The sequence below is a fragment of the Sminthopsis crassicaudata genome, chromosome 3 (assembly GCF_048593235.1).
Source record: "Sminthopsis crassicaudata isolate SCR6 chromosome 3, ASM4859323v1, whole genome shotgun sequence".
Classification (NCBI taxonomy): Eukaryota; Metazoa; Chordata; class Mammalia; order Dasyuromorphia; family Dasyuridae; genus Sminthopsis; species Sminthopsis crassicaudata.
In genome coordinates, this window is record NC_133619.1 from 602566746 (window position 1) to 602819001 (window position 252256).

The 252256-nt window shown below is 39.0% G+C and overlaps 6 protein-coding genes and 1 pseudogene across 9 annotated transcripts; 4 read left to right on the plus strand and 3 right to left on the minus strand.

The window, feature by feature from the left end:
- Positions 1-18046: 18046 nt before the first annotated feature.
- UBP1 (upstream binding protein 1) lies at positions 18047-20608 on the plus strand. Its single transcript, XM_074305629.1, has one exon. It carries the CDS (start codon positions 18359-18361, stop codon positions 19859-19861), a length of 1503 nt encoding a protein of 500 aa, XP_074161730.1. The 5' UTR covers positions 18047-18358; the 3' UTR covers positions 19862-20608.
- Positions 20609-42962: 22354 nt separating this feature from the next.
- Positions 42963-131728, plus strand: EYA3 (EYA transcriptional coactivator and phosphatase 3). Of its 3 annotated transcripts, none has more exons than XM_074305626.1 (18): positions 42981-43336; positions 73051-73149; positions 77490-77533; positions 86516-86595; positions 90074-90140; positions 91193-91329; positions 96824-96961; positions 102333-102418; positions 104534-104717; positions 107306-107442; positions 108574-108657; positions 112806-112895; positions 113940-113998; positions 114879-115039; positions 118658-118772; positions 120262-120383; positions 126626-126726; positions 128491-128840. In XM_074305626.1, exons 2-18 carry the CDS (start codon positions 73117-73119, stop codon positions 128569-128571), a joined length of 1719 nt encoding a protein of 572 aa, XP_074161727.1. In that variant the 5' UTR covers positions 42981-43336; positions 73051-73116; the 3' UTR covers positions 128572-128840. The 3 variants fall into 3 exon arrangements, with proteins under 3 accessions (XP_074161728.1, XP_074161727.1, XP_074161726.1); XM_074305625.1 differs by having other exon boundaries at positions 43019-43168; XM_074305627.1 differs by lacking the exon at positions 96824-96961 and having other exon boundaries at positions 42963-43168; positions 128491-131728.
- Positions 131729-132981: 1253 nt separating this feature from the next.
- On the minus strand, positions 132982-141070 carry XKR8 (XK related 8). Its single transcript, XM_074305630.1, has 3 exons — positions 140679-141070; positions 137090-137286; positions 132982-134178 (listed from the first exon to the last, which is right to left on the minus strand). Exons 1-3 carry the CDS (start codon positions 140969-140971, stop codon positions 133487-133489), a joined length of 1182 nt encoding a protein of 393 aa, XP_074161731.1. The 5' UTR covers positions 140972-141070; the 3' UTR covers positions 132982-133486.
- A 691-nt stretch (positions 141071-141761) lies between these two features.
- Positions 141762-164281, minus strand: SMPDL3B (sphingomyelin phosphodiesterase acid like 3B). Its single transcript, XM_074305631.1, has 8 exons — positions 164065-164281; positions 156405-156618; positions 152584-152681; positions 149257-149400; positions 147211-147383; positions 145077-145257; positions 144067-144200; positions 141762-142821 (listed from the first exon to the last, which is right to left on the minus strand). Exons 1-8 carry the CDS (start codon positions 164123-164125, stop codon positions 142447-142449), a joined length of 1380 nt encoding a protein of 459 aa, XP_074161732.1. The 5' UTR covers positions 164126-164281; the 3' UTR covers positions 141762-142446.
- A 9065-nt stretch (positions 164282-173346) lies between these two features.
- Positions 173347-188427, plus strand: RPA2 (replication protein A2). Of its 2 annotated transcripts, XM_074305634.1 has the most exons (10): positions 173347-173463; positions 173757-173861; positions 174266-174372; positions 175851-175952; positions 176053-176166; positions 178618-178692; positions 182236-182352; positions 185486-185608; positions 187067-187161; positions 187879-188427. In XM_074305634.1, exons 2-10 carry the CDS (start codon positions 173852-173854, stop codon positions 187961-187963), a joined length of 828 nt encoding a protein of 275 aa, XP_074161735.1. In that variant the 5' UTR covers positions 173347-173463; positions 173757-173851; the 3' UTR covers positions 187964-188427. The 2 variants fall into 2 exon arrangements, with proteins under 2 accessions (XP_074161735.1, XP_074161734.1); XM_074305633.1 differs by lacking the exon at positions 173347-173463 and having other exon boundaries at positions 173539-173861.
- An 8434-nt stretch (positions 188428-196861) lies between these two features.
- Positions 196862-231215, minus strand: THEMIS2 (thymocyte selection associated family member 2). Its single transcript, XM_074305635.1, has 6 exons — positions 230766-231215; positions 220582-220722; positions 208408-208815; positions 205087-206105; positions 202817-202985; positions 196862-198492 (listed from the first exon to the last, which is right to left on the minus strand). Exons 1-6 carry the CDS (start codon positions 230857-230859, stop codon positions 198338-198340), a joined length of 1986 nt encoding a protein of 661 aa, XP_074161736.1. The 5' UTR covers positions 230860-231215; the 3' UTR covers positions 196862-198337.
- LOC141563889 (splicing factor, proline- and glutamine-rich pseudogene) lies at positions 199555-201805 on the plus strand (annotated as a pseudogene).
- Positions 231216-252256: the final 21041 nt, after the last annotated feature.

A 252256-nucleotide genomic window follows, 5' to 3' on the forward strand; every position in this document is an offset into this window, starting at 1 on the left:
AATCAGCTATACCCAGAGAAGGAACACTGGGAAATGAGTGTAAACTGTTTGCATTTTTTGTTTTTCTTCCCAGGTTATTTTTACCTTTCGAATCCAATTCTTCCTTTGCAACAACAACAACAACAACAAAATTCGGTTCTGCACATATATATTGTATCTAGGATATATTATAACATACTTAATATGTATAGGAATGCCTGCCATCTAGGGGAGGGGGTGGAGGGAAAGGGGAAAATTCAGAAAAGAAGGGAGTACAAGGGATAATGTTGTAAAAAATTACCTATGCATATGAAGTGTCAAAGAATGTTATAATTATAAAATTAATTTAAAAAATAAAATAAAATCTGATTTCTCTTGTACAGCAAGAGAATTTTATAAATATGTTTATACATTTTGGATTTAACATATATTTTAACATGTTTAACATATTTTGGATTGCCTGACATTTAGGGGAGGGAGAGAGTGGGGAATAATAAGGAGAAAATCTGAAATACAGGTCAATGTTGTCAAATCATCCACGTATATGTTTTGAAAATAAAAAGTTTTATTAAAAATAAAAAAGAAAGAAAAATCAGATCCAAAAAGAAAAAAAAGAAAAAACAAAATGCAAGCAAACAATAAAAAGTATGAAAATACTAAGTTGTGGTCCACACTCAGTCCCCACAGTCCTCTCTCTGGGTGCAGATGGCTCTCTCTGGCCAGAATCTCCTCCCTATTGAAGAGATCCATATCCATCAGAATTGCTCATCATATAATCTTGCTGTTGTTGTGTACAATGTACTCCTGGTTCTACTCACTTCACTTAGCATCAGTTCTTGTAAGTCTCTTCAGACCTCTCTGAAATCATCTTGCTGATTATTTTTTTTTTATAAAACAATAATATTCTATTATCTTAATATACAATAACTTATTCAGCCATTCTTTAGCTGATGGGCATCCACATATTTTCCAGTTCCTTGCCATTATAAAAAGGGCTGCTACAAACAGTTTGCACATGTGGGTTCTTTTCCCTCCTTTGTGATCTCTTTAGGATATAGGCCCAGTACAAACACTACTGGATCAAAGGGTATGGACAGTTTGAAATTCTTTTGGGTATAGTTACACATTGCTTTCCAGAATGGTTGGATTCACCAACATTGCATTAGTGTCTCAGTTTTCCCACATTCCCTCCAACATTTATCATTGTCTTTTTTTGTCATCTTAGGAAACCTGAGAGGTGTGAAATGGTATTTCGTAGTTGTTTTAATTTTCATTTTTCTAATCAAGTTTTTCAGAGCAATTTTTTCTGCATAACTATAGATAGCTTTGATTATTTGAATTTTAAAGTTGTTTATGTATATCTTTTGACCATTTATCAATTGGGGAATGACTTGTATTCTTATGAACTTAATTCAGTTCTCTATATGTTTCAGAAATGAAGCTTTTATCAGAAAAACACTGTAATTTTTTTTTTTCCTGGTAATGATTACTGTATATTTTCCTCCATCTTATTTTCCCCCTGTTATTCCTAGCCTCTTTCTTTTTATTCTGTCTATCCTTGAAAGTGTTTTACTTTTGACTACCACTTCCTCTGGTTTTCCCTCCCTTCTATCAGATCTCCCTTCTCTTATCGCCTTTTCCTCCTACTTTCCTGTAGATTAAGAAAAAATTTCTATATCAAACTGAATGCATATATTATTTCCTTTTTGAGCAATTTTGATGAGTATAAAGTTCAGGTGCTGCCTCTGTCCTCCATCTCCTCCATCTTTCCCTTCATTGTAAAAATTCTTTTGCACCTCTTTTATATAAGATAATTTATCCCATTCTACTTCTTTCTTTCTTCTTCCAATTGTTCTTATTTCTCATACCTTAATTTAATTTTTATATAATCTCATATTCACTTCACTTTCAACCTTCTATCTATGTATACTCCTCTTAACTGCCCTGATAATGAGGAAATTCTTAAAAGCTTTAAGAATCATCTTCTGATGTATGATTTATCTTTCCTGTTTACCTTTTAATGCTTCTCTTATATTTGAAAGTAAAATTTTCTATTCAGCTTTGGTCTTTTCATCAGAAATGCCTGAAAGATCTCAATTTCCTTGAATATCCTGTTTTTACTGTAAAGGATTATACTCAGTTTTTCTGGGTAAGTGATTCTTGGTTGTAATCTAGCTTTTTTACCACCTGGAATATCAAGTCCTCTAATCCTTTAATGTAGAAGCTGCTACATCTTATGTTATATTGACTGATTCCATGATATTTCTCATTGCTTGCAATGTTTTTTTTTTCCCTTGACCTGGGAGCTCTGGAATTTAGCTAAAATATTTCTGGGAGTTTTCATTTTGGAAATTATTTCAATTTCTATTTTACCCTCTGGTTTTAAACTATTTGAGCATTTTTCTTGATAATTTGTTTAAAACAGTTCTTAAAAGAAATGTTTATGCTTTTTAAAATTGTGCCCCTCAACAATATTTAAATTCTCTCTCCTCAATCTATTTTCCAGGCCTATTGTTTTTCCAATGTTCTATTTAAAAAAATTTTTTTTTGATTTTGTTATTGTTTTTTGATGTCTCATTGAGCCATTAACTTCCACTCACCTAATTCTGATTTTTTAAAGAATTATTTTCTTCAGTGAGCTTTTGTGTCTCCTTTTTCATTTGATCAGCTCTATTTTTAAAGTTCTTTTCTTCAGTGAATTTTTGTACATTTTTTTCATATAATCAATTTTGCTTTTTAAGGCGTTCTCTTCAATGAATTTTTGTGACTCTTTTTTTTATCATTTGGTATATTCTGTCTTTAGTATTTTTGTGTGTCTCCCTTTTTCATGTTATTCTAATTTCTTTTCTTAATATTGGTTCTTTCTACCTCTCTGATTTTTGAAAGCCTTTTTGAGTTGTTGCAAAAATTCTTTTTAGGTCTGAAACTAGTTCAAATTTTTCTTTCAGGCTTCAGATGTATCAGTTTTGACTTTGTTGTTTTCTCATGAGTTTGCATTTTGATTTCTATCATCAGGGTAAATTTTTGGTGACAAAAATTTTTGTTTTTGTTTGTGCATCTTCCAGCCTATTTCTAGACTTTTAACTTTATACCAAAGTTGAACTTTGCTCCCAGGGTGAAAGTGGTCATGGTCCCAATCCTCAGTTCTTTCTTTTTTTTTTTTTTTTTTTAAATTTTGTTTTCCCCAGTTACATGTAAAAGCAACATTTTTTTTTGTTATGCATGTATATTCTTTTTTTTTTACATATTCCTTTATGAATCATGTTAATAGAGAAAATCGAAACAAAAGGAACCTAAACTAATCTATTTATTTAGTGCTATACCAATCAGACTTCCAAAAAACTATTTAAATAACCTAGAAAAAATAACAACAGAATTCATATGGAACAACAAAAGGTCGAGAATTTCAAGGGAAGTAATGAAAAAAAAATTAAGTGAAGGTGGTCTAGCTGTACCTGATCTAGAACTATATTATAAAGCAACAGTCACCAAAACCATTTGGTATTGGCTAAGAAATAGACAAGTTGATCAGTGGCATAGGTTAGGCTCACAGGGCAAGATAGTGAATAAAAATAGCAATCTAATCTTTGACAAACCCAAAGATCCCAAATTTTGGGATAAGAATTCATTATTTGACAAAAACTGCTGGGAAAACTGGAAATTAGTATGGCAGAAACTAGGCATGGACCCACATTTAACACCACATACTAAGATAAGATCAAAATGGGTCCAAGATTTAGGCATAAAGAACGAAATCATAAATAAATTGGAGAAACATGGGATAGTTTACCTCTCAGATTTGTGGAGAAGGAAGGAGTTTGTGTCCAAGGGAGAACTAGAGACCATTATTGATCACAAAATAGAACATTTTGATTACACCAAATTAAAAAGTTTCTGCACAAACAAAACTAATGCAAACAAGATTAGAAGGGAAGTAACAAATTGGGAAAAAATTTTTACAGTTAAAGGTTCTGATAAAGGCCTCATCTCCAAAATATACAGAGAATTGACTTTAATTTATAAGAAATCAAGCCATTCTCCAATTGATAAATGGTCAAAGGATATGAACAGACAATTTTCACATGATGAAATTAAAACTATTTCCGCTCATATGAAAGAGTGTCCCAAATCACTATTGATCAGAGAAATGCAAATTAAGACAACTCTGAGATATCATTACATACCTGTCAGATTGGCTAAGATGACAGGAACAAATAATGATGAATGTTGGAGGGGCTGTAGGAAAACTGGGACACTGATGCATTGTTGGTGGAGTTTTGAAAGAATCCAACCATTCTGGAGAGCAGTCTGGAATTATGCCCAAAATGTTATCAAAATGTGCATACCCTTTGACCCAGCCATATTACTACTGGGCTTATATCCCAAGGAAATACTAAAGAAGGGAAAGGGACCTGTATGTGCCAAAATGTTTGTGGCAGCCCTTTTCATAGTGGCTAGAAGCTGGAAGATGAATGAATGGTCGGGTAAATTATGGTATATGAATGTTATGGAATATTATTGTTCTGTAAGAAATGACCAACAGGAGAAATACAGAGAGGCTTGGAGAGACTTACATCAACTGATGCTAAGTGAAACGAGCAGAACCAGAAGATCATTATACACTTCAACAATGATACTGTACGAGGATGTATGCTGATGGAAGTGGATATCTTCAACATAGAGAAGAGCTAATCCAATTCCAATTGATTAATGATGGACAGAATCAGCTACATCCAAAAAAGGAACACTGGGAAATGAGTGTAAACTGTTATTTTTACCTTCTGAATCCAATTCTTCCTGTGCAACAAGAAATTCGATTCTACATACATATATTGTATCTAGAATATATTGTACTATATTTCACATGTATAAGACTGCCTGCCATCTGGGGGAGGGGGTTGGGGAAGAAAGGGAAAAAAATCTGAACAGAAGTAAGTGCAAGGGATAATGTTGAAAAAATTACCCATGCATATGTATTGTCAAAAAAAAAGTTATAATTATAAAATAAAATAAAAATTAAATTAAAAAGAAAAAAGAAAAAAAAAAGAAACAAAAGGAAAAAATCATGAGAAAAAAAAACAGAATAAAATAAAAGCGAACATAGCATGGGTTAATTTTATGTTTCGTTTCCATAGTTCTCTCTCTGGATGTAGATGGCATTTTCCATCCAAAACTTACTGGGATTGCCTTGGATCATTCACCTGATTAGAAGAACCAAGTCTGTCATAGTGTCGTAGTTGATCATCACATGATCTTACTGTTGTGTGCAATGTTTTCCTGGTTCTGCTTGTTTTCCTCAGCATCAGTAAATATAAATCTTGCTAGGACTTTATAACCTCAGCCCACTCATCAGGTTTTATAGAACAAAAATATTCCATTACTTTCGTATAATTTTGTTCAATCATTCCTCAACTGATGGGCATCTACTCATTTTCCAATTCTTGGCCACCACAAAAAGAACTGCAACAAACATTTTTGCACATGTCAGTCCTTTTCTCTCTTTTATGATTTCTTTGGGGAAATAGATCCAGTAGTAACACTGCATGATCAAAGAGTATGAACGAGTTTTAATAGCCCTTTAGGCATAGTTCCAAATTATTTTCTAGAATCATTCATTCCACGACTTCACCAACAATGCAGTAGTGTTCCAGTTTTCCCACGTACCCTCCAACACTTAGCAATTTTTCCTGTCATTTTAGTCAATCTGAGAGGTATGAAGTGGTACCTCAGAGGTGTTTTAATTTGTATTTCTCTAATCAATAGTGATTTAGAGAATTTTTTCATATGACTATGGATGGCTTTAATTTCCTCACCTGAAAATTGTCTATTCATATCCTTTAACCATTTCTCAACAATGTTGTGTTCTTATAAATTTGTCTTGGTTCTTTATATATTTTAGAAATGAGGCCTTTATCCAAACATTGGCTGTAAATTTTTTTCCCCAGCCTTCCACTTCCTTCCTAATCTTGATTGTCTTGAATTTTGTTTGTGTAGAAACTTTAATATAATCAAAGTTATCCATTTTGCTTTTCATAATGATCCACGCTCTATTTCTTAGCCAGTACCATATGGGTTTGATGACTACTGCTTTATAATAGAGTTTAGGTCTGATACTTCTAGGCCGCTATCCTTTGTATCTCTTTTTCATTAATTTCCTTGATATTCTTGACCTTTTATTCTTCTAAATGAATTTTGTTATTGTTTTTTTTCTAGCACTATAAAGTAATTTTTGGCAGATGATTGGTATGGCACTGAATAAGTAGACCATGTATTATGGGCCAGAACTCTGAAGTTGAAACAAGGGATTTTTTTTTTTTCTTTTTTTTTTCTTTTTTTTTCTTTTTTTTTATTTTAATTTTTTATTTTATTTTATAATTATAACATTTTTTGACAGTACATATGCATGGGTAATTTTTTACAACATTATCCCTTGCACTTACTTCTATTCAGATTTTTTCCCTTCCTCCCCCCAACCCCCTCCCCCAGATGGCAAGCAGTCTTATATATGTTAAATATATTACAGTATAATTTAGATACAATATGTGTGTGTAGAACCGAATTTTTTTTGTTGCACAGGAAGAATTGGATTCAGAAGGTAAAAATAACAGTTTACATTCATTTCCCAGTGTTCCTTTTCTGGATGTAGCTGGTTCTGTCCATCATTAATCAATTGGAATTGGATTAGCTCTTCTCTATGTTGAAGAAATCCACTTCCATCAGCATACATCCTCGTACAGTATCATTGTTGAAGTGTATAATGATCTTCTGGTTCTGCTCGTTTCACTCAGCATCAGTTGATGTAAGTCTCTCCAAGCCTCTCTGTATTTCTCCTGTTGGTCATTTCTTATAGAACAATAATATTCCATAACATTCATATACCATAGTTTACCCAACCATTCTCCAATTGATGGACATCCATTCATCTTCCAGCTTCTAGCCACTATGAAAAGGGCTGCCACAAACATTTTGGCACATACAGGGACCCTTTCCCTTCTCTAGTAGTTCCTTGGGGTATAAGCCCAGTAGTAGTATGGCTGGGTCAAAGGGTATGCACATTTTGATAACTTTTTGGGCATAATTCCAGATTGCTCTCCAGAATGGTTGGATTCTTTCACAACTCCACCAACAATGCATCAGTGTCCCAGTTTTCCCACATCCCCTCCAACATTCATCGTTATTTGTTCCTGTCATCTTAGCGAATCTGACAGGTGTGTAATGATACCTCAGAGTTGTCTTAATTTGCATTTCTCTGATCAATAGTGATTTGGAACACTCTTTCATATGAGTGGAAATAGTTTTAATTTCATCATGTGAAAATTGTCTGTTCATATCCTTTGACCATTTATCAATTGGAGAATGGCTTGATTTCTTATAAATTAAAGTCAATTCTCTGTATATTTTGGAGATGAGGCCTTTATCAGAACCTTTAACTGTAAAAATTTTTTCCCAATTTGTTACTTCCCTTCTAATCTTGTTTGCATTAGTTTTGTTTGTGCAGAAACTTTTTAATTTGGTGTAATCAAAATGTTCTATTTTGTGATCAATAATGGTCTCTAGTTCTCCCTTGGACACAAACTCCTTCCTCCTCCACAAGTCTGAGAGGTAAACTATCCCATGTTTCTCCAATTTATTTATTATTTCGTTCTTTATGCCTAAATCTTGGACCCATTTTGATCTAATCTTAGTATGTGGCGTTAAATGTGGGTCCATGCCTAGTTTCTGCCATACTAATTTCCAGTTTTCCCAGCAGTTTTTGTCAAATAATGAATTCTTATCCCAAAATTTGGGATCTTTGGGTTTGTCAAAGATTAGATTGCTATTTTTATTCACTATCTTGTCCTGTGAACCTAACCTATGCCACTGATCAACTAGTCTATTTCTTAGCCAATACCAAATGGTTTTGGTGACTGTTGCTTTATAATATAGCTTTAAATCAGGTACACTTAGACCACCTTCCTCTGACTTTTTTTTCATTAGTTCCCTTGCAATTCTCGACCTTTTATTCTTCCATATGAATTTTGTTGTTATTTTTTCTAGGTCATTAAAATAGTTTCTTGGGAGTCTGATTGGTATAGCACTAAATAAATAGATTAGTTTGGGTTTTTTTTTTTTTTTAACGAAAATTTATGCATAGGTAATGTTACAGCATTGACAATTGCAAAACTTTGTTCCAACTTTTCCCCTCCTTTCCCCAGATGGCCGGTTGACCAATACATGTTAAATATGTTAAAGTATAAGTTAAATACAATATATGTATACATGTCCAGTTATTTTGCTGTACAAAAAGAATCAGACTTTGAAGCAGTGTACAATTAGTCTGTGAAGAAAATCAAAAATGTAGGCAGACAAAAATAGAGGGATTGGGAATTCTATGTAGTGGTTCATAGTCAACTCCCAGAGTTCTTTCACTGGGTGTAGCTGGTTCAGTTCATTACTGCTCTATTGGAACTGATTTGGTTCATCTCATTGTTGAAGAGAGCCACGTCCATCATAATTGATCATCATATAGTATTGTTGTTGAAGTGTATAATGATCTCCTAGTTCTGCTCATTTCACTCAGCATCAGTTTACATAAGTCTCTCCAGGCCTTTCTGAAGTCATCCTGCTGGTCATTTCTTATAGAACAATAATACTCCATAACATTCATATACCACAATTTATTCAGCCATTCTCCAATTGATGGGCATCCACTCAGTTTCCAGTTTCTGGCCACTACAAAGAGGGCTGCCACAAACATTCTTGCACATACAGGTCCCTTTCCCTTCTTTAAAATCTCTTTGGGATAAAAGCCCAGTAATAACACAGCTGAATTAAAGGGTATGCACAGTTTGATAACTCTTTGAGCATAGAAACAAAGGATTCTTTTTTTTTATTATTAATTTTATAATTATAACATTTTTTTGATAGTACATATGCATAGGTAATTTTTTTTTTTACAACATTATCCCTTGTACTTCCTTCTGTTCCGAATTTTTCCCTTTCTTCCCTCCACCTTCCTCCCTAGATGGCAGGCATTCCCATACATATTAAATATCTTATAGTATATCCTAGGTACAATATATATATGTGCAGAACCGAATTTTGTTGTTGTTGTTGCAAAGGAAGAATTGGATTCGAAAGGTAAAATTAATCTGGGAAGAAAAACAAAAAAAAATGCTTGCAGTTTACACTCATTTCCCAGTATTCCTTTTCTGGGTGTAGCTGATTCTGTCCATCATTGATCAATTGGAATTGGATCAGCTCTTCTCTATGTTGAAGATATCCACTTCCATCAGAATACATCTTCATACAGTATCATTGTTGAAGTGTATAATTATCTCCTGGTTCTGCTCATTTCACTCAGCATTCCTATGCTAATTTTTTAATAGGAATAGAATAGAATAGAAAAATATTTTTCTGCATCTAGTGAGAGTATCATTTCTGTTTTGTTATTGATAATTATACCAATTATATTGAACCAGCCCTGCATTCCTGGTATAAATCCCACTTGATCATAATATATTATTTTGCTGATAAGTTGCTATAATATCTTTGATAATATTTTATTTAAAATTTTTACATTAATATTCATTAGGGAGATTGGTCTGTAATTTTCTTTCTCTGTTTTGGCTCTTCCTGGTTTATACATCAGCACTATATTTATGTCATAGAAGGAATTTGGCAGGACTCCTTCTTTGCCTGTTTTTCCAAATAATTTACATTGTATTGGAATTATTTGTTTTTAAAAAGTTTGATAGAATTCACTTGTAAATCCATCTGTCCTGGATATTTTTTCTTAGGGAGTTCACTGATGGCTTGTTCTATTTCTTTTTCTAAAATGGAGTTATTTGAGTAACTTATTTTCTCCTCTGTTAATCTGGAAAATTTATATTTTTATAAATATAAATAAATAATTTTTAAAAAACATTTATAAATAAATAAATATCCATTTCACTTACATCATTAGATTGGTTGGCATACAATTGGACAAAATAACTCCTAATTGTTATTTTAATTTCTTCTTCATTGATGGCAAGTATACCTTTTCATTTTTGATATTGGTAATTTGTTTTTTTATTTTCTTTTTCTAATCAAATTAACCAAGAGTTAATCTTTTTTTTTCATAAAACCAACTCTTAGTTTTATTATTTCAATAATTTTCTTACTTTCAATTTTATTAGTCTTTCCTTTGATTTTCAGAATTTCTAATTTGGCATTTAATTGGGGGCTTTTGATTTGTTCTTTTTATAGGTTTTTCAGCTGCATGCATAATTCATTGAGTGCTTCTTTCTCTTTTTTATTCATGTAACTATTTAGAGATATAAGATTTCCCCTAAGTACTCCTTGACTGCATCCTGTAAGTTTTGATTATGTGGTCTCATTATTATCATTCTCTTGAATGAAATTATTATTTCAGTTATTTATTGTTTGTCCCACTCACCTTTTTAGAATCAGATTATTTAATTTCCATTTGGTTTTTAATCTACCTTTGCTTGGCCTTTTATTGAATGTAATTTTTATTGCATGGTGATCTAAAAAGGAATCATTTATTATTTCTTCTTTTCTGCAATTGATTTTGAGGTTTTTGTGCCCTAATACATGGTCAGTTTTTGTGTAGATGCCATGTACTGCTGAGAAAAAGATACATTCCTTTCTATTTCTATTCAATTTTCTCCAGAGACATATTATATCAAAGTTTTCTAAGGTTCTATTAATCTTTGTTTCTTCTTTGTTTGCTTTGTGATTAGATATATCTAATTCTGAGAGTTGGAAGTTGAGGTCCCCCACTGGAATACTTTTGCTGTCTATTTCTTCCTTTAACTGGTTTAACTTCTCTAAGAATTTGGATGCTGTACCACTTGGTGCATACACATTTAATATCGATACCATTTCTTTGTCTATGCAATTTCCTTCCTTATTTCTTTTAATTATATCTTTTTTTTTTTTTGTTTTTGCTTTATCTGATAAGTCTCATAGGATTATTAGCTTTCATTTGCTTGGTTCTAGTTTTTAATGCGTGATTTTTTTCAGTTAACTTTTGTATCTCTTCTTTCATTTGTTTAATTCTACTTTTCAAAGAGTTATTTTCTTCATTGAATTTTTTTTTAGAATATATAGTATAGATGTCCTTTTTAAAAATTAATTTTATAATTATAATTTTTTTGGCAGTACATATGCATGGCTAATAATTTTTTTTTACAACATTTATCCCTTGTATTCACTTTTCCAAATTTTCCCCTTTCTCCCTCTACTCTCTCCCCTAGATGACAGGCAATCTCATACCTGTTAAATGTGTTACAGTATATCCTAGATACAATATATGTGTGTAAAACCAAATTTCTTGTTGCACAGTAAGAATTGGATTCCGAAGGTATAAATAACCTGGGTAGAAAGAGAATAGTGCAAACATTTTACACTCAATTCCCAGTGTTCCTTCTCTGGGTGTAGCTGTTTCTGTCCATCACTGATCAACTGAATTAGATCTTCTTTATGTTGAAGATATCCACTTCAATCAGAATATATCTTCATACAGTATTGTTTTTGAAGTGAATAGTGATCTCCTGGTTCTGCTCATTTCACTCAGCATCAGTTCATATAAGTCTCTCCAAGCCTCTCTGTATTCCTCCTGCTGGTCATTTCTTACAGAATAATAATATTCCATAACATTCATATACCACAATTTACCCAACCATTCTCCAATTGATGGACATCCATTTATTTTCCAGTTTCTAGCTACTATAAAAAGAGCTGCCACAAATATTTTGGCACATACAAATGTATTTTTTTAAGGAATTGTTCTCTTCAATCAATTTTTGTCTTTCCTTCTCAAAGCTATTTTTACTCTCTCTTGCATATCTCTTGTTTCTTTTCTTATTTTTTATTCTATGACTCTTATTTGACTTTTAAAATCTTTATGAGCACTTTCAAGAAGCTTCATTGAACTTGAGACCAATTCATATGACCCTTTAAGATTTCCCATGTGGGCATTTTGTCCTTTTATGAATTGATATTATGGTCTTTGACATCATAGTAGCTTTCTATGGTTTAAGTTCTTTTTTTTTTTTTTTCTTACTCATTTTCTTTCTTTCTTTCTTTTTCCTATTTTGTGACTTTAAAGTTGAGCTCTGCTTCTGGGGTAGAAAGGACAAGTTTTTTGTGCAGCTCTGAGCGTTGGCTTTGAGCACAGGGGCCCCAGGGCTGGAAATTTGTCTTCTCTGCTGGGACTGCAAACTGCCCCACTGATCTGCTATGCTACTGAGCCAGGATTGAAGGCAGATGGGGCTCAGGGGATATGATCTGTAAAATTTCAGTTATTTCAAGGTGGATTAAAGGAGAATTATATTTAGTTATATATTATAAAGTAAAGTTATGTTTACTACTCTTCTGGTCTATGCCCTACTCTGTGAAAGACCATAAGCACTCTTTTCCATCCTAGAACTAGAACCAGAGACCCTGCTCCATTGCATCTGCAAATGCTGGTGTATTCATTCTCCTTGTCCTGAGACTGCAATTCAGGACTGCAATCTGGATCTAAGTATAGATAATGCAAGGAAGTCTTGCCTCTGATACCAGCCAAGGAACCCCTGTAATCTCCTTATGACCAGTTGTCCAGTCCCCATACTATCTGATTTGCTGAGAGTATTTTATTGAACCCACTCCATTCCTACCCCTGTATGACAGAGTTTTCCTGCAGATCTTTTAAGTTGTCTTGGGCTGGAAAATAACATTTTGCTAGTCTCTTACATATCCAAGGCAAGTAAGAATAGACATAATAATGATAACAACAACTGCTAACATTTATATGGTATTTTAAGCTTTATAAAACACTTTAAAAATATTATCTCACTTGATTCTTACAATAACCTTGGGAGGTAAGTGCTACTATTACCACCATTTTATAAATGAGGAAACTGAGTCAGATATAAATTAAGTGATTTACTTAGGGTCATACAGCTACTAAGTATCTGAAGTCAGATTTGAACTCAGGAAAAAAGTCTTTTTAACTCCAAGCCTGGCACTCTATCCAGTCTTTCATCAGCTGCCTACTATCAGTGAGGCCTTAGCAACCTTCTTGACCCACGTTATCACTGGATTAACTCCAAGACCAAGACATTCTCTGTGTTTTGGTATAACAAGAGATTAATTGCATCCATTAGCTGTGCTGCATTTGGAAGCAAACTTGTGGGATAAAGATTTTGTAGCAATTGATATACATTTGAGTTTACTATCCCCAAGAGTTGAGGTGAAATAGGGGGGCAAAGTGTCCCAAGCTAGAGAGATGTTTGTGTACTTTGATTTTTGCTATCCACATTCAGTTCCTACAGTCCTTTGTCTGGGCTTAGATGGCTCTCTTCATCACAAGATCATCGGAACTGGCATTAATCATCTCATTATTGGAGAGAGTCACATTAATCAGAACTGATCATCGTATAATATTGATGTTGTCATGTGCAATGATCTCCTGGTTCTGCCCATTTCACTTAGCATCAATTCATGTAAGTCTCTTCAGGCCTTTCTAAAATCATCCTCCTGATCATTTTTTACAGAATAATATTATTCCATAACATTCATATACCATAACTTATTCAGCCATTCTCCAATTAATGGACATTCACTTAGTTTCCAGTTTCTTGCCACTACTAAAAAGGCTGCCACAAATTATTTTTGCACATGTGTGTCCCTTTCCTTCCTTTAAAATCTCTTTGGGACATCAGCCCAATAAAAACACTGCTGGATTAAAAGGTAAGTTTGATAATTTTTTGGACATAGCTCCAAATTTTCCTCCAGGATGGTTGGATTCGTTCACAACTCCACCACAATGTATTAATGTCCTATTTTTCCTACATCCCTTTCAACATCCATATCATCTTAGCCAATCTGAGAGATATATGGTAGTATCTCAGAGTTGTCTTAATTTGGATTTCTCTGATCAATAGTAATTTAGAGCACCTTCTCATATTATTGGAAAAGTTTTAATTTCTTCATCTGAAAATGGTTTCTATCCTTTGAGCATTTATCTCAATGGAGAATGGCTTTGATTCTTATAAATTTAAGTCAATTCTCTATATATTTTAGAAATGAGGTCTTTATCAGAACCCTTAAATGTAAAAATAATTTCCCAATTTATTGCTTATCTGCATTAGTTTTGTTTGTACAAAACTTTTTAACTTAATATATTCAAAATTATCTGTTTGGTTTTCAATTATGAGTTCCAGTTCTTTGGACACAAATTCTTTCCTTCTCCATAGATCTGAGAGGCAAACTATCCTACATTCCTTTAATTTCCTTATAATATCACTCTTTATGTCTAAATCAGTATGTGGTGTTAGATATGGGTCAAGCCCTAATTTTTTCCTTACTAGTTTCCAACTTTGCCAACAGTTTTTGTCAAATAGTGAGTTCTTATCCCAAAAACTGGTGTCTTTGGATTGTCAAACACTATATTACTATAGTTATTGCCTATTTTGTCCTGTGATCATAATCTGTTCCACTGATCAAGTACTCTATTTCTTAGCCAGTACCAAATGTTTTTGATGACCACTGCTTTATAATATAGTTTTAGGTCTGGCACAGCTGGGCCACCTTCATTAGCATTTTTTCATTAATTCCCTTGAAATTCTTGACCTTTTGTGCTTCCAGATGAACTTTGTTATTATTTTTTCTAGATGTGTAAAGTAATTTCTTGGGAGATTGATTGGTATGGCACTAAATAATAATTTATTAATATATAAATTAATTTTATTTATACATTTTTATTTTTTATGTTTTTATTTTATATAATTTTATAGTATGTTTTTGTAAATTAATAAAATTTTATAAATTATAAATTCATAAATTTTTATAAATTATAAATTTATAAATTTTATTTAGATAGTATTATCATTTTTATTATGTTCACTCAGCCTAACCATGAGCACTTAATATTTTTCCAATTGATTAGGTCTGACTTTATTTGTGTGGAAAGTGTTTTGTAGTTGTGTTTGTATAGTTCCTGACTTTCCCTTGGCAGGGATAGATTTCCCAAAATTTTATACTATGGACAGTTATTTTGAATGGAATTTAATTTTGTATCTCTTGCTGCTGGGCTTTCTTGGTAATATATAAAAATTCTGATGATTTATGTGAATTTATTTTGTATTCTTAAACTTCGCTAAAGTTGTGAATTGTTTCTAGTAATTTTTTAGTTGATTCTGTAGGGTTCTCTAAGTATACCATTATATCATCTGCAAAAAATGATAATTTTGTTTCCTCATGACCTACTCTAATTCTTTTAATCTCTTTTTCTTCTCTTATTGCTAAAGCTAACATTTCTAATACAATATTGAATAGCAATGGTGATAGTGGGCAGCCTTGTTTCACTCCTGATCTTACTGGGAATGGTTCTAGTTTGTCCCCATTACATATGATGCTTGTTGGTGGTTTCAAATAGATGCTACTGATCATTTTAAGGAAAACTCCATTTATTTCTATACTCTCTAGTGTTTTTAATAGAAATGGATGTTGGATTTTATCAAATGCTTTTTCTTCATCTATTGAAGTAATCATGTGATTTTTGTTAGTTTGGTTATTGATATAGTTGATTATGCTGACAGTTTTCCTAACACTGAACCAGACCTGCATTCCTGGTATCCTACTTGGTCATACTGTATTATCCTGGGGATGACTTTCTGTAATCTCATTGCTAATATTTAATAATAATATTGCACTAATATTCATTAGGAAAATTGTTCTATAATTTTCTTTCTCTGTTTTCACCCTACCTTATTTAACTAATAGCACCATATCTGCATTATAAAAGGAATTTGGGTGGACCATTCTATTAGGTAAAATAGTCCATCACTACCAATAGGATATTTATCATTTCTTCTGGTCTCCCTCTAAATACAAGAAATCAGTATACCACCAGTTCTCCAACAAATAGGAACAGGTAACTTCATTTATCAAAATCCACAGTAACTTCTGAAATTGTCAGGCACTTACTGCATAAAATTAGGTATGAATCATTGCCTTACTTGTAGATTAATTACTTTTTAAAATATCTTACCAAGAACTTCAGTGGCTCATTGAAAAATACAGGAAAGATTTTCTTTTACATTCTTACATGAATGAGTGAGTGTCTAGTTTAGTAGACACAATTTTGAAACCACAAAGGCAGTCTTTAATACCTATTTTGAAGTGCAAGTCCCTCCTTTGATTCCTTATTAATTGGATGTTACAGAAGTTACATAATGTGAATCTCAATGCCTCGTTACATAGCCAGTCTCTGCCCCCAAGGAGCTTATATTCTTGTTGGGGAAGATAACCAGAGAAGGGGATTTGGAACCCCTGTTCCTGATTATATTCTTTAATGTCCTTGTGGGTCCCATTTCTTAGATTTCAATTTTCTAATTTGTGTCCTGTGTGGAGTAAGATATGGTGAAAAACTTACAGACTAAGCACATATTGATCAGAGACTGCTAGTTAACGTAAAATCAGGCCTATAGGCCCCAGTCACGTGAAGGCCTAGGCTGCATTCCTTTCCCCAAATAGGGATTAACCTACATGTGGCCGAAGAGGTTATAAATCACATTGCCAGCTGCATTCCATTGACCAAATATGACCAATCACAACCTATGGAGGGTGGATTTTGAATGTTCTTTGTCTGAAATGTATAAAAGTCGTGAGCATCTTCAAGGGAGTGGCTCTCTCCTGCTGTGAATCTGGCTCACAGACCAGGATGGGGTCTGCTTCTTGAGATTCTAATAAATAATTCTGCTTTTCTATGAGTGATCTCTGAGTAGTCATTTTTGGATAGGATTTTCTATCCTTCACAGTCCTATCTCCAATTCAATTTTCCACAACTATGTAAATAAAATTGCCATCTAATTATCTCACTCTTTAAAGCTATTCTTCAGCTATTTCATATATCTATGACGTGGCTGATGTAGCAAAGAATATGGCAACAGACGATATGCTTTAGGAGAATTTAGGAAAACTCCCCATGGCCATTTTCTTTGGCAACAGTTAGGTTTATTTAGGAAATGAGGTTACAGACAAAATGAAGAAAGACAATAAACTCCAGGAATGATAACTATAAGAGTGGGAGAGCATATAGCAAAGAAACGGGTTTTAATAATTAAAGATGGAAAAGACAAGATCCCTAGTGAAATTTGCATTTAGTCAGGAGAAAGGATACCCTCCCCCCATAAAATTGGAGTGTGCCCTTAATTGGCCCTTAAAAAAAAAAAGATTTAATACCCTAAAAGAGTTAGCTATGAGAAGATGAAAGACACCATCAGGCCTAGCAGGATTTGAGAGAAGAGACATTGAGGCAGGATGGGGTGGTGGACTGGGCGAGTGCTCTGGAAGACTCTATAGGGGAAATCTAATCTCAGGGATTTCTTACTGGACATAGCAAGGTGGGGCTATAAGGTTACACTGGATCCCCATCAGTGTCCTTCCCTGCTTGTCTCAAGACAAAACTTTCTCTGCCAACCATAACTAGCCATCTAATACTCATGTCTTGAGTTCCCAGATAAATTATATTTGAATTTATGGGCAGTTTTATCCTTGGTCTTTGTATCTCTTCCAAGTCACGTGTCATACTACCGTACTTGACCCAATGTTTAATAAATGTTAGTGAAATGAATGGGTACAAGTATAAATTTCATGGAATATGGTGGGAATGGGGAATGTCCCTGCTAATTCTAGCCATTTATAATGTAGAACATGAACTTTTTTTGGGTAGAAATTATGTGATTTTTATCTAGTATCCAGCACAGTCGTAAACTACTTTTTAAAAAATCAGTTTTTAGTTTTTTAAACAATATTTTATTTCCCCCCAAATTAACATGTGAAAACAATTTTTCACATTATTTTAAAGTTTTTAGGTCTAAATTCGATTCCTTCATCTTTTATTCTTTTCCCTGCTTGCCCAGGATAGAAGCAACGCGATAAACGTTGTAAAAATATTTCCACAGCAGTCATTTTATTTTTTTAAATCAATTTCTAGAGAAAGCAGGCAGTGGAAGTGACGTATCCAAAATGTCGGCATCGACGTCAGCGGCGGCGGAAGTAGGCGGTGACGATTGGCTGTGGCGGAAGTGGGCGGTGAAGATGGCTGTGGCGGAAGTGGGCGGTGGTGTCTAAGGCAGTGTCTGTTTGTCTTGGGTGTGGAGGCTGCGGTAGCTGGGGGTGAGGGCCGAGGTAGCCCCCGTACCGGGGACCCTCATGATGCTCGGGGCAGACTGAGTTGGGTCCTGGCCGGCGGCTGGGCAGGGGACGGTCTAGCTGTATAAGCGGGGCTGCGGCGCGTACACTGGGGGCGTCTCTGCCGCAGCGCTCGGGCCTCCATCTTGTCGTCAGCTCCTATCCAGGCCCCACCGGGCCCCCACCTTCCGCCGCTACTGCTGACCGTTGAATGGTCTGGGTGCTGAAGATGGACAAGGCAGTGGAGACAGGCCTGGTCCACGACTTCGACGCCAGCTTATCGGGCATCGGGCAAGAGCTGGGCGCGGGCGCCTACAGCATGAGTGACGTCTTGGCCCTACCCATTTTCAAGGAGGAAGATTCCGGCCTGCCATTGGACGATGACGCCAAGCAGCCGCCCTTTCAGTACATCTTGTACGCTGCGACCTCCCCTGCGGTCAAATTACATGATGAAAGCCTCACTTACTTGAACCAAGGTCAGTCCTATGAAATCCGCATGCTGGACAACCGGAAAGTGGGAGATGTGCCGGAGATCAATGGGAAGCTGGTAAAGAGCATTATCCGAGTCGTGTTCCATGACCGAAGGCTCCAGTATACCGAGCACCAGCAGCTGGAGGGCTGGAAATGGAATCGTCCCGGGGACCGGTTGCTCGATCTCGATATTCCCATGTCTGTGGGTGTTATTGACCTGAGGACAAACCCGGGCCAGTTGAATGCGGTTGAGTTTCTCTGGGATCCCGCGAAGCGGACATCTGTCTTTATCCAGGTACACTGCATCAGCACGGAGTTCACTCCGCGGAAGCACGGGGGTGAGAAGGGGGTTTCTTTCAGAGTCCAAGTTGATACATTTAAACAGAACGAAAACGGTGACTACACTGATCACCTGCACTCGGCAAGCTGCCAGATCAAAGTTTTTAAGCCTAAAGGAGCAGACAGAAAGCAGAAAACTGACCGAGAAAAGATGGAGAAGAGGACAGCCCAGGAGAAAGAAAAGTACCAGCCTTCCTACGAGACTACAGTCCTCAGTGAGTGCTCCCCATGGCCTGTTGCAAGTGGAGCCTATGGAAGTGATAGCCCTGCTCCTGCTCCCACTTTCACCTCTGCTCAGCACCCCACCTTCAGCGCCCCGGAGAGCAGTTCTACCCCCCCAAATCCACAAGGAGAGGGAATTCCCCAAAACTCCAGTGAGCGCATTTATCCAACAGCCACCATCCAGGAGGTTCAGCAGTGGCTGGCCAGGAACAGGTTCGCCAGCTATGCGAGACTCTTCACCAATTTCTCAGGCGCAGATTTATTCAAGTTGACAAGAGAGGATCTCATACAGATCTGTGGCGCAGCGGAAGGCATTCGGCTCTATAATTCACTGAAGTCCCGGACTATCAGACCTCGTCTCACCATCTACGCCTGCCGGGAGCATCCCAGGAACAGATATCAGGGAAGGCCACTAACAGAGGAAGGAGAAGAATGCGGGGCGATGTTCGTTTATCATGCGATCTACCTGGAAGAAGTGGCAGCTTCAGAAGTCACTCGGAAATTGGCTACAATATTTAATATTCCTCTGCAGCAGATCAACCAGGTTTACAGACAGGGTCCCACAGGGATTTACGTTCTCCTTAGTGACCAGGTGGTTCAAAATTTTCAAGATGAGAGTTCTTTCTTATTCGCCACTCTAAAAGCAGAAAATGGTGAAGGGCTCCATATCCTTCTGAAATGAAACCAGGTATGTGCTTGCCTTGCTTCAGGACACATTGAAGCCTCACTTCACCTTTTATGTATATAGACTGGATCTGAGAAACACTGGGATTGGACTTTACCACTTATAAATGTTTCCTATTGATAGTGCTAGTTGTCCTTTGTGAACCACTGCCTGAGAGGCAGACTTGCTTCTTGTTACTGCCATTATAAGCCTTCCTGGGAGGCACAGTGCCCCAAGCCCTGGGGAAGTGCAGAAATAGAGATGGACCACCACTGGACTGCTCACCTTCAACTGGACCTGGGAGCCACTTCACTTTCCATTACACTGTGTCCAGTTTGGAAATGAATGTAGCCTCTCCTGTGCCAGTTATTTTTCCCTGCTTGTATCCTCCAGTGATGGGGAGGCCTGGGGGCGGATGCTTGGAAATCTGTGCAGAGACCAGTGAGCCTGGAAACATTATCAGGTTGTGGGTCAGGCTCCCTTCCAGGGAGTGGGAATTGAGTCTGAGTGGGAGGGGGGTATGTGAGGTATGGGTGGAGATGTGGCATGTGACTCTGAAGCCATCTGTGCGCAGACATATTCCACGGCCACACATTCATTGGAGCTTGCCAAATATAGAAGCAGTGGAGGTGCTCTCTTTCCTAGCATCCCCATTTCTTTTTTGGGGGGAAGCTCTTCTCATGTCAACTTTTTGTTCTTGTTTTTCTTTACCTTTATTCTTTTCTTAAAAAAAAAAAAAAAAAAAAAAAAAAAAAGTTGAACTCTTGGCCTAGACTCCAGAGAGAAATAACACGACAGATATGTCATCCTGGAGGTAAGAGTCTGGGACTCACTGTTGGGAGCAACTTGAAAGGCCACTTGCAGTGCAGTGCCTGCCCCATCCTCTTTCATTTGGGTGGGCCCAGACATGATGGCCCTTTACTCCTTGTTTCTGGGGGCATTAGGACTTCTATACACCCAGAGACAGACCTTCATCATATACTCCAGGATTTCTCCATCAATTAAAGAAGACATTTTTGGTTGTTCTTTCCCTTTGCTGTTTTCATTACATCTTTTGGACCAAACTATTCACAAAAGTAAAGCCTGGGATCATTTTTGAACTCCTTGGTCATGCCTAATATGTTACATGCTGAAGATACTTGTTGACTTTTGTCTCATTATAGTTTTAAACTTTGTGCATGACTGTATGCATGTTTGTATCCATGTGTGTGTATATTCCTGGATTTCTGGGGGGAAGGTTAAGTCTGTATCTTCTTTTCTCTCTGGGATGGAGTCCTAGTTTTAGAAATCTGTAGTGCTTATGTGTAGACACTAAGGAGAACTGATCCCTACCAAAGGCGCAGAATTTCATTTTTCCCATTCTAAACTTCAGAAAGGAGCCTTTTTTCTGACCAAATATTTCATTCCTTAGAAATAAGGTAGAAGAGGGGAAAACCTAAGTTTGTTCCACTTATTGGTGACCCTTGGAGGTCTCCATTTGGAACTCAGCATGTGGGGAACACCCCCTCCCATTGGACCCTCTGTTTGATTTCAAAGTTGACCCCACAGTTTAAGAAGTGGGGAAATTGCCCAGTGGAGGCTATCAAACCTCAGATTTCACAGAGGAAAATTGTTAATAAGTTTACCTCCAGACCCCCAGAATTAGATTATCACACTAGCATATTGCTGTTTTAAAGAGTAGGATGTACACATTTTAGTCTTAACTATAATGTCTGAACAAAAAAACTCAATTTTTATTAACATTTTTCATTTTACCTGATCTAGATTTCCCCTTATATCCTTCCCCTTTCCAAAAAGTCATCCCTTATAATAAAGAAAAAAGAAAGGAAAAAAAAATTCAGCAAAACCAAACATTAAAAAAAAAAAAGGAAAAAAAAATCTGACATGTGCAATGTTCCCCACTCTTAGATTTCTTGTGAAGGATTATTTATACTTGTTGACTAGTGAGTTGGTTAATTATAACTACTGCATTTGTTCCTTAGTTTCCTCATCTATAAAATGAACTGGAAAAGAAAATGACAAACTGTCCAACATCTCTGCCAAGAAAACCCCAAATGGGGTCATGAGTTGGATAGGACTGAAACAACTGAACATCAATAACAGCAACAAAAAGACTTTTCAAGCTACTAAATGAGAATTGAAGTACAGAGCTCATAATGGGCATATTCTGAATCCCATGTCCTTCAAATCTGGTTTCTTAGGAAAATGCTGGCAAATATCAAGAAGGATGTGGACAAGAAAAATTCAAGCATTTGATCCTTAGGAACTTGTTAGCAATGTTAGCAATCTAGAGAAGAGGTTCAGTAAAACAGTGCTGGGGAGGAAATTAGTAATAGGTTAAGGAGTGGATAGGGTTAACTTTTTTTTGTCCACAGATGTGCTAAGCAAATTGTGTATGGTACTCTCCAAGGGGGGAGGGAGGAATGTGAAACAATTGGATCAAGGATCAAGGACTATAATCTGAGGCACTCTCTGAAAAGCCTCCTTCCAGCTTGACATTTGTTCATTAACTATGATATTTGGGATTATTCACTTAGTTCCATGTCCATTTAGCTACTGTCATCAAGTTTACACCTCCATCTAGTTCACAAGGATATCATAGGTAATTTATCAAATGCTTTGCTCAAATCAAAGTATAAATCATTACACTTCTATCTCTTTATCTTGTCTGCAAGGATATCTCTAGAGAATTTGTTAAATGCTTTGCTGAAATCAAGGTATATTGAATCTATAGCATTTTCTCTGATGTATTAGTCCAGATAAAATTATATACTTGGGGGATTCCTTATCCCAATTTCCACTAATACCAGTAGATTGGTTACATAGAATGTTACATTTCTCAAGAGGAAGAGAACATTGTATATAGTAACAAGATTATGTGATGATCAACTGTGATGGACTTGGCTTTTTTCAACAATGAGGTAATATATGGCAATTCTGATAGATTTGTGATAAAAGGTGCCATCAAAGTCCAGAGAGAAATATGGAGACTGAATGTGGATCAAAGCATAATATTTTAACCTTTGTTGTTGTTGTTTTATTTGCTTGTTTATTTTCCTTTCTCGTGTTTTTCCCTTTTGGTCTAATTTTTCTTGTGCAGCATGACAAATATGGAAATATGTTTAGGTGAATTGCATTATATTGGATTGCTTGATGTCTTGGGGAAAAGGGAGGGAGGGAGGGAGGGAGGGAAAAAAGAGGGAAGGAGGGAGACAGGGAGGGAAGGAGGGAAACAGGGGGCGGGGGGGAGGGAGAGGGGTAGAAAAGGAGAAAAATGTGGAACACAAGGTTTGGCAAAAAGTGAATGTTGAAAACTGTCTTTGCATGTATTTGGAAAAAAATAAAATGCTATTAAAAAAAAAAGTTATATTTTTCTTTTGAAGTTCTAGGAGTACCTCTGTAGGGAAGTGGGATATTTTTCTTATTTCAGTGCAGGTTCTCATTCTAGTGTATTTCTCTGATATCACTCACCAATTATAGTTGTTATTATTTTCTCTGTGTCACAGATTAAATTCTATTGTTAGAACCTTGATTTCTTTCAACTCTGGAACGAATATCCCCCTCCTCCTCTATAACCTTAGACTGGGGAAAGTGGGTTCTCTACAAAGTATTTGACCTCCAAAGTATTTGTCTATCAAGTTCTTTTTTTTTTTTTTTTTTTTTTTTGCTGAGGCAATTGGGGTTAAGTGACTTCCCCAGGGTCACACAGCTAGGACATGTTAAGTGTCTGAGGCTGGATTTGAACTCAAGTCCTCCTGACTTCAGGGCTTCTGCTCTATCTACTGTACCAACTAGCTGCCCCAACCACTAAGTTCACTTCCAAATATATCATAGCTACTGGACACAAATTACTTTCTTGCTTTAGGAGGACATCATCTTAAGAGTTAGTTCACTTAGTTCACAGATGGCTGAGTCAAACAGATTGCTCCTCAGAGCTTTGATGAAACCTACCTGCCTTGGATGACAGCTAGTATGAAGGCTGGTATGGATTCCTGTTCCTAGCCCTTTACTGGTTTAATCTTTGAATCTTTCAAAGCTCACAAGTTAGTGTTAGTGTTGTTCTGTGTTTCAGTTGGGTACAACTCTTTGTGATACTATTTGGGGGTTTCTTAGCAAAGATACTGTAATGATTTGTAATTTCCTTCTCTAGCTCATTTTACAAATGAGCAAACTGAGGCAAATAGTGTGAAGTGATTTGCCCAGGGTCATGTAGATACTATGCATCTGAAGCCAAATTTGGACTCAGGTCTTCCTATCTTAAGGCTTGGTGCTCTATCCATTATACCACCTACTTGCTCTTCAAAAGCGAGGAGCCGGATCTAAAAATTTTCACTTAAGAGCTAGATAGAATGGATACAAACTTTAACCACCTGCTTCCCCAAATCTTTTAGAGTAGCAGGTAGAAAATACAGCATGTGTTCTGTAAACAGGGCTCCTATTGGCCAATCTGTTAGCCTGAGAACATTGGAAGAAATATCTACAATCTAACTGACTTTTCACTTGAAAGCACAAGAGTAATATGTATATATGGCCTCTGCATCCCCATCTTGCAGAGTGTGGGATCCCTAGATAATTTAGTTTGTTAACCTACTTTGATATGTTTACCTTTAATCAATTAATTAATTAGCTCAAACTGTGGTTTTAATGAAATGGCATAGTAAGAACTTTCCCCCTATAAAACTGAAGTTCACTTTCCTACAAATACACATGATAAGAATGAACACCCATAGAGAACATATGTGGAACACACATGGAAGCAGAACATATAACTCTGGCATGCCCACAGTGGGGTAGGATTTCTCACACCTCTGACACTATAGTACTGCTTCCTACAGGACCTCCACCTTACTGCTCTGTTAGTCTCCATCCATTATAGCTCAAACAGATCCCTTGTTCTGCCCATCCTGGGCTCTGCCTTACACCAGATATTGCTCCTTTAGACCCTATTCTTAATATTTAGCTGGGCATTTGGAAACAAAATAATTTTCCTTACTAGCTGGCTGTATTAAGTCTCTGGCCTGTTTGAATTCTTGCTTAGGTTTCTACCTAAGCAAAAATCATTGCTCAAAACTAGCAAAAAGCCTCCCTTGTTTGGATCTTTTTGGAGTTGTGACTATCAGATCCTCTATTCTTCCTAGAAGGAGATTTTCATCCTTGGGCACTAAAGCTCTTTGGAAGAAGAATCAAGGTTCTTCTAGTTATCATATGCTCCCAGCTTTTATCCTTTTTTTGATCTCTCCATCTTGATTTATGGCCTTAGGTCCCCTGAGGAACCTCACTTTAGCTTATGGTGGATGTTCCTAATCTTAATCTCTGCAGACTAGACTATGTCAGATAATGGTTATTTTGTCCAATTGCCAAACAACACTGGGGTTCGGGGTTCTTCAGATTTCAAAATCTATCTCTTTTATTCTTCTAGGCAGCTGATTCGGTCAAGTCAACAAGTATTAAGTGTTTCCTATGTGACAGACACTGTATTAAGTGAAGGGAATACAAATGAGGAATATGAAAAAGATAGTCCTTTTTCTCAAGTAGCTTAAATTCCAATAAGGGTAGACAATACAGTTGTTGTTTATCCTTCATTTTAGAAGAGGACCATGGCATCAGGAAGGTGATACCATGACATGCAAGTGGATTGGATTTAAGTGAGGGAGGGCTGTGCAAAATCACCTGCCTCACTTTCCCCTCCAGAGCCATCTGAGTCCAGTGATCAGATACAGGATCAGGATAACTGGTTATAACCCTCAAACAAGAAAAGGAAGCTAAATGAGGGGCTAAAGGAAGGAAGAAAGGATTAGACCATAATGGTGGAAGTGCTAAGACTAAAATGGAACTAAAAGAGGAGTGAAAGATATCTGGTTAGGGTATTTCTTCATAATGGACTTTCTAGGAGTCCCTTACCAATGGGAGGAAGGGTTGTAGGGGTGAAGGGACCTTTCAGTACTCAAAGCTGAATGGGTGGACAAAAGGCACAACCCAAGAAAAATGAGGGAGAGAGAAGGGGGAGGAGGAAGATTGGTGTCTTTTCTACTTTAATAAATCATCTTCTCAGTCTTTTCATATTCTGATATAGCCAATTCAGAACCTCTGAAAGGCTTTTTAGTATCCTTTTACATATAAAGTGATAGTAATAGGAGAGAAAAAAAAAAAAAAAAAGCAGGTATAGCAGCCTCCTCCCAGCTTATCCATGTACCAGAATGTTCCCTAGAGGGTCAATCACTACTTCCAGTTCCAGGGCTAATCATGAGAGATTATGCTATCCACACTGTAGGTCACAAGTTCCTATTAGTGTGCTTCCCAAGAACAATTAATCTATAAATTTGATTTAAACTAATTTACACTAATGGCATATCAAGGACAGTAGTTGCAAAGCATTCCTCTCAATCTGGGGTACACAGGAGATGATTATATACTTCAACAATGATACTGTATGAAGATATATTCTGATTGAAGTGGATAACTTCAACATAGAGAAGATCTAATTCAGTTGCAGTTGATCAATGATGGACAGAATCAGCTACACCCATAGAAGGAACACTGGGAATTGAGTGCAAACTGTTTGCATTATTGTCTTTCTAGACAGGTTACTTTTATCTTCTGAATCCAATTCTTACAGTGCAACAAGAAACTCGGTTTTACACACATATGTTGTATCTAGGATATACTGTAACAAATGTAAAATGTATGGGATTGCCTGTCATCTAGGGGAGGGAGTAGAGGGAAGGAGGGAGGGGAAAATTTGGAAAAATGAATACAAGAGATAATGTTATAAAAAAAATTACTCATGCATATATACTGTCAAAAAAATATAATTATAAAATTAATTAAAAAATAAAAAAATAGAATTGACTTTTAAAAAAAATCTGGGGTACAAGGTCCCACAATTAAGCCAGAGTCTATGGATGGGAGAATCAGTACCAACTTAATGTATATTTTTAATAAGGCATATGTGTAACAAACACGTGTGGTCCAGGTAACTCACAATTCTTGAACTAGAGGGCTTTAAGAATTTTGAGAATCTTGAAAGTCAGTGAAGTGTCCTGAGGAGCATTGCTTCGGTGAAGGATAGGTCACTTTACAGTGAGGGGCACATCATTTCAGCAGAACAAATAGTTCAGTGGGGCTTGCTCCTGGGGAGACATAGGATTTTTGCTGGAGAGCCTCATCTGCTGCTCAGAGAAGCTCCTATAGGGATCTAAATTGAATTCCTTGTCTAAACTATCATTTCCTAGTGGCTAACTGTAGCTTGTACCTTTCATTTCAACCAATCTAAAGTCAAAAAATAGTAAAACATTTTAAATCATAAGCAACTGCTCTGTAAAGAGGCTGGTGGCTGTGTGGGAGCCAAACAAGAAACAATAGACCTAGTGTCCCTGAGGAACTTATAATCTCCTGGGAAAACTTGGAACTTCTCCCTTAATTCAATTTAGCAAAAATCAGGAAGCATTATTTTTATTATGCATTTTCTTTTTTAAAATTTTTGACAATAGTTTTTTTTATTTTCAAAATACACACAAAGATAGTTTTCAGCATTCATGCCTGCAAAACCTTGTGTTCCAAATTTTTCTCCCTTCCTTTCCTCTTTCTTCTTCCCTTAGATAGCAAGTAAGTCAATACGATTAAACATGTGCAATTCTTCTAAACATTTCCACATTTATCATGCTGCACAAGAAAAAGGGAAAAAATGAGAAAGAAAAACAAATAAACAACAAAAATGGTGAAAAGATATTGTGATCCATATTCAGTTCCCACAGTTCTCTTTCTGGATGCATATGGCGCTCTCTATTACAAGGCTATTGGAATTGGCCTGAATCACTTCATTGTTGAAAAGAGCCAAGTTCCATGGACCCACACTTACACCACATACTAAGATAAGTTCAAAATAGGTCCATGATTTAGGCATAAAAAACAAGATCATAAATAGATTAGAGGAACATAGGATAGTTTATCTCTCAGACTTGTGGAGGAGGAAGGAATTTGTGACCAAAGGAGAACTAGAGATCATTATTGATCACAAAATAGAACATTTTGATTACATCAAATTAAAAAGCTTTTGTACAAACAAAACTAATGCAAACAAGATTAGAAGAGAAGTAACAAATTGGGAAAACATTTTTACATTTAAAGGTTCTAATAAAGGCCTTATCTCCAAAATATACAGAGAATTGACTCTAATTTATAAGAAATCAAGCCATTCTTCAATTGATAAATGGTCAAAGGATATGAACAGACAATTTTCAGATGATGAAATTGAAACTATTTCCATTCATATGAAAGAGTGTTTCAAATCACTATTGATCAGAGAAATGCAAATTAAGACAACTCTGAGATACCACTACATACCTGTCAGATTGGCTAAGATGACAGGAACAAATAATGAATGTTGGAAGGGATGTGGGAAAACTGGGACACTGATACATTGTTGGTGGAGTTGTGAAAGAATCCAACCATTCTGGAGAGCAATATGGAATGCATATCCTTTGATCCAGCAGTGCTACTACTGGGTTTATATCCCAAGGAAATACTAAAGAAGGGAAAGGGACCTGTATGTGCCAAAATGTTTGTGGCAGTCCTTTTTGTAGTGGCTAGAAACTGGAGGATGAATGGATGTCCATCAATTGGAGAATGTTTGGGTAAATTGTGGTATGTGAATGTTATGGACTATTATTGTTCTGTAAGAAATGACCAACAGGAGCAATACAGAGAGACTTGGAGAGACTTACATCAACTGATGCTAAGTGAAACGAGCAGAACCAGGAGATCATTATACACTTCAACAACAATACTATATAATGATCAATTCTGATGGAAGTGGTTATCTTCAACATAGAGAAGAGCTAATCCAATTCCAATTAATCAATGATGGACAGAATCAGCTACACCCAGAGAAGGAACACTGGGAAATGAATGTAAACTGTTAGCATTTTTTTGGTTTTCTCCCCAGGTTATTTTTACCTTTTAAATCCAATTCTTCCTTTGCAATAACAACAACAACAAAATTCAGTTCTGCACATATATATTAATATGTATGGGAATGCCTGCCATCTTGGGGAAGGGGGTGGAGGGAAGGAGGGGAAAAATTCGGAACAGAAAGGAGTACAAGGGATAATGTTGTAAAAATTACCTATGTATATGTACTGTCAAAAAATGTTATAATTATAAAATTAATTTAAAAAATTAAAAAAGAGAGATAAATTTGGATTCTCTCACAGATTCAGACATGAATTAACTTTCTACCTTAAGTGGAAAAAATAGAAAACAAATTTTGTAACTCAAAGCTAGGAGATCTTTGGAGAAATAACAATTCTGATACCTTGCTTATGTAACTCTTGTATGGTGTAAACATTTTAAAAAAGAAATGAAAATATCTTGTGAATAATAAAATGAATCTTAAAATTTAAAAAAAATAAAAGAAGGGACCCCTATGTGCAAAAATGTTTGTGACAGCCCTTTTTGTAGTGCCTAGGAACTGGAAATTGAATGGATGCCCATTAATTGGAGAATGGTTGAATAAATTGGGTATATAAATGTTATGAAATATTATTGTTCTTTAATAAATGACCAAAAAAATTATTTTAGAGAGATCTGAAGAAACTTACATGAATTGATGCTAAGTGAAATAAGCAGAACTCATTATACAAGGCAACAAGGAGATAATACAATGATCAACTCTGATGCATGTAGCCCTCTTTAACAATGAGATGATTCAAACTAATTCCACTGGTTAAGTGATGAAGAGAGCCATCTACACCCAAAGAGACGACTATGGGAGCTGAGTGTAGACCACAACATAGCATTTTCACTTTTTCTGTTGTTGTTTGCTTACATTTATGATTTCCTTCTCAGGTTTGTTTTCTTTCTATCTGTATCCGATTTTTCTTGTGCGGCAAGATAACTGTATAAATATGTATACATATATTTGATTTAACATACACATTAACATATTTAACATGTATTAGACTACCTGCCATCTAGGGGAGGGGCTGAGGGGAAGGAGGGGAAAATTTGGAACGAAAAGTTTTGCAAAGGTCAATGTTGAAAAATTACCCATGCATATATTTTGTAAATAAAAAGTTTTAATGATAAAAAAAAAAAAGAAAAAAAGAAAAGAGCCAAGTTCAGAAAGCATTTTTAATTTTTTAAAAATTATTTATTTACTTTTTATTTTTTGCTGAGGCATTTGGGGTGACTTGCCCAGGACCACACAACTAGGAAGTGTTAAGTGTCTGAGGTCAAATTTGAACTCAGGTTCTCCTGAGTTCAGGACTGGTATTCAATCCACTTCACCATCTAGCTACCCCAAGGAACAAGCATCTTTTTAAAAATAAGTTCCTTCTATGTAACAGCCACTATGCTTTGCACTGAGAATACAGAGACAAAAGCTCTCAAAGAGTTCATACTCGAGCAGAGGGTTATAATTTAAAATAAATAGGAAGAAAAGATGTGGAGAATTGAAGGGGAGAAAAAGACTGAAGATAAGGGAAGTCTTCACAGATATCTTTTGAGTTGAGTCTGGGTTCTGAGAGGCAGAAATAAGGATTGAGTGAACAATAGGGGGAACAACTTGTATAAATGTCTGGACCAGGGACCGGATGTAATATCAAGATCAGAGAATAGGTAGTGTTGCCTAGAATATAGAGTTCATGAAGAGAAATAACATAAAATAAGGCTGGAAAGGGAGGTGGAATCCACATTGGCCAAGCTCTTAGATACTAGTTTGATGCATTTTGTATAGAAGCCATATGGAATCACTTAAAATTTCTGAACAGGGTAGGGGAATGGTCAAAGTGACTTAATGATAATTTTTTTCATATTTTTGGAGGATGGTTTGAAAGAAAAGAAGTTGGAAACCAGCTAGGAGAACAACTAAAAGATCTCATAATAGTCTAGATATAAGGGGATGAGGATCTGCATTAAGGGAGTAACAGTGAGGAAGGGAGAAGGAGTCTAAATTCTGTGAAGTGCCTTGGATAAGAGAGTGGACAATACTTTCCAAATGAATGTATGTAGTGGGTGAGGGAAAGGAAAGAGTTCAGGATAACTCTAAGAATGCTAAGTAAATTGAAGGATGAAATAGGAATAGGGAAACACTATGACAACTGGGAACTTTGGAATAGAAACACATTTAAGATGTTAAGTTAGGAATTCTACTTTAGACATGTTGAGGTATTAAACTTACTACAAAACTGAAGGTCTTCAGAGCTGTTGTACTGATTTTATTGTTGCACCACCATGCCAGAAAACTAAATTGATTTCATTGAATTGTCTTAGGAAGATTCTGAAGATTACCTGACAGGATAAAGTACCAGACACTGAGGTCTTTTCTCAAACTAAAATGCCAAGTATTCAAATTCTGCTGCAGAGCATACAACTCCTTTGGGATTTCCATGTTTTTTTGAATACCAAACATACACTTGCCAAAAAGATTGTTTTACGGAACACTCATATAGGGCCAGCATTAATAAGATGGTCAGAAAAAGCAATACAGGGACACTCTAAAGGTCTCCTTAAGAACTTTGGAATTAGGAGATCATTGTACACTGCAACAAGATTATATGATGGTCAATTCTGATGGACATGGCTCTCTTCAGCAATGAAATGATTCAGACCAGTTCCAACAAACTGGATGATGAAGATGATGAAGAGAGCCATCTACATCCAGAGAGAGGACTGTGGGAATTGAGTGTGGTTCACAACATAGCATTTTCACTCTCTTTGTTATTGTTTGCATTTTATTTTCTTATTTTTTTTCCTGTTTGATTTTATTTTTCTTGTGCAGCAAGATAATTGTATGAATATGTATACATATATTAGGTTTAAAAAAAAAGAAACTAAGTTGTATAGGAGATACAGATTTGCATTGGTAGAGGGAGTTTTCTCACTGGAAAATCTTTATTTCAATTATATTGTAGCTCTGAGAGGGAAAAATGTAGCAGATACTATGCTATATTCAAAGACTACAAAAACAAACAATGCAATAATTCCTACCTTCAAGGGGTTTACAGGCTTCATTAGATATTAAACTTATTTACATTGCAAGTATCATGATATTTGCAATATTTACTTCAGAGAGTTGTTATGAAGATCAAAGGAAACGTCTGAAAATGCTTTTAAAACTCTAGTGTAATTATTATTAATTCTTCCCTGTGCTAAAACAGTATAATTATAATTTTATTAGAGGATTTTTGTAGAAGACCAGGATATCAAAATAGTAAAAACAAATGTCAAAAATCTCACCATCCATCTAATGCCAGCTGACTTATTAATATTTACTTCAAATATATTGGTGTTCATAAAAATATCCATATATAAATAAATAATTGCCACTTGTAAAAAAAACAAAACAAAAAAAAAAAAAAACTTTAGAATTGATTGCCGGACAGGGGAGATGCTGGCAAAGGACTGCTCAACACAGTGTGCCCTCATCAGAGAAGGTACTGTGCCCTTTGAGTAAAGCAAAATTAAAGGAGCTCAAAAGAAATGCCAGATGTAAAATTTAGAGAATCCACTCCAAATGTTCACATGGGTTAATTGTGTTCAACCTGTGGCAGAGCATAACTCCTATTGGTCTGTCTGGTCAGCCACAGTTGGATATACTGTAACTTGACTCAAACATGGTGATGTTATTTTGGTCATCTTCGAGAATGAAGGACAACAACGTGCACACAGAGAAAATAATGTAATATATATAAGTATTCATGTAAAGAGGGCTATCTTGAACGTGGCACCCATCCCTTGGAGAAGCTATGAAATTTTGCTTAGGCTCTGGGCCATTATTAGGGGTTGCAGAAAAGGTTTAAAATATTGGAGCCAAAGAAATAGACTAGTTGATCAGTGGCATAGGTTAGGTTCACAGGGCAAGATAGTGACTAAAAATAGCAATCTAGTGTTTGACAAACCCAAAGATACCAAATTTTGGGACAAGAATTCATTATTTGACAAAAACTGCTGGGAAAACTGGAAATTAGTATGGCAGAAACTAGGCATGGACCCACATTTAACACCACATACTAAGATAAGATCAAAATGGATCCAAGATTTAGGCATAAAGAACGAAATCATAAATAAATTGGAGGAACATGGGATGGTTTACCTCTCAGACTTGTGGAGGAGGAAGGAGTTTGTGTCCAAGGGAGAACTAGAGACCATTATTGATCACAAAATAGAACATTTTGATTACACCAAATTAAAAAGTTTCTGCAGAAACAAAACTAATGCAAACAAGATTAGAAGGGAAGTAACAAATTGGGAAAACATTTTTACAGTTAAAGGTTCTGATAAAGGCCTCATCTCCAAAATATACAGAGAATTGACTTTAATTTATAAGAAATCAAGCCATTCTCCAATTGATAAATGGTCAAAGGATATGAACAGACAATTTTCACATGATGAAATTAAAACTATTACTGCTCATATGAAAGTGTCCCAAATCACTATTGATCAGAGAAATGCAAATTAAGACAACTCTGAGGTATCATTACACACCTGTCAGATTGGCTAAGATGACAGGAACAAATAACGATGAATGTTGGAGGGGATGTGGGAAAAGTGGGACACTGATGCATTGTTGGTGGAGTTGTAAAAGAATCCAGCCATTCTGGAGAGCAGTCTGGAATTATGCCCAAAAAGTTATCAAAATGTGCATACCCTTTGACCCAGCCATACTACTACTGGGATTATATCCCAAGGAAATACTAAAGAAGGAAAAGGGACCTGTATGTGCCAAAATGTTTGTGGCAGCCCTTTTCATAGTGGCTAAAAGCTGGAGGATGAATGGATGTCCATCAATTGGAGAATGGTTGGGTAAATTATGGTATATGAATGTTATGGAATATTATTGTTCTGTAAGAAATGACCAACAGGAGAAATACAGAGAGGCTTGGAGAGACTTACATCAACTAATGCTAAGTGAAACAAGCAGAACCAGAAGATCATTATACACTTCAACAATGATACTGTACGAGGATGTATGCTGATGGAAGTGGATATCTTCAACATAGAGAAGAGCTAATCCAATTCCAATTGATTAATGATGGACAGAATCAGCTACATCCAAAAAAGGAACAATGGGAAATGAGTGTAAACTGTTATTTTTACCTTCTGAATCCAATTCTTCCTGTGCAACAAGAAATTCGGTTCTATACACATATATTGTATCTAGAATATATTGTACTATATTTCACATGTATAAGACTGCCTGCCATCTGGGGGAGGGGGTTGGGGGAGGAAGGGAAAAAATCTGAATAGAAGTAAGTGCAAGGGATAATGTTGTAAAAAATTACCCATGCATATGTACTGTCAAAAAAAAAAAGTTATAATTATAAAATTAAATAAAAATTAAATTTAAAAAATTACCCATGATTTTGTTCTGTCAATAAAAAGCTATAATTAAAATATATATATATATGTAGGAGGAAAAAAAAAATATTGGAGCCAGTGAGGATTATCAAAGATTCCCCGGCAATTTGGCTTCCTTCCCTATTTTTCTAGGCTAATCTCCTAACAGATTCCCAATGATCCCATTATATCAAGTCCTCCCTTCTCATTCATTCTCCTGGTTCTTTCAGTAGTTATCATGCTAATGAATACCTCTTCCTTCTGGACACTCTTGGTCCCATTAGCTTTTAATTCTTGCCCTTTCTAGCTAATCTCTTCTTTGTTATCTTTTTCACTGATTCCCTTCCTTCTTCGTAACCCCTTAAGAATTACCAAGATTCTTGTTGCTGTACTTTCTCTCTAAATGCTCTCCTTCATCCCTGGGATTTCAACTCTTACCTCTCTTCATTGACTCCTATGAATTTCTCCATTACTACTTCCAAATCTTAATTATATTCCAGCCTTGACATTTTATCATTACCAGATCTATTATCACCAGTTACCTAGAAGAGTATCATAGGATTATAGTTTTAGAACTAGAATGGACCTCAAAAATTATCCATGTCCAACACCATCATTATTCTCTTGGTTCTGCTCACTTCACTTAGCATCATTTTATGTAAGTCTTTCCAGACTTTTTTGAAATCAACCTGCTCATCATTTTTATAGAATAATAATATTAAATTACATTCATATACCATAACTTATTTAGCCATTCCCCAAGTGATGGTCATACACTCAATTTCCAGTTCCTTACCACTACAAAAAGGGCTGCTATAAACATTTTTGTACTTATGGATCCTTTTTCCTTTTTTATGATCTCTTTGGAATACAGACCCAGTGAAGATTGCTGGACCAAAGAGTATGCATGGTTTGATAGCCTTTGGGTATAGTTCCAAATTGCTCTTCTAGAATAGTTGGATCATTTTATAACTAATTAGGAAATGTTTAGCAAAATAAATAAAAATACACTAAAACAAAGATAATATTACATTTTAAAACAAAGTTAATATGGTACAGGGATCCCTATTTATAGATTAGTGTTATAGATCGTTCTCTTTGTTCTACTTACTTTTTTCTACATCAGTTCACATAAGTCTTCCCAGATTTCTCTGAATCTATCATATTCATTGTTTCTTCTGGTGTAATGATATTCTATTGCATACACATGTCACAATTTGTTCAACACTTCTTTAATGGATAGTTATGCTCTTTTCAGTTATTTGCTATCAAAAGTGTTATTACAAATATTTTTGTGTATATGCAGCTTTTTGCTTTTGGCCTTTTCTTAATCTTCATCCTTTTTATCTTTTCTATAGCTTTTGATACAGTTAATTACTCTTTTCTTTTTTTATTGAATTTTTTTATTATAGCCTTTTATTTACAAGATATATGCATATGTAATTATTCAGCATTGATAGTTGCAAAATCTCTTGTCCCAACTTTTCCCTTCCTTCCCTCCCCCTTCCCCCAGATGGCAGATTGACCAATACATGTTAAATATGTTAATGTATAAATCAAATACAATATATGTATACATGTCCATGCAGTTATTTTGCTGCACAAAAAGAATTGAAATAGTGTACAATTAGCCTGTGAAGGAAATAAAAAATACAGGCAGACAAAAATAGAGGGATTGGGAATTCTATGTAGTGGTTGACTATGAACCACTAGTCAACTAGTCATAGTCAACTCCCAGAGTTCTTTCACTGGGTGTAGCTGGTTCAGTTCATTACTGCTCTATTGGAACTGATTTGGTTCATCTCATTGTTAAAGAGGGCCACGTCCATCAGAATTAATCATTATATAGTATTGTTGTTGAAGTATATAATGATCTCCTCTTCCTGCTCATTTAACTCAGCATTGGTTCATGTAAGTCTCTCCAGGCCTTTCTGAAATCTTCCTGCTGGTTATTTCTTACAGAACAATAATATTCCATAATATTCACACACCACAATTTATTCTGCCATTCTCCAATTGATGGGCATCCACTCAGTTTCCAGTTTCTGGCCACTACAAAGAGGGCTGCCACAAACATTCTTGCACATACAGGTCCCTTTCTCTTCTTTAAAATCTTAAAATAAATAAATAAATAAATAAGCCCAGTAGTGATTACTCTTTTCTTGATGATATCTTTCCCCTAGGTTTCCATGACTGTACCATCCTGGTTCTTTTTCTACCATCTAAATTCTCCTTGTTAGTCTCCTTTCCTGGATCTTTGTCTAAGTTACAACTGGTAACAGTGGGTGTCACACAGGGCTCCATCCTGGGCTCTTTTCTCTTCTCTCTCTACATGATTTGGCTTGGTGATCCCATCAGCTCCAATGTATTAACTTATCATCTCTCTGCTGAGGACTCTTGATCTATTTATCTAGTTTAAACTTTTCCCCAACCTTCAGACTTTGTCTCAGAAATTTGGCAGATGGGAGGCACATAGGTTGGTAAAGAAAAGAGGAGAGGATAATAAGGCAAAAATAATAACTGACATTTTATAAAGACAGGGCTTTACAGTTTAGAGAAAGTGAAACACTTTCCAAATATTCTTGTTTCATATTTACCCTGTAAGAGAGGTGTTATTATTGTCCCTGTTTTATAGATGAGTAAACTAAGTATCAGAGTGGTTGACTTGCCCAGGATCCCACAGCTGTCTATGGTACATTTAAACTTAGAGGTGGCATTTAAACTTAGATCTTTCTGATTCCAAATCTGGTCACTATAGATGATGCTGCCTCTCTTGAGGTTACAGGAATAGTAAATGTGAATCTGAAAATTCCAAATATGTCAAGTCTGAAACTTTATTTGCTGGTGTGAGAACTATTGAAATATGTTTTTTCTATATCTTATTGGGTAAGTAATATTCTTAATGACTGATTTGTCTTGGATTAGAACAGATTAGAGAAGGGAGGAAAAAGAAGTCTTTAAGAAAAATAAGATATCAAAAGAGAATTATAGAGACTACTAAGAGTTAAAAGTAATTGGACTCTCATTAGGAGTAGTGAAAGGAGAAGCTCTATTATATGAACAAAGAGAAGATTCCAAGGAGCTGTTTAATTGCTCTTTTTGATTCCTATGTCCTTTTCTGGCACTACTTCCTTAAGTTCAGCAAATCCTTCAAATACTTGAGCATTCTGTCTTAAGTGGTCAGTTGTGACTTCTGCCAATAAGCTGTTTAATGGTAGTCAGTTGGTGTTGTAAATCAGGGCTTCTTAAACTTTTTCCATTTTTGACCTTTTTTCGCCTGAGAAAATTTTGTGAACTTGGGTACACACACACACACACACACACACACACACACACACACACGTGTGTGTGTGTGTGTGTATTATATATATATATATATCAAATATTTACCGATAATAAATCATAATTTTTGACCTCTACATTTAATTACATGAATCCATATGGAGTTACAAATCATAGTTTAAGAAGCTGAGTTGTCTAGATGTGCAAAAATATTTGTGGCAGCCCTTTTCATAGTGGCAAGAAACTGGAAACTGAGTGGATGCCCATCAGTTAGAGAAAGACTGAATAAGTTATGGTATATCAATGTTATGGAATATTACTGTCTGTAAGAAAGGACCAACAAAATGATTTCAGAGAGGCCTGGAGAGACTTATATAAACTGATGCTAAGTGGGATGAGTAGAACCAGGAGATCATTGTATATAACAACATCAATAATATATGATGATCAATTCTGATGAATGTGATTTTTTCAACAATAAGATTATTGATGCCAGTTCCAATGATCTTGTAATGAAGAGACCCATCTACACCTAGAGAAAAGACTGTAGGAACTGAATGTGGATCACAATATAACATTGTCACTCTTTTTGTTGTTGTTCACTTGCATTTTGTTTTCTTACTAATTTACTTTCTTTTTTTGATCTGACTTCTTTTGTTCAGCAATAGAATTGTATAAATATGTTTATACATTTTGGATTTAACATATATTTTAACATGTTTAACATATATTGGATTGTTTTCCATCTAGGGGAGGGGATGGGGGAAATGAGAAAATCTGAAGCACAAGGCTATGCAAGGGTCAATATAGTCAAATTATTGATGCATATGTTTTGAAAATATAAAGCTTTATTTAAAAAAAAAAGAAGAAGAAGCTGGGATGTAAATCAATCTCCTGGGCTCCAACCTGGCATCTCTAATTGCCTATCAGACATCCCATATTGGATGTCTGGTAGTCATCTTAAACTTGACATTTCCATGTATTTTTTCTCTAAACCTCCCTGTTCTTTCTTTTTTACTGTCAAGAGTATTTTAATGTTTTCATGAAACTACTAAATTTCATTTTGAGTCTTCTCTCTCCTTCATCACTCCTCTCCCATATCCAATCAGTTGGGAAGACCTGTAGAATCTATCATGACATGGAGACATATTGTTTTCACAATATCTCTCATAAATGGCCCCCTCTCTCCTTTGACTCTGCTACTAGCCTAATAACCTCTTATCACCTTATACCTAGACTATTACAAGAGTTTACTGCTTTGTTTCCCTTTCTCAATCTCTTCCCATTTCAGTCTATCCTCCATTCTTATGTTAAATTGATCTCCCTAAAGCACATTTCTGACCATGTTGCCTTCACAGTGATATATAGTATCAATTATTAAAAAAAACCAAAACTTGTTTAGCCCCTCAGAGCTTGAGCCTGTCTTACCTTTCCAGTTTTACCCCTTACATGCACTCTATGATCAGTAACACTGGTCTCTTTGCTATTTCCTTCATAAGACAACTCCATCTCTTAACTCAGGGTAATTTCATTGACTACCTCTAATGCCTAGGAGTCTCTCCTCTTCATTTATTTTTATTATATTATTTTATATATTATTATTATTATTTGCTTCCTCTGGCTTCTTTCAGGTCCCAATTAAAATCCAAACTTCTATAAAAAGCCTTTCCTTATTCCTCCCTTTCTTTGTGCTATTGCCTTCTCTCTAAGATTATCTCCAATTTATTTTGTATAAATTTTGTTTGTACATAATTGCTTTCATGCTGCCTCTTCCTTTTTGTTTTATTTTGCCTTTCTTCTATATTCAGTATTCAGATGGTTATTGTTTGGGTCCTAATTGACTCAGAGTGAATGTAAATAGCAATTATTTCTGTTTTGGTCAGAAACTTTGAAGGACCTTTCCTTTTCAAATTTATTTATTTGTTTGTTTTTTACTAGGTGAAAGAGGCCATTCTTTGCCTCAATTTCTATCTAGCCTTAATCACTAAATTGATGTGGCCTCAGTCAAACTGAGATCTATTGAAGATCTTTGATTAAAAAGACCAAGTTCTCCCATGGCATTCAGGGCTATATCCAGTCATCCTGATTTATATCTGACTACTAGACCCAGATAGCTCTGGAGGGGAAAATGGGGTAGGTGATCTTGCACAGGTCCCTCACTTGAATCCATTTCACTTGCATGTCATGGCATTACTTACTTCCCTGATGTCATGGTGCTCTTCAAGAAAGGACAAACAAGAACCACAACCCTAAACTTAGCAGTACATAGTTGATAGTCAATAAATGCTTATTAATTTGACTCTGGGGACAAATATGGTATGATGGCATGTGCTATAGAGTGCTGTGACTAAGGAACTTGCTTTGTATGTAACTAAATATATATGAAAACATCAATATGGATATGTAGCAGAATGGAGTTCCATATGTAGACAGGGGCTTATGCATGGTGAGAATTGTTATTGTGTGTGATTCAGAGGGTAGCTGAATAGACATCTCTAACCTCTTTTTACTGTACCCTTCTCCACAGGAGATTTTCATCCCTGCCAGGAAGGGAAGCAAGGTAGGGGGTAGAGGCCATTCTATTCTCCTTAAAAAGAGAGAGTATTGGGCTAGAAGTATATTTTTCTGCTCCCTTAAAATTGTTAGTCTAGAGTAGGGCTTCTTAAACTTTTTCCACTTGTGACTCCTTTTTGCCAGAGAAATTTTTTACATGACATTGGCTATCTAGGCATATAAAAAGATATACAAATCAAACATTTACTAATATAAATCATAATTTCATAACCCCACATTCAGTTACAAGATCTCATATGGGATTGTAAACCACAGTTGAAGAAACTGGGTTCTAATGCAAATTAAAACAACTCTGAGGTATCACCTCCTATCAGAATGGCTAAGAGAACAAGAAGGGATAATGATAAATGTTGGAGGAGATGTGAGAAAACTGGGACATTAATGCATTGTTGGTGGAGTTGTGAATTGGTCTGGCCATTCTGGAGAACAATTTGGAATTATACCTAAAAGTATACTATATAAAGTATTAAAAAATTATAGTTTTATATCTATCTATCTATCTATCTATAAAATTGTGCATACCTTTTGATCCAGTGCCATTATTGCATCTGTATCCCAAAGAGGTCATAAAAGAGGAGAAAGGACTCACATGTGTAAAAATTTTTGTAGCAGCTTTTTCTGTGGTGGCAAAGAAATGGAAAATGAGTGGATGCTCTTCAACTGGGGAATGGCTAAATAAGTTATAGTATATGAAAGTAACAGAATACTATTGTTCTATAAGAAATGAATAGGGTGCTTTCAGAAAGGCCTGGAAAGATTTATATGAACTGATGCTGAATGAGAGGAACAGAACCAGGAAAACACTGTACATAGCAAGATGTGATGACCAACTATGATAGATTTAGCTCTTCTCAGCAAATCAGTGATAGAAGATAATTCGAGTAAATTTGGATGGAAAATGTCATCTGCATCCAGAAAACAGAAGAAACTGGGTTCTAGACAATACATAATGAAAGAGCTCTCCCATTGGGAGAGAGGTTACTCATATTGAACAAGAGATAGAGTCCTGGATCTTATCCAAGAAGAAACTCCCCAAAAGTCTCTAGAATAGCAAGTTAGGGACAAACACAGTTTGTCTGCCCCTCTTATGTTTTTCCAGAGTCTTTGCTTTCCCGGAAACCAGAAGTTTCCAAAGTAAGTACACACGGGGAGAAGACTTGCAACTTGAGTAGTCCAAAAAGGACTGGCCCTGCAGGGTCCCATAGGGGCATTTGTCTCTGGAGAATTTCAAAGAGGACTGGCTGAGAAGTGAAATTTTCTTCTGCAGGCCAGGACATTTATTTCTGCCAATAAGGAAAGAGTCCCATTCCAGTGGGCTTTGGGGCAGAGGTTATAGATACAACAGATATATCATAAAATTAATCCAAGCAGGGGGCAGCTCGGTGGTGCAGTGGATAGAGCACCAGCCCTGAATTCAGGAGGACCCTCCACCAGCCCTGAATTCAGGAGGACCAGAGTTCAAATCCGATCTCAGACACTTAACACTTCCTAGCTGTGTGACCCTGGGCAAGTCACTTAACCCCAGCCTCAGGGGGGAAAAAAACAATCCAAGCTGAATATTGTGAAGTCATAAAGACCAAGAATGATCTCAAAGAAGAGATTTTTAAAAAGCAGACCCTCCAATCCTTTGTGGAGTTTGGGGTCCACAAGTTTGGAACATTGCATATAATGTCCCATATATGCAATTGGTTTTACTGAATATACTATTTTGCTGAATTAAAAATGTTATGCTTCATTGGTTATTTCCCACAAATTTTGCTCTGTCTTCCTCTCCTGTACATCTCAAATTTCTTAATCCTTTAGATTTAAATAAATGCTAAAGTTCCTGTCTACACAATTTATCAACAATGTAACAAACAATAAAACAAAGACAAATAAAAATTTACAATGTTTCTATTGTGGGAACGATCACTTCCAACTTCCTACAACTGCTGTCTTCTCATTTCTGAGAATAGTCCCACCGTGCTTTCTCTATCTATGAAATTCTCTTCTCGGTGTTTAGAGGACAAGACCTCTGAGGAATGGAGCCTGAGCTGTGGCTGAAAGGGTGAGCAGAGGCAGCTGCATATAGATAAGAGCATGGACTTGGAGTCAGGAAAACTTGAGCTCAAATGCAACCTCAAAACAGCTGCTAACTGCACAACAAGGTCTGTTACTTAACCTCGGTTTCCTCCTCTTTAAAATGAGAATAGCATCAGCCTCCCAGGGTTGTGTTTGTAAAACAGTGCAAACCTTAAAGTGTTAGGTATATGCTAGCTATTATGATAATAATCATTACTATTATTGTGTATCTTTCCAGAATGGCCGGAGCAATTGAAAGCTCAGCCTGCAACGGATGCACGCGGCTGGAGCCCCACAGCCCCTCCAAACTTTGCCTTTTCTGGTCAGTTTCGCCCATCCGGCAGGTGTGCGGTGGAAGCCGAGTTGCGTTAATTTGCATTTCTCTGGTTATTCGGGAGGCGGGGCGCTGTTCCTCCCGGGCTGCAGGTAGTTTGGATGTCTGTATGTCTTTGGATTCTGACTGTTCGTGTCTCTACAGTTATTTATCAAATGGAAGGAACCAGGCCCCTCAATTTTCAGGGAAAAGGGCCGGAGGCTGCAAGCTGCTGGGGGCAGAGCCAATCCACACTCCGGGCTTCCCACTCATTGCCCTTTCCTCCCAACTTGACAGCTTTGCGCGCGCGTCAGCCAGTTTCCCCGAGTAAACGCACGTGCGTGGGGATGGGTGCAGAACAGGGAGTGGGGGCTTTGTTCCACGCCTGCGACCCGCAGGGGAAGGAGGGACGTGGCGTGAGAGGCGCCAAACGAGGAGGGGGCAGGGGTGCCGGCGCGAGACGACGGAAGCCCGGCGACGCCCTCCTCGGACCTCAAGACCAGACGCATGCGCAGGGAGAGGGCAACCCGGGGAGGAAGGGGTGGGCGCGCCGTACTTCACTTCCGGCGCCAGGGGATGCGCATCCGGGTCGCGTTGCCCCCACCGCCGCCGCTGCTGCCGCCGTCGCCGCTGTCGCCGCCGCCGCCACAACCAGCTCCTCCCCCGCCGCCGCGGACGTTTCCTCCTCCCGCTCGGGCTGCGGCGGGGCCGGACGTGTCCCCATGCCCCTCTCCTGCTGGGGCCGCCGCTGCTGCCGGGTGAGTCCGCGCTGCTGCCCCAGCCCGGGCGGCCCAAGAGTGGTGTGGACACTCGGGGCTCGGGACTCGGGCTCCCTCGAAGCCTGTCGGGCCTTGGGCTGCCCCTGCTCGCCCGGTCCGGGTGGGCAGTGCGTGTAGGAGCCCGGAGTGTCGGCGCCAGAGCCCCAGGTGGGGAGTCTCCAGACCTGAGTTCGAGTTCTGCCTAGGTTGCCTGGGAGCTGCGTGACCTTGGGCAAGGGCCCGCCCCATACCGGACCTCGGTTTCCCCACCTGTAAAATAAGGGGTTCACATTGTTTCCCAGGTCTGTTTAGCCTAGTAACCTCCTGAGTCGGACTGCTAGGCCACAAAGCCCCCACCCTGTGAGGGGTGTCACAGGGGTGAGGGCGGCTGCCGCTCCAAGCGCTGGGGACGCGTAGGGCACGGCTCTTGTGGTTGTGCGCCCGCATCCAGTGCTCAGGAGGTGTCTGACAAAGCAAGTCAACAAGCATTTCCTGGCTCTGTTATCCGTTACAGTAATGACAGCTGGCGTTCATTTAGCACTTTGAGGTTTGGAAAGTGCTTTACAATCATTTCATTTCCCAATCACAACAACCCTGGGAGATAGGTGCTTTTATTATTCCCATTTTACAGATCGGGAAATTGAGACTGAAGGAGTTCACAAGGTGACATGCCCAGAGTCATACACAGTCATACAGAGGCTGAATTGGAACTTGGATATTAAGCACTTCAGCATTTGGGAAACAAAAACCAAAAACATTAGTCCTTGCCTTAAAGAGGAGAACATTCCAATAGGTTAGAAAATACAAATGTCTATACATGAGAATTTATACTGTGCAATAGTAGGTAATATGTGTGTGGGGAGGTGTAAAAGGTGTATGAGGAGGGAGTAAGAGGCCGGACTGGAGAAGGCCTCCCTCAGGAGGTGGAATTTTGGTTGAGTGTTCAAAGGAAATATTTGTTCATTGTTTAATAGGCACCTCCTCAAAAAAAAAAAAAAAAAAATCTCTGGCCTCAAAGAACTTACTTTTTCTTGGAAGAATTCATGAAAAAAAGTACAAGGAGAATTGAATTAGGTAGAGCACTAACATTTGGTCCATGAGGAAATTTCTTTGGAGATGCTTATATATGAGTTAAGTCTTGTAAAAAAAAAAAAATAAATAAGGTAATTATGGGTAAATGCTGACTTCCTAGTTGTATCTAATGGGGGCACAGAGTTTGGGGAAGGTATATAAATAGTTCAATTTGGTTGGAGTTTAGATTTGATAAAAGTGAGTTATAATTTATAGAAATTTTAATTCAGGAACTGCAGGGTTTCTCTGAGTGCATTTAAAATCACATAAGTGGAAATGCCCTGGAATTTGGAGGAATAGCAATCATTAAAAAAAAATTTTCTCTATGGTTGTCCTATGGCCTTTGGCCAGGAGCTCTTGAATTTAGATTTTGTCTCTCACTCTCCTTTATTCTCCCTCTCTCCTCCAGCCAACAGGTCCTCAGCCAAGGCTTATGAATTGTTTCTAGCTGCACTTGTTTATGTAATTTTATTGTTTGTCTATGGTGTAGTCATTTTTCTGAGGCATTTTATTCTACCTCAGAAGAGATGTGTTATCCTGGAAAGAGCAGTAAACTTGGAGTCACCTGAATCCAAATTCTGCCTTTGATATTCCTAAACAGAACCATGGCCAAGTCACTTATTCTCTTTAATCTTAGTGGTGATAGGAAGCCCGTTAAGGGGCTTCGGAGGAGTAGTCATCTAAAATGTGAATCAGGTTAGAGGATGCCTATGTACAGGTGAGACAATAAGCAGGGCGTCATAACAAGCCCTATTTTTCCTACAGGTTCTGAGTCACTTTAGGGTATTTAGGAGTTAGCATTTTTGCTAAGTTTTGTGGGAGATGAGGCTTAAAATCATGGAAGAAATTTTGCTATATTGATTTAGTGTGATAGTGTTGAAATTATGTAGTTTCTCCTTCCTCTCCCGTTTTCTATGCATATTGAAGTACTCAAGTTTACATCCCTTTCCTGGTTCTTCAACAGCTTTTTTGTTTTGTTTTGATGGTGTTTATCCCTTCCCTTCTTCTCCCCTCACAAATTTCCAGGCACTGTTCAGCATTACAGAATGTTAGAACAAAGAGATTTTTGGAAATCATTTGGTCCCAAGTCTCTCATTTTACCATTGAAGAAATTGAATCTTAAAGCATTTTAGTGACTTTTTCAGTATCATGTAGCTAGCAGAAACAGAACTCTGATCTTTTAACTTCCAGTTTTGTGAGAGTTTTCCTCCTGCCACAACTCTTGTTTTCCTCTTTGTATAATATGATCTTTTTTTTTCCCACAGTATATATGCATGAGTAATTTTTTTTTATAATATTATCCCTTGTATTCATTTTTCCAAATTATCCTCCACTCCCTCCCCCCCCCATGACAGGCAATCCCATACATTTTACATGTGTTACAATATAACCTAGATACAATATATTTTCTTGTTGCACATTAAGTATTAAATTCCAAAGGTATAAGTAACCTGGGTAGATAGACAGTAGTGTTAACAATTTACATTCACTTCCCAGTGTTCCTTTTCTGGGTGTAGTTATTTCTGTCCATCATTGATCAACTGGAAGTGAGTTGGATCTTCTTTATGTTGAAGATATCCACTTCCATCAGATGTATAATATGATCTTAATGTTCTTCATCTCTGTTCACTTTTCTCTTCTTTTATTAATTTTTCTCCCTGGTACTTAGATGTCATACTTTGAGCAATCATAGCAAAACTAGAAGGTTTATTTTCCTAAATCTCTTTTTAACATTTGGAAAGTTTTGTTACTTGTAAAATGAAGGTATTGGAATATTTCACTAAAGTCCCATCTTTCTCTAAAATCCTGTTCCTAAGTATATTGTAAAGCACATATCTTGTTCTTGTGGCACAAGTTTGAAGAATTTTCATGTCCTCTATTTTCTTCAATGAACAAATATTAATTGTCCACCTACTGTGTACCATCTAAGAGGTAATAGTGATGCAGTGGATAGTGAGCCTTGGAAGGCTGGAGACCTGGGTTCATGTCATAAATTATTAGGAAGAAAAGCAAAAAAAAAAAAAAAATATTAGGAAGAATTTTTTTTTTTTTTTTTTTTTTTTTTTTTTTTTTTTTTACTGTGAGTCCCCCATAAGAAATTGTGGATCTAATCCCCAAAACAAAGGTACCAAAAAAAACTGATTCTGGTCTCTAGACTTTGTTGCATTCAATGTGGAAACAACCTGTTCTGTACTTATTTTGGCAAATATAAGATTAGATACAAAGTAAGTACAAAGTATTTTGTGGAGGTGTTGGAGGAAGCATTAGCTGGTAGGGGGAGGGAAGGGGGGGATGGACTATAAAAGAATTTGGTGCAGGAGCTCTTGAGCTGAGTTTTAGTGGAAATGAAAGATTCTAAGAGATGAAGAGAGAGAATTCCAAGCAAGGGGAACAAGCTAGATAAAGGCTCAGAGTCAGGAAATGGGCTATCTTATTGAGACCAGTTTGACCAGACTAAAGAGTATATGAAGGGGAGAAATATAGAGTGAGTTTAGAATCCTGGAGCCAAAGCTTTAAGTGCTAGACAAAGGAATTTGTATTTTATCATAGAAGTAGCATGGCTTTGTGTGCAAGTCAGTAATGTGCTTTAAGAATATCACTTTGGCAGCTGTGTGGAGATCATTGGGAATTTGGAAAGGTTTGATGCACGAAGACAATTAGGAATCTGATTATGATTTGAATTATGGCAGTACCAGTGAACTTGGAGTTGAAAGACCCGAATCTTGGCTCTGACACAGTACATACAACCAAAAACTCAGCTACCAAAATTCAATAGCCCATATTCAACAAATGACAATTTCTGTAAGCAGTTTCTTTAAGCACTTTCTTCTTTCTGCCTTGTGAAATAACAAGTGAGGCAACAAACATTTATTAAGAGCTTACTATATGCTAGGCTAAGTTATAAATCTTATATAATACTTATAAATATGAGGTCTGCATCATAATTGTGACATATTTTGGACCTCAGTCATTCCAAATCCAAGTTAAGCCTCCCCAGCTATTTTTAGCTAATACTGTTGGAGATCAGCCAGGCCAGACCTGCAGGATGGTAACCAGTATCCTTTTGGTGATCTCCCCCTTCCTATCAGGGAGTTGTAATTAGCGAGCATTTATTAAGCATTTACTGTATTCTAGGTACTATACTGATCACTGAGGATACAAAGAAAGTCAGTCCTACAAAAGTCACTTTCTAATGTAAGTAACTATGTCCACATGTAAGCATAGCCAGTATTAATGGAAGATAATCTCAGAAGGAAGGCACTAGTAGGATGTAAGTTTGGGAAAGGCTTCCAGCCAAATGTAGGATTGGGAGCCAGGTGATTATAGTCAGAAAAGTTTGGAGGTAGAAGTGAGAGGGAGGACAGTCAATGGTGAGGAATGTCAAATAAGCTGATATAGCTGGATCCTAGAGTGTGGCGACTGGTAAAATAGGAAGAGGCCAGATGGTGAAAGGCTTTAGATGCCAGACAGAGGAGTTCTGGGACACATGGGCACTGGACTGCAGGTTAGGAAAACCACTGGCAGCTAAGTGGAAGGTGATTGGAAGGGGAGAGAGACTTTGGGCCGGCAGACCAGCTAGATGGCTTTTGTAATAGTTTAGGTAAGATGTGGTCAGAATTTGTGCTTAGCGGGGAGAGGCAGCAGACATTGCTGGTGGGGGAATGGCTGATGGAGAGAAGGGAAGGTGCATTAACATGTTGTGAAGGAAGAAATAACAAGATTAACTTTGCTGTTTATGTGGGGTGATTGAGGGAGGAATTGGGGATGACTTGAGGTGGTGTGTCTGAGAAAGTAGTGGTCTTTTTCCAAGTAAGAGGAAAGTTGAGATGAGGTGAAGGATTGAGAGAAAGATGAAGAGTTGTTTTGGACATTTTGGAGTTTGAGGTGACTAATGGGCCTTCCTATTTGAAGTGTCCAAAAAGCAGTTTATTTGGGAATCATGTTAAGATGTTTTTAGTCATACTCTACTCTTCATGACATCATTTTGGATTTTCTTGACAAAAATACTGGAGCTTTTTGTCTTTTCCTTCTCCAGGGCCCTTATTTTTATAATTGAGGAAAGTGAAGCAGACAGAAGTTAAGTGACTTGTTCTGGGTCATCCAACTAATAAGTGTCTAGATTTGAACTCAGGTCTTCCTGATTCCAGACCTATCACTCTGTCCACTTTCCCACTTCCCTGCTAGGAACCTGATAATCTGATAATCAAGTGAGACTAGTATAAAGCATATGTTCTTAAAATTTCTTATGTTACCGACCTATTTGGCAGTCTGATAAAACCTTTGGACCTCTTTTCAGAAGAATGTTTTTAAATGAATGCAATAAAATACATAGTTTTCAGATTATTGACATGTAATTCTCAAAATATTATTTAAAAACATAAATTCCTCCAGGACTCCAACTTAAGAATCTCTGAGTGAATAGTGGAAAAGGAGGACCCTGTATAAAAACCTTGAGAAACACTCATGATTAATGAGTATGACCTGAATGAAAAAACCGAAGAGGTGACTGACAAGAGTGGGATCTGATAAGTAGGAGGGCACCTATACCTCCATTTGACTTGTCTTTAATTTATTTGCCCAGTGATTTAAACAAAGCCCTAAGGCTGAATCTGGAATTTCCTGTTACAATCTGTTGTATGCTCTAGGCCTTCTTAACTTGGATGAATTTATTTTAAAAAACATTTTGATAACCATATCAGTAGAATTGTTTTTCTTTGTAATCCCATGTATCTTATTTTACGAATTTAAAACATTCTGAACAGTTCAAAGGCTTCCTCAGATTGCTGAAGGGGTCCTATTGAACAAAAAGTTAAAAATCCCTGCAGGCTCTAGTGTTTCTCTAGGTAGTTCAGAGTTTTAAAGGTTTGGATTGATGATGGGAGCTCCTCTATTTGACCTTGGTATTCCTTGAGCATACTGAAGCCTCCATTTAGGATGACTCATAAAGAGCAGGCTGGAACTTTAGAGGTGATCTGATCTACCTCTCATTTAGTAGTAAGAAAAAGAAGCGAAGCTATCTGATTTAGACAATTCTACATAGCAGATAATAGTAAAATCTTGCAAGTGTGCACCCAGGAAAGGGTTTTGGCTTCCAGCTTTCAAGTAAAGCATCACATCCGGTTAAACTGTGTCCACAGAAATGTGAGACAGTTGGGATTAGAACTTCTGTGATTCTGTGCTTGCCTGGTTGTGGATGTGTTCCCCCCTCCCCTGCTGTTTTTGTTAGAGTTCACAATGGATCTGTCTTGGCTCAGTCTGCATTACCCAGACCACTGATTTTTTAATCCCTTTCTCAATGCATTTTACTTATACAAACTAAGTGCAGAGTATCTAGTATGTTGGGCATGAGTTCAAGTTTAGGTCTCTCTTCCTGTACCTAAGTTATAAATTAGTTGGTCTCCCATTGCATCCAGGGCCAAGCTCCAATCTTCCTAATCTGTACAGCCATTGGACCCACAAGACTTGGAAGGAAAAAGTGAGACCGGTGACTGCACAGCTCTGCCTCACTGAAATCCAATTTATTTGGTGTCATGGCATCACTTCCCTGATGTCATGGTCCTCTCTTCCAGAACAAAGAAGAGACAACAATATTTTTAAAATAGGCATTTATTAAGGGCCCATTATGAGCCAGGAATTGTGCTGTGTAATGAGAGAGAGAGAGGAGTGGGAGAGGGAGGGGGAGGGGCAGGAGGAAGAGGGAGGAAGGAAGGGAAGTAGGGAGGGAGGGAAAGGGAGAGAACCTATGTAGATTTATTCTGTGGTAGTACACGGTGACTCTGAAGTAAAATGAAGAATGCTAGCCTGTATTGTTTCACAGCTTAACTGTTCCTGCTGTTTACAGAGAAAGACCATGATCCTCTGATTAGTAAAAGAGTATGTCGGTACACAGGGTAGCTAGGTGGCACAGTAGATAGAGTGGCATGCTTGGAATTGGGAAGACTCATTTTCCTGAGTTCACATCTGGCCTTAGGTGCTTACTAACTGTGTGACCTTAGGCAGGTCACTTAATCGTTTGCCTCATTTTCCTCACCTGTCAAATGAGCTGGAGAAAGAAATGATAAACCACTCCAATATCTTTGCCAAAAAAACCCGAAATGGAACCACAGAGTCAAATGTGACTGAACTGTAACCACCATCTCCACCAACAACAGCAGCAGGGAACCTGCACCTGAATTTGCAAAGAAAAATAGTCAGTAATGATGGATAAGCAGGAGAGGAAAACAAACATATTAGTTATTAACCATATAGTTATAAATCATATTATATTATAAACCAAGAAAGTCCTTAATTTATTTTCTAGTCCCATTTTGTTAAACACAAAGACTTAGCATAAAATAAATCTTTTTAAAAAAAAAACAAACATTTTTCACACTTTGATTCAAGTTGACTGAGCAGTCTTTTATGTTTTAATATCTGCAAGTAAATTAAAGTAGTTGATATTAGAATAGAGTGCTCCTTTTCTCTCTAAAATTTTTTTGTCTTTGACATCCTCTCTGCCTAGGACATTTTAATGAATGGTGCAATTTAAAAAACTGGTACAACATACTTCTTTCTTAATGTCTTCATTTGTGCCATAATGAAGTTTGATTTTTTTTTAAAAATCATGTCCAAGATAACTTATTTTCACTGTTATATATAGAATCCCCTAAATCATTTTCCCCTAGTTATTCAGTACAGCTATGTTGTAATACATTAATATTTGTATGATCAGAATCAGAGTATGTTATATCCAGTAGGGATGTTAAAGGATAGCTAACTTTCTGATATTTCTAATGAGGAAACAAGTTCAGAAAAAGGAAGTGACTATCCAAACCTTGGATTATGACCCTGATTTCCATGTCTCCAGTCTAGGTCTTTGTATTAGGCCATGTGGCTTCTCCTGGGACTTTGGCTATATTGCTTCCCCTCTCAGGACCTCAGTTTCTTCCTTTGTAAAATGAAGAGACAATTAGAAAGCTTACTAACACCATGACACATCTGTTTATTTTTTGAGGGTGGCATATTGATCTATGGGTAGTTAGAGTAATGGTCCTGAATTTTTTGTCTTAATTTCCTGCCCAAATATTTGAAGTTTTGGGGATAAACTTGTCCTGAATTTTGGATCTGAAGGACAGTATTAGGAGAAATGGAAATTTGAAAAGTAGCAAATTTAGGTATGCTATGAAGAAAACCTTTCTATTGAAAGCTGTTCAGAGAGTAATGGATTGTCTTGGGAGATAGGAAGTAGTTCTTTCTCTTTGGACACACTTTGCACAAAGGCTGGGTGATTAACCATTTCAGTTCTGTCTTAGAGGAGTTCTTATTTAGGTATGGCTTATATGGCCTCTCTGTTCTTTTCTGATTTTAGAGATTGTCATTCTGAAATGCTTTTTTGTTAGAGAAGCCCTCAAATGTTAACTTTCTTAGTAAAAGGTAGACATAATATCATCTTTTGGATACTTGCGAAATCTTGAATATTTACAAAAAGTTAATTGAACACAAAATTGTATTTTGAAAATCTATTATTAATTTTGAGAAATAATATATGTTTGATAAACAACTGCTTTGTATGAAAGCTGCATACTAGCATATTAGTAATATGTTGGGAAACTGGTGGTAAGTACAATTAATGATTCACTTAAAATAAGATTACTGGTGTGCTTACATATATAGAGTGTAGAAATCAAACAAACTCTCCTGCTGATTTGAAAGTGAAAAGGCTGATTTTGAAGACTACAGTATCATCTGAAAGTACTTTATACCAAAACAGAAGCCCTAGTTTCATTCTAAATGTTTATTTTCCTGGATCTAGAATCCATTAAGTACGGAGGCAGCTAATTGCTAGAAGCAGAAATGACTTAGATTGTTTATTTTTGTTAGAATTTGAAACGAGGTTTTTGAAACAACTAGACATTTTATTTTATTTTAACAGTAATGGATTTTAATCTTAATAATTTTCAGTTTTTGAATTATCGAATATCTTTAATCACAAAACTAAAAAATAGTTTAATAAATACTACATTATATATTCCATAGTACTTAAATTTATTTGTATTTGTGACTGCCCAAACAAATGTGAAGTGCAGTTTCCTTTTGTTTCCACGGTGTTTAATATGGTGTTGTATAGTACTGTTTCATTCCTTTTTATAATACAGTCTATTCAACAAATGTCTTGGGGCTAAATTTTCAAACTGTCCTTATGAATGAGGAACAGATTGAATGATTTGAAAGTTTGTTTATGAGGTGAACTTTTGGATTTGTGCTTTCAGTTTGACCTCATTTGGACAGATAAAAGATTTTTTTTTTTTTAAACACTTGGATGTGTAAAACTTGACATCAATCAGTAAGAGATTGCTAGTATAAAATTTTCTTTAAGCTTTGATTAGGAATTCCAATTTTGATTCTTTCCTTTGTCCTCACTATGATCCTAAGGATATACATTATTTTTGATTAGAAACCAAAGTCAAGCATACTTTTTTTCCCATCATGCTTTTTATTGAACCTGACTTCAGGTAATTCACAAATCCTAGATTTCTCTGTGTGTTTCTATATGTGTTTATCAATTAATGAAATGTTGAAAAAAAAATACTGTATCTTAGTGATCTTAATGTTAAATACTTTGAAAAAATGGTAGTATTCTTATAAAATGCATTCAGTATTAACATTGAAATGTCAACTCTAAAAGTTATTTAATTTTTTTTTTATTAGTAGCGTATTTTAAAATGGGTTGATAAAAATGTCTTAAATACAAAGCTCTCCACATGGATTTCAACTATAAAACAAATTTTTTTCATCATATTAGATAATACTTCCCTTTCATCTAATAAAAGTTGGCAAACTCATACAAACTTGAGTTCTAGCCACTTTTTTTGAACCAGTGGAGTAGGAGCCAGATTTAAATCAACGTTTTTAATTTTATCTTATAATAGGAGAGGGAAAAAAAACCCTGAAAGTATTAAGTACAAACAGTTTTTAGAGTATCACTATCTTTTTGTATGAGTTCCTTTTTTTTTTTTTTTTTTTTTCAAATGAAAGAAATTTAATTGAGTTTTTGCTGATAATAAGAATGGGTGATCATTAGATATTGAATTGGGCATAAGAAATTACAAAATTTTCAGCCTTCAAAATTTGCATAGTGATGAGAATTGACTTCAGGCTCTTTGAAACCAATAGATTTATGAAATTCAATTTTAAAATAATCTACCAGAAGATTCTTTTGTTTTTGGTAAAAAAAGATTTGTTTTCATATAGGACAGATGCTTATTTTTGCTCCTTTAGCCATCTTAGCTTAAGTCAGAAGTAAAAACCTAAATATTGCATTTTAATAAGGTTTTCCTAAGTAATTTTCTCTCTTGGGAAAAAAAAATGGTATGTTTTGTATATGAAAGAAACTCACACCTTCCTATAGACTTGCTGAAATTAAAAATGTTTTCACTTATCTTCTACATGAAGCTCTGAAGAAGGATCAGTCTGTCTTTATATTAGAGTAAGCTATTCAAATGTTACAAGTTTAGTAATAGAGCAATTGCAAGAGTCAGGAATATTGGCAATTAGTTCTAAATTTTGCTATGACTGGAAATAAATTTGAAATTATGAGCTTTCAAGTACAAAAGAATCTTACTGTTTGTGTTCTGTTTATTAAGGGGAAAAAAAAAGCCAGATGAAAGAATCCCTAAATTCCTTGAAAACATGCTTTGAGCATAGTATTCTTTTACAGATTCAGAGAAGTCCTAGAGTCAGAAGTATTTGTTATCTTTCTAGATCAGTTATGTATAGTGCTCTGGTTTCCCCTTAATAACAAGTAAGTGTGTTCTAGGAATCTCTTCCTATTTTAACCCCAAATTTATCCTTTCAAATTCAGCTGTATATAATAGCAAATCCAAAAATTTGAAGTACTGCTGACTTAATACTAATCTATTAAAATTTCAAATATGCTGACTCTGTAAAACAAAATATTTATAATAATGCTACTGGAAAATAGAGATGCTAAAATTTGCTTCTCCCTATTTCCCTTTTCTGCCCTTCAAGATGATACATGTATCCTTTGAGAGTTTTGTCATCACCAGGAATCTTAGAGGGAGTCTAATTAAAACAGGATTAATGGACATCTATTATGCTTGTTATGGTATAAAAAGAAGACTGGAAACATGAGGGAAGAGGCTGTTTGCTCATAAAATGAGAGAAATAGAGGTTAGAAGGAATTGTTTGCTCTCTTTTGGTTTAAGGTAAGAATTAGAACTCCCGAAAGGAACATATTCCACATAGGGACTAGATAGAGTTTAAAAAAAAATTTTTTTTCAGTCTTTGTTTCTCATGCCTTTGTTCTGCTCATTATTACCTCCCATGATTTACTAATTCTAATTCTGTATATTTATTGTCTGCTTTTTTAAATCATCAAATAACTATTTCCTAAAGGGAATGAGTTCAAGGTGCTCCCAGAGGGACCATGTTTTAGGCATAGATGTGAATGGCTACTTTCCTCTACTTAGCAAATCTGTTTCATTTTAATTTTAATGCTCAGTGGATTAGAAATCTGTATGTTTAGTAAGCCTTGCCCAGATTCTTCTCTTTCTCTTCTTATGCTTAGATATTTTTCTTTTAATTTATTTGATTTGTTGGGGGGTTTTTTGTTTTGTTTTGAGGAATTGCGGAAACTTTCTCCCAGTTTTTTTCCTTGTTTTTGATTGTTTTAAGTGCAAAGGTTCTTATTTGAGAACTGAAGTAAGCACAAGCAGATCATTGCCTTAGTTTTCTTAGCTAACTTTTTCTAAGGAAAAATTTAAAAATTAGTAAAAGTTAGGGGCAGCTAGGTGGTGCAGTGGATAGAGCACCAGCCTTGAATTCAGGAGGACCCGAGTTCAAATTTGGTCTCAGACACTTAACACTTCCGAGCTGCGTGATCCTGGGCAAGTCACTTAACCCCAGCTTCAGGGGGGGAAAATAAGTAAAAGTTTAGTGGTTGAAAGTAAATGTGGCATTAGGCAGGAACATACAGAATCTTAGATTGAAAGCTAAGGGGAAATAGAGTGATAATGGAATTTAATCATCTAGTTTTACAGATAAAGATAGTGCAAAAAAGGACACAGTTAGTGGCAGAGCATGGAGTACAAGGTATAATTGGGTCAGCAGAGCAACATACATTTATTTATTCCTACCTACCTTTTATTAAGTGCCCTTTAGGAGTCAGGCACTGTGCGAAACAACAAAAATCCAAAAACAAGTAAAGACAAAATAGGTCCTGCTTGTCAAGAAGTTCACAGTTTAATTGGGGAAGCCCCTTGCAAATAATGATGAGTAAACAAAATATATACAGAATCAATTGGGTATAATCAATAGAGGAAAACATTAAGGGGATGAGGAAAGTCTCCTTGTAGAAAATTGGATTTTACCTGCAACTTGAAGGAAGCCAGGAGGCAGAAATGAATATGGAATTCATGTCAGGCATGGGGGACAGCCAAGAAAAATACTGGCATCTGACGATGGAGTATTTTGTGTGAGGATCAGCCAGAAGACCAGGGTCACTAGATTACAAAATATTTGGGGCAAAGTACAAAAGTAAGATGTAAGAAGATTGATCTTTTCCCTTCATATTTGCTCTTTTTCCTTTTTTTCCCTCTTTATGACTTGATGCCATTGTTTTCTTAATTACTGAGGATTGAAGTCTGTAATTTATCTTCTTCCTACTTCTCCTCCAATATCCAGTCATGGACCCAAAGTCAGGAAAGCCTGGATTTGATTTCTGATTTAGATTCTTCCTAGCTGTATGGCCCTTGACAAATCACTTTACCTTTCTCAATTTTAGCCCTCTCATATGAAAAATGAAGGTAGTAGTAGCACCCTGCCCCCCTAAGCACTATATTAGTCATTATCATTATTATGCTTCTGTTACTTACCAGCTACATATCTCTGCTGTTATCATCCTTTGAATTTTCATTTCCTCATCTCTAAAATGGATATAATAGCATCTCAAATAAGGCAGTGTAGGTAATAGATTTTTTTCCTCAATTATATAAAAAAACAATTGTTGACATTGCTTTTTTTTAACATTTTGAGTTTCAGTTGTCTCTCTTTTCTTTTCCTCCCTCTTCCTTAATAATTAAAAGCAAGAAATTTGATATAAATTATTTTATATATGTTCATTCATGCAAAACAACATGTTTTTAGATACAATAGTCTCTTAAATGGTGTTTAGTATTAAGTCTCTCCTACTTTAATCTATGCTGCACAATCTATATTCATGTTGCTCCAAAACTTCAATGGTTTGCTCTTGCTTACCCCCAAATAAAGTATAAATCTTAACTTGGCATTCAAAGAGGGCATGAGGGAGAAGAGGAGCAATCATGTGTGGTTAGTCATCTCTTCCCCTCCCCATCCCCTGGTCCAGGAATCTGCCACACAGAGGAAGATAAACTTTTAAAATGATGAAGTAGTCTCTTGATCCAGAGAACTTCACAAAAATTAAGCAAGTTGAGGGGTTTGTATCTCTTGGTCTACTTCAAGAACAGCTCAAGCTCCCAAGTGTAAGCAAATCTGAAAAGCAATAAGAATTTGAAAAGCGTCACATTGAAGAAACATTATGTTCCTTTCCATTGATATAATAGAATTGGCAGGTGTACCCAGGCTAAGCAATGGGAATGGACACAGGATCTTTGGCCCAAAAAAGAGAGCCAAACTCTTGTTGTTTGTACTTTGAAATGTGAATTTAGGAGTTTAGATGTGGATTTTCTTATCATTAAGGTTAACAAGGTGAGGCTTCCGAAAATTCGAAGGCATACTTAGAGGGCTTATGGTTGAAACAACCCATACATGAGTTCTTGCCATCTTGCCATATTGAGATGATACGTATTCAAAGGTAACAAACTGTTACTAAAGCACAAGAGGAGGTTGCTCTAAAGAAAAAGAAATGAACAAAACATAAACTTAAGGCATGGGTGTAAATGTGACATTAGTGTACAAATAAAACTGAAATAAAAACAAAACAAAAATGATATTCAAGGCTTTCTACAGTCTGGAGCCATCTTGTTTTCAGTCTCCTCCTATTCTATTGTTGCACTTCACTTGATATTCCAGACAGAGTGTATATGTAATCCAGAGCTTTGTTACCTCTGTGCCACAAGTATGCTGGATCTGGCTCATGTAGGGTCATGAAAACTACTGTTACATGTTCAGTGTCAGCATTTACACCTCAGAAATTTTTGAATACTACAAATCAGTGCTCGATTTATTGTTTTGTTACTTGACTTAGGAAAGTGTGGAGAAAATATAAATAAAGCAGATTAAATTTAAAAGTGTGTTGTGCATACATAGAAAGCTGGTTGTTAAATATTTACCAGCACACCTCCACTCTGCCCACTGTTGATGAACTGTTCTCTCTCAAATTGTTCTCTCCCTGCTCTGGGGAGGTCAGGTCCATCTTCACTTACTGACCTAATGAATTCTTCAAAATTTTCCTTCATGAAGCCTTCCTTGAGTTGCACTTTGCTTATGTTTTCCTTTTTTCACGATTATGATTGTTTAAGTAAATCAATTAAATGTTTATGCTTTCACTATGTGCCAGAAACTGCTAGGTAATGGGCCTACAAGATCAGAGAATGAAAAAAATCTCTACTTACAATGAATTTACATTCAAATGAGATTACATTAGTCTACCATGCTCATGAACCTCTCACTTCTGCAAAAAAAAAGTTTTTCTTACTTATATGCAAACAAAAATTTTTGACATTCTTTAAAAAAAATTTTTGAGTTCCAACTTCTCTCCCTCCTCCCACCCCTTCTTGAGAAGGCAAATAATTTGGTATAGATTATGTACATGCAATCTTGCAAAACTTGAAAGAAAAAAACAAAAATAAACCCAGACCCCAAGATATGCTTCAGTCTATACTTAATACTTATACTCCATCAGGTCTTTGTCTGGTGGTGGAGATTCATCTTAAGTTCTTCATCTTAAGTTCTTAGAAATTGTCTAGAACATTGTATTGCTGGGAAAAGCTAAATCAATCACAGTTTGGTGAGAGTACTATGTACTCTCCCTACTTCCTTATCTCACATCACTCAAATGCTTTTTTCCACAATCTCCTTGATACCTATCTTGTGGCTGAGGCAAAACTTTCTCTGTGCACAAAGGATCTCATTCCATACCCTTTTCTGCTAGGTCTGCTCTCACTTATCTTCAAATTGCTCCAATTTATTAGTTTCTTTGCTGCCTACAAACATACCTATGTTTTCCCTCAATTTGATCAGTCCTTCCCCTAATAGTGATTGGCCTCTTTTCTTTTGTGGCTAAACTCCTTGAGAAGGCCATCTATATTCAATGCCTCTACTTCCTTTCCTTCCACTCTCCTTTTAACTCATCACAATTTTAATTCTAACCTCATTATTTAACTGAAACTACTCTCTTCAAAGTTTCCAGTTTTCTCTTTACTATCAAATCTAATGACCTTTTCAGTCCTCATTCTTCTTGACCTTTCTGCAGTCTTCAACAATAGCACTTTTTTCCTTGATAGCCTGCCTCTCTCTAGATTTTTGTGACAGCCCCAATTTTCCTAGCTGTCTGACTATTTCTCAGTCTCTTTTGCTGAATCTTCCTCCGGGTGATGCTGCTAACAGTGGGGGTATCCTCAAGGGCTCTGTTTTTAGCCATATATATTATTTCATTTGGGAATCTCATTAAGTCCCATGCATTTGATTATCATCTCTAGACAGATGATTATAACTTCTACTTATCCAGCCCTGATTTCTTTATAAAAATCAGCATGCCCCAAACTGAACCTATCTTTCCCCCCAAACCTTCCCTTCTTCCTAAACTTAATGTTCGAATACCACCATATTCCCTATCACCCATATTCACAACCGAGGTGTCATCCTTGCCTCTTTACTCTTACACTTCCATCCTTGCCAAATGCTAAGGAATTAGTCATCTCTCATCTATGCTCCCTTATTTTCTTTGTCATTGCAACTACTCTAAAACAAATCCTTAGCAACTCCCACCTGAAACATTTCAAGAGCCTACTAGTTGGTCTTCTTGCCAAAAGTCTCTCCCTATTCCAGTCCATATTCCTTTCCACTCACTGTCAATTTGATCTTCCTGAAGTGCAAGTCCTTTAGTAAGCTTTAATGACTCCCTATTATCTTCAGAATCAAATTCTTTACTGGCTTTTAAAGCCCTTTATAGTCTGAGCTCTTCTTACCTCTCTAGTCACTCCATTTCACATATTCTGTCATTCAGTGACTCTGACCTCTTTGCTGTTTCTTGATTAGGATGCTTTTATCTCCCAACTCCAGGCATTTTGACTTGCTGACCCTATTCCTGGAATGTTCTTTGTAAAGGACAGGAACTTTGGAGAAATATACTAAGGCTCAGTCTGATTGATTTAAACAAAGTGTTAACTCAGTGGAATTGATAAGACAATGTTTATCTACTTTAGCATGTGAGTTCTCTAGTTCAGTGTGATTGATTTAATCTTTCAGTAAATAATGGTTCTCTAGTGTATATATAATGTTTGGTTTATACTCAATATACTGTAATGATGTAATTGTAATAGAGCATATAAACTGGGGACAAACTCAGCCAGAGGGAGACTTCAAGACAGAGGTGTCGAAATGGCTCTCTTGCTTCTTCCACTAAAACCAAGACCCATTTTTGAGGGGCTCCAGAAAGCTAGTTGAGCCCCAGGCAGGGAGACAGACTGTGAAGGAGACAATAAAGACTTTTGGACTTTATCCCTGGCTATTCTCATGGTGATTATGCTGCTGAAAACAAGTCTGGTCCTGAGACCTCCAGAATGCTAACCAGAACTTTACCGTTGTTCTTCCTCATCTTTACTTCCTGGCGTCCTTGAAGTCTCAGTTAAAATCTTGCCTTCTGCAAAAAGCTTTTCTATGTCCTCAATGCCTGTGCCTTCCTTGTCCTGTATATTGTGTTTGTACAGTTTGCGTGTTGTCTTCTATGTTAGACTAGGAACATCTTGAGGGCAGGTATTGTTTTTGCCTTACCTTAATCCCTGGTGCTTACCACTATGCCTGTTTAGTAAATGCTGTTGACTTAATGTAACAAGAATAAGAAGACCAGTTAAGTATGTGGATAGGAGTATTATATAAGAAGGTTGGAAAGTTAATTGGGGGCCAGACCTTAAAGGGTTTTTAATGCCAAACCAAGGAGTTTGTACTTTATCTTAGAGGTGATCTTCTGGAAGTGATAATTAATCATACCTTCACTTTAAGAAAGTCACTTTGGCATTTGAATGTGGGATAGTTGAAGTGCAGAGAGACTTGGAGGCAAGGAGAGCAATTTGAGGACTTTTGCAGTTGTCCAGAAAAGTAATGCATCAAATTATTACTTCAGATGTTTATTGTCAAGAGGGTCTTTAGTGTAATTTTTATCACAAAATTTTGCAATAGCATAATCCTGTGTCCTTTTATTTCACATTTGACATATATAGTAGGATTATAAAAAAGAGTGTCTTTGCTACAAAAATATTCCACTCTTGCTTCCTGTTCTTGAAGAATTAGAGATTGGACAGTATCTGTGAGCCTCAAAGGGTGAGGGTGAACAGGATCTTGCTGCCAACAGGCTCTAAAAGGTCAAGGGAGTTGAGCCTACTTGTCATCTTTTCCAGTTACATGGTTCCGGGCTTTTCTGAGACTTAATTTTTTTTTCCAGCCCCTGAGATAATTGGGAGGGAATTTTGGTTGAGGAGATGGGGGAGGAGGGTATTACTATCACAACCAGAACAATGCTGAATGGAGAGCTCAGAGATATCTTTATGATTGTTTCTTTTCTACCTCTCTATCCTTAGAGGTGCTGTCTATTGGCTGTGCAGTGCATGTAGCTAGGACTGCACTTCTGGTTTCCTCCATTTTTCCCTCCACATTTTGTTCTTCTAGCTTCAAACTGCTGACACAGCACTCCCCTTTTCCTTCTCTCCTGCTTTAGGGTTAATTTTTGTTTGTTTGTTTGTTTGTTTTGCTTTTTTGCTGAGGCCATGGGGTTAAGTGACTTGCCCAGAGTCACACAGCTAGTAAGTGTCTGAGATCAGATTTGAACTCAGATCTTCCTGACTTCAGGGCTGGTGCTCTATCCACTGCGCCACCTAGCTGCCCCTGGGGTTAATTTTTAAGGTACTTGGGATATAGTCATTTCCTTCTTGATCTTGTCCTTGCAAAGGTAGTAATTCCAAAAGTCAGTGCCTCAAAATGTAGTTACCACAAGCAACTGAGAGAAGGGAATATAGAGGGAAGGTACTGATATGCTGTCATTGTTTTTTCTAGAAGAATTAGTCTGTGAAGGTCTTCCTTTTCCCCCTTCCCCCTTCCCATTTCCTCCCATCCTCATTGATTTCACTAATATCAGTCTTTTTACTTAGTTATTTGGGTTAGGCGGAAGCTGTGTCCTATATTACTTTTGTATATTCCAGGATATGACAAAGAGGTCCTTTTGTGATCCCCTCATAGCACAACTCAATAACTAGCTCTTCCAGGAAGTCTTTCCTCACTTTAAGTGCCTTAGATGTCTGCCAGATCATAAATAGAGAGGCAAAACATGCCATCCTTTTACAAAGGAGGAAACTGAGGTCTGCCTAGAGAGGTGAGTTGACTTTGCCCAGCTTCACAAAGGTAGTGTCAGAGATAGAATCTGACCCTAGCTCTCCTGACTGACTCCTCATCCCTTTTTCTTCTATCCCCCACCTATACTCCCAGTCTAGAAATATTCTCTGTGTTGGGTTGGATTAAGGCAGCAGTTCTTAAATTTTTTTATGCTCTTAAAAAATTATTGAGGACCCCTCAAAGATCTTTATATGAGTCACATCTGTCAACATTTAAAATATTAGAAATCAAAACATCTTAGTATAAATTCAAAAATAGTTTTGACCTTGAAAACCTTTTGAAAGAGTCTCAGTGCTCTAGACCACTCTTTGTGAACCATTGGATTAGGGTATGGTCTGTGGTTGCTGTGGAATGGTTTCTCCCCTGAAAGTTATCTCACCTATATCAAATATGTATACTTGGCTTCATTAACATGATTTTTTGGAAATAAGATGCTATTTTAGGTACTAGATGTTTGGTACTCATCTCTAATTTTTATTAAGAGTTTAATTGACCTGGAAATAAGATGTCCTCTGCTACAGATGCACTACTTGGATTATTTTCCATATTATAAATTAGAGATCTTGCATTTCCTAAATTCCTTTTGAACTCTTGATAGCTACTGGAGTACCTTGGCCAGCGACTACTGGAAGTTGCATTCCACCTCCTTGATAGTCATCTTGTCACTTTAGTCAAGTCTTCAATCTCTTGTTAGTGTTCTCTCTTGCTTCTTCTCCCCAGTGTGTAGAAGTTCCAAATTAACTTGTACCAGGAAGAGACCTGGTAAGCATAGGGAAATAAAGCATAATCAAACTTGGGAGATTTGAGTGCCTCCTGAGAGGTGCTAATTTGATATATCACTCTGTAAGTAACTACAGAATTTCATCCAAGTAGAGTCACATTTCACATTTACTACTTTGGATAGTAATGGAAGATTTATTTTTCTATGTTTCTTTTCACACAATATTGTGTGATCAAAATGACATTAAAAGTTACTGACTTGTCTATTTTTTCATTTTTATAAAAATAGACATATAGGTCAGTAATAGAAATTTTCTTGGAGAATGAATTGCTGCTTCTGTCTCTTCTTTTGTAACTCCCTTCTCCCACTGCTGAATTCTTCCCCCTAGACCAACCATCCTCATTCTCCAGACTTCATTATCATGGATCCTGCCTCACTTAATCCACATGTGGGTACCTATGATGAAGGCTGGCTTTTGAGAACAATGATCTCTTATTAGAGTGGGCTAGAAGGTGTAAAAACTTTTCTGAGCTTGCAGGCCTACCAAAACAGGCAAGTTGGCTATGGATTGTTATCTGACCCCTGGTGTGTAGCTTGCCCTTCCATTATTGTCCCTCACTTGACTGAAAGATGACAAAGACTATGTGAGCCCTTAGGCTTTAAAAAGCATTTAATCAGGAATAATACACTCTAAATCAGAGGTCCTCAAACTACAGGCCTAAGGGGATCCTATGTTAGTTCTTCAAAGATCTTACTTTTGCTTCTCATACTATATTGGTGCTAGTTTTACTATCTTCCTGAGACAATGAGTATGGAAAAGCTTTTTTGGTTTTTCTCATTGCAGACTTGTCATTTTCTGCCAACTCCTACAGTTCTACTTTTTTTCTTTCCTCTTTTAAAAAACTAGTTGGGTCTTATTACCACTTATTCTCCTTTCATCTTCCAGGGTCTACAGAGGAGATAAACTGTCATTCTTTTAACTTACTCTTTTCTTTTAGTTTCTTCACCTGGGACAGCAGCTTAGATTTAAATGATCCTTTGGGAACTTCTTTTATTTTTTAAGTAAAGTCTCTTGACTAAGTGAGGATGATGTTGGTTGGTCCTTTTTCCCGAAATACCTTGACTCAAGGTTTCTTTGATGTTTTCTTTGAAAAGTATTGCTGTTATTGCATACCATATTTTCTTGATTCTGCTCACTTCACTCAGCATCAGTTCATGTAAGTCTGTCCATGTTTTTCTAAATCTGCTCATCATTTCTTATAATATAGTAATATTCTATTACAACCATATTCTAGCAATTACAGTTGGCTCTTGAGAGGACTGAAGACTGTGAGCAAGATTCAGGGAAAATACACTAACCCTTAGCTCCAAGCAAGGGTCCCTGAGTATTATTGAATATTACTCCTACTTAAACCATATTAACCACTCTCAAAAGTACCTGGCTGGGTGAAACTTCACTCCTCCCCCCCTTTACCCTATCACCTTCCATGCCAACCATTTCTTATCATATGAACCCACTTCCGGGGGAGGGGGGAAATGTCTTCTGCCATGACAGCTTTTTAAAGAGATTGTTTTTCTTCACTGTGACATAACCCACTTAAGCCTAATTATATTACCTAAGATAAAAGCAGTATTTTCAGGAGGGCCCAGTCTTTATCAACCTGGCACCCATCTGGTCTTCCCTGACCTCACACAAAACTTCAGAATTACAGAATCTGAATGGGAAGAGAATTCAAATTTATCCAAACCAATGCACTCAATTAAATGAGAATCTATCTAACAAGTAGCCATCAAGTCTTTGTCTGAAGAAGTGGAAATCTTTCCATTTTTAGGTAGTTCTCATCAAGAAATTTTCCCTGCTTCTATCAGGTATTCTTGTTCTTCCAGGACAAGCCTGATTCTCCTTCCAAATCTCAAAAATTCTCTTCTTTAAGTTAGTCAGTTTAGCTTTAGCTGTTCCTCATATGACATGAATTTAAAACCCTTCACTATTCTGGCTTTCTTCCTCTGGGTCTTATTTTCTTTTCTTTTTAAATTTTTAATTAGATTTTAAGTTCTTAACTAAATATCTCTGTGTCCCCACTCACACTAAAGAAGGCCACTGTTTCTTTCTCTTTTGCTTGTGCTTGCTTATGCTCTTTCTCATATATGTGCATACACACACATGCAATTTCATATTTTTATGGTTTTACATACATACACGTGTGTATATGTAAAACCATAATATGCACACTTCTATTTATCAATTCTTTCTCTAGAGATGAATAATGTCTTCCTTCATAGGTCCCTTGTAGTTGATTTGAGTATTTATAATAGCCAATAGCTTAGTCATTTAGTTATTCTTTGAAAAATATTGCTGTTATTGCATACCACATTTTCTTGGCTCTGCTCACTTCACTCAACAGCAGTTTATATAAGTCTGTCCATGTTTTTCTAAAATCAATCTGCTCATCATTTCTTACAGCACAGTAGTATTCTATCATATACCACAACTTGTTTAGACATTCCCCAAATGATGGACATCTCAATTTCCAGTTCTTTGCCACCAAAAAGAAAGCTGCTATAAATATTTTAAAATATATAGGTTCTTTGCTGTTTTCCCTGATTATCTTGGGAAATGGACCTAATAATATTATTGCTGAGTCAAATGGTATACAGTTTTATAATTCTTTAGGCATAATTCCTGATTGTTCTCCAAAATAATTGGATCGAACTGGGCTGGACTTGGCTCTTTTCAACAATGAGGTGATTCAAGGCATTCAAATAGACTTATGATGGAAGGAGCCATCTGCATCCAGAGAAAGAATTATGGAGCCTGAATAGTATTTTCATCCTTCCCCCCCCACTCTCATGTTTTCCCCCCCCTCTTTTGATCTGGTGTGTGTGTGTGTGTGTGTGTGTGTGTGCAGGATGTTACAAATATGGAAATATGTTTAGAAAAATTGCATATGTTTAACTGTATTGAATTGCTTGCTGTCTACAAGAAGGAGGAGGGAAATTTCAAACACAGGATTTTGCAAAGTTGAATGTTGAAAACTCTTTGCTTGTATTTGAAAAAAGTAAAAAAGTGATTTAAAAAGAAGAATAATGGTTGAATCAGTTCACATTTCACCAACAGCATATCAGTGTCCCATTTTTTTCTACATCCCCTACAATATTTATCTTCGATGATTTTAGCCAACCTGATAGGCATGAGATGATATCTCAGTTATTTTAGTTTCCTTTTTTTTTTTTTTAAATTTTTCTTTTTATTATAGCTTTCTATTTACAAGATTTTTCAGCTTTGACCCTTGCAAAACCTTCTGTTCCAACTTTTCCCCTCCTTCCCCCCACCCTCTCCACTAGATGGCAGGTAGTTAGTTTATTTTTAATACACATATCTTTATGAATCACGTTGAGAGAAGTGAATATAGCATGTGTCTCCTTAGTTCCTTTTCTGGATGTAGATGGCATTTCCTATGCAAAGTATTGGGATCGCTTTGGAACGCTGAACTATTTAGAAGAACCAAGACTTTCATAGTTGATCATCACACATTCTTACTGTTATTGTGTAAAATGTGCTCCTGGTTCTGCTTATTTCGCTCAGCATCAGTTCATCTAAATCTTCCCAGGTCTTTCTATAATCAGTTTGTTCAAATTTTTTTATAAAACAATAATATTCTATTATCTTCATGTACCACAACTTGTTCAGCCATTCCCCAATTGATGGGCATCCACTCAATTTCCAATTCCTTACCAACACAAAAAAGAGCTGCTACAAACATCCCTGAACATAAGTGAATCCCTTTCCCTCCTCCACGATTTCACTGGAATAAAGACTCAGTAACGGCACTGCTGCGTCAAAGGGTAAGCACAATTTTATTTTCTTTATTTATGAAAAAAGAATTAATACAGTATCACAGTACTTTGATATAGATTTTGAGCTGAAAAGAACCTCAAAGTTCATCTGTTAGACCTCTCTACAATTTGATTCTAAGCAATCTATGTTCTAAGCAAACTGGACTATACTTTGCCCCTCTTCTATTCTTTGTTTCTGTGCTTTTTTTTACATTGTGCAAGGCTCATCCCCTCCCCTTGCTTAGAGAATATACTCCCTTTTTCTTCATCGATTTCTTTTGAAGTCCCACTTTCCAGACCTAATTCTGATGTTAGTCATCTTCTCAAAAAAGCCTTCCTTAACTACCACTACTTCCTATGGGTTCTGTGTCTCCCAAATCTTTTATTAGAACTTTGTCTCATTTGTATTTGTCCTTCTCATGTTCTACTTTGTGTTCTGTTTTATTTGTGTCTGTTCTCTACAGCTTTGCTGATCCCCTGATTCTTGGGGCTGAGAGTCTTCTTTTTATGTTTGTATGTGTTATACTTAGCATTGTGTAAATACTTATTAGGTCCCTTAGTAGATTGGTATTTGTGTATGTAATCATAGATTTAGAACTAGTAGAACTAGTCTTTCATTTCAGTCAGGTTTTTAATCTGATATTTCTTTTTTAGGTATCATTAGTTACTTAAGATTACCTCTCAATTAAAATTGAAATTTTGCAGCATTGTGTATAGGAAAGGACATCGGACTAAGTGTCGGGAAAACTGGACTCTGGGTTTAAGTCCTTATTGATTATTTGACTTCTGGAAAGGGACAACCTTTTTGGTTCAGTTTCTTCATCTGTAAAATAAGGCATTTGAATAACCAAACACCTCTTATTATTAAATCTTGATTATGTGCCTTGTCTGGGCTCCATTTTCCCTTACTTCCTATAAAAATTAGTGGTTAAATAATCTCTAATGGTCCTTCCAGCTCTCCCATTTTATGTTTCTAAGTAGCATATACTGTGATTTGTAATATATCTTAATTACTTTTAACTACAGACTGACATTCTCTGTCTGCTTCACATCATTTTCTTTATCATCACTCCTCTTTTTATCTACCCATTTTGTTTCTTTCAAATAAACATAACTATTTTCTTTTCTTTCTTTCTTTCTTCCCCCCCCCCCATTCAGGTGTTATTTATAGACTAGAAGAGTAAATAGAAAAGGGGTTCAGGACAATCTGGATTTCTGGTGTTTTGAACATTAGAAGTGATCATTCAAGAGCTTTTTTTAGCACCAAAATCAGGCAGGATTGCCAGATTATTAGGATGCTTTTTCCTTCCTACAATAGGGAATTTTTTTAAAGGTACAAGCAGGAAGCCTAAGGTTCTTAATCAAGGGAGATGTGGCAAGCTTACTTTCCAATTAGTGGATACCAATTAGATGCCAAAGAGTTCTTCAAGAAAAGGAAGAATCTCCCTGGATGCCCCTTTTATTTTCTGTTTCCTCTCAATCTGGGATTTGAAGCAACTGTAAAAGGCTGATATATATATATATATATATATATATATATATATATATATATATATATATATATATATATATATAATTTTTTTTTTCTGTAACCTGAGAAAGTTTTGTTTTAATATCACATTAGCTTCTATGTAAGAACTTTAGAATTGACACAGGAGGATACAGGACCATCCAGTATGTCCTCATCAAAGAAGATTTTGTGCTTTATGAGCAAAGCAGAATTGAATTAGCTCAAAAGAAATTGCAAGATATGCAAAATTAGAGAGTCCACCCCCAAAGGTTTATAATGACTTTATGTCCAACCTGTGGTAAAGCATTCTGAGCTTATATTGGTCTGACCAGCTACAGTCGGGCACACTGTAACTCTAACATAGTGATGTCATTTTGGTCCTCTTTAGGAATGAGAGACTGAAAACCAAGCAACTAGCTTCTATTATTTCTATTCAGTTTTATTTAGAAATTTAATATAATAGTTAGCTATCAACTACTTGTGTTTCATAGAATGGATTTGAGATGTTTAACAAACCTAGGAGGTAAATGTATAAAACAAACAAACAAATCCCATAAAGAATTATTGTATGCTGCCCTTTGAGTCCTTATAGTTGGTTCAGGTTCTTCTAATTGGGGGTAGGCAAAAGTATTTGTGAATTCAGGATGAAGTAATAGAGTGAAATCCTTTTCTTTATATTGCAAAACCAAGTACACTAAAACAAAGATGAAAAGATGGAAGGTGGAGGAGCTCTAGCTTCTTATTTATGATAATAGATGTGAGGAAAGAGTCCTGGGGCTTGAGTTGAAGGATCTGGATTCAAATCCTGCTGCTGACCTTGAACAAATTATTTAGCTTTTATGACTCTGTTTTCTTGTCTGTGAAAAAATGAGGGTGTTGGATAAGGAGACCTAAGAGCTTTTCCAACCTTCAGTCTGATCTGATCTCAAAGGTGATGAAGTATGCACTTCAGAGGTGAACTAAGTAGTTGCCATTAGTAATGTGAACTTCGTGGAAAGTCATCATAATCTCAGGAACTATTCCTTTTCCCTTTACTCTCTTTTCATAGAAGAAAATGACTTGCTTATAACTAAAGGTAGATTTTTTTTTAAATTTATTTTATTTAAAAAATAAGAAAAACAGAAAAGAAATACAATACAAAATAAAAAAAGAGAACAGTATCATGGGCCCAGCAGAATATTAAGAAGGATTTAAAATATATACAAAAAAATTACTATTTCAATAAAGTATACATAAATATATGTAGCATAAATACAAAGTATATATACTTATATACGTTCCTGAAATAGTAATTTTTATATTAGCAGAAGAAATTATATCTTGAGTGTCCATCTTTTCTTCATGTCCTTTAAAATTGTTCTTTTGTTCTCTGCCGTGAACCTTTTTAACGTTATTCATTTTCTGCCTTTCATTGCCCCCCACCACCCCCATGCATGGTATGATTAAGAGAGGATATGTTTATGCTTATACACTTTATTAAATAATATTTATAATACTGAACTTAAGTCAAAAACATTTTTTCCTTTTGATTTTTTAAATTAATTTTATAATTATAAAGTTTTTTTTGACAGTATATATGCATGAGTAATTTTTTTTTTTATAATAACATTATCCCTTGGGTTCATTTTTCCAAATTTTCCTCTCCCTCCCTCCTTCTACTCCCTCCCCTAGATGACAGGCAATCCCATACATTTTACATGTGTTACAATAAAACCTAGATACAATATATGTGTGTAAATCCAATTTTCTTGTTGCACGTTAAGTATTGGATTCCAAAGGTATAAGTAACCTGGGTAGATAGACAGTAGTGCTAACAATTTACATTCACTTCCCAGTGTTCCTTCTCTGGGTGTAGTTGTTTCTGTTCATCATTGATCAACTGGAAGTGAGTTGGATCTTCTTTATGTTGAAGATTTCCACTTCCATCAGAATATATCTTCATACAGTATTGTTGTTGAAATGTATAGTGATCTTCTGTTTCTGCTCATTTCACTCAGCATCAGTTCATGTAAGTCTCTCCAAACCTTTCTGAATTCATCCTGCTGGTCATTTCTTACAGAGCAATAATATTCCATAACCTTCATATACCATAATTTACCCAACCATTCTCCAATTGATGGACATCCATTCATCTTCCAGTTTCTAGCCACTACGAAAAGAGCTGCCACAAACATTTTGGCACATACAGGTCCTAAAGGTAGATTTTTTTGAAGACAGACTTGAGAGATTATAGGGAATTCTCTGGTCAACCTCTTCCCTTCTTTGGGAAAACCATCCTTCCTGGCAGTGCTTAGCATACTGCCTGGCACACAGAAGTTACTTAATAAATGTTTCTTGACTTGGGATAAATGCAAAACCTTGCAAAAAGCTAGAACTTTGGTTTTGCTAATTCTGTTTCCTCCTCCTTCCCTTATAGAATGTGTTAAAGGGACATTTAGAGAATTGAGACTGATCCTGTGGAGATGTCATTTCAGAGTAAGCATCTTGGCCTCTGGTTTGTCTCAGGACATAGAAATAATTATATATGCACCATATGACCAAAAAATTTTGTTACTTTATTTAGATAGCAAAAGATGTTCTTCACAAAGGTCCTTAGCAGTAAATCTTGAGAATGGTCAGATGCCATCCTCATCTTCTTCAAAAGCATGAGTAAACTAGAAAGAACATTTTGTTAAATGACTCATTTAATTAGATGACCACAGAATTTCAGAGTTGGAAGCAGCCTCAGAGAGGCTGTGTACAGGAACCTAGAATCTCAGAAATGGTGGGGAGGTGTCCCCAAAGTCTTTGTAATAGTAAGAGATGAGTTTTTGGCCACAATTTCTGTTAAAACTTCTCCTAATTAAAAAGGAAGAGATCAGGGAGAAGAAAGAACATCTTTTTACATCAAAATATGTGACCATCTGATCTAAAAGTGAGATTAAAATGTGACTTTCTTATATTTTAGGCCATTCCCTTTGATTATCTTTGTGACCAATCCTCAGATTTCACTGATTTAGAGTGCAGCTGAAGCATTCAGTACAGATTTACACCCTCTCTGCAACTAAGAAGCAGTTGTCTTTCCCAGTTGGCCCATATACTGATAGGTTAAGTAGCCTGAGTCACACAGTTAACATGTGTCAGAAGAGGAACTTGAGAGCAGGCCTTTCTGACTGGGGACCTGGAGTCAGATAGACACATCTTCTTGAGTTCAGATCTGGCCTTAAAATACTAGCTATGTAAGACTAATTCTTAAAATGGATAGATTTTTTTTTTTTTTTTAGCCACATCCCTATTTGGAGTTTTTTTTTTTGGCAAAAATACTGAAATGGTTTGCCATTTCTCTCTCCAGCTCATTTTACAGATGAGAAAACTAAGGCCACAGTCTACAAGCATTTATTAAGTGTCATACTTATGAATTGAGACAACTTTTAGTTGCCTGTAGATTAGTTTCATCTGCATCTGTTGGAAGCTGAATCCTGGTGAGTTTGCATTCTGGCTCAAACCTAATTTCTTACTTCTTTGAAAGAGTGCTGAGCCAAAGAGTTACAGAGGGTGTAGTGTGCTCACAAGCAGAGCTGACCTAGGCTCTGTGCAATCTGTCTTGAGATTGTGAAAACTCAACTAGACTGAACTTTCTTTCCTGGTGGGATTCTTTAAGTTGAGACAGGAAATAATTGGCAGTAGTGATAATATTATTACTAATAACTGAAATCATATAACAGTTTAAGTTTTGTGAAACACTCTATACGTTCTCTTCCTTAAGCAGCCCTTTGACATATGTGCTGTTATTACCCCATATTAAAGATAAGAAAACTGAGCTGAGAGAATTTCTTTTGCCCAGATGGATTTAAATGCAGATCTTTCTGATTTCAAGTTCCAACCATTGTACCACCTAGCTGCTTCGATAAAGCTAACTTAGGAATTACTGCATGTGATCACATCTGTTGTTCTCCCTTTTCTCCCTTCTTTGAGTACTTTTTCTACAGTGTTGAGTGATATAACAGTAAAAGTCATATGAAGCCTGTGAATATTTCCTTGGACTTTAATACTGTCTTGTTCCAATATGTTTGTAAGTCTCCATTCTTTTCTTAGTTGGAGATTGGTGTTGGCAGAAGAAATTAGGGAGTTTATAAATTTTAATGAAAGATTAGCAAATAAAATACACATTCCAATAGAAACTAGTCTCCTTTGCCTCACATATAAATGATGTCTTTAGTGCACCTAGTTTTTCATGTTTTCTCTTCCTTTCTTTCTTCTCTTTCCTTCCTTAACTGAAGTTGATTATTGCCATCAAATAGTGTTAGAAATTTGTTGTTAGAATTTTTTATTGTTCTAACTCCTATTTTCTAATTTGAAAACTAGTACAGTGAATGAGTTTAAAACAAGGAAGATTTTGCTCAAGTAATTGAAGAGAATATTTTTATGGAAGTGATTTACCTCAGAGTCAAATAGTTCTTGAACTTGAAGTAGTGATTTGTATGTAGTAACTTAAAAGATTATTCATTATTTAACCATGCCTAAATTATATTTATCAGTTTCTCTCTCTCTCTCTCTCTCTCTCTCTCTCTCTCTCTCTCTCTCTCTCTCTCTCTCTCTCTCTCTCTCTCTCTCTATATATATATATATATATATATATATATATATTTAATTTTGAATATGCCTGAATTTAAAGATTTATTTCACTTTAAATTAGTCAGGTGTAGTTAGTTGTAGAAGCATTTAATTGATACTCTAGGCTGTCCTATTTAGTGATTTTTTTTTTTTTTTTTGATGTAACAGTTATATAAATGTTCTACATTAAAACAGGTTAGATGTTATCACTGCTTATTGGCATGGTAGGCCAGTTTTATCGTTTATGATGTAACTGTTAATCCTAAAGAAATTTATTTTAGTTCTGTGCACATGGCTGTCACCGGAAGATGTCTTATGTATTAAGCATTAGCATAACCATGATTTAACTACAGTTGAAATGGCTATATGTGTTGGCTTTTGTAAGGCATGAAAAACAATCTACTTTCTATTTTGAAAAACCACGTGCAAGTTTAATATTTGAAGATTGTAACTCATGTGGACAGGTGGGGAGAGCAATATAGGTAAAAAAAAAAATTATCCATGATGGCCTTGATGATAAGCACTTTTCAAGTACATAAAGCTATGCACCCTTTTTTTTTTTTACAGACTGTGTAGATTGCTAAGAAGACTTGCAATCCAGTCACACAAGCATATTCCAGACAGGTGGTACTCATGGAAGAGGAACAGGATTTACCAGAGCAGCCAGTAAGTATTATTTTTGTTTTTTAAACTTAAAGATAATTATTTAAAAGCTTGGTTTAAGAAATTCAAGATATTGTTCAGAATTATTTTATTAGATCTTAAAACAAATGGTGACTAAGTTCCTTCTTTTATATTTCTCAATGACTTCTACAAGGGATTAGATTCTCAGTTTTGCTAATATTTAAAACAAATTTACTGCTCCAGATAAAGGTGAACCAACCAGGATACCCCCCAAAAATCCACCCAAAATGTCTGGACTATTTTGAAACATAAAGAAAAACAAGTGGGGTTTTGGAACCACGTTCCAGGGAGGTTCTGTTACTTTATGATTTTGCCTTTTATGTTGGTTTCCCCAGCTGTAAATTGTAAAGAATAATATTCCAGTTATTTTTCTCCTACAGCTGTTGCTTTGTAAGCTAAGCTGTAAAATACCATAGGAACTTGAGTCATTGTTATTTCAGACAAACAACTTGTAACAAATATGAGCTTCTGTTTTCTTACAGGTTAGACTAGTAGATTGTCAAGTTGATAGTATCTCCAAGGTAGAATGAAGATTTTTGGGGATCTTGTTGTCATTTTTAAACAAAATTCTCCAGCAAGTTGATTTTGACCTGGAATAACTTGAAATTTTCACTGAAGATAGAGGGGTAATGGCTGATAAAGCCTCTGGTCTCTTAGCACAAAACCAGGACTATACTTTGCATTTTTCCCCAGTTTTGCTTTAGAGAATCCTTGATGAAACATCAAAACTGTATTAATTTCATTAAATCTCAACCTTTGAGTACAAATATTTTTAAAATTATCTGTGATAACAAGGGAACTGTGCAGTTCTGCTGTATGCCCAACCAAGTACAATGTTTTTCTTGAGACAAAGCATTTGTGCATTTGAGTGACTTAACTAGCCTTTTTGCCACCTGTGGAACAGAAATTATAATTTTTTTACTTTGGATTATTTTCTCAAAAATAAATGAAGCTCACCTTTCACTTTTAAGAAAAACAATTCTAGGGGCAGCTACACGGCACAATGGATAGAACACCAGCCCAGAAAAATAATTCTAGGATTTTTTTTGCTAATGATAAAATTCAGTATTTCAAGTGAAAGTTAATTTTTTTTTCTTTTCTTTTTTGCTGAGACATTTGGGGTTAATTGACTTTCCCAGGGTCACACAACCAGGAAGTGTTATGTGTTTGAGAACAGATTTGAACTCATGTCCTCATGACTTCAGGGCTGGTGCTCTATCCACTACACCAATGAGCTGCCCCTTGAAAGTTAAAATTTTGAGAAATTTTTATCTTCCATAGTATTAACTTTCCAATGCTTCTAGACATTTCTGATGAGAGCAGTGCTGATATTTATTAAAGAATATAACTTTTTTTATGTTCTCTAATGAAATGTGTGAGTTTATGGAAGAGATTTTTATAACTCAGTGAATCAGCATTTTCCAAATGATTAAAATATGATGCAATGTGATATACAAAATAGTCCAGTGAATTTTAATATAAAAGTGTATGGTTCTACATTGTAACAATCTCTTAAACTATTACTTGGGTAGTTTTGGTATAGTACCAGAGTAGAATGTCTATAATTATCTGAAAAAGCTGTCAAAATACTCTTCCCTTTTCTAATTATATATTTGTGTGAGGCTGGTATTTTTTTCTTCATATATTTCAAACAAAATATATCAGAAGACAGAATAAAGAAATAGATAAGAGAATCTAGCAGTTCTCTGTTAGGACATCCATTAAAGGTATTTAGAAATATGCAAAATGATCATTACACTGATCATACTTCTTACATTTTACATAATCTGTTTTTATAATGTTGATTGATGTTTTGGGATAAACCATTTTCTTGATTTTTATTTCATTTCATTCCATTCATACTGGTCTTTCTAGATTTCTCTGAAACCATTGTTTTTATCTTTTCCTGTAAGACAATATTATTATTTTACTTTCATTACTATAAGTTGTTTTAATCATTTTCCAAATGATGGACAACCTATCCATGTCCAGTTTATCACTACAAAAATATCTGCTATAAATGTTTTTTGTATGATTAGAGTTCTCTTTTGCCTCTTGGAGGTATTGAATCAGTAGTCATTTTTTCTGGGTCAAAGAGTATACAGCTTAATAATTTTTGGAGCATAGTTCCAAATTGCTTTCCAGAATGACTGAACTAATTCACACCTCTATTCATAGTGCATCTATATGCCTGTTTTCCCACAGCTTCAATAATTTATCATTCTTCTTTTCTGTCAACTTTAACAATTTGGTGGTTATAAGGAAGAACTTTAGAGCTGCTTTAATTTACTAAGTGATCTGAGTAGTTTTTTCTTATGACTATAGAGGGCTTGGATTTCTTCCCTTGAGAATTACCAGTTCGTATCCTTTGACCATTAATGAATTAGGAAATGGCTCTTATTCTTATGAAATTGAATCACTTCATTATATATCTTCTAAATGAGACCTTCATCAGAGAAACTTACTGGATGAATTATTTTCCCCGTTAACTATTTCCCTTCTAATCTTATCAGCTTTTGATTCTTATTTTTAAAAAATGGAGATGACAATATGGCTTGCTAAGCAAAATGTATTTTATCTGTGTTTATTGATTAGCATTTGGATAGTATATTCCCCTTCATTAGAGTTCTTCCACTAGAGCAGGGTGGCCACTGTTTAGCTAGCTGACTTCGGAAGGCCCTTTTATCTCTCAGGTTTTGTAACTTGTACTTTTGTTAATTTGTTTAAAAAGAAGATATCTTCATGCTTTGATGTTACTGTGAAGTACAATAAGAGATTCCCATTGTAGGCATGTTTTAAATGTACTAAAATTTTGTCTATGTCATTGTTGTAGCAAGGAGAAAATAGACATTGATAAGAGTTGGAAAAATACTTAGATTTTATCTAATCTAGGGGCAAAAAGAGTTATATTTTATCTCAGTACAAGGTAGAGTATTCTAGCAATCAGAGCTGTTCAGAATATAGAATAGACTAATTCAATATTGAATGAGTGTCTCATTCTTGCAAGTGTTCAGAACATGAGAATGTTCTCATTCTACACTATGAATATAGTTATATAGAGAATATATAATAGAATATAGAGTTTTTGGAATGACACTTCTGTAGTGTTAGAGAGAAGTATTGAAATGTATTATTAGAAGTATGAAATGTATTATGGAAGGAATTATAGAATAGCAAAAGAAATTATGGAATATGGTCCCTAGTATATTTCTCAAATTATTTTCTTTATATTGTATGATGCTGCTTAGGTGCTTTTCTTTTTCATGTCCTCATTCAGTAGCTACTTAACAAAAGGATTTATTAGGTGCTTATTATGTACAAAGGTCTGTGCTAAGCTCTTCACTGCTAAGACAAAATCATTCAGTCCTTGCTATAATAATGCTTGTGTTCTGCAATTGTCATGTTAGGGGAATAAACATTAATTTAATTTTTAAAACTTGAAATACAAGGCAAAACTTAATGGTGGATTTTTTTTTTAATTTTAAAATAACTTTGGAGGAAAACATATTATGATAGTTAAAAGAGGAACAGTGTAGTGTAGCAAAAATAGAACCCTGACTTCTTTGTCTGAAGACCTGGGTTTGAACTAGCTCAGTCACTGGCTCATTATGGCCTTTTGGGTCTCAGCTGCTTTTTCTGTGAAGTGAAAGGATTGGACTAATTGATTTTCCCTTCTTCCTCTAAAATTATGATTCTATAGGGTTTAAAAAAAAATCAAAATTTGTATCCCTTTCTTAGAAAATTGTAATTCTGTAGGCCTTCAACTTAAATACCTGTTTCGCTCGCAAATAGAAAAATCTTCTTGGACTATATAGTGTTGAAGAAAGCAGCAATATGAGAAGCGGAAATCTAATTCTAGTCCTGAATCTGTGATTGAGCCTGAAGAAATCACTTTCTCTTAGTTTTCTCTTCTCCAAAATGAGTAGGGGTTCAAAATGAAGTGGGATGAAATAATATCTAAAGTTTTTTCCAAGTAATGATTCTATGTAATTATCTCTGTGATTGTACTTTAATGTCAATTTAGATGAATTTGTTTTCTGGTGAAAGTTTAGCTTTGAAATAAGTTTTACAAAAAGCACAATAATAATGATAATCATAATCACAATGATATAAAAATTTTTTATCCAATCAACAGTTAAAGTGGTTTATTTAATCATAGTATACAAATACTTGGGCTTATTTAATTTATTCTCAAAATAGAATCTTATAATGAGCAAATCAATAATTGGCTTCCAGTAAAAATTTACTATTCTAGCCCCTAGATTCTCTCTAGGCTAGAAAAATCACTTTCTTAGCATACGTTTATCAATTTGTCTTTGCAGGTGAAGAAAGCCAAGATGCAGGATTCAGGAGAGCAGAATTTAAGGTGCGTAAAGTTGAAATTGTTATCTTCATTATTTCTGGTTTTTTTCCCCTCATCATAATGTGTGCTCTGATTTGGATGGAATGATGTCCCAAATTTAACACTTTATCATTTGCATACTGCTAAACAACTTGGTTTCAGATGGAAATATTTCTTCAAAAAACATTCTCTCTCCCCTCCCCTACCTCCATCTCCTGATTACCAACAGGTATAGTACTTGTTGACTGCTTAATAGGAATGTCTAGTCACATTTTTAGATTTTTTGGTCAAGGGTTATGGGGTGGGAGAGGGAGGACATTGACTAAAAGAATGCAGTTATATTTTATTTATTTTTATATAGCTTTTTATTTTTCCAAATACATGCAAAGATAGTTTTTAGCATTCACTTTTTCAGAACCTTGTGTTCCAAATTTTTTTCCCTCTTTCCCTCCCCCCAAGACATCACATAGTTCAATATAGATTAAACATGTGCAGTTCTTCTAAACATTTTTATATACATCATATTGTGCAAGAAAAATCAGTTCAAAAGAGGGAAAAAATATGAGATAAAAAAAGCAAACAAGTAGTGAAAATACTATACTTTCTCATATTCAGTCTCTCTCTTTTTTTGGGGGGGGGTCGCAATTAGGGTTAAATGACTTGTCCAGGGTCACATAGCTAGGAAGTGTTAAGTGTCTGAACCAGAATTGAACTTGGATCCTCCTGATTGATTCCAGGGCCAGTGCTCTATCCATTGCATCATCTAAGTGCTCCTACATTCAGTCTCTATAGTTCTCTCTGTGGATGTGGTCAGCTTTTTCCATCACAAGTCTATTGAAATTGCCTTGTATTACCTCATTGTTAAAAAGAACCAAGACCATCACAGTTAATCATCATATCATATTGTTGCTATGTACAATATTCTCTTGGTTCTCACTTTACTTAGCATCAGTTCATGTAAGTCTTTCCAGGCTTTTCTGAAATCAGCCGGCTCATCATTTTTCATAGAACAATAATACTCCATTACATTCAGATACTATAACTTATTTAGCCATTCTCCAACTGATGGCCATTTCTAATTCCTTGCCACTAAAAAAAGGCTGCAACATCTTTGTACATGTGGATTTTTCCCCTTTCTTTATGATCTCCTTCGGATACAGATCCAATAAAGACACTGCTGGATCAAAGAGATTAGGCACAGTTTGAAAGCCCTTTGGCCATAATTCCAAACTGCTTTCCAGAATGGTTGGATCATTTCACAATTCCACCAAACAATACATTAGCATCCCAGTTTTCTCACATCCCCTCCAACATTTATCATTATCTTCCACCCTCCCCACCCCCTGGCTGGGGTTAAGTGACTTGCCCAGGGTCACACAGCTAGGAAGTGTTAAGTGTCTGAGACCAGATTTGAACTCAGGTCCTTTTGAATTCAGGGCTGGTGCTCTATCCACTGTGCCACCTAGCTGCCCCCTTATCTTTTTCTGTCATCTGAGGGGGGTGTGAAGTGGTACCTCAGTATTGTCTTAATTTGCATTTACCTAATCAAACTTATTTAGAGCATTTTTTTCATATCACTATAAATGGCTTTAATTTCTTCATCTGAAAATTGTTTCTTCATATGGATCCATTTACCAATTGGGGAATGGCTTGTAGCTTTATAAATTTGAGTCTGTTCTCTGTATATTTTAGAAATGAGGCCTTTATCATAGACACTGGATGTAAAAATTTTTTCCAGCTTTCTGTTTCCCTTCTAATCTTGGCAGTGCAGGTATATTTTAAAGCAGCTGTTTTCTTTTTCTTTCTTTATGTCTTTCTTTTTCTTTTCTTTTTCTTTTCTTTTCTTTTCTTTTCTTTTCTTTTCTTTTCTTTTCTTTTCTTTTTTTTTTTTTTTTTTTTTTTTTTTGGATGAAGAGCATCTGGCAAGAAGGTCCAGAAAAGGTTGCTTGTTTGTTTATCTCTTTGAGGATAATGGCATAAATCTGGTCACAAGATACTTCAAAACTAACCAAACTAAGATAATTTCAGGGCTTTAAAAAAAATTGATTTTAATCCATCAGCCAGTATTATGGCCAAATTAGAATCCTATTTTATATACTTTATAAAATGCCTGTAGTGATATTATAATCATATACTTTTGAAGACTAAAAAGACTTCTGGCCTCTAGAAGACTTTTAGATCATCCCCTGCCCTCCTCTGTTTTTTGTTCTTTTCCTGAACGGCACAAAGCTACTCTAAAGATACTTGTTCCTTTTTGGAAGTTTTGGGTGGAGGAGTATGACTTCTGTTTATATTTAATGCTCAGTTATTTGTGCTAATGGAGGGCTTTTGCCTTTGGAAGACATTTTCAGATCTCCCATGTATATACATTTAAATACTCTTAGAAACGACCTTTATGTAACCAAGAGAGTCCAAAATGAGTGTGTGGCTTATTGAGGCTTGACTGATACCATTTCTTAACTGTTTAAATACAAGCTTGTTATGAGGTAAATAAATAAGGTAACATTCATGACAGCTTTGATGATAGAAGCTTCTGTACAAAAATAAATGATGATATCATTATTCCTTTTTTTTTTTCTTTTTTTTTTTTTTCCCCTGTCTTTATTTCCCCTTAGCCTTGCTTGCCTTTCCCTTTTTGGTTAATAGCATGTCATACTAGATAAATCACTTGGGAACTAGAATGACCTGGGTTCAGTCCAAAACAAGTCCAGCTGCTGGACAGTTCATAATACTCTACGAGCCTAGGGGAGTAACCCAACATCCCTATACTTTAGGCAGTCTCATAAATTGTAGGGAATATGCTAGCCTGCATTGGTAGTAAGATCACAGGCCTCTCTCTACTCTAATCCTCGCCTCCTCTAAACCTCAAGAGAGTTAAGAATAGTGTCCCGCTCCTTTTTTCTTGAAGGGAGATCCATTAAGTAGTTTTTATATTTAGAGTTTTATGAACTTTTGTAGATTTAGGCATTTCTTTCTTGTTTTGTGCTTCTGGTAAATAACTTTCACATTTATAACTTTTGCCATTTCTTTTGTTCATTCTTTAAATAGCTCATAGTTCCACACACATTTTAGAAATGTGAAATCTCTTCTTCGGGGTTGTTTGGGTCTGTTTTTCTCTATCACTTCTTGGGCATGTTGTTTCTTTAGACTAAGTGATGATGGGGATTTAAGACTGAGAGGAATGGTAGACATGATTTGCATAGAGAAGAAAGTGCAAGACTTAGAGCCAGAAGCCCTGGGTGGGAATCTTAACTCAGATACTGGTTTAGGACGTAGCAATCTGAGACCAGCTGAGAACTCACTTCCCTGCTCTTGGTATGTTTGGAGATTTCAAGGGGTAGATAAAAACCAACTGTTCTTGTTTGTTGTTGTTATAATTATTATTATTTTACTGGTGAACTAAAGTAGTCATGGATGACAAGTGACCTGCCCTGTGCCACACAGGCCCTTTGAGTCCAGGCACTCTTTCCAGGACTCTTTCAATATTTTCCTTTCTTTCTTTCCTTCTCTCTTCATCCTTCCTTTTTCTTTCTATCACTTTCACCTTCCTTTCTCCATCCATAGTTTGCCTTCTTTCCTTTGTCTCCTGGCCCCTTTCTGGAAAATATTGACAGACAAGGAGAGACTCCGGGACAGATTACTGGAATAAGTTTCCATCTGTCCCCTCTCTCCTTCATCTTGTGCATCCTTCTCCCTCCCTCCTCCCCCCCTGCTCAGCTCATCACAGAAATTGATCATGGTTCTTCTGTCACCATTTCTCTTCTGATTTTCAAGGTCATTTGTCAATATCTACTTTCTCCCCACTAATCTCTGGATCATAGAATTTGAAAAAAAACAAATAGGATCTTCAAGATCATTTGATATCATCCTTCCATTTTAGGAAGGAACAGAGGAAACAGAGACATAGAGAAGTTGAATGATTGCCCTAGCTCCTGTAGGAGAGCAGAGCTAGAACTAAAATATAGGTTTCTCAAATGGAATCTATTGTAGTAGTGCTTTCTCACTACTGTCATTTCTTGTTATACACTGACATGTCCTCCTGATAATTGTGACTTTGATGCTGGTGGTGGTCCCCAGATTTATGTAACAATTTCACATTTGTGCCAGAGGCACTACTGGAGTCACCTTGGCCCAACTCTGAGCTAAGAAGTTAGGGCTGGTCTGCCTTGCTGCTGCCACTCCCTTGTCATCCTTCAGTTTGGATATGGCCTAAAAAGGACTACTGTGAGACTACTGAGTCCTCGATACTACCCAGCCTCCCTTTGGCTGGCCTGGGCCATGGTGTCCTAAGCAAAGGTTTTATATCATTCACTAAGAATACAGTTGCTAATTGATGGAGATAGAAGTGATCCTTAGTCAAAGGAAATCAGAGTCACTCATGCTCCTGAGGACTTAACACTTACTTCTCCAGGGTCATCCTGGATGAATATAAGCCAGATAGCCTTTACATTTTGAAAAAGGATGGTGGGGAGAATGTTGTGAATATCTATGGCAGGGATTTGAGCAATTTCTCTGTACAAAATAACAGAGCAATGTGAATCTTTTGTGAAATTCAAACATGATCAGATCATGAAATGGTATTGGACAAGCTATACATGTCTTAAAGTTTCTTTTTATATCCAAGTAACTGATCTGTTCACAAGAGATAGCAAATATATGCTTTTGCAGTTGATTTGCTATCATAGTGCAGTTCCAACTTTTCTACCTAAGAACTTTTGAAATATTTTAGCAAGTTCATTTTTATATAATTTGAAAGACCTTGAAACTTAATGGTAACTGTTGCAAGCTTAACTTTATTTTTTGTTCAGTTAATAAACAGTTTGCTTTACAGTGAGGAACTGCCCAAATACAAACTATATGGAGTAATGTTTTGGTGACTACAGAAATTACCATTGGATTGTTGTATGTATGTGTGCTATTATTATTGTTATTATTAAATATAGGGGCTATTTTCAGGTACACATCCTTAATCAAAATTTAGATTGGATAATAGAAGTGATTATGACAGGAAAAGATTTTGTAGTCACAGATTAGATATTAAGGAGCTTCACTAGCACTTTTGACCTCTTAGAAGAAAATGGTTCCCTCTCAAGCAGTGAGTTTTGCTTATTTTAGTATCACACAAGTGAAATAGCTCGCTTGTTCACCATAATATTGTTATGGTTAATTATAAGAAACTACAAAACAGTTTGTTTTGTTTTTTTTAATAGCTTTTTATATACAAGATATATGTATGGGTAATTTTTCAGCATTGACAGTTGCAAAATCTTTTGTTCCAATTTTCCCCCTCTTTCCCACCAATCCCTCTCTCAGATGGCAGGTAGACCAATACATGTTAAATATGTTAAAGTGTATGTACAAACAGTTTTTTCATATTCTTCCAAGATGTTTTCCTTGCTTGGCTGCTTGGATTTTGGGGCCAGGATGGAAGAGTGTACAGTCCTCTGCCCTTAGTTGATAACATGCTGTTCTTTGAATTTCCAAGGTTGGGGGACAGAAAATAATCCTATTTTGTATAATTGGAAGTTCAATATGCATTTTTTTTTCTTTCTGTAGAGACCATATTCCATATTTCAGGGGTTAGCACAGTGTATGCCAGGCACTTGTTAGGTGCTTAATAAATGTTTGTTGACTGATACCAATGCTTTGTTTCTTGAAAGCTATATTAAAATTCTTTTTCATTTAATATAAGCAAGGTTGTTTAAGGCTTTATTTTGGAGGGAACATGCTAACTTTAATTCATATCTATGCCAATACCCTTCTATATAAATAATATTTAGAGACAATTATTCTTTTTCTTTTTAAAATTTAACATTTTTATTTAAAATTTTGAGTTCCAAATTCTCTCTCCTCTCTTAGATTAGATAAGCAGTCAAATAGAGGACATGTACAATTGTGTGAAACATTTCCATGTTAGTTACTTTGTATAAGAAGACTAATAAAAGAGAAAGAAAGAAAGAAAAATAGTTTGCTTTGATCTGTATTTAGTCAATATCATTTCTTTCTCTGGAGGTGGATAGCATGTTTCATTATTAGTCCTTTGGGATTGTCTTCAGTCATTGTATTGATGAGAATAGCTAATTCTTTCACAATTCTTCATCACACAATATTGTAGTTACTGTGTACAATGTTCTGGTTCTGTTCACTTTACTACACATCAGTTCTTGTCTTTCCAGGTTTTTCTGAATTCATCCTGCTTGTCATTTCTTGTAGCACAATAATATTTCATTACAATCATATCCCACAGCTTTTTTAACCATTCTCCGTTTCATGGACATACCTTTGATTTCTAATTCACAACTACAGCAATAGTGCATTAGTAGTATCCCAGTTTTCCCACATCTTTTCTAATATCCAACACTTCTTTTTTTGTCATATTACCCACTCTAATAGGTGATACCCCAGAGTTATTTTAATGTGTATTTCTGTGATCATTAGTGACAGAGCATTTTTTAAAATGATTCTAGACAGCTTTGATTTCTTTGTCATATTTTTTGATCATTAGTTTAATTGGGGAATGACTTGTATTTTTTTATAATTTTTTATGAATTTGACTCCATTTTCTATATATTTGAGAAATTAGGCTTTTATCAAAGATACTTGATGTGAAATTTCCCCCAGCATTCTGCTTTCCTTCTAATTTTGTTTGCATTGGTTTTCTTAACTTTTTCCCTTATAAATCTGACAGATAACTATTCCGTACTTTTTAAATTTGCTTATGGTGTCATATTTTATGGGTAAATCATGTAAACCCCCCCCTTTTTTTAAACCTTATTTTAGTATATGGTGTTCCATACTTCTTTTCTGTCACACTTTTTCCAGTTTTCCCAGTTGTCAAATAATGAGTTTTTGTTCCATAAATTCCACAAAGTTGAATCTTTGGGTTCATCATATACTAGATTACTCTGTCCTTTACTATAATATTCCATTGATCCATTGCTCTATTTCTTAACAAGTATCAGATTGTTTTGATAATAATTGCTTTATAATATAGTTTGAGATCTGGTATGAGACAGTTTTTTTTTATTTTAGTAATATTTTATTTTTTTCAGTTACATGTAAAAATAGTTTTCAGCATTCATTTTTGTAAGATTTTGAGTTCCAAATTTTTTCTTCCTTTTTCCCTTACTTCCTACTTCCATAAGACATTAAGCAATCTGATTATATGTTGTGCTTGTACAATTGTTTTAAACATATTTCCATATTAGTCATATTGTGAAAGAAGAATAAGAACAAAAGGGGGAAAAAACACTAGAAAGACAAACAAAAATGATGAAAATAATAGAGAAAATAGAGGCTTCAATCCACATTCAGTCTCCATATTTCTTTCTGAATGTAGATGATATTTTCCATCCCAAGTCTATTGAAATTGCAAGACAGTTATTCTTCATCAGTTGATGTAGAGAAACTTTTGAATAGTTATATATGTAAACACCTTTTGATGAATAACTTAAATCTAACAGAAAAACTATGATACTATTCATTTTTAAAATATAATATTAAGAAGCAAACCAATGAAATACTTATACATATATATATATATCTCCCTCACATGGCACAGCGGAAAGAGCAACAACTCTGAAATCAGTAGGACCTGAGTTCAAATCTGGTCTCAGACACTTAACACTTTATAGCTGTGTGACCCTCGGTGGGCAAGTCACTTAATCCCAATCTCTCTCCCTCCCCCCCAACAAAAAAAAAAAAACAACAAAAAACCCTACCTCATAGTAGCCTAGATACAGCTATATCTGTCAGGTCTTAACTTATTTTTTTCCTATTCTTTTTTTACTGACACTATTTATGCTGAAGGCTTCTGGGCCTATGGATCCTCCTACTCTAGTTCTTAGAGAACTATCATCTCATCAAGGCCATGAAGCAGCAGGAAGAGAGAGAACTAAAGCTGAGAAGTATTGAAAGAATGGGGGAAAAAATAGAAATTGAAATAAAGGAGACAATTGTAGAAAAAGAGGAGACAGGAACCTTGGAGGGGAAATGTACTTCATGTTTGTAAGCACTGGTATCAGTCTTCCCACAATCAACATTTGGGACATATCTACTAGCCCATTCCAGTCATGCTTCTATATAAGAGTCACCTTTCTTAATTTGTTCTCTGATTTACTTACCTTGGGTTTAAATGTATTGTTATTGAGGGGTAGGAAAGGGATAGGTATGTTTTTCCATCATTTTTCTATTTGATGAGAATAATAAAGTAGCTCCCTTTTATAGTGCTGATGTCAAGAGATAGGAATAATATCTCATTCACAGGCTATAAATTTCTTCTGTTATCTTATGCTTTGGGAACATAATCTGGCCCTTAGTATATTGAATCAGTGTGCAAATTAGTTCTCCTAACCCATAACAGACCCAGTAAGTCTTTAAACTTTTCCATTTCCTCCTCTCATGTGTTTTTGTTTCTCTTAAATGGAAAAGAAGCATTTAGGAGTTAAGTTTTATTTTATAGTAATTATGGTAATTTTAGTAATAATATACTATGCTCTACCACAAACCAGGCTACTTTCTGGAACTTCTGGGGGGGGTGGCACTTTGGGAATCCTATCCTTAACTTTTCCCTGAAAGCTTCAAAGAGATCTTATAGACCTGAGAGTCTCAAAGCTTCATTGCCCTTTAGGGAGCAAGATCAGGTTGGGGAGAATTTCTTCCAGATTCACCAGGAATATTTATTTATTCCACCCACAAATATAGAAACGTCCTTCTGTGTGTAGGTACATTCCATATGGTTTGGGAGAGATGTATGGGTAAATAAAACATGGTTCCTCAGAGAGCTTACCACTTAGTAGGGGAAATTATGAAATGTGCCCCAGATAAATAGAAAGTGGATTAGCCCATGAGAGACTCCGGAGAAGAAAGGCAGATTGCTATGGGTTCAGATGGTAGAATAAGAATAAGAGCACTTCCACCCAAAATGTGAAGAAGCTAATATTTAAGCATTGTCGGTCATTTCAGTTGTGATTTTGGTGGCTAACATTAATTTTGATTTTTTTCTAGTCAGGTGAGCAACCCTGAAGGCAGTGATCAGAAACCTGAAACTTCAAGTCTTTCTTCAAACCTTACCATGTCAGATGAAAGTAAGTACCTAAAAAACAGATCCCTTCAGTAATTCATTTTCATGGTGTGCAGAAAGGACCAATTTCACTTCTCCTGACCTGTTGGATGGAGAACAAACAAAATCACCCAAATGCTCAGCTAGTGAATCCCATTCAGTGATTTCTTTCACATTCTAAGCAGAGGGTATGTTTCCTAGGGAGATCAGAGCCATACTTAGCATCAGAAAAGCTTGTGAATCCTTATAGGACTTCAAGGCTTAACTGAGCCTAGGCCCAAGAGAAAAATTTAAGAGCTTGTACAAATTACTATTAAGCTGTCACATTAATATCTGAAAATATTCTGAGAACCAAGTCTGCTTTTGTTTTCAAGATTTGCAGGTTACCAAACTCTCACTAATGCTCCCCTAGCTTCCTTTTTAGATCACAATAATAACAAAGGGTACTTACTTCTATAGGAGGTCTATACCCATTATGAATCAGTCAGTCAAAAAATGGAATGAAATGGGGAAGCCATTATTAAGGGCCTAACACTATACTTAGCATTTAGGATACAAGAAAATAGAACCATATTTTTCAAAGGGCTCATGTTCTAATTAGGGGCAATCCACACATAAAGGAAGGTTCAGTTTCTTACCCCCCCCCCCCAAAAAAAAAAGAAAGAAATCTAAAAGAAATAAGTTGATCCCTTTCCTGCCACTGGGAAGTCTAGGGCTGGTGATTTCTTGAGCTTGGGAGTTTTTAGCTCCAAACAGGTTAAAGCCAATTAGGGATCTTCAGTAAACCTGTTATCATTAGTGTGAACTCCTGATGGGATAGGTGAAGCAGCCCACGTTTGGAGAAGGAACAAGTCAAAGCTTCTTTGCTACTCATTAGTGGGATCATAACTGAGAGGTGGACTCTGTACCTCTTGAGTAAGATAGTGAAACTTCTCAAAAGAGAGGGAGAGGGAGACAGAGATGCTAAATACTCACTTTTCTTCCACCATATGACTTTTAAAAATTCTATCTCTATGGGACATTTGCCTTTCAAAAATTTTCCCCCTCCAAAATTTTTCATTATTTTATCTTAGAGAACAGAGATTCTTCATCTTTTTTTTGTTCTGTGAATTTTTTCTCTGAATGTTTTCAAATGTATAAAATAAAATATTTAAGATTACAAATGAAAATTTGTTATGTTGAAATGCAGCTATTAAAAGCTTGCAGATTCTAGGAATTCTTAACTCCTGCCTTAGAATATCCCATTATAACCTAAGGGTCCCATTTCGTGGCTGTAAAAGGCACTACCTTGAAGCTGTCTGCCCTACCCCTCAATCAATGGAAATTCTGTCTCTTATGATGACTTTGATGCTCAGAATGTATTTCTTCCTCCCCCTGGTTCTCCAAATAATGACACTAGACCAATGCATAACCAACCCTTAGAGGATCCCTGGTACAGATCCCTCCTTGATATGATATATGTCATATTCTCTTTGTCTTCTCCTTTGATTTTACTGTTGTATTTTACCAGTTTATTCCTTTATCATTAAATTTCCCTGGCTCTCAAGAATCTGGGGCTAGATCTCACTTGTTTTTGAGAACAGCGGGTAATATGGAATTAAACCCCTGACTCACAATTCCCAGAATTTTTACTTTGCGTTCTCTTGGATAATATCTTTGAGGACTAAAATAGTTTAGGGGAAAAATTTTTAAAGATCCTCAGGTAAAAGATTATGGTAATATCAGATTTTCTGTTGAATGTGCAGTTTCTATCTATAGAATTGGTATTAAAACTGATTTCACAGTAGTATTAGTAGTAGGCATTTATATAATGTTTTACATTTTTCAAAGTGCTGTATTTGTCGTATTTAATTTGATCTGCACAACAACCATGGGAGTTAAGTGCTCATTTTCCATTTTATGGTTGAGAACACTTGAGGAAGAGAATTTAAATGATTTGCCCAAAATCACATGGCTAAGTTAATTATCTGAGGCTGCATTTGAACTCAGGTCTTCCTGACTTCAGATTTAGCATTTTTACCCACTCTTTTGCCTCACTTCTTAATGTCAGCCCAATACTTCTGGTTACTTAATTTGTTATTTTGACCATGACCTTTAAATTTTCAAGAGTGATTTCTTATTTCCTCCCTATTAATAGCCAGGGCCAAAACTATGGGACTCATTAGGTAATTAGAGAAAGCTCATCATTTTCCCATTAAGTAGATTTTACTCCTTAAACTTAAAAGTAAGTTTGGAGAGTCTGTTTCAGAGCTCATTTTGTTTCAGAGTCATTCAAACATTTGTTTAATCTTCCCCCGAACTAAAGTTCCTCTTTGACTTCTTTAAAATCATCTAGAAAGAGGCAGTTTGGTCTACTTTTCCATTGTTTACCCTAGAGAGCACACTCTTAGTAATTTTAGACAAAGATCTTGTCATATCTAATAGTATAGCATGAATTTATCCTATAAGATCGAATAGGTTACTTCCTACCACTGAGGTGTGAACATTTTGCCTTATTTTTCCTTTACTTGAGGGGGTGTGCTCCCCAGAAGAAGGACAGCAAGGTGTTGCTAAGAAAAGGCCAGTCACCTGAAGGGGATCCCCCTTGGAGTGTGGACTTATGTTCTGGTTTTGCCTCCTTTTCAAGTGATATTGGACAGCCCTTTAGGAATAAGTCCTTTAGAAAAGAGTCTCTCTTATTTAAGTTATGAGATTGTAAACTGAAGTCCAAAACCCTTTTTGCCACAGATTTACAATCTTTCCACTGTAAAGTGAATGAATTAACTGGATGATCCCTAGAGACCTTTTCAGCTTTAAAATTCTGTAATTCTGTTAGTTACAGAGAAATCTTCAGCTTAGCTCTTTGCTGATTTTAAAGCAGTTTTGGAACCCTAGTTTTCCAAGTCTGCCACCTGCCATATCCTTTTGATGTCCATTCAACTCAGAAAAGTCCCCCACTCTTCACAAGGCATCAGAAGCAGATGAAGTTTTAGAACCCTTCAGTTTGCTTCTTGGCAAGACCTTTGCTCCCAAATAGCTCCCAAAGGGATCCAAGAGACAACAGAGCTGCTTCTGCTACATTCCCAGAAGTGGAGTTGTCTACAGATTGGAGAGGGCAGTGAATGCAATCTGTGACCCTCTTACATAGTTAATGTCTGAGCATATGGGCCTCCTGAAACCTGTATGGGTGTGGAAAATGTCCCTGTCCTTTTTCCTTCTCTTCTGAACTTCCTTCTGCCGGAACAGAGTATCCAAGCCCAAAGGAGTTCTAACCCTCTTGTTTTGCTCAGGAGGAAACTGATCTCTTAAAGGGAAGTGGTCCTACTTGGGACCACTAATCCCATCTGGGACTAGAATTCAGGTCTCTTGACTTATAGTCCAGTTATTTTTCCACCTCAACACACCAGTCGTCTTGTATTGCTTTTAAAGATTGTACTGTAGGATATTTGGCTTTATTTAAAAGTATATTTCTATTTCTATTTCACCAGATGGTTTTGTTGTTGTTGTTGTTGTTTTTTTTTCAGTTATGACATGTGCTGATTACATCCCTCAATCATCAAATGATTATACCTCACAGATGTATTCTGCAAAGTAAGTTTCTATTTCTAAAATTCACATACTGTTTCTCTGGATTTTTTTTTTTTTTAACCAACTTACTTTGAATACTGAATTATTTTTTCTTACTCCTCTTTCTCTCTAAAGTTTTATGATTCTCCAGACATGAATCTATTAATCTGGAAGTCATACAGGGAATCATTCTGTTAGAAAGTGCTGACAGTGGCCTTTGGCCCTTTCTAGGGGTTAATGAGGAGCATCAACACAGACCTACACATTGGCATTTTCCAGATTGTTCTACATTGTCACTATTTACCTTGGTGAGGGAAGGTTTTTGTAGGAGAAATAAGCCTATGAGTGTCCTGGACAGGGCAACTTTTCTCTTTCTTCAAAATGGTTCTTTGCCTCCCTCTTCTCTGTTCTCATTTTTACAACTAGCCTGATAGTAGTATTATTAGTAATAGATTATCATTACTTCTTGTTTGGACTATTTCACTAGCCTTGTAACTTGATATCCTTACCTTTCCTTCCTTTAGTCTGCTCTGTGTGTATGACTAAGATGATCCTTATGGTGATCTCATGTTTAAGTTTCTTTGTGGCTTCCTTTTGCCAATCAAGGAAAGCCCATATTCCTTAGCATGGAGTTAATTTATCTACCAATTCCTTTCATGTACTCTCTGCTATTACAGAACTGTATCACTTATCTTTGGCCTATTCTTTTATCTCCTTCCATTCTAGGCTACCCATTTTTCAAGATCCACTAAAATTGCCATCATTTCTATTAAGCCTTCAATAATCTCTACCTGCTTGATGGCTCCTAATTTACGTGTCATCTGTATGTTTTCTTTGTCCCCATAGTACACTATTTGTACCTTACTTGTGGCAATCATGGCATTCTACCTGCAATAGGTTTTTGTCCATATCTTGCTTCTCATACTTATTGTAAATCTATTTTAGGGTAGGGGCTCTGTCTGCACTTTGTATCCCACACAATGTTTAGCATATAGTAGATACTCTTTAAATATTTTTTGAAATATATAAAATTGACATGTCTAATGTAAGCAACTTTTTTGTTTTTAATTTTCTAGACCTTATGCACATATCCTCTCAGTCCCTGTATCGGAGACTGCTTTCTCTGGCCAGACTCAGTACCAGACACTTCAGCAGTCCCAACCCTATGCTGTCTACCCTCAGGCACCCCAAACCTATGGACTACCTCCTTTTGGTAAGGCATATTATTTAAGCACCCTCTAGGAATATTAATGAAAATCCTACAAACTTTCCTCCCAAAACAGTGGCCTTGACTAACATCATCAAGACTTGAGGTTGTTTTGTGTTGAACAGGTACTTTGTTTAATCTGCTTGCATGCTGGATGTCAGCCATGTGTATGGTGCACAAGACTTTAAATTGTGTCTCAGAAATCTTTTTTGAGAGATTGTAAAACTCATGTCTCAGTCATCAGCCAGAAACTTGTGACTTTTTAGATCTATGGAAGTATAGAAAAGCTAAAATCCTTTAGTATTTAATAAGGTCCTTGAGATTTATACTTTGACTATCATTGTATATGCAGAATATATCACTACCCAAAATGGGGACTTAGTCAATACTGTGTGAAGAGGTAAGTAGTAACTCTTCTCTTTTGGAACTAAGTAAGCTAAAGTTCTTTGAAAGTCCTTGTACTCCTGTGAATATTGTAACATTAGCATGGATTTATTCCTTATTTAAGCAGTGAAGTCATCTTTTATCAAAAGTTTTAATATCAGCTCAGGTTATGTCTAGTTTGTTTTTTTTTTCTTCTCAAAATAAGGTTTGAAGAGTGTGTAAGGACTTGCCACCTGCCTACAATTGGTATGAAAAGCTGTATTTTGTTAATTATCAAGTATTCATAAGACACTAAAGAGCTATAGTAATGGTGCCTGCCTTTGACTTTAACTCCTCAAGTGAGGACCAGTTTGGATTTTGTGTGATAGTAGTAGAAAGAAAGCCCAGTTTTTATTACCACAAACTCAATGTTATACCTTCATTGCAGCCAACTGAAGGAGCAACAGAATGAGGAATATTACCTAATGATTTTAGCAATATTTTCTAGGTCAGTGGAGGAGTTCAAGAGTTTTTTTCTTTTGTCTTTAAATCCTTCATCCCCGGTTTTCACTGTCTGTTATCCCTGCCTATCAAGTTGTCAGCCAGAATCAGATGTTTAGCCACCTATTTCTCCCATTTTGTAGGACACAGCCCATTCTTGTTCGTGTTCTCCCATTAACCTTCCATAGAACCTCTGGCCAGTGGACTGGGAGGTTTTCCTAGATAGTGAATTTCCTAGACTGTGAGTTTCCTAGATAGCACTCAGGCCATCCAGCTGTTACTCCTCACTTTCAAGATGGTACCATGTAGATACTTGAATAAATTAGAACTCAAATTTAAAGGAAATTCCACAAAGTAGAGCTTGAGTATCATTTTTAATGTATTTTGTAGAGACCTGTTTGTGTTGAGCATTTAAGGAAAGCATTAAAAGAACATAGCATGAACAAAGATGATAGCATCTCTTTAAAATATTCTTTATAATCTACTCATCATACTTATAAAAATTAAAAAGTAGAGAGAATCTCTGCATATATTGCCAAAGAAACCATCAGAATTTCCTTGACTGATTATGTTAAATGGAGATGGAGGGCAGGAAAGGGATGGTGTTTCCACAGTGTTTCATAATATGCACCCTAAAACTAGCCTACTGACGCTCTAACATCATCCTATCATTATTTTATTGTATGGCCGACAGTTTAAGTTTGGGATAGATTCTTGATGTGAACATGTTTGGGGACCAGGACCACACTACATAAGCCTCATTTGAAGGACTTAGGCATGTTAACTCTGACAAAGAGAAGATTTAGAAAGATCATGATAGCCACTGTCAAGTATCTTGTGCACCGTTCTATGGTAGAGAGCTGAAACTTGTTTTTGGCTTTAGGAGGCAAAACTCAGGAATGAGACAAGTTATAAAATAGAAAATATCAGTTTCATACAAAGGAAACTCTCTGACAATTAAAACTGCCCCTAAGTGGAATGGGCTGCTTCTTGAGATAGGGGGAATCCTTACTGGAATTTTCATGCAGTGGCTGATACCCACTTTTCAGATATGTTGTTGAGTGGATTCTTGTTCAAGCCCTGGTTAGATTCCATTGCTTCTGTGCTGCCTTCCTCAGATTCTGTGATTTTACTAGTTGTGTGACCATGGATAAATGTTGCCTATCTTCTTGAGCCTCCCTTTCTTATCTGTAAATGGTTGATAATAAAACTTGTACCTATCAGATGCAGACATAGTCTATGAAGATCATTATGATCTTCAGAAGTTTAAACTTAATTATGTGCGTATGCCCAGTCTCTGGTGATTTTCTTATTATCTTGGGACTTTTTGTTTAGTATTTATAGGAGAATTCGTATGGGAAGGTTTATTTAACTTTAAGAATTTAACTTTTAACTTTAAAATTTAACTTTTAAAAGATATCCCCTAATAGTACTTTGCATGTTCTGAAAAATGTGTATGCTTCTGAGTAATACCTACCTTATTTTTGGTTCATTTTCAAAAATTGTAATTCTTACTAATGGTCTCAGTTCAATCTCTCTTTGTTCTAAACAGTCATAGGATTGTTTAAAAAAAAAATCTGTCTGAAACATGGATAGTGGTCAGAGGTACTTGCCTCTATTGTTGACCACCATAGAGAGTAGTCATGGGTTTTCAGTGGTGGATCTAAAATGGAGAAGATTCTCTCACTGATGCAAGTGGTAGTTAGATGATCTCCTTTGAAGGGGATGAAGAGAGTGTGTCATCTCTGACATGTAAGAGCAGGAAATAAGGGACAGTGCTTTTCAGTTTCATTTGAGGAATATATAAAGAAAGGGGACCTGATTTTTTTCCCATGGCCATATTGGTTGCTTATTACCATTTTGCTTTTTCTTAAATAATTTAATGTTTAATCAAATAATAGTTCATTCTGAGATCTGCTGAGTCAACAGAGACAAAATGAGCTCACTTGCTCCATGTTTTAAAGCATTGAAGCACTCTTCAGTTATTGACTAAACTAATCCTCATTAAGGATCTATTTCAATGATGTTACATTTGTGTGTGTTTTTTTGGGGAGGGAGACATTTCACAACACGCAGATAGAGAGAGAGGAAAGAAAGGAGGAGGGAAAGAGGGAGAGAGGTGATGATAGAGTGTTGATGATTAGAAAGGATACTGCTGCCTAGGAGCCCAGAGGCAATTTGTAAGAAGCTTTGGTTTCCAAGGAGTATACATACATTGGTTTGAAACCATCTGGGTTTTTTTTTTTTTTTTAGCACATTAGTAAGCAATGTACAAAATAAAATTTCAGAAAATTAGAAGGTGGTGGCTGAAGACCATATGGTATTAGTGCATAGTACATACAACCATGAGTTGGAAGGACCTGCGTCCTAATTCCAGCTCCTCCACCGTGTAAGGCTCTCTGCCTGCCCCTACCTTGGTTTCCTCATTTGTAAAATGAAAATATTATACTAGATGATTCTGAAGTTCTAACATTCTCTGGTCATAAGAATATCTTTGTACAAATATTGCTGAGGGGAGGTTAAACCTTATTAAAAGAGAGCATGATGATAGGTATAAAAAGTAACAGAATGTCATAATAACTGTAGTAGGGCTAGGATATTTTAGGTATCTCATAAATACTTCAAAAAAGGAAATGTTTTGCCCTGTTATAGGGGAAGTTCTTGTTATCTAGCTTAGGGATGCTTTTCTTTAGTCTTCCCAAATCAACTCAGAACATCAGAGTATTGTTTTTATGTCCTCATAACTTGCATAAAGCATTCACTGTTTTCATTATTGAAATTTCCCCATTTACTTTTTTTTTTTTTCCTGAGGCAATTGGGGTTAAGTGACTTGCCCAGGGTCACAGAGCCAGGAAGTGTTAAGTGTGTGAGGTCAAATTTGAACTCAGGGTCTTCAGGCTTCAAGTCTGGTACTCTATCCACTGCACCACCTAGCTGCCCTCCCATTTACTTCTTAAAGTTGTATTAAACAAATCTGATAGCAAACTTTCAGAATTAGCAAGATTAAAGCCTTCTGACTCAATTAAGTTTTTCCACTGTTAGCAAATCTTCTTTGGTTTAGAGGTACATAGACTAAATTAGTATTGGAGTTTAAGGGAGAGAATAAGCACATCTTATGCCTATATGTGCCAGGCACATTCTAAGTAGTTTACAAATATCTCATTTTATTCTTATAACAGCAATGAAAGGTGATTGCTGTGTTGTTATTAATCCCATTTCACATATGAGGAAACTGAGGTAGAAAGAATTAAGTGACTTGCCCAGGAAGTAAAAAACACAGCTAGTAAGTGATTAAGAGTCCCAATGCTCTATACTGTACTACTTTGCTGCCTTGACCTTGACATAGATTTCATGTTTCTTACTCACAATTCTGCTCTGAACTACATTTTTGAATACTATGGACTTTTCAACCATCAAAAAAAAAAAACCAATTTAGGAAAGAAGCATACAAGCCTGTGAGCACTAAAAAGGGTAGTTGCAAAATCCATGCCCAGCAATTAATAGGAGAGCCAGTGATGACCCCTAACAGCTTTTCTATCCTGTTTGAAAGAAATAGTTCTAGATCTGGTTTCTTTAACCACAGATTACTTAAGTATTTCAAATAATCTGTGATTTCATCCAAAGCATAGTTCCTCCACGTCTTGCTAGTGATCTCCCTTGAGTTTCTGTGTCTATAGCTAATGACCAATTTGGGGATAAAAACCTTTTGTAAATTCCATTTGAGCCATTCCTGAGACCCCAGAGATAGTCATTGCCAGGCCTATATTCAAAGCCTTTCCAGCTTGGTCTTGGAGCTTATAATAACTCCCCTGACCTAACCTTTGAGACTCCAGGGTCACCTCCACCCCTTATTGAGGTTTTTGAAGATTTTGAGAGTGGGGCAGCTGTGGCCACATTAAGAAGCAACAACTGTTACAACTGAACAGATGAAAGAAGCAGATACACAGACAAGACTCTGGAACTGTTGAGTGGAAGGACGGGCAGCAGCCTCTGAGACTATCACTTTATTGTAGGGCAGTCATTATTTTACTGGTTACTCTGGAAGGGACTTAATTCTGTTTAAGGTACTTTTTAAGAAGACGTAGTGATGTAGATGTTATATTTTAGAATGATCTCCACCCCCAAGTAGGTAAAATATAGTTTTTCTTTTTAATTTGCCTAAGGGATAAGTATTTCTTATCCCTGGACAGGACAGTTATGTGAATCCCCTTGGGCACTGACAAAAATATGAGAGGTATCCTTGGTAACAGAGATGGTGCAGAGACTAGCATGTCGTCCAAAATAATTAGAGACTAACAGCCTCTCTGGACTTGGAGCCAGGCGCCATTTTGGCCTTCCCTTCCCCTTTGAACACTGATCAATTTCCCCAGAGAGTTGAAGTGAGCCGATGTGGCCATTTAAGACTCTTGGCTTTAACAAGATAATAATGTCTTGTCTGTGTTCTTTCTTACCTCATTCTGATAATATGTACATTTATTTATTAGTTGAATATAATTAACTTGGATCAACAGTTTTCTCTTATAAGCAGCTTTAACCCTGTTCTATAACATAGACCAACTGGCTGTCGTTTTCAGGCAACAAACCTGCCTTTGGTCCTGGTATCTCATTTGTAATTGGTCCAATTTATCTGATCCAGGTGCATTGTGGCCAGGTATGAAACCTGAAAGTGGTTTAATTCAGACTCCAGCTCCAAGTCAACACAGTGTTCTTACCTGCACTACAGGGCTAACCACAGGCCAGCCAAGCCCAGCACATTACTCTTATCCCATTCAAGGTAAAGAGGCATGGTTTTGTTATTTTTGTTTTGTTTTGTTTTTTACGTCTCCATATTTCTCCAAATGAACGGGGAAGCTCTGCATCCTTAAGTAGGAGGGGAGCAATATGAATTTGTGCATGCTTTCTGTGTTTGGTGAGCCAAGGCAGACCCCAGTCCCTCCCCACCCAAATAGCACTGTAGCTTAGCTCTTGGAATGTCAGTTGTATCATGCATTCTGCTTATGGCCTTGTGAGCTACCACAGTAGAGCTAAAAGCATGCTCATGTGCATGTTGGTGTGTAGAAAGGCTAAACACAGGATCTTAGCAGTGCTGCAAGCTAGGATGGAGAAATGTACTTTGTGATCTAGAACAAGGTGAGGTTGTCAGTATGAAAGATTTCTCTGGGGAGGCAGGAGGTGTGGAATGTTTTGTGATTTATAGCTAGGATTGGGCTGGCATATGTTTTACCAACAGTCTTCCTGGGAGAAATGCGGCATGCACAACACACTTTTAAGTTCAATCTGCATTATTAACATGCCCTGATTTGCTGCATTTGTTAATTTCTGAAATGTAAATGCTCCAACTAAAGATTAACAGTGGCTTCTGCCAGCCAGGGTGAGCTGCTTCTGGCACACTGTTTATAGTCACCACTACCACAGACCGCCACACTAATGCTGTGTGCCCATGTTCAGGAAGGATAGTTGCAGCATGGTTTTAGCAAGAGAATGTAAGATTAGGAGCCATTCACCAGCTTTGTGCTTCTGACAAACATCCTTGATCTTCCTGGGCCTCAGTATAGACATGTGTAAAGTGAACAAGTTGTATTGGATGAAGAGTAGGGGAGTGCCAGGCGCTGGCATTTGCCTGAGAATGTCATCAGAGGACTTGGTAACTTCAAGGCCAGTTAACCACAGAATTTCAGCAGGTCTCTTTACATTGTCTCCAAGTTGCTTCTCTGTTTTCAAATTTTATCTTAAGAACTAGAAAGGAAGCCCATCATAATGCTTGACTTCGACCCTGTGAGAGGAACAGAGGTTAGTTCCAGCTTCAGTTTTGCTCCCTTGGCTTGAGGGGAGAAGGAAGAGTCCTTCCTAGGAGAGGATCTTTCCCAATGTCCTCTATTTAATAGGTCTTTGAGGATGCAGATTCAGTGCTGAATTTCATCTAGCTCTTAAATTGGGGAGCTACTTCCTAAATTTAAAGCAAATATGTTGAGCCCTAACACGTCTAAACTTTCCCCCCCTCCCCCAGGCTGGGGTTAAGGGACTTGCCCAAGGTCACACAGCTAGGAAGTGTTAAGTGTCTGAGATTTGATTTGAACTCGGGTCCTCCTGAATTCAAGGCTAGTGTTCTATCCACTGCGCCACCTAGCTGCCCCTCACACCTAAACTTTCACTCTGATGCCCAAGAAATTTTATCCAGTTTATGCTTCATTTCTTCATTGTTCTAATTAACTTCAATAATTTCCTAAAGAAAAAAAAAAGAAATGGGGAAAAAAAACTACATCAGATTTATTAGGATAGAAGACAGAAGAAAGGATTCTAAAACTAATAGTAGATCACGGGATATGACAAAGGCCATTCTTCATTTGAGAATTAACTTAGCTAAGTTGCAAGGAGTTCAACATCATATTAGCTATAGAGTTCATTAATTGTGAGTTTTTGGCCACCCCTCCCCTCTCTCTCTCTCTCTCTCTCTTTTTTTTCTGAGGCTGGGTTGTTAAGTGACTTGCCCAGGGTCACACAGCTAGGAAGTATTAAGTGTCTGAGGTCAGATTTGAACTGGGGTCATCCTGAATTCAGGGCTGGTGCTCTATCCACTGCGCCACCTAGTTGTCCTTTGTAATAAATTTTGAGGCCACATCTAGTCTTGGCTTTGCTGCTTGGTTAGAGTGAATTGATGTCTGTCTCTCTGAACCAATTCATTAAATTCTTTTGCTTCTTGCTCCTGAAGTTAACCTTTGGAGAATGGTAACTTTTCTTATCCTTAGGGATGCCCTGAACATTCCATTCAGTTTTTTCATCTATTACTTTGTTAAATGTTCTTAGAAACAAGGGAGTCCTCTAAACAAGCTTTTTGTAGGGAATGAGTGATTCAGCTATCATTCCTGTTATCTAGTGTTACCAACCTACCAGGGATTTCTTTTTTCACTGAGATATCATCTCTTTCAGTAGGATAAGAGTCATGATTTCACAGAATGTAGTTGTTGATTAAGCCTAACCTATTTTCTCTGTCCAGTGAAATTAGCTAGCTGGGAGCTATTGCCTATTACTATGGAAACTCCCACTTGGAGAAATTTAAAGTATGGAATATGATTATTGAGGTTAACTTTTTACATGTATTTGTTTTATTGCTAATTTTGGTCATATCCTAGCTCTCTAATGAGGTTTCAGGCATTTCCTCTCTCTGTGCCTCAATTTCCTAATCTATAAAATTAAGCACTTAAATTCTGTGTTCCTTTCAGTAACTCATGAGATCTGAGGGTCATAGACCCCAAACTTGGGAGGAGCTTTACACATTATCTATTTGAACTCCTCCTTTTGCAGATGAAATGAAGTGACTTGCCCAGAGTCTGGTAAATAACAGAATCTTACATCCATATTCTCTGACTTTACAATTGGGGCCCCTTCCATAGTACTAAATTTGTCCCTTTCACTTTAAACTTTCATGATTATGTGAACAGAAGAGTCATTGCTTATTACTTACTCCTAGTATGCTCCTGTATTTTGTAAGACAAAAGTCTTTACTGCTATGTTTAATTTATAAGGCATTATCATACCTGGCTTAATCTCCACTTAGCTTATCTGCTAACTGGGCTACAGAAATAGAAAACATGATGAGTTCCTGTCAAGATCAATGGAATTTTCCTCTGTTCTTTTCATTCCCCAGTTTGATTTCACTGGCCCTGAAATTAGAGGGTAGTAAGCCAGGTGAGTGGCTCTTCCTTGCTAGATTCCATCTTATGTTCTTAATTACCCTTTCTTGTGCATCCAGGAAGTAGAAAAAGCTGTAGTGAGGCTCTTAACAGGAATGGGGCACCCGCTTCTTGCTACTGTCATCTTGGCTATGATACTAGTCAAGGCTCAGTGAGTCATGAAGCCACTTTAGAGGAAGGTAGTAGACAGTTCAAGTATAAATCTGTTCATCTCTATTTAAAAGAAAAAAGAACATTTGAAATAACCTGAGAGAACTATGGGCTATATTGGGTACCAATACCCAAAGCAAAAAAGCCCCCAAAATGAGAGCATTTGAATGAAGAATACTGCAGAGGAAAATGAGTTCTATTGTCCTGGCATTCTGAAAACATCAGACTCTGGAGTCAGAAAGACTTATCTTCCTGAATTCAAATCTGGTCTTAGACATTCACTAACTGTGTGACCTTGGGAAAATCACATAACTCTGTTTGCCTCAGTTTCCTCATCTGTCAAGTGAGCTGGCGAAGGAAATGACAAACCATTTCAATATATTTCCCAAGAAAATCCCCAATGGGGTCACAAAGAGTCAGGTATAACTGAAAAACAATTAAACAAAAAAATGTCAGTACAAAGGTTCTAGGACCTGATGATTAGCCTAGTCCTCAGCATTTTGGGGAATTCATGATGAGAGTGATGTCGTTGTGTGATATTTAGCAAGTCACATTCTTTCCTTATTTTCTTCTTCATAAACTTTAGGTATTCCTATCTAATCTTATTAACATGCCTAACTGTATAATCTTGTTCACATTCAATTACTTAAAAAAATGTATTTAAGGTAATCATGTTGGCCTTTGTTTTAGGGACAGAATTGGACATTTATCATTTTCACGTTTGAATGGTTGAAGTTTTTGTTACCTCTTCATCTGCCCTGCTATTTTTTGAAAATTTTTCTTTAGGATTGATCCCTTTGCCATGTTTCATGACTGTTGAAAAGTAATCTTCAACTATTTTAATTCTCTTAATGGTGAAGCCTTTTGATGTGTATAACATGTTGAGCTGGGACTCACTTTGACACTTGTGAAAAAGAGGAAGGAAAAGGAGAAGCTTGCATATCTGAAGTTGTAGAATCATAAATTGGAAAACTAGGGATTTCTAGGGAGATACCAAGTTTTCTTTCTCTCTCTCTCTCTCTCTCTCTCTCTCTCTCTCTCTCTCCCTCTCTCTCTCTCTCTCTCTCTCTTTTTGACATTTAATTTTGGAGATATTATGATTTCTGGAAAGCATTCACTTAATCCCCAAACCAACAGATTTTGTGGTGTGATTTATGTAATGGTAAGGACAGTGAAGAGAATTTTCTGGTATATGTCAGCATGTCTCAAAAACTTGCACGTTCTAGAACCTCTGCCTTGGAACCGGAAAAATCATCTTTTTTGCATTTCTCTGGGTTGATTAGCAAGTTCCTTTATTCCAAGTCAGAATAAATGTTACCCTCTTTTTAGCTTCTAGCTTGGAGACATGCTTGATGGGAGTACAGCATATTTAGCCCATTCTATACCTGCCCTATCTTACTCCAGCTATTTTGCTTCCATGCCTCTCCTCTTCTGTCCTGTCTTAGGCTGGGAACAGTAAACAGAGGTCCTAAGACCAGAATATCGTCACCACAATTCCCCCATTTGTGTTTTCTCCTATTGAAATGTAAGCTTCTTGTAGGCAAGGACTGTCTTATTTTTCATATTGTATTTCTGTTGTTGCTATCTATATTATATTTCTGACTTATCGCTTTGCCCCAATCCATAGTAAGCACTTACTTATTAAATGTTTTTTTGTTCATTTATTTGTTCCTTAATTGTCTGTTAGGTTGAATAATTTGGGTTTAAGTTGTTATTTTGAGTTGTTCCAACAAAGATTTATAAAGGACTTATTACATGCCGGGATGATATTGTGTTTTAGGACATTAAAGCACAGTGCCTTATCCTCAGGCACTTCAAGAATGACGGGATTTGGGGACAATGGAACCAACCAAGTAGCCCTTACACACACATGAATTTATCAGAGATTTTCTAGGTTTCTGTTGACTTATCTTAGCAAGTTATATTACAAGTAATTCATTCTCCAGCAGCCAGAGATGATGGGCTGGAGTGATTGGGTTATATGTGTGTTTAACTTGTACCATTGTTATCATGAGTATATATTGTGTGTGCTGCCTTGGGAACTTGAAAGCTTCCTGAATCAGGGAGAGTTTAGGGGTCTTCTATTAATAATCAGATGTCTGGTCTGATCTGGGAAGTAGTGTATAGAAACAAAGCTTATCTGTCTTTGATCCTGATAGTATTGAACCTATTGCAGCCTTCTTTTGCCAAAATGTGTAGCCTGCTCCCTGTTGCTCTACACACTTAATGCATTTGCAGCCTCTTCTGGCCTTTCAAAGCTGCATAATCACATGCTAATATCTTTTGACACTCTGAATCTTGCAGCTTCAAGTACCAATGCCAGCCTGATCTCCTCTTCATCCACAATTGCCAATATTCCAGCATCAGCAGTTGCCAGCATCTCAAACCAGGTAATTGGCTATCTCCGTTCCTATTCACTAATCCAGGGTACTTTTCTTCTCCACCCATTCTTTCCTTTCTGACTTCAAATATATACTTATTCTCACTCCCAGCCCCAAATCTTTGTAACATCCCCACCCTCCACTCCCCATATACCTGTGGTTGTATAGCTATGGAGAGCATCCCTGACTATCAGCAGCAGAAAGGCCCTACTGTCTACTCCCTGCTCATCCACCCTCACAGAGTTGCCTCCTTTATCTCTCCTTCCTTTCCCAAAAAGACTTAGTAGGTTCCTCTGTAGTTTCCATTGCCACTATCCCACCCTACTTTGGTCCTCACTGATCTACTGAGATTATTCTCTCAGAAGTTAACAGTGATTTCAGTCTTCACTCTTGTCTTCTCTACAACATTTGATGCTAGTGGCCCTGTCTCTCCCCTGCCACCCAATCTGTCTTGAAAAAGCTTCCTTCAGTGTATGTGACCCAATCCCACTCTTGTTCTTTTCTTACTTTTTGAATGGACCTTTTTCCCATTGTTCTGCATCCCTTTCTTAGATTCTTAATTTAAGAGCTTCAGTTCTTAGACCTTTGCACTCCTATAATCTTGTAGATGTTAGACCCTTGGGACTCAAAAACAAATGTGAAATGATCTCCGCTCTCTGGGAGCGTCTGTTTTATCAAGGAATACCATATGTATGTATGTAATTACACATTGGACGAATTCAAAATAAAGCCAAAATAGCCTGGGCAGGAGCAGGCCCTCCTAGGAGAGGAAGAATGTAAGGAAAAGCTTCATCCTCTTTTGCAGCTACAGCTCTCCCTTCTCTACAGAAGGACTCCCCACTACCACCCCCTTTCCTATCCCATATCTCTTGCCTTTCTACCAGTCAGTCAACATTTATTAAGCTCATTCCATGTACTTGGCATGGAGCTAAGAACTGAGGATACAGAGCAGGGTCACAGGTAGCCCTTACCCCAAGGACTTCACAGTCTAATGGGAGATGAAGCATCCAGACACCTGAACCAGTTCAGAGATCATGAGCTAGGGGTGGGCTTCCCAGAAAAGACAGGAATTTAGTGAAATGAGGAGGCCTGTGGGGGACAGTAAGAACACCTGCCCAGAGGGAGAGATGAGCTGTCTTGGGAAAAGAACAGCCACCTATCTCATGGACTGCCAGCATTTCAAATACAGGGTTTCCCACTCTAGCCTCTGCCTTCCCACAAAACACAGATATTCCTGACTTCTCTCATCCTCTCATCCTCATTTGCCTCACCCTGGTGGAGAACCCACAACATGGCCCATGTGAGAGGGAGATTGTTGGGCCGGGGTGTAGAAAGACTTTGGTGCAGATAGCGCCTCAGCAAGTTACTGAACCCCATGGGCTGATCATTCTTTCACAAATCAGTAGATGAATCTTCTAAAAGATCTTCTCTCATTGTATCTCTTTATTCCTGCTGCCTATAGCCTTGGGCCAGACCCCTCTAAGCACTGAAGGCTGCCTACAGGCCCCTCTGAGCCCTTAGTAGATAATGCAGGCTTATCCACTCACTTTCTGGAGGTGGGCCAAGTGAGTGTTCCTCCTTTGTTTCTGGGCCTGTGTGTTTGCTGACAGTCCTACCTTATGTCTTCCTCTCTGACTGTCTCAAAAGGCCTTATCTCTTAAAGCCCAGTTCAAGTTTTATTGCCTCTCTGAAGTCTTCCTGGACCATCCCAGCCTACCATGATGTTTTCCCTTCCACACACCTTCTGATGGCCCTTACTGTTTATATGTTGTCTTTTTCACTTTCTTCTCTGTTTGATCCAGCTTGGAGGGGATAAGGGGAAGCTTATGTCTTATGTGTGAATGTATCCCTGCCCCACGTCTGTTGCCCTGTACTTTGTTGTTAATAGTTTGATAAGCGTTTGCTTTCTTTTCTGTTAACTACCTAACTACTTATTTGACACTGACAGATGTGTCTGTGGAATTGTAGAAAGCATCCAGATTGAATATTTACATAGTAACTGGCAATACTAAAGCTACATTTCAGATACAACTTTCGTGGTTCCTCTGAAGAGTATCATTTTAAAATGGAGATCCTGAAGTAAATGTTGTCTGTCCCTTCCTAATTCCCTTTTCTGATCTCCAGGACTATCCTACATACACCATCCTTGGCCAGAGTCAGTACCAGGCATGCTACCCCAGCTCCAGCTTTGGGGTCACAGCCCAGAGCACTAGTGACACCGAGAGCCCTACATTAACAGCAGCCACCTACCAGACTGAGAAACCCAGTGTCATGACACCTGCCCCAGCAGTACAGAGACTTTCTCCTGGTGAGTAAGCCTTGTGTCACTTGAAGTCACTGCTTTTAACTAGTATTTCCTAATAATTATGGGAAGCTTTTATTTATCTAGTGCTAATTCATGGGTTGCCTTTCTTCCTTGGAAGAGGTACATTGGAATGTCATCTTTTTCCTCTGCATCATGATTCAGTGGTCTAACTCTTTTGCATCCTTTGCAAACAAGTGTTTTTGGGCTCCCTTGCTGTGTTCATTGTGTTAGCAAACTTTCTGGAAGGAGCTTCAGGATCTTGCTGTTTGTGGTGAAGGTCATGGAAACCTGTGTCTGTGGGAGTGCTCTCTGGTCATCTGTTGAATTCTGTGTTTCCACAGAATGTCTGTGTCATTATCTAACTAGTACATTTGAGAGAGAAATGTTCTTAGAGCTTCATGATATAGAACTGACAGAAACCAAATTTTTGGAAAAGATGGCTTAGGGAGGACATCGTAGCTATTTTCAAGTATCTAAAGGGCCTTGTTTCGTTGGGCACCAGGACTAGAGCCAGAAGCAGGGCAGTCTGGAGATGGCCGCAGGGAGGCCAGTAGGCTGCTGTCAGATCGGTGCCCCAGGCGGCCTGGGAAATGATAGGCAGGTACCACACAGAGGATGAGGATGTGCTAGAGGGAGTTCTTTTACACATGGTCTTAGTCCGACAGGCCCTTGAGTTCCTGCTATGTTCCAAATACTGCTAAGTTGGGAAATTCTTTGATTAGGTGTGGATTTTAAACTTTGGCTTCTTTGAATTTTTATGTGAACATAGAGGTGCATTTGTTCCTACTCTCTCATGGAAATGAATGTTGAGATTGTCTAGGCTTCAGATAACTTGGACATGATTACCTGGAGGGATGGTTCTGTTTCCCATCACACCTCAGGAATGTTAGGGGCAGGCCTCAGGAACATCATCGAATTTCCAGCATCACTTTCAAGTTCAGGAGTTCTATTAAAAGATAAGACTTGCTGCTATGTAAAATGTTTCTCTTGTTTTTCTGACCTGAAGACCATAGCATAGGACTGGAAAGGACCTTGGAGTTGGCCCTGTCCCTCATTTTATAAATTCAAAAACTGAGATGCAGGTGCCAGGTAGTAAGTGACAAAGAAGATTTGAACTCGAGGCCTTTAATCCCAAAACTAGCACTATTCCCTCAGTACCACACTGCCTCCTGTGCTAACCACTTAGTGTTCTCATGCTGACAGCATGAGAGTGAGTGGAAGGGTGCCAGAGGTATGAAACAGGGACACAGACTGGACACAGCACATGGTAGAAAGAGCCTTGAGAAGTGGTGCCGGGCTCCCAGGGAGCTCTTCGGAGACCAGATGCTGCTGGAAGCTGGAGGAACAGAAGAGGGTGGAACATCGGGGTGACACTAAAGTGATACGAGGACATAGCAAGAGGCCTCTGAATAGGCCCGTTTGGGAGGAGTGGGGGTAGTTTGGAACCAGAGTGTCGAGGGTCTTGGATGCCAAACACAGGATTCAGGACTTTCTACTGTAAGCAGAAGGTATGACTGGAGAATTTGAGCAAGAAGGAGGTGATGGGCAAAATGGGTAATCACACCAATACTCAAATCCTGATCATTTTACTCTTGTTTGCTTATCACAGAATAATATATATGACAGTATCAGATTTCTATCTTCATTAGTGGATATGTTATTAAAACTATGTGTTTATGCACAGGGAATAGTGACTAAAGGAAGGAAATAGTGACTAAATAAACATGCATTTATAGCTATTTACATAATTTCTCATACAGTAAGTCCTTACCAACTTATTAGAGATTTTTTAAAAATCCTTTTCTTTCCTCTGTTCATTTATTGATTATCTTTCCTGTATAGATTAGATAGCTTAGTTTGGGGTTTTTTTTCCTATAATCTTAGTGTATATTCTGTTCTGGTTGTTTTCTTACTTTCACATTATTTCATTCAATCCTTCTATTCTTCATAGCCTCTTATTTTCATTTAATTAACACACAGTGATTTGTTCAATCATTTGCCATCCATTGGATGTTTAGGTTGTCGCTTGTTCTCTTCAATTACTAGACTGTTCCTGTAGTTATATTTTTTAATAGACCATAGCATTTTCCCTTCTTAAAGAATAACCTCCTTGAAGGAGAGGCCTGTCCTGCTTTTGTATCTGTATGTCCCTCAATGCTTAGCAAAGTACATGGCACCTAGAAAACAATTGCTAAATGCAATTCACTCATTCAGTGGCTCTCTCTTTAGTTCTTCATTAAGAGACTGACACATCGGGAAAGGGACTCTTGGGTCTTCAGGTAGGGGGTTTGGGGGCCTGGGTGTGCTTTGGTTTGGTTTCTTACTTTGAACTGCTTGATGGCTTCCTGGAGGAAGTGCCTGTTGTTCTCAACACTACCAGCACTGACTGGTGTCATTTGGAGCCACTTTTGCTAAGGTGCTGGTCATATGGCAACACCCCAAACTTGTTTTAATTTCCATTCTTTGAAGGCCAGTATCACAACCATCTTACAGTCACCTTTCCTCATGGGACCTCTCTTGACCTCTTATGAACAGACTCTATTGCTGACATCTTTGAGTGCAGGTTATTCATGTCTCTGTTTCTGTTGTAGGTGACCCTTCCAGCCCATCTCTGTCCCGGGCTACGCCAAGTAAGGACCCCGAAGAGCAATCGAGAAAAAGCACACCAGCCAAGAACCGGGGCAAAAGAAGAGCTGACTCTGCGCCGGCCCCAGACAGTGAGCTGGAAGTGTGTAAACCCCTGCTCTGTGTCTCCCCTAGTTTTCTTCACTGCTTGCTGTCATCACCTGGATAGTGAGCTGAGATACAGACAGACAGCGTGTGTGTCCATGTTTCCATCCTCATTGTGTCTATTTGAGTATTTAGCTAGGCAGAGCAAAGACTGGACACTGGGGACATAGTCCCTAGTCCATGTCACAGTTCAATGTTAAGCTCTGGATAGGAAGTTAGAGGGTTTAGAACTCACAGGGTAATGAAATATGGATTAGAGAATACAAATTAATTACATAAAGATGTGAGATGCAACATTAAGTGTCATGTGAATTCTGATAAGAAAGCACTACTAGAGAAGAGGGCTTCATGAAGAAGGCACAGAGTCTTAGAAACGGCCGTGTGTGCCTTCTTATGGCAGAGGCAAAGTCTCACCCGAATTCCATCCTTGTGAGGCTTCTCTGTGCAGTGACCACCAGATTCCAGCACCTCAAGGGATCAGAGGCTGCTTTGTGGTGTCTATCCACACCTTTTCTTGTGGGGAATTTTAGCCAGCATGAGCAGAGCAGATGCTTTTGAGCCAGTATCTTAGGGACTACTAACTCTTTGTCAATATGGTTTTCATTTGCCTACTCTATGGCGATAAATGTTCCAGAAATACAGTGTTCAGCTCTGAAGCAGCAGGTGCAGAGCCTCTCTTCTTCTGGCTCGGGTCCTGCAGAGTTGATGCTTCAGGGAAGGGGCTCCCTGATGGAGTGCAAGGCATCCTGGAGTCAGAGCCTACCGGGGCCACTGCCGTCATTTTACAGAGGAGGAAACTGAGGCCTTGAGAGGTTCAGTGACTTGCCCGGTGTCACACAACCAGGAAGTGTCTGAGGTCAGAGTCAGGCCCAGGTCTTCTTGATTCTGAATCTTGATTCCTCTCCACTGCACCACACTGCCTCTCACCGGGAGTCCCCAATTGCCACAGAACTGCTGTGTGATGTTGAACAAGTCACTTCAACTCTCTGGGGCCTCGCTTTCCACATCTCTCAAATGAGAGGATTTCCACAAAATAAATCCCATGGGCCCTTCTTAGTCTAAAATTCTGGATGTCCCCAAACTGTGATCTTATGTGTCTGCTCTTATTTTTCCTGATTTCTTTGCCCAGCGGGTGTTTCTCTGGGACTTGGATGAAACCATCATCATCTTCCATTCTCTTCTCACAGGATCCTATGCCCAGAAGTATGGAAAGGTAAGTGTAACCCATTCTTCTCAGCATTAGTCCCTCCCCAAAAAGGAGATATTAAGCTGGGCAAGAACTGATCCAGTAGCTTAGATTTTTTTTTTTTTCATTAGCGCATCTTTAAAGTTCAGATTTACTTCACATCTTGGCATGCTTAATATTTTAAGCTAAAAACTGGAATGTTTCCTTTTCACTGTCTCCCCACTGTTTCCTCTTACCTTTTAAGTAGTCTTGAGTCAGGAACTGAACAGGCTTAATAGCACTGATGGTAAAAATGGAAATCCAAGGCCAGGGTTAAAATCATGTCTTGGAATGTTCTGTGGAGCAAATGCCAAGCTTCAGACAGATGTGTCTGAAAATTCTGTTTAGTTAAACAGCTGCCAAGCTATATGTGGCAGAGAAATAGAGATCAGAAATGTAGTGCAGAAATCCTCTGTAAGGAATAATTCAGTTTCCACTCATCCCTGAATGTCTTAATTAAACAGTGTGATTAGTAGGAACAAAAACTGGTACTTATATGCTTCTTCCAGATCTGTGTGGTGCTTTACATGCATTATCTCATTTGGTCTTCATCACTGTGTCTAAGGCGGGTTATTTTTGTGTCCATTTTACAGTTGAGAAAACTGAGCCTGAAAAAGGTCAAATGATTGGCCAGAGTCACATCACTTACAAATCATATAAAAGCAGACATTCAGTTCAGATCTTCTAAACTCCAAGTCCACATTAACTGTGCAGCTTTCCTCTCTGAGGTTATGCTTGCACATCTATAATATGCAAATAATTATAGTTGCACTGCCTACTTGAGTTAAATTATGTGAAATGATGTCTGAGGGTGTTTTGTAAACTGGAAAGTTTTTTTATGAATGTGAGTTCTTATTACCATAGTTAAAAGGTAGTTAATATCCCAAGTAAAATTTAACAAAAAAGGTAGACTAAGCAGGATAATATTTTATTCACAGGGCATAAAACCTAAGAATAAGATGACTCAATAGCTGCTTCCGTTTCCAGCCAAAGACCCTGAGTAAAAGGATAGTTCCCTTTTTATAGGTTTTGGGTAGCATAAAACAAAGAGCAGAGCAGAGTAGGTAACATCATGGGTTAAGGACAACACAATTGATTAGGGACCTCTGAGGCATGGGGAATAATATGATTAGTTGGGAATGAAAGGCTAGCAAAAGCCCTCTCCTGTAACTAACTCATTGTTTGAGTCCATATGCAAGATAGTGGCTCCAGACTTCTATGAATAGAAAATCAAATATCCTTTTTATTTCAGAATTGTATTTATTTAAAATTAAATACAAAATAAGAAAAAGGAAAAACATTGTCTTGTGCCGAGCAAAACATCAGGGGGGGATGCTTGAAAACATGTAACAATATACATTTCAAGAAAGCATATATAATAACAGAAGATATTATATTCATGACTGTCCATCTTTGCTTTCTTTTGATCTCTGTTGTATATTTTCTGTTTTGTTCTTTCTCCCTCTCTTTTATCCCCCCTACCTCCCCAAAGCAGGTTACAGTTAAGCAAGGATATATTTATTTGTATGTGTAAACACATGTACATGTATACATATGCACATTCATAGTAAAATAGTATTAATATGGCTGACATGATATAAATTTCTCTCTTGATTGAATCTTTGTTGTTTTTGTCCTTCATTCTCTCTCTTTTTTTCCCCTATTTATTGTTAATACACATTACTTTATGAATCATGTTGTGAGAGAAAAATCAGAGCAAAAGAGAAAAATCATGGTAGAGATTAAAAAAAAGGAAGTAAACATAGCATGTGTTGATTTACATTTGGTCCCCTTAGTTCTTTTTCTGGATGCAGATGGCATATTTTGTCCAAAATCTATTTGGATTACTTTGAAAAAGCCAAATGTCCTTAAAGGATAGCTTGATAGTATAAAGATATTAAACCCAGCTCCCTCATGACAAGTCACATCTTCCAAGGCTAGCAGAATTCCTTGAAGCAAGAATAGATCAGTGATTAGAAAAAGAACTGGATTTCTAAAACTTTACACATCATAGTTGAATTTTGAATTAAATTCAGAGGTAAAGAACCACATTTTAAGTGGTTACAGGACAAAAGCAATTAACCATAAACAGGTTCAATATTAATCTTTTCATTAACCTTATTAGACCTCTAATTAGCTGTTTTATATCTGCAAGAGACATAATCAAAAGTATTAGTAAAAGACTTTAATCTAGGATCCCACGGTTCCATTATAGGGGTAGTCTCCTGGAGAATGGAATATAGACTTTGTATCACTCTTCAGCCTCTGTTTCTTAGAGAGAAAGTAGGGGTGAGCCTGACCAGCAGGTGGACTCTTCTTGTAATGGTTAATTCTTCTAGGATAATTTGTTTTAATCTGATGGTACCATATGCAGTTTCTAAAATTTAACACCCTGAGGAAAGCTCCACTACCCCCTTCTATTTACATCTCTCCATATTGTTATCTCTAATTAGATGTGATTTTTTTTAAATTAAATATTGACATAGTGTATTTATAGTAATGCCTCATCTAATATTATTGAAGAAATAAGTATGTCATATCAATGTCTTTCATGCAATTGAAATTTGCCTTTTAAAGACTAAAATGTTTCTCTTTTTAACTAGTTTTCATTGAAACTTCTTTTAAAAAGCTATTATATATCTATTTTCTTAAACAATGTGTTAACATTGCTACTTTAACCTTTCAGAAGGTCCATGATTTCATTTGCATGAGTATTCTTTCACTGCTGCAAATTGAATCCTCTTAGATTTCTTGAATTGATAGGGCCAAAAATTCCATCACTGGTTGGCTGACCAAACTCAGCAAGATTGAGCCTTTTGGTAAAAGACAAGTAGTCCACTGTTCAGCCCATATCTGAAGACTTTTCAGCTGATGGAGCAGCATTGCATCACTAGCAAAGCCTTTTAATTCCTCAAGGTCCATCCCACTCCAAAATATACCTGAGGGCTAGAGCCATTCACTGTTACCAAGTCAGCGATGACTCCAAATTATAACCTTTCCTTAAATCTATAAGGTCAGAAAAGTGTGAAGAGTTCCAGTTCTAGAAAGATTTATTTTATAAACCAGCAGGTTTACAAGCATAACCTGTTCACAACAGGTTTCTTCATCTTGTCTGTGATAGTGGGTCAGTATATACTCTTCTCTACTTTGAGCCTCAGATTTATCAAATATAGAATGGGGATGATGATACTGGTACCACTTAGACCATGGGATGATTGTTAGGAAAGCACATTGAAACCTGATGTCCTGTTTGAACCAGGCGTTGTCATTATCTCTGAGTATACTGGTGGGCATTTCTTCCTTCATATACTTAGATATTCTCCTGCTGTGGAAATCATTGACATGCACTGAACAATTAAAGAGAGCCAAACCCAATTATGGAGAGACTCTGAGAGCTTGCAGAGTGTATTTTTCAACACTGTCTATACAGTGGAATCTTGTTTCTCTGGGTCCTTTTATATGAAATGGGCATATAGGCACTGTGGGCCCAATAGTCCTTTTGCTCTTTTTATGCTCTACTCTTGTCAGAAGTTTCTGTTCTCTCTTTTAAGGTTTGATCTCTCTGGGCTCCTGTTTAGTATGATGTAGGGGTGGGTGGGGAGTTGGGGTAGATAGCACTTTTTCCCTGGATTCACTGACATTCTTTGTTTTAATAATCTACAATCTAAGGTGTGTCACTCTGGTGTTCTGTATGCTCACCAAAAGACATCCTCTTTGGTGGGCTACTCCACCTTTTGAGCTGGATAAGGGTTTCCTTTGTTTTCTTTAATCCAGATTCAACCAATATAAGAAGCATATGAAGTAATCCCTTAAGATGGTAGCTAAATATCAGTTTCTAAAATTATTATCCAACCCTTAATGTCATTCTTCCCAGGTTTATTTTCTGTGCTGCTTGCTCAGGAAAAGATAGCTTTCATTTCTATACAAATTAATATATTCATAGAGTTCTTATTTAAACCAGACTTTAACTTGTTTCTTGAAGTTCCTAGCTTGTTCCTGTGATGTAATTCACTTTATATAATTCAACAAGGAAGCTGCAGTGACATACTATTGCAGCATTGCTTCCGTTTGCTATTATAACTCCAGAGCTCTTTCCCATGGTGCCAAATTAACCAGATTTTCATCCTGTCTTTTAGGACCCAAGAGTTGTGATTGGCTCAGGTTTAACTATGGAAGAGATGATTTTTGAGGTGGCTGACACACATCTCTTTTTCAATGACTTGGAGGTATGTTGGGACTTTTATCCATAGCATGAGGTTTTTGTTTGTTTGTTTTTTTGCTAAGGTAGTTGGGGTTAAATGATCACAGAGGTAGGAAGTATTAATAAGATTGGATTTGAACTCAGGTCCTCCTGATTCCAGGGTTGATGTTCTACTCACTGCTCTCACTAGCTGCCCCACATAAGCATTTTTAAATGCCCGTGAGGGTAGGTCATACAAGACCTAAACAAGTAGACATCATGTTGAATGAGAATAGCAGCTGCCCATGGATGCTGAACATGATATACTAAGAGGAAAGAATGCTGGCACACCATCAAGAGTCCTTGTTCAAGCTTTCCATTGGCCAGCCATGTGACTCTGAGAACCTTACTCAGTTTCTCCAAGTGGGAGTTTCTTCACATATCAGATATAGGGATTAGATTTACTAGGACTTCTAAGGTATTTTAGCTAAATCATCTACTTTTATCATAATTGTCATAAATAAAGATCTATTCAGTTCAGCAGTAGAGTTCAACAAACATTTATGAATGGCCTATTATATGCAAAGCTCTGTGCTAGATGCTATAAGAAATATAAAGAAATAAGCCCTGTCCTCCTCTTATTATTGTCTGGTGGGATGAAGCATATACTTAACTCTAGGGCAAAGCAGCCTACTCAGGCCATGGGAAAAGTACAGATTGCAAGTAAGGGGAAAGGATTATGACTTGGGGGACACAGAGACTGTAGCACACTCTGCCCTATGCCAGGGATGCTATAGGTGTGATGGTCTGCGCTGTGGAGGGACTATTCATCCATCAGTGCCGGGGAGGCAGGAGGAGGTTCCAAGTAAATGATGCTTTACAAAGTCAAAGGAGGCTGTGGAAGAGAGCTGGCAGGAGCAGGGCCTTAAATAACAGAGGCAGGCTGCAGAGCTAGAGAATGCCTGTCATCCTGGATGGACTGCCACAGCTCACTTTGGCTGATCTGTTTCTGTTCCTTTGCTGGTAATTTGTTCACCTGATAGGAGCATTGACCCACTGGGCTAAAATACCATGTGTTTTGTTTTAACAGGAATGTGACCAAGTGCATGTGGAAGATGTGGCATCTGATGACAATGGACAGGATTTAAGGTAATGAAGAAACTACAATTCCTATTCTTGTCTTTGGTCACAATTTTTAAAAATCCCAGTCAGAAGAAAGTATGCTTTCACATAAGATAATCTTATCTGAACATAGCCAGCAGAGTTCCCTGCCCAGGCTGATGGCTGCCATATATGTTGGTGGTGCCAGGAGCCCTGGGAAGAAAAGCACAAGAATAGATGTAAGATGGGAAAGCACTGCCTCAGGCAGCCTGGATCACCCTAAATTATTCCATTCGTTGTAGGCCCTGATCTTTATCCCATAGATTGTGACCCAGGTTCTGGGACACAGTGATGTCATTCAGCGTACTAACTTCCTTGCAATGGTCTCTAGAAAGAAACAACTCACTTCATGATACTTTCTTCTGCTGTTTTTTCAGCCTTCATTGGTAGAAAGTTCTCTGCCTTTTTGCTTCTACTAGTTTTCTTATAATTCTTCATAGAAGGAATTTCCTCTTTAACATTTCTTCCTCCAAGGCTAATTGTTTTCTAGCTTTAGATTTCTTTTCCCAAATTTCATTCACTTTTTCATTTTCATTCACTTTTTATGTGAATTTTCATTCACTTTTTATGATGGGAAATTTGGTTACTTTGGCATGACCTGGTCCTGATGAAGCACTGCTAGCTCTTGTTGATCTCTGCTTCCTTTTCCAGATCATGCCTCTAATAAGATGCTTCAGAAGTTTTTCAGGAATCAAAATCAAATGTATCGCTCTGTTTTAATGAGCAGACTCTGGTTTTTTAGGCCATGGAAAAAATTCATTGAACCTTTAGTAATACAGTGCCAAGAAAGGCTAGAAAGCCCAGATTACAAGAGTCACCTAACATTCAGTAGGAAAGAATTTTAATCTCCATGTTTTCTGTGATACAGCAACTACAGTTTTTCCACGGATGGTTTCAGCGGCTCAGGAGGTAGTGCGGGTCATGGCTCAGCTGTAGGTGTGCAGGGAGGAGTGGACTGGATGAGAAAGCTGGCTTTCCGCTATCGCAAAGTGAGAGAAATTTATGACAAACACAAAAGCAACGTGGGTGGTGAGTGTACAGGCTAGCCTGACTTCCTGATTCACCTGTCTGTTTTCACCGTTTTATCTAAAAAGCATAACTTCTAAAAATCTTTTTCTTGTTTATAAAAGAACCTTTTACTTACTTAACTGTGCACCTGTGAGATATATATGACCAGATCCTCTGGAACTAGAAACTCTGTTTTTAATTCTTGGTGTAACTAGAATTTCTTACTATCACAAATAATTTTAAAATTCTTTTGAATTTTTAGGACTGTCATGTGAATAACATCTGTGATTCTCTTTTTCAAAATACTATCGGAATCTCTGAAATGAAATATTGGTAATTTCTGTGTAGAATTTTGTAGGCTTTTGGCCCCTTAGTCCGTAGGTTTTCATTTCTGAGTGTGCCCACCAGCAGCTAAAATGGGCCAGAAGATATTTTCTGCACCTGACATACATCTACAGGTTCCACAACTGGCCTTTGAAAAGAATGCTTCATGTCCAGAGCTATACAGCCTGTTGGACAGAATTCCAATCCCAGGTTAGAAAGCCTGGGTTTCAATCTTGACTCTGCTAATTCACTATATGACTTTGGGCAAATCCCTTTCCTCCTTAAGACTCAGTTCAGTTCTTTGTAAAATGAGTATTTACCTAGATTCGCTTATTTAACAAGCACTCATTAAATGTACTGTGTGCAGCATACTATGCAGGATTCTGAGGAAGATTTTGTGTGCCAGGCACTGTGTTAATAAACTCTAAGGATACAGAAAAAGGAAAAAGACTGTGCCCATCCTCGAGGAGTCCCACAATCTAAGGAGAGGATGACATATAAATGCTGTCTACATAAAAGATGGATACAGGAATAGGATAAAGTGCTAAGACTAAAGTGGATCTGGCATTTTAGCTGAGACCTGAAGGAAGCAGGGTGGTAGATACAAGGAGGAGTAGATCATTCCAGGCATGGGGAAACAGCCAGAGAAAATGCCCCAGGTCAGGAAAGGGAGCATCCCATGGGAGCAGAGTAAGAGGTAAGCAGACCAGGAAGGTTGTGAAGGGCTTGAAATAGCATCCAGAGGACTTTGTATTTGCTCCTGGAGGTCATTGGGAACCGCTAGAGATCTCAATCATCTCGTCCCTCTAAAAATTCCTGCTTCCTTTATCCATGCAGCTTTAGAAGGTACATTTTGCTTCTTCAGAGAGACAATTTTTCGGTGGAGTTTTAATATGGCCTCTGAATGCCTCTGGTTTATTGAAAAAGCTTACAGTTCTGCATTCACCTCTGATCCCACACATAATAAGCATACTACTGCTCTTATTATTCAGTTTGTTTTAGGGAATAGAGAAATTTGCCTGTCACATAACAGACATATATCTAGGCATTGCACACTTAAAGACAAAAATGAAACAATCCAATTCAGTCAATAAATATTCATTAAGTTCTCCTATGGGCCAGGCACTATGCCAAACACTAGAGACAAATGCAAGTTTAAAAGAAAAAAAGAGACAATCTCTATTCAAAGTTTACCATTTAGTGGGGAAAGACATCATACAAAAGGAAACTAAAAAAGGGAAAGGGATGGGAAAGGGACTGAAATTAGCAGCAAGTCCAAAACCAATGTAGCTAGGAGATATACGTTCAATCAAGGGACACACAGAGTACGCTAAATAAATGCCAAGTGATTTTAGGAAGACTAGCAGGGATCAGAGAGAAGACTTTTTTGGAGGACTAGAGCCTGAGCTGAGTTTTATAGATAAGGAGTTTAAGGGGCACTGGTAAGGAAGACCATCGTTCCAAGTATAGAAAACTGTTTTTGCAGAATTAAGAGAGAGCCTGTGAGTCAAGAGTGGCTGGTAGTCCAATTTAACCAAGCACAGAGCTCCAGAAAAAGCAGCAATGTGAAATGATAAGCCTAAAAGGGAAAGTGGAGCCAGACTGTCCAGAAGCCTGGATTTTATCCTTGAGGCAGTGAGGAACCGCTGAAAATACAATTGAGCAAGAAACTGATGTGGTCTGGTCTTTAGCCATCCTGGAGTCTGGAAGCAGGAGGCAGAGGCCTTGAGTGAGAAAGTGGCGGCTTTAGTGTTGCCAAGGAGGGGCCAGGCTGGGGACAGGTTCAAAAGCTGATGTTTTGGGGAAGAGGAGAAGGAAGGATTTGAGGCTACCTCCAAGTTCATGAACCTGGGTGACTAGCAGAATGGTGGGGGCCCTCAACATAAATAGAGAAGTGCAAAGGACCAGAGGCTCAGGCGTGGGACAGCATTTTTATTGGGGCTTAATATGGAGGGGCCAGTTGGCTGATTGGGGGGGGAAACACCTCACAGGCAGTTAATGATGCAAGAATAAAATTCATGGGAGAGATAACAGAAGACTTGTAGATTTGGTAGTCATCAACTTGGTGATTATGATTGGATACTTGGGAGCTGATGAGATTACAAAGAGAGACTCTGGTACTTAGAGCATACACATAAATAATGGATGAGATTTTGAGCAGACAAAAGATTATAATGGTCAAATGGATGAGAGGAGAAAACCAGGAAAGGGCAATGTTTCAGAAAGCCAAGAAAGAAGAAAATCACAGGAGGGGGAGTGTATAGGGAGTAATCTTAATGACTATAGTGATGATGCTTACCTAGTATGATTCAAATAGCCTGGAAAGCCCAAAATATCTTGCATGCAAGTACCAGAATATCTGAAATTAATTTTTCTGGCGTGGTACCATTCTTTTCTCAGTAAGCCCTTTGAAAATACAACTCCCCACCCACAGCCTGATCAGTCCCACTTCCTTACCATCAAGAAAAGCCAAGGACAGCTTGGGAGGACTGGGTGCTCAGGGCAAGGTTTGGTAGACTAAAAAGAACTGAAAAATTGCTAGAAGTAGAGAAACAATATTCATATTCTTCAGAATAGAATATTTATAGTGTTACAGCCAAAATAAACAAAACTATTATAAATGAAATACAATTACTAAAACACCAACTGTAGGCTGAGGCCCAGGAAGGGGGGGTGGGGAATGCTTTGCCCAAGGTCATGCAAATTAATGGCAGGGCTTGGACCAGAACTAGGTCTTTGTCCCTAGTGTCCTACTCTTTGAGCTCCATTGGATATCATCATTCATACAAGAATCCATTTCTTAAATTCCTTCCTGAACAATGCTAAGAAAAATGAGCTGAATAGTGCTTTTTTACAAAGAACACTCATCCATCCCAGTTCCCCTATAGTTCAACCTATTTCCCTCTTTTCTTGAGCTACCTCAAATCTGAGAATTCCTGTAATAATGAAAACATCTTGCTGCTTAAAATGTATTTCCTTCTATGCTGTGTCTTATTAATAAACTGCCTGTAGTGCTTTTGGAAAGAGACAAGCCTGATCAAAAGAAATAAGTTACTTGGGTTGAGTCAAATGCTTAGATTGAATATCTAAATTGAAGTGTCCTGATGTAGGCAGTCAAGCAAAAACTGTTTTGTGTCATGTGGTGCTGAGCTTCCTCTCTGATGAGCAGCATCCAACAAGAGAGACACAAGCATTCTTCAGGACAGTCCCAACTTGGGCCCCTGGCATTTTTGAGTTGAAGAGAATCCCAGTACCAGCCAAAACATGATGCTATAAATTAGCTTTGTCTGTTTTTGTTTTTGTTTCTTTCCAAAGGCCTTCTCAGTCCCCAGAGGAAGGAAGCACTTCAGAGACTAAGAGCAGAAATTGAAGTCTTAACTGATTCCTGGCTGGGAACAGCACTAAAGTCATTACTTCTCATTCAGTCCAGGTATGGAATTGTTTTTTACAAGCTAATGGTCTCAAAGCAAAGTCTTCCACGTTTCCCCAGGTGGACTATGCAGTCAGAGAGGGAGGGGGGAAAAGAGAGAGAAGTCTATGAGCACTAGAAATCAATCTTGATGCTTTGGTGAATTGTTAAATGTAGGGCCTGTCACATATTTCATCCATACATGAGGATCCACACTCATTCCCTGGCCTCATTCTCCCATTCTGTCTCTTGTCCCAGAATGTTCACCCACATCAAATGTGTTCAACCAGATCAAATGTGAGCCCAGTTGGAGCACTTCCCCAAGACTCATCTCCTGTCGAGGGGAATGTTCATAGTGGGTCACCTTTTGTTGTTCCATTAAAATTAGCAAGTATTAATCATGTTTGATACCTGGCTGTGGCACCTTGGAGGATACAGGGAGTATGCATGCCCTGTAGACCCCTATCTTCAAATATTTTGTAGCCTTGTGGGGCAGTCAAACTTCCCTCACAGCAAATAATTAGAACACTCTTTCAGTCATAATAGCGGTAATTGCTCCTAGCTATTGATGCATTTTCTCAGAGTAACTCTGTGAGATGGATGGTGAATGGGGATAAAAGTATCCCCACTTTTCAGATGAAACTGCTAAGACTTACACTAAGTAAGTATTGGAGCTACATCCTAGAGGTCCTGACCTTTATCCAGAGTGCTCTTTCCAGTACACACACTGCTTTAACTTTCCAGGTTCAGAAGGGAGCATCATTGCTCCAGCGGTTCATGCGGTAAAATTAGGGAATGTTGGTGGGCCTTTAGCCCTGCGCCAGCTGCTGCATTAAGAGTAACTGAGAAGGAATAAGGAGCAAATAGTAAAAGGTATCCATACTTAACTGGAGTAAACATCCTCACTGCAACAGGTAGTGAGCTCACTGTCATGGTGCTCCATACAAGACCAGATAAGAGATGTCTTATATGCTATAGTGGAAAGAGCAGTAGATTTTATATCAAGGCTCCTGGCTTTAAATCCCAGCTTCACCATTTCCTAATTATATAACCCTAGTGAGCCACTATCTTCTCTGAGATTCTTTTCTCAAAAGTAAAAATGGTTATGTACCTCACTCATGGTGTCATGAGGAAAGCACATTTTAAACTTTAAAGCACTATGGAAATATATGTTGCTATTATCTTAATGGTATTGTAAAGAGAATTCCTGTTTGAGGGGTGGAGTTGGTCACAGGTAGATATAATCATTCCTGATAATTCTCTAGTTCTACAATTTTTTTTTTAGCTTGTTAAAAGTGAATTACAGTCTGGTGCGTTTAAATAATCACACTTTCCATTTAACACAGTATTTTCACACATTTTCTCATTCTTTAGGCTTATATAGTCTTAAAGTTGGAAGGTATTTCTTTACTTTGGTTGCAGTTAAATAGCTATAAGCTCTATGTCAAGCCCATGATGAAGCTATGTGGGTATTATGATTTTGATTTGAACTTTCTCTCCTTTTCTCCAGAAAGAATTGTGTGAATGTCTTGATCACAACCACACAGCTAGTGCCTGCTCTGGCCAAAGTCCTCCTGTATGGCCTGGGAGAAGTGTTTCCTATCGAGAACATCTACAGTGCTACTAAAATAGGTACCACATGCTTCTATAGTACTCCCCCCGCCCAGATATTGTGGCAAAGGTATTGTCTGGCTTGTCTCACATGGGCTTAGAAACCTGTTTGAAAGAAAGATTTTTACTACAGCAACTGAGAGCTTGATTTTGTGCCTCTTTTGAAATTGCCTCTGGCAGGCACTGCTTCTGGTGACATTTTAAAGAAATCTGCTTGCCTATGTATGTAACAAGAAAGCAATATTGTGTACTGGACAGACCTTGACTTCAGAGCCGGGGAAGCCTGGCTTTGAATCTCACATCTAGCACTTTATTTTTCCTTTGCTTTGTTTCCCCATCTATTCAACAAGTTTACTGATGCTCTTAATGTCCCTCTTGCAAGGTTGTTGCTAGACTTCAAGTAGAAAATATATAGAAAGTGCTTAACATAGTACAATGGAGATGTGCCCACTGCACTTAGTGTCTATATGACCTTGGGCAGAGCACCCAACCTGTCTAGTCCAAGTTTTCTTGTCTGTAAAATGAGGAGAGTGAACTAGACAACATCCAAGGTCCCTTCTGTCTTTACAAATATGATCAAATGACTTTCAAAAACTCTTTGAGGTTTCGCTGCTGTCGTCAGTAATATCATCATCATTAGTCTTAGGCCTACGACTGTTACCTGGTGAGGTAGCAGTCTGGCTTCATACCAAATCTGGGTGCCCGACATAGTCCCAGAGAATGGAGGGCATTTAAATAATCAGACTTTCCAGTAACAGTATTTTCACACAGCATTTTCTCGTTTTTAGGCTTATATAGCTTCAGAATTGGAAAGTATTTCTTTACTTTGGTTGCAGTTAAATAACTATAAGTAAATATAAACGTGAGTAAAATGCTGGCCTGTTTTACTGATCAGGAAATAAATAAAAGAGCTCAGACAAATGAAGTGATGTTGGCCATGGTCACAAAGCAGATAAGTGGTGGCCAAGATCTAAATCCAGGTCTTGACTCCAAGTTCAGCTTTTCCACCTCCCAAAAGGATAAGTTGGGGAATATCCTGAGAAAGCACATCTTGGAGGAACTCGTGGCTTCTTCACTTCTTAGAAGTTTCCCCTCAAAATCGTTACATTGTTGTTGGCTGAGATGTGCTCCCTGGATTTTGCTCCCAATACTGACTGGGAGTCAGAACGTAGAGTTTGATAATTAAAAGGGACTTCAGCTGCCACCTAGTCCAACTATAAAAGGAATGCTCAGTGTTAGGAAGGTCTTTAACAAATGGGCTTTCAGCCTCTGCTCGTAGCTCTCCAGGGCAGGGAGCAGGCAACCTCCAATCCTCTTCTGCACAGCTCCCATTCTTAGGAAGTTGTCTTATGTAGTAAGCATCCCTACCCCTGCCCTTGCTATTGGCTGTGCTCTTGAGGGGGCAAGCAGAACCAACCTAAACCCTCCTCGAGAGCCTCAAAGGAGGCTTCAAATCCACCTAGAACACACATATGACTCCAAGCAAGGGGCTTCTTTGTGTGAAAAATGAAGGGTTAGTACTTCAGTACTAACATTTTAAGTTATTTTTTAAAAATAATACCTAAAAATGTCAGAAAAGTGAATGGGACACATAAAGACAGAGATCCTCTTAGAAAATTGCCCTTCTCCATGGTCTTAGAAATCATTACTGTCCCTTCCTATTAACTGCCTTCTATCCCTTTCTCCCATAGCTCGCTTGTAATAGATTGTTTCCTTGTAGCCAATAAGGATATTCAAACAAACAAATCAACACAGTCATAACATTTAAAAATGTGTGCCTTGTTCCATGTCTGTTCGCCTCTTTGCTGTGTAATCCCTCCCTTCCCACATGCTTCCATAGCTCCCTGTCTTCTCTGGGAACAGATGCAAAACCCTGCTTGGCCTTCACAATTCTTCCTGGCCTCATCCTCTCTTGTTGTTGCAGGCTTCTTGTATTTGCCTCCCCCACACGTCCTCTTTGATGGTGGTGATGCTGGCCTCCTGAGTGTGGCAAGAACAGACCCTTCCCCCCTTGCCCCTCCCCTCCTCATCCTGTCTCCCGGCCTTTCTTCAAACATCCCGTCTTCTGCAGGAAGCTTTTTCCAACCTTGATTCTAGTGCCTTTGTTTGATTGTTTACTTTCTGTTTATTCTGTCTGTAGCTTGTTTTTCATATTTGTTTGCTTATTGTCTTCCCCATTGGATTTTAAGCTTCTTGAAAAGAGACACTGTCTTTCGTCTCTGTGTCCCCAATGCTTAGCACAGTGCCTGGCATGTGGTAAAATTTAAGAAATACTTAATAAAAGTTATTTAACTGACAGCTGACTGCCAAGAAGAAAGGGAGCTCATGTATTACCACTGTCGGATCCTCTAATTTGTCATTGAGTTACGGTTCTCCAGCGTGACCTTGTCGTTTTCCTTTAGAATGCTATGATCCTTATCTAAATTGTGCTCTTTCCTCGGCTCTGCAGCAACTCACACAAGTCTTCCCAGGTCTCTCTGAATCCTGTTACATGCATATACCAGTTAAGTGACATCTGGCGATGTCTTTGCTCAATCCTGATCGTTCCTAATTAGCATTTGGCGCTCCTGACCATCGTGCCTGTTCATCTGACTGCCCGTTCCCTTTCAGGCCCCTTCTTTGCATTATCCACAGCACCTCGCCCCAATACCGCCCCTGATACCGTCCTGGGTCCTCTTCATCTGTGTAGTTTCTTGGTAACCTCAGTGAGACCCATGGGTTCAGTTATCATTTCTATACAGATTGGCAGGTCTGTACATTTATCTCTGGGGCAGCTAGGTGGCACCATTCTACATAGAGTGCCAAGCCTAAAAGAGTCAAATGCCACCTCTCATACTTACTGTGGGACCCTGGGCATGTCACTTAACCCTATTACCTCAGTTCCCCGATCTGTAAAATGAGCAGGAGAAGGAAATGTCAAAGCTCTCCAGTACCTTTGCCAAGAAAACACTATCAGGGTCACCAAGAGTCAGACATGACTGAAAAAGGATTGAAAATACTAGCCCTAGTCTCCGTTGAGAGCTTCAAACCTTCTGGCTGTCATAAGAGACTTCTCAAACTCATGTCAAAAACAGAACTCATACTTTCTTATTTTTATACATACTTTTAATTTATTTATTTGTTTGTTTGTTTATTTTGATTTTTTGAGACTGGGGTTAAGTGACTTGCCCAGGGTTACACAGCTAGGAAGTGTTAAGTGTCTGAGATCAGATTTGAACTCGGGTCTTCCTGAATTCAGGGCTGGTGCTCTACCCACTGCACCCCCTAGCTGCCCCTTATACATACTTTTAAAAAATATTTGTTCAGATTCTCTTCCCACCTTTTGAGAAAGGAAAAAAACAATACCCACTACAAATATATAGAGATACACAAAACAAATTCCCACATTAGCCATGTTCCCAAGCAAGAAAAAGAAAGATAAATATGTCCTCATTTTTTTTTTTTTTTCCTCATTTCTTCTCTGAATCCATCCATTTTCTCTGTGGAAATGGATAGCAGGTTTCATTGTGACTCTGTTGGCATTGTTATATATATAGGTCATTGTGTTGATCAAGAATTCATTACATATACTCTCAACCCCATCCCTTCTTCAGCTTCCCTGAGTTAGCCCAATATGGGTAGAAGATAAATGGTCCCAGAGGAAGTGATATGAAAATAAGCTGAAACCATTCAAACTGACAGTCCTCACATGCAAGGCTAATAGCCTCCATTTTATTTTAGAGGCAGAGGCAAGCCATCAGTGGTCTTTGAATGAGAAGGTGCTTGGGTAAAGTCTGTATTTGAGGGGTTTTTTTAATTTATTTTTTTTAATGTATTTTTTGCTGAGGCATTTGAGGTTAAGTGACTTGCCCAGGATCACACAGCTAGGAAGTGTTAAGTGTGTCTGAGGTCAGATTTGAACTCAGGTCCTCTATCTATTGTGCCAGCTAGCTGCCCTGAGGATGGGCACATAATTTTAATAGCTATGTGGGGGATGAATTGAAAAAGAAAGAGACCTAGAGACCAGGTTTAGAGAAATAGAAGTTAGTTGTGATTTCCCATTGAGTTACATGTGCACTAGATAGTGTTAACCTTTATAATATCATTGAACAGCCTCATCAGATATTGAGCTCCTCATAAGGAATGATATGTAGCTGGTGATTAGGCAGCCACTTGTCAAGGATGCTGAGGACTGAGCTGGATGAACTTCTGAGATGACAGATGTTCACCTGATCATAAGTATTTGCCCTCAAAATGGCAAATTGTTCAGATTCTGATTTGGATTCCAAATTTGTAGCATCACTATAAGAATTTCTTTAACATGACTTTTGAGGACTTTTAAGTTGAGCACAGTTGAGTAACAACCCTGTTTTCTTTCGAAGCTTCCTTGGCACCACCATGAAGGTTTATTGTGGTCCTTGCATTCTGGATAATCCGAAGTGAGCAGTTGTATGTGTACGTGTGGTAGCTTCCTTCTTATTTATCTGGATTTATGTTATATTCTTCAGCCCAGGAGAAACAATTGGAAGGCACTCAAGTTGAACAGACACCCCCATCCCCTACTTCTATACGTACACAGCATCCTTAAAGGATTGTTGACTTTGTACATTGTAGGTGCTGGATAAAAATGTGTTGAATTTAATGTACAGGTTACTGGGGATATAGAAGATCATCCACCATAAGATTTTAGAGCCAAAGGGGCTGTAGAATTGACAGTTTCTGACCTTGGGCTGGTGAGTTTTCCCACTATCACTTGCAAGTAAGGAAATGGGCCAAGAACAGAAAAGGGACTGAGTCATTTAAATTCCACCAGCATTTGTTAAGTAACGATGCTTTGGAAGGGGCACAGTTAGAGATGGCAAAATGTCTAAATGAGCCCAGTTAAGAGCCAGATGATTGGGTTGAGCAACCAAAAGGCTTTGAGTAGTTCAGATGAGATCCTTTGGTCTAGGGTGGAATAGGTCAGATGCAGAATAGATTGGATGCTAAGGCCTAGGAGATAGGAAAGGATGGGTCAGAGCAGATGAGGAAAGGAGGAAGGAATTAGCTTTTCTCTCATATTTATATTTTGTGTAGTAGAATAAATATTATAAGAATCAGGGGTCCTGTGTTCAGATCCCACCTCTGCTGTAAAATGAAGGGTTTCATCTATATATCTTTTCTCCAGTTCCTTCCAACTCTGGTTTTCCATGATCTTATTCTTTATTTTCCACTGGATTTGGAGAATAAAGGATCACTCTCGTAGCAAATCAGACATTCACAGTTTACATTTCAGAAGCAAAACAAAGATCAGTTGGGGATACTGGGGGAAAGGGATACTGCAGGAGACCAGCAGCTTGTTGGGGACAGGGGGGTGTCTGTCTTTGTCTACAAACTGCCGGGTTTCTCAGATTGAGTTCCATGAGCATTTATTATTAAGCTCCCCCAAAGTGTGAAGCACTATGCCTAGACACTAAAGTATCAAAGACACAAACAACGCCTGCCTCCTCGGGGCTTACATTCTATGTGGGGGATGTGGTATGTGCAGTTCAGAAACTCAGGGGAGTTCCACTTGTGGCTTATGACTGGGGAGATTAGAGATCTGTCCAAGAGCTGAGGCTTAGAGAGATGGGAGCCTCCAGGAGGCTGAGGGTATTCCTGAAATGGGGCAGATGAGGCACTCCATCACCCAGAATACTGCCTTAATTGCCTCCATTATCCGTGATGGGTTTTGGTAATACAGCACCTGCTCTTGCACTTTGGGACAAGGAAGTAAGGCAACACCATTGGGAAATGCAGGGTACCATGCTGAGGTGATTGTCAGGAGATGGCACCGCTTCTTGGGGCAGACCACACCTGACCAATTCAGACTGGCAGAATCTCCCTTCCCCCTTAGCATCCCCTCATACTGTCCGCCTACCCACCCAGCCCCTTACCCTTAAACAGAGAAATTGCTTCTCTCCAAGAAGTGGAGAGGGAATTGCTGCTGTCCTCAAAGGACAGTGGGGAAACCTAAAGACAGTCACTCACTGTAAATGCTGGGTGTGGGGGTCATGTCCGGGGGCAGCTAGTCAGCTTAGACTCAAAGCCAGCCCCCACCAAGAGCGTGACAGAGACGCCCATTAAGTTGCTTACCACAGAGCCCCAGCAGCCCTGGGACCTGAGCATGGGGGTAGAAGCCATGGGGAGGAGTGGGCAAGAGGAAGCCTTAGGGGAAGTTTGGCTCAGTGGGCTTGCTAAAGCCCTCTCTCAGCCACAGAAATTAGAGGCAGAAGTCACACTCCAAACTGTCCTTTTCTTCACAGGGAAGGAGAGCTGCTTTGAAAGAATTGTGTCTCGATTTGGCAAGAAAGTTACCTATGTAGTGATCGGAGATGGGCGGGATGAGGAAATTGCGGCCAAACAGGTAACTTTAGGAGGACAAGCATCTTCTCCCACAGGGATATGTGAGCCAGTGGGTTGGGAGGAAAGCCTTGCAGCCCCTTCATTCCCTTTGACCACAGTGGGGCAGGCGTACCTTGGGGACTCACTCCCAGGCTGTTCTGAGGCCCTGTGACCTAACAGGGATGGGAGGCCCTTTCTGGTTCCCCTCTGCCTTTCTTCTTCCCCTTTACCCCCAAGTCATGTAAGGCTGGGAGGCGCCCCTGCCCCTCATACTTGCCAGCCACATGCTCAGGGCAGAATCAATCCCCTCTGGACTTCTCTGCCAGAGGAGGATCCTCCTGTTCCTCCAGGTGTCCCATGAGGAGGAGGCTAGGATTAAACCACAGAAAGTGAATGACAGCTTCTCTTCTTTTCCCCATCCTTGTCCCCTCTCCATCTGCTGTCTTCATCTCTGCTTCCCTGGCCCCTTAGCCCCTGGGGCCGTGCTGGTGCTGTGTGCAGTTAATCCCCTTTCCCTTCCAGGCTGCTCTCATTGCCCCTCTCAGCTCTATGAGGTAAGGCAGGCAGGCTTGGAGCGAGAGCATGCAGGGGGGTCCTCTCCAGCCCTCAGTTTCTCTATAAAATGTGCATCAGGGTATGAGTATGAGGAGGGGAACACCCAGAATTGGGGGGGGGGGAAGCTGGGCCTAGCATCTTCTAGAAGGAGCCATGTTCTTGGGAGTGCAGGGAGCAGCCATGTGTGAGGGAATCTGAAGGTTATCGGGACCTTCTGGTCCCTCAGCAAAGTGGGGTTCAATACTACAGAGGACTCTAAGTGCAGATCCTGAGAAGAGCCAAGCCTCAAGCCTGGGACCAGGGGCTTGGAGAGGGTTTAGAGAAGAAGTGCCAAGGCCTGAGGGTCAGCAGGGCCCTGACTCCCAGGGGGCTTAGTCTCTAAGGGGTGGCCAAGAAGGCCACCTCCCCAGTTCTGCCAGTTACTATTGTGTAGCAGTGAGGAGAGAATGTGAGTTTCTCATCATTGAATGGGTCCCAGCAGAGGCTGGACAGCCTCTTCTATAGGAACGGTGGAAAGGGAGAGGGTCGCCATTAATGCACAATGCAGTGGTGCGGCCCTCATTTCCTCTTCTACATTACCAGTGCTGCCCCCCAAAAGCCTCCCTGCTTTTCCAAAATGAATGAAAGTCAGGTTTTGAATTTCAGTCAAATTCCATAGCAAAATTAATTTTTTTGGAAGAGAAAGATTTCTTAGCCTTATTGCTTTTCCACATCTCACTCTAAATTGTTCATTATTTTTTCAATCACTGAAAATCTACCTCTTTTTCCTCCCTTTTCCCAAATTAGAAAAACACGTTTCTATTACAGTCATGTAAAGGAAAGCAAAACATCATCCCTGATTGGCTGTGTCCCCCCCCCAAATTGTTTCATTCTGTGCCCTGAATCCATCACCTCTCAGGGACTGCCAAGAATTAGGATGAGAAAGGACTTTGTAGATCATCTAATTTGCAACAGAGGAGAAAGGGGCCCCGAAAAGTTTCTCCTCCCTCTCTTCTAGATTGTCTAACTTGCTTTGTCTCCCTATTGAGGGGTGGGTTTCTTTTGAGTCTGATCTGTTCAGATGAGGAATAAAAGAGGCCAAAGGCCACAGCTTGTGCCTCTAAGCTAGGCAGGAGTCTGGGGAAATTGGAAGGATGACTAGAGCCCAAGGGAGATGTCATGAGTGGCAGTGGCCAGGACAGATCTTGGGGGCAGGGAGTGTGGATAATAAGACATCCCCCATCTCTTTCAGCACAACATGCCTTTCTGGCGGATCACAAACCACGGAGACCTTGTGTCACTCCACCAAGCCCTGGAACTGGATTTCCTGTAAGGATGGGAGCTGAGGTGCCAGCCCCATGAGCCCTTCTCCTCCCCACGGGGGCACTCTTCTTTCCTCGGAACGAGATGTGCGAGCCCAGCTGGAGCCCAGAGCAGGCCGGGACAGTTTGTTTTCTCCAGGAGGGGCATCCATCCCAGGGCGCACACCCTGGTAGCGAAGCAGGCGACGGATGGAGAGAACGGCAGTCTCACCTTAGCTACAGTGATTTAATTCTTCTCCTTTTGTTTTCTTTAAAAAAGAAAAAAAAAATCCCTGAGGCAGAGTTGTGCTCAAATGTAGTGTGTGATGAGAAAACACAGTGCTATTAACTTGTGGTCTATAGGTTAGAAGCAGAAAACTCTTGTGACCTCTCTCCGTCCTTTGTAGTCTATTCAGCTATTGAATTTATTCCCGGTGAATGGATGTGTTATTTTTATAGGTCAGGGTCTGGTCTCTGAAGCAGATTTTCTCTTTGTCCCTTCTTTAGTAAGCCAAAAGTTGGGGAACAGGAAGATAGATTTTCTTGGAAAACATGTCTTCTCTGATCTCCATTACTCGTGCCAGTAGCTTTTCCTTGGCCCCTTTCTGTTCTCCACCTTGAGGTTGGGGCTCACTCCCCTCCTCCCCAGCTGTCCTAAACCATCTCTCATTTGGGCTTGCCCCCTCTTGCTGAGGTCACCCTTGGCTTTACTAATGTGTGAACTCAGTATAGGGACTGGTCCTTAAAGAGCTGTAGGGGGGAGGCACCCAAGCCTCTGCACTACAGAGCACCCCCCACAAGTGACCTTCTGTCATGTGATGCCTGTTCTAAAAACATTTTCTCTATCCCTGAGCCTCCCTTGCCAAACCCAGGAGAAATAGCCCTGATTCCTATCTGCCCCCTTCCACGGCGTCTGCCCAATTCCCACATCTGCCAGGCATCTGGATACTGGACCAGGCCGGAGCCGCCCAGGAGAAGGCCCTGTACCTCTTTGCACATGTCCCATCTCAGTGGTGCCCTGGGCCTGCTCTTCTCCCTCTCTCCCAGTCTTTGTTGCTGCCTCCTCGGGCTGGACCACCAGCTTCCTCTTGGCAGCCCCTCTTCTGCCAACAGCCATGGGGACGTAGTTCAGGCTCCTTCTTCCGGTATAGATAGCGCTGCTGGGCCCGGGCACTGAGCTAGGCCCTTGGACCTGAAGCAGGGTTAGCCCCGACTTCTGAGGGCTGGTGTTTGCTCTCCTTGGCTGAGCTGCAAGAATGCCAGGCTTTGGGCTGTTGCTGGGACCTGATTTTCCACTGGCTCCCAGTTAGATGGCATCTTTGGGGCTCCCTCTGCCAGGCTGGAGATCCTGGGGAATACCTGATAGAAGAAAAACGGCTCAGTCTGCCTCCTGGCCTGTAGCCTCCTGACCTCCGACCAGACAGGAGACTGGCTGGGGGCTTCAGAAGGCTCTACCTTTGTTCTGGAGGGCTGCACTCTGCCAGCCTAAAGGGAGGGGCCCAACCCTGCCTGAAGCAGGAGCCAAAAGCAGAGGAGACACTGTCCTAGGATGAAACAGAACCTGGATCTTAATGCCCTAAGAAGCCGTCCCCTCCGTGTCTCAGAATTGGCAAAAGGCTCTCGTTCCGATGCACCTTGACATGCAGAGCCTCCCTTCTCTCTGGTTCCAAGCTTCTCTTGCACCCTACCCCCAAGGATGCCGTGCTGTGGACTGGGCAAGAATGGTAGAGGGATCCACCCTCCACCTTCCAACACCTGTCACCCTGTAGAGAGTTCTCTGCTCCTGTGACGCAGGGAGCCTAGAGCCCTGAGAGTCGTGTATCCCCTCCTTCCTCCCCCCCTTACAGGGGCTGAGTCCATTCCTGGCCAATAGCAGGGTGTGGGTTATTCCAAGGTGAACCTTGCCCAGGGAGGAAGCCCTCCCACCTAGATGGCAACTGGTCCGTACCAGTCCCCTTGGCCCCCTGCCCCAAAGGGGAAGCCTGGAGGAGTCTGTCCCTACTTTATCACTTTGCAGTGTTCTCCCTACTCAGCACACACACATCCCATGTCTCCAAGAGGAATCTTTATAATGGAGAGATCTGTATGTTGGGCTGGGCCCAGGAATGCCCTGAATCCTTTAGTTGCTAATAGTCTAATGGAACATGCCCCAAACCCTTTGTATTTGAGACAATCCCCCATGGAATTAGCCAAGTGAATGACACTTCCACCAGATTGGTTCCTGTAAGATGGGTCCAAAAACTCCCCCTGGTGATCCGGAGCCATTAGGAGACCCCAGGCTCATAGTGTAGCTTCACTCTAGAATGTAAAACTGACCGTGCCTTAGCGTCACCACGTCCAGAGTACTGACAGGGCAGTCCATATGTCCGTGAGATGGAGTGACACCTCCCCCCCGCCCAGCCCATACGCCTGCTTAGGTCCCCTCCACAATGTGCAGATCTGCTTTGATTTGGTTTTTTTCCCTGCGTCCTCTGCTGAGAGGTCAGTACAGAGGGCAGCCATCCTCGCTCCAGGTAGTGTTCTCCAGGTCTGCTTCCATGGAAGTGTAGGTTGGTGGCAGATTGCATTTGAAGGGAAATGCTGGTGGCTGCCGGGCTCTTCCCAGCCAGAGTGACTGTGGGTGCTGCCAGAGCCCAGGAGAGCTATGGGCTGCAGACCATGCATTAGTGTGACTGCCCCCCCCCCTCCTGGGAGCTGTGCTGGGCAGAAGGCCGCAGCGGGCCCTGCGAGGGGCAATCTCACTTTGCAGAACTTCCCAGCCCCAGAGACGGATTTCATTTCTCACCATTCCTTGTTCTGTTATTCGTTCAGAAACTGAAGCATTCAAACTGTAGAAACCAGATTTGAATCCCAGGAGGTCTCAGGCCACAGGAAACAAATTGTCATGTCCCGACCCTGGGTGATCTCGGTAGCAATGGTCCAGTCCTCCCTTTGTTCTCTCTTGGAAGACTGGAAAGCAGAACTTGGTTAGTCCCTAATGCACTGACAGGAACTATCTCCCTTAAGGACTGATTCTGCTCAAAACTGGATTTTCCCTCTGGACTTGAGATGCCTCAAAGCAGGAATACACATTGGATTTGGAATATTTATGTGACCGAGGGCATTCGTGGCTGTAGATTCCTTGACCATAATGTTATATGTAATGGGAACTATCTTATAAACTTGAAAAAAATAAAGTTTTTATTTTCTATACAATTGGCTTCCGGCCCATCTTCTAAAGGGACACAAACGACTGACTGCCGGGCTCAGCCAGGCCAGAAGTCAATCATTTTGGTCCTTCCCAGATGCTGCCCATGGGAAGGGCCAGAGGGAGCTTCTGCCTCCCAGCCCTCCCCTGAGTGCTCCAAGCAGAAGACCACTCCCCAGTGTGGCCTCACTTAGTCCTCAGGCCACTAAGACTGGGTCACATCTCTTTCCGGCAGGGCAAGAACTTGCCCCAATTGGCCAGCAAAAAGGAGACCCAAGGGCTCCTGACACACAGCTAATTAATGGTGGGACCACAAGCACTGATTAATGGGGGATTTGTGGAGTAATTAGAGGAAAGTTTAAAATCCAGCAAGACTCCTCCCCAAAGGATGGCTGGGAATAGGAAGCTCTACTGAGGGCAAGAGCCAGAGGGAAAGTCCATCCAGGGTGAGACTTGGTTTCTCATTGTGGCTCTTCTGTTTCCGGCTCGGTATGACCTCCAATATGGCCATTTTCCTCTCTACACCCATTTCCTGTTTTTGTTTTTAAAGAAAAAGGGAATGGACTGGATGATTTCTAAAATTCCCTAGCAGGAACTAGTTGCTACAGCAGGAGTCCTGGACTCTCAGGCCCTTGAAAAGGCCATCTGTCCCTAACATGCAAGGGCTGCTGCTGGTTCTTTTGGGGTGAGAGGCTTCTTGAGGCAAGCAGAGCCCCGCCTTTCTAGGAGAGCCGGAGGCCCTTTCTCTAGACAAGATGCCAGATTGCTGTCTTCAAAGAATGATACATTGGTCTGTAGAGCCAGTGGTCTTCCCAGGCTGGACAAACTCCTGGAGGGAACAGTGTTAGGGCCTGGGGACCAGAGCAGAGGGGTCCCCAAATGGCAGTGACAAAAGGCTCTCTGCTGAGGGAATGTGGGTGCCAAACCAGCCACTGCCTCTGTGGGTGAAGGTGACAGCGGTCACCTCTGTGGCCCATCTGCAGCAGGGGCCGTGGCAGCACCCAGGCCGGACTTCCTCTTTTAGGCCTCAATTCTGCGGGATGGGATGCAGGCCTGGGGTGCCAGAGCCAGGTGTCCGGCCCAGCCGGGAGACTGTCTCCCACACCCCAAAACAGCCTCTGTGGCCTGCTCCCCGGTGGAGAGGACTACGCTACGTGTTTCTGCCTGCCGGCGTCTGTCCCAGATCGGTGTCCGGAAGGTCAGAGCCCGCAGCTGAGGGTTGCCTCGGACTGGTCTGATACAAAGAAGCAGGGCCAATTTCAGAAGTTTTAATAAAACCACAACACTGAACAACAGACTCTCCCGAACACAAGTAACATCTCTTCCCTCCCACCCGGGCAGAAGGGACAAAGAACAAGCGTCTCCTTCCTCACAAACAATCCTCCAGGAAGGAGGAGCGCAGCACGTTGGTCGTGGTGAGAGGCTCACAGGCACTTGGATTGACACTGATGGTTGGCCCTTCCCGGTTCCAGTAGGAGGAGGCATGGCCAGCCATGGGCACTGCCCAGGCACACCCTCCCCCGCTCCAGAAGCTTGGCCAGGAACACCACTGACTATGGGAGGTGCTGACCTAAGAGCGGGGGGAGGGGACACCAGGAGGACCGTCTTCCCCTCATCTGCCTTCCCGAGTCCCACGGCCCTAGAGGCCTCAGACACTTCTCCCATCTCCAAGGAGAAGCCAGAGGCCACCTTCAGGAAGGCCCCCTGGCCAGGCCTGCCCCGTGCCCCTTCCCACCTTCCCAGACTGGGCCCGTCCCGGCTCAGTGGACGCCGTTCACTTCCTCACTCTTGGCCGGGGCAGCCCTGGGGAAGAAGCACTGAGCGAGTTTGGCCATCCTCCTGTTCTGGTGCCAGTCCTGGAGGGCGAAGCTGCGGCTCCCGTCACCCTCATCCAAGGCCACCACTGGGCGGCTGGGGTGCAGCCACTGGTAGTAGGCGCCACGCAGCCCCAGGCCCAGCAGGAAGGACAGCGCGGCCCCGGGGAGCAGCCCCGACAGCAGGGAAGGGCTGGGGAGCGGGACGTTGTGGGCCAGCCAGGTGCCGCCCAGGAAGGCGCTGTCCGTCACCAGGAAGCCAAAGTGGATGACACCGCGGCTCAGGGTGCTCCCTTCTGACACGTTGAACCAGGAGAAGTAGAGGATGACGGCCACGGTGCCCCGGAACAGCCACTCGGACGCGGCGCCCGCCATGAAGTCTGTGTTCTGCAGCCACACCCAGAGCAGCAGGACCCCCCAGAGGGTCAGGAAGTGGAGGGCGATGTACTTGGGCCAGACGGTGGAGAAGAGGGCCAGCGCCACGATCCGGGGCCACAGCAGCAGCAGGTTCCAGAGGAAATAGACGGCAGAAGGGAGGTAGCCCGGGGAAGGCTTGCTGGGGAGGCAGCTCCGGAGGGCCCGGTAATAATCCAGCAGGGCCCACGCGATGCAGACAAAGGAGGTACCGATGCCCAGCCCTGCAAAGCATAAAGGCGCCCTGAGTCTCGCGGCGCCCCCAGAGGGCACGGCCCACGTCTCAGCACCGGCCTCTGCCCGGAGAGCCTCGAAATGAGACCGGCCCGTTCCCAAGAGAGTCCTGCCCTGCACTGGCTGTGCCCACTCAGCCAAGGAAATTTTCCACAGACCTGTCCCCTGGGGACTGTGACCCTGTGAGGGCCAAAGCAGGATCATTTCGAGGTGAAGGGTCTACCTCAGTCCCAGCTTTCCTAGGCCTACCTTGGGGCTGGAAGGAAGATGAGGCAGGAGGTCTGGGACAGGGCAGAGGGCCTCCTCAAGGTTCTTCCACACAACTAAATGACACATTTTTTTTCATGGTGTCCATGAACCAAAATAACGACCTCAAAATGTGCAGTATTCCTCTGCCCTGAGAGCTGGCTGCAGGCTGCCCAGTTTGGGAACCTTGGCTCTGGACACTCTTGTCCCTTCCTACTCCAGACCCTGACCTAGTGCTGCAACTTCAACAAGAGAGAAGGGCTTTCCTGAGCGCAGGGCCTCTTTCCAAGGAGCAGCCAACCCCTTTGGGCTTTTGGAGACAAATGTTTATTATTTACTGGGACCAAAAATTCTGCCGTCTGCAGGAAAAACCTCAGTGTGCCTGGTAGGCTGGTAACCCTGGTAGGCCTAGGCCCTGGCGGACCCGAGGATGTGCCAGTGAGCCTGATAGGCCAGACCTGGATTTTCTCACAACCCTGGTAGGCCCAGGCCCTCGAGCCCCTGGGGGTATGCTGGTGAGCCCAGGCTCATCATGTTCCTCTCTGCCCAGCCCATGCTCTCTTTAGCTTCCCAGACACTTGTTGACCCATTTTAAAGGTCAAGCCTATGAATACAGCCCAGATGTCTGGGCTCCCACGGCCCTAGGTCTGCCCCACAGAGCCCATCCAGCCTGGCAGGTCTGGGTCACCTTCACACCATGAACACTCACTTCTCATCGTTTCTGTAGAATTATGTTTGTAGAAATTATCCCTGAGGGTTATGGATCCACCTCCTGACCTCACCAGCTTACCTCAGTGAGCATTTATTAGGCTCCTACTATGTGCAAAATCCTGGGGACACAAAGCCTACCAGTCACTGCTGTCAAGGAGCTCACAGTCTAATTAATGCATGAGAAACATGCAAACAACACAGACAAGGAAAATTTCACCACGATTGGGGGTCTCAGGGGAAGGTACTGAGATTAAGGAGGACGAAGAATGGCTTCCTGCAGAAGGCTGAATTTTAACAGGACTTGTGGGTGGGCATTCCAGGCATGGGGCCCAGCAGGGAAAATGCCCGAGGTGGGAAATGGAAGGAAGGAGCAGTGAGGACAAGGAGGGGAAGGAGGGCAAAGGTCTAAGGCCTTAAATGTCAAAAGGAGCAGTTCTTTCTCGAGGCACTGGGGAGCCATGAAGCTTTGCTGAGGAGCAGAGTGACATGGTCAGGCCTGTCTGTGCTTGAACAAGAGTGCTGGCGGGAGGAGGGGCTGAGGCCGTTTTCTTCTATTGGGATGTTGTAGGGACATCTGAGTCTCCCCAAGGAAGCCAGGGTCATTTGCTTTCCTCCCAAACCATCCCTCTCCTGAACTTCCGGACTTTGGTCCTTCCTATTGCCCGTGTTTGCCCCAGCATCATCCCTGTTCCTCCCTCTCCCCACACAGCCACTCAGTTGTCAAATCACTCCCCCTTGTCTTCCCATCTCTGCCCATTTCTTCCCTGCCTGTCCGCTCTCCTCACACGGATGGCCTGAGCCTTGGCCATCTTTTCTAGCATCCAGTGGTCCTCCTGCCTCAGGTTTTTCCCTACACTAAGCCATCCTCCAGAGCCCAGCTCCTGACTCTAAGCCTTTGCCCAGACTGTGCCACATGATCTAAATGGTACACCCTCCCCTAGGAGGAATCGCATTCTGGTTATCTTCAAAGCTCAGCTCAGATCATACATTTCACTGACAGCGTTCTTGATCTACCCAGCTAAAAAACTAAAAACTACTGTTTTTTATTCTGTGTACAGGGTATTCTAAAAGTCTTAGTGCAACTTTAAGCTATTAAATGCAGTAAGACTTGAGACACTCCTATATCTTTAATATATATATATATATTTTATATATGTATATGTGTGTGTATGTATATTATGTATATGTATACTAAGTATATATACACATACAGTGTGTATATATATATATATATGTATATATATATATACACATTCACATATACACAGTATACATAGATACAATATGAATGTGTACACACAGTGTGTATGACTATGTATAGACACAAATATGTATATGTTTTGTGTTTCCTTCAGCAGAATGTAAACTTTCAGAGAGTAGGGGCTGTTTGCTTTCTATCTTTATAGAGCAGCACAGAGGAACTACTTCTCTTTCCCTTCCCACAATATGGGTCCTTGAACCCCAACATTTCACAAATGCCCTTCTTCAAGGCCCCCATTCTTGGCAGGGAGTATTTAGCTATGGGGAACAAGGGGGCTTTTGCTTCATCCTTACCATAGGAAACGGGCTTATCCAAGATCACGCAAGGAGCAAAATCTCCACTACCTGGGAAACCCAGATTCTGGCTGCTGCTGCCACACAGGATCAGACCTTTGCCCCCCATCCAAGTCCACTAATCATGCTCGCCTGGAATCCAACCTCCCAATCCCTTCCAAGCCCAAATTTGGACAGGATGTATCCTTTCTAACCTGAGGCCCTGAGATCTTCATCTACCTAAAAGAGACAAAATCCCCTTGGCCTCCAAGGGGAAAAGCCAAAACACTAGGATCCTTTGGGACATTTTCTCCAGTCCTGAAACATGCACCTGCCGCCTCCTGGGCCTGGGGCTGCCTCCCTCCTACACCCCACACCCCCAGCCCCGGAGGGTTCTGGGTCAGCACTCACACTGATAGTATTCCACTTTGCCCGTGCACAGGGTGACGTGGAGCACCAGGATTAGCTGCGGTGTGGCCTCCAGGAAGGTCTCGAAGAGCCGCAACATACTGATGTCCATGGAAATGAAGTTGGCATAGTCCAGGTCAATCTCAGCCGGCTCCTCCTGCCTCCACAGGGCAAATCCCACTTTCAGGGCCTGGACACACCTGGCAGGGCACCCACAGGGCCAGAATTAGTCCCGTCTTTCCCGAGCAAAAGCCCCCTCATTCCAGCACCCAAATACACCATGGGAGGAGGCTTGGGGTTACAGACCCCAGCTGCATGGCCTGATCCAGGTTGATAACCCCCTTTCAGCCCACTTTGTATCATTCTCTGCTTGAGGACCCTAGGATCTGAGTCTACGCTAAGGGCTTCACCTACTTTGGATTTCACCAATCCTATAGCAATAATTGACTCACGTTGAGCTTGCAGTTCACCAAAACCCGGACCTTTTCCAAATGAAGTGCTATTTTGCTTTGTATTTCCCATCTTGTATATGTGGGGTTGATTTACTAAGCCCAAATGTGTCAGGTTCCACTTTTGTCCCTTTTAAATTTCATCTCATTAAGTTTGGTCTCAGATTCTAACCTGCCAGAATTCAGCAGTCATTTAGTAAGTGCCTACTATGTACATGGCACCAGGGATAGAAAGACAAAACCTGGGAGGTCCCAAATCTGTCTTTTGTCCCAGCTTTGTACTGTCTGCAGATTTGACAAGGATACCATCTGTGTCTTTAGTCAAGTTACTGATAAAAATGGCATCACAAGCTAAGCAGTCAGCCAACAGTTATTAGGGGCTCCCCATGTGCCAGGCACTGTGCTAAGTGCCAGGGGTACAAATACACAAATTCTGGCCCGCTCCTTCCAAGTGGACACCGAATCATCCAAGCAGCTCCCAAACTACAGAACTGTTTCAGTTTAGGCCACATCACTGCACCTCCTCCACAGGAACAGTACGACACAGTACAATGGGAAAATGCTCTATCTACAGCACTCCCCAGCCCCCATTAAGAAAAATGAGGTGCCTTCTAAATAAGGCCATGCTGGCTCACTGGACCAAGCCCTTCACTAAGCATCCCTCTAACAGGAAGTTCTGTGGACAGGAACAAAGGTTAAGGCCACGGGACTACAGCTTGTCCAACAGGAAGCAGTTTTTGGACCTGGTCACCTGAACTTATCCAGTCCTTATGACTTTGAGTGCTTCTGTCTTGTCCTTTCCAGGCAAAAATGGTTCTCTTTGGCAGAGAAAACAGAACAATACAGTTTGGCAGGGGGGTGGAACACAGACCTTGGGGTCAGAAAGACCTAGATTCCAATTCTGCCTTCCATATTAAGATTGAAGATCTGGAGCTGGAAGGCCCTTTAGGGGTCAGCAGGTCCAACTATCTCCCTTTACAGATCATACAGTCATCGGTTCTAGCCACTAAGTCTCCACCCCTTCTGCAGACTATCTGGACTAATTTTCTACCCCTGTCATAGAGGCAGTCTCCAAGAGGGGATAGACCTTGTTTTTTTTTTGCTTACGTACCCAGTGGTTTAGCAGTGCCCGGCGCACAGTATGAGTTTAATAACTTTGTCTAGTCTAAAAGGAAGGGGAAGAGAATGACCTCTAAGGTCCCTTCATCTGTAATTCTAGGATGCTCTGCTACCTGCCTTCACTCTGGCAGTCTGCACACCTATCACACCTTTGTCCTACTACTGGAGCTCAAAATTGGGTTACATAAAATATAGGTTTGAAAAAAAAATCTATTGAGTTAAATACCAAAGTTTTTTTTGTAATCCTTAACTTCCGTCCCCAGCCTTGATTTACCCTGAGTTTTGGTGGTTTTTCCAGGCCTATTTTGAAAACAAAAGAAAGGTAACCCATCATCAAAGCCATGGGAAGGAGACAGAGCAAATGGGCAGCTCCTTACTTTGGTTTTGTTAACATTTATGCACATGTTTTCAGTCAAAAAGGCAAAGGTTTGAATTTCAACAGAGGCCTACACTCATGAAGCGGGGAGGGCTCTTCAATTCAAAACCAACAAGTATTTATTAAGAGCCTTTTGTGTACTGGGCCCTTCACAAGGATCTACCACTCCTGAGTCCTATCTGAGACATGGGACAGGTATTACAACCCTATTTCTGAGGTAAAGAAACTGAAACCTCTGAGAAGATTTGCCCTCCATCACAGAACAAATGAAGAGAACAGGACCTTGAACCTGTTGTTTAAAATTATGAGAACTTTCAAAAAATGTGTCCATCTACTCCAGGGGCTGAAGAAGTGAATTTGAGTAAAAGTCCACAAATAAAACGTTCTGGTCCCTGGCAACATCACAGACGAGAGAGACTGTCACTTTTTTTGTTTTAATTCCACCATCTTTGCTCCCAAGGGCACTTGATGACTGCACTGAGCTGGAAGAATGACATTTCTCTAGTCTTACAGACCTCACCCAGTAACAAACGGAAGGCTGAGAATGCCTAGGCTTGGCAGCCAGTCACTGCCCACTCCTGGAAACAATGTCTAAGCCACAAGCAATGGGTCACTGGACACTCACAAAGTCCCTCCTCCGACTACCTCTTGCAAAGTGGTGGATGAGGATCCCAGAGGGCTGTTCCAGCTTTAACATGCCATGACCGTCATAACTGGCATTTCTATAGTGAGAGGCAGCTTGGGAGAGTGGAGCAAGACAACTGACCTTACAGTTCTGGCCGACAGGTGCTGGTTGGGGAGGAACGTGGGCAAGCCCTCTTACTTCTGAGGGGACTGGGAGAAAATAGATGACTGACAGAGAGACAGGAAGGCGGCCCGACATTTCTTCAGGTCTCCACTTCTCTGCCTCCCTTCCTCCCGCATCCCAAGCTCTTCCCAGAGGGAAACTAGCTTCCGCTAGCATTTTAATTCCTAGGGCTTAAATACTTTATCTAATCTAAGCTAAAGACTTAGATCGCTTAACACTTCCTGGCTGCGTGACCCTGGGCAAGTCACTTAACCCCAACAGCTTTAGCAAAAAAAAAAAAAAAAAAAGGATAGACAGAGTTCAGAGCTGGGGGATGGGGGCAGCTTACCAGGGTTAGGACAGAGGCGCCTCTGGCACATATCAGTCCCAGCTCTGGACTGGAGCCGGTAGTAGTGGTGGTTATGGTTAGTGGTAGTAGGAAGTTGTAGTGGAGGGAATAGTGGCAGTAGGAGTAGTGGTAAATAAGGAGTTGTAATAGTAGTAGTGGTAGTGGTAGTAGTAAGTAGTAGTAACGGCGGTAGCAATACTAAGAGTTTCAGTGGCGGGCAGCTGGGCAGGGCAATGGGCAGTGCTAAACCTGAAGTCAGGAAGTCCCGAGTTCAAATCCAGCCTCCGACAGTTTGTGGCTGTGTGACCCTGGGAAAGTCCGCCTCGGTCTCCTCCATGTGGAGTGGGGATCCTAACAGCGGCTACTCTGGGTTATTGAGCACATGTGGGCGCTCGGTCAGGGCCCGTGCCCTCTCCTCGCCCGCCCAGACGGGACAAGGGCCCAGTGTCACAGCCTCCCCCCGGCGTCACGTGACAGAAGGAACCTGAGGCTGGGCAGCGGCGGGGACTTGCCTATGCAGGTAGCCCAGGTGCAGGAGGTGCAGCAGCGCCAGGCGGCGGCCCCGGGGCAGGCCCGGGTGCAGGTCGGCGGGGTCTCCGCGGTACCAGGCCCAGCTGAAGAGCTGCAGGACGGCCGAGGCGAGGCCCAGCGTGGCCAGCTGCAGCGCGGCCCACAGCAGGCGGCCCTGCCGCGCGTACTGGCCCGCGGCCCACACGTCGGCGCCCAGGTCCAGCACGAAGGCGCCCGTGCCGAGCGCCGTCAGCAGCAGGTCGCGGAGCCGGCAGGCCCGGGGGGGCCCAGGCATGGCCCCGCTTCCTCCCGCCTCCGCCGGCCCGCTCCGGCTCCGGGTACTGGCCGCGGGCCGGCGGGTCCGTGAGGGGGGCAGGAATGGGGGCAGGGAAGTCCCGCCCCGTCCATTCCGTCCCCTCCTATCCCCGCGACGCCCCGCCCCGTACATCCCTTGCCCCTCCTCTCCTTTATGTAGTCCTTTCCCTTCCTCTTCCCCCTCCCTCCCCGCCCATCGCCTCTAGGGAGTGGGTCGAGGTCCGAAATAAGTCACCCCTCCCCCATGGGACGGAGCCCTAGGGAGCTTCTCCCAGGCCCTCCCCTCCCCTCCCCCACTAGGACCCGGAGTAGCCTCAGTTTCCCCTCGTAGCCTCGGGCTGCTCCTTGTCCAAAGCCCTCTCCCTCACCCCTCAGTAGAGAAGGGAAACCTTTCTGAAATGTCGAGGGTGAAAGTTAACCCAGATCGAAGCCTTCCTCGATCTCTGGTTCTGTATCCCTGCGGAGCGTGGCCCCGGAACCGACTCCTCCATCTGCTCACTGGAGGCGCCCGGGCTACAGAACCCGCCGTAAGCTGTCAAGCTGGGAGAGACCTCCCGGGTGGGTCCAGATTAAAGTGAGATTTACTTAATAAAATAAAGACCCACTGCAGTTAAAACCAGCCGGGAGCCTCGGCCCCGGGGGGTGACTGCCCTTCCATCGCAGGGCCGCACCCCCGGCCCAACCTCTCTTTTCCCTCATCCGAAAATGATCTTTTTAGGGAGGAGGGGGCTGGAAGAGGGTCTGGGAAAGGAAATCAGAAAAGGCGGTAAGTCAGTCAAATCCACAAGCATTTATTAAACACCTACTATGTGCTGAGCCCGCAGGCTTAATTAAGCCCAGGGAATCCAGGTAAAAGGACACCTAGGGGATGAACTGTCGCTGACTTTCCCCAAAGATGCCGGGTTTTGGCTGAGATCTGAAGGAAGCTAGGGACACCCCGAAGTGGAGAAGAGGAAGAGGAAGAGGATTTCAGGCTTAGGGCACAGAGCCAAAGTCTGGAGTCCAGAAAAGGGCCAAGGTGCGCCTGGCCTCTGGGTAGAAGCCTGCAGTCAGGAAGCCCCGGATTCAAATCAGCCTCAGACACTTGTTAGCTGGGTGGGCCAGATTCACTTCTGCCTGATTGGTCTTCTCCTTTAAATTGGGGATAACAAGGCCTCCCTCCAGGGTGGTTGTAAGGATCAAGTGAAAGATGTGTCAGGGGCTGGCACAATAGTCACTCACATGGTAGGCACACAGAGGAGCTTAATAAATCCTCCCTTCTTTGAGGTACCGCAAGATCCCTGTCCCTGCACGGCACATTACTGGAGAGGGGATTGGGAGGGGGGAGGGCCAGCCTCCAGGGGCTCAGTCCACTGCTCTTTCCACACGTGTGCCCCTTTGACTCCCAGCAGCCCTGCAGCTTTCGGCCTCAGAGCTTGTGCCTGCTCTGGGCCCTCTGCCCACAATGCTTCTCTTCTACTGGGGAGCCAGGGCTCGGATCAAGTGAAGCCCCATCATCAGGCAGAGGAGGAGCAGGGGCCCCGACAGTCCACAAGCGGAGCCCGCCGCCTTGATGCACCTTTCATAGTTTTCAAAGTCCACCTCCCTCATGGCACACAGGTGCTCGGCCCGGCAGCCCTGGTCACAAGGGTCCAAGTCATAACTGACAGAGTTGTACTGATAGTATCTCTGCAGGGCCCCATTATCCCATGTGATCTGGTCCAGCACCTGCTGCATGGAGGCTGCTGAGCCGTCCCGGGCCTGGAAGGCTTCAGTCAGTCGGTATTCTTTGTCCCATGTTGGGGCCTGCAAGTTGGCCTGGGTGAGGTTTAAATAATAAGTCACCATGTCCTGAAGGGGCAAGGAGAGCAGCCAAGTCAGCTAGGATCTGGTGAATGCAGAGTGCTCCAAGTTCTCTCCTCCTCCATCCCCTCACCTCTTCCTGCTCTCCTCCCTCCTCCATCTCCTCTTCTTTATCCTTTTCCTCAAACTCTTCTTCCTCTTCCTCCCCTGCCTCAAATGCCTGGTAATACTGAAAGGCTGAACTTAAACCCAGGGCTTCTTGACTGCAGGCTCAGCACTCGATCTAGCTATGATTACTCTCATATGGCGAATGAAGGGAACACGGAATAAGAATATAGATAGCTCCTACTACAAGCCAGGCGAGTTTTACAAACATTATTTCATTTGAACCTCACAACCCTTGGGAAGTAGGTGCTGTGATTATCCCCATTTTTACATTTGAGGAAACCAAGGTAAATGGAGGGGACGCTATTTGCCTAGGACCATGCAGACCTGAGACTGGACTTAATTAAATCCAATACTTCCTGACTCCCAAACCAGGGCACACAATCCCACTGAACCATGAGCTCCCTCAGAGCTAAGAGGTTCCTTATCAAAATATTGGCCAAATATGGCAGGGTTGTGAATTGTGGGAGTAATGCTGGCTGCTGGGCCACTCTCCCTCGCCCTTCCTATCACTTGTGACCAAGGAGCCCTCCTCAAGGGATTTCCAGTGACCACCGTAGCCTTTGTCCCCAGTTCTTGTAGGGGATCCCCAAAATCAAAACTGGATTGCCAGCTTGCAGAGGCACTGCCAACCCCTTCTGGGGCACTAATTAGGAGGGCTGAGGGCAGGCACCACAGGGATGGCTGTGTGAGCAGATCAGAGCAGAAGCAGGGGAAATGCTGGGTGCGGAGGCAAAAAAACAGATTTTGTAACTCATATTGGATGGGGTAAAAAAGGAATTAGCTGTCAGTGCTGTACAACACATCGCATCCATCCCAGTTTCTCTGCTGACATGGCTACTGTCTAAATTCAGGCCCTCCTTATCTTCTTCCTGGACTATTGCAACAGCATCTTAATTAGCTTCCTTCCTCTTGTCTGTCCTTCAATCCAAACTCAAAGCAGTCAAACAGGCTTCCTAAAGTATAAGTTTGCCCTACTCAAAAACTTACGGGGCCCTTGTGGCCTCTAAAATAAAACACAAATTCCTCAGCTTAGAACTGAAAGCCCTTCCCCACTGGCTCCCACCTCCTTCCTAGATTCATTACACAGTATTCCCTTATTCCAGTCCAATTGACCTATTTACTTACCTGAAGTTGTAGGGTAACTGGATCATAGTCCCAGACTCGAATCCCAGGATTATTGGCTCCATTGTTCACCCCAGGAAGTGTTGTTTTCCAGGGAGTCACCCCAGGAGCTAGAAACATGACACTGATGGGGCCCCCTTTAAGGAAGAAAGCAGAGATGAGAGTTCAAATTTCTTACACTCATTCAAGAACATCTAAAATTTAGCCCCACTCTACTTTTTTTTCTTTTAAAATTTTCAATTAATCAATATCTGTTTTCTTTCCCACCCTTCTTTTCCAGCCTTTTGTCATAGTGGTCCTCTATATGTTTTAAATTACAGCCAACCTGCACTACACACAATCCCCTAAGGCCACCTTTGCCCTCATTATTCCTTATGATGAGATTACCCTCTTCCAATCTCCTCCTATTGAACTTTTTCATCCTTTAAAGCCTTCAAATGCTAACCTCCTTCAGAAAAGTCTCCCTCTTCAATTTTCCCAGGATAGTAATAACCTTTCTTCCCTTGTATTCCAGAACAGTTTATCTCATGTCTGGCATGTCTTATTCTCCCCTACCTGACCACATCCTCCATAAAGGAGGAGTCCAAATGTTTATCTGAAACATGTATTCATCAGCTCCATCAATAGTAGATCCTTAATTTGTTGGCATAATTTATGAAAGTGCAATATGAAAGACTCCTGAGTCCTAAGGGTAGCTGGGTATTGCAGTGGATAAAACATGGCCTGGGCTCAGGAGGACCTCCAAGTTAAAATCCAGTCTCAGACACTATGCTTTGTGATCCTAGGCCAGGCACTTAATCCTGTCTGCCTCAGCTTCCTGATCTGTAAAATGAGCTGGAGAAGGCAAACAAACTACTCCAGTATCTTTGCCAAGAAAACCCTGAATGGGGTCACAAATAGCGAGAATAACTGAAATCATTAAACAATAAATTGAGACAATTCCATGACCAAAGAAATACTTGAAAAAGGGAGAAGATGCAGCTCCAAACTCCCCTGGAGTACAGGACACCTGCCTTTGTCATCATAAAACATCCGGAAACTGTCAGTGTGGTGATGACCGAAGAACTGGCCGGCTATCACACCATGGTGCTTCTTAATGATTTCCATGTAGCGGTGATTGAAGCTGGGCCGGAACCAGGCTTTGCTTCGGGTCTTCTCAAAGAAACCAGGGGGCACGTGGCCAATGACATACACCTGACAAAGGAAAGGTTCAAGTTCTCTGGGGTGCCAAAGGGGAAGACTCAGAGAGATGCCTCTGCCCTTCCTGAATTTGCCTGCTGGAATCCTGGACTTCCTGGAAAGCCACAAAGTGGGATGAGCTTCTTCAATCTGAAGAGGTCTTCACATGGAGCCAGGAAGACCACTTATAGGGGATTCTGTAGCTTAGAGTCCCGTCAGCTATGGCTTGGACTGCAAGTCCCTTCCAACTTTGAGACTCTGAGAAGGGTGACTACCTTGGGGGAGCTTGGTGGAGCACTGGAGAGCCACTGGAGAGGTCTAGAATCAGGGAGATGAGTTAAAATATGACCTCAGACACTTACTAGCTGTGTGAGTCTTAACTAATTTTCCTCAATTGTAAAATGGGTGATTTGTGCACATAGTAGGAACTATCTAAATGCATATTTTCTATTCCTCCCCTTCCGGAAACCCTCTCTGATTGTCTCAACCCAAAGACATTTCTCCCTTTTCTGAAAGTGTCACTTGGTGGGCAGGGACCACTACATACTTATTACCTAGGAATGGACCACTGGCCAAGTGCCCTAGGATTTAGAGGACTTCAAGATCAACATCCTCCTCCTCTTCCTCACAGCCATACTTTACAAATTACAAAGTTCTTTATCTCATTTGATAAATAGATTAAGATAACAACTCCAGTGGATAAATAGGTTGGGATAACCACCCTCAGGGAGGTAGGTGCAATTACTATCCCATTTTAGAGATAAGGAAAGGAGGCTGAAAGACTTGCCCAAGGTCATAGAGTTTCTAAATGACTGAGATAGGATAGGAACTTCTTATCTCTACACTCTACCCACTGCACCACCTACTTATCTAGAATGCCATTGTGACTAAAAAAAAAATCATTGTGGACTTTTGGCAGCATTAAAAGGGCAGTATCCAGAATGAGGAAGGGGACTGGTTCACATGCACTCTGCTCCAGTCCAACAACATCTGAGGAATTGTGCTCAGTTCTAAGCAAGACATTTTAGGAAAGACATGAAGACATTGAAGTCATCTACAGGAGAATCAGGGAATTTGAAGGAACTCCACATCAGGGCCACAGGAAGATCCACTGAGGAAACTGAGGCTATTTAGTCTGGAGAAGAATAAACTTGAGGAAGGGGAAAATTATAATTATTTTCAAGTAAAGAAGGGTTGTTAGAAAAGAGAGAAATTTGACTTGTTCTGGATGGTCCCAGATAGCAGAATGAAGACCAATCAATGAGTGGAAGCGGAAGAGAGGGAGAGAGAAGTGTGTGTGTATATATATATATATATATATATATATATATATATGCTTATGTGTGTGTGTAAACAAATATGCATAATTAATCCATCCACAAGCACTTATTAAGAATCTTCTATATACCAGACATTGTATTAAGTGTTGAGAATACACAGACAAAAGCCAGATTTAATATATGGAAAAAGATTCCAAAAATTAGAGTTGTCCATAAATGAATGAACCTTCTGCAGTGGAGATCTTCAAGTAGAAACTATTAAGATACAGGTTGGACCCTTCCCTTACAATTGAGATTTTAATAACTGATAATAATAGTTATCATTTATACAGCCCTTTAAATTTACAAAGTGCTTTCAAATTTATCTCATTTCAGCCACCCAACAATCCTGGGAGGTTTGTGCTGTTATTCCTACTTTACAGATGAATTGAGGCTGAAAAAGTTAATCAGAGTCTTGCAATTAGTAAGTGTCTAAGACAGAAAGCAAACTCCAAATTAGCACCTCCAAATTTACTGGACCACCTGGTTGTCTCAGAAGAACGATGCCTTCCTCATCCCTGCATCTTCCCCAGGAGCAGAGCATTGGTGCTTAGTGAATGCTTACTTAATGGAGAAGAGGACAGAAGAACAGGAGGCCGGGCCTGTAGCTGCCACTTTAGAAGGAGCCAAAGGAAAGCCATTTATTTACCTTTTCTCCTTCTCTGGATGCATTAGTCAACACATCATCCAGCCACTGAAACTGGCTCCCTGGGTCATCTAGGTTGGCTGTCTGCTCGTTGCTGCTGTAGTACAGATTGGTGTTGAGAACCACAACCCGCCCAGTTCTGTTTGGCCCAGGCAACCTCTCTGTATAGAAGGCTCCTGGGGGAACACACCAAAGAGAAGGAGCTGAAGGAAGGGGTATGGGGGTCCTGGTGACACATGTGTGCAGGCCTATACTCATCTCTTATTTCACTTCTAAGTGGAAACAGAGCAGGAGGCCATATATCAGGAGCGTTGACTTTAGGTCAGGCTCAGGCCTTAGTATCTGCTGACCCTGGCCCAGGCCCTTTCTCTCTTCTCCATCACTTTCTTCCTCTGGCCTAGGATTAGGACTAGGACTAGGGCCCTTAGGGCCTTCCTGTGCTAGCATTCTGACTCACTTAAGGACATGTGGACTTGGTCAGGCACTGTCCTCTGTTCCTAATTTCTTTGTCTTATTCCTTCCCTGGGACCACAGGATTTTCTACCAGAAGCCTCACTAATCCAGGGTATCAGTGCTCCTAGTGCAGCCAAAGTGCTGCCTACAAAAATGTTGCAACACTTTTCTGTCTAGAGATGAAAAAGTCAGAAAAATATCAACTTGACTTTATTTCTCCCCCCCCCCAAAAAAAAATCTGTTTTGGATCCAAGAAAACAGCCCTCAAATTAAGGAGCCAGACATAGTTTTCTGGCTTTCAAATAAAAAGCATCTCAGGCACTAACTGATTGCCAGCATTCAGGCCTAAACTCAAAGAACTTCATTATCGATGAGGTTCTTTCTTAAAAATTAATTAATTAATTTTTTGCACACATTGCTTTATTAATCATTTTGGGAAAGAAAAATCAGAGCAAAAGGGAAAAACCATGGGCAGATTAAAAAAAAATAAAGAAGTAAACTTAGTATGTATTGATTTATATTCAGTCTCCAGTTCTCTTTCTGGATGCAGATGGCATCTCCTATCCAAAGTCTATTGGGATTGCTTTGGGTCACTGAACCACTGAGAAGAACCAAGTCTTTCATTGTTTATCATCACACATTTTTGCTGTTATTGTGTACAATGAATTCCGGTTCTGCTTGTTTCATTCAGCAAAAGTTTGTATAAATCTTTCCAAGCCTTTCTAAAATCACCTTGTTCATCATTTTTTGAAGAATAATAATATTCCATTACCTTCATATATCATATCAATGAGGTTTTACGGAAGGGTCTCAAATACTCCCCCAGAAAGGGAGGTAGAGCATGACCAAGGGAAGAAATGTGATTCCAATTCGTGGCCTGGGTATTTCCTAGATAATATATGACAGGTAAAGGTCTAATGACCAATAAGTATTCTCTTCCCTGCCCCAGTCTGCTTATTCTTCTCTTTTCTTCCTCCCCTTCTCCATCCCTGCTTTCTGGGGATAGAAAATATGAGGTGGCTACATTTGTAGCCATGTAGACTCTGCTGCCTATAGAGATCCCTGGCAACTTCAGCTTCGTACTGCTGCATCCATTTAGTGGTACTCTCTAGTTTTCTTTTGTTTTAACTTATTTTCAAGTCATTATGACAGTATAATTTATATGTACATGAATAGAAAGAATGTATTTTTCTGAAATTTGAAATAAGACTGCAGTTGATAAGATGGTCCTGGTACCCTGACACTTATAATATGTCCACCTCTAATCTAAGCAGGCCCCCATTTTCAGCACTAGATTCAGGGTAACTCTTTCTGATAACTATTGCCTTTGGTTCTTGAGCTCTAAAGTTAGTGGGTTTGGTATTAAGCTTAAATCCTACCTGGGCTAGGAAACAAAAGAAAGTACCCTTCCTCTGGCCCCACTCTGCCATCTCTATAATTCAGAAGGGGGCCTCATTGAAAGGCTTCAGAGGGTCACACATCCTATCCCAGATGTGGGGAAAACAACTCAAGTTGCATATGAGTCAGCCCATAGGCACATCCTCCAATTTTGCATGTGATGTTGCCTAATTATTATTTTTCTTTAATATTCAATACCTTCTTTGAACTGAGAGATCGATTCGTTATTGAGCCACGGCCTCCACAATTCTGCCACTTGGTTGTATATACTGTGGCTTCCAGGTGGAAACTGGTTTTTGGGATGGAAATCATGGTTTCCCAAAGCAGCATAGACTTTAGTATCTAAGGAGAAAATAGAGAGTGAAAATTAAGAACAAAGGACATTCAGTGTCTTAAATTATCTTCACTAAAAAGGAAAAGAGATAATATGAATGACTGAACGATAGATGTAATCAAAATCCCTCATGTCATCAGTCTGTTTCAGTTCTCCTTTTCTTCCACCCCCACTAAAATCCAGCAAAATGATTAAGGAAGGACAGAAGCAGTTGGTTTGAGTTTTCCTGGAATTTGTGTTCTCCCATTTGGCCATGCTTTACTTGAATAATAATAGTCGTAATAAAAATAACTAGCACTTATAGCACTTTATTTATTTGGATAGCAAATGCTAAGTCTGCAAGGCATTCACATATATTATTCCACTGTTATGGTTTTGTTTTTTTTAGTATAGTATATAAATGCTGATGATTTTGCAGATTTATTTTGCATCTAGCTACCTCGCTGTAGCTATTAATTATCTCAATTTAGATGCTAATTCTCTGGAGTATTACAAAATTACAAATATACTATTTTATTACCTTCGAAGAGAGAACACTTTATACATGATTATTTAAGGGAGGCAGGGGCACTAAAGACTAAAGTAAATAAGTCAGGTTTCCCATAGGAAGCAACACAGGAGCTGAGCCTTCAAGGAAGCCAGGGCTTCTAAAAGGGAATCAGCAAGATGGAGTGCAGTCTAGGCATGGGGGAATGGAGGTTGGAGCCTGGGAAAAGACACCCAGGTAGAAAATGGAATGCCACATATAGGGAAGAGAAAGTAGTCAAATTTGGCTGGAATAAAGAGTACAGGAAGGGTGGACAAGGGATGCTAAGCAATTAAGTCTTTCTAGAACATCAAAGTTATTATCCTATAATAGAAGGTTGTCATTGACCTCTAGGAGTGAGCAATCTAAACAACAAAAAAGACAGGGGTAGATAGAGCACCAGCCCTGAAGTTAAGAGGACTTGAATTCAAATGCAGCTCAGACATTTGCTAGCTGTGTGACCCTGGGTAAGTCACTTAAACCTAGATTGCCTCCAAAAAGCAAATAAAGACACAAGTCAGAAAACCATGAGTTCTGGTCATAGTTTCAACATTCACTCTGTCTGAAAAAGCTACAAACAATTGGCACCTTTGTTTCCCCATTTAAAAAATGGGAAAATATTAAAACATAAAGCATAAAACATTAAATATAAAACATTTAAAAAAGGAAATCTTGTAACTCCACTTTCCCACCTTTTTGGGTGAAGTCAGAGAAAACAAAGGTTAAGAACAAAATGTGCACCTTGGAATCATTTGGACAGATGAGGAGGGAAGACAGTGACCAATGACAACTGAACATAAGGTTTGAACCCTTACACATAATAGCTGTGATACATACACACACACACACACACACACACACACACACACACACAGATTGATATATATATGTGTGTGTGTGTAAGTAAACATAATATATACACATATGTCTATTTATACAAACATGTATAAATATACACACTCCTGAATATGTACATGTTGTTGCTCACTTGGTAATGTCATCAGAATCTCATGAGATGAATTCAATTATCTCCATGGAGATGATTCTGGATCCATTTATCCATAGTAGGATGTTTTCCCTTTTAACTTTGAATGCCCAATATTTGGCAGAGGGCCTGGCTGCTGAATAAGTATTTGGTAACTAAATGATTGATGGATTGATTGATCAAAGAGAGAAGAGAAAGGGCCTTGACCACTCTGTCCATCAGCAAAGAAGCTTCCTGAACTTGTCACCTCACACACCGATCTCAGTGACCTGCTGCTAGTGTCCCACTGGGCCTTCCTCTTTAAGATATGTATGGCTCATCTAACTTCCCAATCCCTCTGCAGTGTCTTGTAGAAGTTATGATATCATGCTGACTGAGTCTACTAGAAACTCTTGCTAGCTGAGCTCCTTTGGAGCCTTACTATCCAGCAAGGCAACTCCACTCCTCCTCTGAGTCCCTAGCTGATGTAGCGGCTGCAACAGAGGCTCTCCTCTCCTCCAGCCTCCCACAACCTTCCTTCCCCAAGTCTCTGCTGAGAACCTCATCTCCCACTTCAACAGAAAAGGGCCGTCAGAAAGCTCCCTCTCTCTGACATCATCTCCCACTACTGCCTTCTTCACGCCAGTTCCTCTTGGTACAGTAGATCCTATGGTTTGTCAAGGCCAACTTTTCTGTCTTTGACCCTGTTCTTCCCATCTTCTCCAGTAGATTGTCATCATCATCCTCACTCTCGTTCTAATCTTCGGTCTCTTTTAGCTACTGGCTCCTTCCCTGCTGTCTACAAAAACATTCAAGTGTCCCATGAAACAAAAAACCATAAACCTCTCACTTCTCTTCTCAACTGAACTCCCTGAGAAATCCAGAAATCCTTCTACACCAACTAGGCACAATGGATAGAGCCCTGGGCCTGGAGTCAAAGTTCAAATCCAGCTTCTTGCTAACTGTGTGCAAGTCACTTAAATAGAGATTTCCTCCACTGCAAAATGGGGATAATACCTGCACCTGTCTCATAGAATTGTTGAGAGCCAAATGAGGGTAAACCATAGGCATATGGTAGGCTCTCCATAAATGCTCCTTCCTTCTCCCTCTCTCTTTCTGAGCTGCTAGTGACATTCTTTCTTATACTCCCTCCAGTCTGCGTGTCTCTTTTGGGCTATCCTATACATACTTCCCTTTACAGTCTAAGCACCTTGAGGGCTGGCACTGTTTCACTTTATCATTGTATTTCTGATACTCAGCACAATGTCTAGAACAGAGTAGGTGCTTAATAAATGCTTGTTGATTGATTGGGGGAAAGAGCCTTTCACCCAACTCTTCTGTCCCACAGAGCCCCAGACCTTCCATTAAAATCTTCTCCCCAAACCTCATCAGGGCACAGAGGAGACAATGGGAGGCCATTCTAATACTGCAGAAGCTTTAAGAGTTCATGCTAAGGCTGAGGACATGCTGGGGAAGAAATGGATACTTGAAGACTACAGACCAGTCTCACAGAAAACTGCATCAAGGATAAGTTGGAGTTTTTTTGGCCGCAGCAAGTCATGGAAATGTCTACTAAGGCATGGGATAGGTGCACTAGAGGAAGAGCTGCCCACCCTCATGAAATCTCCAGTCAGCAGATGTGCAAAAACAAAGAAACCCCGTTCTCAATAAGTAGTAGTTCATTAATTGGTTGAATCATACCTGGGAATACTAATCGAATGAGCTCCGTCAAGCGTTTCACTATTTTCAACACGGCTTCTTCTCCCAGTTTCTCATTAGGGACATGAGGCGTGTCATCACTGCAAAGTCACGGTGCAGAATGTAAGAGCAGGGAAAGGGAAGCATTTCTTTTTTTTTTTTTTTAATTTTTTATTATATATATATATTTTTATAATATTATCCCTTGTATTCATTTTTCCAAATTACCTCCCCTCCCTCTATTCCCTCCCCCCGATGACAGGCAATCCCATACATTTTACATGTGTTACAATATAGTCTAGGTACAATACATGTGTGTGAATATCATTTTCTTGTTGCACAATAAACACCAGAATCCGAAGGTACATGCAACCTGGGCAGACAGATATTAGTGTTAACAATTTACATTCACTTCCCAGTGTTTCTTCTCTGGGTGTAGCTACCTCTGTCCATCATTGATCAACTGGAAGTGAGTTGGATCTTCTTTATGTTGAAGATTTCCACTTCCATCAGAATACATCCTCATACAGTATTGTTGTTGAAGTGTATAATGATCTTCTGGTTCTGCTCATTTCACTCAGCATCAGTTGATTTAAGTCTCTCCAGGCCTCTCTGTATTCCTCCTGCTGGTCATTTCTTACAGAGCAATAATATTCCATAACCTTCATATACCACAATTTACCCAACCATTCTCCAATTGATGGACATCCATTCATCTTCCAGTTTCTAGCTACAACAAAAAGAGCTGCCACAAACATTTTGGCACATATATGTCTCTTTCCGCTCTTTAGTATTTCTTTGGGATATAAGCCCAATAGCAGCAATGCTGGATCAAAGGGTATGCACAGTTTGATAACTTTTTGGGCATAATTCCAGATTGCTCTCCAGAATGGCTGGATTCTTTCGCAACTCCACCAGCAATGTATTAGTGTCCCAATTTCCCCACATCCCCTCCAACATTCATCATTATTTGTTCCTGTCATCTTAGCCAATCTGACAGGTGTGTAGTGGTATCTCAGAGTGGTCTTAATTTGCATTTCTCTGATCAGTAGTGATTTGGAACACTCTTTCATGTGAGTGGATATAGTTTCAATTTCTTCCTCTGAGAATTGTCTGTTCATATCCTTTGACCATTTATCAATTGGAGAATGGTTCGGTTTCTTATAAATTATGGTCAGTTCTCTATATATTTTGGAAATGAGACCTTTGTCAGAACCTTTAACTTTAAAAATATTTTCCCAATTTGTTACTTCCCTTCTAATCTTGTTTGCATTAGTATTATTTGTACAGAAACTTTTTAGTTTGATGTAATCAAAATCTTCTATTTTGTGATCGATAATGATCTCTAGTTCTCCTCTGGTCATAAATTCCTTCCTCCTCCACAGGTCTGAGAGGTAGACTATCCTCTGTTCCTCTAATCTATTTATTATCTCCCTCTTTATGCCTAAATCTTGGATCCATTTTGATCTTATCTTGGTATATGGTGTTAAGTGTGGATCCATATCTAATTTCTGCCATACTAATTTCCAGTTTTCCCAACAGTTTTTTCCGAATAATGAATTTTTATCCCTAATGTTGGAATCTTTGGGTTTGTCAAAGATTAGGTTGCTATAGATGTACCCTTTTTTGTCCTTTGTATCTAATCTGTTCCACTGATCTACCGGTCTATTTCTTAGCCAATACCAAATGGTTTTGGTGACTGCTGTTATATAATATAGCTTTAGATCAGGTACACTTAGACCACCTTCCTCTGAGTTTTTTTTCATTAGTTCGAAAGGGAAGCATTTCTATGGAAAGGATGCGAAGCCTGAGGTAACAAATTGGGTAACCCATTATGGTGGAGACACTGTGGTGGAGACAAGGCCAATATTTACTCAGCTAGGGTCCTTGGATTAATAGGAGAAAACTCCAGGGGCATCCCAGCCTTATTCCCTAAGATCCCAGGGATCTAGCTTCATCTCAGGACTCTGGGTAAGAGCTCAGGAATTCCCATGGGCCTCTCTCTCCCCTGTCCTGGATAGTATCACCACTAACCACCATTTATCCAGTCCAGTGCCTACTATGTGCCAAGCACTGTGCTAATCACTCAGAATACTAAGTCAGAAATAATCCCTACCTACAATCTAAAAAGGAGTTCATAATCTAAGGAAGCTCATAAATTCCAGGGCTTTAGATTTAGTAGGAGTAGGCCTTGGGCATAGAGGGACATTTTTGGTTTGTTTGGGGTTTTTCCCTACAATATCATTTTGACTCTACTCTCTAAAACTAACTTAATTTCTCAAGTCTGCCTCACAACTGCTGAGTATTTCTGGCAGACTAGGATAAAATAGCTGTCCTATCAACTTGAACACACACTTTCAGGCTATCCTGACATCAGACATAGGGTAGTCCCCTGCCCATCAAAAGATGACATGATCACTAGCATCCATGACAGTTTCTTTATTTCTTGGAGGATCCAAAATTCCTAGGGCATATGTAAAATGAGATCTCTCTACTTTCTAGGATCAAGTTCTGTTGTCACAAAAAAACTAGCCCAACTCAGTGGAAGCCTAAAGAGGGAGTGCAGGTCAGGTCAGGAGACCTGAGTTCTAGAGGTTTCTTCTTTTGTAAAAATTAAAGGGTTCTCTCCAGCTTAAATCTTATACCATCTCCTACAGAATCATTGAGGCAAACCCTCTCTGACAAAAATCTATGGACTTTTTTTTTTCTTTTTTGCTGAGGCAATTAGGGTTAAGTGACTTGCTTAGGGTCACACAGCTAGGAAGTATTAAGTGTCTGGGGCCAAATTTGAACTCAGGTTCTCCTGACTTCAGGGCTGATGCTCTATCCACTGCACCACCTAGCTGCCCCTGGACTTCTTAGAATAAGGTTTTTCAATTCATGAAATTATCATGAGATTTTAAAATTCTGTTTTTATGTGGCTACAATATGACATTTTTATTTATGCAGAGAATTATGTAGCCAATTGAAGGTTTTTCTGATACTATCAGATTTAGCTGAAGCTTGAAATTATTAACTCAAAATGATTTACTGGTTGGAGTAAAAGAATCCTGGCTATATTTTAAGCTAGACTGACTTCTGTACCAATTTGTTGAACATAATTTTCCCCCTTCTGCTATCTTTGACATGTAACCCTCCTTCCTTTCTATCTGATGTAACTGAAAACCATATAAACCTTAGAAAAACTTTTGTCTATTGCCAGAGGGGCAGCTAGGTGGCACAGCAGATAGAGTACCAGCTCTGAAGTCAGGAAGACCTGAGTTCAAATCTGGTCTGACACACTTAACATTTTCTAGCTGTGTGACTCTGGGCAAGTCACTTAGCCACAACTGCCTCAGCAAATAAATAAAAATTAAAAAAAAGAAACTTTGAGCCTATGCTGAATATGTGTGTATATGTATGTGCCCCCCCACACACATATATTAAAGATTGATTTTTAGATCCTTAAAATGTCTCCAGGTGTTGCTAAATATGATTGGCAGCAGTATCTATAAATGAATCCTTGGATAATTCCATAACAAAAAGGAATATATAGGAAACCAATTATTTTGAGAAATAGTTGTCAAAAAAAAATTTTTTTTTAAATCACGTACACATTACCAGGTTAAGAATTAGGAAAATGGAACTTGAAGAAGGGAGCTCTGGATCCATAGTCAAAAGACATGAGTCTGGGATCTCAATCTGTTTCTTCTGTGATAGTCACTGAAGCTATTTCACCGACAGGCACAAAAGGTGCCTCAGATCCTAACATACTGTGGCTATGTTGCTAAGACTTCAAACTCAGCTGGAGTTTTTAGCATTTTTGGTAAGGAAGAAGCTCTCACCCGGTCCAGAGAATGAAGTCCGGGCTGGGCAAGATTGCCTTCATGGCATAAATGGAAGAGTTGATGAGGATCCAGGGAGCATCACAGAGATAATTCCCCCACACACCTGCATTGGACACTGTCTGGGAACCTGATGATGGACACACTTGTTGAGGATCACGGGAGGCGTCATAATCTGGGTCAAGGTGCAAGTCTGAGATGTGCCAGAAGTGTCCTGTGGGAGATAAAATCAATCTCTTATTGCTAGTTTTCCTTCTTCCCCTGTGAATGAATGAATGAATGAAAGCTTTTGGATGACTGGGTCCTTATCTATGTACACGTGCATGCTGGGAATAGTAAAGCACTTATACAACAGTTCTCCTTTGACATAATTTCACAGTACACAAATTCAACTTTATGTACAAGAATTCTATATTCTAAAAAACACCTATGTTTTCTTTACTGTATGCTCTCTCTGCTCCTGTCTCTCCACTAGGCATTCCCCCACCTCTTCCCACCAGGTGAAAACAGAAGAATACAGGTTTGAGGCTGGAATTGAGACTTCCCACAAAGAGAAAAGACCTTGACTTATCTCTGCCCTTGTCCCAGCTCCCATCTACCAGTCCTCTCTTTCCATGACTGTGGTCCCCTTCCTACCTCCCTCCTTCCTTTTCTTCCCTCTGTCTGGGAACAAATTCTCATTTCACAAAAATTGCTTTTTTACAATTTTCCTGATCTGTCCACTTATATAAAATGAAAATTGTTTATATTTTTGAATAACAACACAAAATTGTGACTGCTGAAAGCTGATTGTTAAATTGTCTGTGTGAGCAGTTATACCTTGGAAGTCAGCAAACATACAAGTCAGGCATTTAAACATTGCTTTGTTGGTTGTCGAGTCTTAAGAAAATGCTGGGGGGAAATGCTAAAAATGCCAATAATCCTGTGTGGTAGGTGCTATTATAATCTTCATTTTATAAATGAAAAAACTGATAGAGCTTAAATTACTTGTCTAGAGCCATATAGCTCATAAGTAGCTGAGGATGAATTTGAACTCAGACCTTCCTTCCAGACTCCAGGCCCAGCATTCTATTGATTGTGCCACCTGGCAGCCTCTAAAAAATAAACACATGAGTGGGAAAGCGCTAGTGAGTTATGATTTTTGAGTGAATATGGATCCATAGAGTACTCTGAAATTAATAAAGATATTTTAGGGCTCTCCATACATTGATGTAATTTGTGACACTATACCTGTTTTTATATAGTTCATCTGATGCTTGGATCAATGAAAAAATATATACCACGTTTACTTCAGTTAGCCACTGGGATAAGTGCTGGAAATTCAAATCCAAAACAGAAATAGCTTTGGTGCTTTGAGAAATTACATTCTAATCATGGGAGACAATACATCTAGGTGGCCAGAGATGGGTGTTGTGGTCTGGGAAGACACAGGGATAGTGAGTAGAGCTATAAGGCAGGTGGTTATAATGCTCTTTCCAGAAGCCAGAGTAATGTTAATTTGCTTACAATATTCAGAGTAAGAGGTAGCAAGAAAATGTCAGTAACTACCACAGGGCAGATGGCATAGCTAGGGTCAGGCAGAATTGGCAATCTGCAACCTACTAGATATCATGGGCTGGGTGAGTTTGTGCTCTGACACTCATGATCAAGACTGCATTACTGCAGAGCAGAAATCCCAAAGCGGAGTGGCTAAGGAGATTTGGTCTCTAGAGGTCTTGACCCAGAGATAAAGGTGCATGGGGTTGATGTAGACTGTTTTAATTGGAGAACTCAAATGGGCAAGTTTGGGTGGAGGTGAAGAAGAATCATGTAAAGTCAGTCAATCAGCAAGGATTTCTAAGCACTTAATATGTGCCAGTCAGTATGCAAAGCAATGGGGATAAAAATTAAACACAAGGACAATTCTTGCCCCCAAGTTTGCTAAATCTGCACATATAAGATAAATATAAAGTAATGGAATATGTTTTAGAAATGGTCCATAAGGCTCCTGCAAGCTTATTTGTTGTTGTTCTTCATTCTCCAACAGGACAATGACTTCGAGGAGGTGATGCCATGACAGGCAAATGAATTGGATTTAAGTGGGGCTGTGCAAGGTCACCTGCCTCACTTTCCCCTCCAGAGCTATCTGGGTCCATTGGGCAAATGTAGATCAGAATAACTGAAGTTGGCCCTGAATGTATTGGGAGATCTTGGGCTTTTTAAGCTAAAATCTTCAATAGATCTCAGTTTGGCTGAGGCTTTGTCCATTCTGTGATTAAAGTTAGGGGTAACTGAGGCAAAGAATTTTCTCTTTAGCCTAATCCAAAAAAATTGAAATAAACAAATGAATAAATCTGGGAGAGGAAGATACGCTTTATTATCTACAGTATCATGGCAAGAGAATTAAACTTTGAATCAGAGGATGTGAGCTTGAATCTCATATCTAGTATTTTTTGTCCAGATCTTGGGCAAATCAATTAACCTCCCTAGGACTCAATCTCCTTATCTGAAAAATGAAGGTGGGAGAAGGAATTTAGTTTAGGATCCTACAAACTAGATGATTTCTAAATTCCCTTAAAGCTCTAAATTCCATGACCCTCTGATCCTTGACAGGAGCAAGTAGATGGCACAGTGGATATAGATCACTGGACTTTGGAGTAAAGAAGCCCTGCATTCAAATCCAATCTCAGATTCTTACTGAGGCTAGGTTGAGTTTCCTCATCTGTAAAATGAGCTGGAGAAGAAAAGGTCAAATCATTCCAATATCTCTGCCCAAAAAATGAGGGTTGGATACAACTGAAAAACAATTGAAGGGCAACAGAAATGATCCTTGATAATTGGGATGGATGAAGTGAGGGTTTTTTGAGGGTGTTAAGCATGAGTATGTTTGTAGGCAATAGGAAAATAGAGAGATTGAAGATTAGTGAGAGATGATGATGATGATGGTGATGACAATGATGAAGGTGATGGTGGTGGTGGTAATGGCTAGCCTACTATAGTGCACCAGGCCTTATGCTAAATGCTTTACAAACATCTCATTATATCCTCACAACAACTCTAAAAAATAAGTGAGTGGGGATGATGGAGGAGGCAATGTACTGGAGGAAATAAGATGGAATGAGATCATCTGTGCAACTACATCTTCTCTCATCCTCTGCAGATGACTCCCAAGTCTAAATATATCATGAATCTGCCTTGCTCCCTATGAGTCACAGTGGGCTGCTCCCACTAACAAGGAGGTTGGAAGCTCTACCCCATATCTCCTTCTCCCTCTCCCTCACACACACACACACACCAAGCCCAGGAGGATTTGCATAATCTGAATAGTCTGCTGGAGGAGAGCCAAACAGTGGGGAACAGCACAGCAGAGCCAAGGATGGTGACTTCAGTGAAAAGTACCATGATGCGTGTCAGGGAATGGAGGGGATTAACAGTAAAGTACCAATGAAAATTATCTAGTAAAAGAAAAATGAGGTACAGTGCTCTGATCCCTTGCTGATATCCCACCTAGGGTAGTCACAGAGCTACAATTTCCTAGGGGGTAGAGGAGACCCCTGTCCCCTTTAAGAGAGGAAAGAGTCTCAATTCTATGGGCTCAGACATGAATGCTTTTTGAAGCCTTTACTTAAAAACTAAATTGCTGTTTGGAAGCCTTGTGAGCCTAAATTCTTTTACTAGAAGATGACTGAATGGTCTTCAAAAAGTTCACTGGATGATTGTTCACAACCTGTCTTGGAACTGTGAATCAGTACATTATTTGGAAGACATTTTGAATTATTCAAATAAAGTAACTAAAATCTCCATATCCTTTGATCCAAAGAATTATATTCCACGGAGGCCATTGTTATTAATCTCCTCTTTACAGTAAAATATTAATAGCAACACTTTTAAAAGATAGATAGCAAATATTTGGAAACAAAATATATACCCATCAAATGGGGAATAGCTAAGCAAACTGTGATGCATGAATGTTAACAGGATATTGTAAGAATAGAATGTAACAGGCTGTTGTAAGGAAATGATTATTGTAATAAATATATAGTATTAAAAAATTACATAAACTGATGCAGAGTGAAGTAAACAGAGCCAAGAAAACAACATACACAATGACTACAACAATGTAAATGGAAAGAACAACCACATACACACAAATCAAAAGTGAATGTAGCAAAATTATAAAGAACAAACATGGTTAAAAAGAAGAGATATGAGAAATCCCTCTCACCCATCCCTATGCAGAGGTAAGAAGTTCACAGACAAAAATAAACTCTGTTGGGGTCTCATGAGCTATGGTTTTTGGCCACCTTAAAAATGGAGTTGGCTTTTCTGAGCAATCAAGTGAAATTGTACTTACTTCAAAATTGTACCTCAAATGACCATGTCATGTCCCCCTATCCCCACTGGAAAGAGGTGTTCTGGGAGAGCACTGCTCGGAATCTCCAATAGAAAGAACTCTGAGATACGAGACTTAAATCTAGTTTGGGCTCCAATAGTATCTGAGTAACTTTTGCCTTTATTTTTACTTCATATGTATGTATGTATGTATGTATATGTATATATGCATGTATTTAAAATCCATAAACCTCTATATGTATATATATGTACACATATATACATATGTATATATATATGTGTGTGTGTGTGTAAATAAAACCTTCCATCCATATATATAATTTCTATAAAGATCTATCCATTATTTCTAGATCTATCTATCAAAAGCAGCTAGATGGTATGGTGGATAATCAGGAAGACTCACTTTCCAGAGTTCAAATCTGACCTCAGACACTTACTAGTTGGGTGACTCTGGCTAAGTCACTCAGTTTCCTCAAATGTTCAATGAACTGAAGAAGGAAATGGCAAACCACTCTAGTTTCTTTGCCAAGAGATTCTCAAATGGGGTTACAGAGAATCAAACCTGACTGAAAAATGACTGAATATCAACAATATCATAGATGACATTTATATACTTATTACTACAATAATATTTACTATATACCCTATATATCGAGAAAGAGAGAGAGAGGATAAATGGAAAGATAGAAAATAATTACCAGGGAAGCCACAAGCAGAAGAGGAAAGAGAGAAGAGGAGGAGTTTTAGGAAAGTCTTCTGCCTAATGTTGTAGTTTGATATGAATATTAAAGAAAGCCAGAAGGTTGAGGTGAGGAGGGAAAACATTCCAGAGAAGCGGCCTAGAGTTAGAATGTTGGGTGCAAGGACCAGCAAGGTCAGTGTAGCTGGACCATAAAGTGTGTGGAGTGCACGAAAGTGTAAGAAGCCTGGGAAGATAAGGAGGCAAGGTCCTTCCAAAGACATTAATCAATGTCTTCCTCACATGGTCCAACACATACTGCAAAGATGCCAGAAACACACAAGGGGGCAGTATATCTTTAAGGAAAACAAAGGTTTGGTGAACAATCTGAGATCAGAGTACATTTTCCTAGAGACTGACTTTTTGGTGACGTATAGGTGCTGCAGAGACAACAATGATCTAATTTTTCATTGAGTATCTCTAGCAGGTAAGTAGGTCAGTATATAGAATACTGGGTCCACAGTCAGAGAGTCCTGAGTTCAAGTCCAGCCTCAGATAAGTTGTGTGACTCTGAACAAGTCACTTCACCCTGTTTGCCTCAGTTTCCTCATCTGTGGGGCAGCTAGGTGGCGCAGTGGATAGAGCACCAGCCTTGAATTCAGGAGGACCCAAGTTCAAATCTGGTCTCAGACACTTAACACTTCCCAGCTCTGTGACCCTGGGCAAGTCACTTAACCCCAGCCTCAGAAGGAAAAAAAAAAGAAGTTTCCTCATCTTTAAAACGAGCTGGAGAAGAAAATGGTAAACCACTCCAGTAGCTTGAGCAAGAAAACACCGAGGCCAGAATTGGTGTCCATGGGATCACAAAGAGTTGGACACGAGTGAATACCACTAAAAATGGGGATAAGACTTCCGGGTTGTTGTCAAGATCAAATGAAATAAATTTGTAAAGCACTTTGCAAATCTTAAAGCACTATATGAATGCTACTAGTTCTTATAATACCAGGTTTGTTTGATATGTTGGTTAGTTTAATTTTTCTTCTTGATTTTTATTTTTTTGTTGCAAGAGATGGTTCTTTGCCAGTGAAAGATATATGCTGGAAAATGTAGGAGCTATAAGAACAAATGCTAATAAAAATAAAATATGAGTATTAAACTAAATCAGGAGTTGTTAGTCTGGCGTCTGTGAACTTGGTTTTTTCCTAATATTTCAATAATTACATTTCAATAAAATTAATTTCCTTTGAAATCCTAGGTATTTTAATTTATGCATTAAAACACATCATTCTCAGAAGCGATCTAGAGGCTTCAGACTGTCATCAAAGGAATCTATGACACAAAATAAATTAAGAACTCTTAGAACAGATGGTCTATAAGAGCACTTCAATTTTTTGGTCTCAGATCCCTATATACTCTGGAAATTTGTTAAGGACACCAAAGGTCATTTGTTTATGTAGATTGTATCTATTGATATTTACTATTCCAGAAATTTAAATAAATTTTTAAAAATTTATTAATTTAAAAATAAAAATAACAAACCCATTATGTGTTAACATAAAGAATAGACATTTAACACAGAATAACCAAATATTCTGAAACAAAAAAAATTTAGTGAAAAGAACATTGTTTTATATATTTTTGCACATCTCTTTAACGTCTGGCCTAACAGAAGACAGCTGGATTCTCCTATTTGTTTCTGTATTCAATCTGTTATAATATGTTGTTTTGGTTGAAGCATATGAATATCCAGTCACACACAAATATGTAGTTGGAAAAGAGAAAACTATTTTAATAGGGAAATAGCATTTCAGAATTATTATGGTAATAATTTTAAGCTTGCAGGCCTTTTGTAAGGGCTTCAGAAACCCTTGGCTGGGTTTGTGGTTGGGTGAATCTATGGATTATACTTTGAGGACTGTTGACCCATGGATTAATCTATGAATGAAGTTCAAAGTCATAAAGCTCTACAATCAACCTTTCCTATTGCCTTCTGTATCTGAATAAAACACATTCCCTGCCTACTTCCTAGCTTTTTCAACCTGGTGGCACTTTAACTCACAACCTCCCATCCCTTACTTTCTGTTTTCAGGAACAAAAATCTGGGGTGTGTTCACTGTTTCTCACTCACACTAGTTAGCTCTCTCTTTGCTCTACAGTCTTCAAGTCAATAAACACCACCAGCAATCCCCCTTCCTTTTCTCTACATATTCTGTGACCCATCACAGATACTATCTCAATAATTCCAAAAGATCCATGATTTCTTTTCCCACAAAGGTATTTCCTTCATTTATTTAAACCATAATCCCTTGTTAACCCAGCACATGGTTTTCTGAGATGACATTCATTACCTTCTCTGAAGTCAGCCCAACTAGTTCTTAGACAACTAAACGCCTTCCCAGCTTGCATAGACCTGCCAGCACTTATCTTTTATCTCTATACTAAAATGAGGGAAGCACCATTTCCAAACACAATGTTCCTCTTTCCAGCTTTTCAATTAGGGAATTCTGCCTCTTTCTAAATTTAACATCAGCTCCAGTATCCTTAAGTACTCCTTTTTTGGGATGGCAAGCCAAAAAAGCAGATTCCCCCATGAGAGAAAAAGGTAAAAAATTGTACAAGTGAAAGATCACCATCCTTCTGCCACATTACCTGAAACAGCCGTTGTGACTCCACAATGTATGAGGAAAAGCAGAAGCTTCAGCCAGCTCATGCTTTCCAGCTCTGAAAATCTTTTCCGTGTTCTAGGATCTTTTCAGGTGTCAGATCTTAGTTTGCTCTGGAGGGTGTTGAAACTAGTCAGTCAGTCCTGAATGGATGTCAGAGAAGCAGAGAAGTTTCTGTTCAGTCCCTGGTACTCTGAATGATCAAATCATTAATTGGTGAACTCTTCAAACCAGTTGGGTGTGTACTGGGCGGGACACAATGGGTGAGCAGGAAAGACGGAGAAGTCAAATGAAAAGATACTTTGTACTTTGAACTGTGGTACTGCCTGTTCTTCAAGGTACTCCAAATGTGTACTTGGCCAAAGGCAATAATGTTGAAAAATACATAAATCAAGTACAGTTCAGTTAAAATCACTCTTAGAAATATATTAGTTCTATGACTTGTGATGATTGAAATTACTTTTTAATTTTTGTTATAAGTAAAGATAATATATAATAACACTTCCTAGAGTTCTTACAATAATCACATGAATACCAACTACTGAGCATAATCAGTATGGTATAAAATATTGACTATTATTATTGGATTCTAGATTACATAAAATAGTAAAAGTCATGACAGGAATAATTTTCTAAGAATTTTCAATTGCATTGTTGTAATTTGATTTCAGATAAAAAATCAATTCCATTGTTTATCCTTCTGATTTTTCTTACAGCATGAAATTTTAGAGACCATTGTATCAGAAATATAATTATAGAAGTGATTTCTCTTTTAATTAGGTAATTATACTTTTAAATACATACTGTCATGTGAATTTTTGTAAAATATTATGAAATGCTTTTAGAGAGGTCACTTCTCTATTGAACTATTAAAATGAATGTGGTTAGTGTTTGAAAAATTATAACAATGAAATGCTTTTTGCCTTAAAATGTAAAATTCTTATGATTTAATAAGAGGTTTGAGCGCGCGCACACACACACACACACACACACCTCTCACCCAGAGCTGTAATCTAAATTTGTAATTGTGCTTGAGTAATCAACCATGTGGAAGAATTTATATTATAACAGTCTAAAAGAATGAATGATTACTTTGAAATCAACTACATAGATGTCACCAACTAAAATAAGTTTTGTATTTATGAAATGATCTGCTAAAAGATAGCAAAATTGTTTAAAACTATTCAAAATTCAATGAATTATATTTTCCTTTCACCTTGTCTCCTAAAGGGTGGTATGGGAACAACTTGCTAGTAGCTTTTGGGGATCTAATTTTGACCAGCAGAATAGATCCCTTCATGAGAGAGGATGATACAAGGAGATACAAGATTCACCTTAAATAGCAAAACTCCAAGAAGCATATGTTAAATCTGATAGAATTACTGTTAATGTTCCAATCATTGTCAATAGTAATGGTTCAAAAAAATGGTTCAAAAAAGTTTTGTATAAACAATATAGTTGTTAGAAGGAAAACAATTCATAAAGTAAGTGATAGTTTTTTTTAAATAGGTTTTTACTTTTCCAAATACATGCAAAAATAATTTTCAACATTCACCCTTGCAAAATCTTGTCTTCCAAAATTTTCTCTGTCTCTTCTTCCTCCTTCCCTTAGACAGCAAGCAATCCAATATTGGTTAAATATGTGTAATTCTTTTAAACATGTGTCTTCTAATATCTTGACACTTTCTATTCAATTATGGGTCTAGTCCAACTTTGTCTTTATTGTCTTGTTTGAACCTAGCCCTGCATGACTGGGATGCTAAACTACTTCTACCTGCTGTTGAGAGACCCTTAACTAAGGACCTAGGTATATTGACCAGAACTAAGTCAACTCCAAATATTGATGCAAGAAGTTTTCTCACAATTATATATCTCAAGTGCATACCCTTTGACCCAGAAGTGTTACTATTGGGCTTATATTCCAAAGAAATCTTAAAAAAGGGAAAGGGACCTGGATGTGCAGAAATGTTTGTGGCATCCCTCTTTGTAGTGGCCAGAAGCTGGAAACTAAGTAGATGCCCATCAATTGGAGAATGGCTGAATAAATTGTGGTATATGAATGTTATGGAATATTATTATTCTGTAAGAAATGACCAACAGAATGATTTCAGAGGGGCCTGAAGAGACTTACATGATCTCATCCTGAGTGAAATGAGTAGGACCAGGAGATCATTATATTCTTCAACAACAATATTATATGATGATCAATTCTGATGGATGTGGCCATCTTCAACAATGAGATAAACCAAATCAGTTCCAATACAGCAGTAATGAACTGAACCAGTTACACCCAGAGAAAGAACTCTGGGAGATGACTATGAACCACTACATGGAATTCCCAATCCCTCTGTTTTTTTCCACCTGCATTTCGGTTTTTCTTCACAGGCTAATTGTACACTATTTCAAAGTTCGATTCTTTTTGTACAGCAAAACAACTGTTTGTATACATATATTATATTTAATTTATATTTTAACATATTTAACATGTATTGATCAACCTGCTATCTGGGGGGGGAAGGAGGGGAAAAATTAGAACAAAAGGTTTGGCAATTGTCAATATTGTAAAATTACCCATGCATATATCTGGTAAATAAAAACTATTAAATAAAAAAATTATATATCTCAAGCAATCCCTATGAAAACTGGCTCTATACTAATCAATCAGTTATTGTTGCCATTTTCCTTTGGTTGTTTATAGATACTTGGAGCCAAATACTTTTTTTTTCTTGGAAAGCTTCTAATTTTTCTTCCTAGACATCAAATTACCTAATGTTGTATCCTGCTCATTGTTATCTTTTCATGCATAAAAATCTGTCTTCTCTTATATTTAGGGTCTAGTGCCAAGCTGAGAAGGCCTGGTCCCAATTTGTAATGCAACTGGCATGCCTTGCTTAAATAGATATGCTTGGAAGCTCAAAAGTTTGTTTCCCTTTCACCTGCCACATATAACTTGTAGCGTGCTGTCGTCTCCAGAAGCTGCCAATCCCTCTCTGGGAAGAGATCTGCTGTGTCAACTCAAATCTCTTGGACAGATTCTTCTTCCTGTAGTGAACCGTTGTCTCCAAGCAGTTGCTGTTAACTCTTGTCCAGAGAAGTGACTTCCCTTCCTGCAGAGAGCCTTGTCAGGCCTGATGTAATGCAGAGACTTCCCTTATCTCTGGAGTGGTATCCTCTTTTATCCTCCCAGAGAATGGGCGTGGGACAATGCAAGGGCTTCTGGGAAGAACCACTTCAACCAATGAGCTTGCTCCTTCTAGGATTCCTAAGGTGTAAACTCCCTTTACAAGTCTGAGCCAGAGAACTGTCAAGTCAACCTGAGTTCTCACCTTGTAATTGTCCAGACAACCTGAGTTCTCACCTAGTAATCCTAACAATAACTGATATGTGTAATTTGTAATTTAATAGCATTGAGATCAAAAGGGTTGTCTTTACAGCTTTCTCAGATTTCAAAACAACAGTTCAATAGAATAAATTTTAAAAATTATGTTACAGGGAAAATCATTCATCTTATCTCCTTTGGTATTTTACTAATCACATTCAATGACATCTGAAATGTTGTATAGAGTTATACACTATGGAATATTTATAGTCAGGTAAAAAATAATAACTCATTTATATAGTGCTGATTACATTTACTACATGCCAGGTTTCTTGTGGTTCTCAAAGATTACTTTAAAGAATTTAAGAGGCTTGTCTTATGTAGTATCTTAGAATGTTCAAGTTTTGATTATTCAGTTATTATTTAAATCATTATATATGTTATATAAGTTATTATTTATATTTATATATAAGTTATTATTTAAATCATTATGTTACAGAGCAATTATAAATAGTAAAACTAAAGTCTTTCCCTTTTGTTAAGGTCTATGCCTAAGTGTGAAGGGGTGAGTTGGTTCTCTGAAAGTCCCCACAGCTGTGTTTCCCATTAAGATACTTCCTTTCACAACAGAAAATTTTCCCATTTAGATCATTTTGAGCCTGGCTTTGATACTCTGTAAATAATGTGGAATTTTAATTAATTGTTAACTATTCCTTTTGCCTAGAATAAAAGCAGAACTAAGGAAGTTTTTTCCTTGTTATAGTTTCTCTATATCATTATAACCCTGTCCCTCCTTTTTCTTTTATAACAAATTTCTATAACAAGGGCTTAAAAATTGGAAGTATGTCTGTAAATTAAAGTATTTCAGCTTGTAAAATGGAATCACATTCTAAAGATTTAGGGCACACATTTATTAGTACTTGAAACATTTGCATTACCTTATGGAATATAAATATGAAATTTCTTCATTGATTTTCCTGTAGCTTATGGTTTTACTTGTGCATATAATATGGGAATAATTGGTTGTCATTCTTGAAGAGGACCTAAAAGACATCACTATGTTGGAGCTCAATGTACAGTGTATCTGACTGTGGATGATGAGACAAATATCAGTTGAAAGGCTCTATTACAGATTAGTCACAAATAACCAATATGAACATTTAGAGTGGATTGTAATTTTATTCATGAATATAATATAGGAATAACATTCTCCTAAGGGAGCAATTAGAAGAAGATGTGACAGTTTTCAAAATTGCATTAATTTTACATGTAAAATTGCATGGATGATTTTGAAGAAGAATAATTACTTTCCCATATGAAACACCAATCTGATAATTTTAAGAGAAAGATTCATTTTTTAATTCAGGTCATCATGATATTACAATTGAAAATTCTCTGAAGTTTCAAGTAGATCATGTGTACTTAATTCAATATTTTTATAGCTCTATTAATTAAATCAGAATCACAAGGCTTGAGCTAGAAAGCTGTATTAAATTGTATTGAATTTGTTTTAAGACTTCTATGGGCTCTTAGAACCTGAGATGCAGATCTGAAAGGAGGAGCCCCTTCAGAGTTGTCCTGAGCACATCGATTATTCTAGAAATGTACATCTGAGAACTTCAAAGCAGGAAAGAACTCCATAGTGTGGGGACTGTGAAACAGATTGGATTATTGGACTTTTTCATCTACATTAAGAATTTTCAGTGAACCAGCAGAACTCAATAGAGGACATTGCCAACACTTTCATTTTTCTATTCCCTCAGGTGTCAATGCCTCTGCACCACAGTGGATTGCCCCCACTGTTAATATGCCAGTCATAAATACAGGTGAGCAGTTATAAGATTAAGCCTGATGGTTTTAATATCATTGTGACAGTTTTTCCCTTGAGATAAATATTTGCTTGTTACAGCTGCTTTTGTATCTGGAAAATCTTAGCCTCTTGGATGCATTGCTCCCAAATGAAATGTGCTCTTTGCTCCTATACTTGGATACACTACTGCTACATGTGAAAACAATATATCCAAGAATGTTTCTAAACCTTAATGTCAGTAGGAATAGTTACAAAGACAGCTCCTAGAAACCTTGGAGCCCAATGGTGACATAAACAAAATCCATCTTCGAATTGTCCAATGCCATCTCTTCCCTCCCAGTAGAAATTAATTCTCTAGGAGAAATAGGTCCATCTGTCTTCTGATGAGGTTTCACCTTTGCTCTATGCTTCTGAACTAATTTCCAATATAGTCCATTTTTTGCATCCTATGTAATGTTTCTTATTGCTTTTGTATTTTCAATATTATGGCTACTCTGTGGTTTCTGAGGAACCTTGGATCCCATTTACTAGCAATTATTAGCTCTATTAAACAAATAAATCAATCAATTTATTTAATAAAGCTAACAATTCTTGCTTGCAACTCTGTGCTTCAGTTTCTCTTAATTGCAGATTTTTTGTTGAAACATTGGATATAGGGTAAGTAAAGATAGACTCTAATATTATGATCCTGGATGACTTGGTAAAAGGCAATTCCCTCAAGAAAAATGGAAAATTTCTGAGAAAGGATAAGTTTAGGCATGGGGATAATAGGGAAATTATGAATTAAGTTTTGGACATATGGATTTAAGATGTCTATGGATACTTAAGATAATACTATCTAGCAGGCAGATAGCAATACATGGTTTGTCTTAAGAGAAAGACTGAAATTGGATATTGAATTTAAGAATCAATTGATTAGAGATGATACTAGAACTCATGAAAAAAGAGATATATGCAGTAGGAGAGGTCACCCATACAAGAAAGTAGGAGATAAATGATGATCTAACAAAGGAATATAGGAAGTAGACAGACATAAATACAATAATGCTGTGAGAACTAATGGAGAATAAAGTAGTCGAAAAACAGCAAGGATCAAGAAGGATATGAGAAAACATCAGATTTGCTGGCAGAGAAATCCTTGTTAACATGAGAGAGAAAAATTTCTTTAGAGTGATGGGGTGAGAAATCAATTCCAGGAATGTAGTGGTGAGTGAATAGTAGAAAAATGGAGGCAGTTCAAGGTAGGTAATTTTAAGAATTTGGTAATGAGAGAGAAAAGAAATATAAGACAATAGTTTAGGAAGATGGCACGATGGAATGAGAATTTATTGAGGATTCAATAACAAATTTAATTTGAGAAACATATAAATATACAGTACATAAAAGACTGTGCTGTGTTGAGAATCAGGACAAAATCAGTCCCTGCCCTCAAGAAATTTGGGAGTGGGGTCAGAAGGGAGGAAAGGGAAAATATGACATGTACAAGATAATACAAAAACAACAAAGTAATTCCAATATGTTTTGTATTACTTCACATATATAACAGGTACCAATTTCAACTCAAAATTTTTTTAAATGAATGCTAAAAGTAAATAAGATACTTACTAAAAACAAATAATGTAATTTAAAGAGAAAGAGCTCACTAGCACATGAGGAGATCAAGAAAGAAAAGACTCTTCTAGGAAGTGATATATGAGTTGTCCTTGGAAGCAAGCTCTGGATTCTCTAAAACAGAAGTGGGAGAGATAATATTCCAGTTTTAACAGCCATCCAGCCAAAAATCCTCATCAGATTCAGATAAGACATCAAAGACCGGAATAGTGCTGTTAGGCAGCAGGGAAGAGACAATGAGGAGACTGAGGATGGCAGAGAAAGGGAATAATGTGGTGCAGGAGTTCCCAACCTTTTTTTAGTTCCCATAACTCCTGGCTTTCAATAATACTTTCCATACCCCATATTCAATGTTAAAGGAAATAAATTCTAAAGCCTACTTATTATATATACATTTTGTGTTAATAGTTGAGTTGTTTCAGTCATGTTCAACTCTTTGTGACCCCATTTGGCGTTTTCTTGGCAAAGCTCCTTGGAATAGTTTGCCATTTCCTTCTCCAGCTCATTCCTCAGATGAGGAACTGAGGCAAACAGGATAGTAAGTGTCTGAGGCTGGATTTGAATATAGGAAGATTCCAAGCCCAAGCAGCACTTTATCCACTGTGCCACCCAGCTGCCCCAGGTTAACACAAATAAGAAATAAAGAGATTAATTAATTTCAACAGGATACCATAGTTACTTACCAAATAGTTCCCAGAACACTCCTCCTTGAGAAACTTCTTATATATAAACTATCTTATATCTTATATATGTATGTGGACCTCTGGTTGATAATCCCTGAGCTAAAATACTGAATTCAATTTTGGGTACTTATTACATTTTAGGAAAAACATCAATGAGCTAAAACTTTCACAGGAGAAGGTGAAGTGGCTTAAATACTCTAGGCAGACTGGAGAAATTACTGGAGAAATTAACCCTGGAAAAAAAGTTTAAATTAGGGATGACAGCAGACTCCAAGTGATTAGTGACTACTCTAACCCTGCATTTCAGGAAGCATTCAGCCAGCTATAGGAACTTCAGACTTGGTTCCTGCTTCCTCTTCTCCCCCACTCCGTATAAAGTTGGCTATCCACCTATCTTTCATCCCTTTTGTTTTTTGTCATTCCCATTAGCATGTAACTTTTTGCTCGAATTGCTTTTACTACACTTAGTATTTAACACAGTGCTGCTCACATAGTAAGTGCTTTATCCATCTTTCTAAATATTGATCACGTGATCAGTCTTATTCTATTTAGTCTCTGAATGCTCAGCAAAAGGTTGCAGAAAAGCACAGAAGCTCAATATAACTGCCAACAAAAGTGAAAAATTACCTCACAAAGCAGTGAGCTCTCCCACAGAAGAGCTCTGCTCCTCAGGTAGAGACTGGGGGGAGATCTGACCACTTGTTTCTTTCTTTTCTTTCTTTTTTTTTTTTTGACAATTTAATCATTTTATTAACAAGGCCAACGGGCTATTAAAAAAAGAATGCTGTCCATTTGTTTCTATTGCTCTAGAAAGATTCCTTCTTAATTATGGATGGGACTACACACAAGATCTTTTCTAACACGGGAGATCCTGTGAACTTTTCTTAGTAAATAGATGGAAACTACATTTGAAGCCTTCACAATTTGGCTCGTTCCAGATTTATTGCCACGATTCTTCCCCTTCATACACTGTATCATTTCGGCCAAGATGTATTGGGTGCTTTCCCTGTCCATCAGTTATCTCCTGCGTAAGGATTTTCTTGATTTCTACCTTCACCCCTCCAAGTTATCTTGGGTATTTTGGGGTTTTTTTTTTTTTTTTTTTTTTTTTTTTGCTGAGGTAATTGGGGTTAAGTGACTGGCCCAGGGTCACACAACTAGGACGTGTTAAGTGTCTGAGGCTGGATTTGAACTCAGGTCCCCTTGACTTCCGGACTGGTGCTCTCTCCACTGCGCCCCCTAGCTGCCTCTCCACGTTATCTTGAGTTTACTTTTTAGTTTGTTATACTTAGATATTGTTGGCATTCAATAGAACATTACCCCTTGGGGCAGGTTTAGTTTCGTTCCATGACTTCTGACTGCTGCACTGAATATTCATTCTCTCCAAGTTCCCGCCAGAAATGCTACCGTCTCCAAAACCTCTTCCAGTCCCCCTTAAGGCCAGGACCGTCCCTGTGAAAGTACCTCCCACCCACCCCGAAATATCAGGCTGTAAGCCCCGGGAGCCGGGACCTTCGCTGTGGTTTAAATCTCTATTGCTCTCTACAATGACAGGCACACCCAGGAGGCAGTTTGTAAGGGCTCGCTTGATGTTGTGGCTGGATCCTCCGCACGTAGTCGGCAGTCATTAAGTGCACGTAAAACATGCTGACAGGGAGATGCTCAGGCCCAAGCCCGGCTGCAGGTTGGTCACGCCCCCCTCCCACCCACCCCACAACTCAGTTACTTTCACGGTAAAACGAATGGGAGGAGGCAGTGTGGACTCAGATCTCGGAGCACCCCTCCGGCTGCAGGTGTATAGCAGCGTCCGAGCGCGAAAGACACAGACCAGATCGGGCTGGACTAAGCGGTCTGCGCTTGCGCCTTGTCCGTCACGCGCGAGACCCCTCTACCCTTTAGGTGAGAAAGAAGTTCCTCCGAGGGAAAGGTGACGTCATCTTCGAGGGGCGGGACCACATAAGAGTAAGATCCTACATTTTCATTGGTAGCTTTCCAGGGATGTTCCTCTAGCCTGGGTTTCTAGCACCTGTAGCTCAGACTAGTTCCATGCCCGTAATAAACATGGTCGCAGCGACTTCAGTTTTACTCAAGGAGTTAACGTGTTCCCACACCTCGCTAGTATTGTCCAAGCCCATTGGGTAAACCGGAAATATTGTCAGAGTGGATTGGCTAAAAGGGGCGGAAGGAAAAGCAGCCCGCAAGTTGATTGGCGCGGACGTTCGCGGGATAGTGTTTGTGGCGCCAAGTAGAGCCAGGTTTCTTCTAGGTGGGGAAACTGCGGATTCCTCGCTCTCCGAGCGGATTTTGTGGACAACGGCCCCGCTACAGCCGTCGGGGCGCCGCGGCCAACATGTGGAATAGTAATGGCGGAGCTGGGCGAGGGGCGTTCGGGGAGGGGGCACTGGAGGGGGAAAGGAAAATATACAAAGAGGTGGAGAGAGAAGCCTGGCCAGGTCCGGAGGATGGGGGAGCTGGAGCGGGGCAGCCGGGGACAGAGGCCGGGCTGCAGTTTGAGGGGAGGGAGGATGGACTGGGACACCTGGGGAACAATTCTAAAGGGGTCTGGAAGTGGCTGCTAAGCATTGGATCCGGTGGGGGAGAAAACTCAGCAGGAAGGGGGATGGGGGAGAGCAGACTCAGGAAGAGGTGGGTGGGGAGGAAGGCTCAGCACCATTCTGGGGGTGGGGGATGGGGAGGTGGTGGTCCGTATGGACCCCAGCGAGGAAAAGTGATTCTGACATCCTGCGTGTGCTGTAAATGCCAGGTGGATTTGATGGAGGCTATGGGAACACGTCATACGGAGGTGGTGGCTACTCGCAGGCCCCGGGAGGATTTGGCACGCCTACTGCTTCTCAGGCCGAAAAGAAATCTGTAAGTTCGAAATGAGAGATAAACAGTGAGCACAGTTTCGTTTTCATCATCTGAAGGGACTTCCTGCTTAGAAAAAATACCCATCTGTGGTATTTTAAGCATAAACAATTGACATCGTAATAAAGAGTGTCTAGAGATGAACTGGACAGCAGAGGAGGTGGAGATAAACTTAATAAATGTTTGTCAAATCTTCCTCTATTTGATGTTTGTTTCTGTGGTTTCATTTTGAAATTAACAAAACAGCCAGTGCATTTTTCCTTGTATAACTTGCTGTTTTCCAATCTTCCTGGGCCCAACTTCAAAGAAAATACCAGTTATCAAAGTACACATACATTTGATCTTTATATAGTTTTCTACCTCTTCATTCTCTGCTATAAATGTTGGTCCATAAGCCGTGATTACCTTCACAGGGGTCTTTTTTACTTAAGCTTACCATAATAAGCACATAATAACGCAATGTGTCCTCGAAATGTTTCTTGTAGGACACATGATGAAATCAACTCTGTCAGTTCTTTTACTTAACTCTCCAAGGAGAACTTGTGAGCCAGCCTTCCATTTGGCCATAGCTTCTTTCTGAATCTCTTATCTGGGATAATGTCAATATTGACAACGATTCAGTCCTTCCTTTAGAACAGGGGCCCGCTGAGGACGTTTATGCGGCCTGCCAGGTTATGGCAAATGGGCTGAGGGGCAGAGACAGAGTGTGAGGTTTTACTATAGTCCGGCCCTCCCACAGTCTGAGGGACAGTGAACTGGCCCCCTGTTTGAGGGCCACTGCTTTAGAATGTCACTTGCATTGGGATATGGAGGGATTTGGTTTTGTAAAAATAAGGTCTTTGTCTCAATGGCCCCCTACTGACATGGTCTTGGAAGCAAAAGGGAGCAGGGATGGAGAGCAAAATTGAGTAAAACCTTGGTCTGATTTGATGCTCAGCTAGGAGAAAAAAATAAGGGTGTTATTCCCAAAGTCTTTTTTGATTATTCAAGAATAGTCTTAGAATTGAATCACTTTATTACAGTGGATGCTTAAAGGTTATAATGTAGGTTGGGATCAGTCTGTTGATTACAGGCCTCATAATAAGAAACCAGTAAATCCTTTATAACATAACAATATTGCAAGAAATCCATCTGTGTGGACTAAAATAAATTTGGGACTCTTTCCTCCATTCCCCTATCCACAAATTATGGTGCTTGCTTAGCATCGCCAAGTGAATTAATAGAACTTTTGTTTTTTTCTGACAGAAAGAGATGTAACAAAGATCTCAGTTGCTATGTAAGAGGAAATGTCCTGAATGGGGTTCAGCTCTGTGCACAAGACTTTTGTTCTTTAGTTGTATTTCTCTTAGAAGAGAACTCCAGTTTTAACTCTATCCTGTTTTGTTCGTTTTACTGCTGATTCTTAGTATCCAGATGAGTGAGTTTTCCTTTGAGATCCCTGTAATGGTATAAGAGACTAACAGGTGTTTTTTTCTTTACAGAGAGCACGAGCCCAACACATTGTTCCTTGCACCATATCACAGCTCCTGTCTGCCAACCTGATTGATGAAGTATTTAAGATTGGAGAAATTGAGATTTCACAGGTATGGCAACAACATCAATCCCTGCGTGGTAGTTTGTAATTAAAAAGGTATAAGTTTCCTTCTAGGATTCTGGAAAATCATTGTCTGTCTTTTTACACAGGTCACTATTGTGGGAATAATCCGACAAGCAGAGAAAGCACCCACGAACATTGTTTACAAAATAGATGATATGACTGCTGCGCCCATGGATGTCAGACAATGGGTAGACACTGATGTGAGTAGTTTGGGAGACGTGGGAAAGGTCTTTTGGTTTGGATGAATTGCTACAATTTCAGGGTTATTGAAAGCAGCCTAGTAGCCAGAAGAAAGCTTAGTTAGATTACGTCAGGAGTATCAGAATGCCATGTTTTAGAAAGGACATTGGTAAACTAGAAGGTGTCTACAGGAGAGGCCCCAAACAGTGAAACTACTGAAAATAGCCATGATAACCAGGTCGATAGGATCAGTTGAAGGAATGAGCTATGCTTAGTCTAAAGAAAAGAAGGCCTTTGGGAATGGGGACGAGAAGGATGATAGCCCATTTTAGGGCTTAGAAGGATTTTCATATGAAAGAAATTTATTCTTTTTGGTCTTTTGGGGGGAAATAGTGCTATCACCCTCACTGGAGGTCTTTAAGCTAAGGCTGGCTTATATCCTAGTCATTCAGCTTTGCTTCATGGAGGAGGTGAAGCATGGACCTTGAAGGGTAGGAAACTGTTCTGGTTGAGGAAACCAGCATGAGCCCACAGTGGTCAAGCTGTGTAGGAAGGAGCCCTAGAAGAGCCACATGTCTGGTTACATAGCACCAGTGTATTTGGTTCCTAAGGCAGGGTTGCCAAACACTCTCACTATATCTCTTAGGGTCATGAAATGTGATGACTCTAGGTGAGTGTCTTTGGAGCATGTTTCCTAAAAGTGGATGGGGATAGAATGTGAATATTAAGAATACTCTATTAAAAAGTTCCAGCTGAGTCCTTAAGCCAGCTACATGTGTAAATTCTCCCCTACATAGAAGCAGAGTAGGTCATTACCCATTCAGTGAGAGGTGCCAAACCTAGTACCAGTTTCTTTCCTTTTCTCTACATTTCTTCTCCCTCCCTCCCTCCAAAGGCAATTGGGGTTAAGTGACAGCCAGGAAGTGTTAAGAGTCTGAGACCAGATTTGAATTCAGATCCTCCTGACTTCAGGGCTGGTGCTCTACCCACTGGTGCTATATTGTTGCCTTCCTTTTTGTTGAATGTAGGGAGGGGGTACCTGTGACTTCAATGCTATAGGGAGGTCCTTGGTGGAGAAGTTACCTGTCCTGAAGCAGATCCCTATCTGTTCTGTGACTTCTGGGCTTTGAGAATTGCCTGAGCCACTGAGAACATAGGCTGCATTGCCCAGCCTTGAATTCAATCTTCCTGATACCAACCTTTCTTCTCTGTCACCACTCCACAATGTCTCTCTTCCCTCTATGACTTTCTCAATTTCAGCAAATCTACTTTTAGAAATACTCATTTCTTAAATGTGGACCACAACATAGTATTTCCACTCTTTCTGTTATTGTTTGCTTGCATTTTTGTTTCCCTTCTCGGGTTTTTTCTTTTTTTCTAGATCTGATTTTTCTTGTGCAGCAAGAAAACTATATAAATAAGTATACATATATTTGATTTAACATATACTTTAACATATTGAATATGTTTTGGACTACTTGCCATCTAGGGAAGAGGGTGGGAGGGAAGGAAGGGGAAAAGTTGGAGGGGAAAGTTTTGCAAGAGTGGGTTGGGATGAAAAAAAAGAAAAGACCAGGGAACAGAGAAGTTACGTAAACATCAGTCTAGTTAAAATCAGGCAAGTTCAATAGCAGATTGGCCACAGTTATATAGAGAATTTTACAGACCTGGTAACTCTAGAAAACCACTGAAGTCAGTGAAGTCTTCTAGACTTTTTTATTTTGTGTGTGTCTGTCTGTATGTTGTGGATCTCTTTAATACTCTGGAGACACCTAAGGACTGCCTCAAAATAATGCTTTTTAAAAAATAATTGAAGAAAAAATAAAATTCAGTCAAAGGTTTAAAAAAAAATACTTCTTTTAAGTCCTCATTCCTTCTTGCTTGGATTATTGTAACATTCTCCTGACTGGTCTCCCTGGCTCTGGTTCTTTCCCCTTCGATCCATCTTACATGCCAGCTTAATTGTTTTGATCCATCTTACATGCCAGCTTAATTGTTTTGATCCATCTTACATGCCAGCTTAATTGTCCATACACACAGATTTTGGTCTTGTTCCTTTGGTCCCAAACTTTGTGTGGCTCCCTGTTGCTTACCCAATGACATTCAAACTCCTTTGCATGTCACCAATATTGGGAATTCTGCCTACTCTGAAATGTTATTGGCTTTCGGAGTCTTTTGGCTTTGTCATTCATTCTTAAAGTTTGCTTAAAGTTGAGTCTGAGCTGGAAGGGATCTTGAGGATAGAAAAATGAGGCCAGAAAAGGGTTCCTCAAGGAGAGCTAAGAATGTAACAGAGCTGTTCATTCTAACTTCCAGACCTGCTAGTATTGAAAGAAGAGAAATAGCCTCTGTACCTGAAACTGTTTTAATGTTCATTTTCCTTACCCAACTTAGTAATTAAACAGACACATTAACCGATGGTCACTGAAAACTCACAGATTGATTTTTTTCCCCCCCTCTCCCACTCTTAGGACACAAGCAGTGAGAATACTGTGGTACCACCAGAAACCTATGTGAAAGTGGCTGGTCATCTCAGGTCTTTCCAGGTAAATTTGGACATAAATAATGATCATGTATATTACATGGGTGTGTGGGGGTGGGTGTATACCATTTCAGTTGTCCTGGTGCTAGTTCTAGTACAGTGACCCTAGGAAATAGTACAATTACTAACCCTACTTTATTGATGATGAAACTGAGACTCATGTACATGAGAATTGCTCATCATCATGTAACCCAGTGGTCCTCAAACTTGTTAAATAGGGGCCAGTTCACTGTCCCTCAGACTGTTGGAGGGCCGGACTATAGTAAAAACAAAACCTCACCTCTGTCTCCGCCCCTCAGCCCATTTGCCATAACCGGGCCACATAAGGGTCCTCAGCGGGCGCATCTGGCCCACGGGCCGTAGTTTGAGAACCCCTGATGTAACCATTACTGTCAATATTGGGATTAAATCATATGTTCCAGAATCCCATCTTCTGTCTCAGAGTAAAGAAACATTTACTTTTTATACATACCAAATGTGGTCTCTCTTTGTCCCACAGTATGCTGGAGTGTATCAGAATTTAAATTTATTAGTTTGAGAAGAGATCATGAAGTGTTACATTTTCTCTAGTCTGTTTTGTAGAAACCTAGTTCTAGTTTTCTGTTCTAGTGAGTGTTTACAAAATGACAGTTGGGTCTGGTGGGAAGAGTGCAGACTTTGGTTCTGCCCTCTTCACTTTTCATTAGTTCATTTCAGTCTTTGTAGATTTTTCTGAAACCATTGTAGCTAGTTAGAATAACAAAAACTGAAATCAATCAAATGGTTCTGGCAGATGAGGAGTGACTTATATTGGGTCTACATGTAAAATGCGTGTGATAAGAAACAGCAAAAAGGAAGACTTCAGAGCACCATGGGGACTGTTCTGAGCTGATTCACAGTCAAGGACTTTGAGGATAAATCTTTGTGTGCACACACTACAAGTCTGTGAGACTATTATCTCAGTGGAGACAACAGTTCTAAATAGCAAGTATTCACATTAGAGACCTACAGTTACTTTGGCCCCTTCCTATACAATGCTCAGGTTTCTCTGGGGGCTAGACTTAAAATTCCATCAAGCTAATGAACTCCCAGAGTGAAAGCTTTTCGATTCAGAATGCCATCCTGTCCTTCTGATTCTCAGCCAGTTGCCTGGATATGTGGAGGTGAAGTGGTTCACCCCAGTTCATGCAGCTGGTGTATTTCAGAGGTGGGGCCAGAGCCCAGATATTCCATACTTCAAAGCTGGCCTTCCAACCACTACCCTGTCTTCTCTACCAGTGAAGAGAAACTGTGTCCTTCTCTGTGTGTGTGTGTACAGTCATTTTACAATCACTTTTGTTTGCAGCTTTGCTTCTTTTATTATTTTTTCATGGATTTTGGTGTATGTCAGTGAGAAATTTTAATTTTATTTCATTTTATTTAAAAAAAAAAACTTATGTTTTTGAAATATATACATAGTTTTCAATACTTACCCTTGCAAAACCTTGTTCCAAATTTTTTTCCCTCCCTTCCCTCAACCCTCTCCTTCAGACAGCATGCAATCCAAATACATTTTATTTAAAAAAAATTTTTTTAATATGCACGGATAATTTGTGAACATTGACCCTTACATAGCTTGTGTTTCACAAATTTCATTTTAAACAAAAGAAAAGAACACAGGGATGTTTCTAGTCCTGGCATCTCCAATCTTAATATTATAAGGCCGTCACCATTTTCAGTAGATAGTAACTAAGCACTGAGCCAGTTTTCATAAATTCTTGTTTATTTACTTGTAAAATGGGTCTTAGTAATGCCTGGCCTGGTGTCATACAATAACATAGCTAGTCTTGCAATAAAGATCCTAGATGGGAAAGTTCTTTGAAAAGTTAAAAGCATTTTATGTGTGTGGTTTGCATCTATTGTTTATTAGGTAGTAGAGAATGTTCATTAGATTAGAAGACCTAAATGCAGGACAGCTAGGTGGCCCAGGAGAGAGAGTCACTTAATCCTGGTTGCCTTCTCTTCCCCCCAAAAGACCTAAATTCGAGTCTCATCTTTAACCCTTACTTTGTTGCCGTGTGAGCTTGGCCAAGTCTTTTCTCTCCTAAAACTCATTTTCCTCACCTGTAAAATGAGAATAGTATTTACACCACTTGATTTTCATGTGCTTGTGACAAAAGCACCTTGTAATTATTCTCTATGAATATGAGATTGATAGCAATGATCCTAGAAATTAGTTACTTAAGATCTCTTAAGCCATATCAAGCAAAATGTTAAGTAATCTTTTGATTATTATGTTCCTATAAAAATTAAGGGGGAAGAGACCGGCAGATAAGGCCTCTTCTCATATCCGAAATTCTTAGGTTTCTTTAAGACCAATATTATTAATAATAGAAGGCCAACAACATTTTAATCTTCCTTTTCCCTTCCTCAGTTCCATGTAAATGAGATGTCAAGTGGGCAGATTTTTAAGTATTGTTTCAACTCCTGTCTCTACCTGTGATTATGAGACTGTCAATACCTGAATATCCAAATAGAAATGTAAACTTCTAGTCTGGAATATTGTTCCCATACCCCCAGATGTCCCATAAATAAGTACAGAGCTTTGCTGATACTTAACAACAAAATGCTCTTAAAAGAAAACTTCCCAGAGTATCATATTTATGAATCAAATGCTCCAAAGACCTTAGGTTCTGTTTGTAGTTTACAGTCTGTGTTGATGGAGAGAGTACCTAGTCTGATGATATGGTGGGAGCATTAGTCTCTTGTGCCCAGCTTCCTGGGAAGCAGAGGAAAAAAGTCAATCCTTGTCAGAAATAGGCAGGCCACCAAGAAAAGAGAAGGGCCAGAGCCCTGACCTCCTTCCTATGTCTGAGCTTAAATCAAGGAAGGGGCAATTGAGCCCTTTATCTCACTGGAGATAGAAGGTGGGTGTGTTCCTGTTCCCCAAGTTGAAACTATTTTCTATGATTTTCTATGATTCTTTGGGCTGTTTAGGGTCCACAATTAGCCTAATGTGAGATATCAGGCTTTTAAAGGTTAAGTAGGCTTTGGGAGGTAGTCTGGGAGAATCTGATTACCATTTATTCTTAGATGATTTTTTTTTTTTTTTTTTTAAGTAAAGCAATTAGGATTAAGTGATTGGGCTAGGGTCATACAGCTAGGAAGTGTTAAGTATCTGAAGCAGGATTTGCACTCTGGTATTGACCTCAGGACCAGTGCAGTATCCACTAGGCTGTCTAGCTGTCCTTATGATTCTTAATGTTGCGTTTGTGGTCAGTAATTCATCATTCCAGCTTCCAGATGCTGTAGAAGCCCAGGCCATCTCTGACTTTAAGGATGCCTTAGAGGCAGCTTGAAGAAAGCTCCAATTGTGTTTATCATAAACTTTTTTGTTAATTTCTTTTTTATAATAATAGTTTTTTGTTTTTCAAAGTATATGCAAAGATAGTTTTCAACATTAACCCTTGCAAAAGTTTGTGTTCCAAATTTTTCTCCCTCTCCTTTCCCAAGAGAATAAGTAATCCAAATATAGGTTAAACATATGCAGTTTTTCTAAACATATTTCCACTCCATTTTATTTTAACAGAACAAAAAGAGCCTGGTAGCATTTAAGATTCTTCCTCTAGAGGACATGAATGAATTTACCATCCATATCCTGGAAACTGTCAATGCTCATATGATCCTAAGCCAATCCATCAGTCAGGTGAGTGCTTCTGGAAGGTAATTCTTCTTTGGTTGTTCAGTCCATCAGCAAGCATTTGTTAAGAATCTACTATGTGTTACTATTGTAGTGTACTACTACACTATACTAATTGTTAGACATACAAAGAAAGGCAGAAGATAAAGCTCTAGAGGAGTTTACAGTCTGGTGGGGGAGACATCATACAAACAGCTCTGTACAAGTGAGATAGACACAGGATAAATCAGAGTTTTACTTTCTCTAGGATGTGGAAATAGAAGATGATTTAGAGCTGAGAGGACATGTGTGTATATGTTTTTTCTTCTGACCTTAAACACCATTAAAAGAACATTTACACATATATAGAACACAAAAGATTCTCTATGTAACAGGAATCTATTTCATACCCCTTGCTTATTTTTTAAAGTGTACTATACTTTACATTGTTTTCAGAACTGAATTGCTTATCTATGATTTCCTTCTGAATGTCTGTGAAATTTTAAAATGCTAGATTTCTCCCTTTTTGTATCATTATTGGTATCCCTACCCATTCCCCTTGATTTAAAAACTAAGAAGAAAGGAGCCAGAGCCGGGGGGCGGTGGGGGGGTGGGGGTGGGACGCCTTGTAATGCATGTGCCTAGTGAGCAAAGTGAGTCCACACAGTGATTGTATTCACAACCTTGTCTTAACTAAATTACCACTGTCAAAAATGAAAAGGGTGAATGTACTACCAACGAAAATGAAGTTAAAGCAATTATTAGTAACTCTTTTGCCCAATTAAATGCCAAAAAAATTGACAGTTTAAATGAAAAAGATGAATTTTTAAAAAAATACAAATTGCCCAGATTAACAGATGAGGAAATAGAATACCTAAATAATTCTGTTTTAGAAAAAGAAATTGAATAAACCATAAATGATTTAGGATCATTTAGGATCCCCCTAGGATCAGAGGGATTTACCAGCAAACGTTTAAAGAACAATTCCAATACTATATAAACTGAAAAAATAAAGGAGTCCTGCCCAATTCCATTTATGACATTAATATGGGTTTGATGCTTAACCTAGGGAGAGCAAAAACAGGAAAAGAAAACTAGACCAATTTCCTTAATGAAAATTGATGCCAAAAAAAAAAATCATTTTTAGTTTTTTAAATAATAGTTTTTTATTTTCAAAGTACATGCAAAGATAGTTTTCAATATTTATCCTTGCAAAACTTTGTGTTCCAGATTTTTCTCCCTTCCCCTAATTGCCTGTTTCCCCTTCCCCCATTCAGCAAGTATTCCATTGTAGGTTAAACATGTGCAATTCTTTTTTTTTTTCCCCCCTGAGGCTGGGGTTAAGTGACTTGCCCAGGGTCACACAGCTAGGAAGTGTTAAGTGTCTGAGACCAGATTTAAACTCGGGTCCTCCTGAATTCAAGGCTGGTGCTCTATCCACTGCGCCACCTAGCTGCCCTAAACATGTGCAATTCTATACATATTTCTTGCTGCACAGGAAAAATTGGATGAAAAAAGGGAGGAAATGAGAAAAAAGAAAAAGAAGTGAGTAAACAGCAACAAAAAAGATGGGAATACTATGTTGTGGTCCATGCATAGTCTCCATAGTCCCCTCTCTAGATGCAAATGGCTCTATTGGAATTGACCTGAATCACCTCATTGTTGAAAAGAGCCAGTTTGTTGCTATGTACAATGATCTCCTGGTTCAGCTCATTTCACTCAGCATCAGTTCATATAAGTCTCTCCAGGCCTCTCTGAAATCATCCTGCTGTTCGTTTCTTATAGAACAATAATACTACATTTACATAACATAACTTATTCAGCCATTCTCCATCTGATGGGCATCCATTTAGTTTCCAGTTATTTGCCATTATAAAAGGCTGCTACAAACATTTTTAATGCAAAAAATTTTTAAATAAAATGCTAGCAGAGAGACTATATATATTTCAAAGTTCATACACAAAGACCAGTTTGGATTTATACTAGGATGCAAGACAGGTTCAGTATTAGGAAAACTATTAAAGTGACCATATTCAATTACAAAATCATGTCAATATTAGTAGATGCATAAAAAGCCTTTTACAAGATATTACACCAGTTTCTATTTAAAACTTTAGAAAGTGTAGGAAGTACAAAGGCACTTTTCTTAAAATGATAAATATCTATTTAAAATCAAAAGCAAGGCCTCCACAATAGGGTTAATTGCCTTTCCATTTAGATCAGAGGGGAAGCAAGGATGTCCATTATCACCACATCATTATTGTACCAACCGTAAAAATAAGACGAAAAAGGAATTGAAGAAAATTTGTGCAGATATGATGGTATCCTTAGAGAACCCAAGAAAATCAATTAAAAATCTAGTTAACAATGAACAACCATAACAAAGTTGTAGGATATAAAATAGACCCACACAAATCCTCAGCATGTTGCTGACAAAATACAGCTGCAAGAGATGAAAAGAAATTCCACTTAAAATAATTGCAGACAGTATAAAATATTTAGAAGTCTACCTGCCAAGACACACGGGAACTATATGAATACAATTACAAAATCTCTTCACAGAAATACAGATATAAACATTGGAGAAATACTAATTGCTCATGGGCCAATAAAAAAAAAAATGACTACTCCCTAAGTTAGGTAATTGAAGACTCTACCAATGAAAAAACCAAAGAATTACTTTGTAGAGCTAGGAAAATAATAAAAATTTGGATGAAGGAAAGTGAAAATACTAGCAGTACTAGATCTCAAACTACACATCATCAGAACAGTCTGGTACCAGATAAGAAACAGAGAAGTTAATCAATGGAATAGACTAGATTATGAAATATGCAGAAGTGAATGATAACAATAATGATTGATAAAGCCAAAGATCTAAGCCTTTGGGTACAAAAAATGAGCTTTACCAATATAAGTCTGGGAACAGTTGTGAAAACACTCTGGAAATGTAAGTGGATGCAGGCCAGATGTGAGTCGGCATCCAGAAAAGGGACCGAGTCAAGATCTTAGGGGGTCTGCTGGGGTCTTAGAGATTGTGTGGGCAGGGAGCCCCAGGCTGCTGGCAGAGCTGGAGTGGAGCATGTCCCTGACTGCCAGCCCACTGCTCTCATGGGTCATCTTTTTTTCTTTCTTTCTTTTTTTTTTTTTTTTTTTAATAAAGCCCTTGGCAGGAAGACCTTCTCTCCACACTTCTGGAATAGGCGATGCAGGAAACTTCGGGGGAAACAGCTTTGGGGGGAACAGTCTGATGCCAGCAAATGGCCTCACTGTTACCCAGAACCAGGTAAGCCTTGTGTGTGAGTGACCCCAGAAAGAAATCACCAACATCCTGTCTTGTGTGCCATGCATGCTATATTGATGCTGTTCTGGGTGTGCTGCCCCCTTCCCACTTTTTTCTTTTTTTTTTTTTTTTGGATGGGGGAATTAAGCAATCATATTTAAAAGTCACTTGTCTAGCTGATTTTTCTTTGTCATCACTCAGTTTCTAGTTCCTTGTCTCTACAAAAAGGATTACTACAAACATTTTTGCACATGTGGGTCTTTTTCCCTTTTTTATAGTCTCTTTATGGCCTATCATCTTAGCCACTCTGAGGGTTGTGAGGTGATGCCTCAGAATTGTCTTAATTTACGTTTCTCTAACAATGATTCAAAGCATTTTTTTCATGACTAGAAATGGCTTTAATTTCTTCTTCTGGATATTGTCTGTTCATATACTTTGACTATTAATTGGAATAGCTTATAGTCTTATAAATTTGATTCAGTTCTCCTTATATTTTAGAAATGAGACCTTTGTCGAAAATACTGGCTATAAAAATTTTTTTCCCTAGCTTTCCACTTCCCTTCTAATCTTGGCTTCATTGGTTTTGTTTGTGCAAAAACTTTTTAATTTGATCAAAATTATCCATTTTGCATTTCATAATGTATTCTAGTTCTTCTTTGGCCATAAATTCCTCTTTTCAGTGACAGGCTATCCCTTATTCTCCTAATTTGTTTAAAGTATCATTTATTATGTTTAAACCATATCTTGATATAGCGTATGTGTCAATGCCTTGTTTCTTCTATAACATTTTCCATTTTCCCAGAAATTTTTTGTCAAATAGTGAGTCTTATCCCAGAAGCCATAGTCTTTGAGTTTATCAAATGCTAGATTACTATAGTCATTGGCTGTTGTGTGACCCTAACTTTTCCCCTGATGAGCTACTCTGTTAGCCAGTACTAAATGGTTTTGATGGTCGCTGCTCTGTCATAGAGTTTTAGGCCTGATACGTCCGGTGAGACCTCTGGGGAGCTTTATTCTTCTTCTCTTGTTTGCACCAGGAGCAGTCCTGATCATGACCCAGTGATCAGTTTTGTGTTGTTCTTCCCATTCCCCTTGTTGTGGTCACTGTGTGTTTGGAAAGGCTGGTTCCTGTTAGAAGCCGAAGCCCCATCTCCGCCCTTCCTCCTTGATACTTTGTTGTGCCCCTCTCTAGGGCATTTTGAACGACATATTGTACCCTGCCCGAGGCCACCTGGATGTCCTATGTGTGGGTGCAAGTTCTGGGGGGTGGGGAGGGACAGTGGACGGGACTGGGTCTCACAGAGACTCTGTCACTCCCAGCACAGGGGCACATGCTAGAAACAATGTTTTGTCCCGTTGTCATTCCGGGGTCATTCTGTCCTCTTCTAAGAACAGACTCTGGTGTTTTTATAAAGGAATTTCCAAGATGAGTTAGTCAGATCTGGATGGTTCTCCCCACAGGTGCTGAATTTGATTAAAGCTTGCCCCAGGCCAGAAGGCATGAACTTCCAGGATCTCAAGTCTCAGCTCCACAACTTAAACGTGTCTGTGATCAAGTGAGTGCCCTGGTTTCCCTCTGTAGTGCACGTTCTAGTTTAATGGATGACGATCTGCAGTGCCCGGGCCATCAAAGCAAGTTTATGGGAGGATATCTCTGGCTGGGCACTGTTACAGAATAGCTCCAGGAAGTTACTTCTAGAAGTAGCGCTGAACCCCAGGAGATGCTGTGTTCTTCCTGTGAGTTTTGTTCAGAGAATTGAAATGAGGACACAGAGCCCTGGGAGGGACAGGGGAGTAACAGGGAGACCCCCTGGGTGGAACAGGTCAGGCAAGGGCTTTTACAACCGCACCTTCATGGCCTGCCTGCAGTGAGCTTTTCTTGTGTTCTGCAGCCCTTTGACTAAAGGCTGTCCTCACAAATGGTTAAAAGATGGCTGGAGAAGGAGTTGCACCAAGAAACACAGCTGCTCGGTGGTAGAGGCCAGGCCGAAGCCTAGTTTCAGATTTCCAGCTTTTCCCTCTATATCATATTGCTCAGGACTCTTCATCTAGCTCACTATGGCCGCAGCCTCTAGCCAGGCTCAGAGATTTCCTGGCCTGTGCTCTGCCTCATGAGACCCCACACCCAAATCTGCCCTTTTTGTGCTTTGTCCAAACAGGATGACTGTACTGTGGTCCGTATCAGCAGGGAGTAGGGGAAGGGCTATGGCCGGTGTCTCTCCTCCTATTGTTTGTCTGAAACAAGCTCAGCTTGTGTTCTCTCTCCCCTCCAGGCAAGCTGTTGACTTTCTCAGCAATGAGGGACACATCTATTCCACTGTGGATGATGACCACTTCAAATCCACAGATGCAGAATAACTCGACAGCTGGTTCTGTTTTCATGAGCCCCCTCCCTCTGTGCCACAGTTTGATCCAGGGATTTTATTAAGGTTTTCCATGGACGCTCTCAGTGCCCCCTCAGAGACTCTGCTCCCCATCTCCTTTTGAGGCTCCAGTTAATACCGAGGACGCTCACCGGTCAGCTGGCAAATACTGGCCTGAATGTTTGCACCTGGTGGAAGGGGGCACAGAGAAGTCAGGGGAAATGTTATTTAAAAGAGGTATTGAAAACTTGTGTCTTAAAGCTTCCCTCCCTCAGGAGAAAGTGGGTGCTTCTGGGACGCTTCTAGTCGTGCTGCCTGCTTGCTCAGGCTCTGGGCGCACCGGACAAATGTGTGTTGTCTGTCGTAGAAATGCATCATGCTGCTGAGGAGCCTAAGGGAAGATCATTAGGTAGAGTGCAAAATAAACTTGTCCTCATCTTTGGTTAACATTTTTTAAAAGTGTTCCTGTTTCATTAGCTCACCCCACCATTATCGGGCTCAAAGAACTCTTTTTTAAAGTAAGCTCCATCAATGTCTCTTGTTTTTACATTACTTCATTTCTAGATATATTGAACCCTCTTCTAACAGAAAAATAGCTGTGTCACAATAGCCAGTTGGTAATGTGTTCATTGGCCAGCCAACAAACATTTGTTAAAGTGCCTACTATGTGTGCCTACAATCACTGTGCTTAAGCATTGGGGATCAAAGAAGGCAAGACAGGACCTAACTCTGAGGAGCTCTGTGTAATGAGGCAGAAACATGCAGTGTGTAAGCAGGATATCGATGGGATTGATTGGAAGTAGTCATCAAAGGAAAAGCAGATTGTGAAAGGCTTCCTCAAGGAGGTGAGCTTGGAGGGAATCTGGAGGCAGAGATAGGCAGGAGGGACGGTCAGTGGGAATGGGGGATCACCGAGAGGAGGCCTGGCTGAAATGGGCCGAGACCCACTAGCAGGCCGGTGCTGTCATCCAGGTGAGAGGCATGAGGGCCTGCACCAGGGTAGTGGTGGCAGAATCTGCCTTTCTGATCCCCTCTCTGCTGAGAGGACGGCCTGTTTCATTAGCTGTCTCCAGACCTCTTATTGTTTCTTCTGTTACTGAAAAGGCTTTTTTTCCCCATTGTTTCATCTACATTGCAGTAGTCTTGTTTTAACTCTGCTGTGGTCCATATAATTCTTTCAATTTCTCATTCAATGTTTCTTACAGCACAATAATATTCCATTTACATTCATAGTGCAAAATTTGTTCAACCATTCTCTAATTGATGGACACTAATTTTGTTTCTGGTTCTTGCCTACTGCCAAAAAAAAAAAAAAAGTGCTGCTATGGATATTTTGGTATTTATCACATTTTTTTAATGTCAGTATATCTTTCTTCTTCACCTGTGGGACTGGTTACCTGAAATCAATCTTGAACTCTGCATTTGGTTTGAACTCAGTTGTCTTTTGGTGTTTTCTTCAGCTCTATCTTGGAGTATTTTTTTTTGGTTCACTTTTTCTTTCTCATGGCTTTCTCCCTTTTGGTCTGATTTTTCTTTCACAACCTGACAAATATGGAAATTATGTTTAAAAGGACTATACATATTTGACCTATATCAGATAGCTTTCCATATTGGGGAGGGAGGAGGTAAGGAATGAAGGGAAAAAAATTTGGAACACAAAAGGCTGACAGAAATGAATGTTAAAAACTCTACATGTATTTGGAAAAATAAAATACTATTGGGGGGGGGGGGGAAAAGATGTACCATTGCAGACAAGAAAGAAGGGGTTTCAATTGCTTATCATTGGAGTCCTTATGCATATTCTTCTGGTGCTGCCTTTCCTGTTTTCTCTGAATTTAGTCATTTTCAAACATTCACATCTCACATTTTATCAACCATTTTCTCCAGTCAATGAATGCAACTTTTCTGCCTTTTTTTTTTTTCAAACTAATACAAAAAGAACTGCTATGAATATTTTTGTAAACATGAGACTTTCTAAATTGCTTTAATTACTCTCGTGTGGATTTAGACAAAATAGGAATTCGACACTTGATCCCTTGACAAAATCCTAGCCTCCATGTTTAGTATATCACATGGGTCTTATGGCATAGACCAGTAGTGTCAGACTCAAATAGAAACTGATCTCTAGCCATATACTGACTTGTCATTTCAGTCATGTCCAAATTTCTATTATCCTGTTTGGGGTTTTCTTGGCAAAGGTATTGGAGTAGTTTACCTTTTCTTTCTCTTAGCATATTGATTTAGAAAACATCAATTAACTTTATGTTGTTTGTGTTTTTATTTGTATTGTTAAACAGTATAATCTTCCTGCAGCAGCTCTAAGGAGTCCGTTTGACTTCTTCAGCATAGACTCCAGAAGCACCATATTGGTCCCAGCTTCATAGTGGTGCTTTATGGCAAGTAACTTTCAGCCTCTGCCCCTTTAGCTATCACTTAGCAGAATCAGTCGTTCTACCATCAGACTTTAAAGATTCTGTTTCTCTACAGTAATGTTGGTGCACTCAGAAATGGGGCTATGAAACCATACATAAGGATCTGGGGGTTATGTGATGATTTAGGAATTCAGACCATTACTTATGTGCTACTGTTTTTTGGTTCATTTTTGAAATTACATTTTAATCTGGTATGACAATCTGGAATACTGCAGGTTGTTTTAAGGCAGTGTTTGATACCTCAAAATTACTATTTTCTAGATCTTACTAATGCTGATTTGGCTACAGAATGTTTTTGTCTTGAAGAATATTTTGCTTATTATCTAGGAATATGGATCTATATATCCTCTGAGATGAAGGCAAGGAAGAAAATGGGCAAGTTTGATTGACTAGAATAGCATTAAGATATTTTTGTACATCCCTCTTCCACCTCCTTAAATGTCTCAAGTATTTCTAGTATACAATTTCGTGATCCAAGAAGGGAAAGTCTCACTAGTTTTCAAAATAACACTTGTTCACAAAAGTGACAATTTGATATTCTATGAACATTGAGCTGGGAAATGCTGTCCAGGATTATAGAATCATACTTGTGGAGTGGGACTTTTATTCCAACCCTGTCTGTTCACAACTGGAACCAAGGGAGCTTGTGACTTGCCCTTGTTCATGTAGGTATTAAGCCTCAGAGGCTGGATTTGAATCTAGGGCCTGTGGTTCCAGAGGTAGAATCTTCCCCAACTTTACTGCCTCCCATAAATTCATGCACGTAAAAGTTTAGTTTGGAAGCTTTGTGAAAACAGAAGGCACCTGGGGAGGAAGCAGCATTTGAGCTGGGAAGGAGGCAGGATTATCCATTGAGATAAGGGAGCGCAAATTTAAGGGGTTCTAATAGAGACTGGGGCTCAAAGATGGGAGATTGTAGCTGGAGAACAGTGTGAAAGGGAGATCAGAACACACTGGAGTCCCCTGGATAACCAGGAATAGATTTTGGACTTTATTCTGCTGGCAACTGAAAGGCTTTTTTGTGTCTGCATTTCTATGAATTTGTAAGATTTTCAAAGTACCTAAAGAAGGAGGTAATGTCCTCATTTAACTAAGGGGCACAGGTTGGCCCATGCTGAAATCTTCAGTTCTGTACACTTTCTTGCCTTCCTACAGTGCTCAGGCTGTGCAGGAGGGGGACGTGACTATAGGCACAGAGCATGCTGGAATGGGGAGGAAGAGGCAGCAGGGATTTTCTCTTTGTTTGGGTTTGGGAATGGAGGGGAACAAAATGTCATTACAGGCCATTCCGGGCCTGAATTTTGCAAGATAATTGGTGTCAACGGAAATAGGGTGGAAACAGATGGGAGGAACATACAGAAAGAAAGGGAGGCAACTGAGTAAATTTGTTCCAAGATGTACTCATCTGGGGCCTTGTAGGAGGGGCTTCCTGCAGCTCCTCTGTATCTTTATTAGAAGTCATGCTTCTTGGAAGAGAAAATTAGTTGGTGGTCTGAGAATCGGAGATTAAACCTAAAGGTCCCTTCATCACACAGTACCAGAGATCTGCGATACAGATGTTTCCTGAACGGTTGTTTCTATGTGACTGACCAACCATCAGTGTGCTAAGCATTTTGGGTTCTAACATCATGAAAAGTAAATAAAATTGGGCTCTATCTCAGTAGATCCATTCATTCTCGAATTCTTAAAACAACCAATTCTTGTTTCTTTTTGACTTCACAGGTGTTGAGTGCTGGGCTCCTCAATGATAATCTAATTCAGCTTCTTTTTGCAGATGAGGAAGCAGTCCCTCCTGCCTGAGGTCCCATCAAACTACTAGAATCCAAACTTCCTGACTTCCCAATCAATCAGGGCCAAATTTCCATTTAAAGAAAAAGGAAAGTTGGCCATAAATACACCAACTACTAAGAATGCAAACTGTTTTACATGTGGCTCTGGCAGGTTCATTTTCCCAATTCTGTTTGTGTCTGGCTTAATATCCTAATGAATTTGCTGTCCTAAAAATGTTTGGAGATATCTTTTTTCTTCCAGGTTAATTGATTCCTTTGGTGATTCCCCATTGCCTTCTTTTCAGTGGTGTTTTTTATTTTCTTGTTCTTAACCATTATTACACATGATCATTTCCTTAGACACAGAAGTATAGAAAAAAGATATATATATATATGAAACCATGAATATTATATCAACTTGTATTTTCAAATAATAAATTTGATGTTTCAAAAACTGTTCTTATTTGTGCCTTCTGAACCACTTCTTTGCATTTAAAAAAACTACTAAGTTGCCCTCCTTTGGAAGATGGGATGAGATTTCTATTAATCCCCCTTTCCCTTAAAAATCCCCATTCTTCAAACTTGGGGGAGGGAGGGACTCCCACATACAAAAGCATAGGCAAGCAAAACAAATTTGCTAATTATGTCTTAAAATGTTTATCTCAATCTGCCACATTTTGATCAGAAGGTGGGTAGTATTTGTCCTCATCACTCCTTTGGGATCATGCATTGATCAGAGTTCTCACCTCTCACAAAGCTTGTGTCTCTACGAGATCGTAGCTATTGTGTAAATTATTCTGGGACTGATCTGCTGAATCTATCAATCTGCATCAGTTCATACAAATCGTCCCAGGCTTGTCCAGAATTGCCCTTTTCATAATTTCTTAGAGCACAATAGTATTCTATTAATATACCATAATTTGTTCAGTCATTTTGCAATTGATGAATGCTCCCCTGGCTTTCAATTCTTTGCTCCAACAAATGGGTTTAGCCTGGCATTCATTATCTACTCTGTGATCCCTATTTCATAATGGAGTTCTTGATGCTAGTATGGAAGTGACTTGGGATTTTCCAAGGTTTTGCCAGCAGAATATATTTGGCAGTTTGTCAAAATGCAGAGGCTGCAAATATAGGTTGGTTGTACTTGTATGTGAAGTAGCAAATTTGGTCGTCTGTAAATCAGTCTCCCTGAGGCTGGAGAAGATCACCTGTAACTTGGCTGCAAGAGAAGGAATAGTTGGCTAGCAGCACTCAGTGACCCTCTCCCAAAATATATGTCAGGGGAAGGAGGGCTCCGTTGGATAAAGTCATTTATCCCTGAGGTTATTTGTGTAGGTGTCCTGTCCCCTGCCATACTATAAATTCCACGAAGATGGAGAGTAGATGATAGTCTGGGTGAGGGAGATTAGGACAGTGAGTGGTAAATTGTGGGAATTGAATGAACCACTTACTCCCATTTTGTTAATCAGTTCATGAGCAAACTCAATACCTTTCCTATTATAAGTTTAACCCAAATTCTGTCTTTTGAGAAAGCTCTATTCAATTGTGGAAATTAGGGGAAAACCTTATTCCATTATTTGAACGTAGCCTTGCATGACTGGGAAGCTGGACCACCTCTACCTGCTGTACAGAAATCCTTGACTAAAGATTCGAGTTGGACTGACCAGAAACCCAGTCAGATCTGAAGGTCGATGTGAGGATTTTCTCACAATCATACCCCTCAGCAATCCATGTCTTATCTGAAAACTGGCCCCTTACCAATTATTGTTTTCATGTTCCTTTGACTGGATATAGACACTTGGGGAAAGTGAGACACATCTTTTTCTGATTTCAGAAAATTGCACCTGTTCACTCCCTTCCTTCCAATTTGGAAATTCCAATTTCTTCCAATTAGAAGTCGGATCAGCTAATATTGTATTGGTTCCTTTAAATTAATTGGCTTTATTTGATTGCTTTTAACAGATAAAAAAAAAAAAATCTGTCTTCTCATTTATTCAGAGTCCAGCACTAAGCTGAGGAAGGAGCCTAGTCCCGATTTGTTGGGCACTTGACATGCAATGCTTAAAAACTGAACCTTTGTTTTCTCAGACATTTCAGCTTTTATCCCCTCCATGTATGTTTCTCAGTGCTGAATACAGTGCTCTCCACTGATGGCTAAATCTGGCTGACTTCCCAGGGATCGACCCATGGTGCGTAGAGGATGGGTTCTCTCTACTCTGCCAAGGGCAAAGATACAAGTTGATATAACCATGGTACAAAGTAATGTACCTTAGAGGATGTTTAGAGAAATGCAAATTATGGCTTTCTGATTATGGGGAAACCAGTCTGAATCATGGCATTCCCTTTGCCTCTAGACCTGGAAAAAACTCAATTCCAGAAACATGTATCTAAGTGCAAAAGATACCCTTTTGGGATGCTGAGTTTCGTAGCACATGTAGTTATATATCCCTGTGACTTTCAGTCAAAACACTTGAAGAAATTAATTCAGGCTATTCACTGGAAGGTCATATACTAAAGCTGAAGCTTAAATTCTTTGGCCACATAATGAGAAGATGGAATTCATAGGAAAATATTCTGATACTGGGAAAGATTGAATGCAAAAAGAAAAAGGGGTGACAGAGGATGAGATGGATGAGGAGCGCCATAGAAACGATGAACATAAGCTTGGACGGACTTCCTGTCCACAGGATCACAAAGCCCTGGACACAACTAATGATTAATTAACAGTAATAAGTTGACTGTAACTAAAGTGTTTGATAAACAGGTCAAACATTGCCCTTCCGCAGCCATGTTTACACTAAGTTCAGTAAGCATTTATTATACACTTGCTGTGTGTAAGGTCTTGTGTTTATTAGGAAAATAAGCCTTGACCAGTCTTTAAATAAATGTTAAAGATATGAGTAACAAGCAAAGAAATGTATAGATTATTATGCAAGGAAGCACAGATGGCTCCAGGTGTCACCACGGCTTGATGTACTTCTGGAAAGAAAACAATAATAGTTGACATTCGGATAGCACTTACTATTCGGTAGGCACTGGGCTAAGCACTTTACAAATAGCTCATTTGTAAAGCCTGGGACATAGGTGTTATTACCTCATCAGTTCATAGACACCTTCTCAGGTTTCTCTGTAACCATCCCCTTTATCATTCCTTATAGCACAATAGTATTCGTTTATTAATTGATGGGAACCCCTTGATTCCCTTCCTTTGCTCTTGAAAAGAAAGTTGCTGTATTTTTTTTTTTACCTGTTTGTCATTTTCTTCCTTCTTTGATTTCTTTGGGGGTACAGACCAAGTAGTGATATTACACTAATGCACAAAGGGCATGCACATTTTAATAACTTTTTGGGCCTACTTCTACTTTGCTTTCCTAGATGACTGGACTCCTTTACAGCTCCACCCATAGAGTAGTAAAATACTTATTTTTATACATCCCCTCTGGCATTTGTTATTTTCCTGTTCTGTCAACTTTGTCAGCCTGATGAGTGATGCGAAACTTTGAAGTTACTTTCATTTGCATTTCTTAAATTAGTAATGATTTAGGGCATTTTAAAAATATGACTGTTGATAGCTTTTGATTGCCTATTCTTACCCATTGACCTCATTTATCAATTAGAGAAAGACTCTTCTTAGAAATCTGAATCAGTTCCCTGTACTCTTCATTCAAGATCCACTTGATCTTTATCATTTTGTCTCATTTACTTTTGACTTTTTGGTGATATGTTCTTTCTACTTACATTGTTGGAGTTACTTTGTGAATTATTTTCTTAGCTCTGCTTATTTCCTTCTGCATCAGTTCATATAGATCTTTCCATGCTTTTCTATATTCATCAATCATTTCTTACAGCAGTAATATTCCATTCACACTCATGTTGCACGGTTTGTTTTGTCCTCTAATTCATAGGTGTTTACTTTATTTCCAATTCTTAGCTATCACAAAAACTACTGCTATAAATATTAATTTTTTTCTGTTCCTCTAGACCAGAGGAGCTCTGTGCCATGGAATGGACCATTTTGATATTTATATCATCTGCCGGCCATATAAAATTATCACCTTATAGAACTCAAGCAGTGGGAGGGGGTTGTGTATTACTGGATTTACTGTCAATATTTCTCCCTGAAACTCATTTAACTTTTCCTTTGGGCATTTTTATAATATGCCATACGTATTGGGATTTTTCTTTATTCATTGCCTATGGTAATTTTCAGCAAAATAGTTTTCCTATTTAGCTCTTTTAGTTAAGTCTATTCTTTTTGCTTTGCTTTGAGATCATAATTTTGACCATCACCTTTTTAACTCTAGCATGGCATATTTGCCTCTGCACATTTCAGGTGTGTTCCTTGAAACCAGCATACACTGTGTCCCCAAAGTCTTAGATATAAAACTACTGAAATCTATAAATTGCACTGTAATTGTAGACTTCAATTTTTTTTTTAACATAATAGCTTTTTATTTTCAAAATATATGCAAAAATAACTTGCAACATTCACTCTTGCAAAACCTTGTATTCCAAAATTTCTCTCTTCCCTTCCCCCCACTCCCTCCCCTAGGGAGTAATCTAATAGATGTTAAACACGTACTTTATCATGCTGCACAAAGAAAATCAGATTAAAAAAGAAGAAAAAAATGAGAAAGAGAAAAAAGAGCAATTAAACAACAATAAGAGGTGAAAATACTGTTATGATCCATAATCAGTCCCCATAGTCCTCTCTCTGAATGCAGATGGCTCTCTCCATCAAGTCTATTGGAATTGACCTGAATCACCTCATTGCTAAAAAGAGCCACTAGACTTTAATAGTTTTAATAGCTTAAAACTGCATTAAGACTTTTGAAACAATCTACATTATAAGAATCTACTTTCTGATATATCCTACTATAGTATTCAGTCTTAAAGGTCAATGGATCATATTAATATTGATTTTAATTGTGTATTTCTCTCCATTTTATTCCTTATACTTTCCTAATTTTTATTTTCTACTCCTTTTTTCCCCCCTTTTTCAAACACTGGACTGAACTGAAAAGGAGTGAATTCAGAACCAAAGTTCCAGGTTTGGTGTGATCTGCCCTTTCCCATGTTTCTTCCACTTAGAGACAAATAACACTCATATCCTTTCTATCTTTTCTTTTAAGTGCTTCTTCAAACTCCACCCTTCTTAGAATAGTTTTACTTAAGATATCCCTCTTTAAATGTATCATCCCTTTTATTCCTCCCTTTATTCTCTTTGTCTCCTCTTTTTATCTTTTAAATTATTATTTTTATTTATTTCATTAAATATTTCCCAAGTACTGTGCTAAGCACTGGGGGTACAAATACAAAAAAACAAAACAAGACAAGACAGCATCTGCCTTTAAAGAGCTTACATTCATTTATTTTTTTACTTAAAAATTTTTTTTTTTTCCACTTAAAAATCTGTTCTTTTCCTCCCATTTCCCCTCACTGGAGAAGAAAAACAGAAAAACAAACTCTTGAACAAATATGCACAAACAAAATTTTGAATGACAACGTCCAAAGAAATTTGACTTATTCGGTACCCCCTGAGCAGCTCCCTTTCTTCCCGTCAGGAGGTGGCCGGCATACTTCATCACGAGTCCCCTGGAATGGCGGCTGGCCATTTCATTGCTCAGAGTCCTCAAGTTTTTCAAAGTTCTTTGTCTTTACAAAGTTGTCACTGAATAAAATGTTCTGTCTCTGGAAGGACCTTACCTTCTAACCGGGGAAGACAAAACACAAGTGGGAGGATGGACAGGGTTTTGTCCTTGCTATTCTGACCTAAGAAATGGTGGATGAAACCAAAGGGCTACTGGTTGACACGCCCTTTTCTGGGCCTAGTGGTGGTGGTTTAATTACTATTCCTAGAGCAGGATCTGGGAAGCTGTGGGGTGCTCTAGGGGCAAGAGCCTATAGACGCCAACAGCAACAGAGGGGAGCTTCTGGGCCGGGCTAGTGGAGCGGGCCTTCACTGATGTAAGTCCAGGTGGGCTCAGGAGCAGGGAGTCTGAGGATGGCCAGAGCTCACTAGTGTGTAGGGTCTGGGTCGGAGCCAGAGCTGTGCCCCCCTCCACGCTGGTTCTCAACTGCACCCTAGGAACAAGAGGGAGCCGGGAGAGTCGACCCCTGTGGCATCCTTCCTGTCTTGGTCCTGGTAGGGGAGCGTAGCCTCGTCCTTCATCTGAATGGTCTGCGGGAACGAAACTTGTCCACACACTCATAGCTGTGGTCACAGTAGGGCTCTACGGTCTTCTGGTTCCCGACGGTGTGCTTGAGCTCCTCTTCAGGATTCTCATAATCATGGTCAGAGTCATCATCAGATTCTCTCTGCTCTGAGCCAGCCCAAAGAAGGGGAAGAAACAGCATTACTTAGTTCTGAAGGCATGGGGTATTCTGGCTCATTTCTACACCCAACGCCACCTCCCCCTTGCCTCTCCAGCTTAACTTCCCACCCCTACTCCATCTGCTCTTCTCTTCCCTTCATCCTTCCTATCAAAGAATCCTGGGAATCTTCTTCCCCCTCTTCCTTCCACCTCTTTGGCTCCTTCAGGGAGACTTCCAAAACTGAATTCTTCCCCCTACCATTGCTCTTCTCCTAGGCGTTATCTCAGACCACACTAAATGTTTTCTTTGTTCAGGATTTGTATAAGATTTAGTGCCAGAAGAGGCCTTTGAAGGAAATTTAATCTAACCTCTTCATGAAGGCCCAGAGTGGTTAAGTGGCTTGCAGAAAGTCACAGATAAAGAGTAATTTGTTAAAAACCAGACTAGACCCCAGACTTCTGATTCCCAATTCCCCACTGTGTGTTGTGTGTATATATGTACATATGTGTGCGTGTCTGTGGACACACTTTAATAGCTTACAACTATTGATATATTAACATATGTGCATATATTTATATTACATAGACTATCCCAGAAGTCTTAGTGCCATTTTAAGCTTTAATAGCTTAAAACCAATCATATTTTAATATGTGTAAATATACACATAAATGGAACAACATTTATACTATATATATGCAGAATATTGCAAAAGCCTTAGGGGTACCTTAAATTTTAATACTTTAAAATGGCACTAAGACTTTTGAGACACCCTGTGTATATAGTTTACCATATGGATTTGTCTTTGCTCAGTTCTCCATCAGTGGTTCTGGTTCACTGAGGGCAGGTTTATTCTGATTCTCTGTCCAGTCTAATGTCACAGAGATAATGACAGTGGGCAAGACGGACATCAAGTGATACCAGTATTTAAAAGCCTGAATCCTTCTGAACTCTTTGGTTCCTCATCTGTATAATGAGGATAATACTTTGACCCATCGGAACACAGGAGGTTAGTGTAGACATTCCCCGAGCGACTTCTCCGCTTTTGCTTCGCCTACCTGCTGATCACGGACATGTCCCGGACCGGTTCCAGAGTTGGGGGGGGCGGCTTCCACCGGTGTGGTGGTGGCAGAGGGTGAGGCAGAGGCCTAAGCCATGACTTCTGTTCACCGCCACCGGGCATGGGCCTGAGCTAGAATCCAAGGCCTCTAGGGCCAGGCTTCATCCAGACCGGACCTAAGCCTAACATCCCGCCGCCTCCGGCGCAGGTACTGGCACAGCAGCAAGCACAACAGGTGGCAGTGGAGGCGGCAGCGCAGCAGCAACAGGTGTTGTCCCCGACCCAAAGCCAGGGCAGCACCCCCGGGCCCACAGAGGGTACCACAGAGCCGGCCTCTATTTCAGTGCCATCCGTGCCAACCTCTGGCTCCGGAGGGCCTCAAGGCCCAGGCTCAGCAACCTCCCAGGCTTCATCTGGACCATCGGCCCCTTCTAGGGGTCTCAGCAGACCTTTTCCACCCTGGCCTCCGTGTTCTCCCGCTGGAGTGGGGGCTGTCCCCTCCGCCCTCAGGCTCCTCTGGGCCTAAGCCTGATCCCAACCCTGGTGGGCCCAAAGGCAAGATGGCTGGAGGACCCAAAACTGGTGGGCCAGGCCTCATTCCTCCCGGAGGACACCTAAAGCCACCACACTGGGCACGTGCCGGCAGCACCACCCATTGTACCACCAGCAGCAGCCACCTCCCTACCACCAGAGGGCCCCCCCCCCCCCCCCCCCCCCCCCCCCCCGCGGACCCGCAGGCTGCAGTGAAGAGAAGCTCTCGGACTCAGAGGGTTTTAAAGCAAATTTGTCCCTATTGAGGAGACCTGGAGAGAAAACTTATACCCAACGATGTAGGTTATTTGTTGGAAATCTGCCAGCTGATATTACAGATGAAGACTTTAAAATATTATTTGCTAAGTATGGAGAACCTGGTGAAGTCTTTATCAATAAGGGTAAAGGATTTGGATTCAACAAACTGGAATAGAGAGCACTGGCAGAAATGGCCAAAGCAGAACTTGATGATACCCCCATGAGAGGATGACAACTTCAGGTTCGTTTTGCCACACATGCTGCCGCCCTGTCTATACGAAATCTCTCACCCTATGTTTCCAATGAATTATTGGAAGAAGCATTCAGCCAATTTGAACCTATTGAAAGGGCTGTGGTAATTGTTGATGATTGAGGAATATCTACAGGAAAAGGCATTGTTGAATTTGCTTCTAAGCCAGATGCAAGAAAAGCATTTGAAAGATGCAGTGAAGGAGTATGTTTGTTGACAACTCCTCGACCAGTCATTGTGGATCCTCTTGAGCATATAGATGATGAAGATGGTCTTCCTGAAAAGCTTGCCCAGAAGAATCCAATGTATCAAAAGGAAAGAGAGAACCCTCCATGTTTTGCTCAGCATGGCACCTTTGAAGTTTGAATATTCCCAGAGATGGAAGTCTTTAGATGAAATGGAAAAGCAGCAGAGGGAACAAGTTGAGAAAAACATGAAAGATGCAAAAGACAAACTGGAAAGTGAAATGGAAGATGCATATCATGAACATCAGGCAAATCTTTTATGCCAAGATCTAATGATGCATCAAGAAGAGCTGAGAAGGATGGAGGAACTTCACAATCAAGAGATGCAGAAATGCAAAGAAATACAGTTAAGGCAAGAGGAAGAACGCCAAGAAGAGAAGAAGAAATGGTGATTCGGCAGCGTGAGATGGAAGAGCAAATGAGATGCCAAAGAGAAGAAAGTTACATCAGATGGAATACATGGATCCTCATGAGAGAGAGATAAGACTGGAACAGGAACAATGAACATGGGAAATCCCTATGGCTCAGGAAGCCAGAAATGTCCACCTTTAGATAGTGGTGGCACAGGTTATGAGGCCAGTCCTAGAGTTCCACCAACAGCCCTGAGTGGTTCCATGATGGGAAGTGACATGCGTACTAAGCGCTTTAGGCAGGGAAGAGCTGGGCCTGTGGGTGAGCAGGGCCCTCGAGGAATGGGACCTGGAACTCCAGCAGGATATGGTAGAGGGAGAGAAGAGTATAAAGGACCAAACAAAAAGCCCTGATTTTAGATGTGATATCTAGGCTTTCATTCCAGTTTGTTTTTTGTCTTTTCTTGTTTAGATACCGATCTTTTTAATTCTTGCATTTTAGTAAGAAAGCTACATTTTTATGGATGTTAGAAATTTATTGACCTAATATTTGTAAATGGTCTGTTTGGGCAAGTAAAATTATGTAATGTAGTGTTTCAAAAAAAAAAAAAAAAAAAAAAAAAGGAGAAAATCTAAGAAACATCTGATACTGAAAGAGCATGGCTGATAAGAAGGACTTGAAAACCAGCAGAAATCATTGGATTCCTTGAGATGAAAAATTGTTCATGACGACTATTGTAGGATTTTAAAACTTGCAGGAATTATTGGATTTCTGGCACATGAACTAATGGACAATGGACTTATGGACAGGTATAAATTCTCAATTTATGATTATTTGATCATGTTATTTGTTACATCACTTCCAGCATGTGTTATGATACTATGTGTTTATGTAATTTATGTAATTATGTGTAATATCTCCCATATTGATGGATTTATGTATACCTGTTTCAAGGTCATGACCATCCCATGTTCTAAATCAAAAGAAAGGGGGAGATGTTAGGATTACTGGGTGCTAACTCGGTTGTATTTAACATAGTATTTAACAATTCTCTAGCTCAGAATTCACACCTTTAAAAGGAGTTTAAACCTTTAAAGGAGTTTACACCTTTGGAATACCCACAAGTCCATTCTCTGGGAGGATAAAAGGAGCCAGGATTCAGGAAGAAGAGGATTTGAGATTCTACCTTCACTCTGGCTGGAGGCTCCAGAAGCCTCCCAAGAAACCTGTTTACAGAGAAAAGGATTTACAGAAAAGAAACTTCCTCCCAGAGAAGGATTACAATTGAGAGACAACAGGACACTACATTCATGTCCCTGCTATGCTAAATTAGACAACCGAATTAGCACCTAGTAATCCTAATATTTGGTATTTTTATTTTTTTGTGTTTAAAAACATAATTCTGAGGGCCAAAGGAGTCCAGGCCACTGTTGAGTAAAGAGCAAGAATGAGTCTAGAGCTGAGAGTAGATCTATTCCAGGCTCTGGCACTTACCTGTTCTCCTCCACTACTTCCTAACCCCAATAATCCTGGATGGAACTGCATGGAAAGGAGGCGCTATGGGGTTCATCCATCTTCCTGGGGAGCCCCAGGCAAGGACATCATAAGTTGGACCTCAGAAGTGGTCACGGGTAACATACCTGAGCTCTTTATCAGTGGCTTGGGGGCTTGGCAGAATTTGGACTTCACACTATACAGGTTTGAGCAGCTCTTGGAGGGCTGCGGCAAGGGCCAGGTTCTGATGTTTTTGATGGGGTCTTGAGGCAGCTGCTTTGAGGCCTTTTTCTCTGGCTCTGGGAGTTGATTAGGCTGTGAATGGGAGAGAAGAGCTGCCAAAATCAGCCGCAGCCCAAGAAACCAGGCAGCAGGCCTAATTAAAGGCAAGTGAGCAGGGTTAATTAAAATCAGGCAATGAAGTCTCATAAACATGTGAAAATGAAGGGGGCAGGAGGTGGGTCTGCCCGCTGGGATTGCAGGAGGAAAGGGGTGATTTGAGACAGGTTATTGGTGGGGCAGAGAGGGACTGTCAGGACCAGTTTCTCACAAATCTGTGTGCTCAGGAATCCTGCTGATTACTCACAGCTGTAGGCTCAAAGGAGTGAGAGGAGGAAAAGGATAAGGGAAGAGAAAAAAACAGGAAGAAAGCCCTTTGGGAAGTCAGACTTGCTGATCCCCTGCAGTATGATTCTCTTGATTCCCTAGTGGTCAAACTTCCCAAAAGATGGCTTCCCTTGCTCAGTTGACTCTGCTTTCTCCCCTCACTCTGTGCTCTTTGATCTGGTGTTTGCTCATCATTTCCCTGAAACCACTCTATCCAGAGTCACTAGTGACCCACTAGTCCCCAGTTCCAAAGGCCTTTCTTTTTCAGCTGTTATTCTCTTCTGCATTCGACACTCCCTCCTTGTGGATACTCCCTCTCCTCAGTTTGGGGCTCTCCTATTCCCTAGCTGCCCTTCACCAGCTCTGCAGCCCACCTCTCAAATGTGGCCATCACCCACAGGGTCAGTTCTTGGTCCTTCTTCCATCCTCTCCCTACTAGCGTGATCTCATTTACATCCATGGTCTCCACTGTCACTTTTGCATCTGTGAGAGCCAAATGGGTATTGCCAGCACCAAGCTATTTTCTCAGCATGTCCAAGACAGAATTCATCTTTCCCCTGAAACCCGCCCCCACCCCGACTTCTGCCACCTAGGGCACTTCCCTATCTTGTTTGGTTTCTTCTTCCTTCTTGCATTTACCTCCCATACCCAGTTTGGTGTCCAATACTGCCATCTCTCTATTCATGTCTCTTGTGTCCAATCCTTCTGCCACTCGAAACCACACCCCTAGCTCACGTCCACATTCCCTTTCTCCTGGACTTCTGTCCCCTTCCAGCCCATTTTCCATCCAGCTGCCAAAGCAGTTTTCCCCAAGACCTAAGTATGGGACTGACCATGTCATCTACTCCTACTCCAGCAACTCCCTATTAAGTCCTCCCCTATGTAAAGCCCTTTTCAGTCTGGTTCCTTACTACAATTTCAGTCTTCATAGCCTTCTGTACCAGGTGACACAGTGGTTAGCGCTGGGCTTAGAGTCAGGGAGATACATCTCAGCTTCAGAACTTCCTAACTGTGTGACCCTGGGCAAGTCACTTAAGTCTGCCTTAGTTTCCTCATCTGTAAAAATGAGCTGGAGAAGAAAATGGCCTCTAAGGTCCCTTTCAGCTGTAGAGCTAGGATTTTGTGACTTCTCTCCCCATCTCCATTCAGTTATCCTTCCAACAGGATCTTTTCCCCCATCCTTTCTGTTCCCAGCACCTGCAGCCTACTTCACATTCTTATTCCCTCTCCTTGGCACTAGCCTCTACATGTGTCTCTTCCCATCATTCATGCTGCTACCAGAAAAATCTAATCATTGCCATTAAACCCAGGCCAGGGGACCTTGGGCTTAGAATTTTGTGGGACCAAGCTTATATAGGAACTAAGTTAAAATATGAATTAATCTAGGTGGCAAAGGAAGAATTATACCTTTCCTGGGTATCAAAGAGAGAATCTTTAGGTGTTTGTTATTGCTAAACTTTTGGACAAATATTCCTTTATAAAAGTCAATGTGGGAGAATGGAATGGCAATATAAAGGACTCCCCCAAATCTGGAAAATGCAAAGAGTAAGACTTGAGTAGAGAAAGTAAATGTCCCTAAACCCCCTTAAGAGCACCAGAAAGGTGACATGAGGTGTCATGAAATAGGCAATGAGGTCTTTAGGCAGTGAGGATGCAGTGGTAACATTATTCTCTCAACCTAGTTTTTTGACTTTCCACATATTATCCACTTTACCCCCTTCCCAGGACTATTCTTTCTTCACTCCTCTGCTTGCTAAAATCCTTCCTCATACCACTCCATCCCTTAGCCCTGTCCCTCTCAGATACTTACATTGGCTGAACTGCTACTTTTTTTCTTGTTTTTGGGAGGCCTGGGTGGAGGGGCCTGGACGCCGCAGTCTTGCAAAGTCCGAAGTTTGTAGTAGAAGGCTTCTGTTAATTCTTCCACTGTGGAGATTAACAATGGCTCTGCTTGCTCCCCCAGTGGCTCACTGACCACCATGACACTCAGGTCTAGCCATCTGGGGGGGATCTCAAAGCACATTCTAGGGTCAGTAGATAGACTGATGGTCAGGAAGGGCTCTGTGATCTTCTCCTCCAGCTGGAGGCCAAGGAAGGAGGACAGAGGGTCCTCCACAAGGGAATGGTCCTTGCCCAAGACCTTGACTTCACAAGGCAGTGAGATCTGGGTGATCAGGCTGGCCAGACTGTAGCGTTTGCCATCACTCATCTCTTCCACAAAACCACAAGAGAAGTAGAGGGGCAGCAAGAGCTGTTCCCTTTCCTCTCCTTCTCCCTCTTCCTCTTCCTCCTCCTCGACTAGATCGCTCAGCCGATTACAGACCAGAACCTCCCCACTGGGGCCCTGGTCCTTCCCCAGCACCTCCATTCGGTCACCTCTGGAAAGGGAAGGGGAAGTGGAGTCTCCAGTCTCACCCTCCCAGTCCTGGGTGGCCACCACACGGAGAGGGAAGCCAGGCTCCAGAGCGCTTAGGAGGTCAAAAGCCGTATGGAACTCTCGGGGCCGGCGCCTCAATTTGCCCTTATAGGCTCCTGAGATGAAAAAATGTCGAGAGGTTTTTCGGCCCCTGCTGGAGGCCAGCACCCGCCACGGTGGGGAGGCTGGGCCATGGACCACGAGCGTCTGGCCCTTCGTCAGGGACCTGTGGAAGACAGAAGGACCGTCGGGGACCTCTAGGACCTTCACCTGCATTGGGAAAGGCCCACCCTGGGCCAAGACTTCGCTTAGCAGCACAGGCTTGATGAAGTGCTGAAGATATTCCGAGGAGCCAGTGACGTCCTCCACATCCACCTCCAGGGTAGACCGGATCTTCACGATGTTTCTACGCACTGTGGAGGGAGGTTTGGTTAGAGCCCTGGTGAGCCTACCTTCTGTCGACCAACTCAAGCAGCATCTTCTCCCCTCCCGCCAGCCAGGCTCCATCCCCAAAAGCTCACTCCCAGGAAGCCTCAGTGGTTCAAGCCACTCTTTTAGAAGGATTGGCCCAAAGGGCCATTGCTTGTCTGAAAGAGGAAGAAGGATCCTTAGAAGGCCTGGAATTCAGGCGAGTCCCACCAACTCGTTTTAGAGAAACTGAGGCCCCGAGCCATCTGCTTCAGACCCCTTGGTACAGATATGGAAGCAGGTCCAAGAGCACCCTCAATCTTGGGGTACAAGAGAGCTTGGTCTTGCACAAAGGTTCTCAGGCTCGGAATCCCATGCCCATGTCAGGCTCCCTGGAGCCCCTCCCTATCTCAGGATCAACCAGACGGGCACAGATGGATTGTGACCACTGTGCCAGCTCCTCGCTGCGGGGTCAGTAGAGCTCCTGCACTGGGGAGCTGCCCAGGATTCAGAACCTTCTCTAGGTTTCCAAGTTCCAGAAATCCCTACAGACACACACACTGCTCTCTCTCTATTTTCCTCTGCTCCCCTTCATGCCACCATTTCTGGGAGGCTTGGAAGGATCACCTCCCCCCCAGTCTGAGACCTCTCCAGGACCCTCTTCCAGACTCGCTCTCATTCCCAAAGCTCCTTCTTCACCACAACACAAATAGGGAGGAAATGCCAGGATCACTCTTGCATTTACAGAAGAAAAACCAAGGTTTGGAAAGACAAAGTAATTTGGTCATGGTAGGCAGAGCTCTGGGCCTGGTATTGGGAAGTAACCTCACCCTGTCTACCTCAGTTTCCTCATCTGTAAAACGTGGGAGAAGGAAATGACCAACCACGCCAGTATCTCAGCCAAGAAAACCCAAACGGGATCATGAAGAGGCAGAGATGGCAGGCAACTGAATTGCTGGACTACACTGAGATTGGCTTAAGTGAGGATAATTAGAAAGAGGCATCTTTTCCAGCATGGCTATCAATGGAATACATTAAACATCCAAAGGGAATTTATTCTTTGCCCTTGCTAATGGCAGGAAATATCCTTTGCCTCTTTCTGTATCCCTGATGCTTAGCACAGTACCTAGCACACAGTAGGTGCCTAATAAATGTTTATCAACTGATAGATTTTTATGTCAGCTCTTCCAGTACTTTAAGAACTTGAGCACTTTCTAGTTATGTGACCATAAGCAAAACTTTTTATTTTCTTCATCTGTAAAATGGGAGCAATAGCAGTCATACCTATCCCACAGATAACTCAAACAGATGTGTTTATGGTAGCAAACACATAAAATATTTTGCAGACCTTAAAGGACTATATAAGTGTTAGCAGTAGCAGACATGCTCACCACCACAGCTACTCAACCTTTTGGAGTGGATATCCCAAATACAGGGTTTTTTCAGCTGTAGGCATTTGGGAATTGAAATCCCACCTATCTCAGTTCTTTGAATTCTGGAGGTCTAAGTAACCCTGATTCCTAACTTGGTCAAATCTCTTTCTTCTCTCTCTTGGATCCTGATTCAGTCCCCATCTGGCTTTCTTGAGGTGAAGGCTAGGGGTTATTGGGGAAATTTCCTTATTCAGCAACTCCAGTCAGCTCCTTCCTAACTCAACTCTGGGTGATGCTGTGTTGTGTGCCATCTCACGGGATGTGCCCCCACAATGGAGGAAAGCTGTGAAATGTGTTAGTGGCGAGGGAACCTGGGAAGAGGCAAAGAGGCTGCTTTCCTGGGACCAAACTGGCAAGGAGAATGCTTGCAGGGGGGACTAGGAGAAGGTGGGAGGCTGCATGGTAGAGCTGGAGCTTATTCTGCGGTCGGCGTGAGCTGTCCTCCCCTGGAGTCCTCCCTGCAGTATGGAGGACTATGCATTCTAGGACTGGAGCATCTCCCATAGAAAGCAGGTTCCAGAATTGGAAAAGCAAGTGATGGAAAAGTTGCCATCAGACCTGATGCTACCCATCTAAATTGTACCAGCTGAGCTTACATTCCCTCTCCTTCCTATCACCAGAAGGAAAGGGAGAGTGTCAACAGCTGGCATTCAGTGTGGTTTCTGGATACCGTATGTTCTCTACCACTTACCAGCCAAGTAATTATGGCTAGTAACTTCTTTTTGGATTTCATCTTCCTCCTCTTAAAATGTATTCTATGGTTCTGGAACTGGCTACCCAAGCTTCATGGTATAAGAGTGGGATTTTTCACCCTCCACACTTTCTTTCAGTCCCCTTCTCTGCCCACCCAGCCTAAGGGCTCCCTGAGACTCACTGTTCATTATGACATCAATCTCGTACTCAGGTTGGAGGATTAGGGGGTCCCAATGGAGAGTAGGGCAGATGAGGGGTTGATCCAGCAGAACAGGGTCCTGCAATGTCTGCAGTAATGTCTGTGGGAAGGCTGGCCCCCAGGTGTAAAAAGTCCCTTGCAGAGACAAAGGTAGGGAGGTAGTGGTTTTGTGGCTTCTTGAGTCTATTGTGCAGTGGGCATAGAGGACATCCTTGTTCATCTCCACAGCCGTCAGTATGAGGGGCTGGTTCCTGGGCACAACTCTGTCTTCCACTTTGATGTCATACACTGAGCTGAAGTAGACAGGTAATGCCTCATTTTGGGGGGCAGCAGACAGCAGTTTGTTCAGAGTGCCATAGAACTGAGGGCTGACGGTTGAGCTGAAGTAGCCTGTGGAAAAGGCATCAGAGAATAGCTGTGTTACTTGGTGCCGGACCAAGGCCCTAAACACTTGGACTTAGCTTGTAAAAAGATCAATACAGGGTCTGTATCCCAAAGAAATCATAAAGGAAGGAAAAGGATCCCCATAGACAAAAATGTTTGTAGCAGCTCTGTGTGGTAGCAAAGCAGATGTCCATCAATTGGGGAATGATTGAACAAGTTGTGGTACATAAAATGATGAACAAGCTGATTATAGAAAGGCCTGGAAATATTTACACGAACTGATGCTGAGAGAAACAAGCAGAACCAGGAATACATTACACAGTAACAACAAGAATGTGTGGTGATACTTTCCACCAATGAAAAGGAAATTAGAGTAATAATGAGTTACTTTGCCCAACTTTATGCCAATAAATTTGATAACCTAAGTGAAATGGATGACTACGTCCAAAAATATAGGCTTCCCAGATTAAAAGAGGAGGAAGTAAATTGCTTAAATAGTTCCATTTCAGAAAAATAAGTAGAACAAGCTATTAACCAACTCCCTAAGAAAAAATCCCGAGGACCAGATGGATTTACAGGTGAATTCTACCAAACATTTAAAGAAGAATTAACCCCAATGCTATATAAACTATTTGAAAAAATAGGGGATGAAGGAGTCCTACCAAATTCCTTTTATGACACAGACATGGTACTAATACCTAAACCAGGTAGGTTGAAAACAGAGAAAAAAAATTATAGACCCATCTCCTTAATGAATATTGATGCTAAAATCCTAAATAAAATATTAGCAAAAATATTACAGAAAAGCATCCCCAGGATAATACACCATGACCAAGTAGGATTTATACCAGGAATGAAGGGCTGGTTCAATATTAGGAAAACTATTAGTACAATTGACCATATCAATAACTAAATTAACAAAAACCATATGATCATCTCAATAGATGCAGAAAAAGTATTTGATAAAATCCAACATCCATTCCTATTAAAAACACTTGAGAGTATAGGAATAAATGGACTTTTCCTTAAAATAATAAGTAGCATCTATTTAAAACCATCAGTAAGCATCATATGTAATGGGAATAAACTGGAACAATTCCCAATAAGATCAAGAATGAAACAAGGTTGCTCACTATCATCATTACTATTCAATATTGTATTAGAAATGCTAGCTTCGAACAATAAGACTTGAGAAAAAGATTAAAGGAATTAGAATAGGTAATGAGGAAAGCAAATTATCACTCTTTGCTGATGATATGATGGTATACTTAGAGAACCCCAGAGATTCTACTAATAAGCTATTAGAAATAATCCACACCTTTAGCAAAGTTACAGGATACAAAATAAACCCACATAAATCATCAGCATTCTTATACATCACTAACAAAATCCAACACTTAGAGAAATTCCATTTAAAGTAATTTCTGATAGTATAAAATATTTAGGAATCCATCTGCCAAGGGAAAATCAAGAACTATATGAGCAAAACTACAAAACACTTTCCACACAAAGTCAGATCTAACCAATTGGAAAAATGTTAAATGTTCTTGGATAGGTAAGAAAATACAATAAAGATAACAATACTACCTAATCTATTTATTTAGTGCTATACCAATCAGACTCCCAAAAAACTATTTTAATGACCTAGAAAAAATAACAACAAAGTTCATACGGGAAAAAAAAGGTCAAGAATTTCAAGTGAACTAATGAAAAAAAAAATCAAATGAAGGTGGCCTAGATTTAAAACTATATTATAAAACAGTGGTTACCAAAATCATTTGATATTGGCTAAGAAATAGATTAGTTAATCAGTGGAATAGGTTAGGTTCAAAGGACAAAATAGTCAATAACTTTAATAATCTAGTGTTTGACAAAACCAAAAAGCCCAGCTTTTGGGATAAGAACTCAATGTTTGACAAAAACTGTTGGGAAAATTGGAAATTAGTATGGCAGAAACTAGGTATTGACCCACACTTAACACCATACACCAAGATAAGGTCAAAATGGGTTCATGACCTAGGCATAAAAAATGAGATTATAAATAAATTAGAGGAACATAGGATAGTTTACCTCTCAGGCCTGTGGAAGAGGAATGAATTTATGTCCAAAGAAGAACTAGAGATCATTACTGATCACAAAGTAGAAAACTTTGATTATATCAAATTGAAAAGTTTTTGTACAAACAAAACTAATGCAGATAAGATTAGAAGGGAAACAAACTGGGGAAACATTTTTACAGTCAAAGGTTCCGATAAAGGCCTCATTTCCAAAATATATAGAGAATTGACTCTAACTTATAAGAAATCAAGCCATTCTCCAATTGATAAATGGTCAAAGGATATGAACAGACAATTCTCAGATGATGAAATTGAAACTATATCTACTCATATGAAAGAGTGTTCCAAGTCATTATTAATCAGAGAAACGCTAATTAAGACAATTCTGAGATACCATTATACACCTGTCAGATTGGCTAGAATGACAGGGAAAGATAATGCAGAATGTTGGAGGGGATGTGGAAAAACAGGGACACTGATACATTGTTGGTGGAATTGTGACTACATCCAGCCATTCTGGAGAATGATTTGGAACTATGCTCAAAAAGTTATCAAACTGTGCATACCCTTTGACCCAAAAGTGTACTACTGGGCTTATATCCCAAAGAGATCTTAAAGAAGGGAAAGGGACCTGTATGTGCAAGAATGTTTGTGGCAGCCCTCTTTGTAGTGACCAGAAACTGGAAACTGAGTGGATGCCCATCAATTGGAGAATGGCTGAATAAATTGTAGTATATGAATGTTATGGAATATTATTGTTCTATAAGAAATGACTAGCACGATGATTTCAGAAAGGCCTGGAGAAACATACATGAACTGATGCTGAGTGAAATGAGCAGGACCAGGAGATCATTGTATACTTCAACAATAATATTATATGAGGATATATTCTGATGGATGTGGCTCTCTTCAACAATGAGATGAACCAAATCAATTCCGATAGAGCAGTAATGAATAGAACCAGCTACACCCAGCGAAAGAACTCTGGGCAATGAGTGTGAACAACTACATAGAATTCCCAATCCCTCTTATCTTTGTCTGCCACATTTTTTATTTCCTTCACAAGTCAATTGTACACTGTCTCAAAGTCTGATTCTTTTTGTACAGTAAAATAACTGTATGGACATGTATACATATATTATATTTAACATATACTTTAACATATTTAACATGTTTGATCAACCTGCCATCTGGGGGGAGGGGTGGGGGGAAGGAGGGGAAAAATTGGAACAAAAGATTTTGCAACTGTCAATGCTGAAAAATTACCCATGCATATATTTTTTAAATAAAAAGCTATAATAATAATAATAAAAAGAATGTGTGATAATCCAGTAGGAAAGACTTTGTTCTTCTCAGTGGATCAATGATCCAAAGCAGTCTCAATAGACACTGGACAGAAAATTCCATCTGCATCCAGAAAAAGAACTATGGAGACTGAATATAAATCAATACATATTATGTTTACTTAATTATTCTATTTTTTAAACCTCCCATGGCTTTTCCCTTTTGCTCTGATTTTTCTCTTTCAACATGATTCATAAAGCAATGTGTGTTAAAAATAAAATAAATACATTTTTAAAATGAAATTTTAAAAAGAGATTTATACAAGATGTGGGAGCCAAGAAATAAAACAGGGCGTGATTACATCCCAGTCTCATAAAACTTGTATTGGGAATGCTAGAACTTAACACAAGCAAAGGATAATGGAACAAGATAGAAATTTCAAGTGTACAGTTTATTTTATTTTATTTTTTGGCCACATTGGGGGCAAGGTGAATGAGACAATGATAACTAACAACAGAGAAAAGACTCTCAGAGATGCTCCCGTTCATGTTCTTTTCTCTGCCAAAGAGAATGACTTTTGTTCTGGAAATGAGGGGAGGAGATAGAGACTCATTAGCTACCTTTGGTGAATTCAAGTCAATTGTCTTTGATGTCCTGACCATACTCCCTGGACAGAAAGAATAGGTGGATGTGACTGTAGAGTTACTGTCAATAAGATCTAAGAGATCATGGAAAATGGGAAAGATGATGCAAGATTGCATTAAGACAAAAGTTATCTTTGACTTTGAAAAAAAAGAGAACAGCCTCAAAGTGGTAGACCAGTAAGATTTGCCTTCAACTCTTGAGAAAAGGCCAAAACAGATTATTAAAGATATGGCTAGTGAACATCTAGAAAGGGAAGCAATGATGACAGAGGGCCAGCAAGACTTCCTTCAGAACAGTTTGTGCCAGAGTCCATTGTCTCTTTTGACAGGATCATTGCTTTACGAATATCATCTCATTTGATCTTGCCCAGGTTCACACAGTAAGTGTCTGAGACTGGATTTGAACATATCCTTCTGTCTCCAGAGCCAGTACTCTATCCACTCTTCCTTTGCTTGAGGACAAAAAAAATCAACCTCACAAATACAGTATGGAAGAGGTATTGTTAGACTATAGTTTTGTCTAAAAAAAAAAAAAAAAAAAAAAAGGTGAAGATATTAGTGCTCTGGAAATGCAATATAAGTCAGTGATATGATGTGAAACAAACAAAAAAATAATGTATTCTTAGGTTTAGGAAGTGGTAAACACTCTGTACACTGCCTTTATCAGCTTATGTCTGAAATAGCATGTCCAGGTCAAGGACAATAATAAACGGAAAACATGGTGAAGGGCCCTGATTCCTGGGATAGGATCATGTTCAGCCTGAGGAAGGAGACTTAGAAGGATATGAAAGCTGTGGTAAGTACCCAAATGGCTCTTGAGTGGAAAAGGAACTGGACAAGGTCTGTTTGGCCCTCCAGAGAAGAACCAGAAGCAGGGGGCAGGTTGAAAAGGGGTCACTTGGGGCTTGATGTCAAGAAAATCTTGACAATCAGGATCCCCCCCAGAAGTGGAATGGGCTGCCTCAGAAGTGGTGATCTTCAAGCAGAGATGGAATAACTATTTGTCTGCGTGTTGTGCTGAGGATTTCCTTAAACTATGAGCTTAAACTAGATGACAGCTGAGACAACTTCTGACTCTGTGATTCTGTGGCTCAGGCCCCTAGTAAGACAGATTAGTCAGCAGCACTGAACCAACACAGATCACCTGCCAGCTGTCTCAGATGCCAAGGCTGGTAGTGATAGAATAAAACCAACCCTGCCCTCGAGCTGCAGAGGAGGGCTGCGAGGCAGCCAGAGGAACTTTCATCCCACTAGTTATACAACGTGTTTGCAGAGAAGTAAATCAGGTACGCAAAATACTGCTAAGTTTTGCAGACTGATGCATACAAAAAAAAGTCCTATTACTCTATGTAAAAATAAGTATGCAAAAGTGATTGGAGTAGGGACTGAAAAACGGGGAAATCAAGTGGTGTGGGAACTCAGCATTGGAGGGAGGGTGATGGTCTAAGAAACAGAGGTGAGAAAGGAGAATGTTCCAGATATGGAGGAGGTAGAGAACAAGGGATGTTGTGTATGGGGAATGATGAGTAGATCATGGGGCTGGAAAGCAAGAAGAGTTGTGTGTAATCATCTGGGAAGGATAGGCTAGAGGATCTTAAACACCAAATAGTGGAGTTTGTACTTTACTAAAATAAATGGGAAACGGGAAGATTTCTTGAGCAAGGGAATAATGGGGTCTGACTCACTTTAGGATTAATGATTTGGCAGCTCTCTTGAGATGTGGATTAGAGTGGGAAGAGTCAGGGAGACCAAGGAACAGTCTGTTGTAATAGTTGAGGTAATGGGGGTCTAAACTCTAAAATGAGAGAAGAGGAGGAACAGAAGAAATATTGAGGGGATGGTACAAATAAGACATGGAATCTGACTGGCCATAGAAAACAAATGAGAATGAAGAATTGAAGATTTTTCCATTGCCAATGTGGTGGACTGGAAGGAAGGTGATGGTACCTTTGGATGGAGAGGTGAGGAAGAAGGATGAGTTCAGAGATGAGGATACAGAGTTCTGTTCTGTAAATCTTGAACTCCATGTCTCTTAATCATCTTGAACTTTGAACACATTCAAAACAGGATTTAGTATAACATTCCCTTCCCCCCCTCCCAACCTCCTTTCTAAATCTAAAACTCCAGCATGATTCTTTTCAGGATCAAATATAAAGTCCTCTTTTTGACATTTAAAGCTCATCACATCCTGGCTAACTTTCCAGTTATTTTCTTTTAAACTCTCCTCTACAGTTCTACAGTTCTACTGGACTGACTGACTTGCTAGTCCTCACACAGAGTCCTCTATTTACCATTTCTTTTCAAGCTATCGCCTTACTTTTTCTTTTTATTTTTTCCTGGCTTCTTTAAGACTTAGCTCAAACCCATCTTCAAAAAGGAGGGCTTTTTTGGCTCTCCTTAAGTGCCTTGCTTTTCAGATTATTAGCTCTGTTATGGAATACTCTGAAAATCCTAGTAAAGTCTGAAGTTTTAATAATCTAAAACTTAACTAACACTGAGAGAAAGAGGAAGAGAATAATGGGGGAAATTATCTCATTTAAAAGAGGTGCAAAAGATCTGGAACTATGCCCCAAAAGTTATCAAACTGTGCATACCCTTTGATCCAGCAGTGCTACTACTGGGCTTATATCCCAAAGAAATACTAAAGAAGGGAAAGGGACCTGTATGTGCCAAAATGTGTGTAGCAGCTCTTTTCGTAGTGACTAGAAACTGGAAGATGAATGGATGTCCATCAATTGGAGAATGGTTGGGTAAATTATGGTACATAAAGGCTATGTAATATTATTGTTCTGTAAGAAATGACCAGCAGGATGAATTCAGAAAGGCTTGGAGAGATTTGCATGAACTGATGCTGAGTGAAATGAGCAGAACAGAAGATCGCTGTACACTTCAATGTTGTATGAAGATGTATTCTGATGGAAGTGGATATTTTCAACATAAAGAAGATCCAACTCACTTCCAGTTGATCAATGATGGACAGAAAAACTACACCCAGAGAAGGAACACTGGGAAGTGAATGTAAATTGTTAGCACTACTGTCTATCTACCCAGGTTACTTATACCTTCAGAATCCAATACTTAACGTGTAACAAGAAAGTTGGATTTACACACATATATTGTATCTAGATTATACTGTAACACATGTAAAATGTATGAGATTGCCTGTCATCTAGGGAGTAGAGGGAGGGAGGGGAAAATCTGGAAAAATGAATACAAGGGATAATGTTACAAAAAATTACTCATGCATATCTACTGTCAAAAAATTATAATTATAAAATTAATAAAAAATTTTTAAAAAGAGGTACAAAAGGAAGAGCTTTTACAGTGGAAGAAAAAATGGGGATGTGATTGCATAAATACTTGAACCTCACTCTCATTGGAATTAGTTCAAGAGGGAAATTTTATATAAATATACATATATATACACACAATGCAAATATATATGCATGTACACAATACACTATATGTATTATATATATACATATACATATATGGACACACATATCTTATACTCAGTCAGGTGTAGAAGTCTATGTTGCTCAATAAATAAATAGGAGAGGAAGGGGATAAGAAATATGAGGGTAGGGATAATAAAATGAAGGGTAGATTAAGGGAGTTAGGGATCTGAAGCAAAATACGCTTCTGAGAGGGGACAGGGCAAAAAAAAAAAAAAGAGAGAAAAATAAACAGAAAAAAAAAGAATGGAGGTAAATATACAGTAATCATAATTGTAAATGGGAATGGGATAAATTCAGTCATAAAATGGAAGTGGATAGCAGAAAGATTAGAAACCAAAATCTAACAATATGTTGTTTAGAAGAAACATAAAGATGCACACAGAGTGAAAAATATAAGGGGCTGGATTAGAATCAATTATGCTTTAGCAAAGTAAAAAGGCATAGATAGCAAGAACTAGCTAAATCTCTAAACATAAAAGAAATACAAAAGAATAAAAGAGCTGAATAGATTTTTTTTTAAAAAGATAGATGTTATAGACCACTAGGAAAATTAGATGGGAATAGAAAGGAGTATTTCATGGATGGCCCTTTCACAAAAATTGACCATGTATTAGGACATAAAACAAATAAAGAAAAGCAAAAATATTAAATGTACCTTTTCTGGACCATAATGTAATGACATTTAATAAAGGGCTTTGGAAGCATAGAATAAAAATCAATTAGAAATTAATCTAATCTGAAAGAATGAGTGAGTCAAAGAACAAAGCATAGAAACAATAAATAATTAAAAATTATCATAATGAAACAACATACCAAAATTTGTGGAATATAGCCAAAGCAATGCATAGAGGGAAATTTACTCTCATTGCTTTATTTAATTTTCTTTCTATCACTCTTTATTTGATTTTTTTTTCCTGAGGCAACTGGGGTAAGGTGACTTAGCCAGGATCACATAGCTAGGAAGTGTGTCTAAGGTCAAATTTGAACTCGGGTCCTCCTGACTTCAGAGCTGGTGCTCTATCCACTGCACCATCTAGCTGCCCCATACTCTTATTTGATTTTGAAAAAAAAATTAGCACTTCCAGGAATTTTTGTTGGGCTTGTCCTCCAATTTATTTATTTTTTCCTTTTGAGACCTTGTTTAAAAATCTGTTTTAATATTATCTTTTTCTGAGTCTGTGTCTTGAGCTTCCTTAAATCATAGTAACTTTTTAGAGTAAAGGAGGCTGTGGTAAAAAGCAAAACATACTTCTGAGGGGGGAACAGGATAAAAAGAAAAAGAGAAGGATAAACAGAAGAAAATTGGATGGAGAGAAATGTATAATTAGTAATCATAACTGTGAATGTCAATGGGATACTCACACATAAAATGAAAGCAGTTAGCAAAATGGACTAGAAACCAGAATCTCACAATATGTTGTTTACAAGAGTCACAGTTAAAACAGAAAGACACATAGAGAGTTCACAAAAAGAGTAGAATACTATGCTTCAGTTGAAGTAAAAAAGATAGGGGTAGCAAGAATGATCTCAAACCAAACAAAAGCAAAAATAGACTTACTTAAAAAGAAATAAAAAGAAAAACTATATTTTGCTAAAAGATAATAGAATATGAAGTAATGTAAAAAATTTTATAGCAAATTTTTCTGATGAAGATATTTCTCAGAGATATATACAAGTGATTCAAAATTTTTAAAAAGTACAGCCATTCCTCAATTTAAAATGGTCTATGTTTATGAATAGGCAGTTTGCAGATGAAGAACCTAAACCTATCTACAATCATATGAAAAAATGTTCTTAATCACTATTGATTAAAAGAATGCAAATTAAAACCTCTCTGAACTAACATCATACCTATCAGAAGAAATCATAAATGCTCAAGGAGATGAGGTAAAATAAGTATACTAATAAACTACTGGTACAGTTATAAACTGGTCCAACCATTCTGGGGAACAATTTAGAATTATGCCCAAAGTGCTGTAAAACACTGCATATTCTTTAAACCTGAAAAACCGCCATTAGGTCTATACTTCAATGAAATGAAAGAAAAAGGAAAAGGATCCTATGTATAAAAATGTAAAAAAACCAACTTTTTCTGTGGCTAGGAATTGGAAATTGAGGGGATGCCCCCATCAGTTGGGGAATGGCTGAATAAACTGTGGCATATAACTAACTGTTATGGAATACTATAAAAAATAACAATCAAAATGCTTTCAGAAAAACCTGGGAATAAAGGCTTATTCAAAGTAAAGTGAGCAGAATCAGTTGAACATTGAATATGATAACAATAACATAATGATGATTCAATGTGAAAGCATTGGCTACTTTGATCAATACAATGATCCAAGCAATTCCAAAAGACCCAATGATGAAAAATATTCTTCATCTCCAGAGAGAGAACTGATGAATCCTGAGTACAGATTGAAGTGTGTTTTATAAACTTTATTTTTCTTGTTTGTTTGTGTGTGTGTGTGTGTGTGTGTGTGTGTGTGTGTGTGTGTGTGATATGTTTTCTTTTGCAAGATGGATAATATGGAACTATATTTTTCATGACTTTACAATTTTGCTTGTTTTCTCAAGAGATAGGGGAGAAAATTTAGAACTCAATTTTTTTAATGAACATTCATTAATTTAGAAAATTTAATGAAATATATATGAATATATATATATACACGTAATATATACATATGTGTATGTAGATATGTGTGTGTGTGTGTATGCATATAGCCTTCTAGCTCTGGTGGACCAAGTCCATCCTTTTTATCTTTCTACTTAAAGACCTACTGCCTCAGCTAGAGGGAGAATTTTCTGCAGAAGAGCAGAACAGATCCAGGTACAGTTTAAGGTCACAGAATTAAGTCACTGAGTTAATGTTGCTGAAACATTTCTTAGAACCCAGCTTCTTAAACTGAATTGTAACCCATATTATGGGTCATATAATAATCATATAATTATGATCCCATAACTGAACTGCAAAATAGTGACATTATCAGTGAATGTTTGATTTGTAGACTTAATTCATATCTATATATCTGGGTCACATAAAAATTGCTCAGATGAAAAGAGGTTACAGGTGGAAAAAGTTTAAGAAGCCCTGCCTTAGAGGAACCAAAATATGGATTGTTTTGCTGAGGGAGCTGCAGTTTGGGAAAGAGATGGGGCACCAGGACAGAGGAGAAGGCTTAGGACAGAGCCATACAGATTGGCCCTGGACAGCCCAGACAGACCTTAGAGCATTAAGGGCACCATGAAGAGAGGGCCAGCTGGGGAGGTCATGTCAACTGCCCAGCAACACAAACTCAAAAGACTCATAGAAAGGATTACAGGGAAACCTTTCTGAACCCTGTGGAGATGGAGCCTTAGGCAGGGCATTTGGCCACTCTCAGGAGCCCAAAGCCCATCCTTTTCACTCTCAGAATTTCTAGACATGAGATTAAAGGCTGAGAAGGTCTTCCCACCCCAAACCTATGTCTGATATATCCTTAGTCATCCTTTAAAGCCCAGTTCAAACTTTCCCCACTCCCTTACTTGGAAATGACCCTTATCCCTCAAGTCTCAAAGTATTACTCTGCAGTTTATATTGTATTTATTTTGGATTATTCTGATTACCCTTACCAGCAGGTATGCTTATTTGAATCAGCTAAGGGGCATGGTATGTATAGTGCTAGAGCTGGAGTTAGGAAGATCTGGAGTCAGTTCAAGGCTGTCTCCAAGGCTGTCTCCAACTATCTGGCTCAGTTTCCTCATCTGTAAAATGGTGATAATGATAGCACCTACATCTCAAGCTTGTTGTGAAGATCAAATAAGATAATATCTATAAAGTGCTTTGCAAACCTTAAAAAGCTACATAAATGTTAGTTATTATCATTAATCATTATTAATTTTCTCAGAGTATGTGTCAGATTCCCCAACCAAAATGAAGACTGAAACCTTATATTTTTCTATTCTCCCAATCCCTAGCAGATACTCTGCAAATAGCAAGTGGTTAGCAAACTTTGCATTGGTTTCAGTAATGTATGTATATATGTGTGCATACATTAAATATAGGAAAGTGAGCACAGGTTAAGATTTGGTGCAGAATTCTTTAAACTTTTTTTAGGGTCCTGGCCCTTTTGTAAGCCTGGTGAATCCTAGGGACCCCTTCTCAGAATATTATTATTAAAGATACAATATAAAATCCATAGGATTACAAAAGAAACTAATTATATTGAATTACAGTTATCAAAATATTTTTAAAACACAAGGAAGTTGACAACAGATTAAGAAGCCCTGGTTTAGGTGAATGAGAAAAAGGTAGTGGGGAATGGAATGGGGGAGAGATTTCCAGGTCACCTGGGAAGTCAGGAGAGAGCTCGATGATGTGGCCTGTTTTGGTGTTTTTACAGATCACTTTCTTGAGCTTAATCTGGATAATTTTTATGAGGTCTCCAGTGGACAAACAGCACTCACTCCCAGAGAGTTCATAGACAGAACCTATGGAAATAATAACAGTGGTAACAAAATGTTAATACATTTAAAGGTGTTTTGAGGCTTATAAAATGATTGACATGCTATTACATTTGATTCTTACAACAGCCTTGGTAAGGCTATTGTCACCCTAATTGTATAGTTATGGAAACTGAGGACACATTGTACGTAACAACAAGATTATGTGATGATCATCTGCGCTGGACTTGGCTCTTCTCAGCAATGCAGTGATCCAAGACAATTCCAATAGACTTGTGTTGAGAGAGAGAACTATGGAGACTGAATGTGGATCAAAGCATAGTATTTGTTGTTGTTATTTGCTTCCCCCACTGTCTTTCTTATGATTTTCTCCCTTTTTATCTCGTTTTTCTTACACAACATGACAAATATGGAAATAATGTTTAGAAGAAATGTTTAATCTATATCAAATTGCTTGCTAGGTTGGTGAGAGGAATGGGGGGGAAGAGACAGAAAAATTTGAAACATAAGGTTTTGCAAAAGCAAATGTTGAAAACTATCTTTGCATGTATTTGGAAAAATTAAAAAAAGAAAACTGGGGCCAAAGAGTTTAATGTTGCCCAGAGTCACATAGATAATTATTGGGAAGAACCAGGACTGGAACTTTGACCTTCTGATTCCCAGTCCAACCCTTTTTCTTCTTCCCCAACATTCTTCAGTTTTCTCCATTCAGTTTTTCCTGAGTCTCAATCAGCCCTCACCCTACCTCCTACAGTCTTGATTGATCATCTCCCTTATGGGATCAGAACCATCCAAACAAGAGTTAATGAATAGGCCTCTTGTTCTCCAACTCATGTCCAACTCAGTTGACTAGAAAGAGGAAGGAAACAAAACTATATCAGAAACTCAGAAACTCTCTATATGAGAAACTCTTCTCAATTCCCACAGAAAGCAAAAGTTCGAGTCAAAGGGTAAAGATAACAAGTCAAAACAATTCAAGAAACAAAGTAAACCCAATATCAACCCAAAATTATACTAGAGAGGCCTGAGAAGTAAAAGAAATGGGTGGTGAGAAAGAAACCCTGAAACAGGAGAATTTGGAAATATCTGATCACGTGCAAGATCAAGAAATCCAATACACTCAAAACACAAAGTTCAATTAAGAGAAAAAGTGAAGCTTTAGACATTAACATAATAACCAAATGATTTTGTCAAGGAAAGTAAAAGAAACTAGCTTCTTGGAACAGTGTGAAAATAATGGCAATAGGAAAAAATAGAAATAGTTCATAAGAGGTCATATCCTTCAGGCTGGCTCAGGAATTACTGACTAGCAAAGCATATTACTAGCTTTGTCTTAGAACATAGCATATATATCTTCTGATATGATGAGATCATCTACAGGACCACTACTTTTTTTTTTTTCTGAGACAATTGGGGTTAAATGACTTGCCCAGGCTCACACAGATAGGACGTGTTAAGTGTCTGAGACCAGATTTGAATTCAGGTCCTCCTGACTTCAGGCTGGTGCTCTGAATCCACTGCACCACCTAGCTGCCCCCCAACTACATATTTTGATACTTTATACATTCACAGTTTGCAACACTAAAAAAAATAAGATAAAATCTATAAACATGAAAAAAATTTTAATTGAAGCAAAAAAAAAGTTTGTTAGGAATTGGCAGAGATATAAAGAGCAACTTATGATTGATTTGGTAATTATGAAATATTTCCTGAAAGTTCCATAATGTTAGACTGTCTTTGTTGATTATCACAAAGATTTTAACTCAGTTTTGTATATAGAGCTTATTTATGTCCTGTAAGTATACAAAATAACTTTAGTGAGAGTACTATTTGATGTTGATACAGAAAGCTGTTCTATACTTAAAACACATCACCAATACTATAGTTCAAGAACAGATGCTATAAAATGTGTCATTAGTCTGTCCTTGTCTTAAGTCCATGATCATATCTGTCAAATATAATTAAGTATGGCTTCCAAATTAAAGAAGGAGTTGAAATTCAAAATCTCTTATTAATTCATTATTAAATAGTGATGATTTCAAACTATATGGTTCCACCAAAAGACACATTAGGTAACTCCATCTTGTGGAGCCTTTCTCCAATAATAACAAAATGTTATTTCAACTTTTAAGTGTACAATTTTTAACATACACTAAAGAAAGACGGAGACCAAAGGCTTTGAGCTCCAGTCTGGTCATTACATTGAACAAAGGAAGAAGACAATATCTATAAGTATCCGAATCTTCTCTAGGCAATATATATCTAGCATAAAAATGTCACAGTAAGGAATATTGTTGCTCTGTAAGAATACAGAGAGGCTTGGAGAAACTTACATGAACTGATGCTGAGTGAAATGAGCAGAACCAGAAGATCACTGTACACTTCAACAACAATACTGTATGAAGATATATTCTGATGGAAGTGGATATCTTCAACATAAAGAAGATCCAACTCACTTCCAGTTGATCAATGATGGACAGAAACAACTATACCCAGAGAAAGAACACTGGGAATTGAATGTAAATTGTTTGCACTATTGTCTATCTACCCAGGCTACTTATACCTTAGGAATCCAATTCTTACTGAGCAACAAGAAATTTGGTTTCACACACATATATTGTATCTAGGTTATATTGTAACACATGTAAAATGTATGGGATTGCCTGTCATCTAGGGGAGGAAGTAGAGGGAGGGAAGGGAAAATTTGGAAAAATGAATATAAGGGATAATGTTGTAAAAAAATTACTCATGCATATATACTGTCAAAAATTTTTAATTATAAAATTATTGAAAAAAAGGAAAAAAAAGTCACCAAAAAAATGTCCGTGTCTGCATGCGTTAAGAGACTTTCTAACATCTTACAATCAAAACTGAATGAGAAAAACAATTTTTAAAAATTAAAACAATTTAATCAATAAAATTAAAATAACTTCTAATCAATACCAATCTTCTTGTACACTTTTGGAACTATAAAATGAACCCTAACAAATTGGCAAAATACTCTTACTAAAACCAGTTAGATATTAACATGAAATTAAGGCAGCTATTAACACTTCCTCATCATAAAGGAGGAAGCTGATTATTAACTTTCTTAGCTACCTCCACCAACTCTTCATCATTGGTCTCCTTGGTATTCCTCTCACAGTACACTCCATCTCTCACCTTTAGGTGTTTTTACTGGCTTTGGAAGCTCTGGAGTAGTACCTGGAGTAGTAGTACCTGGAGCTCTCTCCCTCCTGTTCACAATCAAACCTTCACTACCCTAATATCCCTTCAAATATAATCCTATATATCTCCTCCCTTTCAGAGTCAAACTCAGAAAAAAACCCTAGGTACCCTCAATGCTTTCATTTTCTCACATCCCACTCAATTTTCTATCTCTTATCCTCTGACTTTCTATTCCACCTCTTGACTAAAACTGTTTTCTTTTTTAAAAATAATTTTCATTTATTTCTTTTGTTTTTACATCAACTAGCCTCTCTGCTGTATTCCTTCTCCTTTCTTCCCCCAAAATAATTTCTTCTATTTTTAGAAGGAAGAAATTTTTTTTAACAAGACTGGTCAACAAATTCCCATCAAAAAAAAATCTTCTGTTATACACCCTAACCTTTTCTGAGGAAATCTCCTATTTCTTCTTCTTTGGGTCAAGTTTATTCTCTAAGTTCATAAGATGAAGTTTCAATCATTTTGTGGTTGTTCTTTCTATTTATATTATAATTATTTTGTATATTGTTTTCTTAGCTTTGCTTATTTCACTTTGCATCAGTTCATATTTTTTTTAAAAAGGGATTGATTATGAACTAGACACTATATTAAGCATTCAGAAAATAAATACAAACAGAAAGAGAAATGGTCCCTCCCCTTAAGAAGCTTACATTAGAATGGAAGAAGACAGTTCATAAAAGAAAAAAAAAAAAAGAAAAGAAAACCAACCAAACAGAGGAAGAGGCCTCAGGAAGGAAGTATGAGAGGTCCAGGGTTGGAGTGAACTTCCAGGTAAGGAGGTTTCAGTGGTATGGGAGAACAAAATTGTACCACAACCTCAGTGGATGGCATTGACTTTGTTTGAAATTGCTCATTTCATTGAGTGAATGCCCATCAACTGGGGAAGGACCGAAAAAGTCATGGTATATGAATATAATACAATATTATTTTCTATAAGAAATGAGCAACTGATTTCAGAAAATCCTGGGAAAACTTAGCATGAACTGATGGTAACTGAAATGTGCAGAACCAAAAGAACATTATACACAGTAACAGCAAGATTATGTGATGCTCAACTGTTATGGACTTGGCTCTTCTCAACAATGAGAATAATTCAAGGCAGTTTCAGTAGATGGGATAGAAATGTCATTCACATGGAGACTGAATGAAGCTCAAAGCATAATATTTTCAATTTTGTTTATTTGCTTCTTCTTTCTTGTGGTTTTTCCCTTTGGATTTGATTTCTCTTTTACAACATGACAAATATGGAAATATGTTTAAAAGTATTGTACATGTATAGTCTTTATTAGATTGTTTTCTGTCTTAGAGAGAATGATAGGGAGAAAAAATTTGGAACTCAAAATCTTACAAAAATGGATGGCTTCTTGTTTCCCTCATTCAATTGTGAACTTCTTGAGGGCAGGGACTATCTTTTGCCTTTTTTTTTTTGTATCTTCCCTCCCCAGCCGTTGCTCATATAGCATAATATCTGGCACATAATAAATCTTATTCCTTAATTGATTGGAAGTGAATTGTTAAGGCAAAGAGGCCAATTAGGAAGCTATTGCGATAGTCCATCCCTGTGGTGATGAGGATCTAAATTAGGCTTGAGAGAAAAGGACAGAACGAGATGTTGTCCAGGTAGAACAAAACTTTGCAACTGATAGGATGTAAAGAGAGAGAGGATGATAAAGAGTTAAGGATGGTGACTGGATTGCAGACCTGGGCTGCAACAATAGTGGTATCCTCTGTAGAAACCGTGGGGTTAGAAAGTGAAGTGGGTTTAGCAGGGGAAATGGTGAGTTGTATTTTGAACAACTTATGGGAATTCCAAAATTGTCCAATCTGCAAGAAAAACTCCTAAGGTAGAGCTCTGAACCAATTTATTAAAGGGTCCATGGTCCCCTCTAATAAAGTAGATCATGATCGGAGATACCCCCTTACTCTAGGGCCTTAATTTTATAGTGCTTGATATCCAGTCAATACAGGTGAACTGGACCAAACATATATAATCTCATTGGGTTGATGGACTTTGCCCTTGACCATCTAGGTCTATACAACATACAGAATCTTACTAATGAGTAGACCTTAACAGACCTATCTTGACCTTTCAGGAGGTCCTTCCAAGCTGATAAACACATCCTGTTTGTTCAAAATTTCTCCTTGATATAAGGTGAAACCTCAGAGTTTTTTTTTTTTTAATTTATATTTTTTCTGATTGTTAATGACTTGGAGCATTCTTTCATATGGTTGTTACTTGTTTACAATTCTTTTAAGAATTGTTTCTTCACATCCTTTGATTATATTTTGGATAGACTTTTAGTTTTTAGTTTTGTTTAAAGATATGTGTGCCAGAGAGAGAACTATGGAAAATGAGTGTGGACAACAACATAGCATTTCCACTCTTGCTGTTATTGTTTGCTTGCATTTTTTTCTTTACCTGCTTTCTAGATCTGATCTTTCTTGAGCAGCAAGATAACTGCATAAACATGTATTTTATATATATGTATATATTGTATTTAACATATACTTTAAAATATTTAACATGAAAAAAGTTAAGATATATATGTGTGTGTGTGTGTGTGTGCATATATATATAGGTTTATAACAGATCCAAAGCTCTATCCACTTTGCCATCTACCTGATTTTAAAAAATATGCTACAAAATGTTTGCAGCCTTACTTATAAGGTTGCAAAGAACTGAAAGCAAAGTGGGTGACTATATATAGGAGAATGGCTAAGCAAATTTTGGTACATGTATGTAAAGGAACATTACTATGCAGTAAGAAATGACATGTGTGATAAATACAAATAAATAAAGAACAAAGAAGTAAAGAGTAAAGAAAAAAATGCACACAATGACCACAATATCAATAATACCAGAAAAGTCAAAAGTGAATATTTCAAGATTGCAAACTTCAAGCATGGCTCAAAAGAAGAAAATTGAGAAGGCACCCCCAATCATACCTGTCTGTGGAGCTGGGAAGTTCACAATTGTTGTTTATTACATATATTTCCAGATTTTTTTCATCAATTGATCCATTGATCAGTTATTTGGTTTTCCCGTCTTTTTCTTTTTTAAAAAATATTGTTTTATACCATATACCAAGATAAGATCAAAATGGGTCCATGACTTAGGCATAAAGAATGAGATAATAAATAGATTAGAGGAACAGAGAATAATCTACCTCTCAGACCTGTGGAGGAGGAAGGAATTTATGACCAGAGGAGAACTAGAGATCATTATCGATCAGAAAATAGAAGATTTTGATTACATCAAACTAAAAAGTTTCTGTACAAACAATACTAATGCAAACAAGATTAGAAGGGAAGTAACAAATTGGGAAAATATTTTTAAAGTTAAAGATTCTGACAAAGGTCTCATTTCCAAAATATATAGAGAACTGACCCTAATTTATAAGAAATCAAACCACTCTCCAATTGATAAATGGCCAAAGGATATGAACAGACAATTCTCAGATGATGAAATTGAAACTATATCCACTCATATGAAAGAGTGTTCCAAACCACTACTGATCAGAGAAATGCAAATTAAGACAGCTCTGAGATACCACTACACACCTGTCAGATTGCCTAAGATGACAGGAATAGATAATGATGAATGTTGGAGGAGATGTGGGAAAACTGGGACACTAATACATTGCTGGTGGAGTTGTGAAAGAATCCAGCCATTCTGGAGAGCAATTTGGAACTATGCCCAAAAAGTTATCAAACTGTGCATACCCTTTGATCCAGCATTGCTGCTATTGGGCTTATATCCCAAAGAAATACTAAGAAGGGGAAAGGGACCTGTATGTGCCAAAATGTTTGTAGCAGCCCTTTTTGTAGCAGCTAGAAACTGGTCCATCAATTGGAGAATGGTTGGGTAAATTATGGTATATGAAGGTTATGGAATATTATTGCTCTGTAAGAAATGACCAGCAGGAGGAATACAGAGAGGCTTGAAGAGACATGAACTGATGCTGAGTGAAATGAGCAGAACCAGAAGATCGCTGTACACTTCAACATCAATACTGTATGAAGATATATTCTGATGGAAGTGGATATCTTCAACATAAAGAAGATCCAACTCACTTCCAGTTGATCAATGATGGACAGAAACAACTACACCCAGTGAAGGAACACTGGGAAGTGAATGTAAATTGTTAGCACTACTGTCTTTTTATCCAGGTTACTTATACCTTCGGAATCTAATACTTAATGTGCAACAAGAAAATGGTATTTACACACATATATTGTATCTAGGCTATACTGTAACACATGTAAAATGTATGGGATTGCCTGTCATCAAGGGGAGGGAGTAGAGGGAGGGAGGGGATAATTTGGAAAAATGAATACAAGGGATAATATTAGAAAAAAATTACTCATGCATATATACTGTGAAAAAATTTATAAATAAAAAAATTAAAATGGGGAAAAAAAAGAAAAAAAAAAACAAAAGAATGATACTGTATGAGGATGTATTCTGATGGAAGTGGATATCTTCAACATAGAGAAGAGCTAATCCAATTCCAATTGATCAACGATGGACAGAATCAGCTACATCCAGAAAAGGAACACTGGGAAATGAGTATAAACTGTTAGCAGTTTTTATTTTTCTCCCCAGATTATTTTTACCTTCCGAATCCAATTCTTCCTTTGCAACAACAACAACAATTAAATTCAGTTCTGCCTATATATATTGTACCTAGGATATACTATAAGATATTTAATATGTATGGGAATGCCTGCCATCTAGGGGAGGGGGTGGAGGGAAGGAGGGGAAAAATTTGGAACAGAAGGGAGTTTAAGGGATAATTTTGTAAAAAATTACCTATGCAATGTACTGCGAAAAAATATTATAATTATAAAATTAATAAAAAAAGAAGTTGCAATAAGTAATAAAAGTTTACCAGGATTCACAAAAAAAAATATATTGTTTTATGGATGGCTTTCTGGGAGGCAGAGTTTGGAAAGGAAGACTGAAAAATTATGGTGAAGAAGAATAGCAAAAGACATTAAAAAAACTTATTAAAACTTTGGAGATAGCAGTTTCAGGTGAATAATAACAGAAGCCAGAGTGCAATTATATGTACAATTTAAAAAAGACTGTATAATAATCCTTTAATGTAAATAATACAGGACCCCATTTTACAGAAGAAAAAATCAGCCATGAGAGGTATTTGCTCCAGAAAAGAAGGATTAAGTTCTTACTACATGCTAAGTATTTTTATAAATATCTTATTTGATTGTCTCAAGAACCCTATTAGTTAGGTGCTATTATTATCCCCATTTCACAGTGAAGGAAACTGAGGTGGATGGAGATTAAGTGACTTAGGATCACACATAACTAAGCCTATCTGACTTCAGGTTTACTGTCCCATAGGCTGCCTCTAATACAAGGAAGGTATTGTAGGAACCTAAAAGAAACCAACTTCACTTGGGTGACCCCCACAGATCATCTATTAAACCTGTGCCTGACCACAAATCCCCTCTGCAACATTTCTGACCAGTGATCACTCAGCCTTGGCTTGAGTCAAGTCAAGAGGAGCCCATCATTTCCTGAGAGAACAAAGGAATGAATGAATGTATGAAGCATTTATGAAATTCTGATAATTTTTCAAGGCACTGGGCATACAAATCCAAAAGTAAATTCAGCCCTGCTCTCAAGAAACTCAAATTCTAACATGGGAGACCACATTAAAAACCAAAATCACTAAGTTTCCAGTCTTATTGGGATATACTATCTCTACTTTTGGGAAAAACCCCAATCTAGGATTCTAGGATGTCAGACTTGCAATCATCAAAATCCCTTCAGTGATGTGAGTCTGAGCAGGATAGAATATGAGAAAGAATTCATTTGGACCTACTCTATTCCAATCAGTATTAATCAATTTGATATGATTCCATAGGGTAGTGATTATAAGTTTTACATATTAGACCCTAGAACTGGGAGGTGCAGGTTCTAAGTTCACTTGTTTAATCACAGACTTTCTACCCTTTTTCCCCTTGTCATAGTAACCAAGTCCTTGACAGAAGTAGTTCAACTACATGGAAAGTCTCCAAATTTACTTTTGTACTTCTGGACCGACCTTTCTTGTCCAGCATGAGCTGGTGACTATCTTATGACCATTAGTCAGAGGAGATGCCCCATGTTTCACCAAATCTATGACATCCTACCTTTAATGACATATTTGGGTCTCTTGAGCAAGGCCTATTAACCACTGATTTCACCATGCCTCTTTTACCTACTTGGGTAACAAACGTTATAAATACAGCGTCCTGGAAGATCACGAGGAAGACCCAAGATCCATTTCTCTGGAGGGAACCATGGACCCTTTAGTGAAGTGCCACTGGCTCAGAGCTCTGCCTCCGTCTTTTAGACAATTTTAGTCCCTGCATTATGGGCACTTCGGATGGGGCAGTCTCCTTATTGAGGTGGCAAGGTGGCGGGAATGTGCCCAAAGTTCTCAGTGAGCAGAGTTGGATATACAAAAAACAGCTACTTAAAGCATCGCTGCTATTTCTGCTCTTTTTGTCCCTCAGCCTCCATTTCTGGAGAAGACCTTTTCACACTTTTTGCCCAATAGTCCCCCAAACAGCCAGTTCTTCTTCCTCCTCCCTTACTCTCTGAGATACCACAGCTAAGCCTCCAACCCCTTGCTTTTCTCCCAGTTCTGAGGGACGCTGCCTTCATCCAGCTCAGTTTCACCCTCTACTATGGGTGGTTCTGCTCCGGAGGCAAGGAAGCCAGGCTTCCCTCCCTATGGAACTAAGGTGCAGAAGCAATGGTAGACACATTGGCTGAGTGACAGATATACCCATGGAATAGAGGCCCCACATTAGGTCTAAGTAGCCACACTTACTCTGAAAATACACCCCGGAGCATATCTTCAGGATTCGGGGGAGGGATGCTGGGTTCAGGGAACAGATATAATCCTGGAGGGCCACAGGCTCCATGGTCTTGGAACTTTGTGGGTGCACCCTCAGTCAACAATTGTTCCAGATGGAACAATGTCTGTTCTGGAGTCTGTCTCCTATATCTGCTTCTCCGTCCTGCTTCAACCACATACAAGCTTTTCTAAACTATCGTCCCAGCCCCAGAGGAGGTGGTATCCTGGGAGGGGCCTGGCTTAATTTGGAGGGCCCTCTTTCAGCTCTCATGTCTCCACACTCACAGCTTCCTTCTCCTGTATAACTTCCCCTAAACTTAGTGAGCTATTATAAATGGCTATTTTTAGGACATTCAGAATGCCTTAACCACACAGAGAACATCCTGGGAGCCAGAGAAACACTGAACAACTCTCAGTCTGACTGAAGTCTCTCAAGACTTCCCCATGTCATGGGGGAAGTGATTCTGCTAGTTCAGGAACCTTCTACACTTGAGGTGGAAGGACTACACTTGTACATTTGATCTCAGGTGACAGGACTAGGACCACAAGGCAAGAAACCCAAGCTACACATTCAGGTCTAACAAGAATGAATAAATAAATTTATGCATTATACTTATGATTAAGAAAATTTATGGTTCAGATTCACATCTATAATAAGGCACACTTATGAATTCAGTGTTTTACTGACTTATAGAAAAAGCAATTTGCAGCAACAGCAACAACAACTAATAAGCTTTAATACTAATATAATTATAGCCATATTAATGAAAATGTAAAAAGTACCAGAAAACATTGCCAATCCAGGGGAGCACCAGCTCCTGAGTCACTCAGCTGGGGGAACCTGAATTCCAGCTCTCAGGGTCCCCAGTGGGAAAGTCTCAGCAGAAAATCTTCTCCATGGGTGAGATTCCAAAGCTAGTAAGGTGTCATAATCATTTAAAGATTAGTTGAAACAAAGAAGGCACCAAGTTCAGGGATTATGTTATGATCCTTACTTGGGGCTGGCCTAGATCCAAATGATACACGGCTCCTTTAACAGTCAACATGTCTTAGAAGTACTTGGCTAAGTTTCTAAAAAAACATTTGAGGGGAGCAATCAGCAGGTGGACTAACCCCCTAGCTCACAATCTTTCTGGCTTACAGCCTGCCTTCCTGTTCCTCAGTTCCCAGGATTTATTCAGATAGTGTTCAAATATGTTTCTTAGAAGGGACGATGTTTTCTTTAGTCATGGGAGTCACCAAGAAGATATGAGAGCTTATATGCTGGGTCTGTACAGAGACATGGAAGAACTTCTAATCCATATTAATCAGTCATTCAGCCATAAGTTCTTATATATTGATAGTATAAGCTGCTGAAACTTTATGGGTAAATTTAGTGTGTGTGTGTGTGTGTGTGTGTGTGTGTGTGTGTGTGTGTGTGTGTGTGTATTTCATTTGGTGGAACATATAACTATTGCATATACATAATATAACAAGAACAGAGCAAAATTTAATAAGGGTTAGCTAGTGCAGAAAAATACCTTTGCACAGAAGGAGATTTAAACAAAAAGTCATTCTAATAGTGATTAGTATCAGATGTTACTGAGAGACCTCCATTAATTTCCCAGAAACCATATGTTTGTATTTGATGTTCCTTAAGAGCTCTTTGATTATTCTCTATAAGAAGAAGTCAGAACAGAGATCAAAGGTTCTAGAGACAGGTATATACAAGGTAGAAGCAATGGTTTGGGTGCTCAAGACAAAATAACATTATCCACTATGTCCGGGAAAAATACAAATCATCACCCTGCTAGTGGAGAAAACTCATGTTCTATATGAGGCTATTTGCCCTACAGAATTTAACTCAGTTTGGACACTAAACAAATAGACTGAGAAAATACTTCATATTACATAGAAAAATTAGATATGGAGTATAGAGTAAGATCACAGAGATTAGAGGAATGGTTAAGCAGACAGAGTGCCATCTGTTGCATGACCATTATGCATAAATCTCAATTTGTGCAGTCAGCTAAAGCATGAATAACCTTATTCAAATCTACATAGTGTCCATTAATATGAGGCAAAATAAAACTGTAAAACAAAAGGAATAACATGGAAGGTACATGTCACTATAGCAAATCTGATTTCATAATGTATTATCATGCCCATGCATAAAATACTATCACACTTAGATCTTGTGATAGATGATCCAAAAACATCTTACGTCACGACTGTGGGTTCCCCTCTCTGTGCATTTTCTCTTTGTATTGTTGCAGATTAGAAAGAGATCTAGGGAAGTTCTATCTATAAGTATTTTCTGCGTATTTTTATTTATAATCCATTGTGAACAGTTCTAGAGAGCAATCAGAATAGTATTTTATTGTCCAGATGGAAATGAAAAACATTTCGCGCAATATGAAAAGTTAACCATGGTTTGCATGGTCAGATTTATAGGGAATTAACCTTAAAGTACAGCTCGTGGCGGGGGTGGGGTGGGATGGGACACTTTTATAGCCTTGTTGATAGATAAATTACATGGATGATTTGAAGTGTAGCTGTAGGTATCCTGTTGCCAGCCTTGTGGAGTACTTCTCCACCTTAATTGTACATGGTTATGAGATGCAAGGAATTGTACTCCTGGGGCCCGGGAATAATTTATTTGAACAGTCACCAACATCCACAGTCCTGCAAAACACTTCATTCATGTAAAAAACAAAACAAAACAAAACAACAACAAAAAAAAAACCACAGGTTAATGAGACAATATATAATGCATTGTCTCCTGAATAACAGATTAATTTTTTTTTTCCCTCGGCCACAATTTCTACAGCCTTTGGTCTGCCAGTGGTTTTACTCCTGATTCATACTTTGTAAACTATTCTCAGATCAATGGAACCAAAGTCTCCAGTTCTCAATTCAGAAGACTCAGGCTTCTTAGTCTTAGTTCATTCAATATTTAAACAAGGCGCGATAACTAATTATGCAATTCTTTCCCCTTCAACTGTATGAAAAGACTCAGGGCCTAAATTTTCTAATATTGTTTTAATTTCCCCAACATAATCAGAACCAATTATTCCTCCTAGTATTCCTAAAACAGCTAGACTTGATCAGGGTAAAATATGTCCACAGTACCCAGACAGAATCTTCATCCTTCTTCCAGTGTTGCAAACTTAAATTTGCTAGGGATTAATTCACAAATCCTCTAACGCATATAAATCCTATCTAGCTGACCTAGTGGTGCCTTGATATGGCTCAAGAGCTTAGGGGTCTAAAGCCCACCATTTCACTGTCCAGATAACAAAGGCCTGGACTCTTATTTGCAAATTTGAAGTCATTATTCTTGATAAGGGGGTTTCTTCCCCAAAGGTCTATTATTTAGTTGTTGCAGAGCTTCAAACAAATTGTCTTTCCAACCATGATAAAATTTTTTACCTAATTTCCTCAATTTTTCTTTTAATAGCCCATTCATTTTTCCAATCAATCCTGCAGCTTGTATATAAGGAATACAATAAATCTGCTGTATGTTATGTTGTTTACCATATAAGTCTATTTTTTTACTTTTGAAGTGTGATCCATTTTCACTCTGTATTTGCATAGGGGATCCATAATATAATATCCCCTATGCAAATACAGAGTGACAATGGATCACACACACTAGCAAGGGATATTATATTGTTGGGTAGCTTGCTTGTATGGACAGGCTATTAGCACTCCTGAATAAATGTCAACATAAATATAAGCAAATTGACATCCCTTGCTACATGGGAGAGGTCAAATATAGTCAATTTGCCAAATCTGAGCAGGGATAGTTCCTCTTCCTAAATCTCCCACAGTGTCGTAGGGATCCTCTTTTCTATAAATAGCTGACATAGCTCATAATTGTCAGTCATTTGTCTCGATAAGGAAATAGATATGGAGACTCCTCTATCTAATGGCCACCTATGTAAAGCTTGTGGGCCCAGGTGTCCAGCAGTGTGTGAAGCCATTGAGCCAACCAGGATTCCCTCATCTTCACCAATCCATATTGTATCTTTTTTGGCATGCCTTAGCAATTTTTGCAAGGTCATCCCCCTATGCATTGTACTCACTTTCTTTGCATGAGCATCTACATGAAATACTGAAATATGAGTATTCTGTGCAATACCTCATATATCAACCCAAATTTCCTTTCTCCTTACTTGAATTTCCCTGTTTTTGGAATGCTACATTGGCATCCAAGTGGTAAGTCCATTTGTTACAGCCTGGAAGTCAGTAAAGATGTGACATTGGTCTCTTTTCTTGTTTTAGGACCTGTTCAACTGCTACTAATTCAGCCCACTGACTACTGCCTCCTTTCTTATGCTTTCTAATACAAATTTACTATTTGTATTGTAAATCATAATTTTCCAGTATTTAATTTATCTGAAATATTTAACAGTGCTATCAGAACACAAATTAGTCTTTCCCTTGAGATAAGTGCAGAGTCATTCCCCTTAATGCCAATTATATATTCAGGGATGAGAAAGATAACCACTGAATATTCCTTTTCTAGTAATTGTCCAATTTTCAACTTTATTTTAACCTGTAGGGCAGCTTTCGCCCTACACGCCACCCAACCCTGTTAAAGTGACTGGGATCCCAATCTTAAATTTAGTGGGATTCCCATATATGAGCGTGGCCTCTGCCCCAGTATCAAAGCTTTAGTAGTGGTAATAGAACCATTTTTCCAATATATGACAAGTTTAGTATGAGGCCGGTAATCATCCTTCATGCTTCCCAAATTACGTACTGAAGCTTGGCCACCTATTCTCCTTTAAGATGTTCCAAGGAGGGATGGACAGATGGAGGGGCAGAGAGTGATACTTTAACTCCCGAGTCTTCTGTTCCTTTCTTATCTGCTTTTTATACATCTGGTACCAGAAGTGAATATACCATCAATTTTCTCATTAGTCACCTTAGTTTTTTAGGAGGGCCACAAAGAGCTCTTTCCTAGACATCCTGTTATTACTACCTTGTTTGCCTTGTGTATCCTCTTGATCTCCACTGAACCTTTTATCTGTAGTTTCTCAATCCTCCAGATCACCCAATATGAAATTCTGACATTGTAACATAGAAAATTTACTTTGTAACTCAGCCAGCTCCTTCTCCAAAATTACCTTATACTCCAGAGCTTTATCTCTTTGGTCACACATTTTTAAGATATGCAGTTAGCAGTGTGCACTCCTATCTCCACATTCCCACCATCCCTTTTCTTTTTTTGATTGGGATATTCTGTAAGCAATTTTTAACTGACTACCCGTCTTCACTAGGTCTTGCCCCATTTGTCCACTCATTTGCTCTCAAGGAATTAGGCAAATTCTCCCATCCTTGGATATCTTATTCATGCACCTTATTATTCATATTCCTCTTCCAAAATGGCATACTGTACTCCAAATCCTGTTTGTGACACCAAAATTGTATGATTAAGAAAATTTATGGTTCAAATTCGCATCTACAGTAAGACACTTAAGAAGATGATCAATATTTTGTTGATTTATAGAAAAGGCAAACAGGCAATTTGCAGCAACAATAGCTAATAATCCCAATACTTCTATAATTATATTTACATTAATGAAAATGTAAAAAGTACTAGAAAACATTGCCAATCCAGGGGAGCACCAGCTCCTGAGTCTCTCAGCTGGGGGAACCTGAATTCCAGCTCTCAGGGTCCCCAGTGGGAAAGTCTCAGGCAGAAAATCTTCTCCATGGGTGAGATTCCAAAGCTAGTAAGGTGTCATGATCATTTAAAGATTAGTTGGAACAAAGAAGGCACCAAGTTCAGGGATTATGTTATGATCCTCACTTGGGGCTGGCCTAGGTCCAAGTGATACATGGCTCCTTTAACAGTCAACATGTCTTGCAGGAACTTGGCTGAGTTGCTAAGAATCATTTGAGAGGAGCAATTGGGAGGTCGACCAACCTCCTAGCTCACAATCTTTTCTGGTTTACAGCCTGCCTCCCTGTTCCTTGGTTCTCAAGATTTAATCGGATTATTATTCAAATTTGTTTCTTTAGAGGGGAAGATGTTTTCTTTAGGTATGGGAATCACCCAGAAGCTATAACTGCTTATATACTGGGTCTGTACAGAGGCATGGAAGAACTTCTAATCCATATTAACCATTCAGTTAATTAAGCTCTGACCATTTGTAAGGTACTGGGAATATAAATATGAAACTCACATTCTGGAATACTATTGTGCTATAAGAAATGACGAGCAGGATGACTTCAGGAAAACCTGGATTTGCATGAATTGATGCAAGTGAACTGAAGAAAACCAAGATATCATTGTAGACAGTTAATGGCAAAATTGTACGATGAACAATTAATGACAGCAATTTTGAGCCATCAAAGACAATCAAAAATGACTCATAGTGAAAAATTCTGATTAGGATAAAGACCAAAGCATATTATTTTTTACTTTTTTAAAAATTTTTTTGGTTTGATTTTTCTTGTACAAAATGACTAATATAGAAATGTTTTACATGATTGCACATGTAAAACCTGTATCAGATTACTTAATGCCTCAGGGAGGGTGCAAAGGAGGTAGAGAGGGAAAGAATTAGAAATTCAAAACTTAAAAAAAAGAATGTTAACAATTGTTTTTCTGTATAATTGAAGAAAAAATAAAATATTATTTTTAAAAAGTAGCTCACGTTCTTATGAGGGAGATCACATTAAGAAATAAACAAACAAACTCACTGAATTTTCAGTCTTACTGATGTTTACTTGAAAGATATTGTCTCTCTCTTTGGAGAAACCTCAATCTGGATTCTAAGATGTCAGAGTTAGAAGGGACTTAAGAGATTCAACCATCAGAATCCCTTCACTTTACAGATAATGAGTCTAAGCATGGTGGAATTTAAGCAGCAAGGCTTATGTTCAGTGACTAGAACCAGATGTTCAGAAAAAAGTTGCTCAATGGATCATTGTTGTTTTCAGTTCTTTCTGTACCTCAGACTCCACTTCTAGATATTTCTACACTCCCTTAAACTCTTGCCCAATTAGTTCTCAAACCCAGAAAGTTCTTCTTCTGCTCTTATTCTCCCCACATACTAGCATGACCTCCAATCCCTTAACTCCTTAATTCTCTCCCTAATAATCCCCCTGCATCAGCCCTGTCTTCTCTTCTCTCTATCTTGACTCCTTGGGGAACACTGGCCTCCTCTCTTGGCTCCCTAACCCGGCAACATATTGTTGATGAAGCTTGGCCAAGCCTCAGCCTCAGATCCCTCTCACCATTCCCTGCCCACACTTCTGCACAATGTGCTGCTGAGCAGAGAAAATCATGCAACTGTTCTCATTGGATCTACTACACAACCTCACTGGGCCCCTCACTGGTGCTAGGCAGTCCTATTATACGTACCATATCTGATATACTTGCTACTACATCAATTCTTTATCCTACTCTCTACAGAAGGTCTTCCAAAACCTTTTCATGCTTCCTCAAACCTCCAATGACTCATCCTCCCCCTCTCTTCTCTGAAGACAGAAAATATTTTACAGAAAAAAATGAAGCCATTCGCTATGAACTCCCTCTTCCTCATCTATCACTCCTCCTTTACTCCTGACTCACATGAAAGTGGCCTTAGTCCTTACCAAGGCTAACCCATTCTATCCTGTCTCTAAGACATCAGCCCCCCTCTGTCCCTTCCAGTCTGTCACCGATTTTCAATTTGTCCCTGACCACTGGCTCATTCCCTGCTACAAGCACACCCTTTCTTCTCTCTCCTGGGGGGGGAACCTCACTTGATCCATCTCTACCATTCTATATCTCTTTTGTCCTTTATAGCTAAACTCCAAAAGGTTCATATAACAGATGCCTCCACTTTCTCTTCTCACTCTGACAATCTGACCCCTTACAATCTGGTTTCTGACCTAATCGCTCCAGCAAAACTGCTCTCTCCCAAGTAATCAATGATCTCTTAGTCGCCAAACTCAATGGTCTTTTTGATCCTCATTGTCATTGACCCCCTTGCTGTCTTTGACATGGCTGATCACACCAGATTGCAGATGACAGACTGGGGATGACAAAAGAAGTGATCTCTAGGTTTTCAGGATACCCTCCCCCTTCCTGGTTTTCCTCCTACTTATCTGACAGCTTCTTCTCTATCTCCTTTGCTGGATCCTCCTCCAGATCATAACCTCTAGCCAACCACTGTTGACAGCTTCCATGCACTTAATTACCATCTCAATGCTGAAAATTCTCAAATTTATCTTTCCTTCCCTGTCCTCTCTGCTAACCTCCAATCTCATATTTCCAACTGCCTTTCAGACATCTCATACTAGAATATGTCCCAAAATGAGCTCATTATCTTTTCTCCTCCTACCTTCCCTATTACTGTTTCACCTTGCATCTCCCAAATATGCCTACCTCCTCCTCTATGACACTGCAGCCACCCTAGGCGCAGACACTCACCTCACCCCTGGACTATTGCAATAGTTGTTGGGCAGCCTGCCTGCCTCAAGTCTCTCCCCATTTCAGTCCATCCTATACTCAGCCACTAAAGTGATTTTTAAAAATCAAAGGTCTGATCATAACATACCCCCCAACTCACTAAATTGCAATGTTCCTTCCAGGAACAAATTCTCAATGCTTGGTTGCCATTTAAAGTCCTTTATGACCAAACTACCACTGTAGTCTTCTTACACCTTACTCAGTAATCCAAAAAGACTTGCTTGCTGGCATTTTCTTTGACTGTGAAATATTCTCTCTCCTCTGCTCTGACCACTAACTTTTCTGGCTTCCTTTAAGTCCCCACTAAAATCCTATCTTCTACAAGACTCCCCCCAACCCCTCTTAATTCCAACACCTCCCTTCTCTTAATTATTTCCTACCTATCCAGTATACAGCTTGTTTTATGTATATTTATTTGCATGTGGATTGTAAACTCCTTGAGGGCAGGAACTATCTATTGCCTCTTTTTATAAGATCAGCATTATAAACACAATGCCTACAGGGCACATAGGAGGCACTAAATACTGAATGCACTTTGACCTGAATACAGGCCTTTGGCTCATCAACAGCATTCACCTGTCTTTTGCACACTCATGCACACTTACCCCACACCCACACTCATTTTTTCTGTCTGGCTTTAAAAAGTTCTTTGCTAATACGCCATGCAAGTCAGGCACAGGTCCCTTTCCCATAGACTCAGAGAATTTTAGAGAGGACTTCAAACATTTCCTGAGTGAGGAAATTCCCTTTTCAAATAAAAGTGGGAGCATTCTCTGTAAAGTACAATCATGGAAAGTTGCCTAGAACATTTAGAAATTAAGTGACCTGCCCAAGGTCACATAGGATACAACTTGGTATCAGATTTTCCAAATTTTGAGCTAGCTCTCTATGTACTACTGATAGGGTACAATTTCTAGGGGAAATATAGCAGTAATCTATTGTTCTAATAATCTGTTTGCCAATGATTCTAAAGTCTTCTGGACTTCACATAATTCTACAAACATAGTTTACTGTCAGACAGATAATCTGCAGGGATCAGTGGTAACCTAGTTCCTGAGCCAATAATGAATAGACCACCCCTCAAACCTACCTGTAAGCCATGAAATTAACAAATAAGTAGCATGAAGCTCTGGTCTCACTAACTTTGTCCTATGAATTTATTTTCTTTCTCCTGGTTCATTGCTAAAATTCTTTTGGAACTTAGCCTTATAATTATAATAAACTTTATCCCTTGACTTGGAGATGTGTTCAAAACTGAAAATTCTTTTGAGACACTCTGTGACGCCAATCTGTGACCCTAACCTCTTGGTGTCTCCTTTTGAGCCTCAATACTGACTATTCCATGCTACTGAGCTGAGATCTGCCTCCATGCAACTTCCAACTTTTGTGCCTCATTCTATCTTAATAGGGGCCAAGCTAACAATTCTGATCTCATTCTTTACTGGATATTTGCATATACTCCACTAAGTCTTCTTTTTCTCCACTTTTTTAAAAAAAATTCCTTCTAGTTCAGCTAAATTGATGTTTGTTATATTTTATTTTTACATATTTTACTTCCACTTCTGATTTTTAGTATATGGCCCTCCTAACTTTCCCCTCTCTCTTCTTTAAATCCCATTTGTCTTAAGAGAATTTCCATAACCTTATATGATGCCAATCTAAAGCTTACTCTTTTGACAAATGGTGCTAATTATATCCCCCCTTCTATTTGAGGAGTGGGGGGAGAAAATTTAGTTGTTGGTAGGTAAAATAAACTGTTATTTTTTTTTCCCTTTGTGGGTTCCTCATTTTGTTAACCTTGATCTTTCAGTATTTCTAAGTTTCCGGTGACCAGAGGCCTCTCCCTATTTTGGGGGAGCAAAAGCTGAGAGAACAAGCTCTTTTCATTTTTCCTCCCTTCTCCCCAAGTAACCTCTCTGAAAAGCTAGTTTTCTCATTCTTTTGCCACCCATTTGAATCAGGAGACAGATAAGGTTTTGGTGAAAGGGCTTGAGAGATTTCAATAGTCTTCAAACCTGTGTTCTCCAGAAATGAGGGCTATCAAAATAAGTTTTCTTGAGCCTAGAATAGATCTAGGCCTATTCATCAAGAACCAAGATAGAAGCAATTTCTCAAAGTGGCTAGGGCTAGGCACAAGTCTGATATCAGGCCATCAGTTTCCTGGGGCTCTTGTCACTGTTGCTCCCTCTTACCCCTCCAAATCAAAAATATTATAAGTGTAATACTTACATAAGTACTTCCCCCTATAGAGAGATAATCGATGTTCTATCCTACTTTTGTCAACAGCTTTTCCAAATCTCTTGTTTCTCCAACCTCTCACACCATCTTTGTCCCCATACTTTCAGATGAAAGCCTTGCCTCATACTTTATTGAGAAAATTGAAGCCATTTGTCAAAAGGTCTCTTTCTCTTTTCATGTCATAGCTCTTTGACATCATCTAACACTATCTGTTCAAATCTAATGGGCAGGTGGCTTTTTTTTTTTTTTTTTTTTTTTTTTTTTTTTTTTTTTTTTTTTTTTTGCTGAGGCAATTGGGGTTAAGTGATTTGCCCAGGATCCCAAGCTAGGAAGTGTTAAGTGTCTGAGACTCAGGTTTTCCTGACTTCAGGGCTGGTGCTCTACCCACTGTGTCACCTAGCTGCCCCATGGCCTTTCTTTTTTTTTTTTTAACCAGGATTAAACCTGATATGTCTTTTTGATCTCATCCCCTCCTGGAACTTCTCCAGATGAGTATATCTGCTCTATTGTTCCCTTTTTCTAATCACCAATCTCCCTCTTTCCAATAGTTTCTTCCTGTTCCTTACAAATATGGCCACATTTCTCCTACTTCTTTTTAACTGTTATTTTAAAAATATATTATTCATTCTTAACATTCTTTTTACTTTGAATTCCAAATTCTCTCTCCCCTCCTTCAGTCCCTTCCCTATTCACTTAGAAGATAAGAAATTTGATATCCACTTAGAAGATAAAAAATCATGGAAAACATATTTCTATGTTAGACATGTTGCAAAAAAAGAAAAAGTATGATAAAAGTGAGAAAATTATATTACAATATATACTTAAGAGTTCATCAACTCTCTGGTGGCAGAATTTCATCCCTTTACTCGTATCCACCTAAGTTGGAAGGCTGCTCTTCTTTTAAATAATTTTTATTACATAAAAATTTCTCAATTGAATATAAAAATTAGCATTCATTTTTCAAAAATTTGTATTCCAAATTTTCTCCCTCCCCTCTCCTGCTTCTTGAGAAGGTGAGCAATATTATGAAAAACATATTTCCATATTAGCTATGTTACAAAAGAAAATACACATACAAATAAGAAAAATAAAATTTTAAATGTATTATTCAGTCTGCACTCAAGAGTTCATCAGTTTTCTCTCTAGAGGTGGAGAACATTTTTCATAATTGGGTCCTCTGAAATTGTCTTAGATCATTGTCTTGATCAGAGTAGACAAGTCTTTCACAATTGATCATTGTTACAATATTGCTGTTATTATGCATAATGTTGTCCTGATTCAGCTCACTTCACTTTGCATTAGTGAATATAAATCTTCCCAGATTATTCTGAAACCATCCCACTTGTCATTTCTTATAGCATCACATTAAGTCATTTCTTATTCCATCACAATCATATACCACAACTTGTCCAGTTATTCCCCAATAGATGGGCATGCCTTTGATTTTCAATTCTTTTCCAGCACAAAAAGAACTGCTATAGGTATTTTTTTTAGCCATATCAGTCCTTTTTTCTTTCCCTTTGATCTAGGTCTTAGATAGAGACCTAGTATTGGTATTGCTGGATCAAGGGTATGAATAATTTATAGCCTATTTTTCCCATTTTTAAAAAACAAAAAAATTGCCTAGAGCCTACCATTCTGCAAGCTATCAATTGTCCTTTATTTTTCCTATCTTTTTCAAAGTCCCTGGACATCCAATTTGAGCTGTCTGAAAGGCCACTGAAATATGGCCCAGTAATCACCCTAGACCCACCACATCACCTCTTATCCAGATTAGTACAACAGCCCCCTCATTGGCCTCTCATCTCTCCCTTCTTCAATCCATTCTCACTCAACTGCCAAAATAATTTCCTTAAGGTGCAGGTTTAACTATGTCATAGTGACATAGTTACTTCCCTCCTCAAAAGTCCAGTAGCTACTTAATTCTTCTAGGCTCAAATATAAACTCCTCTGGCATTTAAAGATCTTCACAATCTACTGCCATTCTACCTTTCCAGACTAATGACAGAATTCTGCTCCATGTCCCCTATGGATTAGCCAAGTGAGCCCAAACTCTGATTTGTCCCTTCCCTCTCAACCACTGCCTTGGCTTTTCTAGACAGACAGCACTGGGCCAGGAGTCAGAAAAGGTCCGAGTTCAAATCTGGCCTCAGACACTTACTGGTTGGGTGACCCTGGCCAAGTCACTTAACTGTGTCTGCCTCATCTGCAAAATGAGTTGGACAAGGAACAACAAACCACTCCAGTGCCTTTGCCAAGAAATCCCCATATGGAGTGAACAAGGAATCAAACATGACTGAAGAACAAGAGTGCTTCTCTAAGTGTACAGTGTTCTTCCTGCCAGATCCTTGAAGACAGGGACATGTTCACTTTTATCTTTGTGCCTGATCTGGTGCTTGATATGTTTGCTGACTCTCTCACACTCTCTCTGTCTCTTAAGGTAGCTGAGAAAATGACAACATATCTTTAATATTCATCTAAACAAGATTACATGACTAACACTGAAGATGTTATAGAAAGGATTCTTGGTCAGGTTTGACTCCCAACCACTAGTTCATTCAGTCTTTTTGTGAGGAAACATAGTCTTATTCTCTATCCCAATTCTTGCTATGTTCCCAAAATAACATCTTGGCTTTCCAATTCATCAACCCCCATCACTGTCACCTTCATTCTACCTGTCATGTAAAAAGAAGCTTAAATCTTTAGTTTTACCATCACTAATAAGAGTTCCAATTCCATAATCAAGAACTAAAGCTCCTCTACTCAATCCTCAGCTCCTGCCATCCCATCTCTTCCTGCGCCTCCCTCCCAAAACTACTTTTAACCTACTTATCATTTTTACTGTGATCGCTAGACTGATTACTGGATTTTCCTCTCTTCCCAAGTTAACTGTCTGGTCAACTGGTACCATTTTATATATATATATATATATATATATATATATATATATATATATATATATATATATATATATATATATATATATATATATATATATATATATATATATATATTTATTTATTCACGAAACCCTCGTCCTCTTGTTTTACTGGCATCATACCTGACCAAACTCAAACCCCTACCTTCCTCTGCTCATTCTCTGAGGAAGAGATGACTCTTATCCTTGCCAAAATAAACTAATAATAACAGCAACTAACAATTATGTATCAGTTGAAGGTTTGTAAAGTGCTTTACAAATTTTATCTCATTTAATCCTCACAACCTTACAAGGTAAGTACCATTATTATTACCATTTTACATGTGGAGAAACAGAGGTAAATAGATTAGGTCAACAAGCATTTATTAACCTCCTACCACATGCCAGACTCTGTGCTAAGAGCTGAGGAGATAAAAAAAGGGGAGGAGAGAGATCAAATCTCTGTTCTTAAGTGTAGAGGGTAAGAAGTGATTTTCCTAAACTCACATCCAGTAAATGTAAAGTCAGCTCTTCCTACCTTCCAAACAGTGCTCTATCCAGTACCACCTAGTTATTGCTACTTCTCTAATTTGATCCCAGCACCTCCAATTTCTCCCAGATGATTGATTCTGCCTCTCTCTATAAACCTTCAATTTCTCCTAATTCCTGCCTACAAACATGTTCAGTTTCTTCCACTCCCCATTCTTAAAAATACTTGACTTCTACCATCTGCTATAACCAAACACTTCAGGGTCCCCATGTTCCTCCTTCCTTCACAACGCAAGTATTAAGAGGGGGGAAAAAAAAAAAAACCCAAGCTGTTTACTCTCATTACTTCCACTTCCTCTTTTTTCACTTCTTGTAAATTGGCTTTTACCTCATCACTTAATTCAAATTTACTCTTTCTGGGGTAGCTAAGTGATGAAGTAGTTAAAGCACCAGCCCTAGGGTCTGGAGGACCTGAATTCAAATCCAGCCTCAGACACTTGATACAAGCTGTGTGATCCTGGTCAAATAACTTAATCCTAATTACCTCACTAACAACAAAAAGAAAAGCTCTTTCCAAAGTTAATAGGAGACCTCTTAACTGCCAAAAACCCATAGTTTTTAATGCCTCCTCCCTCCCCTCTCACAATTATTTTGTATTTATTTATCCATGTATACAAAGCTATTTTCTTTGATAAGACTCCTGAAAAATTCTGCAAATTCAGAAATTAATTCAGTGCAGATTTCACACATAGTAGGTGCTTAATAAATGCTAATTAGTAACCTTAGTCTGCATTAGGTGCTTAATAAAAGTTCAGTGAGATCTTGTGATGATGAGAACCATCTACACCCAGAGAGAGGATTATGGAACTGAAGATGGATCACTTCACAGCATTTTCTCTCTTTTTATTATGATTTGCTTGAATTTTATTTTGTTTCTCAGTTTTTTTTCCTTTTTGTTCTGATTTTTCTTGTGTAGCAAGATAATTGTATAAATATATATGCTTATCTTGGAATTAACATGTATTTTTACTATGTTTTAATATATTGATTTACTTGCCCTCTAGGGGAGGGGATGAAGGAAAGGGGGATAAAAATTGGAACACAAGGTTTTTCAAGGGTCAATATTGAAAAAATCATCCTTGCATATGATTTGAAAATAAAAAAACTTCAATAATAAATAAATGCTCTGAACTGATGCTGAGTGAAATGAGCAGAACCAGAAGATCACTATACACTTCAACAACAATACTGCATGAAGATGTATTCTGATGGAAGTGGATATCTTCAACATAAAGAAGATACAATTCACTTCCAGCTAATCAATGATGGACAGAAACAACTACACCCAGAGAAGGAACACTGGGAATTGAATGTGAAATATTAGCACTACTGTCTATCTACCCAGGTTACTTAAACCTTCGGAATCCAGTACTTCATGTGCAACAAGAAAATGGTATTTACACACATATATTATATCTAGGTTATACTGTAACACATGTAAAATTATATGAGATTGCTTGTCATCTAGGGGAGGGAGTAGAGGGAGGGAGGGGAAAATCTGGAAAAATGAATACAAGGGATAATGTTATAAAAATTACTCATACATATATACTGTCAAAAAATGTATAGTTATAAAATTAATAAAATAAAAAAATAAAATAAATAAATGCTCATTGACTCATTTCTAAGCTACTTTCCTAATCTGAAATTCTTCAATCCTTTAAAAAGATTTGATATTTTATTTCCTATCCCTTCTGCCCAATGAAGATTCCACTCCTTCGTGTCTCAGTAAATTCATTGTCTACTGTGGCCAAAAATATATAATTGGAAGCCAGCCCAAGGAGCAGAATCATTAGTGTGCTAGTTTTAGCATAGAAGATCTGGATTTAAATTCTTTTTCCACCACTTAATCGTTATATAACTTCAAACAATTTATTTAACTTTTTTGGGACCATGTTCAGACCTGTAAGGGATTAGGCTAGATGATTCCTGAGATCCCTTACAGCTTGAAAAAATCTGTGATCCCATGAACCTTTTAGTGATGAATCTCTCTGAAGCTGGTCCTTGGATGGAAGACAAGCATCATGGCATTATGGATGCACCCATACTTGAAGGCTTGATATGAAGATCCCCTCCAATCAGGCAATCAGCAAGCATTTATCAAGCGCCTAATGTGTGCCAGGCATTGTGCAAGATGCTAAGAATATAATGACAAAATGAAACAGTCCCAACTGTCAAGAAAGTTATATTCTACGAGAACAACGCACAGATATGAGTATTTATAAATGTGCACCTACATGGGGCATTGGATAAACTCTGGGCTTAGACTCAGAAAGTCTTATCTTACTGAGTTCAAATCTGGCCTCAGACACTTATGACTCTGGGCAAATTGTGCCTATGTGTCTCAGTTTCCTCATCTGTCAAATTAGCTGGAGAAGGAAATGGCAAACCACTCTGACATCTTTGTCAAGAAAAACTCAAACGAAGTTATGAAGCATTGGGCACAAATGAACAACAAATTCTGAAAGTATACAAGACAGAGGTAAATGCAGAAGGCAGATGATGTGCTCAACCTTACAAGATTCTATCTACAAGTTGAATCAGGTATTTTTTGTGACATAAAAGGGTGGAAAGGAAGAAAAGAGGGGAAATAAGTAATGAAACCCTAATCAAGTCAAAGTCAAAGAGATAAGGAAAAATAATTCCTCTAGTTTCTCAGGAAAAAGAGAGACCACAAAAAGATGGGTAAGGAAGCAAAGACAGTGAGTGAAATAGGGGAAAAGAAAGGAGGAAATCTTGTTTCAGTAGTGGGAGAGGGTACCATTGATAAATCGTAGAAATAAGAGATAGTCTATAAAGGCAAATGGGAACCTGCTGATTAATGAACATAATCTGCAGGAATTTGGTGTTTAGGGAGACACCAAAGCAAATGTTCGGGGAATGACCACAGATAAGGTCAAAAGTTGATAATGAACTTCATAATCTGGAATATAGGAAAATTCCTAATGGAAGCAACATCCTCCTTGTCATCTGCAGAAATTAATATTTCTAAGAGTAAGGCACAACAAGAAAAAGGAAGCCAATCTATATCTATAAGGCAATGTAAAAAACAAAATTCCCTACCAAGAACTCCCATGGATTGATTCATTGATGAATCTAGGAAAAGATTTTATTTTATGTTTCTGTAAGAGTGGATATCTAAGCTAATAGGCATGCTTGGAATCAATAGACATGTCTTTTTATACCTTGTCATCAGAAACGTTAAGTCCCTCCCCTGATTCCCTACTGACTGGGTACTACAGAGGGTCATAGTTTATCTGGATCACCTAATTCTCTCACCTAAGTTTCTACATCTTACTTCCATGATAGTGAGTCTTCACCCCCAATTCCATCTCATAATGTGTTTCTTATTCTGATTTTATGACTTCCTTCCATAAGTTTTGTTTCCCCTTGTTCCACATAATCTAACCTTTAGATGCCATTTTTTAGATTTCAATTTAATTTTTCTGATTCATTTTTCTGCCCTAATGAAGAAACAGTTTCCACATAACTCTGTGGAAACCAAACCCTCATCCAATTCTCACAGGGATTAACATTGAAACTCTTTATTAGAAGAAATCCAAAATAGGTACTTTAAAAGCTTTAATTCCATGAGAAGTAGAGAGGACCATGAATCAAAGAATAAAAAAAATGTAATAGAAAGGGAAGAATAATAATACAGAGAATGAGGAAAAGAAATTTTTTAAACTAACAAAACAAGTTGAAGAGGTAGAGAAGGGGAAAAGAGAAAAAAGGATGAAGAACTAGCTAAAAGGAAAAAATAAAAAGGAACTAATAAGTTATGCAAAAGTCCAAAACTAGGGAAAAGGGTAACAGACTCTGGGGAAAGAAGAAACTGAAAACTGAGGAGAAGAAAGCTGTTAAAATTGACTTAAAACAGATTAAGCTAAATATTTGAAGAGTCAAAGTGCTATAATTACAGAAGAAAAGGGGAAAAAATTCTTTTGGAAAAAGAAAAACTTCAAAACTAAAAACAAATAGTAGAAAATATAAATTTAGCTCTCATAATATTAAATGTGAATGGACTAAATAAAACAAATAAAACAATTATATCACAATGTTATATACAACAAACACATTTTAAAAACAAAGACACAGACAGAATAAAAATAAGGAACAGGGAAAATGTACTATACATTAGATGAATTCAGAAAAGCAAGAATTGCAATTGTTATCAAAACAACAAACATTCACAATTTAAAAAGTGATAAGCAAGGAAATTACATTATACTGAAAGGAACTATATACAACAAACCAATATCAATATTAAATTAATATGAACCAAATATCTTGGCATCTAAATTCATAAAGGAAATTACAATTATAAGAAATAAAGAATAAACATTATGACAGAAGAGTTCAATGTTCCTCTCTTGAATTGGATAAGTCCAACAGAAAGATAAACAAAAAGGAAAATACAGAAGCAAACAAATTGCTAGAGAGATTAAATTTTGAGTATCTTCTAAAAGGGACTGTTAAGAATATGCATATTTCTCTGTATCATATGAAACTTTTACAAAATTTGATCACATATGTGGTTATAGAGACATTGCAAACTAATATAAAAAGGCAAGAATACTAAATATATAGATTACTGACTATCACACAATAATAAAAATTATAATCAATTCAAGTAGCACAAAAAAAGGTACCCAGGGGTCTTATTCAATCCCTTATCACTAATGCCAAACGAATTATTCTCAAAATGTGAGAACCGGATGGGGATTTAATTTCTACAGAGTTACAAAACTTAAATTAGACAAATGAAACTTAAATTAGAAAAATTAAATTGAAATCTAAGTAATGGAATCTAAAAGTTAGGCTGGTGTGGAACAAGGGAAAATAAAACTTTTGGAGGGAAGCCATAAATTAGAATAAGAAACACTTTATGAGATGTAATTGGGGGTGGGAACTCATCTGGGAGAATTAGGTGTTTGGATAGATTGTAACCTCTGTAATACCCAGTTAATAGGAGAAATCCGGAAAGGGACTTTCATTTCAGGATAGGAAACAAAAGGCTGTGCTTTTGTGCTTCAAGGATATGCCTACTAGTTTAGATACCTACTTTTGCAAGAAAGTAAAATAAAACTTTTCCTGGATTCATGAGTGGAGTTCTTGTTAAGGCATTTTGTTTCTTACAAAGTGAAGTAAACAGAGCCAAGAAAACAAAAAGTTCAAAAAGAACAATCACAAAAATAAATCAAAAGTGAATATTGTGAAGTTATAAAGAACAAGTATGGCTTGGAAGGTGATAATGCAAAAACACCCCTAACTCCATCCCTTTGCAGAGGAAAGAGGTCCACTGTGTTATAAATTGCATAAAATTTCAGACTTTTTCAATGTATCAATCAATTATGCTAGATTTTTTCCCTCTTTTTCTTTTTTTTCCTCTCTTTTAAAATATATTGTTTATTATATGGTATGGCTATCTAAGTATGAAAAGAAAAAGAAATATTGGGGATATTATGGTGAAGAAAAACAAAAATAAATGAAAAATAACTCTGGAAAGAGCAGTTTCAATTGAATGAGATTGCAAATGGTTGAATAAAATAATAGGAAATGAAAGCAGTTGAGTACATAAACTTTTTCAACGTTGAGAAAGGAGAGTAACATAGCATGATGCGTGGAGGGATGGTAGTAAGATCTAGTTAAGGGTTTTTTTGTTTTGCTTTGTTCTTAGGATAGATGAGATGAGCATTTTTGGAAAGTAGTAGGGAAGGAATCAATTGAAAGGGTAAGATGAGAAATGATTGAATTGAGGGTTCAATCTCCTGAAGAAGATGGAAAGGACTGGGAAAGTGTTTGGGAAAGAAGCTGACTTAGCCAATAAGAATCATCTCTTTATCATGGATTGGTAAAAACAAGGAGAAAGTAAGTGATGAATCATGTCAAGGGATTTTGATAAAAGAGAATAGAAAGAGAGGGAAGTGATACTAAGTGGCCTCAAAAAAATTTTTTTTCAATAAAATAAGAGGAAAAGCATGTTGTTGGGGAAAAGGGAGAAGTGGAGAGCTTAAGAAGGGAAGAGAAAGTTTAGAATAATTTCTTTTTGGTAGCAAAATAAAGAATCAATTAGAAATAAAAAGTGTCTTTTTACTTACTAGCAAGGGCCTAGTAGAGGTTGAATAATATGAATTTGTAACCTCTTCTTCTCAATAGGAGGTTTGACTGAAGTTTTCTCCAATCCCACAGATTTCTGTATCCATAAGATTTTGGACCTAAGGCTCTGATGCCTTGGTTCTGAGGTTAGATCCTTAATTTTCTAGAGCCAGGTACAGTCATCATAGAGCCAGAACTCTATTTCTAAGCCTTTTGACAGTTCAACAAAGCAGTTGCAAATTATTTTAGCCCTCAAAACTGGGATGGAAATTGCTAAGCCATAGAATCAACTTAAAAATAGTCCTATGATTACTTTGGTTCAGAAAGGCACCAGAACCAAACCACAGACTACTAAGGAACTAAGGCAATATGTGTGGGCTGAGTTCTCACAGATCTCTTATCAATACTGTCCGGAGTAAAATTACTTCCCCATCTCACTTTCCCACCCTAATCTCCGTCTGGACAACACACTCAGAATTACCCTTCCTTCTTCCTCTTACATGGATGGCAAGAACCAAGTACCTCTCTTTTTATCAAAGCAACAGTTCCTGCAAGTCTGCAAGGCAGACACAGGACAGTCTGTGAGAACTGTTAGGTTCTTACTAAATGCTAATGAGATAATGAGATGATAAGTTCTTACTAAGTGCTAAGCTGGTACTTGACAATTCTCTAGTTCCAGCCTTTACTGGGAGTTTTACTTCTGTGACCTCCTGGGGAGCAGCTTACATGCTTAGGAGGAGCAAGTTCATTGGTTGAATTAATTTTTCCCAGAAGGCCTTGCATTATCCCACACCCATTCTCTGGGAGGATAAAAGAGGGCGGCACTCGAGAGATAGTCTTGTCTGGACCAGACTTGAGGCGGCTCTCTGGAGGAGAAAAAGTCTCTGCTCTAGGCCAGACTTGAGGCGGTTCTCTGGAGGAAGAAGTCTCTCCTCTAGATCAGAGAGCGATGGGCAGTTTCTGGAGACAACAGCACATTACATAATGTATTCCTGGGTCTTCTTGTTTTACTCAGGGAACTAGATTAGTTACCTTTGTTCCCACTCCTTTTAATTCCCTTACAATCTTGTCAGAGATGCTATGGAGGGGATTTCTGCAATGGAATAATAAGAGTCAGAGAAATAGGCTTCTGGGTTTTCTTCCAGCTTAAAGTCTATAAAATCACATGGAGCAGGACTCTTGAACATATGTAAAACAGAACTTATTACT

What these genes read in the sequence shown, in the direction of transcription:
- UBP1 (XM_074305629.1), top strand. Translation starts at nt 18,359, where the DNA reads ATGGTCTGGGTGCTGAAGATGGACAAGGCAGTGGAGACAGGCCTGGTC.
- EYA3 (XM_074305626.1), top strand. Translation starts at nt 73,117, where the DNA reads ATGGAAGAGGAACAGGATTTACCAGAGCAGCCA. An exon ending in AGGATTTACCAGAGCAGCCA is followed by an intron (nt 73,150 to 77,489) that starts GTAAGTATTATT and finishes TTGTCTTTGCAG; the next exon opens with GTGAAGAAAGCCAAGATGCA. An exon ending in ATGCCCAGAAGTATGGAAAG is followed by an intron (nt 108,658 to 112,805) that starts GTAAGTGTAACC and finishes CCTGTCTTTTAG; the next exon opens with GACCCAAGAGTTGTGATTGG.
- XKR8 (XM_074305630.1), bottom strand. Translation starts at nt 140,971, where the DNA reads ATGCCTGGGCCCCCCCGGGCCTGCCGGCTCCGCGACCTGCTGCTGACG. An exon ending in CACCTGGGCTACCTGCATAG is followed by an intron (nt 137,287 to 140,678) that starts GCAAGTCCCCGC and finishes GTGCCCTGCCAG; the next exon opens with GTGTGTCCAGGCCCTGAAAG. An exon ending in CAAAGTGGAATACTATCAGT is followed by an intron (nt 134,179 to 137,089) that starts GTGAGTGCTGAC and finishes TATGCTTTGCAG; the next exon opens with GGCTGGGCATCGGTACCTCC.
- SMPDL3B (XM_074305631.1), bottom strand. Translation starts at nt 164,125, where the DNA reads ATGAGCTGGCTGAAGCTTCTGCTTTTCCTCATACATTGTGGAGTCACA. An exon ending in GACTTCATTCTCTGGACCGG is followed by an intron (nt 152,682 to 156,404) that starts GTGAGAGCTTCT and finishes GTGACTTTGCAG; the next exon opens with TGATGACACGCCTCATGTCC. An exon ending in GATGTTTTATGATGACAAAG is followed by an intron (nt 144,201 to 145,076) that starts GCAGGTGTCCTG and finishes TCTTCCTTAAAG; the next exon opens with GGGGCCCCATCAGTGTCATG.
- RPA2 (XM_074305634.1), top strand. An exon ending in TAAGCCAATCCATCAGTCAG is followed by an intron (nt 182,353 to 185,485) that starts GTGAGTGCTTCT and finishes TTTTTAATAAAG; the next exon opens with CCCTTGGCAGGAAGACCTTC. An exon ending in TTAAACGTGTCTGTGATCAA is followed by an intron (nt 187,162 to 187,878) that starts GTGAGTGCCCTG and finishes TCTCCCCTCCAG; the next exon opens with GCAAGCTGTTGACTTTCTCA.
- THEMIS2 (XM_074305635.1), bottom strand. Translation starts at nt 230,859, where the DNA reads ATGGAGCCTGTGGCCCTCCAGGATTATATCTGTTCCCTGAACCCAGCA. An exon ending in CTCCGGGGTGTATTTTCAGA is followed by an intron (nt 220,723 to 230,765) that starts GTAAGTGTGGCT and finishes TTATTTCCATAG; the next exon opens with GTTCTGTCTATGAACTCTCT. An exon ending in GCTCTCTCCTGACTTCCCAG is followed by an intron (nt 208,816 to 220,581) that starts GTGACCTGGAAA and finishes CCTTTTCCACAG; the next exon opens with GCTACTTCAGCTCAACCGTC.